A 272588-nucleotide genomic window follows, 5' to 3' on the forward strand; every position below is an offset into this window, starting at 1 on the left:
CTCCTGCCTGCAGGGGTAAAAGAAGTTTGGTGTGGGACTCTGGGTGATCAGAGAATCGTCTGTGTGGCCATCGGAGGCAGCAGCCAAGCCACCAGCAGCACCGCTGCTCCCCCAGGAGTAGATCTCTGCCTGCAGCGTGTTTCCAGCCCGGCTTTCCAGGAGATGGCACTGCACGACACGATCCAGAGCTGCGGTGCGGCACCATCCCAGAAACCACACTTGTCCTCCAGACCTTTTGGAATCCTGCTTGCTCCTCTCACTGATCAATCTTTCCCGGGCTGAGAGCCTGGACAGGAGGAAATTCAACAGTCAGAGTGCAGCAATGAGGAACACAGGTAACCCTGGAAAATTCAGGATGCCTAGAATCATAAACTGGGTCCCTCTGCTTCCCACAGACATAGCAGAGGACACTGACATGTCTCATTTTGGGATGAGTTCCCTGTAGAACCGAATGGGCAAGCACAAGACTAAAAAAACACATGAAGTCTTTAATTATAAGCAAAGGGACAGCTTTTAAGATTTTTTAGAAGGCCACACATAATTATGTCAGTATCCCACGAGAACAATGCACTGCCATTGCTACACTGCAGTTCTGGGAGCTGATCCCTGCCAAGGGACTGAATGATATCACCTCCACACTCACCCAAATTAGCCTCACCTCCTCCAGCATGTTTTTAAAGTTTTTCAAGCCTCTTTTGGCAGAGCATCCTTCGGGGGTTTTTTGTGGGTTTTTTCCTGCCACATGAGAGGTTATGGCCAGCAGGTACTGTCAGCACAAGTGCGGTCGGGTCAGTATGAAAACGGAAGCTTTTAACATTGTCTTTCTTGAAAGCATCTGATAAGAAGTTTGACTGGAATGGTCAGCACAGCTTCAAGTGTTCTGTGTGCAAGACTGAAGCTGGTATCACCTTCAAACAGGATTCATGAGCCCCTGGGTCTCAGCCATGCAGGTGATTAACCCAAGGCAGAATCCCAGCGCCAGCAGGGACAGTTTCTGTCACCACTGCTGCCCAGGATCCCAAATTAGAGGTTGTTGTGTCAAGTGGGAACCACAGATTACAGTTGTTTCTCCTGCATTTGGGGTAACAGCGGCGTTTGTGGGGTTGCAGCCAGAAGGATGGAACAAGTGGGACAGACCATGGCCACAGCCAGCAAGTCTCTTGTCCAGCAGAGCACTGAAGGGATGGACACCTGGGATACAGACACGGGATAACACTGATAAACACAATAAGCCTCGAGGCAAAGCGAGTTCCAGTCCACAGATTTTGGAAGGGGCAAACCAGCTCCAGTTCCACCCATGGGCCTCCTGGAATGGAACGGAGAGTCCTGCCACAGATTCCCAGGACACACTGAAGCAGACATGGAAACCAGTAAACAAAAAAAGCCAGGCAGCTGGATTTTCAGGTCTAGCTGCATGTTTGGGGAAAGGAATCCACCAGCTCCGGATTCCAGCCCTCCCTTTGTCGATAACAGGATTCCCAGTCCTGGCAGGCCAGAAACCCACTGTGCAGGTGTGTCGTAGAGGAAACCCAGCCTGGCACAGAAAGTGAAACAGTTCCTGGCCTTTATGATGATGAATTCAGTTAAATATGGAACAAGTGAAAAACACAAGCAGATCAAAGTAGAGCTCACAGCCTGTTATTAAGCTGGGAAGACGCGAGCTTGGAATAACTCCACTCCATGGGATAATCCCATGCCATGGGGATAGGTACCCATTCCCCTCACGGGATTTCCAGCTGCCTGCACGGGACTCACACTGCTGTGGTGTCTGCACCCCCTGCCCCATTCTGGGAGCTCTGGGTCTGCCCCCAGCTCTGGGGAAGGCACCCACCCACTGCAACTCCCACCCACAGCTCCCCAGAGCAGGGGCATTGCAGGTACTCCCCACCCACTGCTCCAAGAACACATTTACAGCACAAAGCATCGTGTGATAATCTCTTATTTTCGGATGATGAGGCTGAAAGCTCATTAAGGCCATTACAGCAGAGGCGACAGGTGGAACAGAGGAGAGCCATTACTGTGTTTTTGCTGTTACAGCAACGTGTGTAATTTAGTTTTAAAACTTTAATCATTTGGCTGCCAGCAGAAATGAATTAGTGTGATGATGCTTTCCAGAGGAAGATGCTGATGATGTAGTTTGCAGGGCTAGTGTATCTGGGATTCCCCTGGGATGATAGGATGTGATGGCTCACCAAATGCATTACAGAATCTACCTCACTTCACCTCACCAAGTTTGGTCCCTTCTGAATTTATCTCACCTTGTTTCTCCCCTGCTGCCTTATCTCTGTCCTCAAAGCAGGGAGGGAGGAGGTAAGAGAAGCAACCTCTGCTCATGCTCACTCACAGAGCATCGAGATCCCAACCCTGGCCATCCAGGAAAACTTCTCCAGGAGAGCAGAGGTGAGGCCCAGACTGAACTGCAGAGCCCAGACTGATAAAAATATCCCAGACTGATAAGACGATGCCCTGAGCCAGCAAAAGTTGAGGAAGTGGTGGCAGCACAAGGGAGCTGCACCGGGAAAGGCCCAGGTCAGGGAGAGCACAGGGCAGGGACGTGGCTGAGCGTCATGGAGCAGAGGTGAGTTGTGCATGAGCCTGGAGGAGAAATCCACACTGTGGGAGTCTGGGGTGAGCAGAATCCATGTGTATCAGAGTGCCTTGGTCACACACGGATGGTGACTGGACTGGACCTGGAATGGAATATAATATAAAGTCAGTGGGATGGTGGATGGATGGAGATACCCTATACCCACATCCCCTCTGTGGGCGGGCTCAGACTAACCTACCCCCTCTGCGATCAGGAGCCACTGTCCCTTTAAAAAATATGAATTTCTCCAGAAACAATTATGCAGCATAAACACAGAAAAAAAATCAACAGGGTGAATTTCAAACTAATAAAGATTTAATCTCTAAGTCATGAGACTGCATTTGTTAGGAAAATACACATACCCCTGAGAATGCAGCTAGGGTTGCTACACTACACGCTGCTCAGCAGCTCACTGGGCATTTTTCCAAGCCCGTTTATTTTTAACATCAGTCACATTATTCAATTAATTATAAAAACACTGAGGTTTTCAAGAGATGCTTCTGATAAAACTGCAAAGTAAATATGCGTGAGAACAGCGAGGATTAAAGTCTCTGTAAACTTTAGCATCTGGGGCTGTTGCTATAAACAAGAGAAGTCCTCGAGGAGGTTATTTATCAGGATGAATCATAGCAGATAACACACAGCCTCCTCCCACACCACACACAGGGATCGTTTGTCCTTTACCTAGGGATGGAAGAGGAGCATCCACGTGTCTGCCAGCAGTAGCTGGAGCATGAGAAGTGTGAGAACTGGGCTGGATTCTTCAGATATCTCCAGTATTTGAGCCTCCCAGCTTGGCAAACGTCAAATATTTAACAGGCTGAGCTCCTTCTCAACAAACTGAGAAACAGAAAGCAAAAAATCCCAGCCCATCTCCAGCAATGTCTCAGAGCCTTGGAAACACCAGATAGGAATTGATGGAAGGATTCAAGCCCTGCCTGTAACAGCAACCTCCACAAACCGTGCTGTTTCTTGATATCTCCTGGTATTTCCTGCAATGGTTTCATGGTACCAATACAAAATGTTTTCCTGGCCCATGTAAACTTAACCTGGTAAGCAAAAAATCATGGCAACACATTTGGCTTCATCCAATTTTTAACTTTGGGGCATTGCTGTGTACTTTTCCTAGCAGACTTTTTTTTTTTTTTTTTAAAGGTTCACACTGTGGTGGAATTATTTGATAGCTCTGATATTGTCTGCATAGATGGCAAAGATTACAGGGAAGGAGTCTGGGCATTAAAGCCTGGCAGAGAGAGCTCCCAGGCTTTCATCCAAGCCTTGCCAGACATGCACATCAACCTTGGGAACAGTCCCTCCCATATAAGCCTCAACTTCTCTGCCACAAAGACTCTTGGGCACATCCCTGCCTTTAAAAACTAGGCAAATCACGTTGATGATTGCAGACTCCTTCAGGACAAGGAGAGACATTTTGTTCTGCTTGCCCTTAAACGATGGAATCCTGCCTAACCAGGGATCCCAGCCACAGCACAGGGCACGGCAGCAGCACCTAATAACAGGGAGCCATTTCCATGGGGAGATGTGTCCAACTGGTTGCCACACCTCACACACGGAGGGTGAGATCCCAGCTCCCGGCCCTGCCTCGTGCTGCCCGCAGGGCTGTGGGGTGCCAGGGCCTCCTTCCCGCTCCCGGCCAGCACAGGTACTGCTGACCAGCCTGCCCCACAGCCTGCCCCACAGCCTGCCCCACAGCCTGCCCCAAGGGGACAGGGTGGCCACACCATGGAGTGTGAGGTGGCACAGCCTGAGGAGCAGTGTGCCTGTGGGACATCCCGCTGGGAGGGATGTCACCAGGGGCTGCCTGGGCCAGGAAGGCACTGGGACAAGCCAGGCTAAGATGCAGAGACTGTCTGTCACAGAAGCACAGAATGGGTCAGGCTGGAAGGGACCACAGTGGCTCATCTGCTCCAACCTCCCTGCCCAAGCAGGGTCATCCTGGAGCACCTGGCACAGGATTGTGTCCAGATGGCTCTGGAATATCTCCAGTGAGGGAGACTCTACACCCTCTCTGGGCAACCTGTGCCAGTGTGTGGTCACTGCACAGTAAAGTTCTTCCTCCTATTCAGGTGGAATTTCTTGTGCATCAGTTTCTGCCCGTTGCCTCATGCCCTACTTCTTGGCACCACGGAGCATCTTCTTGGCACCTTTAGATATTTATACACACTGATGAGGTTCCCTCTCAACCGCCTCTTCTCGAGACTGAAGAGCCCCAGCTTTCCTTATATGAGGGATGCTCCAGCCCCCCAACCATCCTCGTTGCCCCCCGCTGGACCCTCTCCAGGAGCTCCGTATCTATCATGTCAGAGCTGCCCCCGCCATCCCCTCAGCTCCTGCGCCAGCTGGGCGCTGCTCGGGCTGCAGAGGGGCCTCGGGACACCTTGTGGGGCGGAAACACCGAGAAATCCCAAACGACCCCACACAACGGCCCCACTGAGGGGACCCCGGCGCCTCCGCGCCCGCCCCCTCACTCCGGGGGGCGGGGCTTCCCCAAACTGACAGCCCTGCCCTCCAATCCCTGCGCTCTTCTCTCCGCCCCGCGCGCCGCTAACCAATCAACCCCCGCCGCGCTCAACCCGCCTCCTCGCTGCCGTCCAATGGGGCGGCGCCGCTGTCGCTCCCCCGCCTCGGGGCGGAGGGCGGGGGTTACGCAGGGTCGGTATTCTCGAAGCGCGGCCGCGCCGCCCGCCCCGCGCGCTGCCTGCGCTGTCGGCGGAGCGGGCGCAGTTGGCGCAGCGCGGGCAGAGGCGGCCGTGGCGGGCGGGGGAGCGGCGGCCGCCGGGCGAGGAGCGGGCGGGAGGAGCGGGCAGGGCCGGGCGGGCACCGCGCCGGGACCGCGCCACAGGTCGGTGGAGCGCGCCGGGGAGCGGGGTGAGACCGCCCCGTAGGGCAGCTGGGGATGGGGGGGCCGGGACGGGCGGTGGGACCGGGCTGCGGGTCGGTGCACGGGTGGTGGGAGGGGGCTGAGCTCGGGCTGCGGCTCCGGGCACGGGTGGTGGGGTCGGAGCTGGGCACGGCCCGGGCACGGCCCCGGTGCTTGGCCCCTGGGGCTGGGAGAGCGGGCTGCGGGACGCTCGGTGGTTCGGAGGTGCGGGAGGTGAGCTGAGACTGAGCACGGCTCAGTGCAAGGCTCGGACAGAGAGCCGAGACCTGGGCACAGCGCGGTGCAAGGCTCGGACAGCCAGCTGAGATCTGGGCACAGCTCGGTGAGCCGAGACCTGGGCACAGCTCAGTGCATGGCCCTGGGGTGTCTGGGACAGGCTCTGACCTCCCTGCAGCCTGGTGCGTGGTCCCAGGGGTGGGCTGGGACCTGTTCCCATGCCGGTGCCCGGTCCAGTGAGCTGGAAGGCAGGCTGAGCCCTGGCAGGACTCGGCGCAGGGACTGGTGGTGTGGAGCAGTGCCACAGGACAGCGGAGGTGCCCAGGCTCCGGCAGAGCCGGCTGGCTTCACCCACAGCCAGTGAGGGGCTTTAACCACCCACACATGCAGGCAGCTGCTGGAATCCCTGAGGATTGTTTACTGCCCGACGCTCGTAACCTTGTCCCTTTTGGATGCTGCCTGCCTGGTTTGGGTGTTGTGTCAGTGTGTAACGAAATGCCCATCTCCAGCCCCAGAGCTGAGCCGTGCAGGGCTCGATGTGGATCCGGTGCTGAGGAAAGGCAGCATTCCCGGTGGGCCTGGTGATTGGACAGCCAGATGACCTGATTCGGTTGTTATGCTGTGTAATCTGGAGCAGACTGCTTGTTTTCTCTCTCTGCTGCTTTCTCCATTTATAAGATACAGGTGCTAACACTTAGGGCTGGTTGGAAATGCAGGAAAGAAGCAGATTTTTCAGTTATTGAAACGGCTTTTGCTTATCCTTGTTAGACTACACATTAGACTGATCTTGCTCTGTAAACTGCTTCTCAAGGTGGTGGCTGAAAACAGAGCAGATTTTTATTAGCTGCTTTGCAAAACAGAAATTACGAGGGGGATGACAACACTGAAGCTTGCCCTAGGCAAAAAGGGGAAAGAGGATGTTGGGCCAGGCTAATTGGGGCCATACCTCTTCAGACTGGAATGAGTCTGGACTGAATATTACCCATCCAAACAGGTTTTAGAGCAAGAGGAGGAGCCCAAGACTGGCTGGAACTAATTTACTCATTTCCCTCCCAAAGGCTGACCCGAAGACCTGTATCAAGGAGTTGCACAAGGGGAGGAGACAGAAACTGGAAGCTCTCTGAATGTGCTGCCCGCAGAGTTGAGGCTTCTCTGGGGACTCTAGATGACTTCCCACAAGAGATGCTTTCAGGAGGGGTTTTGCTGAAGACAGAGCACTGCAGCGTCTAACTGGGACAGCTCCTGCTGGTCTGGAGCTGAGACCAACTTCCCTCCCTCCCTTTTCCCTTGGAGATGTTGCAGAGATTTAATCTGACCTCTTCCAGCTCACCTGAAGCCTGCCGTGGTGATGATCCCACAGCCAGATCCGACCACCAAAGAGAAGAGAATCGTGCGTTTGAAGCTGGGCCGTCGTTGTAACTGAACTGGAATTTGCTCCCTGCTTGTGCTCCTGCAACGAGTGCCCTCCTTCTGCTTGTCTGTGTGTGTTTTGAGCCACTTCTCCCTGATCTTCTTTGGAATTCCTGAGCTTTTCACACTGAATTTGCCCATGGCTTTCCTGATGAAGAAGAAGAAATTCAAGTTTCAGACAAGTTTCACTCTAGAAGAGCTGACTGCCGTCCCCTTTGTGAATGGGGTCCTGTTCTGCAAAATCAGGCTGCTGGATGGAGGAGACTTTGCTAGTTTATCTACCAGGTAAGACTCTGCCTGCAGAGTTGCTGCCTGGCTCTGCTTCTTTCCCTGGTTATTCATCCCTTGAGCGGTTTAGCATATGGCCACCACTTGCTTACCCCTTGATGGGATTTTAATAGTTCTGTTGTAGGGCCCCACATGCCACATCATTCTCTGGAGCGGGGGAAGTGCATGGCTGGAGAGCTCTGAACCTGGGTGGTGTTGGCTGATCCGAGCTGGATTGAATTTTTCAGAGATGAGGGGAGGGAGCGGGAGGTCGCTCCCTGAAAGGGGCTGAGGCTTGTGCGTTAAATCCTCTCTTATATTTCTCCCCTGTCCTTGCCCAAGTTCTCACACGCTGTTTCAGACCCTGTGCTGTACTGTCTTTGTGCTTCACTTAAAACTCAACTCTGTAGAAAACTATTACCTAAGCAAATCAACCCTTCTCAACTTTGCTCTCCCTCTTTGATTCTGAATTTCTGTTCTTGGTAAGGGTGGAAATAGCTTGCTTTGCATTGCAAATTGCTGTGCAAGGGAAAACTGCTGCCTGGAGTCAAAGTTGTCGGTGTTAAAGACCCAGTTTATCTCCTTGAACTGATGCCATTGCATCTCCCAGTTTAGAGCAGCAGTGTTTTCTGTGCGATCTGTCGTGTTGGGATCGTTCTGCTGCACATCTTACAAGGCTCTGCCATCGTGTATTGGTGTTTCTCTGACTCCTTCAGGCAGGTCTGTCCCCACTCTTGCTACTAATTGCTAATAAAAACTTGCTTTGTTTCTAACTATGCACACAGATTATCACCAGCAGTATGCAAACACAAATTCCATAACAGCCCAGACTTGCTTTCTGCCTCAAGATGTGAAGGAAGCCTTCAGTGGCTTTCAAAACTTGTTTTTTTGCTTTCCTGAGTGACTGCTCATTTTTAAAGGTACAGGATTAGTTTGTGCTGGCTGTTAACTGCTTTATCCCAGGGCTAAAGCCTGGTTTGGGCTGGTTTTCCTCTTTGTGGTGCTGCGTGCTGAGCTTTCTCGTTTCAGGAGAGATTTTATTGGGCAAGCATAAAACATTTGTCTTGCAAACAGAAGCGGTAGGGCATTGCTCAAAGCTTGGGGTTTTTTCCAGAGGCGCGATGCAACCTCGTCTGAAGTTCATAGAAACCGTGGGTGTGGAGCACCTCCAAAAATGGACTTTGAATTAATTTCTCTTTTGAAGAAAATCTATCAAAAGAGCTTTTCCTCACAGTGTTTCTCCCCTGAGGCTAGGTCCTTGGGTTTGGTGGAAGCAGCTTATCTAAGGAATCCAAACAGTATGTGAACTTGGAAAGAAATTAACCCTTCTGCTTCCTGGAGTCATAATAAACCGAGTTGCACTGGAGGGTGTCTCAGGAAAAGCCTGTGCTGAGAAATGCCCATCTCCCTCTCCCTGTTGTCCCTGAAAGCGGCTTCTGGGAGCCGTCACTGGGGGTTGCTGGTGCTGCCAGCCGTGTGGGTTGTTTTCTGAGCTGGCTGGGGTTCAGCAGTTCACTCAGCAGAGCGCGTTGCAGATGTGTTCCAGCAGCAAAATCGTCTGTAATTCAAACCAAACACATAAACTGCTCTCCCTGGGCTTGATTGCTTCAAAACGAGCAAAGGGGAAGTGGGCTGGGGGTTTGCTGCCTTTCCCCCAACCTGTCTGGGCTCTAACTGAAAGCACATGGAAACCTGTTCCTGCTTGAAAAGTTATGGCTCTCAGTGGCACTGAGTCATTTGACCTCTTCCAAATATTTTCCCTGTTGCAGTTAGAGAAACTTCAGGAGGGATGAATTTCCAGGAATGGTGAGGAGAACAGTTACCATGTGGAGAGGCTCCTAGATCATGCCTCAGGCTCTACTCTGTGCTCCTCTAGTCATTTCCATCACATTTTTTGATACTCTTTGCATCCAGGGAAAGATTAAAGGGAAGGAGATGCTGTGTCTATATCATGTTAGAAATCTGTACGTTATTTAGGGTCTGTTTCTCTCCCTGAAATCAACCACTTCCAAACCTGATCGTGTTTGAGGTTGTGACGTCTGGGAGGTCATCTCTTGTGAGCTGCTTATGTACAAAATCTGGTGTTTGCTCTGCAATTGATTTGGGCTGCTTCTGTGCTCTGTGGAAATCAGGTTTGTGGCTGTGATGGAGCTCTTCCTGACCATGAGTTTTCAGAGAACTGATCTGAACAAGGTGTCCCACGTCACCTGGAGTCTGTAAACAGAGCAGAGAGGCAGGTATATGAACTCTTCATAGGACACACTAAGTCGGTTTTTTTCTAGCTGTGGTGTGGAATGAGAAGTGTTGTCTGAGAATATAAGAACCTCCAGAGACGGATTTTTCACGTTATTTACAGCAAACTTACTTGGCACCTCGTGCTTGTCTAGGGCAGGAGGTGGGAATGTGATATATCCAGGGAGTTGCCAGGCGGCACTGGGTTCATTTGACCTGCTCAGAGGGCAGAAGCAGCAGGTTGTGCTGCTGGCTCCTGTCAGCCCGTCCTGGTCCCAAGTCCAGTTCAGCCTGGGTTGCACGTACCTGGCACTGCCTGGTGCTGTGGGTCTGGTGGGGCACACCCTGGGCTGGGACCCCCTTCCCGGGCTGCTCACACCCCCTCTGCCCAGCCTGGCTGAAGGGGAACCTGTCTGAAATGCATTAAGACTAAACACTCCTAGGAATTCAAAGCTCTCTGGAAAAGGTCCAGGTCCTGTCAGCACATTCAGCTTTGGGGATCTGCCTCCCTTGGGATTTCTGGTTTAGTTTTTTTGGTTATTTTCCTGCAAGCAGGTACCCTTTTTCCATGGTTCCTGTGCTCAGGCCTTGCATTAAGCCATGTGGTTAAGTGACTAAAGTTACAGCTGTAAATATCCTTTTGCTTGTCCTTTCCCCTCCCTTTGTAAACTCTCCCTACGCTGTGGTGGCACTTCTGAGGATAAAACTCCCAGGTTTCACTTTACAGTGCTCTCCATGAGAAAGCATCTATTGTCTGTGGGTTTATCACCTTGCTGTTGGATTAGAGAAACTGGGCTTCTGAAAACACATCTGAGCCAGGTGTAGGCCAGGCAGGTGCTGTATTTCCCCACAGAGAAGTGCCAATATATTCCTTGAATATTATTAGTCCAGATACTTAAATAGCACAACCGCCAGTGAATTCAGTTGCCTCCCAAGTACCTTTAAAAATAGCAGGCACGGAGCAGGAGGGATGTGTTCATGGCAACCGTTTTTGTGAAGCAGATGGGCGGCTGCATTTTGTACCAGTTTGAAGCTTTCTGGGGGGTTGTGCAGCTTTGTTCCTAGAGAGGTGATACGACAAGCTCATCGGGAGGCTTCCGATCCGTGGATCGGCACAGGCAGGAGCCTGGATGTCCAGATGAGAGCCCTAAAGCTGCAGGCTGATGTAGGACACACATGTACGTCTTTGGGTATCCTGGAAGAGGAAGACTTGATTAAATTCCCTGCTCTGTGCCTGCAGTGTCAGTGCCTGTTGAGTGACAGCCAGATGCTCTGTGCCTCGGCACTGAGTGATCTCTGGCTGCGTGTTGGCAGCGAGCGTTGCCGGTGCGCGATGTGAAGGAAGTGGAAAGCCAGGTGTTATCCACAGACTCCTGACACTTCATCCTACATTGTTCTGTTAGCCTGCCAACAGTTTTCACTCTGGTATTTCTGGATTTGAAGGGAGGGATTGTGCTCTGAAATCCCCTGTCCGACTCCAGGGGAAGGACTGTTTTGCATGAGTTGAGCAACTCTGAGGGCATTTCCCACCTTCCTTATTGTCTTCTGAACACACCTCAGACTGTATTTCATTTGGGACGCTGCTTTTCCAAGCATATGCAGCATTTCAGCTTGAATTTGTGATCCTGCCACTCCTGCAGCAGTTTTAACTAAGGAATGTGGCTTGTCTCCTGCAACCCAGCCCTGTTTCCATGCAGGCTTGATCTGGGAAGAGCTGACCCTGTTGGGGTGGTCTGACCTCCCAAGTATGTCAGTGCTGCAGCCTGAACCCAGAATGTTCTTAGCCTTGCAATTTTTTGAGTCAGTATGAAAGGCCACTTCCTGCACTGCAAACTTTATTTATTTTTTGGGGGTATAAAGCTGCATCCAGAAAGCCAAAGGAAATGCTGGTATTTGGGAAGGCACCACACTGACAGCTCCCTGTGGACTGAGGTCAGCTTTTGTGTGAGTGTGGCTCTGTCATCCTTATGTAGGCACAAATGACCTGAAGCTACTTGCTTTTGGCAGCTGGTGGGATGCAAAACATTGTTACACCTTAGTGATACACACAACTTTTTAATTTCTGTAAGACATAAATAAAAGGGAGAAGCATTGCCCTGCTAGCACAGGGCGTGGTGATTCAGAAAACTTTATGAAGGGAGGTGCAAGTCGTGCCACCTCCAGAATGCAGCTCTTGGTGGTGAGAGTTAAATCAGTTGCTTCCCTGTCTTCACATAAATAGTCATTGTGCCTGATGTTACAGGATCCTTCAGATAATTAAGTTCACCATGTTTGGCTTTTTCAGACTGGAAAATCATTAACTGTTTGTTTAATCAGAGACTGAAGGACTGATTCAGCCCCGTTGAGATGGGAATCTTCACCACTGTCTGCCTTAAAACAAGGTTAGGTAACTAAATAGTTTCTTCTGGAGTCCCCAAGAGGGAAGAAAACTGTAGGGAAAGGAGGGGATCGCTGGCTGAGTTCTGCGTTTTGACTCCAGTGCAATTGCCATGGTTTAGTAGAGCAAAGAGCTTGGTTGTGGCCTTAAACTGTTCTCCCAGTTCCATATTTTAGGACAATGTGTATTTGGCTCTACCCTCTACTAGGAAGTGTGGTGTGACAACACATTTTAAAAGTACTTTTATTGCAAACATGTCTGAAAATATAGACCTTCCCTATGTGTACATATATTCCTAATACACAGGTCAAAATTCCAGAGCTGTTTCACACACTAACATCCTTCCTTCCTGGCAGATCCTCAGGAATAGGCTGAGGGTGCTAATGGAGAAGGGATTTGAACACAGCCTCTAGAAGTGATTTGCAATCAAAACATAACCTATTTCAAGATAATATTATAGTACCTGCACTGCCTTGCATTCTGAAACAAATACAGAGAAAGGAGACAGCAAAGATGAGAAAAAGGGGGTTCATTCCAGCAGTGTAGCTAAATGTAGGTACAAGTTGTGAGAGCAGAAGCAGTGGATGAAGTTTAACCTCTGGCAGATTGAGAGTGTTGGAATAATTGCAGAACTGATAGAGCACCACACAAACCAGGCACAAACCATCTTAAAGCTGCTCTTTGAGTTTGCAGAGCACTTCTGTCACCTTTCCTGGGCTCTGGCAGCTACACCTGCACCAGCCAGGGTGGGATGATTTGCTCTGTGCCAGACTTGCCTCTTCCTGTCACTGCACTGGGGCCTGTCACAAGACTGGCAGAATTATGTCAAAACCTTCCTGCCATGGGGGCTGTATCCTGTTGAGTAAAGAACAGTCTCTGTTCGTGGTCTGACTCTGCCCTGCCTGCTGTGGCTCAGGCAGGGGCTGCTCTGTTGAGCAGAAGCTGTAATCTAAAGCCCTGTAACCGATCTGCTGTGTGTACAGCATCAGTAAATACGTTTGGATACAGCCGGCTTTCAAACTTCCCCCTCCTCGCCGGTTCTGAGCTGGCACTGCTTTGGCAGCTGACTCTTAGCAACAACCTTATCTGTGTGACTTAGGCAGCCCTTGGCTCAAAAAATTACTCATTGAAAATTAATGTTCTACTTGGAGATTTGGCCACCTTGATTTGCAGGGTGACAGATAGTACCAGCTCTGGCTGAGGACGAAGGGAGGTAGAGGAGGGTGGCCTCCCCCTCCTTTAAGACATGTATTTATTTCTGAAGTACAGGGAAAAACCTAAATGGCTTCCAGTCTGTTTATTCTTTGTGCTCTTGAGCTGCCATCAGTGTTGACTCTAGCTTTGTAGCTGAATTTCTGAGGAATTCATGCGTGCCTTCGGGAGCCTGTGGTCTCGCTGCACAGCAGTTGATATTTTAATAGGCCATAAGTTGCCCATGGCAAGTTGCTCTGGTACCAGTTTCTAGATGAATGAGGCAGGTAAAGATTTATTTCTCATTATTATTTTATTGCAGGAAGCTACATCTGGTAGTGTTTCAAGAAAGAGCCCAGCATGTCCCTCAGATCAGAAACCTCCCTCACTTCAGGGCAAGTGTGTAAGCTCTCAGGATGGGGTGGTGAGGCCTCACAGCATCCACCTGAGCGTGGCTCTGTGGGGTCTCATCCGTGAGAGGATGGGCGGATGTGGCTCTGTGTGTGATCTCCCTTTTTCAAACAGGATATGTTCTGCATCCTCTGTGGGCTGCCAGCTCTGCGCTTGCAGCCTGCTCTGAAATGGATCTGGAATTATTTCATAGCTGAGGGTTGTTGTAGAATAAACTTGAAGCCTTTAGGAGTACCTTGGACCAACATCTGGGTCTGCCTGTTTCTTCTGTAGCATCCTGTGACTTTGTATCGGTAATCTGTGTTGCAAAGGTGATGATTTCAGGTGCTATTTCAGGATTTGTTAGCCTACCCCAGTACCAGCTGCTTGCCCTGCAGGGTTAGAGACTCTTTTTTTTCTTTTTTTTTTTTTTTTTCTCCTTGGAGTTTATTCATATTATGCCAAGTGCACTTGCTGGGAGACACGATGCGCTTCGCTGTCGTAACTCCAGACTTGGCATCATGATCCCTCTGGTACCATACAGTGGGACTCGGCATCTCATTTTAGTGCCTGGGTTTGAAAAGCACTTCCCACTGGACAAACAGTTGTGCCTGTGTTCGCTGGATGAACAGCCTTCTTGTTTGGCGTATTTTTTAATCCGATGAGCAAGGAAGGCGATTGTTGTGCGGGATTCGAGGTCGCTGATCGTCGTGGACGTCGTTCTCACGTGCGGGTCTCGACCCGTGTAGCTCAGCTGGTAAGGGCCAAGATGAGGAAATGGGATGGAGTTAACGGGGATGAGGAAGAAAATGTGGAGGAAGCACATGGAGACTAAAGGATTGGGAGGAGGCAAGTGTGGAAGAGACAGGATGCTCCAGATTACCAGTAGCACATACAGTCTGCATAGTGGCTGCACTCCCTGCGGATGGAAAGTAGCTGAGCTGGCAAGAAAGCAGGATTATGCCTTTCCTTTGGCTGGATTTATCCTGCTTCATTGGTGAGAGAAGGCCTTGAAAGAGGTCCCATGTTGTAGTAGGAGATGGAACTGAAGCTAAAAATACTTCTACAGCTGTATGCTGTATTTTAAATAAGAAATGAACCCTGAAAGCACTGAGAGGGAGGAAGGAAGAGAGTGTGTGGATTTACTGTCCTGGAAGGGCTAGGAAGCTGCAGCACTAATTAGTAGTGCAGCTTTAGAGACCTACAAAAGCATCACCCCTGCATGTGGTTGGTAACTAGCCTGAAACGTGCTCTCTGAAGTAAGCAACTGAAGCTAGAAAACTTTCTTTTGGAGCTTCCTAGAGCTACGTGTTTGCCTCAGTGATGCAGGTTCCATCTCTTGCCATTCAGCATACCAGGTCTTTTCCATGCCTTTCAGAAATTGCCAAGCACTATTATCCAGTCTAGCTTTGCAATGGAAAAAGCTCAAGGAACCTGTAATAGAAAACCCTCTGAAAGAGATGTGGCCTTAGGGTTTCAATTTGAGGGAGTCACATACCTCCATTTTGCTTCCAGAATAAAACTTTGTATGAAATGACTGTGGCAAGGTGTTTCACTAATGGGTATTGGGTTAATGATCAACAGAGGCTCCCTCAGCCAGCTGCCACACGAAGGACTGGTCAGCACACGCCTTCCTGTGCTCCTGCCTGCCAGTGGAGCTTCCATTCCTCCTGAAATGCAAGTTGTGAGTGTGAGGAGTACAAAACAGGGAGGCCAGAGTGAGCCCTGACAAAGTTTTCCAACCGTCTTGTTCTCTGTCCAGTCACTTCTGTTTCCACTCTTTAAGGGGTAATATTGCTCATCGAATTAAAAACACAAATGGCCAAGAGAGGAGGAGGGAAAGGGTTGTCTGGAAAAACTCAGAGAATTAGTTCTTTTTTTTTCCCTCCAGCCTTCTCATTAGACTCTTTGAGGCTTTATCCGTGCTTTGTAACAGCAAAGGTGAGGTTTGGTGTGGTACAGTGGTGTTCAGTGGATTTTTGTTTGCATCTGTCCAGGTTGGCGAGAGGGTTTTCAGCTTGGTTGTGTTTTCATCCTGCTTTTTTCTCCTGCTAGTTCCTGTTCTTCCCATCCTCCCTGTGCCTCCATATCACAAGAATATGAGGGAGGCATCTAGGATATTTATAATTCAGCAGTTTTTCCAGAGCTGTTAATGCTCCATTGCCCTGGAACGGAGCAATACCATTCCCACTTGACAAAGACTTGCTGTACCAGTCAGCCCCAGCTAGTGCAGCGTCCTGTTTCCAGGCTAAGCAATAAGGGCTCTGCAGAGGTAGTCTGCTTGCCTCTGTTACAGATTAATTATGCAGTAACCCCTCTGTTGGAAAGCTCTTTTCCTGGCTTCTGTCAGTGGCCTGTTCTGGTAACACCAGGCATCTGCATAAATGTTGAATTCCTTTCAAGTGCAGCGCTGCTCATTTTGTACCTTCAGCAGCCTGCAGCGCTCCTGCTGCAAGGGAAACTCTGTGCTGTGGAGGGGGAGTGTATTTCCTACAACTGTTTCTGTCATTTGGTGCCTTTCTGCTCTGTTGAACACTCTTTTTGTGCTGTACAGGGAGTAAGCTGATCATACTCTGGCTACTGTTCTCTTTAAGGTCCATTTCTGATGTATTTTTGTAGCAATGCCTTTTCCTGCTCTGAGTGTGTCTGTTCTGTCAAAACAAACCTGCATGTTGTTTTCCCTCCAGAAGTAATGCAAGCACAACTCCAGTGTCATTTGCTCTCAGCAGGGGAGAATCAAGGGAGTATGTCTGAATACAGCTTGTGTTGACAGCCACAGAGGAGGTAAAGACTCTCTGATCCACAGAAACCTGCTCCTGGCAGTGGGAGCCTGTGCTGACATCTCCCAGGGGCTTAACCAACACTGACTGCTGCTGCAAAATGCAGAGCTCTCCCGTATTCAGCTTGTAACCCAGATGTAATTTATGAAATTACATTTCTCTGATTAGGACAAGTTGCATCATGAGATATTGGTTGCTCTTAGAGAATTGTTTTTCCGCAGCTGTGGCTCCAGAGGAGCAAAAGCAGCTCTAACTGCTCTATCTCAAAACCTTTTCTCTGCCCTCTTGCTGGCTCTGTCAGTCTGGCATGGCAGCAGTTCTGACACTCTGGAGTTGGGGCAGAAGGGAAGGGATTGTTGGGAGAGGCAGAGTTTAGGAGTCCAAGCCCGTCACCAGCCGTATGGAGATGAGTCAGGGGGCACAAGCTTTGCTCAGCAGCCTCTTCTCATTTGCAAACCTCTCCTGCTGAGTGGCCTTTTAGCTGATAAACCCCGACAGCGACAGATATCGATGGAGGGGACATCCAGGGAGAATGTGTTTGTACCTTGTCTTTAAAACCATGGGCCTGGTTTGGTATTGCTGAATGGTGCCTTTATAGAGGAGCCGTGGTGAAGCACCTGTGTTCATCCTGGAATGGAAAAGCTGCTGTTAACATATAAAGGGCTTTCTCCTGGACTGTTGTGTTTGTTTTGAGTAAACATGTACTGTATAGAAGTGACTCACAGGGAAACACGTCTGAGCACGGTAGGGTGTTACCTCTTGGGTAACTAAACCTACTTTTAGCACCGGGGTTGACTTCAGGCAGCTTATTTACTGGAGGGCTCTTCAGCGTGTTCAAGCCAAATTGCAGTGATGTTACATCACACGGTGTTAATGAAATTATTCCAGAAATGAACTTGGCTTCATGTGCAGGTTAATTTGCACTATAAAGACTTATCCAGTACAGCTTCTCTGGCAAACCCCTCCTGGTTGAAACAGGGTTGATATTGGCAAAAAAAAAGTCGCTTAATTATTCTGGCATCAGTATGTCTTCACGTGCCATAAATCTGCCTTGGAGGCAAAAGGATTTGTCTCTCTACATCACTTGCATTAGGAATGTTGTTCCTAGTCTTGTGTTGATTCCCTTCAGGGTTTTCATTTGCCAGATTTACTATCCCAGCAAAGCTTTGAAGTGTTGAGCTGACCCATGTCTTGATTTTTCTCATCTGAGGGGGCATGTGTGGATTTCTTTTGATTTTGAAAGGTAGGGTGGGGTTTTTTCCACAAGAACACCTTGTTTTGAAACACAGCTTTCCTGTATAGGGGAGCTGTAGCCGCGTCTTGTGCCCTGTGTAGTGGGGACATTATCAGAGTTCTCCTTGCTGGAGTTTATGTTGCTGTCTTTCTTCACTGGGAGTTTAAATTTGGTCAGCAAAAGGCAAATCTGGAATCTCTCAGAATGACAGCTAACACTTAGGGGATGAAGAAAGTTTATAAATACACCAGCAATGGATAATCAGTGAGTCTTCATTTTACATCTGTGGTCTGCCAGAAATGAAAAGGCTTTCTAGAAAAGCTACAGTGTGATACAGAAACATTTACTGACTCTGAAATGTGGTGGATTATTCTACCTTAATCTTGTAAGCATCTGCACAGAACAAACCTTAGAGGTTTTCTGAAGCATTTGGGACCTTATGAAACTTTGATTCCACCATCTGTTAGAAGCACAGGGGAAATTTGAATTGTGCTTTGTCCAGAGGGCCAACAAACCCTTGGAATAATCAGGATTCCCCAACCCCCTTTTAACTTTTGTGGGTTTTACTGGGCAATTGAGTTGGTAATGAGCCTGAACACCCCTCCAACCCCCCAGGAGCATGGAGGTTTCTTGGCTTGGGGTTTGCTCATGCCCCTGTAACTGCAGCTGGCTTGGCTGGGGGTTGCAGGTAAGAGTTCATAAGCGGTACCTTAGCTAAGTTGTCCCCATGCCTGTTTTATGCACAGAGCACTTTTGATTGTTTCAGTGGTTGTAGTTGTGGAACATTAGATCTGAAAGGTGTTTATGCCCAGAGTTAGACAAGTTCTTCAGAGCGTGCTGGGTGTGAACTGCGAGGTAGCCCAGTCTTCTGCAGCACAGAGCAGCTACAGGAGCAAGAGGAACAGCACATATGGGACAGGCTGGAGAAGGCAGCACCAGCACACAACAACCTCAGCGTGGTAGCTGGTGGCTGACCTGGGCAAACTGAAGTGGAATCCAGTGCAGACCTGCTCTTGTTTCTTCTGCAACTGAAGTCCTTGTGAATTTGTTTAAGAGAGGCGAGCACTGTTGGTGGGCTGGGCAGCCTGGCACATGGCTCGTTCTTGGCTAACCCAGCCCCAACGTAGTCTATCAGAACAATAGAAGTAGGAGGTGGTGTGGTGACTCAGTGCATGATCAGAGTTCAAAAAAAGCAAATGCGTCTTTCAGCGTTCAATACGTACGTTATTACAGACTTGTGCCCTAGTAACTGAGTCATCTACCCAGTTATTCCATTCTTTACACTAAAGAGTTTGGTGGTGCTTTGCTTGTGATGTTTTTGCTCCTGGCACACATCCCTGGCCTCAGACCAAAAGGAGCTTGTGCTCTGTAGATGTGGCAAGAAGTCCTTGGATGTGTGCTGCTCCGTGTTGGTCTGCCTTCAGCACAGTGTGTAACAGGAGACGCATTGCACAGCATTTGCTGTTACACTCCCTTCTTGGCCTTGCTTTCCTGATGTCCAGCTTTTCTTCTTTGCTTTGAGATGACAGACTGTAAATTACAAATACCTCAAAGCACAGTGGCTCTGCTGGGCATGTCCCATCTGCACCGTGCCCTGTACTTGTCCCTTGCTGCTTTGCATCTGAGTCTGTTAGAATTATTTCCCCATGCTTTCTCCCTGCTCCACCCTTCTTCAACTCATCTGACTTGTTCTATAGCTTAAGATTTAAAGGGTCATTTTTCTGTGACTTTTTTTTGGTCTCCATTTGGCACAATTTTTATTTCTTTATGCAACTTCTGCCTTAGCACTCAGTCACCAGCCGAACTCAATTTTTTAATAACCTCCATTGTTTCTCATAGCATTTTTAACATAGTTCATGTTAGGAGGAGATTAAAGGTTTTAAGATTTAAATACAAGGAATGGTTGGAAATATTTTTTTTCTAGAATAACCCCCAAAGGTTTTAGAAGCCGTGTATGTACTGGAGAGTGTGGCTACCCAGTGCAATGATCTGGAGTACATGGGATGCACTGCACTGGAAAACTCTTGCCTAGGGAACATTGTGCATGAGGTGCAGCATTTCATGTCTGTCACTTATAAAAGACACGTGTCTGGGTGCACGTGACTGGAGTCCAGACATAACTGAATTACTTTCAAAGAGCTGTTAATACACAACTAGGAATGCTGATGCTCGAGGGTTTTCTACTGATGATTGACTGACTGCCACCCCAGTTTTCCAGGAGGTGTTATCACTCCCTGGCTTGTACTGGTGGACCTTTATCAAGATTGATCTCTGCCTTGCAGGGAACTCTGGCACACAGTTCAAAAGCTTTACGGAAATAGGCTTCTTCTGGAAATGAGGTTAAAGCCATAAAAAGTCAATCCCTTGCCTGCTGGATAGATACCAGCTTATTCCTAAGGAGGATTTCTAAATCATTCTGTGAATCCTGTTTTCTATTCCATGCTCACCTGGTTGGTTTTGCTCCAGTTCTGTCCTTGCCTGCCTTTGACATACTTGGTGCCGTCGTCATTGTCCCCTGTCCCCCAGTGAAGCTTGACTGCTCCTTACCTTGGTTTCTCAGCTGTGGCTGAGGTTTTTACATTAGCTTTTTTCTTCCCTGTGCATTTGCCATTAATCCTTTTTCCTGTATTTGTCTCATGTACAGTCAAATAAGGATTATGCAGGCTGTGCTGTTAACTGCATCAGTGGAATCTGGTTTTCTGAGCTGACTTTCCCCTACTCTTCCTTTCCTGTTCACTCTTCCCCCACCTCCCCAACTGCCAGTGAACAGCAGGAGTGGATGTATGTCCATCTCCTGGTGTGAGGCAGAACTGTGAGACATAGCACGGTGAACCCTCCAGAAGTTTTTGGAGCTTGTCTTGGTCCCTCCAAAAATTGCTGGGTCATGTGAACACTTCATTCTAAAAGCACTGGTGTTCACATTGGGCATTTAGAGAGCCCATACATATGACTGGTCTAGTGCAAATGAAGAATTACTTGGCTGTAAGCTGATGCCAAGGGGGAGGTGTAGGTAGGTGTCCCTCTCCATCATGGGCCATTGGAGTGGGTTTGCTGGGAATTCAGAAGTTAATTTTGCAAGCAGGTGGTAGATGTGATGACTTTACTGCCAAACCCTTGTTTAAAACACTTGCAGAGCTTTAACATCCAAATAAGACTTGTTTCAAATGACAAAGGCTTGCTCAGTTCTCTCAGTGACATGGGCTGCATCATCTGTCTCTGAGCCATTTTTCCATCATAACTGCTCATGTCTCCTGCACAACAACCAGCACTTGTCAGCTGGAGAATACGGGGTTGTTTGCAGAGGGGGAGACGTCCAGCTCCTGGGGTTGGCAGTTGTTCTGCTCAGTGATGTAAGCCCAGGCACAACAGAGTAACTTTATTGTGGGGAGCTCCCTGCAGCCCTTGCTCTGCTTCTGCTCAGGGAAGGCAAAACCCCTCCATGTAAACTTGCTGTAAAGCGTTCCTCCACCTCCAGGTTACACTGCCTTGGATTTCACGCACTGTGTATCCAGCTGGGTTTTATGATCCTGTGTAATGTTCCCCAAGGAATATGGTGTGTCACCTCTTGTTCTTGGGATACATTTCCACTGAGCTTCCCAGCACTTGTTGTTGCATCGTGTTTGCTTCTGCTTTTCTGCCTGTGTATGAGCTTGACAACAAAATAAAACAGATTATGACAGCCCTAAGCTTTTCCTGATGTGACCCATTCCCATGCTGTCTGCCCACGGTGCATCTTGTTCACTGTGGATTTCTCTCCTTTGGCTTGCCAGGCATCTGGATGGCAAAGCCTCAGAGCTGCATTTAAATTTTATAACATGTGCTGCAGTGAAGTGCCCTGTCCTAAACCCGTTATTTGGGGATACCTGCAGATTTTGGATCATATATCTAAACCAGCTAATGGCTAAATGAGGGCTTGTTTTCTGTTATATATGTAGGTTCGCCCACATTTGTAATTTCTGTGTTTTACAGGCAGTGATTAGGCCCTGTTTTTGTAACAGGACCTGCTGTGTTAGTAGGATGGGATATATTTTGGTGTGCTGTGAATGCTGGGGTGTGAATATTGGTTCCTGGGCATCTTAGAAAGTCTGTTTTGAAACACATTTTTCAGGGAATTTTCATTGCCCTTACCAAAGGTTTCTCTTACAGCTTTGCACTAGAAAACCTGGTTAAAATAGTAACTATCTTCTCTAGAGCATAACACAGGATTGTTCCAGGCTTTGCCAAGCTAAGGGAGTGTCAGTGATCCTGCTTTAATTCAGCCTTTGGGAGGGCTGGGGAATAGTTGAGACTGTTCTTAGGGTGGTCTCTGCAGCTGAAAGCAGAGCTGTGTAAAGAAATGCTGTAGAAGATGCCCTTCATGTGTAATCTGCTGGAATAACTGGATTTTTTTGTTTCTTTATCCCCCTCTGTGATTGAGGGGATCGACCTGCATTGCTGAGGTTAGGTTGCCTTCCTCCCCAAAGGACTCACTGCTGATGTGTGTCAGGGCACCTTCAAGGGCTGCCCTTCAACCCACTGCACTTAAAAGAATCTGAGCTGGGAGTTGGCTTCGTGGCCTCTGTAAAATGGTTTTATCTTTCCTGTGCCTTATCAGATGAGATGCTGCTGCTCCTGCTGCAGCGGTGAGCCGGTGAGGAGGATGCAGAGCGAGTGAGCAGGAGGATTAGTTCTGCTTGAAGGCTCTGACACAGATCCACATCTCAGAGGGGGGACAGCGAGCATGTGGACTGACCATCAGAACCAGGAAGGCTTACCCTTCCCCTTTGTGTAGAAGAGGAGGAGGAAATCTGAATAAGAAGCTCTATATGTGTGCTTATCTCTCTACTGTCTCATTTAGCCTGAGGTTTTCCAACATCTGCTCCCGTGCACGAAACATCAGACTGAGACACACCGCTCTACTGAAACATTTGACATTAGAAAGCTATTTTTTGTTGTCATTGCCCTCCCAGTAAGGCTGTGGCCTTTTTATGGCACACTGTCTTACATGTGACAACTGCCATAAAGTAAGGGTGAAACATCTGCTTTCCTAAATGCTTCAGCAAGAGTGTCTCAGCGGGTGGTGCGTTGGAAGCTTGATACCCAGTTGGGCACAACTCAGCCCTCAGTCTGTAAATAGAAGTTTTAATCTCTGTTCTAGTGTTTCATTAGCTGGGTTTTCATGTGGGAGAGAGGGAGCCCAAGATAGCATGGGTCATATACGTGGCCTTTTTCTGGAAGTGTTTGCTTTAGCCAGCTTGGGTTCATAGGGAGCTTTGTGGCTTTCTAGAACAGCGCTGCTCTGTCCACGGCACTAAAATCACATTTGGTAAACAGCTCCTCTTTAAAATCTGTTCCTTGTGTGTTCTTCTACCTGTCTCCAGAGCTGTGTGTGAGATCTGAACCCAAAGAGGCCTTGGAGGCTTCACCAAGCTCACTGCTGCTTCTCTAAAAGTAGGTAAAGTGGTGGGTTTCTGCTGTGCATCGTTCCCATTTCTTGGATTCATACAATGCTGTGGTGTAACATCTCCCAGCTGCTCTTTTTCTGTTAAATCTTCTTTCAAGGAGTAGGATGGTGCATAAAGGATGCAAAATACTGTTCTTCTGGCTGGTCACAGAGCTGGAGGTAGATGAGCAGCTCCAGGGTTGGGAGACCCAGAAAGCTCCTTCTGAAACTCCACTTTCCACAAAAGCTGCCGCAGGATTGCATCAGTTTATTCTGAGGAGGTATATTTAGGTCTTGAAGAGTAATTACACAGCTTTGAATAAGTCTCAAGTCAGAAGAGGGCAAAGCTTAGCTTGTCAGGGATTCAGCCTTCTGGGAGTCTCTTTCAAAATGGTCCAGGCAGCTTTTTTTAAAATAAAACTTCTGAAGACGACCCACTGAATTGGCACCTGGTACCAGGCATTGGTCTGAACTATTTCTAGCTCTCCAAATATGGAGTAAAACTTAAAATTAGACACTTCTGGTTTTAAGCTGTGAGTTTCTGCTTTACTTTTAGTTGCCTTGTGATTAGGATGGAAGGAAACGCCTCTCGGTGCAGCCCTCACCACGCTTCTTGTGTGTTTTTTGTTTCTGTATGATGGTTCCTAATTGTACATCAGAGAATATTCTAAGGGCTAAGTACAAAACTGCTCATCATCTGAGTTCTGCTTTTTTTTTTTTTGTCCCTATTTTAGTGTTCTCTAATTACCAGCCTGACGATAGCTTGGTGGGAGGTGGATAGGCAAAGCCCATTGCTTCCCCACATGCCATCTTTCGGAAGTGTGGAATTAATTTTTAAGGGTTTGGTTTGAAACAATAGAGCTGTCCCTTGCTTGTCTAATGATACAGATCCAGCCCCCACCCTTAAGAGCCACTCTTTAAAATAATTTAAAAAAAAAAAAAAAAGAATAAAAAAAGAGGTTGAAATTCATTGCTGAATGATTGTGAAACTTGTGACTGGAAAGCAGCTCGGCATTTTATCTTCTAAACTCCTTCTCACCCTGTGCAGACTATTCCAAAGACATAAAAATCTACGCTGCACCTGCAGCTTGGGTTCATGTTCACTGTTCTGTGGGTAACATAACCCCCCCCAAATCCTTTTCCTAATCCCTTGCGCTGTGTGGTATCTACAGCAGTTTTGGGAAGCCAACATGCATCCCTAATAAGAAGCAGAATGTCTGTTAGCAGAGCTTTTCCTGAAGGCAAATTAGCTATGAAGCTCTTTATTACTAATCAGTACTTTTTTACCACATTTTGAAGTAATTAGCCTTCATTGGACTTAGCAGCATCCAGCAGATGCTTAATGGCTGCACTGTAAAAAGAATGAGAACTCCTGAGTAAGGAAACTCATGCTGGAGCAGCCCTTGATGATCCCACTCACAGAGCAGCTTCAGGATCTGGGAGCTGGAGCTTAGTCCCGTAAATGCTCACTTTTACAGGAGTTAGAGCTCTGAGCAGGGCTGAGAACAAGGTGTGTGAACTGGTGAACAGTGTGCTGTTCTACCTGTCTCATTGAACATCGTTCACTTGTAGCTGCCTTCCAGCATTCAGCGTGAAACCTTGCTCTCTGGAAAACAGCAATTCCTTTCTAAAGACACCTAATGCTGCTAAAATATTCAGTGATTTCTACATCCCCTCTACCTGCCTTGCATTGCTGAAGCACATGTGTCCTCAAGTGGTTTTCCATTCTGTTGAATTCCTTTTTTTTGGTCTGTACCTGAGTTTTCCTTCCTTTAGGTCATTGGAGATACCTGCTACTGAGTCAGGTTTAAGGCACCCACATCTGATAATTGCCTAATTTGGCTGGCTCGGTGAATATTTTATTATAGGCAAAACCTTTTTATTCCCTCTGGAATTATTTCTTCTCCTGTCTGAAAGAGCTGGAGTGAGTTGAGTGGAGCAATGAGAACCAGATCTCATCTTGAATTAATCCCAGATTCAGAGGTATTTTTGGCACTTAGATGTCTCACTTTTCACTATCTTCAGTAACAAGCCTGAGTTCTGTCTGGAAGGGGTTTAAGTTCTCTACCTTGAAAGAATTGCTGCCTTCTGTTTTCTCTTGTTTCAAACAGGGATGATCAGCCTTTATCTGCATTACAGAGGATTACAGGTTTCAGTTATTTGTCAGTGGCTCCTTTTCTGTTCTCTGTGTCTTGGCCAGCGGATTCAGTCCCACAGTGTCTCAAAGGACCATCAGGGACCTTCTGGCTCAGGATCCAGTCCCTGGCTTTGTCCTGTTGGGCTCAGCTCGAGGTTGCAGAAGGGCTGCTTGGGCTGGAGCTTCTGCCCCTTCCTTCCCAGGAGGAGAGCTGAGGCTCTGCCAAGGCTGATTGTTCTCCCCTTTGCCACCAATCCCTTTGGCCTGCGCCGTGCCCGGGTCAGCTGGTGGGAAGCCTCCCTTTCCCTGCTAAAGCAAACAGTTTATCAGGTGCCCTTGCCCCTTAGTCCTGTGCTAGGAGGAGAGATAAGAGCGAGATGCAAACTTGCTTGCTCGCAGCTGTCAGCAGTGCCTTCCCTTCCTCCCCCCTGGCCTCATTACTCTGAGAACTGACCTGGCTGAGGGCCAAGCTCCGAACCGTAAATGGATCAGGTCCTGCAGAGGCTCAGTGGGCAAACCAGAGCTCTGTGGGAGGACCCACATGCCTTGTTTGCAGGCTCCTTTTGAAAGGTGAAATCCAGCTTCCCCTGAGGGCTCTGCAGCAGCCAGAGCTGTACCTGAAGCGATTCCTGTGCTCGGGAAGGCATCTTCTCTTCCTCCTGCGGGCTCAGGCAGGAGCCATGTGCTTCTCCACTCGCCCTGGAGATTAGGATAGGCTGCTCAGAAGCTGTGCAAGCAAAACCACCTTCCTCTCTGGCAGAAACTGCTTTACATCTGAACCCCCCACATGATTTGAAGCGCAATGTTTGCTTGGCATGGCCCTGTCTGCCTGAACCCAGGAGCATTTCCACACGTGTTTTTGTCTTCCTTCAAGCTGGCTGTCCTCACTGGCTTCCTCCCAGCACGAGAAGCAGGGAAGGACAAGCCATCCAGGACACACAGCACGTTCACTGTGCAGAGGCTGTACAAACAGACATGCTGGAGGGAGATAAGCTTGTGAACCTTCAGCCCAGTTGGGTTACAGAGATTGGCTCCATCCAGGCCGGACGGTGAATGAGCTAAACCGGCTAAGCAGGAAATGTCAGAGAGCTTGTGAGAGTTTTAAAGGCAAATTCTGCTGATGAGGTGATTAGTCTGCCTGTAACCTAGGTGGATTTTACCTGTATTGACTAGTGAAAAGCTTAATGGTAACGTAACACCCTTGTGTAACACCGTTTTGGGTGGTGTGGACCAAGCTGTGTTGTGCAGGATCTTTACAGGCCAGGATATGCCAGTCATTAAAAAAAGATACTTAATAGTCAAGATTGATTTGGCTATGTACTTTTATTTGAATAATGGTTTTGTTGTTGTTTGGGGTTTTTTTCGTTCCCACAGAGAGGAAGTTCAGGAAAACTGTGTCCGCTGGAAAAAGAAATTCACCTTTGTGTGCAAAATGAGTGCCAACCCCGCCACAGGACTCCTGGACCCCTGCATCTGCCGAGTATCTGTCCGTAAGGTGAGCATCCAGCTTCTGCTCCTGGCAGGTAGTACCACCAGTGCACTGGTCTTGGTTACTGGGTGCTTTTTGTCAGCAAGAAAAATTGCAGGGACTGTGGTGGGAAGGAAGAATTGTTTGGGCCAGGATGTGCTGGAATGGAGCCTCTCTGTCCAGCAAGGGTACTTGATGGAGGGTGGGAGCAACCGGGGTCGTGGTAGCTCTTGAGAGGGAGAGATTTGTGAATCCTGAGAGCAGACTGAGTAATGTCTTTCCCCCTGTTTCTCCAGCACATATAATAGCAGCTTTTCCTGTTTGTTTTGTCTCCCATTATAGGAGCTGAAGGGCGGAAAAACCTACTCAAAGGTAAGAGCACAGAAAGGGCAAATGTGGCAGAGTGGTGATGGCCTTGTCTCCTGTTGGTGCTTGACACCCATTAGAAACCAGTGGCTGCTGAGTGAAGCAATCTGGAGAGATGCACGTTAGTTCTGAGTTTAAGCCTGAGTTAAGAGAGTTCCCAAAAAAATCCCTTGCTGGGACAGGATCCAGATTGCACTGGATGTGGATTTGAGGCGGGGGTTGGGAAGATGATCTGCATGTCCTCAAGCTTTGGGGAAGTTCTGAGTCAGATGTGAACTCTCTGGCTTCTGGCAGCGTCTCCCTAATAAAGAAACACAGACTCCAGTTCTGTTCTCCAGAACACAGCAGCCAGCTGGGGCTGGGGCAGGCACCTCACTGCCTTGTGAGTGCAGGCAGAAAGCTACAGCAGGAATCACTGCCTGCCAAAGCATAGGAGACACTGGGGCAAAAACCAAATGGATCGGCAGGACTCTTAGTTTTGGTTTGTTTCCTCCTCATTTTCTTGCCTCTGCTATGGAACAGACAATGGGCCACCCCCTTCTACGCCTTGTGCTGATCAAGAGACAATGCTGGCTTAGAAGCTGAGCTCACACAGTGCCCAAAATCATGTTTGTTTGAAAATGAGTCACTGCTGCTGGTTTCTAATAAACAGATGCTCAGGTCACGCACAGCCCTTTAAGAATTTCTTCTCATCAATATCCTTTCTGAGACCATGGAGGCAACTGGTTGTGAAGGGTGCACTGCCCTCCTGTGAACTGCTGTGCTGTGTGAGACAGGGCAGTGTGGCTGCCCACACCATTTTTTTTAATTGCTAATTAGGGCATGATCTCTAGGGCCATCAGTTTCTCTTTCACTAAATTCACGCTGTGGGGAGATAATTCATTCTGCAGAGCTGCCTGTCCAGGGAGAGCAGCAGAGCTGGAGGAAGAGACATGCCTCTGAGACATAGTAAATCCATCAGCCTGTGCCTCCCACAGTGTCCATCCTCAAGGCTTCCACAGTGTTTGAAAATGCAGAATTAAAGGAAGCCTGAAGGCATGTTTTCATGGTGGAGTTAACCTGGGCTCTTATTCAGGCCGTGTTCTAACCTACTTCCTTTTTACTCAGTTGTGTTTAATTGCATTTAAAAGAGACCTCCTTGCTCCAACCCAGAACTGGAGACCAAATCTCACGTGCTTTTCGTCTCTTGGGCTGGTGTCTCACTTGGTCTTCTGTGAAGAAAACTGATGTGTTCTCCTAAAAGATGATCTGAGCATTTCAGCAGCTCAGACACAAGGGATGTCACACCAGGCAGTTTGTCTGTGCACAGACAAACTATTTTTCCAACTATTTTCCCATTTTAAACCAAAATAAGTCCACACCTTTTGGAACTATCCAAAATAAGTCCACACCTTCTGGAACTATCTTAATTCAACTGAAAACTCCTCGAATCATGGCAGCAGATGTAGAGGATAATGCAACTTGTGAATGCTCTCTGTAGAGGCTGAGAGTGATGGAGCTGTTTGTGCTCCAGGCAGAGTTTCCACTGACTTGCACACCTTTGGGTTTGACGTGAATGTCACCTCGGTGTCAGGGGTTATGGGGCGGAAGACGACAGGAAGGACTGATAAAGCGGAAACTCTTTCCTCTGAGCTGGAAGAAACACCATCAGCTGGCTGGAAAACTGAGGAAACTATTCTGAAAGGTTATATCTGAAAACATCCTCTTGTTAAGGGATCTTTCCTCTATATACTGGGAGTCTGCTTCCTGAAAAAGCTTCTGACCTCAGCACACCGTGTGGGTCACTGGAGGGTTCTCCCACACTCTGATGTCGATCTTCTTAAAGAAGTTAGTGCTGTGGTGGCAGAAAAAGGAACTGGGTCTGGGCCACTCCAGTGCCACGTTGTTCTCCTAGTGTGGTTGTGCTGTGTCTTTGTCACAGTGATGGATTGCAGCTCCTTCTGTGGCTTTTTCCTGTCTTGTTTATCTCCAAGAGATAAAAATTCGCTGTTTTTCCCTTATCGGTGAATAATTAGAAAGCAGCGTAGCCCTTGGCTAGAAGAGATAGAGGAATTTCTAGAGCAAGGGCTGAAGAAACACCTGCATTAAGGGAATTGTTAAGAAGGGAGAAGAGAGGGAGAAAAGTTGGGTTATGTTTTTCCTTCTTTTTTTTTTTGTTAATGAAAGGTTCCCTCTCTATCCCACATCTTTTTTTCATTTGCCATCAGGAGTTCCCCTTTGAGAATGGGATGGAGGAAGCAGCTATGCTAGTGTTGGTGCTGTTTCCCCCCTGAATCATGTATCTTGAGCAGACTGTGGTTTAGGCTTTTGATTTGGAGCAGTGGGAGCCAGGGTTCCTGTGGCAGTGGCTGTGGTTTGTGCTCTGACTCCCTATCAGCTTCCACAGTTGACAGAGCACCACATTTCCGTAGGATGGTGCTACTGTTGGGGCTCCCCGTCCAGTTGTGTCATCCAGCTGTCAACACCAGGGCAGGAGGAATGTTCTGCAGTGCATGGCATGACCTGCTGCTGCTGCTCCACCTGTGCTCTGTGTTCTGGGAGCTGACCTGGATGCTGAAGTGACGCAAACTCTCCGTGCTCGGGTGGTTTGGCCAAATGTGGGGTACAGCATCTCTTCCTGGTCAGATTAGATGAGGCACAACTGACTTGTATTCCTAAAGCTCTGCATAAAAGAAGCTATAACTTTTTCTCTGAGACACTGTGTTACTAGGGCAGGAAAACAAAGATACTCTTCATTGTGTTTGTGTTTACTCTGGAGGCATCAGTGTCCTCTTTGAATTTGCCTGTGGTCTTCAGCTTTCTGTCACCTTCCCTATTTGCTTCCCCTTTGTTAGAGGAGGTTTAGAGAGCTCACAAGTAAATCTCTCCAAATATTTCTCTTCCCTTCTGCCTGTCAAACATCCCCCTTGCTGGTTAAGCCTTAGCAGCATTGAGGAAACTTTGCTCCAGGAGTTCCTCAGCCCAGCAGCTGCCTCTGAGGGGTGAGGCACATGCACTGCTCCATGGCTCCGGGCTTCCAGCTCCCTGTGCCGAAATCTCAGTTGTTTTTTTTCAGGATGGTGTCACTTTCCCCTGTAACAATATCCTTTCATCTCCTGGTTCACATGCTCCACTGCATTCTGGGATGGCCTGATACAAAGAGTGCCTTATTATGTTTGTGTATGTGTGATTCTGTTTTTTCCACATCGTTGACCTAGTGCCTTCCATGTCCTTGGTTATGCAACGGCCGTGGGCTGGTTAACACTGTCCTGGCCAGCACCACCACTGTCTGCCCTTCCTCCACAGAGGTTTGGCTTCCTGAAGGCCTCCCAATGTCCGTCTGACTTGGGATTAGGAATGTGACCCTGCCCATCCTCAAGAACAGAGGATCTTCACAGCCACCAGTCCCGTTTCTGCCCTTGCTCACAGATGCTCTCTCTTTTTTTGGTCTGTATGACACCATCTATCCCTTTATGGAGTAACCTTTGTTCTCTCCCATTCCCCTCCATTGTTTTCGTGGCTGCAGCTGGGCTTTGCTGATCTAAATCTGGCAGAATTTGCGGGCTCTGGATCCACTGTCCGTTGCTGCTTGCTGGAAGGATATGATACCAAGAACACCCGACAGGACAACTCCATCCTAAAGGTACAGCAGCTGCTACTGCCACAGCTGAAATGCTGTGACTGAATTTGGGGAAGATCACAACCAGAGTGCAGTGCCAGACCCGAGAGAAGGCCCTGTTAGTGTGCAGGGACAGGATTTTGCTTTTGTGCTGCTGGACTGACTTGGGAAGCTTCCCATTATCAAAGTTGCCCTTTGATAATTTGGCATCGATTTGGCCAAGCGATGACCCTTAACGGTGTTCTCTGTCATCAAAGAAACCAGGAACAGGAGGGAGGGAGGAGGTTCTGAGTGCATTGTCAGGGTGGCCAGACTGGTGTCCTGCTGAGCCGCTTGAAATGCCTGATGCCAGGGATTTGGGGCAGGGAGGGAAATACCTTGCCAAATCCCTGAAGCTGATTTCGTTTGGAAAGGAGCTGGATCTTGCTAATCTTTACACCCAGCCCTTGACCCCGTGGCTGTTGTGTGAAGTGAGGAACATTGCTAACGATGTTCCTTGTGTCCCCTCTCCAGGTCACCATCGGAATGTCCCTGCTCTCGGGGGACCCCTGCTTCAAAACGTGAGTTTCTGGGCAGACCGGGACACCTGTTCCTTTTGCAGTTCTCTGCTGGAGACTAAAACTGATAGAGAGGAGGAAAAATAATGCCCTTGATATTGGGAAGTACAGGGAAAAGCTTAAAACTGTTTGAATCAGCCAGAAAAGTGTATCCAGCCTGTGCTGTTGATTGGTTTTGTTCTCTGCTCTGGCTTTCCCAGTTTGATTATTGCTGTGCACAGCGTCTTCCCTGCCTAGCGTGAGTTTAGGTTTTGGAAACCAGTAGATGCTGCTGACAAACTTCATGTTTTGCTGAAGGGTAGAATTTCTCATGGCTGTGGGTTTGGTTTCACTGACCTCCAAGAGGAGAAAGGTCACTGAAGAAAACAGTCTTGGAAATGGACATGCTTCAGCAGATATCGTGTGGGATAAAGATCTCAGATTGAAACAGCAACAAAGATACTGCAAGGCTAAAACATTTTAAATTTTTTTGTTTTCTAAACGGTTCACAATTTGCGTTAGCAGAGAAATTGCAGTCATGTGTTTTTTTTTTTTTAATGCATTAAGGTAGGAAAGAATAAATACAGTTAAGCTGTGAAGCAGTTTTGCTGCTTAAAGAATTGTTGGTGAATCAACTAACAAATATCCTGGCAGCATCTCCTCTTACACTGCAGTGTGGTGTCACAGGGCTCTGCAGTCCAAGCCCTGCTGTGGTGTGCTGGAAGGTGTGTGACTGCACACAGCAGGGCTGCCACGTGCCCACAGAAATATTTGGTGTTGACTCCCAGCAGTACAAGAGAAGAAAGCTTTACCTTCAGGCCATCTCTCGCAGCAGTGGTCTCCTGGGCTAAAAAGTCTAATTTTAGGAGCTAGCTTGAAGTGTTTATAAATTAGCTCGCATTTGTGTTATAAAATGCTGCATAATTTTTGGGAGGTTTGTTTTGTGAATGGCTCTTCGTGGTGCTGCAGTGTTTCCTGAGACTTTCAAGCCCAAAATCAATGTTATCTGAATCCAAAGAATTTCTACTTCAGAAGGAAGTGTAACAAAGAAGTTTTGGATACCTTAAACCATATTTGTAGCAGTAACAGATGTTTTAAATCTGGGGTACTAGGATGTCTGGAAATAATATATCTGACAAAAATACCTGTTGTTCCTTTGCTATGGAAGCAAGTCCTACTGTTAGAGTGCCTGAAAATTATACAGAATTGGATATAAATATCCATTTAATGTAAGGAGGTTATCTGAAAGCCAAACCTCCTAATTTTCTTAAGGGATTTTTTGCAGTCATTCCCACTTTTTCCTTATATGTTGATGATGTGCAAATGCCTAAAAATGGAAGCTTTGCATGTGGAATAGTCCTTGATCAGCAGAGCTTCTGGTAAATGGCACTCATTAAGGGGATAGGCAGGAATTAAACTATGCTGGGAAATGACTTCCAAGCACTGACTTTCTGCAGGGCTTGGATGAACCTTCTCCTCCTGGGGGTCACTGAGTGGGGCAGAGCAGGCTGAGCAGGAACACTTTGCTTACTTAAGGCTGTAAAAGCCTTACAAATCTGTGAAGCAAAGTCCCCAAAGCACCTGTGTGCATGTAAATCACTGATAACGTGATTAGGGAGGTTTTTTTCCTGGTGAAGGCATGCTGTGAGTTTCCTGGAACCTTCACAGCTGTTTGCCTGCCCACATAAAATATTCTTGGTGCTTTATTCTCTCTCCCAAAATACAGCAAAGGTAGCATCTTTCTTCAGAGCTTCAAGTGAGACAAATAAAAGTTTTTATTTCTCACTCCTCACTTAAAAACCATAATATGATCCATTAATTCCAGTTCAGACTTCAGGCTACAGGGAGGTTATGGCTCCAACAGGAATATTCACTTTGCCACGCTGCACATGCTGTGGCTTCCACCCAAAAACACTTCTGGAGGAAGGGAGGGGGCTCCAGGCACTCACAGCTCTGCCCTGCAGCCAGCATTTACAAAGGGATGTTGGGAGCACACAGAATAACCAGAAAAATAATTTTGACAGCTGGAAAACCACTTTAGTCTCACTGAAAAGTGGTTTAATCGTCAGTTATAAAAGGGGAAGGTTATTTGATCATTGTAAAAGCGCTCTCATAGCGGGGTGGGGTTGCTGGGATAAAAGGTTTCATTTTGGCCCCCGGGTCAGAAAGGTGTAACAGAAAGGGAGGTGGAATTGAGAGTGATACAACAGCAAACTGGTTCCTGTTTGTGAAGCCAACTGGACACGTGTTGGGGGGGAAAGGGCAGCTCTGGTTGGTGTTCTGGAGCATAGTGCAAGCTCTGAGCCTGTTGTCCTGCATAAATGATTGAATGGTTCCTCTTTGCCTTAATTTACCTCAGAAACTTGCTTTTTCTTCTGATTACAGGCCTCCTTCCACCGCCAAATCCATCACCATACCAGGGCAGGACTCTACCCTGCAGCTGACCTGCAAGGGAGAGGGAACCACAAGCAGCAGCAGTTCCTCCACAATCGGCTCTCTGCGCCAGACCAAGCCAAGAACTGCCATTCTCAGCTCGGGTATGAATGCCCATCCTGGAGCCATGCAACATTTGGCTCTGTCTGGACACTCCTTTGTTTTTTCCCAGCAGTTGCAAGCACAGAAAAATCTTTAATTTTTTATGTTTTCCCATCCTCAACCCCATTGCTCATTAAGAAAAATAGAGAAAAACAAAACCATCTAAGTGTAACTGAGGAGAGGAAGGATGAGCCTTTGCCACGTGCATATTCCTGTTAGAGGAGATAAAGCAATTTGTTACTGCTGGGTATTTAATAATTCATGCATTGCACTCATCCCTGCTTTCCACTGTATTCAATGACACTCAACATTGTTCTCCAGTCAGCTGTTCTGTTGCTCAGACTTATCTTCTAGAAAAGTTCCTCTGAAGGTTTTAGAGGTTGGTTTGAGGTCTAATGGCCTTGTTCCAGCTGCTGATGCAGTTCTTTGGCTTCTGCATGAGCCCATTTTCAAGGACGCTGCATTTTCACATTGCCTTTTTTTTTTTTTCCTTCCCAGCACATTCCAAATGTGCAGGCACATACACTGCACCAAAATAGCACTCTGAGTCTCATCACCTCAGTGACTGAGCACAAGGTGCAAGTGCTGTTCTTAAAAAGCTGGCTAATGAGCACAAGGTGCAAGTGCTGTTCTTAAAAAGCTGCCTAATGTGTTACATTTGCAGGGGTCATAGCAGAGGAACAGACATTACACTGAGGTTTCTGTATCAAAGTCAGAGATTTAAATGGTGTAGGCTCTCTCACAAGTAATAGAGGGGGAAAGGTAGTAACAGAAGCACCCAAACAGAGGTTGTAACACTTCACTGCCAGTGGCCATCTGATGCTTTCTTGATCTTAATGTTTTTATCAAGGGATAGCTTCAGATACTACTTGTCCTTCTAGATGCTACAAGCCCCCAGAGATGTTTGTAAATTCAGGTGCTGGATGCTAGAGTTAGTGATAAACTTGACAGAGAAGCTCGTTGTGGTCTTCCCTACTCCCCAGGTGTTCCTAAGCTCTGTGCTGGCCTGGGCAGCAGGGCTCCTCCAGCAAACTTGTCCTTTCCTTGATCTGGCATCTCAAGATCAGGCTCCACTCCAAGCTGATCAGGGCACAGTGTTCTGGCTTGGTTATGGTGTAAGCAGAATATCCTGTTGTTCCTTGGCAGGTGTCCCAGAAGAACCGGATCAGAACCTGTCCAGCCCAGAGGAAGTTTTCCACTCAGGGCACTCGCGGAACTCCAGCTACGCCAGCCAGCAGTCCAAGATCTCTGGTAACCACTGATCCACACAGCTCTGCCAGCACTGACCGCATGCATTTTCTTCCTTGCAATGAATCCCTGTGAGAGTGACTTGCAGCCATCTCTCCCCCTGCTCTGTAATACCAGCCTCCTGCTCAGTCTCTGCAGACGAGCTCGCAGATTTATGCCTAAACTTTTGTGTGCAGGAGCACAAACGCTGGTGTGAAGCTGCCCTGCCTGTTAGCTGTGCTGCCAGGAAGGTGGGGGGGAGGTGTGGACTGTGATCACCCTGTGTCTGCAGGTTACAGCACGGAGCACTCCCGCTCCTCCAGCATGTCCGACCTGACCCACCGCCGGAACACGTCCACCAGCAGCAGCGCGTCCGGAGGGCTCAGCATGACGGTGGAGTGTCCTGAGGGAGAGCGGGACCACAAACTAGAGAAGCCACCTCGCCCCCCCAGACCGGCCCTTCTGCTGGACAGACCCTCCCGGTGAGTAACTCCGGAGCAGAGACCCCTCTCTGGGAAGGAGAGACAGAACCTACTCCTTGATTTTCATGCAGCGGTAGGTCGGATTGTAGCCGCTGAGGAGGAGATTATTGCCAAGAGAAGCGGGACTGCAGATGAAAATCTGTGTCTGGAAAAGCTGAGTAAATTTTCCCTGTGTTTCCTCTCCCCTCAGAAGGAAAAAGGATTCAGTGGAGAGTCACCCAACCCGAGTGGATGACACCAGGATCGATGCTGATGATATAGTGGAGAAAATAATGCAGAGCCAGGACTTCACAGATGTCAGCAATACTGAAGGTGAGGGAGGAGTCTCAGAGGGGATGTCTGGGCTGTTCCTCTGGCGAGGCTGACAAGGGTTTACAGTCAGCTCTGACCTGCCATGGGCTCCCTTCCCCTTTTGACAGCTATTTGCTTTCAGTGCTTGCTGGGTGGTTCTGTGGTAGATAAACCATGTGGGTTTGAGAGCTGCACATCCATTCACAAATAGCCTTTGCTGCTGTTCCACACGTGACAGCAGAGGTTGAACAGGAGCTCAAACATGCAGGGGGAGAGAGGAAAAATACTGATTCTCAGTGCAGTGGAAATCAGTTACATCAGCTGTCTGCACTGCTCTGGTGGCCTCTGTCCAGGGTCAGCCCAAGGGTATTTATTAAAATAGGAGAGCACCAACTGGAGGGGAAACAGCACATCTCTGCAGAAAGATGGGAATGACTATGGGTTATAGTGTGCTGGGACCAGCTCTGGCTGAGAACTTAGGAAGGGATTTTATCCTTTGTAGTCATAGCATCTGTTAAGAGAAAACTAATAAAATAATTGCATTTATTTTCATTTTTCAGTTTAGCATAGAAATCAATCTTTTTCATCTGATTTTTTTTCATCTGAGGTTTTTTGTTAAGTTTTAAACTTGAGCCTAGCTCATTGTTTGTGAAGCTTCTTCAGTTTACCATTAGTCACATTAAATCATTGCATGTGGTAACACTCTTATCATATGGGGATTTACACCTCACTCAGCATGAGTTAAAACTAGACTGAATGCAGCTGCCTCTTGCCAGCAGAACAGGCTGAGTTTCTTCTCCAGGGAGCCTACAAAAGCAGCATGAAGCTCCACATCTCATCTGTTCAGATGTACTTAAGCTGACCGAGAACTTGCATCAATGGAATTGCCTTAAAAGAAGCAGCTGGAGGAGTATCACTGAATTAATTTCCCTGCCTTTACTCTTCCAAAGCTTCATGTTATGGAGGCTCCCTTTCAGAGCAAGGAGAGGAGTTCCTAGGGGTTCCATTGCTGTGGGAACACCACCAGGAAGTTGTGCATGTGTATCCACAGAACCACACTTGCTCCGTGCTGACCACTGTGCAGTGTGTCTGGGAGGGGAGCACCTGGCAGGGTTGGTAGCTCTGGATTTTAATGTCTGTGTTGCTTTTCTCTCTGCAGACAGTAACCTGAGGTTGTTTGTGAGCAGGGATGGAACAACTACGCTGAGTGGAATTCAGCTGGGAAACAGGTAAGCTTCCCAAAAGCCTGGCAGACAGAGGGTCTCCAGGGGAATTGGTGAGCTCTCTGTACCCAGGGAACTTCCACCTTTTGCTGCAGGAGAGATTTCTAAATACCACACATTACATGGTGGCTTTATCCCCACATTAACACCCCTGAGATCCCTTTGGAGGCAGGCTACAGCTGCACTGGAGTATGAATGTAGTTCTCAGCAGGAGCTCACAGGGATAATGGGATTCTAATTGTTAGACCCAGGAACAGAAGTAGGGAGTGAAAGGGCAAAATGGTAGAGGCTGGTTCCCGTTCGCTCCTGAAGGAGGGAGCTTTGCCTCCTGCTGGCCTGCAGCAAAACTGCGGCAGCAGCCTGGCTTTTTGTCCCTTGTCCCTGCCTCTTATTGTCCCTTTTCCCTGCCTCCTCCATAATCCTGGAGGGCTTGTCCTCTCATGAAAGACTCCTGAAGCAATAAAACTTTTCCTTGCCACAAATAGCTCTTAGTACAATGCCTCGGCCAGTTGCCTTTGAGCCTTTATTGCACCTTTTGAGTTGAACAAATAAAAAGCAGTAATGTTAATACAAAGATGTGTCGAGTTGGTGGCAGAATTGGGAGCACAGCAAAGCCAGGAATGCAGGCTCTTTGTGCAGGATGGGATACTCCCCCCCTTTCCTCTGTCCTTTGGAAGGGTTCATGTGTTACACCCAGCTCTCCCCAGCTCTCTGGTCTTGGCTTGCCACGTCTCTGTCTGCTCTGTGTTACGAGGGCTGACTTCCAGCCAGGCTGACTCGTGATTTGCAGTGTTTTGTGTGGGGTTAGAGGACGGTGTTTGTGAGTGGAGAGCTCTGAATCAGAACTTGCTTGCTCAGAGTGACTGCGGAAAATAACCTGCCTCCCTCCACTTCTCCCCCTCTGCCTCCCCAGGGTCTCGTCTGGAGTTTACGAGCCAGTGGTGATTGAAACCCACTAAATGTGAAGAACAGGGTAGAGCTGCTGGACACAGGCCCCCTACCCAGTCCGCTGCCACATGGATGCCAACCTTTACCTCTCTTCATGCAGCATTCCAGAAGGGATTTCTCCATGCCCCTCCCCATACGTTTGCACTGCAGAACTACTCCAAGACCACTCCAGAACATGCACTTTCCCTGCATTGGCATTATCCTTCTCTGCTTCCTGGTCCTTCCAGTGCCTGCCTTCCCCCTGTTCCTGCTGAGATGCAAGGTGTCTGTGGGGCTTATCCTTGGGCTAGTCCCGGAGGATGTTGCTCGTGTCCATCCCTCACTCCACCCATTCACTTGCAGCGGGGGACTTCTCAGCTTCTGTCTCCCCAAAACATTGGGTTATACCACTGTGAACTCTTCAAACCACTGGGGGAGGGGGAAGCCATTCTAACCAAACCCAGAGCTGCTTGTTGGGGACATGGTGACACGGCCACTTGCAGGATGCTTTATTCCATTGACTCTGCAAGGGAACGTCACCTCCCAGGGCAATGGTTTTACTGAACAAGGTATGCTGTGGTGTACACCTCATCTTCCTACCCTCACATCCCCAAACATCATCTTCTCATAGGAAATACTTCCCAAAAGTGCATTTCAGAAAAATTCCGCAATCCAGCTGGGAGTTGATGAACGGTTAAATGCGAGTGCTCGTCACACCACTGACTGCAGTAGCCCTTCCACTGCTGGGCATGGAAGGGAATGGTCATCAACTAGCATTAGCAGGAGCACTTTAGAGGTTACAGATTTTACCTGGAGGAGGCTTCTACTCATTATTCCAGGAGCATAATCCAGATTTGCTGGACTGATTCAGCAAATAGTGCTGTTGGAGCTTGGAATACAAAGCCTCTCTTTTTCGGGGTTTTTGTTTTTTTTTTTTGGCTCAGGAAGGGAACTGCCCTTCTTGGACTGTGAAAAGAATATGGTTCTCTGACAGCCCTCCCCTGGGCCAGAGCAGGGTGCAGTTGACTGCAGTGGTCTCTCTGTTGTGGTGGTGATGTCGATTGCCTCTCTTGGCCTGGGCCAGTAAGGGGTTCGGTGTTGGTTGGCCTTTCTTGCCCTGTCAGCAAAGATCTGTGTCTGAGCTGGTTCCTTCTGGGGCTGGGGAGAAGCCACTGTCTCTGCCTTCAAGGGTAGAATGGGTGTTTGCTGCTGCATTAGCCACAGCAGCTGTTCTTACCTGCTCCGTGGCGAGTGAACTCTTCTGACAAGGCTTCAAACTGTTCTCTGGTCGATCTTTCAATTGCTCTTCTTTGGGTTTGGTTTCTGCAGTTGTTCAACACTTTAGCTGCCTCTTTTCCTTGCAGTGTGTGGCTGAGATGTCTCTCCCTTTCAGCTCCCACTCGGAGATCCTCCCGGCAGCCGAATTGCCGGCGAGGATCCGCGCAGCCCCCGCCGTGGGCCGGCAGCGGGCTGTGCTTGCAGCCCTTCCTGTACAGAGCCTCTCAGCTGATAAGCTATTTCTGTGTAGTGCCCATTCCTCTTTTGCCAGTGTACTGTGGTAGCACTCGACAGCCGTGCCCTCGGAGCAATTCCACGCTGGTGGGCTTGGCTGGGGTGTGCCCTCCTCTGACACACACGTGTTTTGTGTGTGTGTGTGCACATGTACAGACACACACTCGTCCTGCTCAGAAAGGAAAAGCTTGTAACTGATCACGTCTCTCAAATTCTTAGTTATTTTAAGCCTTTTTTTTTTTTTTTTTTGAAGGAGAAAAAACAAACAAACAAACAAAAAAAGGATTAATTGTGGTCTCTGTGGCCAGAATGCATGCAGATGAGCTACAGGAAAAGGGAATTTGGCAGAATGAGAAACAAGGAATGAAAGGGCCTTGATGTATCATTTTTTTTTCACCCTCCTAGTTAAGGATGCTGCATGGGGAGTGCATGGGTGCTCAGCAGTGTGGCAAAGCTGTACAACTGCTTACTCTGTTTTGAAAGTTTCTCGCTTTAAGAGGTTTCTTTCTGTATTTGGACAGACCACATATAGGATATGCATCTTTTTCACCCTCTCCCTTCAAGGGGAAGTAAATTTGAATTAGGGTAAGAAGAGAGTACAGCCAACACCTTGGTTTGCTTTAATGTAGGGAAAACGTGTTGAATCTTGAGTCTGTTAGGAACAAAAGCTCTTTCACACTTGCTGGTGTTTTTTAGTGGTGATCCCTTCTTCATTCAGCCTGGGTAGGTTTAGCACTTGCCAGCAGGCTGCTGAGCATCCTGCCCTGTTCCTGGGGTGCTGCGTGTCTGCAGGAAGGAGAGAACTGCTTGCTTTTCTCTCTCCCTGGGGCTCTGCCAGAAAGCCAGGCCTGGCCTGACCCTCTGCTCAGGTCAGGGTGAGGGCAGAAGGAGGCTCAGACAGCAGTGGGTGTTCCTGCCCTGTCTGTGGCTGGCTGTGCAGAGCTGAGGGTCAGCACAGAGCCCCTGCTACTCCTCAGGGGCCAGCGAAGCCCCTCGAGGAAATCAGATCCAACTGCGACTTGAAAAGAGCAAACATAATCCAGGAAAGAGGCCAAAACCCAGTTCACTTCGGCTGCATTGCTTCTGTTCCCATGAAAAACAATGGCAGTCACTGTCAGAGCAGTTGGGATTCTTCTGGCATTCTTCTGGCCTCCACTGGCAGGAGTCGGCTGCTCCGAGACACTGGCAGCTCGGCATGTCACGAAATCTCCAGCGAGGCAGTGGGAGGAATCTCTTCCCAGCAAAGCAAGAGGAGAAGCTTTTTGGAGCTTTTTGGGAAGCTGGTCTCATCTCCCCAGGCTGGCAGAGGCGTAACCTGCTCCATCACGTCGCTGTGGCCAACCTGGGGCACGTCTTTGGCTTCTCTTCCCTGTGGCTTGGCACATCGCTGCTTGCATTTTGATGGCTGTGTCTCATAGGATATCTCTTCCTTGTCTCCGTGTTATTGTTGATTCCACAGATCCTGGTCTTTATGTGGCTTTTTAGCTCTCCTACCCCTCGTTCTGGATGAGAAAGCAGTCCTAGTCATCCAGCCTGGCTCAGGGCTGGAGCACCCAGAGCAGACCCCGAGGGAGGAAGAGCAGCATGAGCAGTGCCTGGTGGTCCCTGGCTGGCCATGGGCATCCGAGGTGGTGGTGGCCGTGGGGTCACTGGTCCCACACAGTCTCTGCTGTCTCGGGAAGCTGCGTCTCGTGAGCACTTTTTTTCCTTGTGGCATCGCTGCCGCCTGTTCCTTGTTGGACTTTGAACATTTAAGAAGTGAATCAGTTTCCAGACCCAAACCGCTGGCTAGTTTCCTTTGGGTTTTTCTCTTTTTCTTTTTTTGTTGTGAAGTTTATGGATTTTTTTTTTTCTTTATGTAAACCCAGCAGGCTGGTGTTTTTTTGAACTGCATTATTGTTTCATTGATATTTTATTTCAAGGGGGCTAAGGGTGGGGGGGGGAAACACGTTCTTCCCCACATTGTTCCCCTTCTCAGGGGATTCAGAGGTGGCTTAAACAAGTAAAAGGACCTTATTGGTGAGGCTTTGCATCCCCTGGGTCTTTGATGCTGATGAGCAGGGCTGCTCATGCCTGGCTGGCTCTGGAGGGCAGAGCTGGCTCTCTGCTCCAGTCTGGGGGGGCCAGGCAAAATGTGTGGGCTCTGCTCTCCCAGTTTCTGGACCTTTAGTTGGTGGAAGCCCATTGCAAAGCATTAGGAAATTCAGTGTAACTTTTTTTACTAACTTTTCTTTTTTAAAACCGGTATAAAACTGATTGAATGTCCAAAAGAATAGGCTTAGCCGCGACTTGGTGAAGGAGATGGGTTTCAATTGGAAATTGTGATTGGAAAAAGGGGGAGAAGGATGTTGCTCCTCCATCATCTTCTGTGTGGTCAGCACCTTGAGCGGGGGCCTCGTGCTGTCCTGACCCTTGGAGCGATGGGCAGCAGGCGTGTGATTTCTCCCCCCCCTCGTTGCCACATCACTTTGCCCCCTGCAGAAAGTTAACAAGCCCTTTTAAACGTTTGCTTCAGTTTTTAGAGGGTTCCAAACCAGGCCGAGACCTGAAGAAATAGGTATTTCATTCTCATCTGAATAGGAGGGGTTGACTTTTTTTTTTTTTTTTTGGTTAATTTATTTTGTCGTTGCTGTTTTCTTTTTAAACCCGTGGCAGTGCAGCTGGGCTCTGCACTGCCGCCGGGATCCTCTGGGAAAACCTCACTCCAGGTACGCTAGAGCACCTCGGATAAACCCCCTCCTGGCGAGGGGTCCCCTTCCCTCCTCGCTGCCTTACCCGGGGGCTGCAGACCCCTCTCTGCCCCTCCTGCCCCGTCCCTGCTGCCCCACCCGGTCTCTAGCTGAGTTCTTGCCCCGGTGACTGAGCCCTGTGGACAAGGCCGGTCCCCAGGGACAAGTTCCTACAAACACTGCCTGGTCGCAGCTGTTTGTCCTTTGAAAAGCCACTTCCTCGCTGTGGGGGGGGGGGATGATGAGTGCAGAATTCCCCCACACTCCCCTCCTGAGAGCTGTGCCCATCAGTCCCCCCCATCCCGTGCCATCCAAGCCCACTGCCCTCCACAGTCGCCCCCGCCCCGCTGGGGGATGTGGAAACCTGGGAAATGAAAAGGAATTTGGGTGAAGCTCCGAGCGAGGGGCGCGGCTGAGCCTCGGGACCTGCCTCTGAAACACAAGGAGTAACGGCAGAGCCCATATTTTTGTGGGGGGAGGGAGGGAGGGGGCAAGAAGGGGGAGATGGTGTTTTATTTTCTTGAAAGTGAATTGAGCTTGGTGACCTTCGGCTGAGGCGCGCACTCGATTTGTATCAGATTCTATAAGAGAGATGGCTGATATTTTTGGAAAGGGAATGGGTCTATGCAAACTTCCAAAATTGCTTGAAAAGATAGTTTAACATTTTTTTTACTTTGAAATCTAAAGATGAATCTAACTTTTTTCTTAAAGCAGAAGTGCGTTTAGAAAGAGAAGCTACTTCCACTGCTCTATTTTGATGATGATTCTTGGAAAGTTTGGGCTGGAGGGAATGACTATTTTTCACCATTTTTATCTTGCTCCTCTAGTTTTTTTGTTTCTTTTTTTCTAACGGAATGCTGTGCCGTCTTTGATTCAACAGATCGTGTTTGTATTTTCTGTATCTGGTTCCTAACGTAGAGAAATAACAAATATATGAGGAAATCAATATAATGTCAAATGTTGTTATGGTTTGGGGGGGAAAAAAAATAAAGGTTTTTGGTACTTCACATTAATTCTCCTTGCTCTGTTTCTTGTTTTTTAAATGCATTTAAATGTCTGCTGAGGAAGCAGGAGGTTGAGAAGGGTGTGCTGGGGCTTGGAATAGGATTTGGCTTTGCCTTCTAGGATTGCTTTGGCGGCTGGGAGCAGAGATCCCTGCCAGCCCTTCTCTGCGGATGGAGAGGGGAGCTGGCAGCACATCACCAGTCCCGTGGAAGCAGCGATCCCAGGGAAAGGTGACCTGGCTGAGTGGCCAGCAAGTGTCCCTTGTTCCTGAATGCCAGGTTCTGTTTGATTCCCGCTGTCCTGCTCTGCTCCCAGGCTGGCCTGGGGGAAGGAACCTCAGCCCCGCAGGCTCCAGGGAAGGGAGTGGAGTTCTCTGGGTTCTCTTGGCTTGTGGCGGAGCCGCCCCTCTGTCAGCCTTGCCCTGGTTTCGGGTAGGGGAGGCAGCCATGCGCTCCCTTGTGTCCCTCGGCTGCTGGGTCTCCCTTCTCCCTGCGGGTGTGTTTGGAGGCACGGCCGGGCCGCAGGCTCTGTGTCCCGCGGGATGCACCCTGTTCCCGAAGGAGACCCATTCCCCGGCACCGGGAGCTGTGGAAGGGATCTGAGTCCCGCACGAGGGACAGGGAGGGCGGGAGCGCTGTCGGCCCGTCAGGCGTTACCCCCTGCCAGGCTCGGGGCGGCGCCGCACGCGAGGGATCCCCGAATTCCCTGGATTTGGGGGAGTTCCCCGGATTTCAGGGCTGATGGGGGCGGGGCCTCCCGCACGCCCCGCCCAGCGCCGCGCGCCCCCTAACCACCCGCGCTGATTGGTCGCCGCCGAGCGCGGTGCGGGCGGGGCTGTCGGACCGCGCGCTGATTGGCGGGCGCTCCGGAAGGGGCGGTGCCGGCGGGGAGCGGCCCGGGCGCCATGGTGAGTGCGGGCAGGGCCGCGGGGCGTGAGGGGGAACGGGGGGGCTCCTCCCGCAACCGGGGCTTCCCCCGCGCCCGCACCCTCCCTGCTCGGCCCGGCACCACAGCCGGCTTGAGCTGAATCGCGGCCAGGAGTCCGCTCGGGGTCCCCATGACTGCCGCCCCCGCGGAGAGCCCGGGCCCGGCCGCCTCCCGAGGTCGGCGGGGTCGGTGCTTGGGTGGCCCGGGACGGGATGCGGGGTGTGAGCTGACTCGGGGGACTCCCAACTACAGGGGCCAGGTGGTCCCTGCAGCCCCCGCTGGGTTGTCCCGCCGCAGCGGCCCCGGCCCCGCGGTGTCCCCTCCGCTGGATGTCCCCTCCCTGCGGTGTCCCCTCCCCGCGGTGTCCCATCCCCGCGGTATTCCAGCCCCGCGGTGACACAACAAAGGTGCCATCGGCAGCTTCCGCACAGGCACTGCCGTCCCGGTCCCACTCTGACTCTTTCTCTCCCTTCGCAGGCCACAGCGACGGACCAGCTGGTTGGGTTCGGCTTGGTCGCCTTCAGCCTGGTCCTGTTTGTTTACTACACCCTCTGGATCATCGTGCTGGTACGGGTCTCCTCTGGCCATTATAACGCAGTCACTCCACACTCAGGTGTTTCCCCAGCCTTTGTTCAGGTGCTGATGTGTCCGTGTACCCCAAGGACTCCTGCCTTCTGGGTTAAAAATTTCAGGGCAGAGCTTCCTCTGTGTGCTGGCACAGCCCTTGTCCCTTCTGGGTATGCCTGGCCTTGCCTGGCCGAGACCAAATATCAATTGTGGTGCTCGCCTGCTGCTCTGAGACAGGCCAGCCCAGCCAGGGTGGGATCTGGGGCTCATTCAAGTCATTGGGGAGAGCTGAAGCCTTGCCCTGATGGAGGTGTGACCATCAGTGTCCACATTTGCATCCCCCAGATTCATGGTTCTTGTTGGAGAAGACAGAGGAAAACATAAGAGAGATGAACCTTAACAAATTTGGAGCCTGGTAGGGAGGAGAAGAGCTTAGGGAATGGAGAGCTCTGGGAAAGTGATTTGTGAGGCTGCCCACTTCTGGGAGATGACACATCAGCTGGGTCATTAATGTTTTTTCCCTGGAAAGAACTTCTCATGAGCTTTCCAGGTGTGCAAGAGCCCAGGGCTGATGTCCAAACTCCTGGCAACTTCTCCTCCAACTCTGAGGGTTTTGAATTCCCCTCTTGCATCTGCTGCCCTGATCCGTGTCAGTGCTGCCAGCGGTCCCAGAGCCATGCTGGTGTTCCCGGCAGTCCTGGAGCTGTAGATGCACTCCTTGCTGTGTGGGAATCCTCACACTGCTCTCTAGTGTCCAGAGCCGTACACTGATGGATCCTGGCGGGATCCCCACGGAGCAGAGCCGTTGTCAGCCGCTCCCTTCTGCAAGGCAGCGAGCCGGGGGATTTGCTCTGCACCGGCAGCTGTGCCCACCCCGAGCCCCCAGGGCTGTGGGACCCCCTGTGCCAGCCCTGGTAGCCCCCTCTCGAGGCTGCAGGTGCTGGGGGCGTGCCCTGGTGTTCTGCCCACCTGCTGACCCCCCTCTCTGTCCCTGCAGCCTTTCATCGACAGCGACCATGGGATCCACCAGTACTTCCTGCCCCGGGAATACGCAGTTATCATCCCCGTGGTGGCTGGGCTGCTGCTGCTGCTATTTATAGGTGAGAGTTATTTCTGTTCTAATTAGAAACTTCTAAATTAGGAAGAGAGAAGAGGGTTGCTTGGGGCTTAGCTAATGTGTGACACTCGTGACACTCTGTGTGGCTGCTGCCACAGCTTAGCCTGGCCCGGGGACTCAGGGGTGTGTCTGCGTGTGACTTTGGCTGTTTGAACCTCTGGGCAGTGGAATTTTCTTGCTCTCTCAGCTGAGGCTCTGTTTCTCACTACCAGAAGTGCCTGGAATTACAAGTTTTCTGGCTGAATCTGTTCTCTCTCTCTCATGGCAGGTGTTTTTATAATGATCGTGATGTGGAAGAGCAGGAAACCTGCCAAGAAATCGGACTGAAGGCCCGGCTGAGATGAGGAGAAGGTGCCCAGCCTGTGGCATCGTAGCCAGGAAAAGACTGTTCCTGCAGCTCTGGGCAAACACCTCCTCCAGGGTGCCCAAGCTGCTCCCACGTTCCTTCCAGCGGAGACTAAACCACCTGTAGTTTACAACTTACTGACCAAAGGGAAGCAGGACTCATCCAAGACTCATCAAGAGAGGGACCAGAGCCCTGCTGAGGGACCTTCTCCCCATCTGGGGCTGCCCTGCCTGGCCCCTGGGCACTCCTTCCCCTCTGCTCTGGCCCTGCCCAGTAGTTTGTTCCTTCTGGGGTTTTTTAAACGTTTACATACAGTTCATGTGGGGGGGGTTGGATTCAAATTTGAAGAAATGAGACTTTGGTGTTGGGAAGGGCACGTTTGCCTTCTCCATTTGCTGCTGGCAGGGCTAATCATGGTGCTGGGGGCTCTTTCCTTTCAGAAGAGGGACCCCCATGAGGATGGGTGTGCAGAGGATGCAGGGACAGTGCTGCCCTGTGCACCCCCTCCTGCAGTCACCTGGCTGAGAGGGTGGCAAGGAGACGTCCTGGATCACAGGGAATTGTTTGGGTGCAGTTCCCATCGCAGCTGTCAGTGCTGGCTGGGTTCCTGCCCTGGACAAGGCTCCACATGGGGATGGGGATGAGCAGGCCAGCGTGGTGGCACCGTCCTTCCCCCGTGGGATTTCCTCCCCTGGCAGCTCCCCTGGATCACAGCGAGCAGGATCACCCTCAATAAAGGTCTGCAAGGTCTCAGTCCCTGTCCTCTGCCCGTGCCAAGGGATGCCACAGGTCAACCAGGATGGGTTCAACTGCATGTCCTGTCTCCCATCCTGCCAGGGGGTGATACTGGTGGCTGGGGTGCCACAGGTCTTGGGCTGAACCTGGCTGCAGGAGTCACTGCGTGGGTTCACAGGAGAGGTCATAAAATGACCTCTGGCTGGAGGTTTGTTTCCAGCTCTTGCAGAGGCTGCCTGGCTGTGCCAGGTTGTTGCTCTTGCCTCCCTTAGGTTGAGTCCTCATCCCCCCGTTCTCCCTTGCTGCTCCTCCTGGTGAGGAACCCCTCTTTGCCCTTCCCAGCCCCTCACCCGCTGGTCAGGGCTCAGCCCACCCCACAAGGGTGGGTTTGGGCTGGGGCAGGGGGAGGCAAAAGGGGGAAGAATTCAGTGGTGACATGTCTCCTCCCCCTGGCACTGCTTCCTGTGCAGAAGCCCCGTGATGTCCCTGTCAGTGTCCCTTCTTCCTCCCGATCCAGGCCTGTGCAGGACGGAGTCCGGAGCGGTTTCAAGGTTACATCTCATATTTCTTTATCAGCAGTAGCAGAAATTAAAGCCCAGTGTCCCATCCTGGGCTGGCTGCAGCTCACTCTGGGGTCACATCTCTCAGGTACTGTGTGTTTTGACTGTGGCAAGAGGGGCTGCAGATGACAAGTGGCCCCCAGGGCCATCAGACGGGGCCCAGGGCACCGAGGGGTCACTGGCCTCGGCCCCGCTCCTGAGCCATTCCGGATCCTTGTGCTCCCTGGGCTCTCCAGGGTCCAGCGTGGTTGGGAGCTGGTGGAGGACTGAGTTGAGAGAGGAGCTGGGACAGGGGGCTGCAGGGACCCTTGGGCAGGAGTGGAGCCTGAGAGGGCAGAGCAGGAGTGGGGAGAGACATGGGGGGTCGGTCCCGGGGCACACGGTAAGAAGAAGCGGGGGTCGGTACGGGGGTACACGGGTGGGCGCGTCCGCGGAGCAGCCGGGCCGCGGGGCGGGGCGGGTGGGGCGGTCCCGGTGCCGGTCCCGGCCCCGGCAGTGCCCTCTCGGCTCCGCCCCGCCGCGGCCCGCCAGCCCCGGTCCCCGCCCGGCCGGGATGCGGGAGCCGCCGGCGGCCTCCTGGGGCTCCCGGCGCGGTGAGTGGGGCCCGCACCGGGCACCGGGGGCGCTGCTGCGGGGGGACATCCCGGCCCAGCCCCCTGCCCGGCGGGGCGGCACCCGCGGAGGCCCGGGGGGTACTGGGCGAGTGGGGGGATCCGGGGCATGGGGTGCGGTGGGGGGGTCCTGGTTCTGGCCCCGGGGGGTCCCGGCACGAGGAATGGGGGTGACACAGGGGCGTTGGGGGACAGGGGGAGGTGGATCTCCCTGGGTATCTTCCTCCCGGGAGTACCGCTGCTGACCTCGCTCCGCATGCAGGGTGCGAACCCCCACCCTGCGGGGGACCCCCGGACCCTGCCTGGTGACCCGCCAGCCCCTCGAGGATGAAGACGCTGGTGAGTACCCGCAGGGACGGGAGGCGAGGGGCCGGTGCGACCCCCCCAGCATCCAGGCGGCCGCTCGCCCCGAAAGCGATGCTGAGGTGGGGGCTGAGCCCGCAGCTGGCGGTGCCCGCGGGCGGCGCGGAGCCCGTGGGGGGTGCGGGCATCGCCGCTGCAGGAAGCGAGCCGGGCCCGGCGCATCCTCCGAGGGGCTGCCCCCGGCATGGCCGCGGGGCCACCGGCATCCGACGTGGGGCCGGTGCACGTGGCCAGGCCCGGAGAACCCTCCGCACTCTGCTTCCAGGTCCGGCTCTTCTTCACGCTGGTGTGCACAGCGGTGGTGGCGGTGCTGTACATCCTGCTGTCCTCCCTCGCCCGCCCGCAGCCCTGCTGCCAGGCCCCGGGGCAGCAGGGCAGCCCCGCGGCATCCACCCTCCGTAGCTTCCAGGGATACAGCCGCGTTCCCGACGGGAAGGTGCGTAGGGATGGGGGCAGCGCTGGGGCAGCTTGACCCACCCGTGCCTCAGTTTCCCTTCCTTAGGGAAGGGCAGACAGGGGCTGCGGTGTGTCCAGCCGCTGCGGAAGGGAAGGGGGAGCTGACGGTGCATCTCCCCACAGCCGCTGGAGCGAGCACTGTGCCGCCACTGCGCCGTGGTGTCCAGCTCGGGGCAGATGCTGGGCTCTCACCTGGGACAGGCCATCGACGGGCAGGAGTGCGTCCTGCGCATGAACCACGCCCCCACCGCCGGCTACGAGGAGGATGTGGGGGCGCGGAGCACCATCCGGGTGGTCTCGCACACCAGCGTCCCACTGCTGCTGAGGAACCAGCCCTACTTCTTCCAGCAGTCCCAGGAGACCCTCTACATCATTTGGGGGCCAGCAAAGAAGCTGAACAGGGAAAAGATGGGCTCGACCTACCAGGCGCTGCTGAAGGTGACGCAGACGTACCCCCAGCTGCAGATCTACACCCTGACTGAGGAGAAGATGACATACTGTGACAACGTCTTCCAGAACGAGACAGGGAAGAACAGGTACTGCTGGCTCCTGAGGGCCCCCATCGGGTCCCCCTGATGTGGCACCCATTCCCCCCCACACTAGGCACCCGTAGCCCAGCCAGGCTGGCAGCACTGTGCCACCCGCTCCAGCGCAGCCACGGTTCTTCACAGGATGAAATCCGGCTCCTTCCTGAGCACGGGCTGGTTCACCATGATCCTGGCCATGGAGCTGTGTGAGCAGATCCGTGTCTTCGGCATGGTCAGCGACAGCTACTGCAGGTGCGTGGGGGGCTGCGGGGGCAGGCAGGGGGTGGTCTGGTGTCCCCCCAGGTCCCACACCCACTCCATGCCCTCCTGCCAGGGAGAAGAACCACTCCAGTGTGCCATACCACTACTTCGAGAAGGGCCGGCTGGACGAGTGCAAGATGTACCTGATGCACGAGCGCGCCCGGCGCGCCGGGCACCGCTTCATCACCGAGAAGGCCATCTTCTCCCGCTGGGCCAAGAGGAGGAACATAGTCTTCACCCACCCGTCCTGGGCGGGCGGGTAGGGCGCCAGCCACGGGTTGAGGCAGCAGAGACCCCGGCGGCGGGGCAGTTCTCATCCTGCACCAGCGTGTCTCGGCTCTGCCAGTGCCACAGTTGAACGTCTTTTGCCAAGCCCTGGAGCAGGGATTCTCCATCTTTGCAGCGGCAGGGCCTGTTCCCCCAGCTGGTGGGTGGGCTGGGACCCCCCATGTCGCTGCATGGGGAGTGTGAGCTGGACCCATGGAGCCCTATCAGCTCCAGACATCTGCCTGTATGGACGCAGGATGACCATGAAGGTTTTCTGCCCACTCTTCTAGGAAGAATATTTAATGCAGATTAAACACTTGCCCTGCTGGGCTCTAGCAGGACATGGGGCAGGAGAGCTCAGCCCTGCCAGGGCCACAAAGTGGTGCCTCTCCCAGGGGTGAAGCTCTGCTGTGGTCCTTGTTCCACTTGTGCCCTGAAACCCAGTGCAGGGAGCCAAATTCAGGCTCCCTCATCCTGCTGCCTTCTGCTGCTCAGTGCCTGGGCAGGTCCCTGCAGCCCCCTGCATCCCCCCAGCTGAGAAGCCCTGGAGCCACATGTGCCCTGGGGGCTCCGAGTTGCCTTGTCACAAGTGCCCTTGGATTCAGACCAAAGCAAACGTGGCTATTAAAAGTGTTTTTAATTCAGTGGTGCCCCATGTTGTGCCCCTTTGTGGCTGATGAACGTGGGGACAGGGGAGACGACAGCTGATCACTGGGCTGCTGGTGCCCAGCTCCACTGCCAGGCTATAAATAAGGGGGAGGTGACAAGGGGGTAGAGCTGAGCCTCAGCATGGAGGAGGGTGCTGAAAGCAGTTGAGGTTATTTGGGAACCAGCAGCTGCATCTCTGCAAGATGGGTGCTGGGTCTGGGCTGATCCTTGGCCTCACAGGGCTCAGCTCTGCTGGGCTGCAAGCAGGACGCTGTGGCAGCTCCTGTGTCCCTGGAGAGATGGGACATGCCACAGGCACTTTTGTGGCCCTGAACCCATAGCAGCTTTTTGAACCCATAACAAGTGCCATGTGTCTGGGGAGCCAGGGAGAGAGGAGAGGCAGAGATGTTGGGGGTGCAGTGAGGAGTGAACGGTCTGGGAACTTCTGGAAATGTTGCCAGGGCAGTTTCTCCAGGGAGTGCAGCAGAGGAGCCCGTGGAGCTCTTTTCCTCATACCCCAGCTGCTACAGCTTTTCCTCATACCTCAGTTGTCACAGCCCCATGCAGGGCAGGGCATCACTGGCACGCAGAGCCAGAATCCCTCTGGACAGGCACCAGGGATGCACCTGCCAGCAGTGGAGCTCCTTCCCTGCCCCACAAAACCCCTCAGAGAGGGGTTCTGCTCTGCTCAGCCAGCGCGGGGGAGGCCGTGGCATCTCAGCAATGCGCTGGGTCAGGCACCGCGAGCTACTCCTGGCGCTGCCGGGCAGCGCTTGGCCCCATCCTCCCACCGGGGGCGGGCAGGGCAGGGGGGCATCCCCGGCCTTCCCCGTCGGGGTCCAGAGCGGGGAGGGCGGCACTAGGACCCCGTGGCTCTTCCTTTCCCGGGAGGGCGGCACTAGGACCCCGTGGCTCTTCCTTTCCCGGGAGGGCGGCACTGGGACCCGGCGGCTCCCCCCCCATCGCGGGAAGGCGGCGCTAGGACCCGGCCTGGGCGGCAGCGGCGGCGATATCGTTATCGATAGCGATATCGGTATCGATAGCGATATCGGTATCGGCAGCGGTATCGCAGCGCACTGCGGGGCGGGAGGAGCGGTCGGTGCATCCCGCGCGTCCCCTCCGGGCCCGTTCAGCCGGTGCAGGGGCGGAATTCTCCGTGTCTGGCGGGGGAGCGGCCCCCGCCCCCGGGACCGGTGCGCGGGGGATGGAGGGGTGGGAAGGGTCCGGCTCCCGCCGTGTCGCCGCTGCCGGGGACGGGGGGGCTGCACCCCGAGGCTGGGGAGGACTCGGGCGTGGGAGCGGCGGGAGGTTCGCGCCCCGGGCCGGGCGGGTTTTCCCCTTCCCTGGGGACGGGGGAGGATTCGCATCCGGGGCTGAGGGACCCCCGGGGTTCGCATCTGGGGCTGGGGGACCTCCGGCGGGGGAAGGGGGTCGGGTCTGGAGCAGCCCTTTCCCGCAGAGCGGCGATGTGAGCCCCGGGCCCCGCCATGGCCGAGCCCGCCGGAGGGGCCGGGCAGCCCCCGCCGCCCGCGGGGCGCAGGAGGTGACGGACCCCCCATGAGAGCCCCCAACAGGTAAGGCCGAGGGGTCCCGCCGTGGGGTCCCCTCCGAGGGGTCCCCCATGGCCCCAGAGCTATGCAGGGAGAGAAGTGCGGTCCGGGAGTGGGGGTCCCACAGCCTCCCCAGCCCCCGCACGGCGAAGGCTCCCCCAGCATCGCCCCCAGCATCACATGGCCTGGGGTCCCCGGGCAGGCTGGCACCTTCCCGGGCACCGGCACCGGCCCTGAGAGCCTCTCGAGGTCTCAGCTCCCCCGAGGCGTTGATCCCAGGCTGTTGCATAATTTTTGTTCCAGTGCAATTAGTAAAGAGGCTTCAGGGTTTTTAATTTCCACTTGGCTCCAAGCGCTCCAGGAGCGGCTGGGACTTACTACCCAGGGCTCACAAAAGTAAACTGGGTCAGTCTGTTTCAAGTGGAGGTTAGAGAGGATCCCTGGGGTACTCTGGGGTTCACCCCACACACCTTGGCCCTGGGCAGCTCTGCTGGATTCAAGCCTGTGCATGCACTGAGTTGGGCAGGTCTCACTTCCGTCCGTGCCCTCCTTATCCAAGCCTCCACGGCTGTTGTTTTAATGGGATTTCACTGCACGAGCAGCAGGTTGACCCTCCCTGTGGTTTGAGCGGTTTCAGCCCCACCAACAGAGGATAATCCTCCCTGGAGCTCAGCCCAAGACAGGGATCCTGCCGGCACAAGCCGTGGCTTCTCTGCACCCCAGAGCCTGCCTGGCCTCTACCCACAGCATTTCCCTTCCCTGAATCAATTCCAGGGTTTTGTCCTCCCCTTCAAAGGGAGGAGACCTGGGAACTCATCCTACATACGGCTCCTCTGGTATCCCCACCGGGTCAGTATCATATCCCCATGGGCCAGTGCTGGGGCTGACCACGTGCCTTGCAGGTGCTCACGGGACACCGGCGACCACCGTGCGCTGAGACCGGCACAAAGACATGAGTGGCAGCGCGGTGAGTGCCAGGGAACCACCCCAAGGACCTCCCTGGGGACACCAGGCGTCCTGCTGGAGGTGCCGTGGGAGCGGGGTGGGTGCTGACACCCATGAGGTGGGTGGGGGCAGCGGCTGACGCTCTCCCCCCGCCCGCAGAGCCAGCGTGCCGCCGCCCTGGGGGTCCTCTTTGCCCTGATCATGTTGCTGATCATCTACAGCTCTGGCAATGGGAGCGAGGTCTTCCCCTACAGCCGCCTGCGGGGCAGAGCCCGCCGGCCCCCCGACCTCAAGAAGTGGGGAGTGAAAAGCGGGTACCTGCCCGTCTGTGGGAACAAGGTACGACCTGGGCCTGGCCTCAGTGGCGGGCACAGGGTCTGTCCCTCTGCTGACATCCAGCCAAACTGTCCCCTCCAGCAGTGGCTCTGCAGGGGACAGTGATGCCCTGTCCACGGTGACACCAAAAGTCACCTGCTCACAGCATTTGTCATTACCAGACCCTGACTGCCCGCTGCCACCAGTGCGTCATTGTCACCAGCTCCAGCCACCTCCTGGGCACCCACCTGGGCACGGCCATCGACGGGGCTGAGTGCACCATCCGCATGAACGATGCTCCCACCACGGGCTACGAGGCTGATGTGGGCAACAAGACCAGCTTCCGTGTGGTGGCCCACTCCAGCCTCTACCGTGTCCTCAAGCGGCCTCAGGAGTTCGTCAACAAGACCCCGGAGAACATCTTCATCTTCTGGGGGCCACCCATCAAGATGCAGAAGAGCCTCCTGAAGATCATCCAGCGCGTCTGTGCCTCCTTCCCCAACATGACGGCCTATGTCGTGTCCCCCGGCCGCATGAAGCAGTTTGATGACCTGTTTCGGGGGGAGACAGGGAAGGACAGGTACCTTGGAGCCACTTCCCATGCCGTGTCCCCCTTTCTCCAGGTCCCCAAAGGAGAGCTGGCTCTTGCAGCTGCTTCATGGGCTGCAGCACCGAGCTGGGGGTCCCTGGGGCAGGTTGGGGACGCTGGTGGTGTCTGTTATCCACATCATCTCACCTTTGTCATCCTTCACAACCCCGTTTTTTCCCTCTCCAGGGAGAAGTCGCGCTCGTGGCTCAGCACTGGGTGGTTCACCATGGTGATCGCGGTGGAGCTGTGCGACGCCGTCCACGTCTATGGCATGGTGCCACCCAGCTACTGCGGGTAAGGAGACCCCTGAGCCCCCCACCCTGGCCCTCTGGCCCCACCATGGGGCTCACACAAATGCTTCTTGCACACCACAGCCACCACCCCCCGCCCCGCCGCCTGCCCTACCACTACTACGAGCCCAAGGGCCCCGACGAGTGCACGACCTACATCCACAACGAGCGGAGCCGCAAGGGCAACCACCACCGCTTCATCACCGAGAAGAGGGTCTTCGCCAGCTGGGCCGGCCTCTACAACATCACCTTCTCCCACCCCAACTGGCCCTAGGGGCTGCCCCCTCGCCTGCCGGGCAGACCTCTGGAGCGGGGATGGATGGGGGTTTCCCTGCATCCCCCTGGGAGCGGTGGGAGCCAGGCATCCGGGTGCCTCCCACAGGACCGCCCCTGTCATGCACAGTGGCCCCGTTGCACCTGGGATGTCTTGGGGTTTGAGCTGGTTTTTGGGGGAGCCAGGTGGCGAGTGCAGGGTTTGGGGTGTCCCGCCTCCACCGGCATGGGGGTGAAATCCTGCCCCACCCTGGTCCAGGCACATTGCAGCCCCTGCAAGAATACAAAAGGGTGCCGTGTCACCTCTGCTCAGTTTGGGGTTGCATCACTTTTGGGGCCACTGCAGAGACTGTTTCCCCCAACTCTCTGAGTGGAAGGACCCCCTCTTGAAGCTCAGCCCCCCTCTGCCATGCCCAGCCCCCCAGTCTCAGTCCTCAGTCACCCCTCCCTCAGCAGAACCCCACAGTTTTTGGTGGGAACCTGTGAGGGTGGCACTTGCCATCCTCGCTGCCCCAGCACCCTGAAAACACCCATTCCCTCCCAGCACCGCTGCGCCCCACACTGCCAAAACCTTTTCTAACTGAATGATGGGATTTTGGGGAGCTTTTGGGGTTTTTGGCATTTTTTCTATCCACTTCTTGTCCCAGAGTTTGTATTTGGGTTTCCTGGCCGAAGGAACAAGCAGGGGCTGCTCATTAGTGGTAACGAAGCAGTAGCCGACTTATAAACAATTAGAAGTGGGTAGGTAGTGGTGGGCATTGGTGCTCCTTGGCACCCTGGGGCCTGGATTTTGTTATTAATATCTTAACAGCGGAGAGGACGTTTTGGGAGAACAGCTAAATATGATGTGTTTGGGTGCTGAGCCTTGGCTGGGCTCCGTGCCTCAGTTTCCCTCTGGCTGTGGCTGGGGTTTTGTGGGGCTCGGTTCAGGGGGAAGCTGTGGGGTGCCTGTGTTTTGTAATGGTTTGTACAGAAATAAATATTGCTGCAGTCTGTTGCCTTGGGCCCTGGCTCCAGGTGGGTTTTTGAGGCTGACGGTGGTGCCATCACAGCGGGTCTTGAGACCTCCAGCCCACAGTGGAGCTGTCCCTGGGTGCTCAGGAGGGTGTGGGAAAGGGACTGGTGTGTCCAGGTGGGATCCGTGTCCAGTTCCTGGCTGACTCCAGCTCTGAGCCTCTCCCCCAGTGTGGGTGGCAGCTGAGACCCCCCACACACCTTGAGTCGCCCCCAGCCACCTGCTCTGGGGTCATGGGGTCTTGAGCCAGGGTCTCTGCAGCCACAGAGGAAGAGGAGGAAGGGCAGGTAAGTGTAAGGACTTAGAGATCACAGTTGCTTGCCTCAAACACTGTTGCCACAGAAGGACTTTGCCATGAGGTGGGCACAGAATGCAGCGGCAGGATGGCGCTGGCTCGGGGCCTGGCGAGGTCTGGCTGGAACATCCTTGGTAATGTATCCAGACAAGGATTCCCACTGGCAACCTGTGGGGTGGGGCAACTGCTCGTGTGCGTATCACCTGTCAAACACAGACCACTCAGGTTATGGCACAGATGGCATCTGCGACCCCCAAAGCCCCCCCACCGCCCTGAATATGCCTTGAACCTGGGCTGTAAGTTATGCCACCGTGAGGGGAACCTGAGATAAGATACAAGTGATACGCGTGTCTCAGGCTAGGGGGTGGTAAACGAAGCTGAGAGAGACAAGAATGTATCACTGATGATGGATACAGAGTCCACAAGGAAAAACAACTCAGTAACTGTGCTGAAATCAGCAACGGCTGCGTAAAAGGTAATTCTGTCAGGGGGATATCACGACCATTGACCACAACCCACCGACTCCAGAAACCCACTGACCTCAGGACCCCGCCATCAAGAAGCTCGGGATGAAGAAGGACCAGCGGGACACTGATGGATCCAGGTGGTGCCTATATTTCTGCTTGATCTCTTTCTCGCTCTTTGCATGTTTCTCCCCCTCTACCCTTTTTTTATTATTATTATTTCTATCTCTCTACCTCACATTTTATTGTCAAATAAAATCTGTACTGTTGACTTCAGCATATGGTCTTGTTTGCACCTTAATTCAGAGGCATCTCTCAATAATCAGCTCTTAACAATAACACCACAAACCCCCTGGGGTGGGTAGGGAGGGGGTGTCAGCTGGGGATGGGGACATGGGGATGGGATGGGGACATGAGGACATTAGGAACTTAGATGGGGACATTGGGGATGCTATTCAGACCTTAGGAACAGGAATAGGGAGGTTAGGGACTTGGATGGGGACGTGGGGGTGGGATGAGGACATGGGGATGGAATGGGGACACAAGGACATTAGGGACAAGGATGGAGACATGAGGACGGGGATTAGGACGTTAGGGATGGGGACAGGAATGGGAACATCAGGGACAGAGATCGGGACATAGATGTGGATGGGGATATGAGGACGGGATGGGGAGGGGACACCAGGACTGCGATGAGAACAGCGCTCCCCTCCGAGGGGCTGGAGGAGGAGGCGCGGGGAGGCCTGGGGACCCCAGACCCTGCAGGATGGAGGCTCCCCCCGCGGTGGGGGGACCCTCACTCCCGGCCGCGCAGGGTTTAACCGCATCCCCCCGCCCATCCTCCTCCGTGCGCGGGCGGGCGCAGGGACCGCCGTGCGCCCCGTGTCCCCTCGCCATCCCCGCAGTCCCCCCCGGTGTGTCCCCGCCGTGTCCCCCCCGTGTCCCCTCGCCCGCCCGCTCGCGCTGCCGGTGCCGCGCGCTCCCGGCGTGCCCCGCGCGCCGCCGAGGTCTATAAATAGCGGTACCGCGGGCACGGCGCGGGCGGCGGCGCGTCCAGGTCAGTGCCAGACCCCCGGGGGTCCCGGGCGGTCACCGCGACACCGGCCGGGCACGGGGGGGAGCGGAGCTGAGCGGAGCTGAGCGGGGCGGGGGGGCTTTGCTGGGGGCGTGCAAAGGGGTGCTGGAGGGGCTGCAGCGGTGCTGGAGCAGCCCGGTCCTGGGTCTGGGGTCCCCGGGGGGGGCTGGATGCCGATGGGATGGGGGGAGCTGGGTTGGAGCTGGCGGTGGGGGGAGATCGATGGGAGCACCCCGGGGAGCAGCCCGCAAATGGCCTTGGCTGGGGAGTCCCAGGCCACGCTGTAACCCCCCCGGTCGGGGCTGGCGAGGGAGCTGGGCGGGGGGGTCAGCACCCCCCGATCTCCTCCGGAGCAGTCACCTCCACATCACCTTCACCCTGCGCCCGTGGGACCAGCACCGCGTCGGATCAGGCCCTGAGACCGTACCAAGGGCCAGTGCTGCCCGCAGCCCCCCATCACGATCACCACAGCCCCCCACCGCCCTGCCAAGGCTGGTGCCAGCGGTCCCGGGGCTCAGCGCCCCCTGCAATTAGGGACCCAGGGGTCCTGCGCCCCCCAAACTCCGCGGGGGCCGCCCCAGGGCTTCGTCCCCGCAGAGCAGGGGGAACGTGACCCGGTGCCGGTTTCAGCCTGGCCATTCTTAGCCTCTGCCCTTTCGAGGTTGTAACACGACCTGTCACCGGCCGCTGGCCCCTCTGGCCACAGGATGCCCCAACCCTGCACCCCGTCCAGCCGGTTTGGGGTGACGCACCGTGGCCAAGCATGTCGGGTGCTGCGGGGCTGGGTGTGGGCAGACGGGGTGGCCAGCCCCCCCTAGGTCCTGGGGGTGCAATAGGGTGCTGCAACCCGCTCCTTAGGTCATAGGGCATCCCCCTAAAAGCAGCCCGTGGGGAGCTGGAGGTGCTGCCTCCATCACTCGGTGTACTGGTGGCACCGGGCATCCCAAAGGGGTTTCCGGCTGCCGGGTAGCACCCCGGGCACAGGGATGTGGGCAGGGCAGGGGAGGAAGCCGGACACGTCACGGCGCGTCACCCGGCATGGGGAAGCCCTCACCGCAGCCGGATGCGGAGGGTGACTGCTGGAAGCCAGGTAAGTGATGGCTATGGAAGCAGAAATCCTGAGCTCCTTATTTCAGGGTCAAGCTGGAGGTTGTGTCTTCCGTCCCACCCCGCCCAGCTGGGACATGGAGCTGGGCACCATCATGACCAAAAAGGGAGACCCTTTTTCTCCGCAAACACTTGGTGACCTGTGTGTCCCTGATGTGCTTTGTTTATCCTGCTCTTCCTTTGCAGCCTTAAGTGCTTCTGTGCCTGGACCACAGCAGAATGTCGACAGGTGAGTGATCCATTCCCCAGCATCCATCCCCTCAGTCCCTCCTGCATCCAACCCCCCTGCCATCCATCCCCCTGCATCCAACCCCCCAATATCCCCTGCATCCATCCCCCCCTGTATCCATCTCCTCGTTATCCCCTGTATCCTTCTCCTCGTTATCCTCTGCATCCATCCCCTCAGTATCTCCTGCATCTATCCCCCCTGCATCCATCCCCTCTGCATTCCCCTGTGTCCCATGTATCCATTCCCTTAGTCCCTCCTGCATCCATCCCCTTGGTTTCCCCTACATCCATCCCCTCTGCATTCCCCTTTCCCCCATGCCTCGTCTCCGCTGTCCCCCTGCATCTACCCCCCTTACAGGCAGCCCCTGGTCCCCTTTGCATCCATCACCTCCATCCCTGCCCTGTGTCCTTGCCTCCCTCCCTTCTGTCCATCCCCCATGTCCCTCCAGCCCCTCCACGTGCCCTTCATCTCATTGGTCCCCACCAGCCACTTGGCTCTGTCCCCAGCCCCGGGGAACGCCGGGCGCCAGAGGAGTTGAAATTTCATCCAGCTGTAATCAGGAGATGGGAAAGTGGCCCAAGAGCAGCTCGACTTTATTTTTAGTTTTGCCTCCCCCTTGCTGTGGTGTCACACCCTGGCACCGCCCCACACCACGACTGGGACAGATCCCACAGGTGGGAGGAACCCTGTGCTGGGGCTCTGGGCAGGGAACAGGGCAGTGAGTGCCACCTGCACGTCGGCCACCAGGTCCAGGGACCGATGCTGGGGTCCAGAGACTACCTGGGTCATACCAGGTGCTCGAGGTGGCCAAGCCAGGCTGAGACAGCCCCTGTTAGCCCGCCAGGGTGAGAAACTACCCACAAGGATGGAGCCATGGACAGTGACGCCTCCAGAACACCTCGTGGCAGTGGGATTCCAGCCCCATGGCCGAGGTGCTGTGGGGTCTCTGTGCTCAGACATGTCCAGACATCCCAACCTGCCCAGGTGATGAGGACACACGGCTGCTTCCCTGTCCACCTTCCCCCCCCAGGGCCCTGGGATCAGTCCCCTCCATCCCCAGGGATGCCTGCTCTGGATGTGGCACCCCCTGGGGACACTTGGCTTACTGAAGGACTTTCTGGCTTTTGTTAATTATTTTTTTCCCTTCTCTCCTCCAGAAAAGCTCAAGCAGCACAAAATCATCTTCGTGGTGGGTAAGTCTGTGTCCGGGTCTTGTCACTGGTGGGGTCAGCCCAGACCTTTTCCCTGCACCTCTGGGGTGGGAAGCTGGGGCTGGAGGCTGAGGCTGGGTCTGTTCCCAGGCACTGTGGGGTGGCCAGCTTGGCTCCTTGAGGCCACAGTGGGGTGTGTTGGGACCAGGAGGGCACCTCTGTCCAGACATGGGATGGCAACCTCTGAAACAGTGAACACCTGGAGGGTGATGTGATAACAAACCCCTCGGGGTTGATGCCCTGGGTGCCATCAGGCATGATGTCCTGGATGTTGACAGGGTCATGATAACACCTTGGGTGTTCTTGGGACAGGGACATCCAGGTGCTGATGTGGGTGGTGATGCCCTGGTGCCAATGGGACAGCAATGTTCTGGGTGGTGAGGGGGTGGTGATGCCCTGGGTGCCATCAGGGTGTGGTGCCCACATGCCGATTGCCAGCAGCCCATGCTACCCCCAAGCACTTTGCAACCCCGAGTCCACCCCAGGAGCAGCTCTGTCCATCCATCTCTTGCTGGGCTTGGGGACAAAGCCCCATGTCACCAAGCTCTGAGGACTCCTGTGAGTCCGTGCTGCTGCTCCCACACACCCCACCCTCTCCTCGCCCATGGCTTGGGGGACGTGTGTGCCTTGCAGGTGGCCCCGGCTCGGGGAAGGGGACGCAGTGTGAGAAGATTGTGCAGAAGTATGGCTACACCCACCTCTCCACGGGGGACCTGCTGCGGGCCGAGGTCAGCTCGGGCTCAGAGCGGGGCAAGAAGCTGCAGGCCATCATGGAGAAGGGAGAGCTGGTGCCCCTGGTGAGTCCACACGGGCACGGTGGGGCTGCTGGGGGTGTTGCATGCACATGGCTCGGGCATCTCTGTCCCTGCCACCCCAGGGTGGGGTTTGCAGCAGGGGTCAGCGGTGCTGGGTGGGGGGCACGTTGTCCATGTCAGCCACAGCAGCTCTGTCCTCCCCTCCCCAGGACACGGTGCTGGACATGCTGCGGGACGCCATGGTGGCCAAAGCGGACGTGTCCAAGGGCTTCCTTATCGATGGATACCCCCGCGAGGTGAAGCAGGGAGAGGAGTTTGAGAAGAAGGTGAGGGCTGGTGCTGTGCCATGCCATGCTGTGCCACGCCACACACCGTCCTGGCACAGGGACTCCATCCAGCAGCAGCCTGGACTCCCCATTCCAATGAAGATCACATCCCAGCCGGGTCTAAACTTGGCACCATCCCAACCAGCAGGGCTCCCTGCCTTGGGAACGGCCTGTGCCCATGGTGCAGTGGGAGGGACCAGAGTGTCCACGGGCTGACAGAGGGTGACAACAGTGCTGACATGATGGTGATGGCAGAGAGCCAGGGCTTGGCCACAGTCTCCCTTTGCTTCCATCTGCACGGCTCTGGAGGGCGCTGAAACAGTGGAGGAAGGTGGAGGATGGCGTGGGGGCATCTGTGACCCTCATGCTGACTACCACCGTCTCCCCAAACCAAACCACACCACACCACCAACTTGGCTGCGTGACAACCATGTCCCCTCTGCCCACAGATTGCCCCCCCCACGCTGCTGCTCTACGTGGATGCGGGGAAGGACACGATGGTGAAACGGCTGCTGAAGCGAGGGGAGACCAGCGGGAGGGTGGACGACAATGAGGAGACCATCAAGAAGCGTTTGGAGACCTACTACAAGGCCACAGAGCCCGTCATTGCCTTCTACAAGAGCAGAGGCATCGTCCGCCAGGTGAGCAGGGATGTACTCGTGCAGTCCCAGGGGAAGGGAAGTAATGGATGGGGACGATGAGGAAAAGGGGAAAACTCAGTCCTGGCTAGTTTGAGGTGGGCTTGACCACTCTCACTCCCAACGTGGAGACTCCCTCCAAGGATGGCCTTCACCCCTTTGCCCTAAATAAGCCCCGGTCTCTCCACCCGTGGCCAAAATCCATCCCTGGAAGAGCTCCAGTTGCTCCCAGGGGAGAGCCCTCGGGTGATCCACCCAGCTAACCCCCTCCGTACCCAGCTCAACGCCGAGGGCTCCGTGGAGGAGGTTTTCCAGCAGGTCTGCACCCACCTTGACTGCCTGTAACCGACCCCCCGGCCCCACTCCCCCCCAAGTGCACTCCAGCAGAGACAGCGGAAGCGGCTTTATCCTGTTTTCGTGGACGGAGCCATGCGGAGGAAATTTCAAGGACATTGTGTTTGGCTCTTTCCCGTCTCTCCCCAGTAAAGTTCACTTTAATGAACCCAGACTTTATCTTTTTCTTCTGTCGCAGGAAATGAGTTTTTCTTTCCAGAGATTTTTTTTTTTTTTCTCCCCCTCTGACTCCCCCCTGCCCCTCTGGAGCTGATTAAGGGCAGGAAGCGGGTGTTTATCCCACCGGGGCAGTGGGATGCTGTGCTCGGAGGAAGGGAGGGAGCATCCCGACCGCTCGCCCCGGCTTCCCAATCCGTAGCCCGCAGGGAGCCTGTGGCTCCGTCCTGCAGCCAATCCCGCTCACCCCGTCCCGTCCCACTTGCTGAGCCCCCTCGTGCTCTGGGGGTGTGTCTGGAGACACGGCAGCATCTGAGCCGTGTCCTGCACATGCGTCCCTTCCCCTCCCTCCGCTCTCCCACTGGCTGCCAGAGGCTGGAGGCGACCGGATTTGGGATGGGGATTTCCACCACTTTCATGCCTTGGCATTTCCTTGCTTCTTGTTGGCTGTCAGGGTTTTCTGGGGTATGTGGTGGCTGCACTGTGATGGTTCAGGGTGGCACAGTGCCACCCTGAGTAGGGTGCTCCCTGCCTGGGCACTTACTGCCAGCAGTGCTAACTCTCAGTCTTGTCCCCAGGGGCTGAGGGATGTGCTGGGGACACTCAGGTGAGCCTGGCCACCAGGCTGCACGTCCTGGTGGGTGGGGGACAGGGCAGGGGTCCTCATGAGAGTGAGTCACAGGCCCCCAGCAGAACCCAGCTGGGGGTGCTGCTGTGGAGGACAGGGAGTTTGGGGGGTCCCCAGCACCCAGAGAGTTGCCCAGGCACAGGGGCTGCGGTGGGGCTTGGGACCGGGATTTACCCAGCCACGGCGAGGGCAGGAGGCAGCAGAACCACAACCCCAACAGGGCCCCCCACCACTTACTTTTGGGCTGCTGGGAGCTGGGCACAGAGCCAGGGGGCTGGGGGTTGGGAGGGGCGGCAGTGCCGGGGTCAGCCAAGGCCACGAGGCCACGGAGCCAGAGTGGAGAAAGGAAGCGAGAGGGGGAAAAAACAAAACTCCCCAAGACGAAAAACCCAAACCCGCCAGGCTCCGACGTCAGCCCTGTGCCCGGGGGGCGACGAGCCACCGGCAGAGCCCGGGGCACTGCAGGGAGGCAGGCGGGCAGGAAGGATGCAGCCATCCGGCCAGGGCTGGGACGCTGCCAGGACAGCGATCCAGGGCCAGGGCCGGCGGGCGTTTGCCTCGTGCCGGTGGGGACAAGGGCTCAGGGGGGTCGGGTGGTTTGGGGTACTGTGGCCTGAAGCTGGGGAGTGGGGTGGCCTGTCTCTCATGTGCCTACCCCACATCCCTCTTTGGGTGTACTGTGAGTGTGCCTCAGTTTCCCCAGGTGGTGAGCAGGGCAGTGGGGCTGGGATGGAGGCCCTGCCTTTCTCCCCAGTACAGCCTCCGGGTGTTTGGGGTTGGGGTTTAGATGCTTTTCTTCTGTCTGGAAGGGTTGGGGCCACCCCATTAGGTGTGAGGGGAGGAGGTTGGGTTGAATGGGGTGCAGGGGACTGCATATGCAGCCACCTCACAGTCACAGCCACCCCCCTCTGTCACCCTGCAGCTGCCACCATCCCCCTGTCCATCACCGAGGGTCTCTTGCTCGTTACCCTGCGGTGTCACAGCGGGGAGAGGGATGCAGGAGGGCCAGGGGACCCTGTGCCTGGTCCCAGTCCCCATCGTTGACCCCATCCCCGGGTGAGCACCCGTCCCCGCGGTCCCCAGGAGATGGCAGTGCTCTGTCATGGGAGATGGCTCTGCTCACCCCGGGCCACCGACATGTCCGGGGACATCCTGTCTGTGGGGAGAGGCGTCGCTGGTTTCCCTGGCAGGTCCACATTCTACCCCCATGCCCGTGAACCGTGGGTCGGGATGGAAAGCACCCCCGGGGATCTGTGCCCAGCCCCAGCGCGGGGGTCCCAGCCCCAACGATAGTCGTGTCCTCGGACAGTAGCCACTGGCATATGCAGAAGGAATGGGGCAGAGGTGCAGAAGGAGGTCCCTGGGTGCCCCCAAATGCCCCATGGCTCCCACCTTGGCAGTGCTTGGCTGTGACCCCCTTGCCCAGACCCTGGCCCAGAGGACCTCCTGATCCCAAACCCACCTGCAGGGCAGGGGTGTTCGGGCAGCCCTGGCTGTGGCCTGGCCAAGGGTGCAGGCAAGGCAGGCAGCAGTGCTGGGGGGCCTCCACTGGCCCCATGGCCCCAGAATGGGTGTCCAGGGCCATGGGACAGCCACTGGCCTGGGACACGGTGACCCCACTGGGGTGCTGGCTGAAAGCAGAGGGAGCTGAATGTTGGGGGGCAGCTCCCATCTCCATTGCCTGGGACAGCCCCTGTCCCCATTGCCTGGGGTAGCCCCCCATACCCATCACTGGATGTAATTTGGGAGGGTTGGACGTCACCAGAGCCCCTGTGTCCCACCCCCCACACCAGTGCCAGCCCTGGGGGTCCATGGAGACACCCCCCCGGGTACCAGTGCCCTCTCCCTGCTCAGAGCGCTCCCAGCGCGCCCCTCCAGAGGCGCAGCCCCGCAGGGCTCGGGGCGGGGGAAACTGAGGCACGGCGCCTCCGGGGGAGGGGGGGTCCGTCCTCTCCGCCCCCCCGCCCCGCCGCCGGCCCGGCCCCAGCGCCGCCAGCGGCATTTCCTCCGCCGCGGACCCTCCTCCGAAGGGAGTCGGTTTCCTGCCGCTGCCGCCGCCCGCACTCCGCGCTGGCTCCCGGGGAGCGGCCGCAGGCGGACATGGCCCCCCGCACCGCCCCGCTCCTGCCGCTGCTCCTGGCGCTGCTCGGCCGCCCGGGTGAGTGGGGATGGGGGGCACCGCAGGACGGGACCCCCGCGGTGGGATCCGCCGCGGTGGGGACCGCGGGACGGGACACCAGGGACGGGACAGCGGCGACTCTGGGTCGGTGGCCAAAGGGGTCCCGTCTGTGCCCGCACAGTGTCACCCCCAAGAACCGCCGGGAGAAGAGGTTTTGGGGGGTAGCCCCGAGGGTGGTGAGGGAGAAACCCACCCCGAGCTCCGGGAACACGCACAGCACAGCCCGGCCACTCCCTGGGACCCCCGAAATCCCGGCTGCGTCACCAGGGCGCGGGAGGTGTTGAAGACGCTGTTGCCGAGCCCCGGCCAAGGCAATGACACCAGCGGGGTCTGGAGTGGCTTTGGTGGCCTCCCAGCACGGTGGGGTATGGAGGGGTTGATCAAGACCTGGGGGCAAAAAAACCAGGAAAAAACCCATAGAGCCTTGCATGGGATATGGGGACGGAGCTGGAGGGGAAGAATGGGAAAAAACACGCATGGGATGTGGAGAAGGAGATGGACACTTGGCTGCCTCTGGAGCAGTTGGGTCACCCCGAGGTCCCTTCAAAGCCACAGGGGGAATTTCAAGGGGGTCATGCCCAGGGACATCGGAGCTGACGGAGGGCAGGGAGCTGGGTTTGTGGAGACATGGCCTGCTGGCAGAGGGGAAGGGAGCTGGGAAGGCAGCGGCTTCCCGAGGGGCCAGGGCCAGCTGCACTGTGTGTCCTGGCTGGGTCAGTCCCTCCTGGCCACCTCGGGGGCCAGCACTAGTGGGTGGCCCCACTGCCAGGCTTGACACCCACTCTTATATCACAACCTTGTAATATAAGTAGTGCCAAACAGTCCCTGTCCAGTGAGGCTGTGCCATGTGGGCCGTGTCCCCCACAGCTGTGCCATGTGGTCCCCATCCTCGTAGCTGAACAGTAAGTCCCATGTCCTGTGTAGCTGTGAGACTCAGTCCCCATCCTATAGCCATGCCATACAGTCCCTGTCCTGTTTATATGTGAGATAAGGTCTGTGCTCTCTGTAGCTGTGCCATGTGGTTCCCCATGTTATGTAGATGTGCAATAAGGTCCCTGTCCTCTGTAGCTGTGGGGTCCAGTCCTCATCCTATATCTATAACATGTACTCTGCATCCTGTGTCGTGCTACAGAGACCTTGTCCTCACTGTCTGTGATGTATAGTCCCTATACCACGTAGCTGTACCGTCTGGTCCCCATCCTACACAGCTGTGCAATGTCATCCCTGTCTTACACAGCTGTGCTATACAGTCCATGTCCTTTGTATTTATCCCCTGCAGTCTCCATCCTATATGGCTGTGCCATACACACCCTAGCACGGCTCTGCTATGTGGGCTCAGTCCATATGGTGCCCATCCTGAGTGCCTGTCCCTACGGTCCCTGTCCTATTTAGCTGTGCTGTATGATCCCTGTCCTACTGTGCTATACAGTCCCTATCCTACACAGCTGTTGTACACTGTCCCTGTCCCATGTAGCTGAGTGGTGGAGTCCCCATCCTATATGCTATATATATGCTATATATATATGAATGTGCTATACAGTCCCTAGCTGACATAGCTGTGCCACACAGTCTCTGTCCTATCTAATAGAGCTATACAGTCCCTGTCATATGTATCTGTGTCTGTATGGTCCCTGTCCTGTGTCATGTTGCCATATAGACCGTCTCCTATGGCCATACCACCCCTAACCTATGCAGCTGTGCTATATGGACCCCATTCTGTGTGACTGTGCCATATTGTCCCTGTCCTATGTAGCTGTGCTCTATGGTCCCCATCCTGAGTAGCTGTGCTATGTAGTCAGTGTCCTGCGTATCTGTGACATATTGTCCCTGTCCTTCCTACCTGTACCACTCACCACATCCTGTCCAGTTGCTGCTTTGTCCTTACAGGGACCTGTGGGGCCGGGAGTGCCCACAGAGGACCTGACCTGTGCCGTGGGACTGGGGTGCCCTCAGTGTGTGCAGTGCTGTGGGCACAGGCTTCCAGAAGTGGGGGACTTTGTGCCCTTCAGCAGGGACCAGCACTGCTCCCCACAGAGTGAGCACGGTGCTGAGTCATCCCTTCCCACCCCTGGGGAGAGGTTTCTCGGCACCCAGCTGACTTAGACTGGCAGGAATGATGTGGCTTGCGTCAGGCCCGAAGCCTGGTCCCATCCAGCCCGTCATCTGGGCCCCAGTGCCACCTCTGTGTGGTCCAGCAGCCAGCAGTGGCTCGGAGGATGACGACTCCCTCTCAAGTTTGCGGCGCAGGGTCCATCCCCGTTCCTGATGGGGTCACCTGGGTCAGCTCGTTACACAAGTGCCGAGGCGGCGCAGCCGGATGCAGGGATGCCAAAGTGGCGCTGCCCGTCCCATGGGCATCCTGCGCTGCCAGGTCCACCCCTGCCCTTCACCCCACACCCCAGCATTGCTCTCTGCCCAGAGCCTTTCATCTCCCAAAAGCCCAGGAATTGTGCCACCAGCCCCAGGGGAGCCACAGTGGGACCATTCCTGCTCCCTGGCCTCAGCTGCGCCGAAGCAAGGGAGAGGGCAGGCGACTGGAAAAACATAAAGTGGATTTTCTTTCTTTCTTTCTTATAATTTTTTTTTTCCCTTTCCTGGAGTACAAAAATAACAGTGCCCTTATCTGATCGCCCCGGCGGCCCAACTGAGCCCCCTTATCTGATCCTGACATAATGCTGGAGCCCGCTGCCTTCCCCAGGGACAGACAGTGCCCGACTGGCACCGCTGCCCCGCATCCCCCTCCGCTGGCATCCCTGCCCCGTGCCAGGGGTGAGCCCAGCCATGGCCCCTGGCCCTGCCTGACCTCCCGGCAGGATGCTGCGGGAGGTGTGACGAGCTGCCCCGTCCTCTGCCCAGCAGTGCCGGGGCCGCGCAGCCATGCCCAGTGCCGTCAGGGCAGGAGTGGAAGGGAAGAGGGACACAGCCTGTGGCGCCCAGATAAGCGGCTGTTTATCTTCCTCCCGATGCTGCCGGCCGCGCGGCCGCCACGCTGGGGGGAGGAAGCGCCGGACAATGGGCCCATGGCAGCGTCACCGGAGGGGTCTGTGCCGTGACCCTGCCACCACGGTCAGACCACCCCGGTGGCGAGACACAGGCCAGGGATACCGTGATGGGCATGTTGTGGTATGAGCGGTCCTTTGCCAGGTGCCGCATCCCAAAATCTCAGCGACCTGGAGCATCACACCCTTTAGCCCCAGTCCCTACAGGGGTGGCTGGGTATCCCTGGAGTGGGGTCCGGTGATGTCCCAGTATGGTGGCTGGAGCTACCAGGTTTGGGAAATGATGGGCAAGTGGGGATGTTACTCAGTGTCCTCCTCCAAAGGAAACACAGTGCCTCAGGCACCGTTATCCCAAGGGAAGTCCCCAGTTGAGGCCACAGGCCCCATCCTACCCAGCTCCCTTTGAGCCCCCGTGGGTGCAGGCAGGACCTCAGGGGGCCAGCTTGAGAACAGCCTGATCGCAGCAGGGCTGCCTGGGGCAGAGGAAACAGCCGAGGCACGTGGGGATTTACAGGATCAGGCCTTCAAATAGCTGTTTGCACTCAGGATTTCCCTTGGCAGCCTCCAGCCCGGCCCCGCTCCCTCGCGCACCGCCGGGAGCTTCGGGATGGGGCAAAGCTCACGCCTCGGCGCCCGCGGAGGATGAGCTTCACAGCCATTTCCATACCTGCGCTTCCCACTTTCCTGCAGCGGGGGGTGAATGCGGGGGGGCTTCCGCCACCGCCCCAGCGCTCGGGGCGGCCGGGTGCGAGTTTTGGCACACGGCAGCGCCGAGCAGGGACAGCAGATTTTTCCAGCCCGGATCCAAGAGTCATTAACGTGATTGCGGAGGGGGCTGGCGGTGGCGGACGGGCCCCGAGCAGACACGTAGCGGATGGTCCCGGGGGTGCTGCGCCGGCCGTGGGGCCGTGGTGACGCCGGGCCGGGGGTCAGGGGCGCGGGGGCAGTGCCGGGGCTGGCGCGGCCACTCGGCCCCCTCCCGCATCGTGTCACCCGATGTGTTGTCACCCCACATCCGTGCAGCGGGGACTGACGGTCTCTTGTTTTCCGCCCAGACCCCGGGAGAGCCGAGGGCTGCGACCTGCAGCCTGTGACGGGGGAGTCGCCCATCGCCCTCTCCTACACCACCAGCACGGTGCCGCGGGGCTGCGTCAGCAGCGGCTCCCTGGGCACCGACCACGAAGTCCATGTCCTCAGCGTCAAGTGGTCCAAGGTGAGCGAGAGGGGTCCCGGTGCATCACCCCGGCACCATCACCTTTCACTGCCACTTCACGCTGTCACCGCAGCATTGTCACCCTGTCACTGTCCTCACAGGCAGGGTGTCCCAGCTGTCAAAACTTTCCTCTAAGTAAGGAGCCGTGAGAGGACCTGGATTAACCTCTTCCATGGTGCATTTGCCAAACTTTCCCCTCCCAGCACAGCCATGGGCATCTCTGCCCCCAGTGGGAGTTTAAAGGCTTTAGTGTCAAATTCTCTAACAGCCCATGCTGCTGGGGCAAATGTCCTTGTGCTGGATATCCCAGGACACTCTATTTCCCCGGGGAGGTGGCCTGGTTTTGGCTCAGGAGCTTGGCAGAGCCATGGGTACCCAATGGTGACTGGAGAGGGAGGGATGGAAGGTGGAAAAGAGGAAGGGATGGAGGGATAGAGAAAGAGATGGAAGAAGGGATGGAGGGAGGGATAAAGGGATGGAAGGAAGAATGAGGGATGAAGGAGGCACATTGCTTTAAGGCACCAAGCAAGTGGAAACCTGTCTGCCAGTGTTGGCATTGCCATGCAAGGGGGCAATAACCCCTTTGCGGATGCCTTCTGGTAAGGATGGGTGTAGAGCAGTGGCAGGGCTTGGTGCTGGTACTGACTGGCACTGTTGGGTGGGTTTGCACCAGCACGTGGATTTACACAGCAGCTCTGCAGCACAGCCCAGCTCCCCCCACGCTGGCTGGGGCCCCACAAACCCAGCACCCGATTTTGGCCCAGCCCTGGGCTGCCCGGCGCCACGCTCCCCCCACCCCCGCCACCTCCCAGTTCTCCTAGTTCTGCTTTTCAGGGCGGGGGTGGGAGCCAAGACAGGAGGCACTGGGAAGGGTGGGTTTTGCAAGGGCCCCTCTGCCCCAGCCCGGTGTGACCTGGCCCTGGCAGCCTGGATAGGTGCCAGGGCCGGGGCTGCCCCGGGGTTGTCACCAGCAGCGGCAGGGGACACGCACTGATGTCACGGCTGAGGCACTGAGCCCCGCGGCGGGCGGGGGGAGCCGGGCAGGGACGCGGCTCCACTTATAGAAGAATTACTGGAAGCCGCTTTCTATAAGCAGATCCCCACGATGAAAAAAAAAAAAAAGAGAAGAAAAAGGGAAAAAAATAACCCGAAAGGCGGCGGCGGGAGCGCCGAGGCTCCCGCCACTCGCGCAGCCAAACAATGGAGCGCCACAAAACACGCGGCAGGAAAAACAGCCGCCGGCTCCTCCCCAGCTCCCGGGGCCACCCGGGGTCCTCGGCCACCCACGGGGCCATGGCCAGGCCGGGATGCCCAAGCCTTCATCCCGTCATCCCTGTGCCCGGCACTAGCAGCTGCCTCCACCCGGCTGGTCCCCAGCTGATTTTTCCCTGCCCGCTGCCTGGCTCAGCACTTTGCAAGCCGTGATTCGGGAGGCCGTTGCCAAACTTAGCGCCTGATATTTCGACTTCCCCATCCGGATTTCCGGCTGGAGGCCACCAGGCAGTGCTAGCCACAAGGAATTTTGTGTGCCATCTCTGTGCCCCCAGCATCCCAGCACACCAGTGTGGCCGGTCCCAAGCCTGCAGTGGCTGCACGGTGCTGGGATAGAGCTGAGAAACCTGCCGAGGGGATGTCCTGGTGCCCAGGGTGGGGATTCTCCAGCCTTTAGTGGGAGACACCCTGGTGCCTACAGTGGGTGTGCTCCAGTGTCCAGAGTGGGGATTCTCTGGCCCCAGTGTGGGGACATCCCAGTCCTTGGTGTGGGGACATCCCAGTACTCAGTGTGAGGATACTCTGGTTGCTGGTATAGGGAAGTTCCAGTCCCCAGTGTGGGGACATGCCACTCTCTAGTGTGAGGACACCCCAGTCCGCAGTGGGGTGACACCCTCATGCCCAGTGCAGAGATTACTCATTCTCTGACTCAAGGATGCCCTGGAACCCTGCGTGGGGATATAACCATCCTCAAGGCAGGGATACCCTGGTCCCTTGCCTGGGGGAGCCAGGGGGTGTTTGCCCCCCAGTGTGGGTACACATCCATGTGGCATCCCTGCATCCCCCCCGCCTACCCCCTGAACCCAGCCATGGCTGCCTCCTGTCTGAGGTCTCTCCCAGCTACCTCTGGCTCCAGGGGCAGCCAGGGAGGTGACAGCAGTTGGGGCTTGGTGGCCACAGTGGTGACACTGTCTTCTTCCCCCCAGACCCCTGCTGTCCTGCTGACAGTGTCCATCACGCCAGGAGCCGATGCCTGCAGCCGCTCACCGGTGCTCATCCTCTTCTGCGCCCGCTGCTCTGCCAACATCACCTCCCAGTGCCCACACCTGCTCATCCACACCGTGAGTGTCACAGCCCCACACCAGGAGCAACCCCATGGGGCAGCAGGGCCGGGGCCATCAGTGGAGACATTTAAGGGAGATTTGCATCCCTTCCATCCCCAGACATGATGCTTGTGGTGCCCCAGGGAGGAGGGGACACTTCTGGCCACTGCCGGCACTGAGCACAGGGCTGGCCAGGCAGGGAATGACGCACAGGGCTGGAAAAAGCTCCCGTTTCCTCCGACCGGCGGGAGGAAGGTCAGGGATGGGGTTTGGCTCCAGCGAGCTGAGCCGGGGTCTGGCGCTTTGTTAGCAAAATAAACCTCCTGCTTTGTTTGTGGCTAATAATAAAGTGGGCCGAGCCCTCCGCGTGCCGCCGGCTGCTCTTGCCACTCCCAGCCCATGTCCCCGAAAACCTCCACTCATCCAGGGTGACCCCCAGCCCAGGCTCCAGGGATGCTCGCCTGGTTTAGTTTCACACTTGCGTCCTGCACTCTGGGGGGGAAAGGTTTTTGACCCATGACAGCCCACACCAGGGAGGGATGAGCCTTGCCCCCCACCCTGGCTCAGGCTGCCTCTTGGCCCACAGGACGCCCACCTCTTCTCGGGGAGCACCGCAGAGCCACTCATGGCCTCCAGCGAGGAGGAACTGCTGAACTGGGCTCAGTCTACCTACAGGGGCATCACATCCTACAGCGAGCTGCGGGATCCCCGCTGGGTCCAGCTCCGCCTGGGAGAAGGTGTGTGGGGCTGGGGGCTGGCACTGGGGGGCTGGAGTGATCTTCCTGTTCCAGAAGGCTGACACCTCCTGGGGCAAAGCACCATTCCCCGGGAGATGCCACGGGGACTGATGGCCCTGAGCATCTCCCCACCCACTGAGCCTGATTTGGCCCTGTCGATCCCCCCATCTGCATAGACGCCAGCAGCCCCCCGAACTGCATCCCCCAGAACCACTTCAATGCCATGCTGCACCTTGAGACTGAGGTCTTCTTCCACGGGGTGAAGAGCTGCTCACGTGGGGACACCCAGAGCACCAGGGCCGCTCACATCATCCATCTGCAACCAGAGCCCAGGTACCGCAGTGCCCACGATGGGACCCCAGGGGTGGGATATGCTTGGAGATGCTTGGGAAGACGTTGGGGTGTCTCAAAGGCAGAGCCCTGCATCTTAAGTTGGATATGGGGCCCATTGGTGTGGAATGCTGATGCTGAGAGGGGGCTCTTGTGGTTTTGCAGCTCCCTGATCACAGAAGTGAACCTGTCCCTCAGCTGTCCCGAGAATCACGTCAGCAACCAGATCCTCATCCTTCAGAGCAGGGCCAACCTGACCTGGTCTCTCTCCTTCAAGAAGTGCAACATCCAGGTCATGGTAGGCTGACTGGGACATGTGTTCCCCCAAGACCCCCATCAACGGGTCTGCCAGGGGCCCAGGAGATGCCAGTGGCACAGGCAGGGTGGCAGGAGGGTACCTGGGGAAGTTAGACATGGGGAGATGGCAGCCCCACTGCTGCAACCCTTCCTAACAGGGACAAACCCAGAAGATGCCCCATCCCCATTTAGCTCTTCTGTGCTGTCCCCTTTCCCACTGCAGACCTCTGGGAACTACAAGATCATGACCATCTTTCCGACGCTGTTGCCTGGGGAGCTCCTGCCCGACACGGAGCAGGGCCTCATCGCTAAAGCCTTCGAGAAGAACTACAGTATCATCGCCTCCTACTCCGCCATCCCCGCCACCACCAGCATCAGCATGGAGATCCAGGAGAACAGTGAGGCCCCCAGAGCCCCAGGGCTGGGCGGGGTGCGGAGTCCCAGCACCCCCTCTCAGCACCCCCATCTCCCTGTCCCGCAGAGACGGCCAAGAAGGTGACTGAGATGATCACCCCCATGAGCCGCCTGACCCCCGCTCCTGAACTGCAGCCCCACCAGCTGCTGCTCCTGCTCAAGCCCTGGACGTGCACAGATGAAACCATGGAGATCACCATCATCAAGTCCCACCTGAAGGTGAGGGGGAAGGAGGGGCGAGGTCCCAATGCCCACCAACATCACATTTTCCTCCAGGTGCTTGGGATGGGTGGCATGGGGCTGTCCCCAGCCAGTGGATGACCACCATGTGTTTTTTCCCCAGGTCATCAAGGACTTGGACATCAAGGACATCACGCTGAGGGACATCAGCTGCCAGGCAGAGAAAAATGCAACCCACTTCATGTTGAAAAGCCCCCTCAGCCATTGTGGCACCTTGCTGGGGGGCAGGGGATATGCCAACAATGAGGTGAGGAGGGACCATTTGGGGGTGCTGCCCCCAGCCCTGCTGATGCCCCATGAAGGCTTCAATGATGACTGGTGGGGCTTCTCCACGAGGACATCCTTGCTTTTGCATGGCTGGAAACATCCATGAGATGGCAGGGGGGTGTGGGTGGGGCTCCCACTCCATTCTGTTCCATCCCATCCCATGGGAGGACCCTCCTATGCCATGCCATCCCATCCAAGCGGGACAATACACCCGGGCAGTGGGGACCACTTGGCTGACCCAACCTTCCTACCCTTCTCACAGCTCCTCATCAAGCTGTCCAAGGGCACAGAACTCCAGGACATACGGGTAAGAGCCAGGTTTCCTGGCGTGCCTGGAGGTGGGAGAAGGGTGCTGATGCCACTGCTGGCTGGGTGCTGGGTGTGCTGGGTGCCAGACGTGGCCTCAGCGCTGTCCCCACTTGCAGGTGGCCTTCCAGTGCGAGATCCCGCGGGAGCTCTTCCTGCGCCTTTTCCCCACCGCTGCCTTCAAGGTGCCGCAGACGGAGCTGGAGGTCAACAAGGAGGCTTTTCTGCAGGTACTGCTGCCATCCAGGTGCCCAGGCTGGGGGAGTTCAGCTGTCCCCGGGCTGGTGACCCTGATGGCGTCCCCCTGTTCCCCTCTACCCATGGCAGGCGTCCATGCTGTGGGACGACCACCCGGCTGACCTGCAGCTGAAGGACTGCTGGCTGGTGGCACCGGGGCAGGAGCCGGTGCTGCTGGTGCAGGGTGGGGAGGCACGTGGAGCAGGGGTGGCCGTGCTGGAGGGCCCCCCCAGCAGCCACGGGAGGAAGATCTGGCGCTTCCGCTTCACCTACGCCGTTCCCGAGGGCGGACGCACCCCCTTCTCCGCCACCCTCAAGTGCAAGGCTGGCTTGCAGGTCAGTGTAACCCCCCCCACCAACCTGCAATGCCACCACGCCAGTCCCAGCCTGGTGAGTTTGTCCCGCACTGTTGGATGATGGAGCCCATCCTGGAGCAGCATGCCCTGGTTCTCAAAGAGCCTGGACAGCTCCCAGCCCTGTTCCCTTGCCCAGGGTGTGCAGGTCTCTCCCCGCCTCTCACCCCAACCTCCACCTCTGCAGAACAACACCAACTTCGAGAAAGTCCTGAAGGTGACCGTGAAGGATACCTGGCAGCCGCCCAACAGTGAGTTTTGGGGCAGGGAAGGAGGCCAGGGCGAGAATGGGAGTGGGAAGGTGCTGACGGCCTTGTGCTCCCCAGGCCGTGGGCTGGGACTGGCCGCTGTCCTGGGCATCACCTTTGGTGCCTTCCTCATCGGAGCGCTCCTCACCGCTGGGCTCTGGTGCATCTACTCGCGCACCCGTGAGTATCCACCACCCCTGGGGACCCCCGTGGTGGGATGGGGGAGCCACATACATGTCCCTTACTGGGTTGCCCATTTTTCCCCCTGGTCAAGATCCCCAGGTGAGCCAGGGACCAGGCTGCTCCACTGCCCTTGTCTGTACAGCCCTCCTGGCAATGCCATAGGGGAATAACCCTGCTCCAGGTGTCCACAGCTCCCTGGGGTCCCTCCTACTACCCTGGGGTCCCCTCTGACACCTGCCCTCCCTCCAGCTCCCAGTGCCACCACAGTCCCCCATGCTCATCTCCATCCCAGGGGCTCAGGGTCCAGCTGGGGAGTGACCCACCAGGGCTTGTGCATGAGGGCTGTAAGGTCCTGTGGGGACAAGCCAAGGCCGCCACCACTCGCCCTGAGTGTGGTTCCCCTTGGTGTTTCCCCCTGGCCCCGTGGCGGGCGGCGTGAGCCAGGTCCCATCTCCAAACTGCAGCCGGTTTCCAGCACGGCGCCAGCCTCGGAGAGCAGCAGCACCAACCACAGCATCGGCAGCACCCAGAGCACCCCCTGCTCCACCAGCAGCATGGCCTGACGCCCCCGGGCCCCCCCGAGCCCGCACAGCCCCTGGCCAACGGACTTGGGGACCCACCCCGGTGCCATTGAGCTGATTTTTTGCCCCAAATCTCAGGCCGAGCCCAGAGGGGGCCTCCGTTACTCATTCAGTGAATGCTTTGGCCCCCCGAGGGCAGCCCACGCCGGGAGGGGTGCACCCTGCAACCCCCCCGGGGTCCCCTGCTGCAGGGGGGAGGCAGAAAGAGCAGCTACTGCCAAAGCCTCCCCCAAGGCTCCCCATCAAATGGGGGGGGAAGAAGTGGGCGCTCCCAGGACATGCCCCAGCACTTGGGGTGACCCCCATGCCCCTCCTGCATCCCCCCAAGAAGGCAACAGGCACCACTGGGAGCAGCAAGAGGTTTATTCAGAGTGGGGGGGTGCGAGGCTGCTGCCCTCCCACAGGGCGATGGGCAGAACCCACCACAACCCCCCAGCTCCCCATACAAGTTACAAACTGTTATTAATAATAATAAAAATCTCCCCTATGTTAAATTAGTCTTGCCCTGATACTGAGCCTCGCCACAGCTTGAGGCTCCCACCTACCACCCTCCCTAACCGTCCCCTGGGCACTGGGACCCCAGCACAGCCTGGGGCAGCCCCCCCAGACCCAGGGGACCCCCAGTCAGTCTCACCAAGAGTGGAATGTGGGCCAGGAGCAGCCCCCACACGGGCAGTGTCCCCAGGAGGGCACAGGCGAAAGGCACTGGGGTGAAAACAGCGAAGCCGGGATGGGGCGAGGGGGTCCCACGTGCCCCCCCCGGATGCCTCCAAGCATCACTGGGGGCAGAACTGCTGCTTCAAGTAAAACCAAGTGCAAAGCCCCGTCCCCCAGTTACTGGGAGAGCGCAGGGTCGAGCAGTCGCAGGGCCCCCCCTACCAAGTGCAGGCTGCCAGTGACCAGGACGCGGACGGCGGCCGCCTCCCGCAGCAGCACGGCCCCGCTGCTGGCAGCAGGGTGGGCGTGAGCCCCCGAGGCAGCAGGGGCTGCCAGATGGGGGTCCCGGCCCTGTGCCACCCACTGCAGTGCCTGGGCCAGGCACGGGAACACGAGGGCTGAGGAGTTGAGGGGTCGTGGGGCTGGGGGCACGAGGAGCAGGGAGCCCCGGGCAGGGGTTGGTTGCAGCAGCCCCCCCACCCGCAGGGGAGCTGGGAGCCAGGGGTCCTGCCCCCCTTTCTCCTCCAGCAGTCGGGTCCACGTCTGCTGGTTCTCCAGGCAGCGAGTCAGGGCGTTCTCCAGCGTCACGTTGAAGTTTTGCTGGTCTGGGAGGGATGGGGATGGGGGTCAGGGATTTGGGGGGGGCCGGGGAGGGGATCAGGATGGGGGGGGCCGGGACAGACCCCGGCTCCCCAGCACTCACCCGCGTTGTTGGCCGCTGACACCTCCGTGAAGTTGGGGCAGAAGACAGCGTAGTCAAAGTGACAGGGCTGGGGGAAGATGGGGGGGTCACTGCTGCAGGAACCCTCAGGACCCACCCATGGGACTTCCCCTGGGACCAGTCCTACACCAACATGGTTACAGGGCCCAGGGTGGGGTGATCCAAGTCCTGTCCCCACACCCAGGACTGTAAGAGCCCTGCAAGGGGAGCTGAGGTGGGATACACCCAGGGACAGCAGGGTGGACAGATGGACAGACAGACAGGGGGCCAGCTCCACCTCGCGGCTCCCTGCTCCCACAGCAAAGCAGGCCCCAGGGCAAGCAGAGAGCCCAGGCACTCGGGCACAGAGACCACCACCCTGTGCTCCCCCAAACCTCACCAGCAGCAGCTTGAGCAGCGCCGCCGTGTCCCGGTCCCCCGTGGCGTTGAAGAGCAGCACACGCACCTCGGAGCCGCTGCGGGGAGAAAGGGCAGGTGGCCCACGCCCCACGAGGACCCCCAGCACCACCACCATGCCCCCCTGGCATATGTGCCCCCTCGTGTCCCCTCCTTACTCGTGGAGTTTTTCCTGGTTGAGGGCAGCCTGGCGGAACCAGCGGACACAGGCCTGGATGCTGCTGGTGGTGTGAGCTCCGTCCAGGTACCACGTCACAGGGCCGTGGGACAGCACCTGGGTCCGGCCCAGCCACTCTGTGTCCCGCAGGCCTGGGGGGACACAGGGCATGGTTGGGACCCCCACATCCTCCCCAGCACTAGTACCCCGTGGGGATCCAGTGTGGGGAAGACTTTGGTATCCAGGACAGGTGGCACTGGATGTCACCCTGCCGTGTCCCCTGTGACACAGCCAGGGGAATTCCTGGCACGGCCATACTGCACCTTGGATCATGGCGTCGGTGGGGCGGAAGGCAGGCGCCAGCGGCACCGGCCTCCCCACCAGCTCAGTGCTCGGCGGCACTTCCTTCAGCTCCCCAAGACCTGGGGGGACAGGCACCTCACTGAGATCCTGGGGGCCACGGCAGGGTCTGCCCCCCCCTCCCCATCCCTCTGCCTTACCCTGGTAGCCGCGGCGCTGCAGCCACGTCCGCGCCAGCTGCAGGGCCAGGGCGGCGTTGGAGCGTTGGTGGGAACCTGCCAGCCCCAGCTCCAGCGCCTGGCAGCCCTCCTCAAATTCATCCAGCTCCGGGCACAGGTAGAGGGGACACTGCGAGGAGAGGAGGCTAAGCCCCCCGCCGCAGGGTACCCCCAAATCCACACCCCTGCCACCAGCTCACCTTCCTCTCCTGGGCTCGCTCCCTCAGCACCTCCAGTGGCCGCTCCGGCTGTGCCACGGTGAACGCCGGCACGCCAGGCTGTGAAGGATGGGGATGCTCAGGGACATACGGGAGCTCAGAGTCACAGGGGAGCACACCCCAAAACCATGAGATGACCTGGTCTGCCTACCTTAAAAATGCCGCCCTTCTGCCAGGCAATCTTCTCCATGGTGTCTCCCAGGATGCTGGTGTGGTCGATGCCCAGGGCGGAGACCCCACACACCACTGGTGCCCTGGGGATGCAGCATGGCAGTGTCCCCACTGTCCCCACCGCAGTAGGGACACCAGGGCCTGGTAGCCCTGGGAGAAAGGCTCAGCCACACCATCTCCTACCTGATGATGTTAGTGCAGTCATAGGCGCCACCAATGCCAACCTCCACCACTGCCAGATCCACCTGGGGACACAGGGACAGTGGAGCCATCACAGGGCCACCAGCAATATGTGTCTCACACAGATTCGGGGATGTGGGTGGGGTCAGGTCCCTGTCACCGCCCCTTCCAAACCCACACCTGAACACACCTCCCATTTGCTGGGGAACCATCCACCTGGCACAGCATCCCCTGGTTACAGCCACAGCAGCCTAACCCATGCAAGTTCTGCCCCAAGTGGGGGCTGAATCCTATGTCCCCGCTCCCTGATGTCCCCAGTCTATCACAAGCTGGAGGCCACCACTTACCTTCTCCTGCAGGAAGACATGGAAGGCCATGATGGTGAGGAAGCGGAAATACGCCGGCATGCTGGCGTGCACCGGGTCCTGCCAGGCAGAGCGGGTGTGAGGGGACAGCACGGGGCACCCCCAACCACAGTGGGGACATGGGGCCCCGGGAGGGGGGACCTGAGGGAGGGATCACCCCCACAAGCCCTGCTGCCCCCACCTTGGTCTCCTCCAGGCGGTTGTAGACCAGCCAGAAGTACTTGTTGAAGAGGTCCTTGCTGATGGGCTGCCCATTGATGCGGATCCGCTCGCGCACCTGCACCAGGTGAGGGGAGCTGGGGCGGGGCAGAGCAGGGGGAACGGTCAGGCACGGCACCACCAGCCCCCCAAAACCCTCCTGACCCCCCTGCTCACCTGTAAAAGCCTGTCTTCAGCCCGTAGTTGCGCAGGATGTGCTCAGTGAAGGCGCATGCTGAGCCCTGAGGAGATGGCGGTGTTAAAGCCCCCCGTGTCAGGGCAGGGGTGAGCAGAGCCACAGAGCCAGCGGCTCCCCCTCATCCCCCCAGTCCTCTGCAGTGCCGCCCACCCGCCTCACCTTGCCCTTCGTCCCTGTGACGTGGATGATGTTCAGTCGATCCAGGTCCTCGACCTGTAAGAGTTCAACCACCCTGTGAGACCCCCTCAGCCGCCAGTGCCGAGCACAGCGGCACTGCTGACAGGACAGAGGGACAGGGACAGGGATCCCCCTTCACCTTCAGCCCGCTCCTCTCCAAAAATCCCCGCATGGCTTCCAACTGGACCTGGGGGTCACCACGCTCCCGCTTCACCTGCTCCAAGTAGCTGGCGTTGGTCTGCAGGGTGTTGAGCATCCGGACTGCATCCTGGAAAGACCCCCACGGTGGTCAGAATGGTGCCCACCACCACCCATCCTGCCTCAAGCCCAACACACCCTTACCCACCCCATCGGGCTCGGTCCCCTCGGCGGTGCCTGTGGCCACCCATGCCGGCAGCATCTCCGCCATGGCACCGCGGGGCCGTGCCGGCAGCGCCAGAGCCGTCACGGGGACGGGCTACTTATGGGCAGGGGTTGCCCGCCCCTCTCTAGGCGCCCCTTGACCCCGCGCAGGGCAGGCCAGCGCCCGGCACCCACTGCTGCTCAGTGGGACAAGGTCGCCGGCGGGAGCGGGCAGCGCTCCAGTACACGCCCGGTGTTCAAAGAGCGGCGCTAATGAAGCAACAGAGCCAACGAAGCAGCAGCGCTGCATGTGCACGGCGCACGTGGGACAAGAGCCCGCCAAACCCACGCCGGTTCGGGATGTGGGGCTGGCGCTGCACCGGGGCCCTGGCATGGCCCAGCCCGTGTCCCCAGCGTGGGGACACCCGACCCAGGCAGCTGGACCTTGGTCCATCTGACAGCGGCAAACTGGCACCGGTGGCGCTTCCAGCTCCGGGGAGCGGGGGCAGGACCGCTCCCGCCTGCCCGGGGGGGCACGCCGGGGGACCGCCATCGTGCCCACGACGCCTGGAGCGGCCGCGTGGCACCGGGACACACCACGACTTGTCGTAGAGGCTCCCGCTGCAGGCCGAGGCCACCCGCAGCTGCCACGGGGCGCGGCGATTTGCGGAGTGCCCCCAGCGGAAAGCGGGGACAGGCGGCCCGGGGCTGCGGGACACGGAAAAGGGTGCGGGCGGCGGAGGGGCGGGCGGGTCTCGGCCGCCCCGCGCGCGGTACCGGAGTCGCATCGCTGTGCGGGGCCTCGTGACCCGCCCCCCGCCCCCCCGCGCGCGCTCCCGGCGGCGGTACCTGGTAGTCGATGGCGGGGGCGCGCGCGGGGCGCGTGCCGAAGCGGCGCCCCCCGGCCCGCAGCGCCACGCGCAGCGCGCGCCAACCCCGCGCCACCATCCCGCGCTCGCGCCGCCGCCAGCGGGGAGGGATGCGGGGGAGAGAGGGAGGCGGGGCCGCCCCGCACCGCCCCCCCCGCCATCTTTGAGCCGGGCAGCGCGAGCCACGTCAAGGCAGGGGAAGGGGCGGGGGGAGCCATCTTTGCGGAGGGCAGGGGGGCGGCGGCCCCTCCGCCGCCACCTCGGGAGGGGATCCCGGCTGAGCCCCCGGGACAGGGGAGGACGGGGATGCAGCACGAGACGCAACGCCACGCGAGGCCGCTCAGCCCGCCGGGACAGGGACGTGGCCCTGCAGCCCGCAAGGACCAGCCCGGGGCACAGGGACCCCTGGACCCCCGCAGCCCTCGCCCGGGGACGGCGGAGCCCCGGGCTGCCCCTGGCAGCCTCCTGTGCCCGTGCCAGTTAATCCACTGCAGCGCTGACCCCCTCCCAGCACCGCAGAGGCAGGGCGGGGGGCTCAGGATGTCCGACCCCACACGTGCCCGCGGCATTAACAGGGGCTGTCGTGCAGCACTCCCGCTGCTGTCTCCAGTTGGGCAGCAGATCAACACGAGCTTCACACCAGCTGTTTGCGACAGGACAGAGTATCCACAACGACACAAATGAACTTACTGCTTGTAACCAACTTGTATTTCCAAAGAAACACATTCCCCCCAAGCAGACACTGTTTCAGAGCCCCAAACCAAGACAGAGTTACCTTGTACAAGTCTTTTATCATCCACACTTTTTATCCTGAGACCTGGCTTTTGCCAGTGGTCATTAACAGACAAGTTAGCAAGTGCCAAATATCACTCATGGCACATCACACACATTGAGTCCAGGGATCTCTGTAGCTCACAGCCATGGGAGACACTGCAGGGGAGCACTGGAGGAGCACTGGCTCTGGATGAGTTGGAACCAACCAAGCTCTGGCATAAGGTGTGAACAGCAGGTGCACAGGCAACTCCAGTGGGATGGCAAGTCTCACCTCAGGCCAGGCCAGCAGTCACAGCTCCCTTCCCCAACCTAGCTCCTGCCCAGCTGGGGTGCAGGGATTCACAGTGGGTGTGTCCCCCAGGGATCCCACTTATCTTTTGCAATGAAGAAAGCGTGGATGCCATACGCTGTTACAGGGATCAGTGATTTCCACTGTAAATCCAGGCTACATGGAGCAACCAGCTCTGCCAGCCACCCCCCTGGTTTTCCAAGTGAGCCTCTTTCTAGGCTAGATCCCAGCCTGCAGTGAGAGCAAGTCATGCAGAGTGACTCTGCCTTCCCCAGGACAACTCTGATGACTCAGCAGCACCTACCTCATCCCTACATCCACACTTCAGTGCTCAAAGGATACTGCAGGAACTACAACCAATCAAGAGAGCTGAGACATCTCCAAGCAGGGCCCAGCTTAGTCCAGGTCAACTAGTGCCAGTCCTGCTGGTCCCAGCACTGTTTGTGAAGAGCCCCAGCATGGACAGAGACACTTTTTCCATCACCAGATCCATGATAATTGATCTGCAAGTTTAATGTAGCCAGTACAGACAGTTGCAGGGGGCAGGGAACACAGGTTCTGAGACACAACTGCAGGAAAACACTGTCGAGCTCACAGGTGCCACCTCCCCAGCCACGCAGCTCCTTGGTGGCCAAGAGGAGACGGCTGGGCCCTGTCAACGCCATCAGTCACTTCACCTTGAAAAAAGTCCTTTCCCAGACAAAAAGACCTTGCTGGGACATCCCAGAGAAGCCCAGCCAGGGCCTGGCTGGGTGTCAAAACACCCTGTCGAACTCAGTCTGGTTGGTGGCCGTCGGGTTCCTGCCCTGGTTCGCCGGCTGCTGGGGCATGTGCCCGCCCCTCCTGCGCGGCGGGGCCAGGTACTCGAACATGGACTGGTTGTGGGTGGACAGCATGTTTTTGAGGTCCGAGGGCATGGGGTCCGACCAGAAGAAGTCGTGGTTCAGCGCGTCGTCGCTGTCGATGCGCTGGGCGGGGTCCAGCACCAGCAGCTTGTCGATGAGGTCGAGGGCATAGGGGTCCTTGACGTAGGCCTTGAGCCGGTCCTTCACCTTCCGCTTCTGCCCCTTGGGCAGGTCCAGCTTCTCGTACAGCTCGTACTTATCCACGTTGGGCCACACCTGGGAAGGGGCAGCAAAGGGGGTTGACAAGCAATAATTACCAAAAGCACAAGCCACTTTTGATTCAAACGCCTTCAGGCGAACCAGGGTAAGGTCTGAAATAACAACTCTATTTTGTAACTTCCAAGCCGGTAGACCTTGTTCCCACAGCAACAAGGAGGCATTAAAAGGGTGCACTAACGCCTGGAGACATGGACAAGTCATGACAGGGTCCTTCTGGTGTGGAAGCAGCATGCAGGATGCTCCAGGATTTCTAGTTCTCCCACAAAACAACCACTAGAGAGCATGGCTACCACAGACAGAAAGATAAGGTGACAAAACTGATTGCTACATAATCACCTGGATGTGGCACCTTTTATCCCTAGAAAGCAATCACTAACATTTATCTCAACTCTGATCTGGTAGAAACCACAGCAGGTGGTAAAGAACTCGCCTTCAATGTATGTACATAATGAATGTGGCTGCAGGGTCAGGACTCTGCAGCTGCCAGCACAACATCCCGCAGATTCCAGCCCGGGCTGGGATCCCTCAGCTCGCTCCCCACAAGAGGGCAGGACGAGCTGCTGATAAAGGAGGAGCTGAGAAAGGGCCAGGCCCAGTGCTCACACCAAGGCTGAGATGACACCACAAATCACAAGCCAGAATTTTCCAAGAGGCTTTTCAAGGTGACCAATGCAAAATACCTTGAGACGAACCTCTCAACAGGAAAAAAAAAAAAACCACCCTTCTTTAGGCAGAAATTGAGTGTGTTTGTCCAAGAGACAACCCCCAAACACAGAAGCCTAGAAGACTCCCCAGCCTCCCTGCCAGCTGCAGGCACCTTCCAGTGCTGCTGGGAGCACACAGCAGCCAGCACACAGGGCAGGGAAGAGCCCAGGAGTGCCCGTCCCCACACCCTGCTCTCCAACCACATCCCCGCTCCCGCCCTCACCTCCGGTGTGATGGATCCGCAGAGCTGGCTGATGAGGGTGAGCTGGTGCTGCTCCGTGTTGCCCTGCATGATGGGGCTGCGGGTCCACATCTCTGCCATGATGCAGCCTGCACCCCAGAGGTCAATGGGGGGACCGTAGTCCCGCTCTCCTAAACGGAGATGCCGAGTTAGTCTCCCAGAGGGACGAGGAGGGATGAGAAGCCAGCAGAGCCCACCACCTCCTACCTAGGAGCAGCTCTGGAGGCCGGTACCACAGGGTCACCACCCGGTTGGTGTAGCGGTTGGGCTGGCTGTTCTTGGCCAGGCTGAAGGCTCGAGCCAGCCCGAAGTCCGCCAGCTTCAGGACTCCGTCCTCGCGTGATCAGCACGTTCGCGGCTTTCATGTCTCGGTGCAAGATCTGTACAAGGACAGACATTGAAAGGGTTAAGGCATCAGAGTGCCCTCCTTGGGTGCCTGGTGCCAGCAGGATGCTGAGACTGAAGAGGTGAAATACAAGGATTTCCCTCCAGCCTGCGCTCGGACATCTGCTCCTTGGAAAGCCACAGAGAGTGGGGTGACCCCTGAGCACAGCGGGGATCTGGCCCATTACCTTGTTCCTGTGGATGTAGTAAAGTCCATTCAGCAGCATCTGCATAACTTTCTTGATCTCTGAGAGCGTGAACTTGACATGGGCGTTGCTGAGGAGGCCGGCCAGGTCATGCTCACAGAAGTCAAACACAAGGTAAATGCTGCCCTTGCAGCGGTTGTATGGAGAGGCTGTGGGAGAGACACAGAGGCACTGTCAGTGAGGGGCATGGAATAAATCACAGAATATCCAGAGCTGGAAGAGACTCACAAGGAGTCCCAACTCCTGGGACCCTGTCACAGCTCATCCCACCACCCTGCTGCTCATACAACACTCGCTAGACAGAACCTCAGGGCATGGGAACGCAGAGAACCGGAGAGCCTGCAGGTCCTTTGTAAAGAGGCACTAAGCAAAAACAGCAACACAAGAACAGGAGATGAGGATTGGCACGGGCAAGGCAAGGGCATGAAAACATTTGAAAGCTTCATTTCATGCTGCTCTGTGCACAATAACGGCTGTGGGGTTTCCTCCCTGCAAGCTGTGGCTGACAGCCAAGCGCCATCGCCGATGGCATCGGTGATAGAGGAGGCACCCACAGGCAGCCCTGGGAAATGTGCACTACCAGGGAAAACCTGCCCAATCTCCCATTAGAAAGTGAGGCTTTCTGCAACCTCAGACAGCATCCACAAGAACAGACCACTCTGGATCAAACCAATTTAAAACTCCAACTGCAATCTGAAGTCAGTTATAGGAAACCTCAAATGAAGCAATCGATTTCAATCTCGTTCCTAGAGCGCACACACACAGAACGTTATTGAAAAGAAAGGCTGATTTTCATCAGCTGTAATCAGCAAAACCAGAAAAGCTCAGCCCCCACAGAAGCACAGTGCTCTCCTCTCCAGCCAGGAGATCACCTGCTACACCGGGTTTGCAGTTCCTGACATGGACACAGCCCCACATGCACCTTTCCAAGGTAAAAAGGGAAAAGCCTGAAATCTGAGAACAGTAAATGAAACCTTTCTACTTTACTGTAAACTGAGGTCAAGGTAGATTTGGGTGAAAACTGGAATTCAAACAAAACAAAACCAAAACACAAACAACTGACATGTCTACAAAAATATTTACCTTTGGTGTGCCAGACACCCAATCGTCACAGCTCATTTAATCACACAGTGAATTAAAAATTAACTTGTCGTTGGTGCTTTCACTCAAACCTCTTCAGACAACAATCCACACAGTGGAGTACTGGAGTAACTTCAATTTCCCAGCCCTAGGCCAGTACAAATCCATATAAGGGAATGATATATAAACTCTAGTGAATGTTTTAAAGCAAATCCACTGAAAACAGAGTCAGGCCAGGTGTGCTGAGCCTGCCAAGCACCCAGTAGTGGGGGGACAAGGCATCAGGTGGGAGCAAGGAGGTGGAGAAACTCTTTTCCAAGATAAGTGAGCCATAACTCCCTATCATAAGCTCAGTTAGACAACCCCAGTCCCAGCAAAAGTCACCAGCAACACAAGAGAGACCCTGCAAAGCACCTTTGGTCCTGCAGATTTCTATGAGGTTCACCACGTTCTCGTGCTTGAGCAGCTGCAGGATTTTAATCTCTCGCAAGGCCGTGATGGGAAACTGGGAGAGAGAAAAGAGAGGACAGGGATTAGAGATCCACCCCCCAGTCCAGGCCTTCCCTAACACAGCCCAGCCCTGCTCCCACACTTACCCCCTCCTTCTCATTTTCCATCAACACCTTCTTCAATGCTACTTTCTTGCCTGTCTGGCGATGTTTGGCTTTGAAGACTTCCCTGTAAAAACAGAAAGAATTTCATGAGCAGCACAAGACGAAAACCAGAAGGAGCCAGGTGCTCCTGACCAGGAACAAAACCAAACAGGACACATTGAATTACCAGGCAGAGAGCTCTGTGCTGAGCCACCACCCAACCCAGCCACATCCCCCTCGGACCCACGGCCCCCAGGAATGGCTGAGCCAAGAGACAGCCCAGAGCTCCTGGAGCATCACAAGGACTTTGGGTAAAGTAGCACACTTTGAGCCAAGCTCCACGTTTTGGATCAAGTTCCACGTTCGGGGCAAAAAAGATGCACACCTGGGGCAAAAAAAGCTGCATGTTTAGGGCAAAAGGTTGTAATTTTGAGCCAAGCTGTACGTTTTGGGTAAAAAGTTGCATATTTGGGGCAAAAAGCTGTAATTTCGAGCCAAGTTGTACATTTTGAGCCAAGTTACACATTTTGAGCCAAGTTACAGGTCCCCACCCCAGCCGTCTCCAAGATAAGCTCTGCTCTGCGTGAGTGGGGCCTCAAGGTGGGAAAAGGAGGTCTCATGAGCCAGAGTAGTTCCCTGGAGGCAGAGGAGTGACCGAGGAACGGGAGACCCGAGCAGGGAGAGCCCGGGCCTGGCGCGGGCGGGCCGCGGGGCAGGGCCCCAGCTGCGGGCCTGAGGCCGGCGGGGGGTTGGGGGAGAGCCGGGGAGCACCGTGGCCGGCGGGGCACTCACCCGAAGGTGCCCTGCCCGATCTTGGCGAGCTTCTCGTACTTGGAGACCTCGTCGCAGAAGGGGCACTCGACCATGTCGTACTGCTTGGCCATGGCGGCCGCGCCGTTGCCACAGCACCGCGCCCGCCCGTTCCGCCACGTGACCTGGCGCGGTGACCACGTGACCCGCCCCGACTCCGCGCGGGGCACCTAGGGAGTTGTAGTCCGGAGGGGCGCCCGCCATGTTGTCCCCCCGGTGTCACCAGCGCCCCTCCGCGCTGCCCGAAGGAGTGTTGTTGTTGTGGCCCCTGCCTGTGCTTAAGCGCGCCGGAGGTTAAGCAGAACTTCTACTCCTGCGCCCCGGTGCTGTGGCATGGGGATGCCGTGGCCAAGGCAGGAGGACACTAGGGGGCTGGTGTCAGGGGACCCCGAGTTCCTGCCCCTGTCCCCAGATGGGGACAATCGCTCAGGCCATGCCATGTTCAGGTGCAGGACGAACTGGAGGTTCTGTCTGGGGCTGTTTGAAACTGGTCCCCAAAGTGGAGAGTGCAGGGAGACAGGGACAGAGCACTAGCAGGGATGGCTGGTGATGTCCCGGCCATGGAAACAACCAGCTCCGAGGGAATGGGGGTCAATACGGACACTGGATCCCTGCCGAGGTCAGGCCACCTTGTCCTGCATGGAGACACTCCCATGAGGCACACCAAGGTCCCCCTGGCGTGAAAGCACAGCTCCTGGCAGGGCCCACTGGCAGTGATGCCATGGGGGTCTCACCCTGCAGGGGCTGAGCCCCAGATGTGCACGGTGGACTGCTGTGTGCAGGGCTGGCATCTCATCCACAGGGATGGCACCCTCCTCCGTAGGGCTGGAGTCTCATCCATAGGATTGGCATCCTCCTCCACAGGGCTGGCATCCTCATCCATAGGGCTGGAGCCTCATCCATAGGGCTGGCATCCTCCCCCATAGGGCTGTCACCCCCATCCATAAGGCTGGCACGCTCATCCATAGAGCTGGTGTCCTCATCCGTAGGACTGTCAACTTTTCCTAAGGCTGGCACGTCCTCTGAGGCCGCCATCCAGGGGTTTTGGGTGTTCACACCTGCCAGGCACCCCCAGCCCAGGGCACAGACGTGGCCTCTGAGCAGCCTGGCAGGTGCAAGCGGCCACAGGGACTTTGGGGACAGCGTGAGGGCAGGCAGGGACAGCGGCGGGGCTGGGAGCAGATGACAGCACTGGGAGGAAACGCCGAGCGAGCGATGAGTGACTGCAGGGGGGGGCAGGAAGGGAGGAGCGGGCAGGGAAGGGCTTCACAGTTACAAACTTGTCCCTCTCGGTCCCCGCGGCCTCCAAGCAGCTCAGCCATGGCCGAGCGCCAGAAACGAGGGGCCTCCAAGAAGTTCAGTAAGTGGTGTGGGACGGGGTGGGCGATGGGGAGCTCACCTGGACAGCCTGGCAGGGAGGAGGGATGCACGAGTGTGAGTGTGAATCTGTGAGTGTGAATCTGAGTTTGGGTCTGAGACAGAGTGTGTGCTCACACGCTCCCTGGGTCATCCCACCCGGGGATGTTTGGAGCTGAGATAGGCTCTGCATTTGCTAGGAGACTTATTGGGGTGAGGGGCTTTGGGGGTTTCCATCCCCAGGGCTGGGGAGAGCCTGTGTGCTGGCTCGGGAGCTGGGTGCTGGAACTGGGACCAGTCTGCTGCAGCCCAGCCCTGCACTGGGCTGGGATGAACCCAGAGGGATGCACAGCAGGGTTTGGGGCTCTTCGCTCCCCAGATCACACCCTTCAGGGTGCATGGTTGGGGTACAAGCCGGTGCTGGGGGCTGGGTGTGGCCAGGACCCTCAGCCCAGGGTGCTCCTGCAGCACAGGGATGGGGGTGACACAGAGGAGCTGGGATGGGAGCCTGGGAAGGGATTCCCGACAGCTGCTCTGGGAGGAAGTGCTCGGTACCCACCGGGAGGGAGCTCTGCTCTTTCTCACAGACCTCGGCTTTCCCCCAGAGCCCTGGGGCAGTGGCCTTCACCCTATTCCCAGCGCTGGGCTGCACGGGAACCGGCCTCTGCTGCGCTCTCTGCATTCCTGCTGCGATGCCGGCGCCAGAGGGGGGCCAGTCTCTCTGCTCCCCTGGGACCCCTCCACTGGCAAAACCCACAGCCCCATCCCAGCTGGGATTTTCCCATGTGTGGAGAGAGGGGAGATGGGGAAAGTCCCCAGCACTGTCTTTCCCACCACCCCACAGCAGCCCCAGGAGCAGCAGGCAGCAGAGGATGCTTGGACTCCGAGGGGATGTTTAACCCAAAGCAATTTTGCCTCTAACTGCATTCTGGCCATGAGGTTTCTGCCACGGCTGCAGGGATGCCCTGATGGGTCCCTGGATGGCGTCAGGAGGTGGGAGTCCCAAGGCCTGAGCAGCTCCTTGACACCCAGGTCCTTGCTCAGCACCTCTGCAGCTGCTTCCTGCCTCGGCAAATCTGCTGTGACCAGAGGGGAAGAGGCTTTGCAGAGCCCCAGGGTGGCACCAACATTGCAAAACCCCCAGAGGCACCCGGGGTCTGACAGGGAAACGCTGCTCTATGGCACTGTGGCCACAGCCTGCTTCACCCCACCCTGTGCTTCCATCCCTGTGCTGGCACCAGCACCAGCCGAGGCTGCACCACAGCTGCACCAAGAGCCGAGCTGGGCCTGAGGTGTGAAATGCAAAGCCACCCGCAAGAGTTATAAATATTTTTGTTCGTGCTCAGCACTTGCAGGTGGCAGCTGGAGGTGCAGGGAGGCTGCAAGAGGCCGGGCAAGGAAGTGGGGAGGTTTTTCTCCCGCCCGCAGCCGGCAGCGCCTGTGGCCGGTTCCTGCTCCACTGTGCACATGCGAGCAGGTCACACGTGTCCAGGACCCCTATCCCCTGGGGACATGTGGTGTGTCCCATGCTTGCATCCTGCAGAGCTGCCCTGAGGCTGCAGGGATGGGCACAGCCCTGCCCAGCATGCCCTGGGAGGCAGAGGGCGGGAGGAAAAGATTTGAAATAATTTCTGGAGCTGCCTGTTTACCAGGGCTGGGTGTTTCCTCCTCTGCCCCTACAGCTGCGGTGGGAAAACCTGCTAGATTTGCCAGAGCCCAGCAGAGATGCCCTGAGCAGCATCACATACACCCCCAGGTCACAGGGATGCCATGCTGGGCTGGGACTGCAGTTTTGGGTATAACAGTGTGACCCCAGCCTGTACAGTGCCCAATGCCCACCCAAACCCAGGACCAGGGATTCCAGGACCCTTCACCATCACACCGTGCCAGCAGTAACCCCACACTCACCTCTCCCCTCTCCTTGCCAGAGTTTTTCAAGTTCAAAGGGTTCGGGAGCCTGAGCAGCATCCCCCGTTCCTTCACCTTCCGGCGCACGTCTGTGGTCCCCAGCTGTCCCGAGACACTGGGGCCACATCTCCCTCCTCCCCGTGGATTCCTGGAGGAACCCTTCGACAGCATCCAGGATGACCTCAGCACCATGCCCAAGAGCCCCGGCCCCTACGCCCGGTCGTCGGACATGTACAGCCACATGGGCACCATGCCCAGGCTGAACCTCGACAAGGCAGGGAAGAGCCTGAGCAAGGGCAAGAGTAGCCAGAACTGCCGGGAGAAAGGGATTCCCAGCAACAAAACCCCCAGACAGCCCAGCTCCCCAGCCTCAAGTCCGCCAAGATGTCCAGCCCCCCATGCCCAGGCACAGACTCACCTCCAGCTGCTGGACAAGCAGATCAGGAGGAGGAAAAGGCTCAGCCCGTGGACACCCCGGGGGCAGCAATAGCCAGGATGGGGAATGTCTCCTGCCCTGGGACAGAGACACTGAACCCCAGCCAAACTCCTCTGTCCAAACCTCGGACAGAGGCACCGAACCCCAACCCAAGCCCTGGCATGACAACAGGAGCGGAGACTGCTGACAGGGATCTGCTGGAAAACAGACAAAACCGTCCTCATGAGAGCTCCCCAGACAGGTACATCCCCATTGGGTTTACTCTGCCTTCTGCTGGGACCCCCTTTCTGCCCCCGCGGGGCAAGGGGAGGGGGCTGGGACACAGGGACACAGCAGGGTCGCTGTGACGCCCCTCCCTGCCCGCAGTGCCAGCGGGATGCACCTGGCCGGCGGGACGGCACGGCCGGAGCACTCGTACCACGGCCAGGTCAGCGGCTCCATGGGAGTGAGGTTTCCTGTGGGATTTCTGCTCCCTCCTGTTTCCGGACGGGGTGGAAACATCTCGCGGCCCCGCTCGGCCCCGGCATCCCTTTGTCCTGCGGCGGCTGCGTTCCAGCGCCGGGATGTGCTGCGGAGAGATCAGACCAAGCAGTGTCCCAGCCTTCACCACCTCTGACTCTTCTCTTTTCCATCCCCTCTATCCTTCCTCCCTCTTCCGAGCAGCAGTGCCTCTCCCAGGGCACAGGGGCAATTCCTGAAACCAGATGTTCCATCTCCATTTCCATCTCCCCCCCAGTAAATGCCCACTTTGGGCACAATCCCACCCTCTGGGGAATTTGTGGGCTCAGCCCTCTCAGATGAGGATTGGATTTTTTGAAGGGTTTTGGTCTCAGAATCAGCCAAAGGGATTTTTATCCCCTTGTCCAGTAGCGTGTCTGGGACTGGGGGCACTCCAAATTTGTCCCCAAAGCAAGGTCCCACTGTAGCACTCCTCCCCTGGCCTGACTCTCCTCTCCCTGCACTCAGGTGGCCCCTGATGCCCCTGTTCCCCCTGCACCGCCCTGGGGCTGGGGGCTGCCTTCTCTGGCACCGAGTGTTTGGGAGGTCTGGGTGGTCCCAAGAGCGGAGTGAGGAGGAGAAATTCGTGCCGGCAGTGGAAGCCAGGCTGTGCCGGCCACACATTCCTGCCGGCCGCGAAGGGAGGGCCGGAGGAGGGCTGGGACGGGAAGGAGGAGGGTCCGCCACCGCCTTGCTCGCCCCAAAGTCCCGACGCTCAGTGCAAGGCGGGAGAGCGCCCGGGAAGGCTTCTCCCCATCCCGGAGCAGAGGCACTCGCTGGATCGCTCAGGGCCGATGACAGCGGTGGGCAGGAGGTTTCCCACCCTGGGACAGGGCAGGTAAGGGGTCCCGGTCCTCTGGCCACCCCTCGCACCCCGGCACAGCGGAGGGGATGGGGAGGGAGAGGTTGGGACGGGACTTTGCTTGGGGCGGGCACAAAGCTTCACCGCAGATATTGCCGGAGTCGCTGCTTGGCCACCGAGGCCCCCGGCCCGTGGCGGTGTTTGCTCATGCAAAGAGCTGCCGAAACCTCAGCGGACCCGGCACTGGGGGCTGTGCTGGTTCGGGGGGGTCAGAGGCTCGGCGGTGTGGGGGCTGGGGGCTCTGCCACATCCTTTGGTGAGCAGAGCCCCGGCAGAGGCGGAGGGACCTCGAGGAGGGTTCACGGGATTTACAGAAATTGCTTAGGTCCCAAGCCAGCATGGCTGGGAGCCAAACAGCAGGGGGACGTGCGTGGGTCACCTGGGTGTCTTGAATCTGGGGAGTGGGGACTTGGGTCCCCAAATATTGAGAGCCAAATGCTCTTTTGCATCCTCCGGTGTTGCCCTGATGATGGGTGTAGCCTTGCTCTTCGCCAGGAAAACTGAGGCAAGAGAGTGCCCAGAGCAGCTCTTGGCATCGGGGGCATTTCTGCCCCTCCACACTCTACTTGGAGCCCCTTCCACAGCCCCCAGCTCGGGGAACAGCCATCTGCTGGAGCCATCCCCCTGGACGGGCTCTGCCGTGGGGTGGGTGGGCGGAAGCGGGACCAGGATAGTGCCACACCCCAGCCCTTCCTCCTGCGCAGGCACATCCCTGGGGATGGGGACAGTCTGTTCCCGCCAGGCCATGGCAACAGCATGTTCCCTGATGCAGGAGGTGGGGGGAGCATGGCCCTGGGGCACATTTTCACTTGCCCCCGCCTAGAGCATCCCTGGTAAGGACAGACCCCAAGGCAGGATGGGCTAAGGATGCCCATACGCAGGAGGGCTTTGCCAAGATCAGGCCCTCGAGGGGGTAAAATTGTGCTGCTGTGGGACAGGGAGTGGCACCCAGCCTGTGGAGCTGCCCAGAGCGAGGCGGTGGCCGTAACTACATCAGGGACACGGTGACTAACGGGAGATGACCCTCTGGCAGACCATCGAGCGGACGTGACTCGGTTTCCCTCTGCACAGCCGTGCGTGAGGCTCGGGAAATGCCACTTCCTGCAGGGCACAGGCACTGCCTGACGCTGCCAGCAGAACCCTTTGGCAGCACCCAGCCAAAACCTCCACTGAGGCAGCCCTACAGGGGGCAACTGAGGCACGAGGCTCCCAAACTTGGTTCCCCAGGAGGGCAGCCTTCACCCCATCCCAAGGCAAGCAGAGCCTGGGCTACAAACCAGAGCTGGACCCACAGGATCCCCCTGGACTGTTCCCAGCCTGGAGCTTGGCACATTTGCAAATCATGGTGATGCCCTCCCAAGCCCAAAGGGAACAGCCACCCCACCAAAACCCCACTCCCCGGTACCACCACTGCAGCATCGGGTCCCAGCGGCTCAGCCACCACCGCACTCCAAAGGCAGCCCTGGAATTTCTCCCAGGCACTCGTCTGCCCCCAAAAATGCCGTTTCCTCCAGGAATGTGCAGAACCAGGGGGGCTGCGGCCCCAGCTGCTGCCCTTCCCCAGCACGGGGGCCTCTCCTGCCCGGGCCCTCACAGAGTCTCCCAGCTGCTCCCATGCTCCCGATTTCCTGCCCGGAGGCCCCCCGTCCTCCTGCCGGTTTTTCTCACGGCTCTCGCAGCACCAGGCAGCTCTTTGCTGCGTGTGAAAGGCAAACAGCCTGGAGAGGCAGCGCCGGGGCGGGCAGGCAGCCCGCAGCTGCCCAAGGGAGTCTGTGTCCATCCCCCCTCCCAAATGCAGCTCTGTTTTTTCACCCCCAAAAAACTGTGGGTTTGATTTCCAGCCCCTTCTCCCTTTCCAAGCTGGACAGCAGGGGATGCGGTTTAAGCAGCGTGTGTTTGGAGAATCATGGAATCATTAATGTGGGAAAATAAGATCACTGAGTCCAACCGTTAACCCAGCACTGCCATGTCCACCACTGAACCATGCATGTCCTCAAGTGCCTCACCCACATGTTTTCTGAACACTTCCAGGTGTTACAGAAGTGGGAGTTGTCTGCTGCCGGGCTGGACACTCTGAGGGGCTTATGCTGACCTTGTCAGGACCCACTGTAATGCCATGGGGTATTTCCAGTGGGATATCCAGCAATGATCGCCTGTGGTATCCCTGCTTCCCTCTGGGGAAGCCACCAGGCACCATCCTCAACCTGGAGGGAGGCCACAGAGGAGTAAATTGGCTCCCTAGGGATGTCACTGGTGCAGGTCCCGGGACAGCTTTGTGTGCAGCACTCCCAGCAGCTCCCAGTATGTGTCTGGCCATGGCTACAGGCACGAGGTGGAGGAGCAAGGCGGCTCCTGGCAGAGAAAGGGCATCCCAGGTCTGTGACACCCTCGGATTTCGTTGTTTCTTAGTTGCACTGCCTGCCCTGCTGTGGCACCCTGCCATCCCTGGGCCCTTGCTGCTGCCCCATGCTCAGGCAGGTGACCTCAACAAGCAGTGGGATGTCCACTCTGAAGTTTGGCAATGGGGAGGTGACAGGCTCTGGGTTCTGGTTAAAGACACCTGGATTTTTGTATTTTATGAAAGGCAAGATCTCAAGGTAGTGCACCCCAGCTCAGGCTGTGACAGCCACTCTCCATTTGAACTCTTTGTTGTTCCCCTTTGATGCCTTCATACGGGCACATACTGAGACCGGCAAGAGCACAAAAAGCAGTAGCAGCATTCCTACATGCTCAGGAAATGATGGCAAAGAAGCTGCTGAATCAGCTCTGTCTCAACACTGTTGGGTTGGTTGTCAGTAGGGCTAAGAGTGACCATGCCACCAAGGAGAATGGGAGTTTCTACTGATTGTATGCTGGGAGGGCAAATCTCGCAGTCTCAGCCAGGAAGTTGCAGTTCAGCCCTGGCTTCAGTGGGAGTTTGAGTTCTGTGGGGTCGCACGAGGCCACAGATAAAGTCAGAAATGCTTTGTCTGGGTGGTGTCCCAACAGCCACCTACTGGGAATGCAGCTCTGCCAGGAAACAGGGTCCCCCACCTTGGCATTCACCCCCCAGCACTGTGACCTGAGGGGACCCCAGCCTGGCTGTTGGGTCTCGGCTCACACAGTCCCAAGCCGATTTGGGGAGAGATCCTCTAAAAAGGCCTCATTCTCCTCTGATCGCATTAGGGAGGATAAGCCCTGGGCTGAGAGTGGGCACAGAGCAGGCAGGAACACTGCTGGGGCCCTGGGAACCTCTCCCAAAACCACAGCCATGCTCTCAGCCCCGTGGCAAGGCAAGGGGCACAGGTGCCTGCTCACCCAAGCTGTGCCACCACCACCACCTTTGACCTGACTGTCATGACCTACTGCTCTTTACTTAAGTATTTTTATTTTTCTGCTTCCTTCTAGCCATCACGATGGCCTGGAGTCGGGCAGTGAATACGTGAAGGTAAGACACCAAGCATGATCTCAGCCGGGTCCTACACCCAGTGGGGTGCTCAGCTCTGCACCCCTCATCCCACCATCCCCTTTGGGCTCTCTCTTTGGCTCTGGAATAAATTTCCAGCAAGGCCAGGGAAGGCAGAGGAGACACCAACCCTATGTGGTCCCCCCAGTGCTGCTCCCACAGGAGCTGCCTGATTTTGTGTTCCAAGTTCCTTGCAAACACCCACGGACATAGCCTCCTCCTTCCGCCCCCACGCAGGGAAACGGAAGGGTTTGAGCCACTTTCGCGGCTGTCACATGAAAGTTGGTGTAAATCTCTCCAAATCTCTTGCTTATCCTCCAGCAAACTATTAACATTCCTGAGGACTCTTCATGTCTGGCCAGAAATTCATTAGCGAGGCGCCTGGCTCCGGAGGAGAGCAGCCCTCTTGCAGGAGGCTGCTGGCACGATGGGCGCCGGGCAGGCGCAGGGGAAGGGTGGCAGGGATGCTGCGTGGTTTGGGCACAGAGCACTGAAACCTGCCTGGGTGGTCACTGCCATGCCACGGCCTTTGGGGAGTTTGTTTGAGGAGGGTTGGTCCGGTCGCCCCATGGGGCAGATGGGGTTTGTTGAGAAGTGACTTGAGGTGCCCAGCTTGGGTGGTCTAGTTAGTACAGAGCCCTGAACCTTCATCTTTCTGCTTGGGGCTCTGGGTGGCAGCTGTAGCCAGACGTGGCAATGTGGGAACACCCTGTGGCAGCACCAACTGGCAGGATCAGGAGACCTATCTGGACCCTGAGCTCATCTTCTCTTCCTAATGGGGGTCATCACGATCCATAGGGCTAATGAGGACCCCACACGCTGAGTCTGGCAACTGGCAGCCTCCAGGCAGCAGGGTTGGATGAGGCTTTTGATGTGTAGAGGGATCCCCTGGTGGGATGTCCTCCTCTCCACACCCTTTAGCCATGTGGGACTGCCAGAGTGGGAGCTCACAGGGCTGGAAGTGGGGTGTGTGCCAGAACAACAAGGCTCTGACTGGGTGTATTGGCTCTGGCTGCAGTGGAGTTCATTTTCACCTGAAAACCCAATACCCTGGGCTTTGCAGGGTAGGGTCTTGGTGTGAGGTGCCTCAGGATGTGCAGGAAAACTCCTGCTCGTGCAGGCAGGTCCTGCAAGGGCAAGGAGGTGGTGAGCGGAGGAACAGGATGATTTGGGGTGTTTTCTCTGGCACTGTCAGTGTGTGCACTCAGAGACAGGCACATTTTATGGCTCATGAGTTAATAGGCTGAGCCAACACAAGTGGGGAACAATGGGTATGGCTCTGCCTTTGAGATCAAGCTCTTTTTGATGAGCCAGGAGAATTCCTTACCATCCAGGCAGATCCCAGATCTGAGCTATCTGGCCCTTATTTCTCACCCGTCCCTGTGATGTCCAGGCAGTGCCCACGGGCTGTGATTTATACGCCACTTCCCTTCGGTCAACTGACGGCTGCAGTGACAGCAGCTATTTTAGTCAAATAAGTAATTATCTGGAGTGTGAGTGACCGGGATGACAGGGACACTCCAGCTGATTGCAGGCACTGTGCCTGGCTGGCAGCCCGTGCAGCTGCAGGGTGCTCAGCACCCAGCAGTGTTCAGCCCCAGGTCCTGCAGGACTCAGGGTGGGAAGGCAGCTGCTGTGCCTGCCTTTGGAGCAAGGGAGGACAGGGCTGGGACCCGCCACTTGAATAGGTCCTTGTAACTGGGAGGGAAACAAGCAGAGGGGAAACACCAGTGAGGGGCAAGCAGTGGAAAGACAGGAAGAAAATAGTCAGTGAAGGAGAGTAAGGAGGAGAGAGAGAATGTGCTGCAAAGCCCTCATGAGCAAAGGCTGATGGGCAGGTCTGTATCTGCCAAACATCAGCCCTTGAGCTTCAGCTACAAACCAGCCAAGGCCAGCGCTCCCATCACCAAGCCTGCCCTGATTAGAGGTGCAACTGGGAGCTAGAGAGGGTCACAAAGCCAGGATCAATAAGCACTTGGTAATTAATGTGCTTTAATAATGGCCTAAGGGGTGGTGTTTCCAAGCTGCCTGGGGATCTGCACGCCGGGCTCTGTATTTCAACATCCCAGGCAGCACAGCTTTGGCCCCCACTCAGATGAAGGAGCTGCAGAAAGGTGTTATCCTTGGGGAGAGCAGCAGCCAGTGAAGCTGCCGCGTGTCCCCACGAGAGCTCAGTCTGGGGTTTTCAGCTTCCCTCTGAGGAGGGGCAGCATGAGCACAGCTGGAGGACACCTCCCCTCAGCACCCCATGAGGCTCCTGCTAGATCATTGCTGAAAGCCTCAGAGGGAAACCATGGAGCCCGTCACGGGGAGAAGCCTTGGCAGGAGGATGATTCACCGTCAGATCTTTTGGAGCAGCATCTCCCTGCATGCTGCCATCTGCTCTGTCCCTCAGCCCCAGGCAAGAGGCGAGGAGGAGAGCCCACGCTCCCTGCCCATCCCGGCAGGGCTGCAGGCACCCATGGGACCCATAAGCACCTGCTGCCTCATGTGCCCTGCCTGCAGTCTGTGTGCTGCCCCTGTTCTCCCACACCTCAGCCCTGTCCTGCTGTTCTCCCCTCTTCTCCCTTCCCTGCAAAATCAGGGGCAGAGCGAGGGCCCAGCCAGCGCCTCTGAGCTCTTTGTTCTGTGCTCATGCAGGGACTTGTATCTCATCAGCCCTGGCTGCTGTCTCCTTGCCTGGGGATGAGAGGGGCTCGTTTGAATTAATTAGCAGAGAGGCTGCAGGGTTCTGCGGTCAGTGGCAGCAGGAATACCTCTCCGAGGTCACAGCATCACCCTGGAGGCACGAGGGTCCTTGAGCCAGAACATGCTTTGCAGATGGGAACCTGAAGCCTCCCATTACCAAAGCACAGACAAATCCAGACCATGCAGTGCAGGACAGACCTGGAGCAAAAAAAGCAGGGTGTGGGTCCATGTCACTGCCTGAGGCTGAGGGAGCCCCTGCCCGCCCCCAGTGCAGGGCAGCCACTGGCAGTGGGTTCAGGCAGGGATTTGGGAGGCTTATTCAAGAGTCAAGGCTGGAGCAATGCTTTGAGTCATCAGTGCTGCCTCGCACATCCCATACGTGAAACCATGGCCTTAATTAAACCGAAGTGGAGCCTTAATTAAACACCAGTCGGAGACGGCCTACGCAGGAAACAGGCAGCCGGCTCCCCGCCGTGTGAGGTGGGCATGAGTGTCTCCCCCAGAAAGGCATCACCAGACAGGGTGAAGGAAGACAGGGTGGGTGAGGGCAAGGCAGCCCTCGACCCATGCGCATCACTGGGGAAAGCAGGTGGATTTGGGATGGGAAAAAAGCGGTGTCTGATCCCCTCAGAGGAGCCAGTTTCTCTCAGGACACAGACAGTCGGGGTTCTTGGTTTCCCTCAGGGGTGCCGGTTCCCCTCCGAGGAGCTGAGTCACCTCAGAGGAGCCAGTTCCCCTCAGGGCATGGGCAGCCAGGGTGCTGGTTCCCTTCAGGGGTGCACGATTCCACCAGGGGTGCTGGTTCCCCTCAAGGCACAGGCAGCTGGGGTGCCTGATCCCCTCAGGGATGCTGGTTCCCTTTGTGACACGGGAATACTGTTTCCTCCTAGGGGAGCTGGTTCCCAGTTCCCCCCAAGGTGCAGAGGGGATGGAGATTTTCTTCGGGGCTGCCTGATCCCCTTGGGGTGCCGCTTCCCTTCAGAGGAGCTGGTTCCCAGTTCCCCTCCGGGCGTGGACAGCCGGGATGCCGGTTCCGTGCCTGATCCCCTCAGCGATGCCGGTTCCTCTCAAAGGAACCGGTTCCCCCCAGGGTTCAGGCAGAGCCGGGGCTCCGGTTCCCCTCGAGGTGCCGGTTCCCCGGAGCCGGGGCGGCCCTCGGGGCGGACCGGGGCGGGCCGGGGCGGAGCTGCCGCACCGCACCCGCCCCTCCGCCGCCGACAAGGGATGAGGTAATCGGGGACGCGGCTGAAATTGAAGCCCGGCGGCGGCGGCGGCAGCGGCGGCGGTGCAGCCCGGGCCGGGGCAGCCCCCGCCGGGCGCGCCGCGCCATGACCGAGCGGTGCAGCCTGTGGAGCGCCCTGTCCGCGGCCGCCTGCTGCTTCTACCGCGGCTCCTTCATGCAGGTGCAGGTGAGCGGGGGCGGCGGCGGGACCGCACCGGCACCGCACCGGCTGCCCCGCGCTCGGCGCGGAGCCCCCGCGGTGCCGCACGCGTGGGGAAGGCGATGGGGGGCCGTGGGAGGGGGGACCGCACGGTGGGACCCGCGGCCCCGCACCAGCCGGAGGCAGCTCTGGTCCTCCGAGGGCAGCGCTGGAGAGCGGGGGTGCGGGGGAGCCTCCCCGGGGAGCCCCGCGATGCCCCCGCGCTGCCCCGCTCTCACGGAGCTGGTGCGGGCACCGCGCCGGCGGCGCTCGACGAGGCGGCAGCGAGCGCGGGGTGAGCGGAGCACCGGGGTCGTGGGGCAGATCTCAGCCCCCTCTGCAGCCAGGGCCACGCAGGCACAGCCGCCGTATCCCCCCGGACCTGCGCTCTGACAGGCGGCAAAGTCTCTGGAAGGAGCCCTCGCCTGCGGCAAACCTCATGATGCTAAACCACATTTAGCGTCCCCCAAAAGGTGGCATGTGCTCGGAGCGTCGCTGAGCACAGAGCAAGACTGAGCCCAGATGAACACGCAGCTTCTTGGCCCAGGTCTTCATCTGTGCGCTGCACTGCACAGGTCTGACTGGTGGGAGAAAGCTGGGATCCATCTGTCACCTGTCCTGTGGTGCTTCCAGCATCGCCACTGTCTTGGCACAAGTGTAGGTGTCCTATTTTTGGACGCTGGCATTCACACCAGAGGGGCATGGCGCTGGGAACTGGTTCCCTCATTTACTGAGTTAGAGAGCAAAGGTGTTAAGCACTGCAGGAGCCAAGCAGGCTCAGGTCTGAAGCACGAGCTGTGGTATACTGCAAGTTAGAAGGGAGCCGGCAGCCAAGAGAGCTGGCAGTTTTATTCAGTACTCCTGCTGAGCGAGGTAGGTGCCGAGCTGTAGAGATTATGCTGGGTAAGACGGAGCCCAGAAGCAGCATTTCAAGTCTTGTCATGATTGCGGCTGATCTCAGCGCAAAGCCAGGGATTTTGATTGCTAGTGGGGGTGAAGAGGGAAAAGCAGAAAAGCTTTTCCCAGTTGTCCAAAGGCCACTGAGCAACACAGGGATGTGCCCTTGGGTTGCACACTGCAGGGAGTGATGGGGTGCTTTCAGCGAGCTGCTGCCAGAACAAGGGAGAGACAGGTCTGGCTCTCACAGAGAGATGCGAGATGGGATGGAGGGCACTCCATCCCGACCTCAGAAAGAGTTAAAAGTGAAGCCTTAAGTGCTCACCTGGTTCTGCCAGATCTTTCACCATCTATTTGTGTCCAAGCGTGCCCAGCAAACACACACTGAAGTCCCCATGAATGACTGGAGCGCTTCCAGCTGACAGCCGCATCCCTGCTCACCGCCAATGGCGGTGCACCCAGCCTGGGAAGCACTGACATCATTTCTGGCCAATAGCAGCTCTGAAAAGGGATGCAGCAGCAGCCGCTGCCGCCGTCTCGGAGTGAGATAAGTAATATATAGATGGATGGAAATGTGTATATACACAGTCCCCCCATCACTGCACTGGAGACCTGCTCCCCTAGGGCAGCACTAGCAGCACACTCTGCCACCCCACCGCACAACCTGGGGTTCTGGTCTCACCTCAGAGCACCCAGATGTTGCTGGCCATCAACCGCAGCTGTACCCCACCCCTGCCAGCCACATAGAATTGCTCCAGAGCTACCACAAAGGAGCATAGACAAGGGGAGAGGAGACCTTGAGGGTAGCCAGGGTCAGTCCTAGGAAGGACTTTGCACTCCAGGACAAAGCTCTTGAGCCAAGGTCTGCCTTCAGTGGGGACTAGTGGAGATGTGACATAGCCAAGAGATGTCTTCGGTCACCCATAGGGTGTGCAGATAGGCTGGTGCCTTCTCAGAGGCCATTTAGATGCTTAGAGTCATTGCAAGAGAGGACAGAGGAACAAGTGATTTCTTTTCCATATGGATACCAAGGTCAGCAAGACATACTGGCTCACAGCAGGGCATGAAGACTGAGAGCAAGCCCATCACAGCCTGAGGGTGGTTTGTGGGGGTATTTTCTTGTGGTCGTGTGGGATGGACTAACCATTCTTGGGTAGTACCTGGCAGCGGGACCAGTGAGCACAGCAGTCCTGCACCAGACAGGCACACAGACTGGCTCTTGGGTTTACTGTGATATTATCTGTCCCTCAGCAAGGATGTTTGCTCCAAAATGCTTCACTGAAGTAGCCCATTGCCAGGTATGGAGGGAGCAGAGAAGACCCCTCACACAATTCTGTGGCTTTCCCCATACACCTGTTCCCAGTGGCTTGCTACTCCATTTCCTCCCAGTTCTGGTTCCCAGGCCCCGCAGCTACTCCAGCAGCCAAAACAGGGGTGGAGAACTCCAGAAAGGGCTGGGATTTCCCTAGCAAGGGTCCCAGTACAGGGCAGGCAGCAGGAGAGCAGGAGGCAGAACAGATGTGCTCAGTGCCTTGGGGATATTCAGATGTTATCAGCAGAAGAGCAGGGTGGGGTGTGAGTACACCTTGCTCTCCAAGCTGACTTCATCTTCATCTGCAACTCCTCCAGATCTGGGAGGGGAGAGCAGGAAAGCAAATGGAAATCACTCTGGTTTCGTAAGATTACCTCTGCAAGGAGAGAAAGCCATATGCCAGCCTTTGAAGCTCTCCTTACAGCAGGCAGAGTGACGGCCGCTGCTGTTTTACATGTACTACAGCCATCAGCAGCCTCTATCCCTACAGCTCTTGCCCTTCCACTACCAGTTCCAGTCCTTGCCACTCAGTTGGGACTAGAGGCACCTCCTCCATCACAAAAGCAGCAGAGAGAGTCAGGGAAGCAGGCAGGGATGAAGAGCCTCGGGAATTGCCTCCTCATGGTGGTTGCCCCCATTGCATGGCAGCTCCAGAGGAGCCCCAGCACTGTGAACCAGCCCATTGCGGCACTCTCCTTTCTCCAACCAAGCCAGCTTGGCTGCTGGTTGGGATTCCTCCAGCAGAGCTTGGCATCATCTCTGGCAGCTCCTGAGCTGGTTTGTCTGGTGCGGCTGGTTTGGAGAACCGCTTTAATCCCCGCTCCTTCCTGCTCAGCTGGAAGAGGCCTTGGGGGCTCTCCATGCAGGAACCCAGCACCACACACCCCAACCAGGTGCTGATGGAAGTCAAGGCTTTTCCCCACTCTGACCCAGTTGTGTGCAAAACCTCACACTGGGCCGTGAGGCATCTTTAGACATCCTCTTGGCACGGCTGGGAGCGCCAAGCAGTGCCTTTTCAGCACGGCGCTCAGACATCCGCTCGCATGCTCCTGACAGCGCCCGGCCGGCCTGTGCTGCCTTGCCGTGCCGTGCCATGCCTTGCCAGCGCCTCGGCGCCCGGCCAGCTGGCAGCCACCGACCAGGCTCCTCCGAGACACACTGCCCATGGAGCAGAGGGAAGCCGAGCGCTGCCGAAGGGCTCCGGGGGCTGGAGGAAGCACATCCCTCCACAGCACATGGGCCTCGTCCATTAAGGGCTTGTGGTGAGCCCCGTTCCTGCTCAGAAAGGGGAGCAGCCACGTGGTTTTGGCAGCCTGTTGGAATGGAATAGTGCAAGAGACTAGCAAGGAGGAGCAGTCCCCAGAGTCACGTCACGCCAAGGAAAGGGTTCCCTGTGATCGCTCTTGTGCTGCCTCCCCCGGCATCGTAGCCTCACATTTGCTCCAAGCAATGGCTTTTTGGTGGCTGTGCAGATCAAATGGGATCTCACTGTCCAGAAGTAGAGCTGAAGGGACAGTGCACTCCACATGCACGGGAGAAGGTGACTCCCAGCACCTTCTGCTCACAACTGGGCTCCCTCCCCTGTCTGCAAGATGCAAAACCTCCCTTGCCTCTCCCAAACCTCCTGTTCTCTCCTGCTAGCTTAGCTCATGGCTCCTGGCATGGATGCCAGCCGGCTGCTGCCCAAATCTGGGCTTGGAGATGCTGGGCACTGCTCAGCTGGGCTTGTGTTTGTTATCCTGCACATTTGCATGGGGAGGATTTGGGGGAAAACCCTGATGTACAGTGCTGAGCAGCACAGGCACTAATCCCCGCTCCAGGGGTGGTAGGAGGATAGCTGTCTCCAAACTGCTCCCAGCTCAGCTCTGATGGCTTTCGCCTGCACAGACAGGAGAGGTTCCTGGGGGTCCCTCCCTGCCCCAGATTTTGGGGTGAGCCATGTCACAGGGAGGGAGCTGCAGGCAAGGGTCCCCCACCACCCCTTGGCCGAGCCAGGTCTGCTCAGTGGCAATGGATTTGTTGTCATGGAAACGGCATCTGCTCGGCTTGGGCCCCCCAGGAGGCAGCCGGACCCCGGCAGCATCCGCCGGCTACCATTTATTTTTAATAGGGCTCAGCAGCACTGGGTGGCTTTGTCTCCAGGAGGGCCCAGAGCAGCAGAGATAGCTCAGCTCCCTGCAGCCCTCGGTCTGGAGGGAACAATCCATGTGTCCCTGCAGCTCCAACCAACAGGACACGCTCATGGAGAGAGTAAACACAGTTGGATGAGCGAGTTTGAATTCTATCCGCACTGTTTTCATAGGCTTCATCCACTCTCCTAGCACCTTTTGACTTGACAGGGAAGGGAGGAATAAGGGCAGGTCCAGGCTGGTGAGGGCAAGCCCTGGAGAGCACAGTCCATAACACAGGCCCTTTGCCACTGCCTTCTTCCCTCTCCCCAGGCTGGAACAGGGTCTCCAGGACAAGATCTCTACCTAGTTTGGCTGATGAATGCAGCTACCAAGATGGATTGAATATATTCCTTAGGGAAGGAGAGACCTGGAGTCAGGGTCCTGCTGAGGGACTCTGTCGGGTCCCAGAAGCACTTCTGGAGCAGTGGGTACAAGACAGAAGAGCAGCAACACTTTCCCTTATTCACAACCACTAGAGGAGCAGAGGGAATTGATATGGGACACAGAGGATGAGGTAAAGGAGTCAGCTCCGAGTGCCTGGTGCCTTGGCACAGGGCTGCAGCCCCCAGTGCTCTCAGGAACAAGCTACCACACAAGGCCAGCCATGAGTGCCAGTCTGCTCCTCTGGCAGTGCCAGAGCAGTGTCAGCAGGGCTTCAAGCCTGTGCCTGTCCTCCAAGACACCACCAGCATCCTGCCCTAACAGGCGCCAAGGAGCTGGGCCAGCCCTTGGTGCCTCCCCATGCTGGCACTGCCACCGGAGGTGAGCCAGCCACTGAGCCACCCTCGCTCATGGGAACACTGGAGCAGGACACCCCAATAGCCTCATCCAAGCTCCCTAGTCTGTGGCAGTGGCACATGCATCCCCACCTCAGGACAGCACGCATTTGGGATATGGAGGAAATCCAGGGTCTTGGCTCACAGGCACTGCTCCACCACGCAGCACTGTTGGCACCGCAGCAGGACTCAGCTCAAAGCCACAGGAGAAACAGCCTCACATGTGGAGCACACGGGAAGCCTGAGCCTGTGCTCACCTCCCTGAACATCCACAGCTCCACGGTGCCGGCAGCCAGGCATCCTCGCTGCCCTCTGGGAACACTGGCCAAGCTGCAGGCAGGGAGAGAGGCAGGTTCCAGCCAATGGAGACATGACACCATCCCTCAACTCTCCGGAGGAAGGGAGGGGGCAAATTGCATCCTCCAGGCTCAGGTGCACCAGTGCCGGGTAAAAGCTCATTTCAATGCAGAAGGTTCCCTTTACATTTGTCATTACTATTCATGCCACCATCAGGCTAAACACAGTGAGTTAACCCTTTGGAAGGGGAAACACTCTGGATGTTTCAAGGAGGAGGAATAATGCAGGTTTCCTCTGGAAGGAGGGATTCCTAGGGCAACTCATCCCTGGAGATGTTTAAGGGGAAGCTGGGGCAGGTTTTCTCCTGCCCAACCACACTCAGCTCTGAGCTGGGGCAGAAGGGCAGCACACAGGGCACAGCATGGCCAGGCACCACGGGGACATGCCACCAGGAGACCATCCAAGTGCTCCTGGTGACAGGACCTGGCTGTCAACAGGCACATTACCCGTACCCTTGGCCACAAGCAGTGATCCTCACATACAGCTCTGAGTTACCTGCCCCTTGGGGACAGCTCTGCTCCTGGCAGGTGCCACAGTCCCCACATGGGAAACCTGCCAGCCCTCCCCAGGCCCTATAGTGCTGCACCAGCTGACACTCTCTCTTCCCTTGTACAGTTCTCCAAGGAGAAATACATCCTCGACTCATCACCAGAGAAGCTTCACAAGGAGCTGGAAGAGGAGCTGAAGCTGAGCAGCACTGACCTGCGCAGCCACGCCTGGTACCACGGCCGCATCCCCCGGGAGGTGAGAAGGGATAGGTGGCTTCGGGCACCCTTTGCTTAGAATGTTCTGGGAGAGCACCCCAAGACCACACAGAAGCACCAGTCTGTCCCCCTGGGAAGCCTCTGGCCAAGGGCTTCATTAGCTCTGAGCTGCCTGGTTTTGTCGTAGAAAATGCCCTCCCACGGCTCAGAGGCCAAGGGGAACAACCAAGTCCCCCAAATAACACCTCAGTGGAGCACCCACCCATGTCCCCTGGCCCATCCAGCGGGGCTGTGGCTGAGCTGCTGCCCTGTCCCCTGCCAGGTGTCCGAGAGCCTCGTGCAGAGGAACGGCGACTTCCTCATCCGCGACTCCCTCACCAGCCTGGGTGACTACGTGCTGACGTGCCGCTGGCGCAACGAGCCCCTCCACTTCAAGATCAACAAAGTGACGGTCAAATCCAGCGATGGCCATACCCGTGTCCAGTACCTCTTTGAGCAGGAGAGCTTTGACAACGTGCCCGCCCTCGTCCGCTTCTACGTGGGCAACCGCAAGGCCATCTCCGAGCAGAGCGGAGCCATCGTCTACTGCCCCATCAACCGCACCTTCCCCCTGCGCTACCTGGAGGCCAGCTATGGGCTGGCCAACGGGAAGCATGGGGGGCCCCACAGCCCCTCCAACCAGAAAGGGGGGCACATCAAGAGGAGGAGCATCACCATGACGGACGGCCTGACCGCAGACAAGATCACCAGGGCTGAGGGGTGCCCGACCAGGTGAGCACGCAGCCTCATCCCGGCTCAGCTGAGCAGAGAATCAACCCCAGGAAAGAGGGAGGGTGGTGCTCAGTCCTTGCTCCTTGGGTGCAGGGCAGGGGTTTGGGATCAGGGATGGAAGACAGAGACCAGCAGAGGCATGGGAGAAAGAACTAGGACTCAGCTGGAACTGAGGTTTTCTCCCAGGCTGGCTGCCAACCACACTGAGCTACCACAGCAGACATGACTTTAGCATTGCAGGCCAGAAGCCAGAGAGTGTTTTACAATCACCCAGTCCAGGATTACCAGCATGTCATGGCTTGTTAGAGCCACAGAGCCAAGCTTTCCCAGGCAAATGTGAGAGAGAGTCAGTCCCAGCCATCAAGAGAGCATTTGTTGTTTGTTTTTGAACAGCCCTTTTAGTTTCAGAGCCCTTTCCATTCAGCATTTGCAAGGAGTTACCAAGCAAAGCTGAAAGCCTGATGGGCAGGAGGAGGCCAATGCTGCACAAGGCTGAGCTGTTCACATTAACCATGGGGCAGCTGGGCTTCTCCAGAGGTGGAGAAGGAGAATTCCTCTGTATGGCTTGCTTTTGGCAGTCCTGGGATGCCCAGAGCCCTGCAGGGAAGGCAGGGCCACACACCAGCCAAGGGGGGATCCCTCTCCTCCTGCCTCCCCAGCAGGACACAGCCCGTTGTTAAAGCCAAGCTGCTTTCTCACCACCCCGACCTTCTCAGCCCAAGGGCAGGGTGAGAATGCGCCAGCAGAAAACAGGCAACCAACTGTTATGGCTGGGAAAAGGAAAACACTCAGACTTCCAGGAGAGCATATGTGTTTCCAGAAGAAGAGCCCAGATCCATCAGTCTTTCCTCATCACTCACATTTTCCCCAAACCCCTTATCACCGCCACTGCTGTCCCCTCCTCCTCACAGTGCAGAGGCACACTGCTCAAAGACATCACAGCAGCCCAGCCCTCATCCACGGCAGGCAGGGCAGTAACTACCTGCCATATCGCCTTCCAACCCTCCCTGCGCTCCCAGACACAGCATCTTTTGCAGCACCATAGACAAACAGTGTTGCCATCACTGCTGCCTCACCAGCCCAAGACCTCCTTGTTTGTTATGCAATTCCCTGACTCCAGTTTCCAGGCACTTTCCAGCTCTTCTAGGGGTCAGACCAATAGTTCACCTAACTATCCTAACACGTAGAAATAGAGTAAGACAACCCAGCATTAGACACCACCTTGCAGCACAACCCTAGAAAACTACCCGCTGTGACTTCTTTGCCAGAGTCATTTGCCCATAGCACCCTGGAGCAGAGTGAACCAAATTCATCCCATCCCATGTACTTTTGCATGGTGTGCTGTTGGTTCCCTCTCCCCTCCTCTGCTCTGCTGCATAGGACCAAGCTCCCTGCAAGCAGGGCTGTCTCTGCTTTCTGTGGGTTCTGACCCCTTCTGCTCCCAGCTGCTGCAGGAACTGCCAGCTCCAGCTGAGCTTGCTAGGGGCTCAGTTTGTTATGGGTAGTCATGTAAGGAGGTGATGGGGCAGCAAACCCTCATCCCAGCCCCTCTGCACTTGCCCAGGCCCTGTTTGCAGGGACTAACCTTCCCCATCTTCCCACTCCCCAGCGTGTCCCTGCCCCACCACAGAGACATCATTCGCAACTGTGCCGTCAGTGTGGACCAGATCCAAGACCTGCACTCCCCGATGTCCCCCATCTCCGAGAACCCAGTGTCACCTGCCTACAGCACAGGTAGGCATTTTCCCTCCAGCCCACTGGGGACAGTGGGGAATGTGGGTCAGGCTGGGTGTGATGCAGGGACCTGGAAATTAGGGATGGAGCTGGCTATAAAAACAAACCCCTGTGTCATTCTCTGCTAGTGAAACTGTCTGGCATGGCAAAAAGAGGTGTCCCCATGGAGGGCTGGAGGACAGGATCTCAGCCAGTCCTCAGTTGCATTGTCATGCAGCTGCCCTGGGACCAGCTGAGTCCGTTTGGGCAGCAGGGCTTTTTTCCCATGAGCTTCTCATCCCTGGGCTGCTGCACCCACGGTCCCTATGTGTGTGCCCATCTCCAGGCTCTCTGAGTGTCTCCTCTGCTCCTTACGCAGTTACGCGGCTAAAGCCTCATGCCTGCCAAGCAGCCGGGATCACCCCCACCTCTCCGGTCATAAGAAGGTCCAGCGAGCCCCAGCTGTGCCACGGGAACAACAGCAAACCTCTGCCAGACCCTGCCCACAGCTCCCATTCGACTCCCTGCCACGGGTACGCCCGCGCCTCCCCCTCTCCCTCCGTGAACAGCTACAGCGACGCAGACTCAGGGCACTACTGCCAACTGCACCCCACCTCACCCATCAGCAGAGACCGGCCAGCTCATGACATCAAGCAGATGCCAACAAAAAGCTACGTGGAGAGGCTAAAGGTGGAGGAAGGACAGAGAGGGACTGTGGAGAACAGTTCTGGTGAAGCAGAGGCAGGGCACAGGCTGAAAGCAGAGCCGGACTTCATGGGCTTTGTGCCCCCCACCATGGAAACGACTTCCTCCTTCAACCCTGCTGCCTTCCAGTCCCTGCTCATCCCCCTGGAGAACAAGCCCCTGGAGATGACTGTGCTCAAGAAGGTCAAAGAGCTGCTGGCAGAAGTGGATGTGAAGACACTGGCCAAACACATCACCAAAGTGGACTGCCTGGTACGGCCAGGGCCAGGCGGGAGGGATGGGCACTGCTACCCTCTGGGCTGGCAGGGAACAGAGCATCCCTGAGCATTGGAGCACCCCTGCCAGGCTCTGCCATGCTGTACCAGCCAGTTCAGGCAGAAGCTGGGCTGGGGCAAGAGGCTGCCCAAGGGACGCTTCAGCCTCTTCCCAATTAACAAAGGTCTAATCGGTTCTCACCTTCCTTGCCAGGTCGCCCGGATATTGGGTGTGACAGCGGAGATGCAGCGGCTCATGGGGGTGAGCTCTGGCATGGAGCTGCTCACCCTGCCCCACGGCCACCAGCTCCGCCTCGACCTGCTGGAACGGTATGGCCACGGCAGGGACGAGCCCACCAGGCTGCCCCATCCCACTGGATGGGCACGGCCCAGCCCCCTCCACGGGCTGTCCCCGGCCTGGCACGGGGCTGGGCATGGAGGAGCATCCCCAGCCAGCCTGCACTGACCCTGTTCTGTGTCTCACCCACGGCAGGTTTCACACCATGTCCATCATGATCGCTGTAGACATCCTGGGCTGCACGGGCAGCACGGAGGAGCGGGCGGCCCTGCTCCACAAAACCATCCAGCTGGCTGCCGAGCTGAAGAGCACCATGGGCAACATGTTCAGTTTTGCTGCTGTGATGAACGCCCTGGAAATGACACAGGTATGGGAACACGTGCCTTTACTCTTCATGGCCTGGGCTCAGCCCCCTCACCCAAGGCATGTCCCTCTCCCTGTGTCCTGCAGGATCCAACAGCCATTGGGGTGGGAGAAGGGGGGAAAATGCCTAGGGTAGGAGGCGTGGGGCTGCATACGCTGGGATGTAAGCAGGGAAGGGGAAGAGCCATCCCCTCCATGGAGCAGACAGCCCAGTCCCACCAGGATCCAATTGTTTTTCAGTGGTTGGGCTTTTTGTTTTGTGCTGGGCTGTGTTCCTGGGAGGAAATGAATCTGCCCTCCGGTACAATACAAATCAGTCTCAAGGCTGTGGCAGCCGCGTCTCCGGGCCACACTGCTCCCTTTGGAAGATGAAAGGAGATTAAAATTCAATTTTAAATCGAGCCCAGCTGGGAAGTCTTGCTTCCTGCTTGCACAAAGGAGGTGGAACGGCTGCCCCCTCCCTGCATCTCATCTTCAAGGCCGCTGTGACGGGGGGGAAGCTGCTGTCCTGGGGCACAGGGAGGGGGGAGAAATCCTGAACCCAGCCTCTGTGCCAGGGATGTGCCACCTTTGGCAGCGAGTGCTGGTGGAGGAGGCTGTTTTGGGGAGCAGCCAGCACTGTTGTGTGCAAGGCTGGGGACCACGGCTCCAGGGCCAGGCTGTGCTCCTGGGAGCACCCTGCTAGCCCAGAGCTTGGTGCCCAGGGGCCGCACTGCCCCCAGCCCACTCCATCTGCCCTGTCTCCTTTCAGATTGCCCGGCTGGAGCAGACCTGGATGGTGCTGCGGCAGCGGCACACGGAGGGTGCAATCCTCTATGAGAAGAAGCTTAAGCCATTCCTGAAGAGCCTGAATGAAGGGAAAGGTAATGGGAGCAACTCCCCTTCTCTCGCTTGCCTGCTCCTTCCCTCTCTGTCTGGGCACAGCCTCACTGTTTGAGATGCTCTGACCCTGTCCCAGCCAGTGCCAGACACTTCCCCGCTGGCTCCTGAACCGCCCCAGCACCCAGCAGGGCCCATTTGGCCTTGTTTGCCTCTTCCTCCTCAAGGAAGTGTTTCATAACTAAATAAAACCAGCCAAGCCAAACCCTCGCGCTCGCCTGGCAGTGAGTGCCAAACCAAGGGACAGGGTGGCCAGCCGGGGAAGATGAAAGCCATGTCCCTCCAATGCCCAGTGCTCCGGGGTCTGCAAACCTGCAGCCCTGGGAAAAGCAGGGGCAGCAGCATTCCCTTCCCAGCACAGCCAGAGAAAGCCTGGCTGGGACAAGCTGGTGTCTGTGAGGCGATGGCCCCGGGCACAGCGATCGAAGAGGCACAGCAGCTGCTGTGCTCCAGCTGAGCCCTAAAGCCTCCCGTGGGAGCGCAGCTAAGCCTGGCTCCGCAGGCCTGCGTGGCCACACGAGTGCTCCACAGGGAGATGGGGAGGGGCACGCAGGGTCACAGGGCCATGTGGGATCCTATAAAAGGGGCTCCTCTCTCCCCAGAAGGGCCGCCGCTGACCAACACCACCTTCCCCCACATCATACCCCTCGTGACTCTCCTGGAGCGGGACGAGGCTCTCACGGACAGCCCTGAGCCCTGGGAGGCCACCGACAACGGTGTGGAGGTGGTCATGGCCCACCTGGAGGCGGCGCGGATGGTGGCCCACCACGGTGGGCTCTACCACACCAATGCTGAGGTGAAGCTGCAGGGTAAGCAGTGGGGACAGCAGAGCCCCTTTCCCTCTACCACCATCCCAGTGTGCAGCTCCAGGGTGAAGCATCCCATGGGCAGGGGGTCCATATCACATCCTGGGGAACTGACTCTCCCTCCCTGCAGGTTTCCAGGGCAGAGCGGAGCTGCTGGAGATCTTCAGCACCGAGTTCCAGCTGCGGCTGCTCTGGGGCAGCCGTGGGGCTGAGAGCAGCCAGGCCGAGCGCTACGAGAAGTTCGACAAGGTCCTCACCGCCCTGTCCCACAAGCTGGAGCCAGCGGTGCGCTTCAGCGAGCTGTGACCTCCCCCGGGCCCTGGGAGACCCCCCAGCTCCCAGACTGCACCCCTCTGGTGGCTGTGGGGCAAGGGATGGGACCAGGGACCTGGCACCTGGAAGAGGAGAGATGGCCCAGAAAGGAGCTGGGGCACAGGGCAGCGATTTTGAGGCAAAGAGGAGGAAAAGCAGCCACCTCAGATCTATCACTCACCTCCTTGGGACACGACAGGGCAGGGGGTCCACACTGCTACCCTGAAGGATGGGGACAATATCTGGGCACACCAGCACTGGTCTCCACCACCTAGCCCTGCTGAGGTCTGACTACACAATACCCCTCACCTCACCCTTTGGTTCCACCTCTGTCTCGCCCACGGCCGCTGGATCACGCGTGTAAATACGTTTTCACAATCACTTCTCGATGTACAGACTTGTGAAGGATGAAGAAGAATTCTTGTTGTAAATAATTAGGCTCATTCATTTTGTCCTGTAAATATGTGTACATATCTCATGAGTTTGTTTCTTACATATAATAAACTTTTATGCTGATCCTCAAGGGGGTCCCCTGTCCCGTGGGTGTCCTTTAGACAACCCCCTGGGGGAGCAGAGCCCAGGGAGGGCTGGTTGGGGGGACCACCCTGCTGAATCCAGCCCCACCTGGCCCCAGACAGCCCTTCAGGTGTCACAGAATCACAGAATGGGAGAGGTTGGAAGGGACCACAGTGGGTCATTGAGTCTAACCTCCCTGCTCCAGTCACCCAGTTATCCTCGTTTCCCTCTACTGGACCTGTTCCAGGAGCTCCATGTCTCTCTTTTCCTGAGGAGCCCAGAACTGAACACAGAACTCCAGATGCAGCCTCTAGGACTGAATAGAGGAGCAGAATCACCTCCTTGACCTGCTGGCAGTGCTCTTCCTAATGCACCCCAGGATTCCATTGGCCTTCTTGGCCACAAGGACACACTACTGGCTGTAGTCCACCAGGACCCCCAGGACCTTTTCTGCAGAGCTACTTTCCAGCAGGCCAGCCCCCAACCTGTACCAGCGCTCGGGGTTGTTCCTCCCCAAGTGCAGGCCCCTGCGTTTGTCCTTGTTGAATTTCGGAAGGTTCTTCTCTGTCAGGGGGCCTCGGGTTCCCAAAACAAGGGGGCGGGGCAATGCGGGGCAGGCCACGCCCCGTGCCACATAACCACGCCCCCTTCCCTTAGCACCGCCTTCCCCTTTGCCCCTCCCCGGGCCCGCCCCCGCGCGGGGCACGCCGGGAGGTGTAGTTCGCGCGGGGGCGGAGGCGCGGCCGCCATGGCCCCCGGAGCGGCCCCGCTGCCGGTGCTGCTGGCCCTGCTGGCCCTGCTGGCGCCCGCCACCCCCTGGGACCTGTGGGCGCTGCGCTGCGGCTTCTCGGCGGACTGCGAGTGCGGCTTCAGGCCCGACCTGCGCGGTCAGTGGGGGCGGCGGCCCGCGAGGGCGGTCTGGGTGACAGGGGAGGGGCGCGGGGAGGCTGGAAAGGGGCTCCCGGCGGCCCCAGGGGACCCTTCCCGGGACCGTCCCCGGGAGGTCTCTCGGCCTGCCAGGGCCCGGGGGGAGCCCCCAGGGACGGCACGGGTCCGCAGGGGGAGACCAGAGTGATGTCACCCCACCTTCTCTAAGTCTTGGCTTCACTTCCTTTCAGGTCTGGAGTTCGACTTGGCCATCAACCTGGTGGGACAGCCCCTAGTAAGGCAGGAGGTCATGAAGGGGCTGAGGGGGTTCCTGGAGAACCAGAATCCGGTGAAACCCTTGGTGATGTCCTTCCACGGCTCGACTGGGACAGGCAAAACCTACGTGAGCTCCATGGTCATCCGCTACCTCTTCCAGGGTGGTCTCCAGAGCCCCTACGTTCACCACTTCTCCCCCATCGTGCACTTCCCCCACGCTGAGCAGATAGAACAGTACAAGGTAAGAGACACCTCTCAGCAGTGCTGCTTGGCTGGGGGTTTTCAGTTATGTCCATCTTGATCCTCAGTACATATGCATTCAAGCTGTTTCCTGAAGTGCAGTAGGAATAAAAGCTCTTTGTGTTACCCTCTCAAACACAGCTGAGAGAGTGGCTCCACACACTGGCTGAAGGATCAGCTAGTAACTGGGTTATAGTCTGGCACTCAGCTATCACTCTCGTCTTCCCTACAGCAGTCCTTGCCCTGATCGTGTTCTCATTCCTTAAATATTTACACAGCCCTTTGTAAGCACAAACAAAAGTGCTTTGCTTAGATGAAAGGCACTAAAATTCTCCTTTTGCTTTCCAAACAGCCTGATGGCTGTGAAAACCTGCTGTCTCACTAGACTTGTAATCCCCTCCTCACAGAGCACACAGCTCCTGAACGGCAGCCCCAGGCTCTTCGTGGTGCCACTCTGTCTCTTAAAGCTGAGGAAAGGAAGAAACCAAAATGCCAAACCCTCAGCAGTGCAGGGAATCAGTGCACCTGGACCTTTGCTTTCTGGGTGCTTGGAGAAGTTATTTGTAGCATTGTGTCCTTAGAGGAAATGCTATTGGGAAGGTAAATCCCATCTTGGCTGATGTGTTTCAGTGAGGAGTTACACATGTCCCCAGGGGATGGGAGTGGTTTTGTGCGGGTTAAGAAGTACCTTCAGCCATGCTCAAGAGCCAGAGTTGTTCTGTTTCTGCACCAGGACAGGAGCTGGCAAGAAGCTGGGAACTGTGTAGATACACAGTGAAAGAGAAGAACGCGGGGAGGTGTAGGAGTCTGAACGCCCTGCTTTAGTGTGCTGCCTCCTTCTTTAAATCTGTAATAAAAGACCTACAATGGGCTAATAAAGCTGTAACAGCCACTGGGTGAAAGCCAGAATAAAGGAGCCTCCCTGGCACTGGCTGTTCCTGCTCCGAGTGGGTGGTGCTGTGCAAGGACATGCTGCTTCCAGCACCCTCAGCTCCATCTGAGCTCCGGCCTCAGCCTTTGCTCTGGGGTAGCTCGAGCCACCCTCGTTATCTCACTGCCTTACAGCGTGGCCTGTGCTTTTCCTAGGAAAGCCTGAAGCGCTGGATCCAAGGAAACCTGACAAACTGTGGACGCTCAGCCTTCCTCTTTGATGAGATGGACAAGATGCACCCAGGGCTGATCGATGTGATCATACCATTCCTGGGCCCCTCGTGGGTCGTGTACGGGACCAACTACCGCAAAGCCATCTTCATCTTCATCAGGTGAGGAAGGGGGGGCCTTCCAGCACTGGGCAGAGGTCACACCTACTCCAGGGCACGCACTTGTTTTGCTTTTCCTTCTCCAAGCCTTGAGCCTCTAAAAATTCCAGGAGATTCTATTTCATTGTAAACAGACAGACCTGGAGAGTGCAAAAAAGCCCTCCTATCCCTGTTATTTGGCTGCCTCTACAGGAGTCATTTTGGGCCATACTGGGACATCCTGGCTTGCACTCTGCAAGTGTCAGGTTGTCCTGAAACACCGTTTTCCCAGGTACACACTGAGTAAGTGTCTCCTTGTTGTGCAGCAACGCAGGAGGGGAGCAGATCAACGAGGCGACGCTGGCGCTGTGGCGCGCCCGCAGGGACCGGGAGGAGATCAGCCTGCAGGACCTGGAGCCAGCCATCTCCAAGGCCGTGTTTGAAAACCCTCAGAGTGAGTCCCTGGAGCTGAGCCCTTCCCACAGGGCCAGAGCCTGGCACAAGCAGCCACCCGCGCCGCCTGCCACTTCCCTGGCAGCCAGGAAGGGACGGCAGGGTTTTCAGGGAAGGAAACTGCTATCCCCTCAAGGTTTCCTGGTGAAGGGAAGGAATAGCCTGGCCTTCTGAGCCAGCAGACCTGTTGCCATGCTTAGCAAAGTTCTTTGGAAGGTGTGTTTGCAGCTGGGGGCTGGCAGACAGCACAGCACGCTCAATGCATCGATCTCCACTGCCTGCCTGGTTCTCCTTGCTTTGCCCTTGTCACAGGAAACAGCTTAAATTCTGACTAGACAAGCTAAATCCCCTCGTTCCTGGAGAAGAAGTCTATTTGGGGCTAACATGGGTGACAGGTAATAGGTTCAGCCCTCTCCTTGTGCAAAACCAGAGCAGATCTCTCTTCAGCAGCCTATTTTGACTTCACACAAAGCAGCTCTTTGAATTGCAGGGACTGCAGAGACTCTCTGAAGGTAAAACCTGTCTCTTCCTTTTCCTTTTGCAGGTGGATTCTGGAAATCTGGGATCATTAACGAACATCTCATTGATTTTGTTGTGCCTTTCCTCCCCCTGAAGCACCACCACGTGAAGCAGTGTGTGGTCAGCGAACTCATCCAGCAAGGCCTCGAAGTACGTCCAGACATTGTCCAGGAGGTGGCCAAGAGCATCCCCTACTTCCCAGAAGAGGAGAAATTATTCTCATCAACAGGCTGCAAAACAGTGGCCTCTCGGATCAGTTTTTTTTTGTAGTCACTGTTGAGGGCCTTGCTCAGATCCATAGGGGATGTAAATGGAACTGGAAAGCGCCCAGGGCTGGTGGGATGAGCAGTGGGAGCAGCATGTCCCTCCTGGCACCACAAGTGCTCTCCTACTCAACTCTCTCCAGTGGCTGTGGGACCAAGTGCAAATAATGTGATTTAAAGCACTTTACTGATTCACCCTCGGCCAGGTGACAGCAGATGCACCACCCGAGGCATCTGTGACGACACGGGGAAGATGCTGAGAGGGGCTGCAGCGTCAGGGAGGTTTCTCAGCCTGTCAGCAGCACCCACCCACAGCTTTCACCCCTCTCCTGGCAGCTGTTGGTACCCAGCACATCAAGATTCTGAGCCCACAGGAGAATATTTATTCCTTACAGCATTTTAACAGTCTTTTTAAAACCTTTTTAAAACGTGGCTGTGCCTCAGCTCCTTGGTACAATGTGACAGTGCTGGTGCCGACTCCTGTGAACACCTTCAACAAAGTTTTCTTTTCAAGGAAGTTTTAGAGCCAAGTTTTTCCCAGGTTCCTATCACTGTGAATAGGTGCTGTGAGGGACCAGCTTCACCACCGAGTGAGGGGGGTAATGTGGGAGACAGCAACACCTGATCTCCCAAGAGCCAGGCTCCCCTACTATCATCCATTTTTTCCCTCAGGACCAAAGGATTTCCCTGCAGCAAACCAGGAAAACAACAAAAGACCTCTTGCTTGTTTTACCAGCCACAGATAATTTCATCCTACCTCCAGGGGAGCCCACAGTGCCACTAACAGTTCAGAAAATTCCTTTTACTCAGTGATGATTTCTGCAGCAGAGTTGGTGCTATGAGCTGTGGAGCCTCCTGTACGTCCTTCTGCTGGTCAGACCTTGGCAGGCTTTGGCTGGGCCAACACCCATTCAGCTTCTGGGGAGTGTCACAACAGGGGACCTAGAGACAAGTCAGAGAAGATTAGTGCTCCAGACTGCCAAGCACGGGATGCACAGCCTGGCCTTTGCCCAGGTTTTAATCTCCTCTGTGCATCACTTATGGAATAACAGGTCAGAAGAACCAGAATCATTCACTTTAGGAACAACCTGCTCAAGGGATGGGTGCAGGCACAATTCCCAGATGCTCTGCTCAGGCCCTGTGCAGAAAAAAGCTGCCAGCAGTTGGGACCGTTCCAGCTCCAGGCCCAGAGCTTTGGGGATTTTAGACACCACCCAAAGGCTGCCCAGGTGGACCAAAATATTCTGCCTCTTCCAAAAGAATTATGCATTTCTAATTTTAAAATAAATCTTTTATGAGATAAATGGTTGGGGTTTTTTGCTTGAGTTCCCAATTGCAGCTGACGTGGAAGGACCTAGAAGATGTGCAGTTGCACGGGAACAGCTGCCTGATGTGATGGGACTTAGGGGATGTAGTGGCATGGAGCTGATGGTTTCCAGTTTAGTAACTGGGAAAAAGAGAGCAGCCTTTTCCTGGGAGGAGGAACAGCAGTAGCAGCAGCATCTTCCCTTTGTGCTCTCCACCCTCCTCAGGCACAGAGACCACCTGTGGACACCTTTCTGCCTGCTGGTCTTGCCAGGGAGGGGACAGGAATGATCCCACTCACAGCCTGGCTGTGCCAGCCCACCTGCTCACCTCCCCTGGGGTCCTGCTGTCCCTGCCCATGCAGTGCCACTGCAGCCTGGCTGTGCACAGCACACCCTGGCTCAGCTCCATCCTGCTGCTGACCTGCTGGCAGCTCCCCTGGGCAAAGGGAGACTCTGAAGCAGCAGCAGCAGCACCTCGGTTAAATGAAAGCAGCTGGGGGCTGGCTGCCACCCCCAGGCACTGTCTGGAGCTCTCCGTGCCAATGGGAAACACGCAGGGCACGTGTCCAGCCCACCCCAGCCACGAAGATTTCAGCATCATTAGCCAAGAGCTCTGAGCTCTGCCGGGCAGGAGACACAGCCTGGAAAAGAGCAGCTGTTCCCAGCCGTGCCCCCAGGACAGGCCATATGGAAGGTAGACAATCCACCAGTAGTAAATCCCAGCCCCTGGTGCCTCTCCCCGCTGCTGAAGTGGTCCAGGCAGGCACAGCTGAGGACCGAGATCAAGAGCCAGGGGGAACCCAAGGGAGAACCTGGGGTGAGAGGTTAACAGCATCCTGAAGCCTGATGCCCATGTGAGAGCCAGCCTTAATGATGCTGCCCACCTACTCCAGCTCCCAGCCTAGTGAATCCCGAGCCTTCTAGGGCCGCAGATCCAGGTCAGTGGATTTTGAATAGCAGGAGATATGGCTCCCTCCCGCTGGCCACGGGAGGAGAATTCCATCCCTTTCTGCCAGCCGTGGAGAGAAGGGCAGCAAGTGCAGCCAGGGCTGTGCTGCTGGGCTGGGGAAGTCACAGCGCCCTGGAAGGAGGCTCTGCCCCGCTGGGCAGGGCCGGGCCCGAGGGCCCTCCATAGGGACCCTCCGCAGAGAACCTGCCGGCCTTCACCCCACGGCCCTCGGTAACCACGCAAATCACCCCTATAGTTCACTCCCATTCCGGCTTTATCGCAGCGCCGGCCCCGCCCCTGTCGCGACAGCGCCCCCGGCCCCGCCCCGCCGCCCTCAAGAAAGATGGCGACGCTGCCCGTAACCAAGATGGCGGCGCAGGGCGGGGTGGGCGTCGAGCTGCGCGCGGGCCGTGACGTCACGCGGGGAAGGGACGGGAGGGGCGATGCTGGCGGCGGAGCTGGCGGGGCACGCGCGGGCGCTCGCGGGGCGGGCGGGGCCGCGCGCCATGGTGGGGGCGGGGCCGGGGGCTGTGAGGGGAGCGGGGATGTGAGGGGAGAGCGGGGGTGTGAGGGAGGCTGAGGGATGTGAGGGGAGCGGGGGGAACGGGACTGAGAGCGGAGCACCGGGGCCATCGGGGCTGTGGGCGGAACAGGGTTGAGAGGGGAGAAGGGATGTGAGGGGAGCTGGGGGAACGGGACTGAGAGGGGAGCACCGGGGCGATCGGGGCTGTGGGCGGAACGGGGCTGTGAGGGGAGCGGGGCTGTGAGGGGAGAAGGGTGTGAGGGAGCGGGGCTGCGATGGGAGCGCTGTGGGGAGAGCGGGGCTGGGGGGGAAGGAGCGATGTTGGGGCTGTGAGCGGAGCACCGGGGGGATTCAGGCTGAGAGGATCCAGCCAGCTGCGAGGAGTGTGGGGGGGTGGGAGCGGGGCTGAATGCGTGGATCGGGCCCGTGCAGGGGCTCTTGGCAGCCCATCAGAGCCCTGTCGATGCCTGTTGGGCAGGTGGCCGGCCTGGGCAACTACGGGCTGTGGGGGACGCGGCACAGCGTGGGCATGGCGGTGCTGGACCGGCTGGCCCGGCAGCTGGCGGTGGCCGAGGGCTGGCGAGTGGACAGGCGGTGCTGTGCCGACGTGGCCCTGGCCACGGCCCACGGCCTGGAGCTGGTGCTGCTCAAGCCGCGGAGGTTCATGAACCTCAACGGGCTCAGCGTAGCCAGTGCCGGTGAGCGGCTGGGTCACCCCCAAAGCCTGCAGTGCCACCAGCCCCTATCACAGCCCTGCTGGCCCCCCTGCCCTGCGTGGGTCACTGCAGCCCTGCCCTGCAGGGTTAGGGCCTGGTGAGTCTGTCTTCCCCTCATTCCTTGGGTTGCATTTCTGTTTCTAAAGCTGAGATCTACAGCCTTGGCCCAGAAGACATTTACCTCGTTCACGATGACCTGGACAAGGCCCTGGGCAAGGTGGCGATCAAGCTGGGAGGCAGTGCAAGGTATGGGGTGTCCCCAGCTCTGTATGAGATGGTTTGAGGCTTTAACATGCCCTCACAGGCACATGGGCTGTTCTGGCCCTGTCCCATCAGCCTTGCAGTGTTTTCAGCCCCAGCCTTGATCCATTGCAGAGGCAACATCTGGCTGTTTGGGCAGCCTCCCAGTTCCTGCCCTGGCAGAGAGGGCAGGGAGCCTCCTGGAAGCGGCTGTGGGCTGGATCCAGCCCATCGGCTGTACCACATGTGCTTTTTATAGCACTGTGCCTGCCCAGTGCCAGCTCCTGGGTCAGCCTGGAGACATTTAACCCAGGAAATCTTCCAATGCAGGATGGGCAAGGATGGTGCTGCGCCCCAGCACTCAGTCACACAGCACAAGGATGCTGCTGGGCCCCAGCACTCAGTCACACAAACACTTACCAGCTGCAGCAAGAACTGAGACGCACAGAACGTGCTGTCCCAGCCCTGCTTCCCTTGTACCCCCCCAGCCAGCTGCTCTGAGCCCCCAGGTCTGGATGTTCCTGCAGAGCCAGGACATGGAGACTGCAGCTCCTGGCTGGGACCACAGCCCCATATCCCTGCAGCAGGAGACCCCAAGACTTAGAGGGGGTTTCTCTTGCACACTAACCATGGGTTTTCTCCTTCTTTCCCAAGGGGACACAACGGGGTCCAGTCCTGCATCAGTGCTTTGCACTCCAGCGTGAGTGGGCTTCGGTGGAACAGGATCAAATCCTGCCCCCACCTCAATGCATGGCTTGTCCCCCCACTCCCATTTTTCTGACAAGCCCCTGCTCCCTCTCTCCCCTTTTCTCCTTCCCCTCCTTCCCTGAGGGCTTATGTCTGTTTGGCTGCTGTGGAGGACATGGAAACAATTAGTGTGAGCAGCTCTGCCAGGCCTGGCAGGAGCCCGGGATCTCAACACAGCCCAGCAAAAGCCTCTTCCAAAATCATGTTTCTTGGAGCAAGCACTCAAAATTGCCTGGAAAACATGAGGAGCTGCTCCCTCGCTGCCCAGCCCCACTCTCAGCATTATCCCCTTGCCCAGCTCTGTCTCAACCCTTGAGGGGCAGCTCCCCCAGCTCTCCTCCTTCCTCTGCAGGAGATGACCCGGCTCCGGGTCGGCATCGGGCGGCCAGAGGGTGCAGTGACAGTGTCCAGCTACGTCCTGGCTCCATTCAGCACTGGGGAGCAGGAGAAGCTGGAGCAGATCCTGGCCCAGGCAGTGACCTGCCTGCTGGAGCACATCCAGAGCCGAGCACCTGCGGGGGACAGGGGCTGACAGGAACCCCCGGGGACCTGCGTGGCCAAAGGACAGAGCGCTGTGGCTCTCCAGAGGGACCATGGTGCGGAGCAGAGCCGGCCCTGCCGGGCTCTGGGACAGCCCCCTCTGTCCCAGCACAGATCTGGGCAGCGCATGTCCCACGGGGATTCCTGCAGTGGTTCCATATGGCAGTTTGGCACAGAAATAAAATAAATCCTTGCCCCAACTCTGCCCTGCTCCTGCCTCCTGTTCATGCCGCCTGCTGAGCTCAGGTTGTCCCTGCACTGCAGCTCAGATCCTTGTTCCCGTCCCTGTTCCAACAGCCCACGCTGGAGGGATGCTTCCAATGGGAAGTGGGGAGCAATGGGAGCAACTTCCATAGGGTCCAGGGTCACTTTTGTTAAGAAACCATGGCAAACACAAGTGACCTGGAATCTCGTAGCGTGCTGCTCCCACAGACCTGCAGCAAGTTTCAGGGCTGGCCTCGCAGTGTTTTGAGTTCAGTGGTTTTAAGCCAAAACCCTGGAGTTTCCAACAGCTGCACAAGTTCTGGCTTCTCCTCCCAGACCCATTGCAGTCTCACGGTGGAGAGGGCAGTCTGAGAGGCAGTGTGTCCCCAGCTCTGCCATGTCCAGAGCCATGGGCTCTGCTAGCACATCCTGCCCACCTCCATATCCCGCTAGTACCGAAACCTCCAGCACAGGCAGCTCCTCCCTGCGTCCCAGTGGGTGCTGGAACGAGCACCAGGACCCTTGCTGGGTGACGTGCACCACAGCACTGCTACCATTTCCACCCTCTGCTCCAGCTGGCACCAGACCTTCCTCTGCTCTATCCCCAGCTCCTGAGCTCCTACCGGAGCACTGATGCTGCCTACGACCAGGGTACAGGCAGGGAAGCAAAGGTGTTCCCAACCTGCCATCCCTTCCTCACCCTTCTCCCACTCATGGATTTCACTTCCAAAGCAATTCCTGGCTGAGGGAACTGCCAGACCCTCGCCCCTGCATCTCCGAGGTGACCATGATTGGGTAACGCCCTGGGGATATGGGGCAGTGCCAGCACCCAGCACGTCAGCTCAATCCAGTCTGCTTTAATCCTCCCTGGGCTTCAGCCCAGACATGGCACGAGGGACAACCCAGTCAGTGGCAGGAGGCCACGTGTGCTGCTGCAGGAGCCAGCCCCTGTCCTGAAAAGCACTCCCCAAAGTCCAAGCTGGGGGCAGAGTTGGCATCACTCGGGGCAGTCCTGGAGACATGTCCTCAGCAGAGACAGTGCTTGGCTGGTCACTCCACCTGGCAGGGAAAGGCTCTCCTGGGCAAATCCTGCCTTAGGTTGGATTTGTCACAGTCAGATTCGAAGAACCCTGGTGGGGGTCTGTCCAGGGCAACTGCATCTCTTGAGTAGGAGTGGGCAGGATCAGGCCCGCGGTGCTCCCAGCTGGGTCACAATCCCTCATCCCTAGGAGGCACAACACAGACGTGAGAGGTCACGGCTGGAGCAGCCCCAACGTGTTCACGCCTGCAGCCGAGGCGGTGGGAGGGCTGTTTTCCAGCCTCCCCCAGTTTTCTGGCAGCTCCTGGGGCAGCTCTGCTGCCAGGACAAGCAACCTCAGGCAGGGAAAGTCTGACCCAGTGTTAACCGTGGCCGTGCTGCCCTGGGGCTGAGCCAGTGCTGGTTTCACCTGCTTGCACAGAGATGCAGCCCCAGGGAGACCTGATTTGGGGGGCAGCAAGTAGTGCCGGGGTGAAACTTTCCCCTGGGAGGCAGCCCCAGCTCTCCCCGCTTAGGTGGCTTGCAGCAGGAGGACCAGCATTGTCCCTTCCTCACTTGAGGGGTTGGGAAGTAGCAAGACCTGGTTCCCTGGTCCTGTGCAGGCCCCCATGGGACACCTGTGTCCCCATCCCTTTCCCCACCTGGAACAGACAGTCCCATCTCTGTTTCCCAGTGCCTTGATGGGAAGAGCTGCTGCCACATGGCAAGAAGAAACCAGGCATGCAGGACACATCTGACCATGGGGCTCACAGGGAAATGCTCCTCAGATGCTCTGTCCCCCATGCCCAGATCCCACAGCCCTGCTCACCATCAGAGCTCATCACGGCTGGTGGAGCGGAGGTGGCCGGCGCTGCCCCGTGAGTCCCGCAGGGTCTTCTGTGAGCCAGCCCAGTCCGTCTTCTTGGCATCGTCATCCCAGATGGTGGAGGTCTCAGTGTCACTCAGCCAGTTGCTGTCCCCAGCGTAGTGGGTGGGATAAACCAGGAGCGGGTGAGCCGAAAACACCAGCAGGTCCCGGGGGGTGAAGTGTCGCTTGTAATCCTCGCTAGGGAAAGTGGAACAGACCCGAGAGGAGAAACTGGCTTACAGAGCATGGCACAGAGGAGAAAAAGTACTGTGAGAACCATACCGACTGCCCTGGGAAGGCTCCATGGAGGGCAGGAAATGGGGAGGGACACAGGGAGGGACAGCAGGCAATGGGGCTGGGGAAAGCAGCTGAGTAGGGGGCTGCCCTGTGCCACTGCTGCCTGCAGAGCCTGTCTGGACAGGGATTGTGGAGGGACTGCAGAGGGGCCAGGACCCATCTCTCCCCACTAGTCTTAGTGGCATGGGGCTGGCTCTGGCACTGAGGGGGCCTCTGGCACAGCATCCTGCTGGCCCAGGGCCAGGGCTGTCTGGTGCTGTTATCCCTGCAAGCATGGGACTTCCAGCTGCTCCTGGTGCACATCCAGAGCACTAATCCACCCCTCCATCCACCTCCAGCTGCCTTTTACATGCCTGATCCCCGTGTTTCTCCATCCTGGCTTTCTCACCTCCCTCTCTCACAGCACACACAGCCACCAGTGCTTACCCACCCCCTAAAATGCCTCCCCCTCCCACAACACAGCCTTACCAGTGACACCCACCCCAGAGAGGGGAGTGCAAGTGCCTGAAACCCACAACCAGGGGCAGAGGACCACACAGCCCCCCAGTACCAGGGTACAGGGGGTTGCTCCCTCCTTGCCATGGGGCCAAGACCCCCATGCAGGGCCCGCACTGAGCCTCAGCTCCAGCCCCGTTCCCCCACCCTGCGCTGGCAGTGGGCCATTTTCCAGTGGCCAGCGGCCAGGCAGGGAATGAGCTCATGCAACAGATGTTTTCCTCCAGCATGAGTAACGCTGAGAGGGGGGGTGGCGGTGAGACGGTGACGGCAGAGAAGAAACACATGGTCCCTCCCCAGCATGGCCATGCCAGCACCCTCCTGCACCCCCGGCTCCTTACTTGGGGTGCTTGTCATACATGATGGGCAGGTACTCGTCCACTGGCAGCATTTTGGAGAGGGGCTTGGTGGCCAACAGCTTCTGTGCTCCACGGAGGGAGATGGCATAGGCCAGTGTCCAGTATGAGTACCCGGCCACCACCAGGTTCCTCACACCCTCCACGGGCGCCTCGTCCTCGTCATTCACCTGCTTCCTCCCCAGGTAGCTGTGGGGTGGCCAGCAAGCTGTAAGAGTCAGCCCTGGGGACCCCTACCCCACATTCCCCCAGGCCCAGCACCTACATGAGGTCCCAGTCCTGCTGTGCCCGCTCCAGCTCGTCCATCAGCCGCTGCAGCCGTGCAGGGAAGGCGGCCTCAAAGCGCACATCGTCCTCGAAGACCACCGACCGCTCCAGCCCCTGGGACACGATCTGGGAGAGGGGGCAGAGGTGCAAACCCATGCCCAGCGCTGCTCTGGGACACATTGGAGCCACTCACCCTGCAGGACACCCCTCTGCCCAAGTTCTCCTGTTATGCTCACAGGGTCCCTGCCCCCTTAGGATCCTCATGTGCCCCATGCCCCCTACCTCCTTCCAGATATTGTAGTGGCTGAGGAAGCAGCCAACCTCCCCCTTGGTGAGCGTGCGGCCGGAGAAGGGATCGTAGTACCCAGGGAGCAGGTCCACCCCCAGCACCTTGATGTCGCTGCTGTTGAGGGTGCTGCAAGGCGAGGAGCTGCATCAGCAAGGTGTCTCCACCAACCACCCCCCATCCCCTCCCCAGGGTGACAGTGGGGGGCTGGCCCAGTGATCCCCCCATGGTCACCTGCCATCCACAGCATCCACCACCCGTGGGAGGATCTCCAGCTCCTGCAGGGATGCCAGCATCCGCTGGCGCCGGTCCGGCCTCCGGACCAGGTTGATCAGGAAGACCTGGGAGGAAAAGGGAGAGCCCCACCAAGGGGACATATTGTCACAGGGAGACACACAGCCTGCCCAGCGACTGCAGGATCGGGACAGGGTCTCGGGCTTTGCCATGGATGTGTGTAACCAGAGGGATGGACAGGAAAACATAAGGGGGTCCATTGGGCACTTACTTCATCAAAGCCCATTTTTGTGAGCGGCCTGGGGAGGAGGGAAATGTGCCTGGAGCGCTGCATGGGGGGGCCATCCACTGTGGAGAGAGGAGACACCCCTTCAGCAGAGCCCAGATTCCTGTGGCTGGGAGCTGGGGCCCACAGCCCTGTCAGGATCTGGATGTCTACAGCACCCCTCCACCCACGGACACTCACCCATGGCCTCCAGCGTGAGATGCACAAAGTTGGCACGTTCGTCCTCCAGAGTCTGGTGGGCCTTCACGGGGACATTGATGTAGCCAAAGCGGTGCTGGTTGCACACATGGACCTCGGCACCTGCCGGGCAGGTCAGGTGAGCACCACAGCCCCACCAAGCCCCTGCACCCCCCAGGCCCCATCACCCTCACCAGCCGCCTGGCAGGAGTAGGCAAAGACAATGATGTCATCGAAGGCCCAGGTGTAGTTGGGATGGGGTGGGTAGAAAGCCAACCGTGACGTCTCCTCCTTCCTCAGGTCGATCAGGAAGGTGGCGTAGACCATGGGGATGGGGAAACAGCCCACCCGCTGCCGGTTCTTGGTGGGGAAGTAGTCGGCTGTCCGGCGGTAGTAGCCCTGTGGCAACACTGGTGTGACACCTCCATGGCAGGAGCATCCTCTGCCATTGGGGGTGTCTCATTCCTCAGGGATTACCAGGGACGTACCTGGGGTGTGATGCCACACCAGAAGTTGGAGTAGAAGGTCTGTGAGTCCAGCATGGGGGCCACCACTGACTTGTTCTGCGCCATGAGAAACTTGAGGGTCTGGTTGTCGGTCAGGATGCTGTCAGTGTCCATAAACTGCAGGGATGTCACAGGTTCTGGAGGTGTGGAGGTGCCCATCTCAGCCCCCAGCCCACCAGAGCCCTGTGTCCCTTACCAGGACGTAGTCTGCCTGCTGCTCCCGGGCATAGGTGAGCGCTTCCTGCTTCAGCCTCATTAGATTTTCGTAGCGTTTGTCGCTCCAGTGCTTGGGCCCGAGCTCGTCGGGGTAGGAGCTGGGCAGGGGGGAGGCAGGGGTTAACCCCGCCCGCCGGGAACGCACAAACTCGGTGCAAGCCATTGGTGCCGCCAGGCTGAGTCAGCCTTGCTCTGCCTCCCTCCTCCTCCTGGCAGCATCCCCAGCTGGGGCGGGGGGTGCTGCTCCAGGAGCCTCTCGCTGCCCACACCTGCACAATCCCCCCCCAGCACTCCCCCAGCCTCACCTGGGCTCCTCCTGCACCTTCCAGTGCACCGAGTGATAGTCCTTCCCCACCGCCCCCAGCCACTCCTGCAGCATCGCCGTGGTGTTGTCCGAGTTGTGATCCGTCGCACACCTGGAGTGAGGGGACATCAGCCCCTGCGGGTCACCTCCAAGGGACAACCAGGACCCCACCCTGCACTAGAAATACTCCCAGGGACAAAAAGACTGAGCCAGCGACGGACTTGCTTGGGAACATAACATGTAATTTGAAGGAACCGAGGCAGCTCGAGCAGAACGGGGAAAGCCAGTGGGTAATTTCTTTCCCTGTGCTGCCGCCAGCCAGGCTGTCCCATGGCTCTCACCCCTCGTCTCTGCAGCCCAGAGGCAGCCTCAGACATGCTCTCCCCATCCCAACCCTGTAGCTGCCCACCATGAGCATCAGAGCACAGAAAGTTCATCCCCCTGCCCCTGCACCCCACTGCACCCCCGTGCACCCTGCTCTGCCAGCAGCCGGAGCAAGGGACCCAACAGGCACCAAAACATCCCCTTACCCAAACCTTCCCTCTGCCGCGCACCACTGCCATTCCCAACTCTCCCTTTCAACCTCACGACAATGTTCACAAAGACTCGAGCACAGACAGGACTGAACCCACCTTGCACTGGGGCAACCCCCAAGTCCCCACACTCCCTTGGACTCTCGACCTCTCAAAGAGCCACCCACCGGGCACTGGTGTCCCAGGGATCTCCTGGGACGCAGAGGACAAGGCGGGATTTCTACCAGGACCCCCCCGCCAGCCCCCGCCTCAGCTTTCCGCAAAAGCAGCTGCAGAAAAGTTTCCGACAAGCTCAGGCGAGAGAGGCGGCGGCGCGACCAAGAGGAGGGACGGGGCTGTTCCTCCCCCAGCCAGCCCCAGCATAGTAAAAAGAGGTTTGGGGGGTGTCACTGGGGAAGAGGGGCTGGGGGTAAGCCCTGCAGGGAAGGGGAAGGCAGGTCCCTGAGGATACAGAATCCCCCCATGCCCAGGGCTCCCCTCCTTCATCAACCCCACAGCTTCCTCAGGGGAAAGGTGGGGGTCCTGCCCCCTCGCTGCGGGGCAGCCACAGCCCTTCCCGGGTCCCTAATGGGTCCTACACCGGGGGCAGAGCCACCCCTCACCCTTTGGGGATGGAGGGGCTGGGGTCCCTGTTCCTCCCGGGCTTCCTGTCCCCCCAGGGTCTCCATTCCCCCACAGGCACCCATTCCCTCTGCTCTCTCCATGCAGGCCCCCGTTACTCCACTATCACTCCGAGCTCCCAGTCCCCCTACTCTCCCCAACTCCCCCCGCTCCACTGTCCTTTGGGTCCCTGCTATCCTCAGCTCCCCGTTCCCACCATAGTCTCCCTTATCCCCTAAGACCCCCGTTCCCTCCCAGCATCCTCGTTCCCCTCGCGGTCCCTGTAACTCCAGCACCCCGGCTCCCTGCGGGGTCCCCCTTCCCGCACAGTCCCCTCCTCCCCTCGGGTCTCTGCTACTCCCCGCACCGCGGGGTCCCGGCTCCCCCCGGCGGTCCCCGCTCCCTCACCACAGGGCGATGCTCCCCGCGGGATAGTCCAAGCGCTCCAGGGCTCCCAGGCAGTGCGGCAGCGAGTGCTGCGCGTTCCGGGCCAGGAGAGCGAGCACCACTCGCGGTGGGGCCGCCCCGGTGCCGGTGCCTGTCCCGGTGCCGGTGCCCAGCAGCAGGATCAGGGCGCAGAGCGGCCCCGCGGCGCCCATGGCGGCGGCGGCGGGCGGGGAAGGGGCGGGCTGGGACCCGCCGAGCTCAGCGCACCCCCTCCCCGCCCCCGGCCCGGCCCCGCCGCCTCCTCGAGCCCCGGGGGCGGGTTTGGATCGGGTTTCCTTAAATACAGCCTGTAATCGGTGCAGAGCCCCGCACGGCCCACGGTGGCGGGAGAGGGGACGGGGGGACGAGAGACCGGAGGGCACCCCGGGACCCCCGCCCAGAGAATGCTCCTGGGCATCTCCGTGTGCCCCCGGCCAGCGCAGGTCCGGGTGCCCCCGGTGCCCACACGGTGTGGGTGGGTGGACAAGCGGATGAGGGGGCTCATGGCTGAGGGGGAACATGGCCAGGGGCGCTGGTGGCCCAGGGCATCATGGCCAGGGCGATCATGGCCGTGGGGATCATGGCCAGTGGAGGCTTGTGGCTGAGGGGGGCTTGTTGCCAGGGTGAGCTGTGGCTGGCTGGGCTCGCAGCTCTCCCCATCACCGAGGGGCTGCCAAGGCAGCCCACCCCACCGAGCCGTGTCCCTCCCAGGCTGTCCTCTGTGGCTGACCATTTGCAGCCCCCCAGGCGTGCCTGTGACGTGTCCGAGCCGCGGGCAGGGGCAGGCCCGGGGCCTGTGGGACGTCTGACCAAACCCTCTGGTTTTCCACCCAGCCCATAAATACAGCTGTCAGCTCCCGGAGCAAGCGCAGGCCTGGAGGAGGTCACGTCCCGCCGAGCAACAACTGTGTGCCCCGCACCAGCAGTGCCAGGCACCCCTCGCTGCGGTGGCACCGGAGCCCTGATGAGGGGCCAGTGGATGCCACATGTGGCCAAACCTGTGCCCACCCGCAGCAGGAGCGGGGGAGCCCCGGGCGACTGCTCTCGATGGCTCCCCATGTCCCCCCGCTCCCGGGGGGTGTTCATCAGGGTGCAGCAGAGGGGTCGGGAAGTGAACAATCCAGGAACACCTAAAAGAAGCATCAGAGAGGGTGGGGAGGACACGGGGAGCCCCACAGGACCCGGCGGTGGCTGCAGGGTGAGAAAAACGCTGTTTACAGCCCCGGCTTGGACAAGTATTTCGGGAAGGGCTCGGTGCCAGCGCAGCCGGGCTCTCCCCGGCCGTGGAGGAGCTGTGAGAAGGGGCAGGAACCCAGGAGTCCCAGCACAGCGGGACCCACAGGGCTGCGTGTCCAGACCCCTCCCGTGCCCAGACCTCACCCGCGTGCAGCCCCCCGAGTGGGCTGGGCGAGGGGCAGCCCCTCTCCCCTCCTCCGGTGCCCCCGAGCGCGGCCCCGCGGCCCGGGAAGGAATGAAGGCAGAGGAAGAGCCGCAGAGCGCGGGGATGCCCGCGGAGCCCACGGCCCCCCCTTCCCGCGGGGACACCCACCCGCATCTCCCCCCGCAGCGCGGCCCCGCGCTCGGTCGCTGCTGCCACCTCCCGGCGCCGCCGCACGGCCGGAGCGGGAGCTCGGCGGGGAGCCGGGGACTCCGGGGTCCGTCCGAGACAGATCTGATCCCCCTGTGCCCACAGCCCTCCCTCCCCGCCCTTCTTCATCCCGGCATCCCAGCGCCTCTACATGCCCACATCCTCACATCCCTCCATTCCTGCATCCCTTGCCTTCTTCGTCCTGCATCCCTGCATTCCTTCCTCTCTTCATCCCTATGTCCCTTCCCTTCTTCATCCCTGCCTCTCCACATCCCTCCATCCTTGCATCCTCTCCAGGGTTCACAGATGACCCTGCCCTGCCCTCAGCACCCCCCGAAGGGCAGAGAGGGATTTCACCTCTGGATACAACAGGATTTTGAGAGGTTTGGCTCCCAGAGAGGCCGAGCAGGCAAGTTCCCAGCTGGCAGACTGGGATGAAGCCCCACAGACACTTTACACCACCCTGGGGCTGGGGTGGCTGAGCCTGGATGTGCCCTGTTCCAGGCAGGGACCAACCCTGGGGTCCTGTTCTGTGAGCAAGAGCAACTCCTGGCTGCTGCCAGCAGCCTTTTCCCAGCAATCCACCGTGTGCTCAGCCCCCTCCATCCCCTACCTGGGGATACAACATCCCTGTCCCCACAGGGTTCAGCCACCCAAGCACAGCCACAACTCCGCTGCCCTGACACAGTCCTCACTGATTCCCCAGCTGTGGGCTCCAGAGGAGAAGGAGAGAGGGGGAGATTTCCCTTCCCACAGCCCCACAACCCCCCAGGCAGGCACAGGAAGGGGGGGCCTTCCAGTGCATCCTGACATGGGGAAACTGAGGCACAGGAGAGTGCAGTGTGCACACAGGTGGGCCGGGACTGGCAGAGGGATGGAGCGTCCTGTGCCTGTCCTTGCAAGCTCAGCTGAGGTCAGAGTTATCCCTGCCTTTGCATCCTGCCTTCCCCCCACAGCCTGGCTGCTGCAGGGCTCACGATGGACCCTCAGAGCCCACTGTGGGCAAAGTGGCATTTTACAAGCAGCTTTGGGCATGCAGTGGAAAAAAACATGACACAGGCAAGCTTGAGGAGAAGGGAGACATGGAGGTCACCTACCAGGGCACCTGCTGTGTGGTCCTTGGGGTGACGACTGCAGCTCAGCACCTCCATCCCTGCCACTCTAGCACAGGGCTGTGACAGCCCCTGTGTCTCAGGAGCAGCGCTGGTAGGTGGGTGGCAGATCTTCACAGGAACCAGGGCATCCCCAAGGGTCCCAAGATGTCCCCACAGGGCTCAGGACATCCCCCATGGCTCAATGGACTCATGGTGACACCTGTAACACAGAGACAACACCAGACCTTCAAGCATCCCGCCTGGAAAAGCACCTTCCCATCCTGGCAGCACTGTGCAAACAGCAGTGCTGTGCAACATTTACAGGAGTATATTTTCTTTTTTTCACAGCAAAAAGTTGCTTTTGGACCCAGGGCTGAGGTTTTTGGCCACCTCCCTCCCACTTCTCTCCACCACTTCCTTAAAATTTTCTGGAATTTTCAGCAAAGCCTTTGAAAACATTCAGGTTCCTCAAACGTCATATTTTTCTACTTTAAAAGGCTCAACCTTGGTTGCAAAAAGCAAATATCTGAAGAGATGTGTGCATAGATACATTATATATGTATATACAAAGGCAGAGATTCTGTGTAAATGTTTGTGGCTGGGGGCTGGTACAAGTCCCTCAGCCACCAACAATTTTCACTGATCTTATTTTGCAAGAAAAAACACCCCAGGGACCCAACTGGCTGCCCTGGTCCATGGTGCCCCCGAGGGTCCCCACTCCCACACTGCCCAAGTGATGCTGTCCCCTCCAGACCTAATCCAGCCTCAAAACTGTTCCCTGCTCCCAAATGGGGAAACTGAGTCATGGAGCGCCCCCCAAGAGCCCCACTGAAGGTGCCTGGACAGCGGGGACTCCGGAACCAAGGCACAATGCCTTGAACCCCCATGCTCTCTGCCCTGCAAGCCCCTCATCCTGAACCATTCCAGCTGCTCCAGCTGTTTTCACCACCTTCCAGCTGTTGGGTAGCTCAGGAGGCCAGTGCTTCCCTCCCAGCTGGGTTTTCCTTCCAGGTCTCTGCTAAACCCATCATATCCATGGCGCCGCTCCGCTCTCCTCCTTGCAGGCTGCTTCTGCAGCAGGCAAAAAGCACATTTCTTCCCACATAGAAAAGAATCCAGGGGGATTTAGACCATCTTGGGGGGATTTTGGCCATCCTGGGAGGGATTTTGGCCACCCGGGGGGATTCTGGCCCACCCAAGAGATGCTCTGCCAGAGGAGCTGGAAGCTGACAGGATCAGCATTCCCTCATGGCTGATGGGGACAGGGAGATCCATGCCACTGTAAATGGGGCAGTAACACGCTGGCAGTCTCTCCCAACTCTCTGCCCACTGGGAGACACCCTGGGATCTTCCTGGTGGGCTGCAAAATTTTGTGAAAGTGAAGGTTTCACAGGGGTCCCTCTTCATGTCCTGCTGGGAGCAGGGAGCCAGATCCATGCAGGATGCTCTGCTCCACCTGCAAGGCACTGACAGATTTGGAACCGTGGTCAAGCCCTGCAGTGGCCAAAATCCTGACCCTCCTGGGTGGCACTGCTGATTCAGCCTCAGAATGGTCCATTTTCTCCCCAGGCTGGACCACATTTGTTGCCATCAGAACCAGCAGTGCCCTGGATCAGTGTCAAAGGCACCTGTCAGTGGGCAGAGGCACATCTCCTGCAGCAAGGGGAAACTGAGGCAGGAGGTCAAGCCCAGGCTGTCCCAGCCCCACTAGGCAGGCAGAGGCCACAACACTCCAGGGCTTCACTCTGGGAACTCTCTCTCCCCCCCCGCTGGCCCCTCTCAGAGGGACAGTGACAGAGGGGTGCCCAATGGGCACCCCTGCGACGTGCTGACCCATGTGCTCCCGTCCCCTCCGTCCCCTCCCTCCTCTCACCCCCCCAGCAGGGCTGATGGTCGGTCCCCGTCCCAACCCGGGGCAGCTGTGACCGAAAACAAAGCTGTCCCCTCCGGCACAATACCCTTCTGTCCCCCCCAGATGCTGACCGCTGGGGTGGGCAGCGGCCGGGCTGGAGGCGTCGAGGGGCCGTGCCAGGCCCCCGCTGGCAGGGGACAATGTTGGCAGTGATGGAGAGTAGGTATTTCAAAAGGTTTTGTTTTCAGGTTGACCCGCCGAGCCGGCGTGACCCCACAGCCCCCCACCCAGCCCTGCTCCTCCGTCCCAATAGAAACCGGCCACATTCCTGACCTCGGGAGGAAGGGGGGGGAGAGTTTCAAACCTCCCCGGGAAAGAGACAATGGGGGTGTCAGGGCCGTGATTTAGGAGGGGGGGCTCTTTCCATCACAAAGGCGAGACAAAGGCGCTCGATGCTGGGAAAGGGGCTTCGGCGGCGGCTCAGGAGCGGGGCCGTGGTATTATGCCTGGCCAGCCGGCCTCGGCAGCAGGGCAGCCAGGGCCCACCGGGTCCCACCGGGTCCCATTGGATCTCATCGGGTCCCATCGATGCCAGCAGGTGCCACTGAGTTCCATTTGGTCCCAACGGACTCTCCATCCCAGCCTCTACTGCAGCCCTGCCCCTGGCCACCCTGGCGACCAGAGTCTGGTGGCTTCGTGGGTGTCACCACGACCCATGATGGGAGGGAACGAGTCCCCCATCCCCACGTGGGACAGCTGGAGCACACCCTGCTCCCCACAGCTCCCCGACCAGCGGGGCTGGTCAGGAACCAGCCCATCCTGAGGGGCTGTGGGCACCCCATGAATTGGGGCTCAGCCATCCCTCACCCGGGGCACACTCAGCCCTAGAGCCCCCCCCACTCCCTGTTGGCCCCCCCGGGTGTTCAGGACCAGGGTCCCACTCTGCTCTCCCGGGGCCATTCCCGGGAGGCCGGCGAGGGATGAGCAGCTCCTCTGTGAGCCGCTCAAAGGGGCTTTGTGCACCCCGGGGCTGCCGGCGCCCAGCACCACCGGCCACCGCCGGCACGGGCACGGCGCCGGTGCCCACCCTGCCCACACCTCGCAGCCAGTGCCCCCCCACAAACCCCCCTCTTTGCAACTTCCCCCTGCCCCGACCCTCCTCCTCTATCCCTGGGGGTCTCAGCCCCAAACCGTGGCAAACCCCCCCCACTCCAAAAAAAGCCAGGAAACTGCTTAAGCGGACGCCCAACTTACAGTGTCCTCTTCTGCCGAGCTGAGCCCGCGTCTCCAGCCTGTGTCCCAGTGACGAAGGGCTCGGAGCCTGCACGGAGAGGGGATTTTTTTACAGGACAAATATTTTTCTCCCGGTGCTGGACGGCTGATCCGAAGGAAAAGCTGGAAACAAGTTCATTGGTTTTGCTCTCGCTCCCTGTCCTTGCCCTATTTTTTTTTTTTCCTGGCAGCTGGCGGGAGGAAGGGAGCTGGCAAGGTGATGCTTTTTTGGGAAGAGGGGAACTGCTGGTGAAAGAGGCATTCACCGCACCGGGAGCCTGGGAAAGCCGAGGGCCGGGGGGCCGGCGGGAGGGCGGGAGCCTGATCAGCGACCACCGTGCCGGGGCTCACGGCCGTGCCCGGGCTGACCGCCGTGGTCGTGCCGAGGCTCATGGCCAAGCGGAGGCCGGCGGCAGGTGAAGAGGCGCCGGCGGGATGCACCAGAAAGCCAATGACATCATGTTGTGGGTTTGTTTCTGGTTCTTTTTTTTTTTTTTTTTCCAGGATGAAATTTGCAGACAACTTCCCCAGGCGCCCGTGAGCTCTGGGGCTCCGCGGCGAGGAGTGGGACAGGTCTCCCCAGGACACACAGGCTCCCATCGATGGAGTCTAGGGCTTTACTTTTTTTACCCTTTTGGGTCAGAAAAGCTACTTTTTATTTCTTAACCCGCTGGTGCTGCGCGAGGGGCTCCCCGGCACACGGAGAGCGGGTCCGGCCCGCGGCTGAGCAGACCCCAGCCCGGCACAGCCGGCGCCAGCGCCCCGTCGGGGACCCCCCATCCCCACGGCGGGGCAGGATCCGTCCTCGACCGCCCAACCCGGGATGGCTCCTTTCGCCTCTTCCCTCTTAATTTTGTTTAGAAACTTGTCAGGTTGGTAGATAAAGGAGGTGGAAAGATCAATCCCGGCTTTTCATCAGTGTGGGAAAAAGTATTTCACTAATCCATATTTATTGGTGTAAGGAGCCCGGGGGGGGGGAGGGCGAGAGACCCTAATGGTCAGAGCAAAGGACAGAAGGGACAGTTTAAGGCTGCCCTTTTCCGAGAGGTCACATGTCACCAAAATCTTTCGGTTGTCTCGGGATTGGTTACATTCTGTTCTCTTTTTTTCTATTGAGGTTGCCAAGCAACTGGCTAAGACCAGCCAAGATATTTTCTTTATTACAAGTGGAGCAGAAAGCAGCAAGGAGGAGAGAGATAAAAAAAAAAAAAAAAAAAAAAAAAAGGGAGAGAGGAGAAGAAGTTTAGACAATTAACATTTATAGGATCACATAACTTCATTAACTCGGCCGAGATTTGGGAAAGAGACTTCAAAAAAAAAAAAAAAAAAAGAAAAAAAAAAGAAAAAAAAAAGGTGGTGGTTGGAAGTGTTAGGAATTAAAGCAAGTTAAAAGACCGGCAGGTCCGGGGCTAAAACAATGCCAGAACACCCAGAGCAGCGCCGGGGGCTTCCCTCAGATGGTTCCCGCTTCCCAAACAGTGGCAGGTCCTGGGCGATGGCTGCAACCCAGCACAGGGGCCTTCAGCTGCTGCTGCTGCTCTTTTTTCTTTTTATTAAATGCCGGCTTTCTTTTGATTTTCACACTCGTAGGAAGTGGGTTTATTGCTACTAGTGCTGGCAGGGAGGTGTGGGGAGGCAGGGGAGCCCTTCAGAGGGAGGCGCATGGCTGTGGCAGGAGCTCAGCATCCCCCTGGCCCTGGCCCATGAGGCAGAGGCCATGGGGACGTGTCTGTCTCCAAGCCCTGGGATACCTTCATGCCTCTTCAGGGTGGGCAAAACCTCCCAGGGTGAGAATGAGATTCTGTGGGAGAGCAGTCCCCAGTCGAAGATCCCTGCCCCGCTGATCCCTACTCAGGGTTTGGGCCTGACACTGTCTCTGACACTCTCCCTGGGCTGCCAGGCCTGAGGCAGGGGACATCCCCGAGGGCTGGGGGCAGGGACTGGGGTCACCCTGCAGTTCCATGGGGTTGCACTGCTCCAGGCATCCCTGGGGCCGCCGGAGCTTCTCTCCCAGCACTCACGGATCCCTCTCCCCGCGGGGCCAAGCCCTGTGCGAGGACACGGGTGTACGTGAGGAGGAGCGGGGACCCCCCCGGCGAACCCCCCCAGGGATCACTCCGGTTCTGCCCAAGGACCCCAGTGACACCCAGGGTGGTGACAGGCAGCAGTGAGGTGAAGGCAGGGGACACCTCTGTGCTCTTCTCCGCGACTGCGGGGAACCCCGACAAGTCAGAGCTGGGGGTCCCCAGGCAGGGAGAGGCAGGCGATGCCCCCACTCTCCCGGCCGGAGCCCGCAGCTGCCGGCCTGGCAGCTCGGTAATATTCATCAGGAGAAAACAATGAGCATTATTTATCCCCGGCACTTTCCCTGCCGTGGGGGGCCGGGGTGGGGTGTAGGTGACCCCATACCCCACGGGGTACCCGGCCACTTCCACTGCCGCGGCAGCAGGACCGACGGGGGTCCCCAAGGGGGACCGAGCGGGTGGGAGGGGACCCCAGTCCCAGCTCTGCCTGGTGGCTCGGGGGGGACCCCCAGAACCCCGAATGGGGCCAACCGCGCCGTCCCCTGCGCCGGGCGCCGAGCCCCGGGGGCAGAGAGAACCCCGCGCCCCGGTCCCGGCGGTGCGGGGGTTGCGGGCCGGGCCGGGGCCGGGGTTTGGGAGCTGTGTCTTTAAGAGATGGCTGGCTCCAGGTTGCAGCTGCTGTTTCTGTGCTATAGAGACAGTGGAGATTCATTACTCCTAAAACACAATGGGCATTTATCACCCCGTGGTGTTATTCAAATCCAGTACCAATTGAAGGTCATCCCCATTCTTTTCTCGCCGGCTCTGCAACACATTTATTGTTGTGCCGTTCAACTAAAAGCCCTGCCCGGCCCCGGCGCAGCCCGCAGAGCCCCGGTGTGCGCATCCCTCCCGGGCGGATTTGGGACCCTCCCGGGTGGATACGGCGTGGAGGAAGCAGGGCAGAGCCGCGGCGGCTCGGCCGGGCTCGGGGCCGGCGGCAGGTGCCGCGGGAGCCCCGCCGCTGTGCCCCGCCGAGCCGCGGGGGCCGCCCGCTCCGCCCCCGCGGGACGCACTTTCCGCGCCCCGTGGAAACTCGGAGCCCCGCGGGCCGCCGGGGCCGAGGGCGGCTCGGGCAGCCGGGGGTCCGCCGCTCTCCAGCAGACCCCCAGCCTTGCCCCGGGGGGACCTGCCCGGCCCCGCCGCGGAGCGGCCACGGCCACCGGCGCAGGCACCGGCGAGGGAAGCGCCGGCAGCGGGCCGGGATTTTCCCTGTCTGGAGAGGGGGGATTTGTTCCCAACTTCGTGGGAGCCGGTCGGTGAGAAGGGGCTGGGGAAGAAGCCTGGATTTTTCATCTTTTTCCTTTATTTTTTATTATAATTATTAATATCCACCCCCCCATCCCTCCGCTTGGGCTTTTATAAATTTCGACGATTTTTTTCAAAGTACCCGAATTTTGAGGGAGATCCGTTTGGAATTGGTGAATTCTCCGAGGCAGGAGCGGCACGGCCGCAGCGCGGGGCCGAGGTCTGTGCCCGCAGCATCACCCCCGCCGAGCCCCAGGGCTGCCGGAGGCACCGAGCCCCGCCGCGGCCGCCAGCCCCGGCGCACCGAGCCCCCGCTCCACCGGGGCTGCTCCAGCGGGGATGGATCGCTGATTTTCGTTTCCTGGCTTTTTTTCTTCTTCTTTTTTTCTATTTTCTTTTTTTTTTTTTTTTTCCCCTTGATGTTGGTTTAATTTTTTTCTTCCTCTTTTTGTTTTGCTTTTTTATTTGTTTGTTTTAATAGGGGTCTTTTTTAATTTTTTTTTTTTTTTTTGAGGGGTAAGAAACGAGTTGATAAAATTAAACCCCTCGCGGTGCCATTAAATGGAACCCGGGATGAGAAGCGCCGCGGCTGCGCTCGAAACTTGTCGTGGCCGGAGCAGCGGCTCGGCGGGGCCGGGGAGCGGGAGCGGGGGGCGGCGGGAGCCGGCTCAGGGCCCGTGTGTCCTTCTTTTCCAGCCTCCAGCCGGATTCCCCCTGGAAGATCCCGCGAGCCCGGGATGGGAATCTCCGCTCCTGATTGTCCAAACGCAATTCTTGTGCGATGGAGCCGTACGAACCAAGAATTGTGTCTGGACATCTGTAGCAGAGGTTTCACCTCCTCCGGCGGGGCTCCAGGACGGTGCTCGGGGCGCAGGACGGAGGACGGACGTTCCCCGGGCCCGGGGCAGGCAGGTAACCGCTCCCGACTGCGGCCCGGCGGGACGGAGCCAGGATTTCAGGGAAACTGAGGAAACACCGGCGGCGGCTCCGCTCGGCTCGGCGGGGCCGGGGGGCTCGGTCCTAATGCGTCAAACCCCGGCCGGGTCCCCACCGGGACGGGCAGCCCCGGGCAGGCTCCGGGCAGGACGGAGGGGCCGAGCCGCGGGCACCGGCGCTTGCCCGTGGGCGGCGGGGCCGCAGCCCGGGCACGGCGAGCGGGCGACCCGGCCCTGCGGCTCCATCCCGGTTTATCCTGCTGGTGTTTATTTATTTATCTATTTTAACACTGCGGTTTAATTTCATTCCGCCGTGCGCCCGGCCCTGGGGCGCGGCGGGGACCGCTCTGCACCGGGACATCCTCGCCGTCCTCCTGCCGCAGCCCCGGCCGGCCCCGGGCACACGGAGGCCGCTCCGAGTCTCCGCCGAGCCGGGAACCGTCCCCGCCGCTCGGGCACCGGGCGGGTTCGGCGGGGAGCGGCCCCGGGCCGCGGGCACGGCCCTCGCCGCCCCGGTGAGCCCCTCGGAGCGGAGCAGCCCCCGCGGAACGGCGGCCGGAGGAAGGCACGTTTTAACAGAGAGGCTTTATGAATCCACCAGCCAAGCGGCTCGGCCGGGGCTGCCAAGGAAACCCAGGAGGAGGAGGGAAGCATTACAAGATCCGAGCAGAATTTCACCAAGAGCCTATCTAGGACAAAGCTGGAGGCAGAGAATGTTTTAAAAGGCTTTTATTTCAGAAACTTTTTGTTGGTGATTTTTTTACAGGATTTTGCTGTACCCCTCTTCTCCACCCCCCTGGCTTCCCTCATCTTCCCATTTCTAGCTCTTTTTAGCAGTGATTGGCAGCTTTTACTACAGCAGGAGCTAAGCCACCTGGGTCTACCTGCACTATTGAGGGGAATAACAGCTCCCGGGGAAGGAACCCATCCTATCTGAGCAAACAGCTGGGGGGGATGAGAACAGACAAGCCCAGCCTAAGGCACAGAAGCAGCGTAGAGGCAGGGCAGGCAGCAGCGCTGAAGACAAACCTGCCTTTTCCCATCGGGTTTCAGTCCGTTTCAAGCTGCACACCACACAGGTTCCTTGTTTTTTCAGCCAGCTCCTACCATCACCTGGAATCCCCCTCCACTGCCCTGGCCCAGCAAAGCTAATGGCCAGGAACTGGGGACAGAGAAGAGCCTTTGGCCCATCCGTGTCATTTACAAACGGCGTGAGCTGGACTCAAGTCGCTGTGGCTGGATTTGGAAAAGGCTGAATATCAGTTTGTCACCAGCAGTGGGTGGAAGGTGGGGTTCCTCAGATGCAGCAGCATCGTAGTCCGTGGGTGCTTTTAGTTACGCAGGTTGTGGAGGGGTGAACGTGAGAGAGGAGAAGTCAGCTGAGGGAATTACTCTTCGGCACTCTCCGCATCAGACAGTGGAATTCCTCCGTCAGGCGCAGGGCGGGAGAAGCTCCTTGTACGCAGCACCCGGGGTGCTGGGCCAGGCTGCCTGAGCAGCTCCTGGAGATGGAGGGCTCTCAGAGCGGTGTGTGGTGCAGATCAGCTCCAGGATGCACCAACTGAGCACCGGCGAGCAGGAGCAGCCGCTGGGGACCACCGTGCGCTGCCGGAGCCGAGCCCAACCGCAGGTGAGCAGGGCAGGGGGGACAGAACAACATCCCGGTCGGACACTCCTGGAAGCTCATGCAGCACGTTTCAGACCTGTGGCACCAGTGCTATCCTCTGAGCCCGTCCCTCCGCTCTTGCCGTGGCCTCTGGGCTGGCAGGGGCAAGTCCATCTATCTAAGGAAACTTCTGGAAAGCCAGCAGCATCCGTGCCCTAGCAGAGCCATGCACAGCCACTTCTACAGCGCTCACAGGACTTCCTCAGGGCACACAGTAAGAAGCCTCTCCCTCCCACTGGCGGAAAGGGTTAAAAGCCTGGCTTTCCCAGGTCTTGGCACTTCAACTGTGCATCTCCAGCCCCAGCCCTTCCCCGGCCAGGCTGCAGCTCCCACCTGCACAGAACGCAGCGCAGCGATCAATCCTGTCCATCACGGTGACAGAAAGATCATTTGCTGCCCTGATCACTCTGTGCTGTCTCAGGCTGGGTGAGGGTTTGTTTCCCCTCCAACCAAATCATTACAGATTGACATTGTTCGTGGGCCAGTACTTCACCCTCTGCTTCAGCTCCAGTATGAAAGCAGCACGAGGGATCAGAAAAACAGAACTTTTCAAAAAAGCCTATTTCTCTCCCGCTTCCCATAAATAAATACCACAAGTGGAAGTCACTACAGATGGCTCTGAAGCTGTCATGTTTGCTACCTCACAGAAAAGCCAGGCAAGCCACTTTTTGTTTCCTTGCACTTGATGCCCCACCCTTCCCATGGCCGGTGCACAAACTGTCTAAGTATTGTGTTAAAATAATCCTGGTTCCCAGAATCAAGGCAGAGGTACCCCAGCCTTGCCCCAAAACAGGCACAACTCCCTCAGAGCGCCTCACTGCTTGCAAAGACACGTCATCCTACTCAGGGTTCAGCACCCCTTTTCCTCCCATCACAGAAAAACAGCCCCACATCCTGCAGGTGTTCTCTGCTCGTTAGGGTACCTGGAAGTGCAGTCAGGAGAGGTGAAATGAGGACCAAAAGATGGATACTGTTGTGGTGGACAGCAGGCCGCAGGCTGCAGGGCTTTATTTGGATGTGGAGTAACAAGAGAACATGGCAGAAAGATGCAGAGGTCAGGCACAGGCAGTTCAAGAGAGGTTTGGGTGGGTTAAGGTTTTTTGTTTGGGGTTTTTGCCCAGGGATTTGGATTTACATCCTCTTGTCTTTTCAGGAGTTCACCCGCCGTGCAGTGTCGAGATGAAAACCACATTATCCTGGTCCTGGAGTTTATAATCCAGCTCACCCTGCAGGCCAAGGCAAAAAAAAAAAAAAAAAAAAGAAAAATGGTTTAAATGTCATTTCCAAATACTAGCTGCAAAAAGAAAACAGCTCATAAAAAGATGGTGAGTGTTAGGGAGAGTAGAAAGGGACAGACTGATGTTTTCATCACAACAGAAGTGAAGGTGAGGGATCAGCCACGGTGCTGCTGCTCATCAACCCACAGTGCCTTCTGGACCAGGGTTTTGACAGAACAGGTGGTTGCCTGAGGCAGGAAAATAGCGAGGGGCTGTTTGTTGTCTGAGCACAACAGTGGGCTGAGAAGGGAAGACATTTACCATGTGCCTGTTTGGGTAGGAATCCCCCGTGGCCTTCACCTGCCAGGCACGCCCTGACTCCAGGGAAGGCGGTTCTGCCTGGGGCCTGGAGCTGCCAGTACCCACCACAGTCACCCCACACGTGGGGGCACCCACCAGCAGCCAGAGGTACAGAGCCCAGTGCCAGAGGCCAGGGAAAAAAAGGGTAATCTCTCTTCAGACCTTGGCTGGTTGATGAGACTCAGCAGGTTAGAGAGAAGCTCCAGGCTCCTGAAAAGCCACAGCACAGCAGAGAGATCCCAGCCTGCCCCTTCCCCCTCAAAATACAAGATGCTTTGCTTGGGGCAAGAATCAGAAACAGCTTCTCTGAGAGCAACCACAGAACAGAGAGAGCAATATTTTCAACAAAGAAAGTCAAATTTAAGGAGTACAGACCATTAGTTCCCAGTCTGCGTCGTTGATGAGCACCAAAATTCCTGGCCTCCTGCAGAACAGAGAGAAATAATTAGGATACAGGTCTGCTAAAAAGCTCCACAAACAGTTAAGAACAAGGGAATGTCACAGCACAGATCACAAGCTGACTGCTTACAAAGCCAAAAAGGAATCCTAGCATGGAGGTGGAACAGGTACAGTCTGTGCCCTTTCTACATCAAATAAAGGGGAGGCAGGAGCGATCCCAAGGCTCATTTGAATCCAAAGGCACCATTCCCGAGGATGCTCCAGGATGATACATTTCCGTACGATGCAGAAGAGCCAGGTAATTAAAACCCACGCACGACAGTCGAGCGCAGAGAGCTCGATGCGAAGGTAGGGAAAGCTGTGCCGGTGCCCCTGCCACAGGCACTGAACACCTGGGATCCTCTCCAAGCCCCTGATTCCGAGCAAAGGGATTCCCCTTCTTTGATCTTCGGTGTCCTGCAATTGTCTCTCCTGTTACCAGGGGACCTGGCACACGCTTCAGCTCACAAAGATCCGTGACGAATGTTAAACACCCCCAGCGCCACCCCGCAGTCAGGGATGGCTTGCACAGCTCACTCTGCTCCATTTCTCTTGCCTTTTTTTTTTTTTTTTCCTTCCCCCCCTCCATCCTCCACGAGCCTGGCCCCATTTTGACAATAAAAATACATTTCCCAGAAGAATTATTTGTTGGCATTTCTCGGAGTGACTGCTTCAGTCCCAGTGATGTCAGCAGGGAACGGACAGACCTGCTAAAACTCCTGGAATTGAGGGTACAGGCACTACTGCTGCTCCAGGTGACATCAGAGACAAGGTCTACGTGGCCCTGCTTCATGCTTAAGGTTTAAAGATTTAGGGTGAGGGCTGCAAAAGATGCTCTCTGTGGACAGTGTGGGGTGTGGGTGGGACGCCTCCCATTATCACTTCAGCAAATCCCATGTTTTCATGGGATTGACTTACTTCTTGCAACCAACAGGGAAAAAAATATCCTAAAACCTCTGGGATCAACAGAAAAATACAAGGAGGATTCATAACAGTTGTACTTACACAGATTCCCCTTGCATAAATAATTCTGGTCGTTCTTTCAACATATTCTGTTTGATCCACTTGAGCAGGTTTCTGATATCCCCTGGAAGGAGAAAGGACAGGGTTTACAAACTGCCTGATGGCTCCTGGTGATGCCAGAGCAAAGTGGTTGTTTATCCAGAAGGAGCAGATGAGGAACGTGCAGGATGGGTGGCGATAGCTGCAAAGACACCAGCTAACAGGGCAGCCCCTCAGCTGCATCCCACAGGCAGTCCTGTCCCAGGGGAGCTCAGGGCTCTGCCCCAAACCCCACAGCCTGGCACAAGAGGTTTCCCCAAGAAAACTCATCCCTCAAGGAACGTACACAGCACCCATCCAGCAGCAGACCCCCAGTGTTCAGATCTCTTTAGCACATCCCATCTCTGTGTGTTCTGTTATCAACCCAACAAATTACGTCTAATTCTCTGTGTGCTTAATTAGACTTAAAAGGTCCAAACAAGCAAGCCCAAGAACCTGAAAAGAGCAAAGACAGACGCTATCAGCACCAAAACCAGCACGAAGTCTTGGAGGCACGAGCTCTGGGGCCCAAACTTGTCCATGACTATGCACTAAACACACGAGCAGGCACCGGCCTGTCGTATTTTGGACACTTGCAGCATCCCCCAGCATCACACCTACTGCCTTGGGTGTGATCCCCACGCCATGCCTGCTCCCTCCTTCTACACTTGGTGCTTAGAGCTTCTTTATTAAAGCTCAGCCTTTATCTTTCCATTTCAGTAGGTGACAGGAAGAATTTGTCTTCATGTAAAAGGAGGAGGAGACACTGCTGGCGGGTTTTTATAGTATCAATTTTACTTTGTGAGGGAAAAACAATTTCTTTAGTGATAGCATCAGTTAATTTCCTATTGGAGAGGTGAGAAGAGACAGAAGGGAGGGGGGAATAATCCTTTACAGGGTTTAGAGAAGCTGACAAATTGCAATGTGGAGTTCTCCTGCATTTGCCTCTATATTTCACCGTTCCACAAACCACTTCATCATTCCGAATCCACAATCAGTTATTCTCCCGGGGCTCCTTTAAACAGCCCTTTGAAAGCCCCCAAAGAGTTTTGTTTGTTTTTGAGATGCAAGGAAGCTTTTTGAAGGCACAAATCCAGCAGTGAGGGCTGGAGCCCTGCTCCAGGATGAGCAGAGATAGCAGGATGGGTTTCCAGGTCTGTCTCACGTGCAGTAGGCTCGCCATAGCCACAAGGAACCTTTCCACGTGTGCTTCTCGGAGCTAAATTCACTCTGTGTACCATTCCCTCTGTGTTTGCTTCATGACCAGCAAAAATAAATGTGTGTGTGTAGTGGCTCGACTCAGCCCAGGCCTTACTCCAGGATTTTATGGGATCATGGATGTTACCCAGAGCAGAGCTGGGGTTCTTCCAAGTAACATCACCCCCATTGCTTCTGCCACACCAAGGATGAACAGCCCTGGTGTAGGTAATGGGGGTATGTCCATCTGCAGCAGATGGGGGCCTCTTTCCCTGGGGAGAGGGGGATGCTCTGAGATTCCCTGTGTTCCCCCTGCTTCCCCAGGCCATCCAGCCTGTCCCCAGCACCTCAGTTCCACCACAGGGCTGCCTGGAGCACAACAGGCACTGCTGCCTCCGAGCACCGGATTGCTCTGATCAGGGCAAAAAGAGCTGCTTTGTGCCTTAAAACTGCCTGGCGAGCCGGATCACCTGCCTGGAGCCAACCCACGGCTCCCCTGTAATGATATGTAGTCAAGAGCACAAAATAGACCATTTTCTGCCTCTTTTCTTAGCAATGTGCACTGGGGACAGCAAGAGCCGCTCAGAAGGTGTGTGCATATACATACACATATATATATAATATCATATATATATATTTTATATATATATATACACACACCCCCACCACAGTGGTCCATCAGCCACCAAAACAAGAGTTAACCACATTTGCCTTCCCCTGAAAAAACGCTGCTGCAACAACAAGCCCTCAGGATCCCACACCCAAAAGGCTCCCGCTCTCCATCACCAAGAACTGAAAGCGGGAGAGGGAGGAAGATGGAGAGGAGCCTTCAGGAGGAGGAGGGGGTGTGCAGGGGACACCGGCCCCACCGCAGCATCGCCCTCGAGCTGTTTCATATTTATGCACTTGCAGCAGGGCACACAACAATGAGCTGTGCCATACACCATTCTCCCTGCGTGGAATAAGCAGCCCCTTTCCTCTGGGACCTTTCAGGAGAGATCATTTAAACAGAAACACGCTGCACCAGCTGGATAAAAGACAGCCACCTAGAAGCAGCCTGGACAGAGGGGCGAGAGGACTGATTTATTCGAGGCTGAGCTGGAAGACTCCCTCGCCCCATCTCCTTCCATAATAAATGTTATTTTCAGCCCCACCTGAGCCTACACTCATTTACTCCCACCCAGAGGTCACGTACACACATACTGGAGAATTTAGACAGCAGGAAAAAAAAAAACCTGATACCCCTGTACATGCCTTCCCCACCTCAAAAGGCACAAAAATTGAGACCCTTTCTCCACAGCCAACCTTAAGACGTAATACTTTCATCTGCTTTATCAGCACTGGATTTTTTCACCCACCTTCATGTCTCTACATTCTGTACACCAATATTACTAGAACAAATCAATTATAAAGGATGACAAATGACCACAGCCACACCAAAACCATCTCCCACAAGTAAGATATTGAAAAGGAACAAGATTACTTGCATTGCAAGGGGTCTGGGGAGAAGCCATCTTGCAGCTCAGCGCCTCGAACAGCAGTGCTGATCAACAGCTCAGGCCTCTCCATGTTCTCATGATGGAAATAGTAAGAGGTAAATTACAGCACAACTGCTTATCTCTTACAGTTGACATACATAGGACATTTTCTTTCTGATACTATACTAGGGGTCTAACAGATTCCCAGCTCCCTGGGCCAAGGATTTGCTGTGCAAACAGCAGGTCCTCTACAGGTAACATAAGAGGAAGGAAAAAGAATCCAGCCTGGTCAGGCATCACATCCACTGACAAGTTAAACCATCCCAATGCAGTGATTTCACACTGGTGCTGGTTTGAAGCTGGCCCCCATCACAGAACAGAGATGTTTGCTGTTGGCAGGAGCACAGCTGTACTACAGGTGCTGTCATTTGGCTGCAAAACCCACCGTGCATTTTGGCTCAGGAGGGAGGTTCAGGTGAGAGCTGAGACAATACAGCATTTTGCTCCAGAGTCACCAACTCAAGCCCAGCTCATCCTTGTAAGGATATATTTTATCTGCTGCATGGTCTGTCCTCACCCTACCTTTTGGCAGCCCACTCGATTTCACTCACAGTAAACAAACATCCACACCAAAAAACACCCTCTAATTCTCATTAACTGTCCTCACCCTTGGCAGCACGACCAGAGGAGCAAGACTGAACTGGCCCAGGAAGCTGAAATATTCTCAAACTGCAAAGGAAGGACTGAAGCACATGGTAGGAAATCCCTGTCTTATTTGTATACACGGACAGCTTCTGTTGCCTGTGCTAACAGTACATCAACCCCCCTCCAAATTCTCAGGAAAAAATAATCTAAAGTTAATTAAAAAAAAACCAAAACCTGACAAATGTTTGGGAAAACTGCTTAGTTCAAGTGCACAGATGGGAGCTCAAGCCCACAATATATGCAGAAAACAAATCACCCAGTGAAACACAGCGCTCAGGAAAACGAGGTGACACAAAGTCATTGCCTTGTCACGCAGGCAGACGGGATGCAGGAACTGCAGCGAGCGCAAACACAACCCAACAGCCTCGGCTCCTTTTCAGCCCAGCTGCACCACAAACACTCCTGGTTGTGGCAGACAGAACTGCACAGCCTGCTCTGCCCTCCTGAGAATCCTCCAAGGCCTGATCTTCTGCGTTACCCCAACTGCTCCTTCATGAAGAATCTGCTTGAGCTTCCTGTGCCACAGGAAAGCATCTAAGACTCCATTTTAGCACTGCCTGGAACAAGAGCCAGGGTTCATTTGCACCCTCAAAGCCAGGGCTGAAATCCATAGATCTTCCCTAGCTCAATAAAACCTCCTGGGCCTGACAGATTCATCAGTGATAACTCAGCAAGGAGGGCACTTGCTGTGTGCAGAGAGAAACCAGGTGCCTCGAATAAGAAACACGAAGCTGGGTGTTGCACTAGAAGGATCTCACACCGAACTGATAAATGTGCAGACACACGGAAGGATTTTGTGCAGCTGTGATACCAGTTGACACAGACACACAGCTCTTGGCTCCCTGGGAGCTGCACAGGTCACTGGCAGATTCACTCACACAGACAACGACCAGACACCTTAAAATCCACGTTCAAACCCACACAGCGCACACAGTGCCCTGAAGGGCACCCAGGAGTAATTACACCCATATTTTCTTGCCTTGGTTGAAGAACCAGGATTATTTCAGGGAAATAGGGGGACCCTGTAAAGGCTGAAGCATGGAAAATTCCCTTCTGGTCCGCAATAAATAAGATATATGCGGCACTGGTCACTAAGGGGTCAGTGCTGCCGGAGCACAGCGCTTTCCCGGGCCGCCTTGCGGATCCCTCCCTGTGGGGTACCATTTCTTTGACCCAGAATAAGATCATTTATCATACTGACCATGGCTGAGCTCCAATTTGCTGAGGTCACTAACTCTGGACGAGCGCTGCTCCACCCACATTCTCAGCCACCGGCCTGTAACCATGACAAAGCCCCTTCCCTGCCGCTCCTCTGCCATTATTCCCCCTGCCTGCATGGAAATGTATGGAAAGACAATTTGTATGCCCCTTTCCCTGCTTAAGCAGCTTGTTTTTAAAACAGACAAACCAGCTCCTAATACCTGCTGTCCCTCCAGGTGCATGACTTCTCTTTTGGATTCCAGGACCCTCCAGGAATCTGCTCCCCAAAAGAGCTCAAAACCTGACCTAAGGGATCCTTCTGACTCCTGCAGTCTCCCATCTGATATGCAAATCATTCTCTGAAGCAGACCATGGTGTGCCATAAACTGCAGAAGAAGACCTGGAATAGCTGATATGAATGGAGTCACAAGCAAATGAGTTTGGTACTACACAGAGTGAGCAGCCAGGCAAAATTCTGCAGCAAGAGCAAAATCCATTTTCTCTGACAAGTGCACAAGCCAATCCTGCCACACACTGGAATGAGCAGTGATTTAAGTACTAGGGAAGAAATTAGGGGGTAACTACAGCCAGGCATAAGAGAATCCCAGTGGTTGCTCTCATCTGTTCTTGTCTGCTTCAAACTAAGGTCTTGGCTTGTCTTATTTTTAATTGCTTTATGACATCTTTTTTCTTGCTTCTCAGTTAAAAGAGCAACACTCTTCTTCGTTTCCTTGTGTTCACAAATTGGGAAGGGATCACAGAGGTCTTTCACAGCCTTCCTGCTGGCAGTGAAGACTCAGATCCCAGTCATCACCCAGCAGTTCTCAGCCCAGAGGTTTTAATCACAACGCTCATGAGCTGGAGAGGAGCTGCTTGGGATCTTCTGCTCCCCACAGATCGCTGGTAGGAGAACACAAGTTCAAGAGATCTCCAATCCCACCGCTAGCCAGCAGCAAGCCTCCAGATCCATCAGCTCCCATGACAAAAAAAAGCAGCTCCGAGCTGATTCTCAGGGTAAACCTAATCCCTACTCATTTCCAAAGTCAGAGCATCTAATCCCGTAACACCCAACGCTATTGTCACTTCAGGCTCCCCAATAAATGCCAGTGCACCAAACTGTCTCTTTTAATTAGGATCACAGATCACTAGTGCTGGCCCAGGGTCTTGCCTCTCGTTCAAAATTGTCAAAGGAAGGAACTGAGAGAGCCTCAAAGACCATCGTCCCCACAGCCAAGCACCAGCCTGGGGATCGCACACATTACAAAACACATCTCCTTTAACAGGTCCTGGGATTTTATCCCTCTGCCAGCACAGAATTGTTCTCAACAAAAGACCATCCTGAGCCTTGCCTGCTCTGATTTTAAGAGGTTTGAGCAGTGTAGACTTGCTACCAAACCCCAAGGAGACTGTGCCATGGTCTAATAGTTTTTGCAGTCAGGAATCTTCTGCTAATGCACTAAACTCCCATTTCTTCATTCCTCCCAATCAATCTATGCTAGGTGATATTGCATCACCCTGGCTATAATCTGTCCTTCCCAATGATAAAGGAGATATCCCACCTCATCCCTTTTCTATTCATTTATCCTGTTTAACCTTGAATGTTACTGGTTAATTTTTTTTTTAAGCTCTCAAGAAGACAATTCAGAGAATGCATTACTAACTACTGGCATAAAGCTCAGCCAAAACCCAGCAAACCGAAATTTCCCCTCTCTTCTCTTTTCCTGGTTTCTGAATTCTGTGTGTGTGCACAGGCACCGGGGGGTTAAAAAGGAAAACTTTATCGCTGTTACAAGATACTACACAGAGCTGATGTGAGACCCCACACCACAGAGGAAGGTGGCTGCTTCTGCCAGCGTGCAGAGGGATTCCCTGGCAGCCTGGCACTGCCCTGCACACAGCCAGGGAATCCCCTGGGCTGGGCTATCCCTGGCACTGCCAGCTGGATCAGAAAATGCCTTGAAGTCAACTCCTTGCCCCCCTCCCAGCCTGGCTGGTGGTTGGTGTCCCCTGTGGCTGCCGGATGAGTCAGTGCCTCAGCTCGGCTCAGGAACTGCCATGATTTTATTCCTCTAAATACGGAAATCGCCTCTCGCTTTTGGGCTCAGATCTGCCTTGCTGTTATTATTAGACTTTCATACAGGGCCAAGCACCATTAAACCGATTCCTGTCCACCCAAACCAGCCACCCCCACAGATACTCCAAGCCCCTCAGTCTTACTTGAAAGGGGAAAAGAAAGGGCCAGTGAGATGATCAGGGTGGAGGAGAGGGGGGGTAAGATTTACAAGTGAATGGAGGTAAGAATGGAGCAGTTTGTGGGATAAAGGGGCTGCGGAGGGAGCTTTACAGATGTGCAGAGGGACGGCGGCTCATTGTTTAATTAAGCAGAAAGTGGCTCTTTTGAAAAGCAATTTTGCACAGGAGCTCTGAGCTCAGCAAACAACTCCTGCGAGTGAGGGCAGGAGGAGAAAGGAACAGCTGGCCCGGAGCCGTGTGAACCGCATGCTAAGCGGTTTAAAGGGCCCGGATCCTCCTCCCCAGCCCTGCTCCGCTGCCACCCTCTGAACAGCGCTGTCAGCACAGCAAATCCCACCGAGAGAAAAGAGGGAGCGCAGGGGGGGTGGCACGGAGGGGTTATCCTGCTAGGTGTCCACACTGCGCTACAGCCGCTGGGAAGGAGGGTGTAACAGCCAGGCTTTGTTATCCCAGGGATTTGGTCACACACAAGAGCTGGTTTCTCAGTGCTTGGGAAGCTCCTTCCACAATGAGTTGGGATGAGCTGATCCCGTAATGCGGCTCCGCAGCCTCCCGGGAAGGTGCTGTGAGGATGAGCGTTTGTTTCCCTGCTCCCTGTGAAGGGATCCGTGCTCTCCCTGGGACAGGGACCCAGGGCTGTGCCCGCAGCCAGGAGGGCTGCACACGTGGCAGGGACTGCTCCATCCTGCGGCACCACACCGGGATCCCACCGGGCTCTGTGCTGCAAACACGCTGCTGGATCCTGCAGGAGCAGCCAGAATCCAGGATCCAGCCTGAGCTCCCACCTTATGTCCCTTTCCCTTGCCACCACATCTATAATTTCCTGGCTACGAGAGATGCACGAGTAGGATGCACAAGCAGGGGACTCACCCAAGTCCTTTGAGAGCTGCGAGTGCCACACACTGTGGTTAAAAAGATTTGACTGCATGAAGTTTTCCATAGAGCTATGGGGTTTTTTTTTCCTCATCATTCTTCTAATAAGCCTCTGCATCACCCAATATACTTTTATTCTTTCTTTGGAGCAAGTTTTAAAACGTTAGGAATAATAAACAGAGCAATAAAAGCATTCCAGAATATTAATGACTTAACTACAATGTGCTATGTAGCAATAGCACTGGGCACTGACAACCAACACCAACTGCTACTCTCGATTTTACACGTTGTTTTGGCACAGCACCCCAGTCAACTCTGAACACGTGCCATGCTGTATTTTTTAAGCCACTCTGCCTGTATCACAGGCCTGATCTCTCGAGATCCCCAGGCTCTTTCCCCAGAAGATGAATGCTCCCAAGTCCCCAGGAGTCCTCCATGCTGTGCAGAACAAGGCCCCTGGAAAGCAAAGCTCTCAAGGAGCAGACCATGCTCTTCTCTACAGGGATTCAACTTGAACAGCACTTGGCAGATTATTTTCATTTTCCCTTAAAAAAAAAAATCTGATTAGCAGTGGGCTTTTTTTCCCTGGGGTTTTGGTAAAGGGAAACCACAATTACCAAAACATACTGATTAATAATTTATCTTTCCAGACCTGTAAGTGCCAAAACACAGTGTGAATTCATGATTAGCCTAGAAGGTCTGAGCGAGCACTGCTGATACTGGTCACTGCTGCTCCAAAAACACAAGTCTCCCCACTGAAGCCACAGGAGAAGCTGGAATTCAAAGGCCTGCAAGCAGCCTGCAGCACAAGTGCCAGAGACTTTACACACAGCCCCAGCCTCTGGATACAACATCCAGCAGACAGCACAGCCAGAGGGGTTTTGTAAACACTCTCCATCAGCACGATGCTGCTGAGCTAAACCTGCAATGACTACAAGGGTTAAACAATGCCAGTGACTTCCTACCCTCCCAACTGCATCCATGCAACCATGGCCAAGACAAATCCAGCACTGTGAGTCCCAGTGAGATGGAGGAAGGAGCTCCGGCATCCCTTGCAGAGCAGTCATACAATGATCTATTTGATTACTGAAGCACTTGGTTAAATTACTGTGGCTTGTTTCAGGAGGAGGCTGCCAAATACATTTTCAGTTTTTAATCTAGGGTTTCTCTCTTTTATGCTCCATTGTCTCTAATAGCCTCTTAGATGCTTGAAAATAAAGTTGATTTCCCTGCCAATTTAATCCTCTCTCTATGTGACAAATATCGTAATTCCCCCAGCTGCTTTCTCCCACACACACTGTTTTCATGCAGAAGAAGCCAACAGGGCATAATGCCTTTAGATCCTCTCACAGCACCATCAGTGAGATCGTCAGAATAGCCAGCAATTTGGGGCAGGATTCTTGTCTCACTTGAGGTCTTCTTTCCTGCAACAGCTCTACAAGATCACACAGGACTGCACAAAGTGTGGCTTAGGTAGATCTGCTGGCCTATGCACATACTTTTCAAGTTCCTAGTTGGCAGCAACTTCAACACACAGGCTGAGGCAGCTCTGGTTTGGAAATAAAGAACTGCTGCTCAACTGATATTAGGATACAAAAAGCCCCCTGGATAATAAAAATAGGTCCCGCCACACAGCTGTACCCCTTGTGGCTTGCTCTTGTCCCATTTGCAGCTTCCTTCCTCCTGCCTTTCCTAATCCCTCCAGGAGTCCATCTCCAGGCATCACAAAAGGACAGAGAATCAAATCTTCTTGAAAAAAAGTTAACTGGATCTGGAACCCACCTACTTTCCACCTAGAGCCTGTGACCAGGAGAAGAGGAATGATTGAAAATGATCAAGCAACTTGATCACTCAGAGAACACTGACTGCCCCTGTCAGCTACGGAGCACAGCTTGTTTTATCATGTAAATATTTGTAGGTATTTTTTCACATCATTTTCCACCTCCCCCCACCTCTGGGATGTATATAAAAATGCCTAAACAATTAAAATATAGCTGGGCCCAATGTCCCAGAGAGAAGCAGCTGCTCTGCAAAAAGGAGGACAAAGACAAAAATAACCTAGAGAGAAAGGAAGAGTAGGTAAGAGAGGCCAAAATGGCCAAAAATACTCTTGGCAGATAATGAAATCACTGGAAATGGGGTTAGAAGTGCAGGTCTTCAAGCAGTGTTCATGCTACAGGTCTTTCCCTGGAGTACTCAGGGATGGACATTCAGGGTAAGGTGAGCAACAGGATGTGCTCAGTAGAACTGAGCTGTTTTATTTCTCTAATCATTGCAGTTCTGGCTGCAACAGGGAACATGCTATATTTATATATATCTTTATTTACCCAGAGATAGGTGAATTAAATGTTCTTAGTGTGAACCAGGGAAATACATGGCATTAGGAACAACATAAAATCACACAGACTTACCGAATTTCTTATTCACAGGTTTTTGATATGATTCTATGGATTCCTCACCACTACAACATAATGGTCTTCTGGAAATATTATGAGGGGTGTCTCCAGCAGCCCCTTTACTGTCAGACATTAACCCTACATGTTCCTGCCTCATCCCTGTGCTGGAAAACACGGCAGCAGGAAAAGCTGGGAGCAATAATGCGTTAGATGAATCTGGAATGAATCACTGGAGATCATGAGTTTGAACCCTGAGACTGAGACAGACCTTCAGGGAGAGGATAAATCCAGACCCTAGGGAAGTCCACAGAAGTCTCTGCAGCAGCTTCAAGTGGGAATGGATCAGGCCACAAACAACTGCACTGCTGACAATCATGGGGCTAGAGGAATCATTTTTTGGTATTAATACCCTCCCTTCCCCTGGCAGAAATAAACACCTCCTGTAATAATCCCTTCTTCGTGAGCATCTGATCATGGTTTGAACACCACCAAGGCAGTGGGTGTTGCTGGGTATTTTAAATTTACAGAGCACTGAAGAAAACTGCACTCTATCCCCCAACTTTATGAACCAACTAAATGAGTGTTTTAGCATTTCTTTACTACCTTCCATTTAAGGATATAAAGTGCTTTAACAGTGCTGGAATTTAATGCTGAACTCTCTTGTGATACATGAAAGTATCACTATAACCTCACTAGCAACAGGGGAAAGTTAAGCAACATGACTAAACTCACAAAGCAAATCAGCATCAGGTCATGTTTCTGGAGCCTCAGTCCCTGTCCTCACCCACAAGATTACACAATATTCCAGTCCTCCCAATTGTATTTGAATTACATGTATTTATGTCCAAGCATCAAAAGCAGTTCTACCAATCTCTAATTACTTCCAGGCTCAGCAAGAAGATTTCAGGCCTGGAGGTTCCCAGCACACAGATTATGGTATTGGCCATTCACGAGAGCTTAGTTAACATTCCCTGATGCTCTGTGTTATTTCAGTTTACAATCCCACTCAAATATCACAAAGCAGTGCTATCTAGCTGGAAGGATTCAGAACATACCTGTGGCAAAATTACATTGCCACTGAAGTGTGCACACACCTGAGTGAGTTAGTGCAGCACAGCTCAGTGCTGATATTCCACATGACAAACCAGAGATTGTGACTGTTTATCCCTGGGACACTGGTTTGTATTGCAGGGAAGGCCATGGGCAGCATGTCCAGCATCACATTTGGGCATTAAATTTGCTGGTTCCAACTGCAGAGTTAATATCAAATTATTATCTATACTTGAAAGTCAAATAAGAAGACAAAATAGATTTGTGTTTCACTGCTGTGCTCCCCCACATATCTATACACTACACACACAAATTTATATATGTATGTGCCTTTTGGAAATCTCAGAACAGGCAGGGAAAAAACAAAGAGAGAAGAGGTTATTGGTGCTTTCAAGTACCAACCAAGACAGACACAGACTTGATGGAAACATCCAGAAGCTGTTGTCTGTCCAGGAGGAGGGAGGCAAGACTTAAGGAAGGACACATGAAAATTGCTCAGACTTCGAGGATCAACCCGTTTTCCAAGCTACCCAATCCACAGCACGTCTGAAAGAGCTTTTAAAACACTTTGATCCTCGCTGCCAACTCGAAGTGCTGTACAAACCAGCTTTGTTTCATCTGTTGTCGTTCTTTCAAGTTATCCAGCAGGTTTTGATACTCACAAGGCTCTGGTTGACAGGGCAAAGTCACCTGATGCTTTTTGACACCATCGAACAAGAGTTCTGCACCACCTCTGAAATAAAAACAATGAACCACTGAGATTTTGCTTTATTGTCAGAAGGGAGACAGCACAAAAGGGCGATTTACATGAGATGGCACAGCAGAGAAAACAAATGACACAGACTATATTTAGCACAGGATTCCCTTTGTCTTTTTTTTTTTTTCCCCTGTCACAAACCACAAGTTCTTGGTGGGGGAGCTGCCAGATCCCATCTCCAGCACATACAGGAGGCTCTGCTGTGGGCCAGGACCCCACGGTGCCAGGCATCATCCCCAGGGAACAGGAACACAGTTCCCATCTCCGAGTGCTCCCAAACCTAAACAACGTTCCAGCCACCACGTCGAGGTGCAGTGCTGCTCATCCCTTACATCTTTTAGCCAGAAGTCTCAAAAACTGAGCATCCCTCTGGGATAAATATTCCCCCAGCTTTCACTTGAGAACACAGGGAGAGAGGAAACGACTCCCACGAGGTTACAGAGCAAGTCAGGGCCAGCAGCCCCTGAGTCCTGGTAACCCTTTCTTGATCTGCAAAGTGTTCCTGAGAGAGACTTGACTGGGGGAAGCAAGAGGGGAGGATGACGAGTTAGAATATTAATAAATAAATACACAGTCCTCCTCCACCAAACAACCTGGTGAACGTCCCTCCTCTGGCACTCGGAACACCCTGGGGGACCAGAGAACAAGGGGTGTCCCCTGCAAGCACAGCAGATCAGGTGTGAGCAGGACAGGCAGAGCCTGCCAAGTACAGGAGCTGGTCCTCACACTGGCATTTAAATTGGGCCCTGGCACCTAATCTCAGGCTCTTCAAAAGAATACTTAATTTTTGTAACCTCAACTCAGAAGCCTCAGCAAGCTCCTCGCCTTTCTGGAAAAGGAACAACCGTGAAAATCTTGAGCTTTACCAACACCCATCAGTTTTCATGATGATGTGAGGCCAGAGGCCAAACTCAAGTCTTAGATTATCAAACTTTATCGTGTGAGTAAGGACAGGGGTAATAAACACAAAAGCTACTTTTAGATATGGGACATAACAGCAGTGTGAGGCTTTGACTCTAAACTGAATTCTAGACTGGGCAAGGTTTTAACAACCAGAAAACTCCTAAAAAACTCAACTCAATGCTCAAGTGAGGCTGAAAAATTACCAACCCATTTTCAAAGGGCTGTGGCAAAATATCCTTCCACCTTAAACGCAGATTACTTCAGAAAAATTCCCCTATGAAGTTACTTTACTGGTGCCTCTCCTCCCTCGGAAACCAACACGATAAAGAGAAATATTTAAAACCAACCAGTCCCCCACCTAAAGAACCAACAGAGATACATCCAGACGTTACTAAGCTCCTTTAAATTCACTATCTAAACATGCCCCAGTAGGTTTCCTTGGCTCTGCAGTGGCAGAGCACAACAGAACCCTTGTTGTGCCCTCGGCAGCGCTACTTATACCCAGCAAACCCTCCCAAAGGGCACTCTGTTGGTGCCCTCCCCCCCAGCTCACAACAAATGGTTATCTCCAAATTGAAGCAGCGATTGATTAACACGAGCCCGAGATTCATGGGGGGGGGAACAAGTCACAACAATGATATGAAAAACATTTTTTCATGTAAGGAAAACAAGGTCACGCTTTGTTGCAGCGGGAAATGTAGATTGCAGGATAAGGTCCTTCTGTAAAGCGGGAGCCGTGGGGGACTCAGCTGTGGTTCCTACATAGAGAGCTCATTTATGCATTTCCAAGGGAAGCAAAAATGCATCTCACTCTTCTGGGAAAATTAGGAGAGTTTGCTGCAGCTGGAAGCGGGAAAGACTGAGGAAAGGATTCTTAAGGAGAAGGGTGTTTAAAGGGTTATGGCGTTTCTGTGTTCGTGAAAGGGTGGGAAAAAGCGAATAAATAGCAGCCTTTTAGCTTCTGCTAAAAGGAGGCTTTAACGAAATAACACCAGTATTTCCACAAATATGCACAGCTTCCACTGCAAACGCTTTAGATTCCCAGGGCCAGAGTGTGAGCAAGGCTGATAGTTCAGTAGAAAAGGCCTGGAAACCGAAACGCTGCCGAGTGAGAGCGCAGCTGTCTGACACCGACACAGCTGGGACACAAAGCACAGCGAGGGCACGTGAACACACACAGACACACGCAGGTACACGTACGGAGGGGGGAAAAAAAGCCGAAAAACGAGTGGGAGGTTTTTACAAATAATTTTAATAGTTAAAAAAATAAATAAATAATAAAAAAAAGAAAAATAAGAGGCTGGAATTGGAGAAAGGAAAGGAGGGGCACAGGACGCTCACACAGAGATGGCAGCGAGGCCCCGGGGCAGACGGGCAGGTCCAGCACTGCGGACATCCCCTCGGCGGTGCTCGACCACCCGGCTCCCCAGGGGCGGCCGCTCCCGCCACCCACGGCCCGCAGCCCCCGCGGCGGCGGCGGCGGCGCTCGGGCCCAGCGGCGGGCCCACAGGCCGCGCGCAAGAGCCGCGCGCGCCTCGGCGCCGCGGCCGCCTCCCCGAGGGCACGGTGGCGGCCCTGCCCCGCCCGGCAGCGCCCTGCCCCGCTCGGCAGCGCCCTGGCCGCCGCCCGGCCCCGCTCCCGGCCCCGCCGCCCGCGCTCACCCGAACTCCACCTGCAGCGACACGGGCGCCGCCATCTTGGGCGCCGGGCGCGCAGGAGGGGCCGGCGCGCGCTCGGGCCGCGCCGGAAGTGCTTCTCGCGCGGCTTCCGGCCGCGCCGCGTTGCCACGGCAACGGCGGGGGATGGAGGGGCGGCCTGGGCCGGGCCCGGGCCCCACCACGGCGCTGCTTCACCCCAGGGACCCACCGGGGCCGGGAGAGCCCTGGAGGAGCTCCCGCGGGGCCGGGCAACGCGGGCTGTGTCCCCCGCCGGTGCTGTTTTAAAATACCCGGGCGCTGGCGCCAGGCGGTGTTACTCTAAAATACCCATTTCTACACAAAGTTGGCGCCTGGCCGCGCACAGAGCACCTTGCACATGCTTAGGGCCGCACACGGAGCCCTCTTGGCGTGCCCGGAGCGCTTGGGCTGGGGGAGGCAGGAGCTGCAGTGGGGGTTTCCCAGCTGAAGCTGCTGAAACACAAGGAGTTCCAGCTCAGCATGAGGAAGAACTTCCTTGCGTTCAGGAAGGCAGAGCACTGGAGCAGGTGCCCAGGGAGGGAGGGCGTGGAGTCTGTGGAGACATCCCAAACCCACCTGGACACGTTCCTGTGTCACCTGCTCCAGGTGACCCCCCCTGGGCAGGGGGGTTGGACTGGGAGATCACCAGAAAGGGTTGGGAGATCACCAGAGGTCCCTTCCAGCCCTGATGATTCCGTGACTCTGTGAATCCAACCCAGGGCCTCGCAGCCCGTCGGGACTGCGGGGAGGCAGAAATGGCTGGCTGAGACCAACAACCGCTGCTGTCACCGCTGTGAAGACAGTTCCGTGCCAGGGGTGGCATCTCCCCCCCTGCTCCTGCTCGGGCAGCTCTTCCCGAGCTTCCAGCTCGGCGTTAAACAGCGCGGCTCACATCTGTCGCCTGTTTGTTTTCCCCCCCCATGTCCCCAGAGGAGCCCCGTGCACACAGGCGGGACGCAGCCACGGCGGTGACAGCTGGGCTGTGCTTCTCCCCCACGACACTGGTGGAAAAACCGCACTCAGCGGAGGGGTTTGGGGTTAAAAAAAAAAAAAAAAAAAAAAAAAATCCACGTACGCGTGCACGCACGCACATAGAAATGTAACAGCTATGCATATACATGATGCATTATGTGCGAGGGGCATAAATTTACACAGACAGATTGCTCTTCGTTTATGCTAACGGGGGTCAGAGCACGCCTAACCCCGGGAGCAGAAGGTGGTGGTGTTTGTAATGGCCTTTTGTTCTCCCGAGGAGATCATTCTCCGGGCTGGGCCCCAGGAAAGGCCGGTGCCTCGCAGATGAATGCTGCCTTCGCTGCCGGGGTTACGCGATGGCAGGGACGTGAAGCTGTTGACCGTGGTCTTCATCCCAAAATTCCATCTGGATTTTAAATATCTCTTAAGTAAATCCCGAGGCTTCTGAGTATCTCAGAGATATGGCCCAGGATGGAAATGTATGGAAAAGCAGCTGAGGAAAGAAGCCTTAGACAAAAATCTTCCTTCTGTACTCTTCAGAAATGACCGAAGCGTTCTGCGTGCAGAGGATCTGGTAATCTTAACTCCAGATCAGAGTTTGCCGTTATGGTTTTGTATGAGCTATTCCTCTTGCCTCCAGAAGTCATTTATGAGGCCAAATAAAAGGAGAACTGGCTCCTAAAAGAATCAAGTTATAGAAATACAGCAAAATATTACAGATTTGGTGTTAGTACCTCCCTGAAAAGCAAAAATAAATTAAAAGAAAGGGAACAGTAATCGTAAATATCAATTTGGCTCATTCAAACATTCAAAGCTTGTTACTGTTAACAATTGTCCTGGTCAAACAGTGACTCTAAGAGATATGGGGGATGTTTTGTGTGCTTGGGAGTGGGTCCTGTCTCCGTACTGGGTGCTGAAATCAGAGCACCACAAATTCTCTGGGTATGCTCGGGATGGGGAAAGCAAGCACACCATCTCCTCAAGAAAGGGTAATGCTGGCATTGTTAAAGTGCTGTAAACAGGGATGGTGTTTGATTAACAGCTACATAAAGCAAAACCAGGTACAGACAAGGCTCCTGCCTTGGATATGTACACTGGGTTCAGCTCCTTGTAACACACCATCTCCTCCTTCAAACGCAGCGATGTGTCACTGTGCTTTACTTAAGCTGAACTTCTCTTTGGATACCCAGTTTTCCAGATCCTGACAGATCCCTCACTTGCTCCCAGGTGTGAAATGGCACTGGGCAGGACCCAGGCACCCATGGGGCTCATCCCAGTTACGTGGGGCAGGAGGCCACCACCCAGGGTCTCTGGCTGCACCCACCTCTCCCTTCCCACAAAACCCACTGCGCCAGACAAAGGAACAGGTTGGAAATTGAGCCTGGCAATAAAGACAGGTTAATTTCTTTTGTCTCAGTCCTGTCTCCTGTGTTTTTTCCCCTGCCATTTGCACGCTTTCTCTCTGCCCTTGAGTGCAAGCAGGAACATGCCTCTGTCCCTCCGCTGAGGGTTTATTCTGGAGGAAATGGTTTAGGTCGCCATCACGTCCTTCAGGGAAATGCAGTTTATAAATACAGCAGGGCCCAGCGCCACAAGGAAACATTTTATCAGAGAGCCCCGAACTGACGATTCAATTATTTTTCAATAAAACATCAGGGGAATGCACAAACAGCTGCTTGCATCCTTCCACACAGCAAGTCAAACTTCAAGGGGAACAATAGCTGGCGAAAGGGGAGCCATCGCGGAGGCGGTGACAATGGGTTTCCTTACTCGGGGCTTTGTTTGATTTCCCCCGTCTCAGTTTTGAACTCCCTCCGCCGGAGAAAGGCGAGGGGGTAGGACGGGGAGAGGGGGAAGCAGGCAGAGGGGAAGGAGGGTCAGTGGGAGTTAAAGCCTTTTGCAGCCTTTCTCTCCCATTCATGTGGTAATTGGGTGTCAAGCAGAGATCAGTAAGATGGAGCCCGGCCTCTGTGCCCGGGTTAAACTGCAGCAGAAAGAAAGCGGGAGCTGAACCGATGGAGGCCTGAATGTCATTAGGGCGGGAGGAAGCGCCTCTCCCCCAGGAGCCCTTCTGCCGGGGTGCTGGGCTGGGGGGGCCGCTTCCCATTCAGGGCATCCCTGAAAGCGGCCAGACAAAGCGGGAGGGCGCCCGAACAATGCCGCACCCCCGGCTCTACCTTCAATAGGGAGCTCTAAACAGGCGTTTAACCTTCAGAATAGCTGAAAGTGATACTCAAAGCTGAGGAGGTGGCTCGCCCGCCGCCGTTGGCCTCTTCCTGCGGCCGAGCCGGAGGCCACTTGGATGGCCGGGGGCGAGGAGGAAAGGCTCTCGCTGCCCTCGCTTCCTCAGGCCCCTTGGCACAGCCCTGTGAAGGTCGTGGAAGGTGTCACCTCGAGGGCAGGATCAGAGCACAGCTCCTGCCTGGGCTGGCAGGATGCTGGGGGCGCTGGGGAGGGATGCTCAGCACCCTCACGGATGGGGCTAGAGGAAGGCAGGGCTGTACCGAGGAGGGGGATGCGGCATATTAGGGGGTCATATCCCACTTCACAAGCTGGGATCATTTGGCAAGGGATCAGAGAAGATCTGGGCAATGACACCCCCGCCCCCATTCTGAGCAGCAATATGCCCTGGCCTCAGACAGCATCACCACTGCCTGCAATTCCTGGTATTGCCAGCCTGTACCGCTTGATCCAAACTACCCAAAGCTCTCCCAGAGCCTGGCCTGGTATCATTTTTGCCTATAGATGAGATTTTTAATTAACCAGGAGAAAAGCGGGTCAAACCTCAGGTTATTTTGGAAGGTGGGATTTGCCACTGAAATGGGCCAGGCTCAAAACCAGCAGAGCAGGACCGGTCCCTGCTCCCTGAGCCTCGCCCTGCTGCATAGCCCAGCCCTCCGTGCTGTCCAGGAGCTCAGCAGCCCTAAGGACATTTGCTTCCCTCATACAGCCCCTCTGCTTTGGAAAGGAAGGCTGCTGTCCCTTCCCTCTCACACAGGATGATGAGATCTGCACAGACCATCATTTTGGTGGAATCCCCAGCCACGCAGCCCCTCCAGACTGCAGGGGGAGAAGCCGCCCCTGGCCCTGCTCTTGGTTACACTGAAACCACTCGGGGGAATCGAGTATTTCCATTTCTAAAGAGTGCACCAAAGGACAGTCCCTTCTTTAGCTGAGAATATTTCCCTGTCTCTGTTTAAAGGCAAAGCCAGCTCCCCAGCGAGCGGAGGAGCAGGCGGCTGTCATTGTTTGGGAAGGCTCCGGCACACCAAGAGTGGCAGGGGGAGGCTGGAGAGATGCAACGTTAAAGATTGTCACAGACTTGGTCAGCAGCAAAAATTAATTTCACCCAGAAAGGTCCTGAGCAACTTGCAAAGCCCCCACCTGCCTTAAAGCTAAAATACACTCCAGTTTTGCACACCGAGCGTGGCCTGGCTGAGCTGGACCTAGACCTGGAAAGAGATGCTGATCAGAAAGAAAGTTGGGGAAATTTTTTTCTTGATATTATTTTAACTGTCCAGGACACAGAGTCTGGGAGAAGCACTCATCTCCATGGGGAAAAGTACATTTGGTTTGTAAAGCTCTTTGGTTTTGCTTAAATTAATAGCCTGATAATAACCCAGGAAAGGATTTTAATGTTTTCTTAACCTCATGCAAACAGCATTTTAAGTGTTTTAATTAAAAAAGAATAATACCTCATACTTCATATAGAGCACTTTTATCTGCTGAGCCAGACTAGCATATTGATCAAAGGGGAGAGATGTCTTGCAAAGTGTCTCTAATCATAGAGGATCCAATTAGCCTCTTTCTTAAAACTGCACTAATAAGAAAAAATTTTAAAAAATCAGACTATGATTAAACACTGTCTACTTCTTTCTGAACACCTCTCTGATGGAAGTGTCTCAGCACTGATCCCAGGCTTGGTACCACACCTGCACTTGTATTCCTGGGCTGAGAGCTTCAGGGACACTTGCATCTAGGCTTCATTTTTCCAGAGGAACTTTAAAAAGGCTCCAGCATTTCAACTCAAAGCTGACAGCCAGCGGAAAACCTCTGATTGGTGTAGCTGGGTGTTGCAAGGAGTCTTGAAGCACTGCCAAGTGCAACACAACCCTCCTCACTAAGGAACTGTCCCCAGCCACCAGATCTCCAGCAGGGACCAACCCCCCAGCACTGAAGTGCTAAATCCTGCTTCTCTCACAGGCTTCTAACCCCCTTCCATCTCTAAAGCCCAGCAACACAAGCCGGGCTCCACTTGTACAGGCTCACTTGCAAACAACAGCCATACTTCCATGATCTTACAAAGCTATTTGCACCTGCACTTAACAGGCAGTGCCCTGAATGCAGAATTTCCATGGCTTTTTTAACCTAACCTGCTCTCAAACAGACAGAAATGCAGCGCTGAGCTTTGCTCCTGCAGCCCCTCTTCCTTTGGAGCAGCTTGGTGTGCAGGGCAGCACCGACATCTCCTCCAGGAAGGGAGCACAGCTCTCCCATATCCTCCTGTACCACTTCAAACCATCCATCTCCAGACAACCACCCTCAGGCCTGATTTGAGGGAGGCCAAATTTTCCCCTATTCCCTCTAGCAGAGTGAGGCTGGGTGGTTCAGGTCGCTGCCCACCACCCACCTGGCACAGCTCAGTGCCCAAGTCTCCATCAGGCACAGATCCAATCAGGAACCCGAAAGGAGTGGATACCAGCACCTGGGATTGCCACTGGCTTCATGCCCAACACCATCATCTTGACCCAGAATTTCCCCTCCACCTCAGACAGGGGCTGCCCAGCTCCCTGAGTGGGTAACCCCCGTGCTTCAGCACCCCACACTTCCAGGGTTCTGAACATCACACACGAGCTGTGAGACCCCTGGGGAGCGCATGAAGCTGTGTTATCCTCGCGGGTGAGGCGTTTGCCGAGCCCAGCCTGCCCTCCTCCGGTGGCTGCGAGAGGAACAGGATCCCAAGGCGGGACCAGAGCACCCGCAGAGGCGGCAGCCACCACTGCACACCCTGCACCAGACCCCCAGGCCCCTACAGATGACCCCCCCTAGCAAGGAAAGCCACCTTGTTTGAGGGCTCTTCAGGGCTGTGGGGGTAAGGCTGGTTTTCCACCGAGTTTCCCCACTGCTTTGGGACAGAGACTGGCAAGTCACTGTGTTCAGAGGATTGAGATGAAAGGCTTTTAGCTTAGAGATGATGGAGAAGCCACTCATTGGAACATGTCCAAAAGTGCATCTCGTATATAATGGATGCAAATTTCCAGCACTTTACCCACGGTGTGTTCCACCAGGCAACACACTTCACTCAGGCTCCTGGAAGACATTTCTCCTGGCACCCATGTACCAAGAAGGAGCTGGGTTCTCCTGGCACCAGGAGACCATTTGAAGGCAAAGGGTCTAAAGGATGTTTCTAGAAGCAAGGGATGGGGAATGGGTATCAAAAAACTTGTCTACAAGGGCAGAAATGAACTGGGAGGTTGAAGTAGCCAAACACAGAGAGAAGCTGCAGGAAGAGGAAAGAGGGAACAGGAGAGGGGTGGACAAGCCAGATGTGCCAGGGAGAACTGGAGCAGGACAAACTGGGATGGCAATGCTGAGAACAGGACCAGGAGAAAGGGGGAGTGGGGAGGTGGTGGAGGGGACTGGGGAGGGTCTGATCAACAGGCTGTTTTCACAGTCATTAAACCCAGCAGCAAGGGGCTTGTTCCCCCTGCTCTGAGATGAGCCAAAGTCCACAGAGGGAGGTGGTGCTCTGGAGTGGCAGTTCCCAGCTCCCAAACTGGCACAGTCTCTTGTCTCCCCCCACAGAGCAGGACTGCACAAGGAAGAGGTAGGAAACTCCAGCGTAGCCCATACTCGTGTTTAATTGTGAGACCGGGACAGACTGGGGCAGGCAGGAACGTTGGTGTGGAAGCACAGCTAGAAGAGCAGACACACCCTGCCCTCACAAAAGACAGACGTTGTTTTAAGGAGTAACCCTGCTAAAAGCATAAAAACAAACTATAGAAAGAAAAAAAAAAAAAAGAAGAAGAAACCCCATCCCAGAGTTTTCTCTGGAATAGACATTTCTGCATGGTCTCCGAGGACTGGAATCGGACATCGCTGCTGAGGCTGTTTCACGTCGGACACAACACGGGGAATTCACATAGCACAAGTCAGGTGTTTCACACGGACATTTCAGTTCAGGGCCCGGCTCCGGTGCTGGAGACAGGGAGGGCTCTTTTGGGAAGGGATGCAGAGCACATGAAGTCAGGCTCTAGCAGAAGCCACCCTCCAGAGGACGTTCTCTCCCACATCCATGGCACTGACATCACGGCAGGAAAGCCCTGAGAGCTGCTCCGTGGTGCTGAGCATGTCTAAGCAAAGGCCAACCAGGCCCTTCTTCCCACTCTCCTCCTTGCTTTCTGCCAGGAAGAAGGTCCACAAAACAAGGCTGCATCCACGAAAGATGGAAGTAAAAGACCCAGAGAAGTGTCCACAAGATAGTGGGATTTGCTCATGTCCTCCACCATAGAGCAAGGCCACAAGGACATATCCAGCTGCATCCACGCTGGAAGAGGAGAGAGGAGGACTATCCAAGAGAGGACAGGTCTGGGCTATCCTTCCACCTACTGCACAAGCCCGGGACACATTCAAAAGTATAGATAATAAATTAAGATTGAAATAAAAAGTCAGCGTGTATAATATATATATATATATATAATATAATATAATGTGCGTGTGATTGTGAAAAATAGAAATGTCACCCCCAGGAGAGAGAAAGGCATGGCAGAAGCACATCCCTGTCCCCCTCCTGAGCCCAACACTACCCTGCTCCCCTGATTCACAGCAGACACACGACACCAGCAGGGCCACGCAGAGGGCAGGGGCTGCGCCTGGCACCCAGCTTCCCTCTGCCAGTGGGGTCCCTGTGCCAAGGAGGAGCTGGCTGCTTGGTGGAGGAGTGGGAAAGAGCTCAGCACTGGTCCCTTCATGGCCTTCACAAGGAAGGGTTGCTGCAGGCAGGAAAAGAGAGGGAAAAGACAGGAAAAGCAAAGTGGAATGGCAGGGGCACCCCACCCCTCCTCAACTGGCCAGGGCCCTGCCCCTCTCATGGCATGGGACCACCACCGCTGTACCAAGTAGAAAATAAAGCCATAATGAGTCAATGCTTTGGTATGTGACCTTCCCCCTCCCCTCGGTCCCCTCTGTGTTCCCCCCAAACCCTTATCTGTAAAACTCGTCAAATAAAATCTCTAGCGTGCCTTTGTATCGCTCCGTGAACCTTTCCTTCCCCAGTGCCTGCCTTGCCCCCTCTCCCCAGCAGGATCTGGGAGGTGCCTTCCTTGAGCCCCATCGGTTACAGCTTCTGGTCTCCCGACTGGATCCTGCCGAACGCTGCCTGGTCCAGTGGCAGGTATCGGCCTTGCCTGGAGTCCAGAAAATACAACCTGTCCTTCACCACTGCGGGGTCAAAGCCCTGCTTCCGCAGCTCCATCTTCTGGAACTTGTAAGTGCCTGGAACAGGGAGAGAAGAAGGAATAAGGGGTCACTGGCCACACATACTTTCATCCCCACTGCACCTGTGCCACCCCAGATCCAGTCTTGCACCCCATGCCTTGAAACTACTTGAGGAACAGGGGCTCTGGGGGGCAAAGGGGCTCCATCCCCACCCTACAGGTTGATCTCTGTACCCAGGTTTCCCCCCTCTCAGGCTCTCCCAGCTCCTTGTCCAAGGAGTGTGCACGCCATGGCTCACTTGTCTTGGAGACTTCGTGCAGGAACCGCAGGAAGACGGGACGCGCGTACAGTGGCAGCGCCTTTTTCAGTTTGCTGGAAAAGTCTTCCAGGTCGCAGGAGTTCTCTGGGTCAGCGATGGCTGCCATTCCTGCCCTTCCTTCAATCCCTAAAAGGCAGAGGAGGTAGAGCACTCAGACACACTGTCCCCGTAGCGTTATCTCCCTCTGCCCTGCATCTGCAAGGCCTCTGGCACAGACTGCTTAGTCCCGAACTGCTGGCAGGTCCAGCTGTGTCACCACCCTGTGGCAAAGGCTACCAGCGACACCCTGTGGTCATGGTCACCTCCTCTCAGAGGAGCCTGTCCAGAAGGGACACAGGGTCCTTCCAAACCAGCCAGAATCAGACCAAAGCTTGAGAGAGGGAGGGAACCCTCTGGTTCCCACTAGGCCCATCCCTTGTGGCCTCTTCCCAGCTCGCCCACAGGGAGCCTTGGTCCACCCTCTTGCAAAAGGACACGTGGATCTGGACACGCAGGACACGCTTGCATTCAAGTGCTGGAGGCTTGTCTGCCTCCCCTGATTGTCCTCTTCCCTCTCAGCTACCTGGGACCTCCACCCCATAAACCACCACGTCCGTCAGGTTGAGGATGCGGCTCAGCGTTCCCTCCACCTCTGTGGTGGAGACGTTCTCCCCTTTCCAGCGGAACGTGTCCCCAGTGCGGTCACGGAAGTACATGTAGCCATATTTATCCATCACCAGCACATCCCCTATGGGAAAGGAAGGAATAAGCGAAAAAAATGAGGTGTCAGAGGGACTAGGAGCAATGCTGGAGCATCTCAGGGCAGTGCCACTAGCCTGGGACAGTCCACACCCACACCCAGGTGCCCTTCTCCTCCACTCCCAGCAGACAGAGGGGCCCTGCTGGCCTTACCTGTGAGATAGGCAGCATCCCCTTTTACAAACACATCCCTGGCGATTTTCTTGTTGGTGGCTGACTGGTTCAGGTAGCCATCGAAGTGCTGCAGGGGGTTGCTCTTGACAATGCGACCCACCAGCTGCCCTGGCTCCCCTGCAGGGAGAAGAGGGGATGAAGAGAAGAAGCAACCACTCACATCATCCAAGCAAAAAGGGTGTCTAGGGGGGTTTAACTGAGCAGAGACTCCAACCCAGGGAAATCATCTTGAAGTGTTTGGGAAAGACTTACACAGGGCTGAGGAGATTTATCCCAATGGGTGCCCTCACCTGGTTTACAGCTGATACAAACACCATCCGGCCCCCGGATCAGCTCCATAGTGTCTTCATCCACCTTCACCAAGCCGATGGGGTACACACCTGGCAGGATCCTGCTGTTGAAGCCACATGACCCAACCTAGAACAGAAAGAGCTCAGAGCTGTGGGTAGCAGGGACACTTGTCCTGCCCGAGCCTGCTGCCCCCACACACCCAGGATACCCCAGAGCTGGCACCACACAACAGCCAAAACCCTTCTGGGTGGATGGCAACCCATGCCAAGCCTCTTGGAGCAAACAGCCCATCTGGGTTTCCAGATGCTCCCTGCCCAGACCAGCTGTCACCCTTTGGAACACGAGGGACAGGCCTTACGTTGCCGTCGAAGTTTCCCAGGCTGCAGTTGCACTCGGTGGCCCCGTAGAACTCGGCCACCTGGGCGATGCCGAAGCGGGCCATGAACTCCCTCCAGATGGAGGCTCGCAGCCCATTGCCCACCGCCATCCGCACCCGGTGCTGCCGCTCCGCGTCCTGGTACGGCTGGTTCAGCAGGTAGCGGCAGATCTCCCCAATGTACTGCACAATCTGGGAGCAACGGAGAGGAAAGGCTCACTAGCACCCCTCTGCCAGGCCCTGGGGTGGCTGGGGTTTCTTCAGGGCGGATAGGAATGGCACAACAGGCCCTAAGTCCCCTAAAGAGGCCATGGCAAAACCCAGCAGTCCTGCGAGCTAATCCAGTGCCTGCCCTTCTCTGGTTAACCCACCCCTCCAGGCTGTGAAACCCATCAGATATCTCCTGGCTAATGCTGGAGCATGGGAAGGGCTTGGACACATGGAGTTACCAGCCCAGGTGGGAAGGACACAGCCCCACCACCTTGGAAGGCGGTGTGGGATGGACAGGCAGAACCAGTCCAGGCCTCTCCCTCTTCCAAGTTGGGTTCTCCCCAGCACAGCGCAGATCCCCAGGCTCTGCTCCCCACTCCTGGCTGGCCTCTTGCCTCACAGCCTCACCGTGCAGTTGTATTTCACACAGTCCTCCCAGAAGTGCGAGGCTGAGAACTTCTTGCGGATGACAACCGTCATTCCCTGCAGGAGGCACTGCCCGATCCCCACGATGTTCCCTGTGGAGAGGCAGCCAGGAAAGCCCTCAGTCCCCACACACCTCCAGTCCAGCCAGCTGAGGAGAGGCCTGGCAGGGCAAGGCAGAGGCCATGGCTGGCTCACAGCAGTGGGGTTCACCCAGCCAAATCCCTCAGGATCATTGGCACAGGAGAGGAGACACATGGCAGTGAGATGTGGGGCAGCACTTTGCACCTAAACATCCCAGCATGGTTCAGCCAGCCAGCCAGGCACTAATTCCCCTTCCCCTTGACTCTCCACCCCCCAGCTTTCCACAGGGAACAGCAACAAGGAACAGCTCTTCTGAAGCCAAGATAGGAGCTGGGGTAATGCCCACCCCACACACTCCCCACTCCAAAGGTCAGCCAGATCGATTCCTGGCTCCCAGGGAAAAACAGAAAGCCTCAGTGGTGCACTGTGAGCAGCAGGCAGCTCCTCCTCAGCATGGAGATTGCTGCTATGCCAGCCCCTAGCCTGAGCCCTGGACTTGGCTTAGGGAAGAGACAGTCCCAGGATGCCAGGCTCTGTGTGGCACACGTTACCTGCAGCGTGGTAGAGCGGGAGGCAGTCGTATATCACATCGTCAGACCTCATCCCAAAACCATAAAAAACTAAGCTGGACATGCGGAAGTACCTGTGGGAGGGTGAAGAGGCAGGTCAGGCGCAGGGCCGGAGGTGCTGTGCTAGGACAGGGCAGAGCTCAGCCCCGTCCTCCCCTGAGCCCCTGCCCACGGCCTTACCGGCAGTTCACCACGATGGCAGCCTTGGGCAGCCCCGTCGTGCCAGAGGTGTAGATGTAGAAGAGTTTATCTGGGGAGCAATGAGGAAACAGAGTCACATTCCCAATCTGGGAGCTGGCTGAACCAGGAGAGAGGGACGAGCAAAATTTATACACTCTGCTCGTGCCAGTTGGGCCAAAACCCTCATGTGACAGCACTAACATTGCCGGGATCACCCCAGGCAGATCAGGTCTGTTGGACACAGGGAGGGCACGACAGGATACTGCTCCACACAGGGCTGGGCTTCGGACACTGGAGTAAGACCCATCCCAAACACCCCATGCCACTGGCATCCTAAGCAGACGACCTTGCCAGGGCTGTAACCAGCTGATCCACAAAAACCCCACTGTGGGATTGGCCCCCAAGAGCTGACCACGTACCAAGAAAGCCCTTGTCAGGGGTGGGTGGCTGGTGTCGCTGGGCCATCTGCAGGAGGGGGTCCAGGTGTTTTGCACCAGGAAGCACGGATTTGGGACTTCCTTCCCCGGACCAGAAGAGCTGGATGGATTTGTCCAGGGAGGACTGTACTTCCTGCATTGCTAAGAAAGTAAAGAGGGGAGCTGGAGAAAGATTGCTGGGTGGTTACAGGACAGAGACCCCTGCCCTTCCAGCCTTAGGGAGATGCAGCCCCAGGCAGCAGTACCCCCACTGTGCTTGGCAGAGTCCCCGAAGGGCTCACAGCCATCCCAGGCAGATGTTCCCATCATTGCGAGGTGCTGGGGCCACAGCCCAGGCCTCTTCAGGGACCAGAAGATCCTGTTCTCCACCTTTCCCCATCCAAAACTTCTTTGGTGCCAAGAGGTCTGTTGACACCATCAACATGAGAGGTGTGGGTTGAAACACACAAGGAGCTGGAGCCAAGGTGCTGCAGGGATGTGGTAACAGCCATGGAGAGCAAGGAGAGGCTCCTCCTGTGCAGCAAGGGCAGGCCTAGCCCAGCCCAGGGCTCTGTGTCAGGGATGGACCCGAGGGGCACAAGGAAGGATCCTCACACCCAGGCTGGCCTGCTTGGGAGGCAGACAGCACTGCACTCCACATCCTGCCCAGTGTCCAAAAGAACCAATGAGAAAAAAACCCCACAAAACCAGATCTAATTCCTGGGATGATTCAACTGCCCACTCCCTTCCAGATCTCTGCTCTGTGGTGGGCAGGAAAGGAACACTGAACCCATAGACTAGACGCACCTCCCTGCAGTCCAAAGCACCCCCAAAAGATCTGCCAGCCCCTCACCTTCCATCATCTCCACCCCAAAAACCACAGCCTTGGAGTTGGAGATGGTGATGCAGTGCAGCAAGGCCTCCATTTGCAGGTGGGAGTTGACGAGGGCCGTCTCCACCCCGATCTTGGCCAAGCCGAGCCACAGCCCCACGTACTGATTGCGGGACTCCATGAAGAGGGCCACCACGTCACCAGAGCGGAAGCCTTGGCCGTAGAAGAAGTTGGCCACCTGGTTGGAGTACTCGTCCAGCTGCCGGAAGGTCCAGCTCTCCCCCGTGCTTTGGAAGATCAGCGCTGTCTTCTCTGGATACTTCCTCGCAGTCTTCTGGAAGATCTTGGCAATTGTGTTCTTCTCCCTCACGTGCCTCCATACCTGCCACTTCACCCGCAACAGGACCAGCCCCGTGCTGCCAAAGGAAGGGGAGCAAGAGGGCAGCTGCTCAGTGACCCCTGTAAAACCACTTTCTCCAGCAAAGACAGCACAGTGTGAGGACCTTCCTAGGAGCTGCAACAGCCCAGCACCACTCCAAGCCCTCCTCTAGGTCAGCAGCAGCTCTGGGTGTTCCCCTGAGCAGTGTGGACACAGGCAGAGCTCATTTACAAAGATGCTCATAGCCAGGGACCGATGGAGGCCAGGGAGAGATGTGTTTGGGAAGGCTGCAGACAGGGATGTCCCTGATCAAAGGGGCATCTTTGAGCTTCAGCTGCTCTCCAAAAGGTGCCACTCCTCCCTCCCCACAAATCCTTGCCAGGAGCTGGCACAGCCTGGTACCAGCTCAGAATGAACCCTGCACCTGGTGCCACACCAGCAGCTTTGGGGACAGGGTGAAGTACAAGGGCAGTCAGTAGACTCTCAGCTCAGCTGAAATCTATCCTTCCTGGGAAAACTTTGCCCAAGAGTTTGGAGCCGCCGGGGCACGGCAGAGGGAGATCTCCTTCCAGCTGGGCCAGGTGCCAGCAGAAACCCAGGGCTGTGCAAGGAGCTGGGGGCTGTGCTCACACACATCAGGGCAGAGCAGAGGGCCGGGGGGGAGGGTGGATGGTTGGGCCATCCCAGCCAGGACACCTACGTGACGTCCCTTCGTATGGTCTTGAGGAATATGAGGAAGAAGTCCCATCCGCCGGATCCCAGGTAGAAGATGAAGAGAGCGGGGATGGCCTGGGCCCAGGACAGTTCCAAAGTGACCCTGAGGAACAGCAGCACCGCTGCAAAAGCAGCCAGACGCAGCATCATGGCCTGAGGGCAGAGAGAAACCACGGCCATCAACCCACGCACGCTGGACTTGAGGATTACAAACCAGTGGGTGGGGGATGCCTGAGCAGCCCCCGATTTCCTGGATGAGGTCCCTGAGTCATCATTCCTCCTGGCAGTGAGGATGTAACCCAGCAGCCCAGAGCTCTCACAGATGTAACTTTATCTGACCTTTGAAATGGCCTCCACTTGAGTCACCAGCACGGCACCGCTTGGTGCCAGCTGAGAACCTGGACATTCCCACCTGGGGAGCCACATCCTGCACATCACTCAGGGGCATGGCCACGTCCCAGCAGCATGAGGTGCAGGATAAAGTCACTTCCATGGAAGTGAGAGCACAGTCATAGCAGGAGATCTTGTACAGATGCTTGGCAGCGTCCAGGGGAATGCCAGGCAGGGCTGTCTCAGCCCCTCACTTTCAGCCTGGCAAAGGCCAGCTCCAAATTCCTCCCTACCCCAGAGATCCTTCTGTCCCCAAACCCCCAGCATGAGCTCTCCTGCACACCTGGCTCCAGGAGAGCCAGCATGGCTGTTGGGAGAGCATAGCTTCACACACCCCCAACACAGCTCAGACAGGATCAGGGACAGGAAACTCAGCCCTTTGAACTCTGCTTGTGTTTGTAAACCCTCATGTTGGCGGGCAGCTTCCTGGCCTGTCTCTGCTGGAGACACTGCCAGAGCACATCAGGGATGGGGCCAGGCTGGAGTGGGCAGAACAAGGGCTGTCACTGCTGCCAGAAGTACCCAGACCCGTGTCCCATGCCCTGGGGACAGTGACTTAATCTGTGGTACTTGTCCCCAAAAAGCAGCACGTCTGTCCCCGTCCCAAACACACCCCAGATGTGGCTCTGAGACTCGCAGGAGGCTGAACTAGCAAAGCCTCTTTTCAGGGGACAGCACTGGGAGGAGGAAAGTGACAGCAACGTGACCCTCGCAGCTCAAGGGCTTCTAGATAAAACTGCCCCTTCCTGGCAGGGACGAAGGGGAAGGAAACACCACGTCATTTCCATTTCCCTCTCGAAGGTGGATTCCCTGCTCTGGACCTGGAAGCCCTGAGTGGGCTCTGCCACAGCTGGTGGCACTGGAGCCACACTCGTGGCTTTCCCTCTGTTCCATGCAGTGCCCCCAGGCCTGGGGAAGGCTCTGTGGATTTGGTACCAGATGCTGGCAGGGTGGGAGCCAAGGCAGTGCCGCGTGGTTGCTGTGTCCTGGCATGTCACACCGGCTGTCCCCCCTCTGAGCCAGGTCACTGGCAGCAGGCTGGGATGCACCAGAGCACAAGATGCTGCTCACAGATGGGGACCTGGGAACGTCCTCCCACCTGCAGCCCCTGTCCTGACATCCCCCATCGTGCCAGTGGCCTTTCTCTCTGCCAAACACCTCCCTGGCCTGATGTCCCACAACACAGTCCCTTTGCCTTTCAGCATGGCAGGACTCTCTGTGTTTTCACCTGGTAGCCTCTCTCTCCACTTACACAGGGCAACTTTTAGATCACCATCAAACTACTGTAGCTCAGCCAAGACCTGGGCTCTTCCTTACAGGCTCTCACCAGACAGACAGACAGATGTGGAGAGCCAGCAGCGGGGGAGCCACACTCTGTGTGGGCAGCAAGGTGCTTAATCTCCCGCTTGAAAGCCAGACAGGCCCAGGCAGGTCCCTGTTATCCTCTGCTCACATCTCCACCTCGCACCGGCATCCCAGTGCCTCCTGCAGAGATAGATTACCGAGAGATACCCGGTGTGTCGCTGCCAGAGACCTCCAGCCCTGCGTTACAGATTCAGGTCTTGTCCAGCTGCATCAGCACAGAGAAAACCAAGACCTGCCTGTAGCTCACAGCCAGCAGGCACGGAGGCAAATCGTGGGGATCCACCCCGGGGGCACCGAGCCCGAGGAGGGCCCGGGGAGCGGGTCACATTAGGGGACTACAGCAGACAACCAGGCTCTGAGAAGCCTTAGTGCTAATGGCATCTGGGGAGGCACCTGTCCTGTGCATGATCCCTGTCCCCACACATGCCCTGGGCAGAGTCCCTGTCCCCACACCTGCCTTGGATAGAGTTCCTGTCCCTCTATCTCACCCACCCGCCCTGGGCAGGGTCCCTGTCCCCCTATCCTCCCCACCTGCCCTGGGCAGGGTCCCTGTCCCCCTATCCTCCCCACCTGCCCTGGGCAGGGTCCCTGTCCCCCTATCCTCCCCACCTGCCCTCGGCAGGGTCCCCAGCAGGGAGGGCGAGCAGCGCTGCCCCAGCCCCATCCCCCGGGGCAGCAGGGCCGGGAGGGCCTCGCCCCACGACGCAGCCGGGTCCCTCCACCCCAACCCGGCCAGGCCCCGGAACCGCGCGGGCAGAGCCGCTCTCGGCGGGCGGGGACCCGCAGCGCGCCCTCGGGGACCCCGCGGGGCTGAGGGGCCCCGGTGCCGCCCACGGTGCCCCACAAGGAGCCCCGGTACCTCATGCGGAGACAGCGGGGGCTGAGCGACCCCGGAACCGCCCGCAGGGCCGCGGCGCCCGACGAGGAGCCCGCGGGCCGCCCGCGGGGAGCCGGCGCCAGCAGCTGACGGAGCGGCAGGGGGGGAGCCGGTGCCGCGCTCTTACCGGGCTCCGGGGCGTCCGCTGCGGCCCGGCCACCTGCGCCGGGAGCAGGAGCGGGGCCCGCCCGGCGCTGCGGCACGGGGCGGGGCGGGGCGGGCGGCAGCGCGGGCCGCCGGGAGCTGTAGTCCCGCCCGGTGCACCGGCCCGGCCCCGCGGAGACGGGCGCGGTCCCGGGGAGCAGCGGCGCGGGCGGGGCGGGCGCTGCGCCGGCTGCAAGAGGCGGTGAGGGCGGCGCGGCAGAGCGAGGGCTCTGTGGCGCAATGGATAGCGCATTGGACTTCTAGCGCTGTGTGACGGGAGTCATTCAAAGGTTGTGGGTTCGAGTCCCACCAGAGTCGCATTTTGCCGCCGGGGCGCGGCGATCGCTGCCGGGGGCTCCGCGGCCTCAACGCGCCGGGGGGACCCCGCGAACGCCCCCGGGGCGCTGCCGCCGCGCTGGGACCGCTCGCCCCCGGGACACCGTGCACGGGGAGCCACGTTTTGGCACCCGGGCCAGAGCCGCCCGCGAATGGGAAGCCTTGGGTGCAGCCCTGCCACGGATCAGTAACGAGGCATCGCTCCCAGCTTTTCGGGAGTTATTCTTATCGCGTCACCGCACAGCCATGGTGGAGCTGCCACTTGCCCACAGCGAAGATGTCCCCTCCAAAAAAAGCATTTTCACGTGGCTGGTGTCTGCCCTCCCAGAATCACACCACCATCCCTCTTCCCCCCCCGCCGCCTTCCTTCCCGCAGGCTCCACAAGCGGCGGTGGCGGGAGCAGGAGCCGCGGAGGCCGTTACATGATCCGGGCTGAGCAGATGCCCTTTAAAATTACATGACGAGCCATTTCTGTAGCGCTGGCACCAGCCCACCGAGCCACACGTGGCTGCGCGAAGGCGGCACCACCATCACTGCATGGCCGCTCTAAATAACCCCAAACGCAGCAAAACCCTCTCTCGCGGCCATCACTTCCCACGGTTTCCTTGACTGCTGCTCGCAGCTTCTGGAAGCGAAGCTTTGCTGCCCTTCGGTTTATCCACCCCAAGGCTCTGACACGTTTCCTATGCAGAAAAGCACGTTTCTGGGTCACTTTAGAGGCAAATGTTCCTTTCATCTCGACCACTGCACTAGGACAACCCCCACGCTGTGTGTTTTGCCAGCAGCTGAAGGATGTATTTATATGCTGTCCTTTAGCATCTGCTTGAAATAACTCTGGGGATCACGGGTAGGCTTTGGACAAAACCCCAAAGTCTGGCTGGTGGGATGATGGAGGGAGGAGTTAAAAACAGGGAGTCTGGGGGGATAGAAAGGAAGCCAGTCCCTCTGTTCCCAGGTCTGCTCTTAAATGTAGTGTAAACCCCAAGAGTTTTCCCCCTACTCTGTTCCCCTGGGATGGAGCAACTCTGACTCCTGGTCATCCTGTCAGCCCCTGCTCCTGCCCCTCTGCTCCAGCATCCCACAGGAGACTGGGACAGGGCCAGTGAAGCTGGCAGCAGGGCAATCCCATATCTCCCATTTGCCACCGAAAGAGCACTCTCCTTCCCCCCCCAAGGAATCAGGATCACTTTAGGAAGCCCTCAGCCTCCCCCTGCTCTGTACCCCAATCCTCCCCTGTCTGGGCCCTTCTGTAACAATCATCACAAGGAGCCAGTTAACAGCCCAGCATCCCCAAATCCCAGCTGGAAATCCACAGTCCATTCTGTGTCCTGATCCCCAGGGATGTGTGGCCATGTACATGCCCTGACATCATCTACCACCACAGCAGAACCTGCTGGAGCCAAAAAAGGGTGAGCTTCCACAACAGATCATCCCCTCAGGAAGGGGAGAAGGGACAGGAGAGGGGTAACGAACCACAAACTCCACCGTGGATTTTATTAAGCAAGAAAGAATTTCAACAGCAAACACACACGTACAAAGAGCCCCTGGCCTGGTGGCTCTCTGCCCTCACATCCAGCAACTCTGCTCCCTGGCTGCTGGCAGTCTGGAGCCCTGTTAATTAACCCAGACAGCAATCAGCTCACAGACACAGCACGAGCAGCTGCCATTCCAGAAGTCTCTGGAGCCAACCCCTTATTCGTAATTGTGTCGTACTGTTGCCCAAGGAGGGAATGATTCCTATTGAAAACTCAGCACAATCATGTGGATTTCACAATTTTTGATTGGAAGGCAGACTGGGATCGGCTCTCAAACAGCCAATCCAGCAGGGATAATATCCAAAGGTATTTCCCTGCCTGGCCCCATGGGCACACAATCACACGCTGCCTGGTCTCCAAGGTGTGAGTGAAGCACATCCCGTATGACCCAACAGGAGACCAGTTAGGCACCAGTACAAGATGGGATGTCACCACTGCACACACCCAACCTGCCCCTGCGCTGCTTTGGAAATCACCAGTTTAGCTCCAGTCCAGGGCAGCCCCAAGATTTTAAGCCTTGATCTTCCTGGGGAAGGTGGGAGGAAGGATTTAGCTGTCCAGGCCCAGAGAGGCAGAAGGCCAAGGCACCAGTTTGCTGCAGTGTGCTCCCTCTCCACCCCAGCATTTGGGAGCATCAGTACCAGAATGCTGCTGCCAGGGAACCTGAGCAGCCAGACCCAGCTGGCAAAGGCACATCAGGGCTTCACATCCCCGAACCAAAACGACAAACAGCAAAAAAGGTCCAGTTTTTGGCACCAGCACAAGGAGGTGCCACTTGGCCTCTACCAACAGGATGGTGCCAGCTCTTGGCAGGAGAAAACTCAGCCCTCAGGTCCATGAAGCCACACTGCGCTGGATAAGGAGCGGGGCAGGGAAGAGCTGTTGTCTGCCAGCCGGGATCCCCTGTGCCCTCCCTAAACTCTCACACTGGAACGGCTGGCGGGGGGAAGATGCCGATCTCCTCCCGCAGGGACTCCACTGGCTGCTCCCAGCGCTGCTCGTAGTAGACATTCAGGACACAGCTGGCATTGAGCCCGCTCCGGATCGCCCAGGGCACCAGCTCGGTGGCCAGGACCTGCAGCTTTCTGGAACAAACAATACAGGCGGTGGCAGTTTTGATATCCATACTTTGGTTTTGATTTCCTTCTCCAAGTTCCCATTGCAGGGAGGTACCAAACCCATGTGTCTCATGTATCCCTCTATCTTCCTGGCATCCCCTCTGCTTAACTCACAAGGAAAACTGAGGCACAGAGGATGGTGTGCCAGGAGGGTTACAGTCAGCACCAAACCCAAGACCAAAACTCAGGTTCTGCAACTGCTGGGCCACCAAAACAGATGTGCAGGGGCAGGGGACAGCTCTCAGTGTAGTGAGGGCCCTGTTGGCCCTCAACACATGCCAAGGCCTGGAAATTACTCCTGCCTGGCACAGGGGGGTTGGTGTTGAATGCAGATTAGGCATCAGGTTCTGCTTTAGTGACCAGGCAAGGCTGTGCCTCCCACTGTCACTGCTTCCCTGGGGAAGAGGGACCCTGGACTGACTCCCCCCTGCAAAACAGCAGTGTCCCCTCTTCATCCCCAGAGGATCACAGGGAAGCACCACCCAGGCTGGCACATCCCCAGGGCAGAGCCGGGCACCTACCGTGCGCTGAGCCGGACGGGGCCGAACGCCGCTCCCAGGACACACATGGGCAGCCCCGTCTGGACGGCTTCGAACCACTTCACCACCACCTCACCTGCGAGGGAGCAGGGAGGCCATGAGCAGGCAGAACACCGGGGTCAAGGGCTGGACAGAGCCCTGAGGGCCTGCAACGCAGGCTGCACATCTGCCCTTCCCGAGGATGGCTACTGGGAATGCTTCCCAAGTCTGGCTGTGGCCTCGTTCTGTGCCAGGATGAGCCTTGTCACACACCACCCACCCCAAAGGGACAGCACTCAGTGAGCTTGGGGAACAGGCAGGAAAACTCCCTGCAGATCTTCAGCAATGCCATTGCCTGGGTGGCTCTCTTGGTCTCCCAGCACAGGACAGGCCTTTTACAAAAGCCGCTGGGGCTCAGCCAAAGCTGGTGTAGGAGACCTGTCACACCAGTTCCCACAAGTACCAGTAAGACTCCACTTGTGACTTGCTGTTGAGTCAGACACAAAACGAGGGCAAAGGGCATGGAGACATGCAGAGAAGGAGAAACAAGGAGCCCCCTTCTGCCTTCACACAGAGCTTGCGAAACATCCTTCTGTGCCACCCTCCCTGCCAGGCAGCAACCACCCACCCAGCAGCTGCCTGCGCCCAGGGCTTGGGCAGAGCACCTCCCAGCAGGGAAAAGGTGACATCCCATGACCCCTTGGTCACCACGGAGCCAGTGATGCAGGACAGTGATGATGCAAACCTCCCCACACACCAAACTGGGCTGAGGATCAAGGAGTCTCCGTTCCTGGGAGAGGCAGCTGAGAAGCATCGGTGGTGTTTGGCAGTGCAGCCCCCTGAGCCTGTGCTGCTCACCCAGCATGTTGGTTGGCATGCCCAGGAGGGTGTGCATCAGGTCGTGGACTTCCCGGTACCTCTGGATCACATAGGCCAGCTCTTCATCATCAACAAACTTGGGTGGCATCCGGGTGTCTGGAGAAACCTTCTGCAAAATCCAAAGAGGACCAACTCAACTCCGTGGCTCCAATCTCCATCTAAAGCACACCTGTGCTCCCAGCACAAGGATCAGCCACAGAAATCTGCCATGAAACCCCACACTCACATTGACCTCCAAGAACCGGACGTACTCCCGGCCCAGCGAGCCATCCGGCAGCCCCCGCAGCCTGGACATGTCCAGAGTGGAGAGACGGATGCGAGGCCGTTCCCTGAAAGCAAAACACAGATCACTGAAACCCCCAGCTGGGGGTCCTGGAGAAAAGGAGCTCTTGGAAACCCCCATCCCATGCCTCTGCTTTTTCGTTGTGCGGATCCTGACTCCTCGCTGCAGGGACAGCACTGTCTGCATTCCTGTTGCTGAGGCTGGCACACAAACTGCTTAAGGGATCTACCTGGAGCCTTGGCAATAAAAGGGCTTTCATCTTGTGCCCTTGCAGCAACTCTGGTGGGAAAAACACCGGTGTCCTCTGCACTGAAACACTGCTGCTGTGTGTGCTGCCAGCCAGGCACAGCTCCCAGCAAGAGCCGGCCCTGCGGAGCAGAGCTCTTTAGTGTCCCTGCAAAGCAGCCAGAGCTTCAAAGGAACAGCCCTAAAGAGGGGAGGGAATTTGTTCTAAACACAGGTTTAATTTCAATTCTGCTCAGGCTTTCACCACCAGCCACGTGGCTGCTGCACATGGAAAGGTCTCCTCTCCAGGTTGTTGGCAAACAGGTGCCTCACAGCCCTGGAAGTAAACAAAAGCCCTTTTATTTCCACGCACAGGGTAAATACGTCCCATGATAGAAGTCCTGCAGTCAATCCAGGAGCTGCTCAGCTCCTGGAGCAGAGGTGCCACAGAGATAAGCAGGACTGGCACCTGCTTCACACTGGCTGCAGACACTTCCTTATGTATTTGATGTGAAAGGGAGCAGCTTGGAGCACCAAAAAAAAAAAAAAAGACTTGTGTGCACAAATGGGACCCCTGAAAATCCCTGCAACACCACGGGGCAAGGAGTAGGTGGGGATGTCCCTCCCCAGCCCCCAGTGCCTCTGCTGTCCCCTCTCCCTGGGCAGTTTCTCTGGCTCTCAGCCCCATCCTTGCGCTCTTAATGCTTTTCTGGGTCAACATCCAGAGCCAGGATCAGGCTGCTCTGCACAAACATATGGCAAAAGGCAGCTTATCCCCAGCCCCCGTGTGGCACAACCCAAACGACACACAAGTGGCAGGTGTGTCACATGACAGGGAGCAGGGAGAAGGCAAGCAGATACACAGTGAGAGCTTGGTTAATAAGAGAAATCCCTCCTGGCCCTCAGCCTTGCTGTGCTCAACAAGTCCCTGCAGACATGGAAGCAAAAGTGATCAAGTCTTAACAAGGAAAACAAGAGAAGCGGCCTCATTTCACAGCTTGGGGAGGTGCTGCTGGGCACTGGGAAAGAAAATATGGAGGTGTCTAAAGAGGAGGCAGACCAACAGAGATGAAGTCTCCAATGCAAGGAGATGCAGCAGCAGGCACAGAGAAGAATCCATGGGTGTGGTGGGTTCTTATTGCTGCTTAGCATCCATATCCATGGATTTCTCCCCTGCGCCTGCTACTGCATCTCCTGCTGTTGGCAGCTGCCAGTTCCAGCAGTGAAGCAGAACAGACAGGCAGCAGTGCCTGCCCTTAAACGTGTCACAGGGCTCCTGGGATCCTTCAAAATAAACTGAAATAAACAGCCTGGAGGGTCAGAGCTAACAAAATGCCTGAGTTGCTTTCAAGCTCTCCCTTCACAGGGCCCAAGGAATGTGCTTGGTGTGTGTGTCCCCCTCCCCACAGGAACCACAGGGTGAGGGCGGGAGGGATGCGAGGGACGCACTGGAGGATGCGGTAACCTTCAGGGTGGTGCTTCATCTTGTCTCGCAGGTTGGGCAGGGCCAGGCAGCCTGTGGTCTCCCCAAGGACTGCCACCATGTCTGAAAGAGAGACCAGAGAGTGACCCAAGAGTGGTTTTCGCAACACTCAGCTGTTCCAGGTTGGCAGGTGAGGAAATAAGGCGATGAACCCATTGACCAGGAGCAAGCAGGAAGCCCGTGGCAAAGCGGGGACCCCACAAATCACAGATCTTCAGTCTCAGGGGCTACTCTGCCCATGACCCTTCCTGGGGATGGGAGGTAGGTGCAGGCACGAGACCCGAGGGACCATGGAGGAATGAGACAGGGCTGGGTGGCATCACAGGCGGTCGTGAGGAGGCCACTGGGGTGTGTTTGGGTTCCTCACCCTCTCTCTTCACAGCCTCCTGCCCCGGGCCAGCTCTCAGCCCTGCACTTACCCCATAACTAAAGGTCTTACCCAACAGAGGGACAAATAAACTCCTGTGAAGCCTTTAGCAGACACAGGGCGGGATCTGCCGGACGTGTTTGGCAGGCACTGCCCTGGCCGGGCTTACCGTGTCTGTAGGGGTCATAGAGCGCCATGAACGCGGAGCCGGCTGCCAGCAGCGCCTTCTGCAGCGGGCTGGTGGGGATGTGGCCGGGGTACAGCTGGTGCCACACTTCCTCCTCCTCCTCCTCCTCCTCCTCTTCCTCCCCGCCGTGTCCATCCCAGCCCCGCGGATCGCTGTGGCTCAGCCGGGCTTTGCCTGTGGGAAGCACCAGGTGAAGGAGCGGCCTGGGGGAGGGACAGACCCGGGTGAAGGACTGGCCCGAACGCCGCAGGGGCTGCGGTGGGGCCGGCGAAAGGCACTCGCCCGGGAAGGCGGGACCCGCCCGCAGCAGCGGGACCCCCGCCCGCCCCGCTCCCGCCGCCCGCAGCAGCAGCCGCCGCATCCCCGCCCGGCCCCGGCGCTGCCCCGGAAGAGCCCGGACGGGGCGGAGCGGGCCGGGAGCGCGGCATGGCGGGGCCGGCCGGGCTCTTCGCCGTGTACAAGCCGCCGGGGGTGGCCTGGTGCCGCGTCCGGGAGGCGGTGGAGACGCGGCTGCTGCGCGGTGAGCGTGGCGGGGCCGGCGGCGGGACCCGTCCCGCCCCATCCCCGGGGGTCGCCGGCCGCCCCTGACCGCCCCCCCGCATCTCTTTGCAGAGCTGAACGCGGCGCCGAGACGCGCCCCGCGGCAGCAGGTCCGCTTCCTACCGACACCGGCACCGAGCGGCGGCGGGGCCCTGGAGCTGGTGCCTACCAGGATGCCGGTGCTGGCCGAGCACCCCCTCGGTAAAGGCCTTGGCTGGGGGCAGGTGGGAGTGGTGGGAGCCGGGGGCGGTGGGAGCGTCGGGATGGTGGGAGCATCGGGATGGGAGAAGCGTCGGGATGGTGGGAGCCCCGGGCGGACTCCATGAACTGACCCCCGCTGTCTCCGTTGCAGTCCAAGGCCCGCGGTTCAGGCGGCTGAAGATCGGAGCGGGTCACCGGCTGGACGTGAAGTCTTCAGGAGTCTTCGGTGAGTCTCATCCTGGACTGGCACCACGTTCTGCGAGGTGATGGGTTTCTGCAGGGGGAAGAAGTGGCAGAAGCTCAGCCACTGCACAGCGTCAGCCATGGGGTCTCACAGCCCAGCTGGAGGATAAGTGATAAAACACAGAAGAAATGCCCCACAAGCTGCTGCAGTGACCCCTCACCCTGAGCACACAGGGCTTTGCTCAGGGTCTCCAAGCTCCTGAACTGTCACATAACCCCCCATCTCTGCTCTACCACCTGAACTGGCTTCCCTGTGTCACTGCTGAGTATTTCCCTGAGTACCCAGGTGTAAAGTTCTGGAGAAATCCAAGAAGTCTGGTTACAGCCTTAAAATTTTCATGAGAGGCAATAATTTGGGGGTCTAATTGCACTGCTCAGACATGACTCCTAAGGAGATACAGCCCTGTCCAGGGTAAGGGGTGTCTGTGAGTGCAGCGCTCTTTAAGTGCAGATCAGTGACTTGATGAGTGGCTGAATAGCAGGTTCCCCATTTTCTGTGTTTCAGTGCTTGGCATTGGCCATGGGAACAAGCTGCTCACTGACCTGTACAACTGCCACCTGACCAAGGTAGGTGCTGGCTCTGAAGGGCCTCAGAACACTGGAGGGTGATTATACCCTTGGTCCTACCCCAGTGCCCTGGACTTTGTGATGGTGATTCTGCTCTTGAGTCTCAAACCCACCAATGCTTTTGAGAGCTTTTCAAGGTCCAGAATGTTACCCTTCCTGTGAGCATCCACTCATGGCCTTTAGAGCCTCGGATGCTGCTGTCTTTTTGTGCAACACTTTTGTAGCCTGCAAGTCCTTGCAGCTGCATGGCACAACACTGCTACTCAGTTCCTGGGAGCATTTCTTGATTAAACTGTACTCTTTGCCTTTCTTCCAGGTTTACACTGTTGGTGGGCTGTTTGGTAAAGCCACTGATGACTTCTCAGACACAGGGAAGCTAATAGAGAAGACAACATTTGGTAAGAAACTGATTTTATGTGTGGTTTTTTTTTTTTTAAACACAGAACACCAAACAGCACACTAACTGCAAAGCATTTAGCCAGGTGAATTGCACAACAGAAGCTGCTCCTTACATGCTTTCTGTTTGTTATTGATCTTGTTCTAAATATAACACAATATATAAAAAGCCAGTATAAGTGCTGGCCATACTCATTGCTGCTGGCTTGGTCAAGACCCAGATCTCTGTAAATCACACTTGGTGATAGCAGTTAAAAGCTTTCATTGAATGCAACTCTTCAAACATCTGATAAGACAAACTGGAGCATCAACATCTGGAAATCAATTAAGCAAAGTCCAGTGCTGTGCTGCTCCATGTACAGCCAGGGAAAGTGGCTCTGCTGAGACCACCTCTCATCAGCCTTTTGATGTGACTGCCCAAGGGGCAGCAGTACCTCGGTGGCACATTTCAGGCTGCTGTCTCTTCCCAGTTTCTGGATGGATAATTGAGACTTTGTTTCTGCCTTAATATTTGCAGATCATATCACAAGGGAGAAGCTGGAAAGGATTCTCGCTGTCATTCAAGGGACAAATCACAAGGCCCTGCTGATGTGGGTATCCAAGGGCTGTGGGTATCCATGAGCTGACCTGATCCCACTGCCATTTAGTGCCATTAAAACAAATGAGAGGGTTTTGTTTCCCATAATTGAAGTTTTTAAAGGTTGTCATGCTTGCCAGGAGCAGAGAGGAGTTACTAGGAGTGCTCTGGTGAGAGGCTGCAGTTAAGTGTCCTTCTTGTATCCCAAAACCTCCAGCTGTTTTAAGACCAATTTGTTACATTAGAGCTAACAAAAATATCTTGCAGACACGATCAGGTACCTCCCTCCCAAACTGTGCTACAACTACTGACAGTATTAAAATATATGCAAAAACTCAGCAAAGAGGCAGTTTCAAAAACAGAAACTGCAGCTCTGCTTTATTGGGAGTGGAGATATTTTGAATCCCATTGGAGAGAAGTAGTAAATGGCTGTGCTATCCCTTTTTTTCTTTTTCCAGGTATTCCAACATTGATATGCAAACACAAGAGGCTTACGAGCTGGCTGTCAAAGGGTTGATTCGCCCCATGGATAAAAGCCCCCCGATAATCACAGCGATCCGATGCCTCCAGTTTGCACCTCCAGAATTCCAGCTAGGTAGGACTGGTCCAGAATGTGCTGGGGAACTCTGTGTTATGGCAAATAAGTTGGTAAAATTCAGTTTCTTACTTGGGATTTAATGCAAAATGACTTGGTGAGTATTTCTCATCAACTCGTAACTGCTAATCCCTGCAGAAAATTCTAAGGATTTGTAGTTTTCAAAGTCACCAAAGCATCTCCTCTTTTGATGAACTCTTCAGGGTGGTTGAAAGATTCTTTGGTAGAGAAAGATCTGGAATCTTCACAGTTCTGCAGCTGCTCTGGTAAATCCATCCAGCTGCGCACCCAGCTCGTAGGTTTTTCCCTGCCAGTTCCAGATCTAAATCTGAGGCTAGAAAATTTGCATCGTGAATACCTATGGAGCAAAATTCTTCTTATCCCAATGATTCAGTGCAGTGCATTTCAGTGCTGGGTTGTTGGGGTTTTTTAAAGTGTGGTTTGCTTTCCTGCATCCATTCTCCTTCTCCTCACAAACTATTTGCCTTATTGAAAAGGCGCCTTTTATTATCTTCTTTGAAATACCTAAATTTCCACATAATTCTCTTGTATTTATGGGTTTGTTTTCCTAAAGTATTCACTCTGGGAGGGGCTAAGACACCCTGCAGTATTCCAGAAAATCATAATCCACCCGTGCTGTATCTTAAATAGTCTTCTGCCAAACCAGTTCTTTCAGCCTAACTGTCAGTGATGTCTGGATTCACAAAATCTGAGCTTGTGTCACAGCTTTGCTGCTTCTGAAGGAATCTCTCTGCCCCCCTAGAAATCCACTGCTTGCATGAGACCCAGCAGTACCTCCGGAAGGTAGTCCACGAGATCGGGCTGGAGCTGAAATCCTCAGCCGTGTGCACGCAGGTGCGCAGAACACGCGACGGGGTTTTCACGCTGGACGACGCCCTGCCCAGGACCCAGTGGGACCTGCGGAGTATCCGGGATGCCATTCGGAACTGCCGGCTCAAAGTGGAAACAGAGATCGAGAAGACACTGGGACACTGGGATAACAGTCCTGTTCATCAGCTGGATGTGCAGACAGCCCACAGTGCAGACAGCTGAGAGTGCTGAGGGGGGACATCCGTGAGCAATCCCTGCAGCAATCCCTGATGGACAGCAGAAGGAAAGAGGTTAATTGCAGTTCACTTCCACCCTTTCCTTGAGATGACTTTAATCAGAGGCGTTCTTTTTTTCCCAGTGACAGGCTCTATCAGTTTTTTGAAAGCACCACAAACAGTTCATTAAAGGGAGGTAGCTGTGCCAAAATTCCTGTTGACTTTGAGAACATTAGGTTGCTAAGGGATATAAAAACCCATTCCCAAATTGTTTAGCAGCAGGAAATAGCGTCTTAGAGAGCTGTATTCCCTTGACTGCACAGATTTGTTCCTTGCAACTGGCAGCATAACTTATCTACTATATGGATTTTATTTCCCTCTGTTGCCCTAGAGTGTTTTCTTTCCATTAGCTCTGCTTTCAGACACAAGACTCGAGATCAGGCTAAATGAGAGATGTGCAGGAGAAAAGAGCTTACCCAAAGCAATGCAAGGAAATGGTTATATCCAGAATAGGTGTGTGTGATGAGAAGTGGCTTGTAATAGGGACTGATGTACAGAGACACAAGAAATAAAACTGAAAGTGACCTAAAGGGGAAGAGGAGGCTGGTTCTTGGCTCAGTACTCATCCATGAATACCCTGAGTCATAAAAAATCCAAGTATGTGCTACTTTTTTTTATTCTTTTTTTCCCTGAGTAGCTAAGGGTGTTGAGGGGTCTCTGGTATCCTGCTCTGAGGCAGCTTCAGTGCAGACAGCACGTCCTGCCCTTCAGTGAAACTCGGTGAGCTCTGTGACACCACTTGGTCTCTGTCAGCTCGTTATGGCTGGGTCTGACTTAGCAGAAACACACCTTCTAAATTTAAGTTAAAAATGTGAATTGCAGTTACCATTATTGCTCTCAGTGCTTTTCCAGCTCTACACTTAGTTAGCGAGTTTGGAGGTTTATTTATAGAAAGCAGAAGTCTCTTCTGTTCCTTTCCTGGACTTGGACAAAAGCCAGCGTATTTCATCCTCAGGTGACAGCCGTGAAGGTACAAGAGTAGCTCTGGGAGGAGCAATTGGAGGGGCCACGATGAATTACCTCAGTGACAACTGAGCAGTTCTGTCCTGAACCATTCCAGGAATCATTTAGTCCCTGGAATCTCTCAGTGGGGGGTTTCCCTGGGCTGCACAGAGCAGCCAGAACAGCCGTGGAACGCAGCTGCCACCGCGTGGCAGAGCCACTGTGCCAGCAGCAGGGACTCCCCAAGGACGTTCTGCTCTTACCTCATGTTGTTCTGTGGGTGTTTATCCTCCACGGACAAGGGATTGGGATCAGGGCACCTTCCCCAGGCGCTGTGCTCTGTGCTACCTGAAGTGTAACCCCTGGGCAGGACACTTGCACAGCTACAGCTGCAAGTTTTAATCCCAGTGCTCCTACACAGAGGGGAAGAAAACATGGACTTCTCACTCCTTAAATAACCTTCAGTAACTTTCCAATGCACTATACTTCATCCCCATAGCTCACATCTAACACAAACTGAAGAATTCCCAAGCATACTTCCCATTGCAAAACCAAATTCCAGTTGCATGTGCCAGAGGAACATTTTGGTTGGAACACTCCAGGCTGAACCAGTTCTTCCACACACAAAATACCAGCTAAAACAGCAGTGTTAATAACAAAGTTTGCATTTCCCAGTTCTTGCCTTCTTGTGACTTTTTCCCTCCCCTTAAAAGTACTCCAAAACATGGGAATTTTCCACACTTGGCAGAGGAGTGTGGGATATACCTGTAACCATCCCCCTGAGAGTCCATTCTGATGTGGCCACGGTAAATACACTGCACAGCTGCACATCAACAGAGACCAGCTTGGATGAATCGTGGAATACACAGGCTGGCTGTGCCCTTGCTTGAGACCCCTCCCCACAGCTTTCAAGGCAAAACAAGATACTAATTAGTGATGTTTCTGTGCCAGGTCCAGAGCCAGGAGCACAAAAACAATTCTGTTCTCAGCAGCAGCCTTGTGACTGGTTCCTGGTTTCCAATCACAACAAAGATTAATTTGATTCAGCTTTGGCAATAACGAACAGACTGGAGACTAGAGGGGAAACTCACTGGGCAAGAAGGTCTTAGAAAGTTGAAATGGGCAGAAGGACATCAAGCCTGAGTGAAAAAAGGACAAGGGATCTGCAGTCAGCAGAGCACTTCATCACTTAAAACTGCCCAAGGCAGCCAAATTTAGTTTGTGCAGTCAACCTGAGTCCTAACACTGACATTGAAACACTCGTGCTCCCATCATCACTGTCCAGGACAGCACTCCCTCTCAGTGAGTCTGCACGTAGAGCAGAGGAAGGGGGTTCTGCACCTGCCCATTCCTGGGCAGTGCTGCCACCCTGTCTCCACTGACAGAAAACATCCCAATAACAGAGGTTAGAGTTGTCTCAGAATGGTTTTAGGATTTGTTACCAAGTTCATGTAATGTTTTAAAGGCTCTTAAAGTGAATTACTGAGAAATGTGAAGGCTACTTTATTCAGAGTGGACAATTAACACAACTTCACATTTTGCCATTTTACTACAGAAATGGTACAGAACCTCCAGATACCAGAGCAGGTAAGTACAAATGCAGAACCCCCAGAGTTCTCCAGATTTGACCATACAACAAAACCCCCGAAACACCATAATTTCAGCCCTCCCTCCCTACTTCTGAGGGTTTTCCTTTCAAAGCAGCTATTACATTGCACATTTGTATGTCCTCACTTCTCTATCCACTCAGTAGCCAAACAGCCCCAGGATGTTGCAGGGAAGCAAAAGCTTGACGGGAAGAGTTTCAACATCAACCTGAGTTACAACCTTTCCAATAAAAAAAAAAATAATCTTGTTGATCAGGTAGTAGATGAAATTATCCCAAGTCCTACATCCCTTTCCCAACAGCAGAAAATTATAGGTACAACTTTTCATGTTCCAAAGATTCTTAGGAACAAGGCTGTTAAACCACACCCTGTGGCAAAATGCTACATTTAAATTAAAAAGCCTTCTGAGGGCACCTTCTGCCAGTTCCAAACCAGGAGGACACCAACACGTGTGCCCAGTGACAGTCACTCCTGCAGGACGTGGCAGCCTCCAGGTTCAGGACTAGTCACTGAGCTCCAGGTCGTATTCAGGGTAGAGCTGCTTTGTAGTGACCCCTCGGATAACAGCTAGGAAGAAAAATACCACTGCTGTTATTACACATAGATCAGATCACTCAGAAAGGTTGTGTTTTCCTGCCCTACCAACCCCATGCAACCTTCCATGGCCAAGAAACCGACCCAAGGTTTAGCAGCTGTGCAGCCTGTCTCAACACTTTGCTTTTTTAAAACACATGAGGAAGAAAACTGACAAAAATTGGTTAAGACTTATCAGATTTTGGTAATCCATAGCAGAGACTAAAATACATGGTAAATAACAATTATTTCCCATATTCAGTCCTAAAAACAGTCCAAGAGAACAACAACAGAAGCATTTGTGCTTGCACAATGATTGAGTAATACAAGCCTAGAAGTGAAGAGCCTGTACCACAAGCTGTGCCTCCGTGGTGCAGCAGCTTCTCTCTGTGTCTGTATGAAAACACCAGCCAAGGAGTTCTCCAACAGCTTTCCCTTCCTTACCCAGCTTGCCCAGCAGCATCTGCCCAGCGTCTTTGATTTCATTGTATTCATGGAGCAGAGAGATGTGCTTCTCCAGTTCCTCCAGGCTGTAGCCTCTGTAAGATAACACCAAAAAGGATTTTGACACAGCCTTTGTTGTTCTACCATTTCCATCCTAATGGAAAATACCACTCCTCCACAACAAGTAACAAAGAGCTGAAATTATCTGTTCCCAGTTAACATGTAATTACCTCAGGAACATACAGGGTAAAGCTAAAATCCTCTTATGCAAGGTCCTAGTAAAACATGCTTTGCTTTACCAAATAAATTGGAAAGAATTCCCTCAGGTTCCATCACTCCCAGTAACACTGGAACCAACATTGCACCATAACAACAATGTCATCACACAAGGTCAGCTCTCAGCTCCAATTCCTGTTTTAAAAACAAAAATAATTGAGGCAACAAAGTGAACACTGAGCTTGCCAAGGACATACTCGGACAATAATTGTGCGATTTCCTGGTCTAGAGCAAGGTCTTTCCTTTTCAGCTCTTCAATTTCACACCTCAGGGCTGCTTCTCTAGCTCCATTAGGTTGGAAGGAGCTTGGAGATGGGACCTGTAGAGCACAGAAGACATTTAAGAGCAATTCAGCCCTGGATAAGACACTACAGTGATGTGGGCGCTAATGGGAAAACAGTGTGTGTGCCACTAGATAAAACAGGAGCAGAAAGGAAAACAATATCCCCTGGGCAGGGAATGGGGAGCTTAAGTAAGGCAGGGACTGGTCTATGTAGCATCAGCCTGCTCCATATCACATCCTACAGCACTCTGGAGATTTACAGCGTGAAGTGAAGAGAAAAAAAAAATCAAAATTTGGTTTTCACAAGCTCCCAGGAGGGGAGCTAAACTGCGGGGCCGGCACTAACTCAGGGAACGAGCGGTTTCTCCCTCCAGTGAAAAACACTCCCCGCTGCGCGGAGCCGTGCGAGCGGCTGCGGGGGGCAGAGGACAGAGGACCCACCGCCCCGCCCCGGCCCGGCGTGGACTCACCGGTGCCCTGAACCCGGCCGTGCCGCTCCGCCGGCCGCCGCCCGAGGCCCTGGCAAAGCAGAAGGAGCCGCGTCAGGGGCCGGGCACCGCCGCCTCGGCGGGGACGCGGCCCAGGAGGGCAGGGGAGGCGAGGGGGCAGCGGGGAACCGGCTCCTACCTCCTGGGCAGGGCCCGCGGCGGCGGGTGGCGGGGCGGGCTGCGGCCGGTGCTGGGCGGGACCCGCTCGGCCAGCGCTGAGGGCTCCGGGTTGAGGGGACCGGACTGAGGGCTCTGCACTGAGGGCTCTGCACTGAGGGCTCTGCACTGAGGGCTCTGGGCTGAGGAGCTCCCCGTTCGCGCCTCCCGCCTCACGGGCGCGGGTGGCGCCGCAGGGCACGCCGGGAGCTGTAGTCCTGCTGCCGAGGAGCACGCCGGGAGTTGCAGTCCCCCGCCACGGCCCGGCTGTAGGTGACATTAGGTGTGGCAGGACACAGCTGTCCCCGTGGCCGCAGTCGAGGTGGTTATACTCGGTGCCGTTCAAAAACCGCCTCAGAGCCACCTCTGCGCCGGGGCTCAGCCGGGACGGGGACTTACAGAGTCTCGGGGTCACAATAGAGTCACAAAATCACATGTTGGAAAAGACCTCTGAGATCATGGAGCCCAACCTAAGACCCAGCGCCACCATGTCAAGCAGACCATGGCACTGCGTGCTGCGCCCAGTCTTTCCTCAAACATCCCCACAACGTTGTTTTCGCGGGGTGAGCGCTGCCCACGCTCCCGTTCCCCGCTGTCCCCGTGTCCCGCTTCCCTCCGGGCCCCGCACGGCAGCTCGGGCAGCGCAGGGGCTGAACCAGCCCCGGCTCCTCCCGGCGTTCGCTCGGGGTTTTAGGGGCACTACAGCAGCGGGACAGCGCTGGGTGTCACACGGCGGCCCAGGGTGTCTCCAGGGCGGAGGGTGTCACACCAGCGAGGTGCCACACCGGGGTGTCCCGGAGCAGGGGTGTCCCGGAGCAGGGGTGTCCCGGAGCAGAGGTGTCCCCGAGCAGGGCTGTCCCGGAGCAGGGCTGTCCCGGAGCAGGTGCCCCGGGTGTCCTGGCGGAGCGGGCCGGCCGGAGCCGCCGCAGCCCCCGCCGCTCCCGCCGGGCTGACGTGGCCCGGGCGCGGGGCGGACATGGCGGACGGCAGCAGGCAGAGCCGGTTGGCCGCGGCCAAGAAGAAGGTGAGGGGCCGGGGGGGACGGGACAGGGCACGACATGTCCCCGCACCGCACGGCGGGGCTGGGTCGGTCGCGTTGCGCGGGCCCCGCGCGGGTCGGAGCCCCGGGCGGGCCGGGCCGGGCCGAGCGCGGCCTCCCCTGAGGGACGCGGGCCGGGCCGCCGCCCCCTCGCTCCGGGCCGGGCCGCGGAGGGGCCGCGGGAGCCCGCGGGTGTCAGGGCTGCGGCCCGGCCTTCCCGGCGTGCGGCCGGGGCGAGGCTGGGCCTGGGCGGCCGCGGTGCTCTGCGGGCTGCTGTGCGGGAGTCCTGTGTCCCCTCTCCTCCCCCTCGCTTCCTTTTAAAATTATTTTTTCATGTTTTTTTCCCCATATTTTTTTTTCCCCTCGGGGCGGCCCGGCCTCGTCCGTCCCGGCCGTGTCAAAGTCACAGGAACGGCGAAGTGTCCTGGAGCAGTCCAGGCTTCCATTTTGAAATGCTCCCAGTGGTGGGATCCTCCTCCGTCCTGCCCCGTCCCCGATGCCCCGCCGTGCCCTGCCCGGCCGGGGGCTCGGTACTCACACGGATAACCCCGGGACCGGCCCGTTCGGGGCTCAGGTGCACAGGAATTGCACAGAAACCCTGCCGGGACTCGAGTTACAGCTTATCAGACCGGCACTTCCTGGGCCAAGTGGCTGTGATTAAAAAATCGTTTGTAGGTTGTTTCTCCCCTTAGCTGTTGCAGTGTCTGTACTAATGTGTTACCTGCCTGTGGGGATTGCAGTCTTCCTTCACAACATTTTGTGTGCAGCAGAAGATCTTACTGTCAGGCAGCGCCTTTTCACTTTGCTTGCAGGATTAAATGCCCTTTATTAATTTTGCCTTATTGCTCTTAGTTATAACCCTAAAAAGTCGCAAAAATAGTGCTTTTAATCTTATAGTTGCACTGTGGAGTATCCAATTGTTTCCCAAGAACAGCATTTAGCTGTTTTACAACTCTGATGCTCTTGTCATAAACCCATCACTTTAGGTCTTACTTTATCCTTCTCTGGGTTTGTTTTGATTTCTTTTCCCAGAGGGGCAAACTCATGGAAGAGCATTTCACTTGTCCTTACACTTGATCTGTATCATCAGCCAACAGAGTTAAGTTTTGGGGTTTTATTGACATTATAGAAGGCATATTGTTTTGGACTTCAGACTCTTATTCTGTTCACAGCTAAAGGAATATCAGCAGAAGAACAGCCCTGGAGCAACTGCAGGAACTAAGAAAAAACGCAAAACTAAAGAAGGCAGCAGACCTGCCACTCCCACCACCGACGACCAGCAGCCTCCAGAGAACGTGAGTGCCTCATTCTTCCTCCTAAATCATTTCCCACCTTCCTGCTCTTTGGCTTTCTGGGCAACCTGAGTGGAGCTGGGAAGTGTTTTTGCTGGTGTAACAGCTGAGTGGTGTATGAAGTGTCCCTCAACAGCTGTCAGCTGCCAACCTTCCAGTGGTGGAAGGTGCAGCTGGAGCCGGGATCTGTCCAAAGCGGTGGTGACCATGCCCTGGGTGTGCCCAGAGCTGCTGTTTTGAGGTGTTTGCTCTGGACGAGGCTGGTTCTTTGGCTGCCTTGGATTGACGTTTTCTCTCTGTCTTTCTCTGAGCCGTTTCTCTTTCCCCTTTTCTTTCGCCTCCTGTAGATTCAGAACATTCTGAAGGTGCTGGTGTCAGACCTTAACCGCTCCAATGGGGTAGCCATACCCTCATTGGACAAGAGGAAGGTGAGGCAGTGCTCGTGTCCCTCGCAGTGACTCGCTGTCCCTCCTGCATGCTTCGGGTTCCGTCCACACTCACCTCCACCTTCGGGGTGGAGCCTTGTCCTCACACATCCATCGTCAGCTGCTTCGGTTCTGTTGCTGTTTTTATTAACACGGACCTCTTTGTGTTTCCATCGTGCTTGTTTCCTCCTGGTTTGTGTCAAACTTAACACGTGGAAAAGTGAACCTTGTCTAAAAGCCTTCCTTGAGACAGCTGAGCTTTGAGGAAAACAGGAATTTGGGGTGAGGCAGCAAGTTAACAGCTGAGGAAAAGTGCACTAGGAAGAAGCAGTGCTTTCTTAGCCTGTGTTTCTCCTGCTCTGAGTGTCGTTGCTTTGTCTCCTGGAGCCTGGTTTCTGAAGGGCACGTTTCTGCTCATCAAGGAGCTGCCCTGTCAGGTTATTCCAGCCACCCATGTTATGACAGGCAGTGGAACTGGCACAGGTGATGTACAGTCTGGCAAGTGCTGTGGGTTTAAATGTGCTTGGGCAGGAAGTCAGATACTTCAAAGCCAAGCATGTACAGGCTTTACTGTATTCACATTCCCAAGATTCTGAAGGGGAAAGGGCAGGAAGGGTGCCAAGAAGGGATAGAAACACGTTCAGGAACAAACAAGAACAAAAGCTTTTTAAAAATACTTTTTAAAATACTTGTTTTCAGTCAGTTTATTTCAATGAGGCTCAAATGAGGCTTGTGATAGCAACTCAGGGAAGTCAAATTTTGTAGGCCACAATGTTCTTCCAATTTTGTTGTACCAAAACCTTGCTTTTAATTTTCACTTGCATCTTTTTGGTAGCGTTGTTTTGATGTATTTGTCATGAAGTAACTCGTTATTATATTTACATGCATGTCCATGTGTCTCCAGCAATAAATGTAATCACATGGGGTACCTGATAGATGCAGTGAAACCTGGAAGATGGAATGGAGTTCACTCTGAATTGCCTTTGTGTCCTTTTTCTTTTTTTTTTTTTTCGGTGTGATAACACGGCAACTGCTCTGTCCAACACAGAGTTCCTCCAGCTGGACCGTGTCGGTTCTGTATCAGTAGAACTTGAGTGATGTGAGGACACACTGCCAGCTTTGGGGTGCTGGTTGTGCCTGTCCAGCCTCAGGAAACCTGTGTTGTGACTGAAGTGTCACTCCTTGTCCTGGGACTAGTTTCAGTTAACACTAATAAGCTCAGTGTAATTTAAATCTCAGAGAAGGAGACTTGTTTCACATTGGAGGCTGGGATGAAGATGGGTGGTCCAGGGCTGGTGCTGAGGTGATGTTTGGCCTTGCAGTGAAGGCCTACCCGCGTCTGCAGCTTTAGTCCTGTTCTGCAGATGGAGAATTTATTACTCTGTTCATTCTTATTTTCTTTTTTTTTTTTTTTTTCCTCTTCTCTCTAGAGATCTGATTGGCTGTTATGGAATTTGTGGTTTGTTGTGCCTGGGGTTTTAGGAATAATTTGAAAACTAATTGTAATATATAATGAGAGAAAGGTTCCTCTTTCCCGTCGCTGTCTTGTAAAAGCCCTGAGTCAGGAAAATGCAGTTCAGAAGCTGGATGCTAATAGGGCAGAAAAGCTGATGGTTGGAGGCTGAGCTGCTGCTGCCATTGGTGTCTGATGTGAGGCAGAGCCCTCCCTTCTCACCCACTTCAGCCTTCTTGGCTCTGAAACACAGAAAAACCAGCAAAATAGGGGCCTTTGTGTGAAAGCAAACAGACCCTGCTATATGCTAAGCTGAGCAGAATTACTTTTTATTCTATATTATTGGAAGCTCACAATGCATAATTTCCATATAAATGTTTTGCTCCTAACGCTTTCAGTTTCCAACAAACTCAGTTTCTTCAAATAGGTTTCTTTTGAAAGTTTGTTACAAAACTGCTCATTGTGAAGGCAGAAGGAAGGAGTTCTTGTGGTTAAGGCACGTTACTGGTTTTTGCATCTCGAAGCATTGAGCTAAAAGAATGTTGTGATCAGAAGAAATTAAGGAAACATTTTTGAGATGTGCTGGGGAAGGAATTCCTCCTGTCCCTCTGATGTTTATATCGGTGAGTGTCTGACTGATGAAGGTGAAGTAACCTTTAGCTGGAAGAAGTGAGGGAGTTCCTCACCTTCCTATAAGCACCTAACATCTATTGCTCCTTGAGGGCACGAGTATCTGTCCTGCTAAAAAGAAACGCAGAAAATTCTGTTTCCCTCTGCAGTCTTCCAGCTTACTGTTCTCATTAAATCTGTCTCCACTGTTGCTGTATTAACCTTGCTGCTGAATTCAGGAGTGAAGTGCTGAGCAGGTAAACAGGGAATGCCAAGAGAGGGAGATTTCTTGTTTCCTGTGAATACCAAGAAGGAAGTGACTGAAATAAGAGGGAACTTTTCCAGGTGGAATTGGCAGAGAGCTGCAGTTGTATTGGTGTGGTTGAATGCTGAAAGATTATCTCATCTGTTTTGTGCTGTTTTTAACTGATGACTTACTGGAGATGGATGATGAAATCAAACAAATTGCCATAAAACATGAGAGCACTGCTGGGCCTTTATGGCTCTGGGATGCTGTGCAAGAGATTAAATGGTCCAGTTTAGTGTGGCTTGGTAGAGGGGGGATCAGATGCCATTCATCCTCCCCCAAGGGCTGGATGGGAACTTGCATTGCTGTCCAGAAATAGTGTTTTGGCCCTTCTCTTTTCTGTTTGGATTCTTCTAGTCATGGGATCCATAGTTGCAGCAGGGCCATGGGCACCTGCTCCCAGCTCCCTCCCTTTGGCCTGTTCATAAATGTCCTGTTTCTAAACTGGGGGCTCATGGCATGCCACAGATTTCACTGAGTTTTAGATGGAGCACTTGAGTTTGACTAGCCCAGTTCTCACGTAGTCACTAACCTGTTCTTTTCCATCTTCATTTGCATACAGTGACCTGTGTTTTCCCCAGGCACAGCTCTCAGGGGGTATTTTTCAAAGCACAGTGACATCTGGCTTTGCCCTCACTTGCTTTCTGGTGAATCATTTGCAGTGAATCTCATGTGTGAACTTACAGTTGGGTGACATTGTTGCCCTGTGTTAAAGAAGGGAATCGAATTGTGGGACATGGGAGGGCACAGCTCTGGAACACTGTTTGTCCATGGTTACAGTCACCTGCTTGCTCTGGGGAGAACACAGGTTCCCCTCCACATGTTCCTGAACAATTGATTGTTCCCATCTGTCTGGTTTTCACAGGCAGGTCACAAGGTGATGTGTTTGTGTGTGTGTTTTTGTCCACTCTGCATGAGGGCTGTAATCCTGTGCTGTGTTTTGTGACAGGCATACTTTGACAGTGATGTTGCCACTCGTAGTGCTGAGCCGCTTGCTCCCGATGTCCCTGTGCTCTCTAACAGCAACAGCCTCCCTAGTTGTGGTTCTGTTCTGCCTGCTCCTGAGAGCATGCAGCTGACACAGGTTTGTGAATTATCATCAATATTGCCATTGAATCGCTGAACATTGGTTACTGATGCCATGTTTGTGTGGGGAAAGATGATCTGCACGAATATGACATGAGTAGTTCAGGTTTTCTCCTGTTAAAAGTCCTCCGTTCTCCACTCCCCATCCAGTCACAATGTGTCTGTGAGAGCAGAGAGAGGATGTGTCCCTGCAGCTTCCAAAGCTGTTTCCCTTCCCCTTCTCTCCTATTTCATTATCCAAAAGCACCCTTACCAAGACAGAAGGTCTCCAGTCAGAGCAATCTGTGATTCAGCTGTAGGGTTTTCTAGCGAAGTGTTGATTATACTGATAAGTAGTAACAGCAAACATAAAGCCTGTGACACTTGAGTTTCTCTATTCCAAGAAACCCAGACTCACACTGCTCAGAAGTGATGTGTAAGCTAGGAATGGGTTGGTGGTTTTAAGTTCATCTTCCTTTGGGAAACAGTAATTACAGGAGCTGCGGAATCTGAGCCCAGGTGTAATCAAGTGTTTGTGACACATTCATAAATGTGACTCCCATCTTCTTTTACAGCCTTGTAAGTTCTTGTGTTTCAATCCACAGATTCACGAAGCTGGGGATCATAAAAATGCTCTGGATGAGAACAGGTGAGTGTCTGTGTTGGCTTTGCAACAGGACCCCAACAGATTAAGGTTTTATTCCTGTCCAGTGCTGTGCTGATTGGACAGTTCCCTGGGAGAGGCTTTCATCGTGAGGTCTTTGTTCCCAGGTCTTTCTCATCAACAGAAAGTCTCCGCCAGTTGTCTGAACAACTCAATGGCCTGGTTTCCCAGGTATGACCTCCTTTTCATCCAGTTGTTGCATTAATTCTCTTGGTGTTTGATGTGGAGCTTTAAGCAGCCAGCTCAAGGAAACACTCTCCAATCTCAGAGATGTCTGCAGCCATCCTACTAAACCATATGATATTTAAGCACTGAAAAGCTAAAAATCCTGTTTTAGGAATGTAGGATTTCAGCAGTAGGAAGAACAGCAGAGTGGGATGAATGAATTGCATATATTCATGGGAAGATGTACTCTTGATTTAGTGGAAAAGAATCTGAATTCAATCTGCATAATTCAAATCAACTTGTCAACAGGGGCAGCCAGGGTCTATCCTGAGCCAGAAAAGTGTTTCCTCTGCCTGTGTGTGGTTGGTTGAAGTGACAGATGCTTTAAGGAGTGTTATTGTTATAGTAGGTTCTTACTTTATAGTCATTTGTTGCCTTGGGGACTAAAACTGACTGACTTCATTTACTTCTAGTCCACATCGTATGTGAATGGAGAAAGTGCTGTTTCTTCCACAAATATTAAGGAAATGGAAGTAAGTTGTTCTCAGTCTGTCATGGGTTTTTTTCTTATTATTTGCTGCTGTTGATCCCTTGTTGGGACTCTGTGCTTCCAGCAATGTTAATGAGGCCTGACAGAATGCACAGGTCACATCCATCACTGTCTAGTGTCACCTGGTGCTTGGGTAGTTGTGATGACAACAGTCAGAGGCAGGTATTGGAGGTGTTCCCAGTTTGGGGACTGGGGATAATCTGGCTTCCATGCAACTGCAGTTCTTATTTCTGATTCACTTTCATGTCAAAAAGAAGCCTCAGCAGAAACGGATAAAATAGGTTGACATCCCAGCTGCTTTTGTTGAAACCACAGATTTTGTTTTGTTTGGAGAATCTGATTATATCAAACTGTGATAATGATTTATTTTTCTGTCCTTTTTAATTATTGCTTTTTTCCCTCCCCCTCCTCCTCTTCTGCTCCTTCCTTTTTCTCCTGTATGCATGTGCCCGTCAGACACGTTACCAGGAGCTGGCAGTAGCCCTGGATTCCAGCAATCTAACTAACAAACAGCTCGTTACAGAGATAGAGGAATTGGTAAGAAACAATCCAACCAACCAGTTTGACATTGTCTTTGCTGCTCCTCCACGCTCTCTGGGTGTCTGCAAGGCTCCGGGTTCCCTCACAGTGCCACGAGGAAGGCTGCTCACACAGCACTCTGTAAGGAACAAAATGGGCTGTATGGAAAACCTGGGAGGAGGATCAAAGCCCAAGGCCGCTCGTGAGTGTGTTGGCTCATCTGAGGGAGCAGAGACAGAGTTTTGCTGTTTCCATTTAAGTGGGCTCTGTTGATCTCCTCATGCTGTCCCTGGATGATGAGCATCCTGATAAAACAGCTATTTCTGGTCCTGGTCTGAATCCTTGAAATACACAGTTCTGGTGCTGGCAGCAGTGTGAAAACCTGTTTCTGCAGGTGGTGATGCTGTTCTAAATTTATCAGCAGAGTGGGAGCAATAGGTCCAAGAGAGCCTGGGGCTGTTTTCTGATCATATCCTCAGCTTCTCTTGGCACAATGAATGAACTGCTTTGTCCTGTGGCCTGCATGGATTCCTGCTGCTGCTTTTCAGCCTTCAGCTTTAACACTGCAAGAAGTGCAACTAAGTGGACCTGTTTCAGGCTGAAAAGAGCCTTTCTTGTGTGAAATACTTTTCCCCATTTTGTTCCTCCCTAAAACTACGCTTTTCCCAAAGTTCATCATTTCCCAGTGTACCCCGTGCCCCTTCTTTTTGTTTTATTTTTGGTTTTGGGTTATTTTTGTTCCATTCTGTTTCTTTTTGTGTTTTAGCTGGGCTGCAGAGGTATAGTGCCTTGCCCACCCAGGATTCTCCTGGTTTGCCAGCTTTTCTATTTGCCTGGAGCTCTGTAGGGGCCTTTGCTGCATTTGTGCCCTTGCCTTTGCTTTTCCTGGATATGTTGTGTGCTGGCATTGCTAAATCAAAACCTCATCCCCCTCCATCTGCAGTTGTGTTTCAAAATGCACTGAAGGAAGTAGTGGTAGAAAGAAACAACTTGGCCAATACTCATTATTTGGAGGGGAAAAAGTACTAATTATTTAGTTACTTTGGAGGCATCAGTGAGAAAACTGCCAGGGGGACAAGAGCAGCAAAGGGCAAACAGCTGCAGGGCTTGGTAGCTGCCACTTTTGTCTCCTTCACTCCACACCTCCAGATGCCCCATGTGCAGTGACACATCTCCAGTTCTTCACCCATAAGACTGAAATTGGCTGGCACAGAATTATCCCTTTCCTTGCATCTGGCTCCAGCTCTCCCTCACATCACCTTGGTGGGAGCCTGCCAATGTACGTGCAGCTCTGCAGGACTTGGAGGCCAGTTGTTAACTGGGATAAAGGTCTAGGGAGTTATTTAAAGGAAAAGAGCATGTATTTTTTTTATTTAAAGTGTTTTTGGTGATTATCCCAATACACCAGGATGACTGTGATTAATTGCACAGATGTGGGATATTGCAAGTTTAACTGAAGTTGCTGGAGGCTCAGATAGGAACATACAGGGATTTCAGCAGGGGTACTGGAGAAGAACTGTCACAATGTATTGAGCAATTTAAAACATACCAAGTGTATTAGTGAAGCGAGCCCTGAATCTCTTCCTTTTAATTGCTGAGATCAACTTCCTGGTCTTCTACAGAAATGGAAATTCTTTTTGCATTAATGTGGCATATATCCTAATTTGTCAAAGTGAAAATGTTTCATCGGTGTGAGAATATTTTCTCTTAATATTGGTGCATCAATTTTCTTCCGTAGAAACAGCAGAACCAAGAAGCAATGAATCAGCTGGAGAAGGTAAAGCGTGTCCTATTTTTGGATACACAGATACAGGAATAGGTATCTGTGTCTCTAAGGAGTATAAAGAGTCATGGACTGTGGCTCAGGAGTGTGTGATCTTGTCTCATGTTAGTTTAATTTGTAGCATCAGGTTGAGTATTTGGAGTTCATGATTTGGCCCAGCAGGCAGTGTTCTTGTTTTGACCAAAGCAATTTTAAGATTTAAATACTCGAGTTGGAGGAGTGCAGTGGGAGCAGGAGGTTACAGTTTAGGTTCTTGCCAGGAGCTTCCATTCCAACACTGCCACGTCTGTGGTGCAGTGATTGTGCTGTGCTGTCACTGCTGTTCTGGGATGGAAAAATGATTTAAGTAGCTCAAATAATGGAAGCTGAGCTGTGTCTTTAGAAATGTCGGTATCATTTAGATGCTAGAGGTGAATCCCTGCTCTTTTAGTTTGACATAAACCAGGGGTTAACTAGTTGCCTATTTGTGCTGAATAAGCATAATTTGTTTCTACAGGAAAAGAAGGAGTTTGAACAGAAATTTTCCAAAGAGCAAGCAGCCCTGAGGGAACAGCTGCAGGTAAGGCAGAGCCTCCATTACAGTAATGTCACCTGCTTCTGCTGTTCTCTGATGAGTGACCCTCAGTCTCTAACATGGAAAGAGGCCCTGAGTCCATCCCTTCAGGAAAGCCAAGTGTTGGTCAGCCAGGCTGTGCTCAGCTGCAGCTGAATTACCCTTTTGTGGCAGCAGTGGGCTTGCAGTGACAAGCAAAGAAATTTTGCATTGAGCGGGTTTTCCTTTCCCAAAGGTTCACATCCAGACCATTGGAATTCTCGTTTCGGAGAAGTCCGAGCTGCAGACGGCCCTGGGACACACTCAGCAGGCTGCACGGCAGAAGTCAGGTGAGTGACTGCCAGCACTGCAGCCCAGGCTGGGGGTTACACTGTGGGTTTCAAGTCACAGGACATGACAGTTGCTGGCAGCCAGCTCACAGCACTGCCTGACTCCTCAGTGAGCAGGATTTGGCACTGGCACTGCTGCTGTCATCATCCAAATGGGAGCGTGTTGGTCCCATGGCAGTTGAGGTTCTTTTGTGCATCACTGAAGCCTTGTCAGCTCTGTTGGGCCTGGTGACTACCCCAGACTGTTCTTTTCTGATTCTTTTAAAACTTTGTTCCTGTTCTCTGCCCTCCCTCCCACACAGCTGTCATGTTAATGTAGGTTTTACCCAAGCCTTTTATTCTGAACTAAATTTCAGCAATTTATTCTAATAGGGAAAAAAAACCTAAACAAATATTGTCTATTGTTCTGCAAAGGAAGTTTCATCATCTCCCTCACTGTGAGGCAGGTAGTTACAGAGAGCTTTGCTTCCAGAGCTGCTAGTGAATCACCTGTAGAGCCAGGAACCAGTTCTGGTGATCCACAAAGCTCTGTGCTGCCTGAAGAGCTTGTTGACAAAGTAGAAAGTGCTGTTCAGCCAGTTCCAAAAAGCTCTTAGTGGTGCAGCTGTGACAGCCTGTGCTCTGACTCGTGCAGGGGAAGCTGAAAGCCTCGCTGCCCGTTTGCACTCATCCCGCCAGCGGGTGTCGGAGCTGGAACGCACCTTGTCCTCCATCTCCATGCAGCAGAAACAGTCAGAGAAGGTAAGAGTCACCTCTGTTTGTGCTTAACCAGCAGCTCTGCCTTTGGCTGCTTGCTTGTCACTACGCTACTGCAAAGCCTGTAGTCTCTGCTTAGAGAAGAGGCAGAAATTAACCCTGTTAATTGTTAATTAACCTTGTAAAGCCCTGTAATCTCCATGATCAAGGCAAACTTCACTCAGGTTTCTGTGACCACGAATCATATGGTCCAGTTGCTGTCTTCAGATGTGGCTCCTCACTTTGTTAGTCTGGCAGCTCCACACAACAGAGAGACCTTGTCCCAGAATTCTCCATCAAACTTTAGTATTTATATCCAAACACACTTTAGCATTGATATTAATGCAGAAGTTTGCAGAAATAACCTTGTTCCATTAGCAGCACCCATTTGAAGAGACTGAGCTCACTTATTCCTGGCGAATTCAGGTGGTTCTAAGCAAACCTGTCCTGAGGTTTTTGCTAAAGTTATGACCTTTTCTGCTTTAGCTGATCTGTTAAAAGTGAAATATTATTTTAACTTCTTTTATTTGCCTGAAGTCTGTAGATGCATTAATAGTTTCTTTTTTTCTCCAGCATAATAAAGAGCTAGTGAAGGAGCGAGACAACCTGAAAATGGAATTGTACAAACGAAGGTAAGTCCCTTCTGCTCATTACTGCAGTAAGACTTTTCAGCAGAGCCCCAAAACATAACAAGGGGCACAGACCACAGGTGGTGACTTGGGAGACTGGATATTCAATTACAAAAAAACCGTTGCTAGATGTGACATTTTTGTGATTCTAGCTGCCAAGAAGCACTGGATTGTAGATTTATAACCTGGACATCAGCAGACCCAGAGTACATGCAGTGGTGCCACTTTAATTTTTTGTTTGTTTCAGCAAAAGTAGTGAGGAAATAAAGCAACAGAATTCGGAGCTGTCAGAGAAAGTTCATTCCCTGGTGTCCAAGAACTCAGCTATGAAGTTGGATGTGGAAGATTTGCAGAAGAAACTGGAAATGGCTGAACTGATGATTCAGCAGGTGAGGGCAGATCACACTGGTCACTGTCAGACTTCCTTCTGAGAGAGGGGCAAGACTTTTGGCTTTAAAGGGAGGCACAAAAATCTCATCAAGACATCCTTTCAGTGAGGTCTCTGGAGGAACAGAAAGTTTGTATTCTAAAGAGCAGTAGATTTAAAAACACTGTGACATTGATCTGCTAAAAGAGTGCTGCACAGTGTGAGGGGGTGACTGAATGGACCAAGTGTGGAAATGTGGTGGCTTTTCAGCTTGTATCTGCTCAGCACTCTGGTTACTCAGCTGTGCAGTCTCACCGAGTAACCAGCTCAGGAGGGGTGGTGTTTGTACCCACCCAAGCAGAAGAAGCTGGATTGGACAGTGGCAGCTTGGAAGTCAGCTGGGCCAAGTTAGGAGAAGCAGCCAGTTCGAAAGGGAGTGCATGGAGCAAGCTGTTAGCAGGTCAGAGAGCAAGCCTGGTGTTACCCTGGGCCTGGGAGGGAAGAAAATGCTCTTTTTTTTGATTCCTAGACAGTGGCTTAAGTTACCCTTGAAAGAAAGCCAACTGCTGCTCTTCTGGGAAAAGGACTGTGCCTCAACTGAACCAGCCTTGCTGCTTAGTCCACTGACACGTTCCAGACATTGGCTTTAAATTCCTGACATGTTTGACAACTTTTAAGGTCACAGACTTTTATACCATCTGATCTGGCTGTGTAATGCAGAGTCTGGAAATGCAGAGTTTCTGAGCCAAAGTTTGATTAAGTCCTATTTTCTTAATTAAAAAAAACAAACAGTAAGTGTAAAATTGGTAGGGAGGTGCTGCCCAGTTCTGCCTGTTTTACAGGATTAATATCTTAAGCTTTAAAAATTTTAATCCTCTTTTTTTTCTTCATGTTGAACTTCACTGTGAGTTGGAGCACTTTAGAGAACTGCAGGAGGTTACAGCATGGATCGTGTGGCAGGTTACTGTCAGGGGAAAGGCTATGCAGGAACTGAGTATTAACATTTGCCTCAAATTTCTGATTTTCATTGACAGTTCTCAAACCAGGCAGGGAGTCTGGATGCAAACCAGCAGCTGCAGATGGCTCTGGAGGAGAAGGCGAGCCTGGAAGCCCAGGTTGCTCAGGTAAGAGGTTGTATGAAATACAGTCCATATCTTGATGTCTGTAAAGAAATTTGTGTGGCAGAAAAAAGTAGCCTTAGCTTTGCACTGACCCTACTTTCTTCAAGCTTTATCCCTTAAGCAGTCACTGCCAAATTTATTTAGCCAATGCAGTTTTCTTTGTGTTTGATTTTGCCTTGAACAGCTCTCAGAGTCACTTCAGCAGCTCCAGGCAGAGAGGGATCAGTACGTGGAGAAGCTGAAGGAGGAGGGGAGCATTTGGCAGCAGCGGGTGCAGCAGCTGTCTGAGCAGGTAACCCCAGGGGCAGGGTCACACTGCTCTGGACAAACACAGGCTGCAGGAAATGCACCCTGAACATTGTTCTGACTTTGACTCGCGTGGCCTTGCAGGTCCACACGATGGCAGAGGAGAAGGAGAAACATATGGCCCAAATTCGGGAGCTGGAAGCCAACATTACAGAGCTGATGAGCACATCAGGTAGGGCTTCCAGAATGGGCCTTCCCACTGCAGAGTGCCAGCTGGATAACTCTGTCCTGCTGTGCAGGTGCTTCCACACACATGTGGGGGTGAAGCTGTGAAAGCAGCTGGAGGCCAGCTGACCCTTAGAACCCTCTTCTGCTGGCAAACAGCAAAGGAATTCCTGCAGGGAATGGCCCAGCATCCTGATTATGTCTGTAGTACCTGCCTGACTGTGCTGTTGGCCTCTCTGGCCCAGGAGTTTGGGAAGGCAGGATGCTCTTGCTAGGGGTGTGGGGGATTCAACAGCAGACAGCAGGATGCTGTGCTTGGGTTTGGGGTAGGTTTGCTCCTTTGTTTCACTCTCAGTGCTGTGCACTGAGGACTGACACTGCAGCTGGTGGTCCCTTCTGGGTCACAGAGCCCTACAGGGTGGGGTGTGCCTCATGTACCCAAGAGGGACGTGTGTCACCCACGATTTACCCTGTGACTGAGCTGCTTGTGATTCCATCTCCTCAGCAGTGAAACCCATGGATGTGGAGCCTTCCTCCCCCCAGGGCCCACAGCAGCAGAGCTCAGCCTGCAGGAGGAGATCCAGAGGCTGCAGCAGGAGAAGGAGGAGCTGCAGGGGCAGTACCAGGCCCAGGTCCGGGACAACGAGCAGCTGAGCCACCTGAACCGGGAGCAGGAGGAGCGGCTGCTGGAGCTGGAGAAGGCTGTGCAGCGCTACAACGAGGAGTCTGTGGACAGGCAGCAGATCCTGGAGGACATGCAGAGTGACAAGGCCACCATCAGCAGGGCACTGAGCCAGAACCGGGATCTGAAGGAGCAGCTGGCTGAGCTGCAGAATGGGTTTGTCAAACTGGTATGTTCTTGTTGTGCATCTTTTCCACTGCTTCCCTCACTGGTGAAATCCTTTAGTAGTGCAGATGTAAAAAAGTGGCAGAAGCATTATCCCTCTCTTGTCCTGGGACACTATGGATTCTCTGTTTTCTGAGATGTAACACCATGCCAGGAGGTTCCCTGTAATTCCTTACTCCCTCAGGTGCTCTGGGCAGGTGAAACCAATGTCTTTGTCCAGAGCAGTTTCCTTTTCCCTCTCCTCCCCTGGCAGTTTCTGTCCCTGAGTATTCCTCCTGCCCTTTTAACTGGATACCCATTTCCTGTTCCCTGTATTTGCCCATGAGGAATTTCTCAGCAGTCTTTCTTGCTGCTGTCATTCTTACCCATCCTGGAGCTGAATCCTTACTCTTGCTTCGCTTCTTTCAATGTAACACCTTCCCCTCTGGGGCCCTGGCAGACTGACACATGGTCTGGCTGCTGATTTTTTTCCTTTAGTCCTTTCTGAACTTGTTTTTGAATGTCTGTGGCTCTGTTTGGGATATTCATACCACCCATCTGCTTTGGAGCTGACAAGGCTGCATGATGTGCCAGGCCTCTTCTTGGCACTGTCCCAACACTGATTCCCCTGGCTCTTCCCTTGCTCTTCTCCCATCTTCTGAACCTTTCTGTAAGTTATTTACTGTCCTGAACAGTCAATATAAGGCCTTTAATCACAGCCTAAAGTGTAACTCAGGGAGGGCACCCCACTGTATTGGGAATGCACGTGGTGTATTGAGAGCATGTGTTTTACGGTGGCTGGGGCAGTTTCCTTACACAGTGGTGTTTGTCTTGCAGACAAATGAAAACATGGAGGTTACAAGTGCCCTACAGTCAGAGCAGCACGTGAAGAAGGAGCTGGCCAAGAAGCTTGGGCAGCTGCAGGAGAAGCTGGGGGAGCTCAAAGAGACGGTGAGCACCAGCAGGGGGATGGCAGGGCCGGTGCAAGCTGCTGGCAGCTTCCCAAACGTTGATGGAAGGATGGAAATGGGCATTGTGATGATCAAGCTGGGAGCCTTCCCCTGTCGTCTGCTGCCTGATGTGGGCAGCCAGCATGTGGGGGCAGATGGTGGCTGCCTGCCTGGCTGGTGGCTTTGGGGCAGTGCTGACAGCTTGGATCACGTTTCTGGCAGGAAGGGTTTGATGTGGTGGTTTGATCTTGTTCTCTCAGCTGGAGCTGAAGACACAGGAGGCCCGGGGCCTGCAGGAGCAGCGGGACCAGTGCTACAGCCACCTGCAGCAGTACACCCTGGCCTTCCAGCAGCTGGCAGCTGAGAAGGAGGAGCTGCACAAGCAGTACCTGCTCCAGACACAGCTCATGGACCGGCTACAGCACGAGGAGGTCCAGGGCAAGGTCACGGTGGAAATGCACCTGAAAGAGCTGCAGCAGACCAAGGTAACAGTTAAAGGGGGCAAGTGGAAAGATGGGAGGAAAAGTGAAATATTCAGTGAAAGGTTGGGTTGAGCTTTTGCAGTCCCTTCCACCCTGGGCTGTTCTGTGATTACACCCTGTGCCATACAGGTGAATGATACTTGTTTGGAGCAGAAGCACTTTTTTTGTGTTGTCTGTGTGTGTGATGCTACTGTCTGAAGAATAGTGGCTGTTTGCAGTCTGGCTTAAGTTTCAGTGATCCTCTGCTTCTCCCCTGCAGGAAAGTCTGGAAGCTGTAGCCAAGGAAAACAAAGAGCTGCAGGCCCAGATCAGTCAACTGGCAGCAGAAATGGATGGCAGGATTTTGCACCAACTGGAGGGTGAGTAGCTGCATCAGGGAGGAAGCAGAGCTGGGCTCTTGAGGGTATTGCCTCCTTGTTCACCTTCCTCCTTTTACAGAAGATGATGAAGCAATGACTGAAGAAATCCAAAAACCTTCAGTTGTGATCCCAGAGAAGTTTGAAAGCCATGAAGAAATGGTGAGTCTTAATGGGTAGAAAAGCCTTTGGTTTTAGTTGTAAAGAAATGTCTGGTAAAGGACGTTTATCAGCTGTGATCCTGCCAGCTGAGTGCAGTCATGAGGGAGTTCCTTGTGCACAGCAGCAAGAAGCCAAGGCTTCTGCAGCATCCTTGCAAAACAGGCTGGAAGGTTGGCAGTGGCTTGCCTTATGAAGGCAGCTCAGCTGGCACAGCAGCTCCTTAATGGGGCTTTGATGATGATGTTCTCTTTAGTCTGAAAGCCATTTGGAAATGGTGTCAAATATCTGCTAGATTTTTCTGTAGGTACAGTCACAACGCTGCAGTCAAACAGGTATCATGGGAGCCAGTATTTAACCTGTGTGTTTGTACTGCTTGCAAATTTGAGAAGATACAGTAGCTGCTGCCTGGTTCAGTTCCAGGGCAGTCACGCAGTACTTTGGTTTCATACCCATAAATAAAATGAGGCAAAGTGTCCTGAGCTGCACCACTGACCCCTCTGAACACAGGGGGAGCACTAATGTGCACACTCTGGAATTCTTCTTAGGTCACTTTCGTGACCTCTGCCATGTCCCAAGTGGAGCAGGAGCGACAAGGCCTGAGGCAGCAGCTGGCTGCTCAGAAGCAGCAGTGCAGAACCCTCCTGCAGCAGATCACAGCTCTCAGGCAGGAGCAGCAGCATCACATCACGCTGGACGGAGGTAAAACTTCAGCACAGTCTGGGGACAGCGTGACCATGAGCTGTGCCTGGGCCAGCTGGCTGTGGCTGCTCTGACACAGACTTACTGTGCCTGTGAGTGCACCCTGCCCCAGGAGGAACTGTAAATTGCACGCTTCCCCTCCAGGTTCCGTTATGGATACTGTTCCCGTGGAGGTTCACGAGGCTTTGAAAACTGCCATGGACAAGCTGCAGGTAAAGCAAAGGATCTTGTGTTGTTTCAGCTCTGCTGCTCTGCTCAACCAGGCTTGGATCCAGTGTCAGACAAACAGCACACATGGATTGTAGGGGAATAAGTTGCAGATGTTCCATAATAAGAAGCTCCTTCCTAAAAAGCTCATCACAGCCTGTCTCAGCACAGGAAGGCTTGCAGTAGTAACTGCCCTCCCACCCCTAGAGCCTGTGGAGTGACCACACTGACCTGTGGTCTTTTCCTAAAGAAAGAAAAACAGACTCTTCACCCTGCTGGGGTGCAGCAGGTGGTCTGCAGCCCTGGAGCTGAGTATGACCAGAGCTGTGCTGCCCCAGCAGTGAGAAGGTAAAAGACACTTGGTTTCATGCAGATGCCTTTTCACACCTTCTCTCTCTCTGTTCCTTTTTAGCATGAGATTGGAGACAAGCTGTAAAGGAGCAGGGTTTGTTCCCCAGGCTCAGACAGTGTCAGGGGGGTGTTGTCTTTAGCAGAGGTGTTGTCTGTACGTGACTGACCCCAGTTTCTGTGTCCAGTTGCGTTTCACAGAGCTGATGCACGAGAAGGCTGATCTGAAGGAACGTCTGGAGGAGCTGGAGCACCGCTGCATCCAACTGTCTGGGGAAACAGACACCATTGGTATGTTCAGGCAGCACCAGCACTGGCTAAAGCTTGTTCAGTGTGTTACATGTGGAGCAGAAGGTCCCCAACAGCTTTAAGAGCTGGAGCCCTCCAGCTACCAAGCAGTTCCTGTCTCCTACTGCTGCCTAACTGGGCTAGGTCTCCAATCCAGGGCTGGGTTTCCTGCATCCTCATGCCACATAGCTCTGTGCTCACCCTAAGGCTTGTACCTCAGTCTTGCTGACACTCCTGACTCTTCTCTTGTCTTCCAGGGGAGTACATTGCTCTGTACCAGAGTCAAAGGGCTATCCTCAAGCAGAGGCACCAGGAGAAGGAGGAGTATATCAGCAGGTTGGCTCAGGATAAAGGAAGAGATGAAGGCAAGGAACCTTTCCTGTGGTACCGCTCCAGGCAGGGTGGGCCCAGGGAGCACCTGCACAGTCCAAACCTTCACACGCCGTTCATTCGTGACAGGGGTGGGACTGCAAACCCAGTGGGGCTGTGTTTGGCTTGGGTGCACATTTCATGGGCTTTCCTTTCCTTCGCTGCAGATGAAACTACTGGAGCTGCAGGATTTAGTGATGCGCCTGGTCAGGGAGAGAAACGAGTGGTACAGCAAGTACGTGGCGGCCGCTCAAAGCCCGGAGCTGCTGGGCGGCCCCGCGGGAGGTGTCCTGCCAGCAGAGAGACGCATCGAGCTCAACGCCACCGACGGAGAAGGTGAGCTACGGGATGAGCTCCGAGCACGGAACAGCCCTCGGAGTCAGTGTAGTGTGGGGATGGGAGGAGTTACCTGCCTGCCTTGTCTGTGTTCCTTGCAGGGTTACGGGAGGTGAATCTGTCAGAGGAGGCGGAACAAGAGGCTGCTGTTCTTCATCAATCTGGTTTCCCCCCTGTTGACAGTAAAGCTGCTCAACCAAACCAAGAGGACCCCACGGCAAAGCAGATAATGCAGCTTCTCAGAGAAATCCAGAACCCTCAGGAGAGGCTGGGCTCCCTGCCGGAAAACCCCTGCATTCCCTTCTTCTACCGCGCTGATGAGAACGATGAGGTCAAAATCATGGTAGTTTAAGCGGTGCTAAATCTGACTGACAGCAATTTTCCATGGGCCTGAAAGGACTTAAAACTGACTTGTACGTGCCCATACCTCTGCTCAGTGCTCTTGGTCAGAACAGATTCCTACAGACATCAGTAAAGAGAGATTGCATCAGATGGAACTCGAGCATCAGACCTCATCTTCTCTTTCTCTTTTCTCTGTTACTTGGTGTGCTTGGAGTACAGGCAGACTCTTAACTCATCCTGGGAGGCAGCTGGTGCTGGCACATCACCTGGGCCAGGTCCAGGCTGAGGGGAAAGGGAGGCCATGACTTTGGGCAAAATGACTTAATCCCTTGTCCCAGACTGTGCTGCCACAGCCGTGACCGAGCCGCGGTTCCGATCCATCACTAACGACTGTCATCAGCCTCGTTCCTTCCAGGGCTCCCAGAGTAACTAACTTGTTCTGGTTATGGACTCTTTGGACTCTTTAACAGGTTGGGTTTGTTTCATACTCCGTATCTTAAACTCCCCCCTTCCTGCTGCAGCCTCTCTCTTGCACCTGTATTTGGGAACAGGCTCGTCGGTCTCTGAGCCCCCAGCGAGCGGCTCTGGGGCAGCACCTCCAGCCCTGGGTGTTCTCATTGCCAGGGGAAGGGACCCAGGGGGGCCTTGGGGGGCTTTTGGTTACTTGACAAAGCTTTATGTGATTCTTGGGAGTGGGGTGGAAATGTAACTGCACTTTGAAGGATGATGTGTTTCACTTGTATGTGTCTGAAGGTTTTATTTATTTTAAGAAATGGGAGAAATAAGTAAAAGGAAACCACTTAATAAACATGCTTCATTTTGAATTTCTGGACTCTTAGGGGTTCTAGTTCTCCATCCCTGAGCTTTCCTCTTCTCCCATTTTGGTAAGCAGTGCAGTAGAGGGGTGGAAACCAAGATCCTGTGGCCCAAGTGTAAGTTCCTGGGACACATCATTAAGTGATGTAGCACCTGGCACTGCCTTGAAGCCACAGCCCCGATTCTGAGGAGAAAAACCATGGAGGGAGGAGAGAGCTCCCTGCAGCAGCAGCACAAAGCTGGGTGTGGAAGTGGTGAACTGCATGTGGATATCCTGCAACTGAATTTGCCTTCAGGCAAGAACTGCCTGTTCTGAGGAGGGCAGGTTCAGCATTGGAGTTCTAAGGGAAGCACAGGTGAGGCTGAAGGGACCTGATCATCCCAGCTGTGGGATCGAACACGAGCATGGGCCGGTGCCTGAAGCAGCACCCACCACCTTCCTGTTACCTGTGCAGATGCAGAGGCAAGCACAGAACACACAATCAATTTTTGTGTTTGTTCAACAGGCCAGACCGTTCATTTCTTCATGCCCAAGCTGCTGAAGCTTTACACCAGCCTGACAGAGAGCTTTTCTTCTACTGCCAGAGGCAGATTAAGTGGGGATTGTTGTTTTTTTTTCAAATGGTCCATCTCAGTATTTCCATATACAACTGAAAAAAGAGCACACAGCACACTTAGTGCTTTCCTGTGAGCCCCCAGGGGAAGATGGAAGCTGGTTTTTGAACTCCTTTCACATCAGGGGCAGGAGTGGTGTCAGTCTGTTGTAGCACAAGTGACTGGGCTCCCCAGCTCCCAGCAGTGGGGGTGTGTACATCCTGCATCTGTGTAAAATGCTGTAATATTCCTTGAGGAGACACTAAGCCTGTTGCAATGTTCATGCCTGCTCAGGCTCTTCATAAATCTGTATCATAACTAAGAGGGGAAGGGCTGTGATTTAATACAGAGCATTATTGTAAATGGAATAAATCTTTATTGGGTGTTTAGTGCTGTGAAGGAGAGAGGAGCAGTGAAGAAGGTCTGTGGTCTGTGGCAGAGGTGACTTAATCCTGTTACAAATCTGCTTTCTGAATAAACTTATTCAGAGGGGCACTGAGTAGATGTATTTTTTCTGCACAGATCACCTTGAAATTAGGCCAGAAAAGGGAAGTGAAGAAAGAATTCTTTATTGAAAGCACCTGCCCTGCCAGTGACGAGCTTCCATGAATGTTTTCTGTAGCCAGGCTGCTGCGAGGTTTCTCTTGGCTAACATTTCACATCCAGACCCCACCTTCAGATTCATTTTTTACCTTTTTCCCTTCAGGAGCATTTTCCTGACCTCACCTTTGTTTAGAGTGACCCAAGAGCAGCAACGACTGTTCAGCTGCCACCCAACAGCTTTAAACTGGAGAAGCTGCACTGGCTCTGCACCTCTGATTGGAGGAGAAACAGCAAAATGCTTCTTAAAGGCCACAAGCACCAAACAACAGGAAAGAGCTGCTACACTGGAGAGAGGACACTTTGGACAAGGCTGGAGAGCAGGGGAGAGGATTTATCCTGCCTGGGCAGGGTAGCTGGTATTCTCAGCAGGACAGACTTGACCCCTGACAATCAGATTAGAGGTTTCTAGTTTTGCAAAATAAGGCTCTAATACTGACTTGAATAAAGAAAGAATATTTTTGAATGTAACAGCCCTGTGTGTAACAGCAGGGATAGATGGACCAGGCCCAGTGAGGGGGGAAAAAAAGGACAGGGCAGGGCAAGCAATCCCTATTGCTTCAGTTGTGTGGAAGCTGAAGTTACAACCCATAAAAAAGGCAAGATGGAGATAGGTGGGACAGTCAGGAAGGAATCACTGGGGATGGAGTCTCTTCACTCAACTCCCATCAGTGGCTCCTATGAATAAAATCTTTGAGGAGCTTTTCAAGAAGCAATCTGTGTGCAAAACTCCCACCTTCTGCACGTCCCACCCTGAAGCACCTCCACAAATCTCCTACCAAGGGATTTACCTTCTGCACCTGACAAGCTGTTTCACTCTACTGCAGCTCCTGCAGATCTTCTCCACCTTCCCTATTAGTGACAGCACCTGCTTGCATGTACAGCTCGTTAAACTCTAGGGGATGAAAAGATTAGGTTATAATCAAACACAGCTTGGAAATCACCCAGAGAAAGAGAGATGGTTTTATTCTAGTCGTGGAGACCTTAATTATACAGAAATGAGAGTTTATTTCATCCAATAAACAAGAGTGACAGGTAGATCACAAACTGCATCACAGCTACTACCAGCACTGAGACAGTTCACCCACAAGTCTGGGGTAATACAATAACCCAACTGCACACAGCAGAGAATTTAACAATCAGCTCAAAAACTCAACATTGGGATTTGGTTAACTTTTTGGATGTGTGTGTGTATATATATATGTATATAGATATTCTTTTCCTACTTAAGTATTTCCTAAAATTCACATGGAAGCACAAATGGCTTTAAACACCTGGACATATATAGATTTTTCATCTTATATATATATTTATAGATATTTATAACAGTAAAGATATGTTTTTCATTACTACAATATACTTGTTTAACTCCTTTAAGCAGCTGGGAAGAAAGAAGAAAAAAAAAACAAACCCCAAACAAAAACCCAAACAAAAAAAAACCCCCAAAAAACAGTTTCACTACAATCACATCTGATATGTGTGTGTCACAAATTACAAAGAAAACAAGCCATGTGTGAGATTGGAGTCAGACCATTCCAGGACAGAACAGCTAAGAGCAGGCAAAGAGTCTCAGAGGGAGCAGCACTACATGTCAAATGGTGGTTTTGGGCTCTCCGGGCGGGCGGGACTGGCCTTACCCGGCCGGCTGGAGGTTAAAGACAAGAAAAAACAAAGAAAAAGGAAAAGGGAAAGGGAAGGAAAAGGAGGAGAAGTAGTAAAACAATAGTTAAAATACAGAAAGGAACTGGCATCAGAACAATAGAGGATCCACAACAGAAATTAAGAGCAATAGCACTGAAACGAGAGAACTTCAACGTGAATCAGGCCTGGAGGAAAGCCTGGAACACAGGTGGCTCATTCAGCTCTGGTAGAGACATGACATCTGAGATGTACAGGGTTGATATATTTTTTAATTCTCAAGTATTTTTTTTTTTTTAATACATGTAGCATGAAAAGTAAAAACCAAACCTTAAGATGAGTTGTGATCAACAACGGTTACAAGTTTCCCCAAACACGTACCATCCACATGCAAGAAAAAGGCTACGGAAGAAAGTCACCACAGTACCCCAAAAACACTGAGAGATGTGCTTATTCAAAGCAGAAATATTCTCAACAAAACATCACACAGCGAACTCCCTGAAACATTTGGCTGTCCGTGTGCAAGGGGGGGTGGAGCCAGCGTGTCTAATTCCCCTCACCCTGCTGGGGTGTCAGGAAAGTCAGCCAAAAATGGTGATGCAAGACAACTGCTGGCAGGAGCCAGTGTGTCCCCAGCAGCAATCCCCCAGCCCCGGGGAGCCTCCTGCACGCTGAGGTGTGTGCGCTATCTCAGACTTCACTCGAGCAGGACCAGATCCATTCGTTCCCCCCTTCCTTGATCTCCCTGCCTCGCTTCGATAAAAAGGTTGATTGCACTGTTCCCAACATGAAATTTTGCACCTTAGAAGTCAAACTAATACACAGGACATCTAACCTGCTCCTAACGGTGTCACGTGTTTCGACAGCACGGTTGTGTGTGGTTCCCCCCCAACCCCCCCTCAAGTCACGCTTTTTGTCTTAACTACAAGAAAAGAAAAGAGCTACAGATCAGTCCCGAGTGCTACAACTAAGTGGTGCAGGCAGGACACTTATCCAGGCTAGACCAGGCAGATGGAATTACTGGATGGACAGCCACCACTTGGACTTAGGGGTGTCCCCGTGGCTGATGTCTCCCAGGAGCCTGGGTACTTGAGGGATCCATGCCACGGGATGAAGGCTACTCTACGCTCACAAAGCAATACAGGACGCACGAGCGAAGACGAAGAGCTCGATCACGAGTGTTTTACAGCACACTGGGAAGGGGGTGGCGGGAGGCAGAGGTGTGGGATGGATGAGAGGAGTGACTGTGGCTGAGGAAGGGAGGGTGGGATGGGGAAGCGGCCGGCACGGCGCTCGTCGCCAGCTGTCTACAGCCTCGAGTTATAAATCTAAGAGGGACGGTTCGGCCGGTCGGATTATGGTGGGTCGAGTAGGTGAGGCGGGGCCCCTTCTGCTGTGGAAAAGCAGGAAACAAAAACAAGAGAACACACACCGTGGTTAGCACAGCAGTCGCGGTCACGGTCACACGTGGTGCTTCTCCACCTCGCCGGAGCCAGCGAGAGAACGCGACGTGAGGCGCAAACTCCACGGGGGAGACGCGCCCGGCCCCACACGGGCCTCTCTGCACAGGACATATCACCTGCAAAACAACCCCCCCCCTGCACAGCCAGGTTTGCTTCCCCCTGGAAATTTGGGAGTGCAGAGATTCACTGCCAGTGAGTGCACTGGCTCTGGGCTGAGTGTGGAGAAGCACGGACAACAGTGAGCTCCTGGATCAAGCACATGACGTCACACAGCATGGATGGGGCCCTCAGACGTGCTGCTGGCAGGGGTTTGTGGCTGGTTTGGAGGAGCACCTTCTTCCCCCTGCCCTCCAGGCTACTGCAAGCCTGAGATTCCCTGTTCTGGCACAGGAGAGTGATGCTGGATGTCAGGGCCAAGCTCACCGTTTTGGTTCTCTAGTTCTGGCACTCAGCAAATGCAGCTTCTACTTCAATAAAAGGAGCTTTGGCTACTGCTACTCCCTTCTGTTCCAGCCCTTTTGCTGGTACTTCAGCTACATAATTAAAGTGTTTGCCCTCTGTATGGATTAAGTGTTCTAGACTCTCCTTCCTGTAAGGGACTTGGGTGGGGGGACACCCACAACAAAAAATACAAGACAACACCCCTGCCACGTCTCTCAGCTCATTACTTCAAATTACTTATTTACTTCAGGCTCACACTGCAGGCTTTAAGAAGTCTATAAATAACCATGTGTTCTGTAAGACAGTGAGTCCAATCTGTGGTTTTCCTTTAAAGTGTGCTCCCTGCAGTGTCTGCAGCCTTGAGGGTGTTTCATTAAGAAGAACTAAATTGTTCAGCACCAAGCCAGAGTAGTTTTAAGGTCCAAAGTGCCTGAAATGCAAAGAGCAAAGCCTACAGCATGCAGACCAAACAGAAGGGAGCCCTGATTACACAGGACCAGGTGTCACAGAATTAAAGCCTCAATTCTGCACTGACAAGCTTTAATTTAGATTACAGAGAGTCAATTGACTGCTGGAGATGAAGGCACTCCCCTGACAGTGGGGCTGAGGGAGGGAAGAGGGGCAGAGGAGGGTACTTGCACCAGTAGGCAAGTCTTGTTTTGCACTGACTGCAAATCTGTAATCACACTGGTACCAGAGGAGTTATACCCCTATAAACTGAGGCAAGTTCCATCATCTTAGCAAATAAGCCAGAACAATTCTCCAGTCCTGTTTATTAAACCTCAGCAGAACTTATTGCTCCAGATCTATTAAGCCCCAGATCTCAAAACAATTACAACCACTTGTCCCTTGCCTCGGGAAATGATACATAAAAATAAAAAAGCTTCAGACAGTAAAGCCACTTTCACATGTTATTATTTCCTTGACTGAAAATGTCAATGGGGACTGCAAGACCCCACTGTCAGCACGGCAATCAAGTTACTGCTCCTGTACAGCAAGTAACAGTGGGACTGATATAACCCAGAAATCACAATCACCTTGGAAGGATACTGAAATAATACTATTGTCCAGAAGCCAAAACTGCCATGGGATGTTACAGCTGGGGAATCTGGGACCCTGAGCTTAATGATGGGTGGGATCTGTGCGTTATCTCTAAGGGTGCTCACAGTGTAAGTGCAGCCACACCAACCCTTTGATGGCTTCTACTCTCAGTGGAACAGCAACAGCACTTGAATTAAAACCTTTCAGAACTTCAGCTCAAGCTTTAGTGAGATGCTGCTGCACCCTCACATGTGTCAGTGGGCATTTCTTGAGAAGGCTGAAGGACCGTTTGCATTTCAGGAGTTTGGACAGGCTGTGCTAAAAGCCTCTGGGGGGTTCCATGAAAAGGATGCTTGAAGTCACCAGATTATGTCATGTGTTCTGGCAAGAGTGGCCACTTGAAGCACAAGTAATTTGCAAGTGGATGGGCTGCTTTTTCATAATGTCCTATAACTGATTTTTGCAGACACTTATTCCTCTCAGCACTCAAAGTATTTCAGAGGGAGGGGCTGTCACTTTTTAAATTTACAGGTTTTGTTTTTCCTGAAGTTTTCTGGAGATGTTTGCAGAATCTGCCTGGTATGGTTAGAAAAGGCTGAAAACTGTTTCCCAGCACCAAAAGGGACAGGGAGGTCTCTCAGGGAACATCTACCCCTGAAATGCTCCTTCAGTCTGACTTCATTGCTAGCCAAGCCTTTCTCTACCATTGAAAAGTCACTTTCCTCTGTCAGGACAAGGAACAAAAGTTTTGCTCACAGGGGAGTCTGTGACTGTCTCCAGTATATGAAAAGGAAGATCTGAGTCCTGGCAGGAGCCCAAGGAGATGAGTTACAGTGACTGTCACATTCTATGAAGTCAGAATTTCAGGCCATACCCAGAGAGAACACTGAGCTAATCACACCAGGGACCACTGGGCTAAGAGGGAGTTCTGCTGATAAAGATCTAACAGAGGTGATAAAACACTACATTTATTCCCTTGGATTGCAAAAGGTTTTGGGTGTAATTTTTTGGGTTGCTTGGGTGGTTTTTTTTTTGTGTTGTTTTGTTTTTTCATTTTTATTTCCTTGGTGCTCTTTATGCCAGATCAAGAACAGAACACCCCATAAGAGCGAGTCCCAGAACGAGGCACAGACAACAGCAAGGCTCCCTCCCGAGGCTGCTCACCAGGATGCACATCTCCAGGGCTGCCAGGGATGCCTGCAGTAGGCAGAGTAGGGGAGGAAACTGCTGATTGCTCCAGCACCTCTGCAGTGTGTCATCAGTGAGGAGGGCTGAGGGATGACGTCCTCAGAGATGCCAATCATGAGCAATCACTGCATGGGTTGGATGTGATGTGGCAGCTCTCAGCTCTAACCGCAGTTATCTGCAGCAGTGACAGACACCATCTACTGCAGGATGGGGGCTGGCTCTGACCCCTGCCCTGGAACAGGGGCTTGAATGACTGCTTGTCCTATTAAGGCAGGATTTCAGCACATGCCCCTCATCCCCAGTTCTCTCCGCCACGACCAGCAGCAAAGGGAGTCTGCAGGAGCTGCTGCTGCCCCACTCTTGTCACAAAACAGCCACAGAGAGAGGAAGAAGGAGCCCAAAAACACCCCACACCTGCCCTGTTCTGCCCTCTGTCAATAAGGACTGGAGGTTCCAAGGAAAAGACCTGGGAGAATTTGCTGATGTCCCTCTTCAAGTCCCCACTCAGCATGAGCAGGGAGAGTTGTACACAGCACGAACACACACCTGCCCCAGCACCCTGCACTGAACCACTACAACCAGCAAAAGGCAGGGACAGAGAGGGAAGGAAAACAGGCAGGAGCTCAGGGCAGAGTGTCTGGGAGGGACACAGATCATTAAACCCTTCCTGGTGCAGGGGCAGGAGGCAGAGGAGAGAAGGCAGTTTGAACAGAAGCAGAAGAGTAACCCAGAAGGTAAAGGGTCAAGGGGAGAACAAGCAAAGGGAGTTCACTTCTAACTGATGGTGGGACACAAGGAGAACAGGGAACATTCAATGTCAGAGTCACCCTGCACTCAGACATGGAAGTCCTGATATTAATGACCCAAACTCCTCGACTTCCACAAGCACCAGGGACACAGGGAGGATGGGAGCACTTCTCCAGCCAGACATTAGAATGTAAGTAGAGGAGTCTGAACTAACAGCTCCCCAAGCCTCTGTCTTGATCCTAACACAGCTGACAGACCAAATCATAGCAGAGTTTATTCAGCTGATCTCCCAGTCAGTGTGGATATAAGCCAAATGAAAGACACAGAGTTTGGATGATGCCAGAGCTCATCTCCCCATCCCACATCATCATCTGTGTAGAAGCAGAGAAAGGGCCCTCTGGTGACCTTAAATCAGGTACTGAGGCTTTCCCAGCTCCTGCAGCTCAAGCAGCTGCTCTGTCTCTGATCAGCCAGTTTTTCTGTTCAAGACTCCTCCCCTTCTGAGATCCTGGCAGAGGTGGTTCATTGGACAAGGGACTCTGTCACTAACACAAGGACTGGGCAGCAGAGGTGAGCTGCAGAGTGATGGGGGGGACACAACGGCTCATGCATCGCAGGGGGAGTGCAGAACGTACCGTGGCTGCCAGTCCTCAGGGGTCACTGATAGTGATTCTGAAAGACAACACGAAATCAACAGGGCAGTTCAGACAGGTCAAGGCAGAGGCCACACAGACTGTCAGGAAGGTGGGACAGACACATGTGCTTCGCACAGACACACAGCCACACGGCCCCCTCCAGAACACAGCACGAGTGTGCACTGCTGGGTGGGACTGCACACACACACACACTCAGAGCCTCATCTCTGCACACAGCCAGACCCAGTGGTGCACAGGGGCGTGTCAAAACCCATCTATCTGTTCACACACTCACCCACCAGGTCCCTCACACACCCAGGCTGACGTCCATACCAGTGTTACACCTATGACTCAGCACCCACCAGCTGGGCACGGGTAGCTGGGCTTGTCTCCTCCTGAGCATTCCTATTTTCTGCCCACATTAAATGCTAGAGTTGAAGCAAACAGCTCAGGAAAGAGAGATAACCTGCAGTCCAGAGCACTACCCAAAAAGACATGAAGGTAAAAGCTTACATTTTGAAGGTCATGAGATCAGCTACTCCAACCTCTTGAATAATTTGAGTCATACATCTGTGTGAAGTTATTGCTCAAAGTGATGCTGACCCCTCAATATCCTTTTCCTTAGATGTACCAAAAAACAGAGAACCCATTAATGCCTTCAACACTTTTTTTTTTCAACGGTTAAGTCATTCTCACTTAAACTTTCTTATTTCTCCTTCAAGCTTGCCTAAGCTCCCTCATCTACAGTTTTTACCAAACTGTTTTAAACCCGAAGAGCCTAAATATCTGGAGGAATAATTTCACAGATTTCTTCCCCAGGTCAAATACTGAACTCAGTCCTTCATTGCACACAGATAGGACCTTGGATGGTTTGTAGGTTTCAACTCCCAAAATTCCGTATTTGGCAATAGGGACTTCCACAGCAGACTGAAGAAATGCTAAGTACAGAGGCAGGATGGCAAGCCTTGCTTTAAGTGTCCTTAACTATATGCAGGAAAACCTTTCTGTGCATAAAAAAAAAAAAAAAATGGACCATGTGGTGTTTATATGTGAGGACATGTGTCTATACACTCATGTTTATGAGAAAGGAGCAGAGTGACACTTGTGTGAGTTGATCATTCACAAAATCAGACGCTCAAACCAGAGGCACAAAACTGCCAAACTTCCACGCAGGCATCAGTGTGCACACAGAGTACACCCAGCCACCACCAGGCACCTGAGGTCACTCCACAACACCAGCTCCCACAGCCCACTCACACCCCACAAGAGCTTTGTTCCTCTCTCACACACACACTCACTACACAGCCTGGTTAGCAAGGGAAAGATGGGTATTAAAAAAGCGACAATGGAGATGGCATTCGTTCACCCATGGCAGAAGGACCCGAGTCCAAGTGCTAGCAGGGAACATTCTTATTCTATATACAGGAGAGGAAGAGAAAGAGTCCCTTGTCATTGGAAATTCTCCATTCATCAGTGAACTCAAATGACAAGCTGGTATCAGGATCCGGAGGAGTCTATGAACAACTGGAAGAATCAGAGAGGGGGGGATCAGAGAATGAGCATCACACTTCAACAGCTTCTGGAATTACATTCTCAACTCCAGATCAGGGCAGGCAGCTGCATGCAATCCAACCTACCATCTCTCCTTCTAAACCAAGGGGTTGCTCAGTTAAGCATGAAACCCTTCCCTCCTCTTCTCTAGTGCTGCTCCCTACCTTCCCCTAAACCCTTCCACCTTCATGCAAAAGGCAGAAAAGCCATTAAGATAAGCTGTGACAGCTTTCTTCAAAAAAAAAAAAAAAAGCCAATCAGTTTGAGCCCATTTGGGGAATCCTATCATGATGGTCAGGTATATAGAATATTTTTCATGAGTGAAGAAATGAAACTGGGTGAAAGGAAGAAGATGGGAGACAGAAAGAAGCAGAAGTATATTGAAAACAAAGCCACAAAGAAATAGCACATGGAAAAGCAGGGTCACAAGGAGCAAGAGCCAAAATCCAGAGCAGAAGCATGCTGACATCCAAAGGTGCCACCACAGTCTCTGGGGCAGCACTGAGGGATGTGGGGACACGTTACTGTGGGAGCTGCATCAAGGTGCATAGGAAGGACTGGGGCAGAGGCACCAAGAAAGTAAAACCATTTGCACCCACCAGAGTCAGAAACTGGTCTATAAACCTCTCTGAACTCATCCTCCTCTAGGCCAACTGCAGCCTGGCAGGGAACGCCTCCCTCCAAACAGGTACCAAGTATGAGCTGGGGCACTGCTGCAGGAGGATCAAACCCCCTCTGCCACACATCATCTCCACCCATTGACAGGCTGGGTGTTTCCACAGAAAACGGCCAGGTTTCAGACCTGTGCCACCAGCACCCCTGGAGAGGTGTTTTCCACTGTGGAAGTGTTCCCTCTGGCATGTCACTGGGGAGTTTCTGGTTATGTTTGTTCTTTACATTACAATTACCTTCTCTGCCTCAAGGGAGACTAAGTACCCAACATAAAAGCATTCCTGGTTCCAGACTGCTTCCCAAGTCCTGGTCAGGAACACGTGCTCAGCTGCACAGGGGATAATCCCTTATTACTATGTTGAAGTGTGTCTGAAGTAACTGAACAGGAAAGGAAATGAGTTTTCTAATGGGAAAGCAAAGCTGTGTGATTTGAACCCCCTAGACTGGAAAATGTTCCAGTTGATTACAGAAGCAACACAATTGCCTAAGAATTCATTTCCCTGCCAGTGATACTGTGACAGTGTCGTAGCCAAAATGCAACTCAAGAGCTTTGATGAAGGTCTTCCAACTCACCTTGAAGAACTCTGGGCCAGGAGAAAAGGGGCAACTTCAGACTTTGGGAGCCCTACACAGAGGGGAATGTCACTTCAGTCCTGTGATTTATCTGGTGACCAGAGGCATTGGTACAATTGCTTTAAAGCCCTCAGGTACAAGATTCTCTCCCCCATTTTTACAGAGAGAAGCAGCTGCCCCTCTGTTTCTGAAAGCTGCCTTGGCATTGCCTCATCTGTACCATGAAATCTCAGTGGAAAAAACCATGCTCCTGCCTCTGGACACAATTCAAATATCCAAAGGCTGTACCCACACCATGCACTCCGTTCTCCTCCCATGGCTCAGGCAGGCCAAGCGCTGCCAAGGCTCCTACTCAAAACCAGAACACGTCCCACCTGCGGGGAGCAGCGTGCCAGGACTTACCTGGGAACACCAGGAGGAGCACGATTAGGCCGAGAAGGAACCTGAGGTGGGGGCCCGAAGGGATCAGGAGAGGCACCTGGCCTGGAGGGCACAGGGGGGGCACCACCCAGCGTGGACCCACCAGCAGGAGGTGGCCCAGGAGCTGGTCCGCGAGACCCAGGCCTGGCGGGCGGCACTGCCGGAGCTCTCCTCTGCGGAGTGGGGCTGGACGTGGGAGACCTGCACAACAAACAGAGGCAGCCAACTGCAACAACAGGCCTGGGATCCCTCTGCCCTGTCAGGTCCCCACATGCTCTGCCTTCAGTGTCCCCTCTTCAGCTTCACATCACTTTACAACCCCTCCTTTGCCTTTCAAAAGCCACGCCAGGCTCCAGGTTGCCTGCAGAGCTACATCAACCCCCTCCAGCCTAAGGGTTAGGAATGTCCCAACACCTCTGTGAAGACACAGCGGCCCTACGTGGCCCTTGGAGCCTCCCAGCAGCAATCCCCAGGGCTCTTCATCCACAGGGAGAAGAGGGGGAGAGGAGGACTCCCTGTCTCGGCAGGAGGCTCTGAAGAGGCGTCAGGCAGGGCTGCGGGGCTCTCCCCCTGAGCCTCAGGTACCTGCGTCCGGACGGTACGCTCTGCACCTGCAGCCAGGAGTCGTCCACCGGTGGGGGCATGGGGGTGCTGATGGTGCTGGTGTTGATGTCCCCGATGATGTTGAGGGCCTCCTTCAGGGCGTGGTACATGCGCAGCATCTCGTCGCGCCGCTGGGCCTGCTCTGCCGACTCCTCCATCAGCGTGTTTTGGTCACCGCACGAGTACAGGTTCGCCAGCAGCTCCGAGTGGATGAAGTCCTTGGTCTGTAAACGGGCACAGAGAGGGAATCAGTTTCCACCATTTACCCCCCCCAACACTCCTAACTAATTCTGTCCCCACCTCTTCCTCCTTCCCGTTTTTCTTCATTCTTTCTCTCCCTGCCTATTTTCCCCCTTCCTTTTCCCCCGTCTCTCCACTGACCACAGTGTGATAAGTACATTGTTTATCATGAGGTGCATGATTGTCTTCGGCATGAGGTCTCTGATGGTTTTGTTGACAATTGCCATGTAGGAATCCACCAGGTTCCTGATCGTTTCCACTTGTCTCTCCAGCTGAGGGTCCATGGAGTGCATGAAACTGTCTCCTCCATTCTCCTCTGCCTCACTGGCCTGCAGAGAAAAGGAGAAACAGATTGGTTCTTCAAATGCAACAAAAGAATTAACTTTTCATGAGAGATGAGAGAAGAATAGAAGGGAACAGGCAGGAAAGCACATGCAATAAATAAAGCTTATTTAAACTTACATTTTGAGCTGTGATTTTCAATTCACAGCTCAGTTTGTACAGACTTCTCCAGTTCAGATCTGAGGAGCTTTAGCAATAAAGCTGCTCTTTTAGTAGAAAGTTATTAAACAAAGGTGAAAGGCAACAGGGACCCCTGACCAGCATCCACAGGTTATGCTCTAGTGCATACTCAAAGCTGTATTATTACTTTTAATGCTTATAGCTTCCTGAAAGGTTCTTCATCTGACCTGGGTTTTCCATGCCCAGGTTAAGGCCCAAGAATCACTCACCATAAATTAAGCCTCACAGGCTCTCTGACAACGCTACATCTTTATCCTCATTATACAGATGAGGAAACAGATACAGAGAGGTGAAGTAACCACCCGTCTCAGCTGACCACGATAACCCAGAAAACTTTCCTGATCACTTCAGCTGTAAACCCTGCACTGTAAATTACAATTAGCTTTTATTTCAGGCCAAGCAGATGAATCTCCTCCTGTCTGCCTGAAACACACTGTTTGTTCTGTAAGGCAAAACCTGGACTGTGCTGTTTGACAGCGAGCAATCTCCAAGGCTCATCCATTGGGGATCCATTTCAAAGCATCCAAGCATGAGAGAGTGCTGCCCTCCTCAGTGCTTATTTAAAACCCCCCTTGATTGTATAATGAAACACCTTTGTTTTAAACTGCCCTAGTCTGAACAATCTGCAGCCAGGTAGGAAATGGCTCCTCTTTTGTTTTGGGGACCAAAATATAGGAGAAAGGGCAAATTCTTTTTTCGTTTGAGCTTTTCCTGAGAAGATCTTACATAACGAAGGAATGCAAGGTCTCAGTGGGAAACAAAGTAAAGGAAGTGGATGTCAAGCAGGACAACTCAAAAAGAAAAAAAAACCAACAAAAGAGGGTAAAAAACCCCCCCAAAAATAAGCTTGCACCAAGATTCAGAAGTCATACAAAAAGGAGGGATAAAAAGAAAAAAAGGAAAACTCAAACCAAGAACTGAAACAGACAGCAGGAATCCAGCAGAGGGGACAAAGAGGGAGAAGAAGCAAATGCCTCTCAGGAAATGGTGACAAAAGGAATAAAAAAAGTGAGAGAACTATCTGGTGAGAGCACCAGGAGGCAACACAGGCAGAGAGGGTCAGACTTACTTTGTCCTTGTCCTGGCAGGCCAGTTTGAGCATACGTGGAAAAAAATTAAAACAAAAAGGGACAAAAAATGAAAGATGACTTTTAGTTGGTCTCAGAATTTGGTGAAGATCCCATAATAGAACTGACAAGCAAAAGACCAATCCCACTAAAAGTACATCGATACCTCTATTACCCTGGAAGAGGAGCAAGCGAACTGTTTAGCTAAACTGAAAATCAAAATGGGATGTTCTGTAAAGGAAACCATATTGTTATCAACAAAGGGCAATTTACTTACCTGCAATGTCTACCTGTCATTCCTTACATGGGGTTTTGGGACAGGGATCAGTGTTCCCATGTCATCCCCCCCCCAACTTGCACACCAATAGGTGGCACATGGCCACCTATCTGAACTCATGTCATTGTTCAGCTCCAGTCCCTAATCCTCTTTTTTTAATATCATATCAGTTTGTTAGGAAGTGCTTTAAGGCAAAGCCCACAATATTCAAGTGTAAAAGGAAAGATGAATGCAAGAAATCTATTAGAAGTAGCAAATACAACCAGAAAAACAATTATCACTTTTCTAATGGGAAAACTATTTATAGCAGCTTCCTCTCATGCAGGAACAGGAAAGGCTTTGAACAGAAACAAATACCACAGTTGTGTAGGATATACTTTTAAAGCAGAGCAAAATGCTGACAGTGAGTGCTGTGGGACAAGGGGAAGACAAGAGATAAGAGTTCTTGCCAAAGTAGCATAATTAGGGTATCTACCAAGCAAAAGAAAACTTCCAGAAACATCCCTTCCTAATTGGTTGGAGGAAGGAATGGGACAACAACTGCTAAGCCAGGAAGTTCCTAACAAGGCTGTAGAGTAAGTGTTACCAAAAGGGAATGGTGCTTTGCTCAGTGGATACATATCAGTGCTCAGGTAGTTAAATGTCACCTTTATATTGGGAATTTAATGCCCACAAAACAAGACAGCTAGAGGGGTTTATCAGTGCAGACTTCTACTTCACCTTCCCTCAGAAGCTGCCAGCCACTTTATGCCAAACTTCCTTAAAGGAAGCGCCAGGACACATCAAAAAATTTTATTTTGTTCTAAAAGATTCTCAGCTCAGGATAAAAAAAAAATTCAACTTCCACAGACTTCTTTTTAACACAGGGAATGCAGTTATCCTTCTTCAGACACACACTGTGCTCCTCCCCATGCCATTATTGTGGCTGAACTCACCCCGACACGCTCTGGGTACACTCCTGCACGGAGGAAGGAGGCCTTCCAGCTGTCCACCTCCTCCTGGGTCTCACAGGCCAGCTCCAGCTGCCGGTAGTCCTTGTAAACATTCCTGGAAAGACACACCTTTCATTATTCCCCAGTGCAACTCAAGAGGTTTGCCCGTATTCGACAAAGAGAGCAGGGAATCCTCCTGTCATTTTAAGTCATTCCCTTGTTAGGATCCTCCTGAGGGCGCTGCAAAAGGGAAAGGGAATTAATTTTTTTGAGCTAGTTTGACTGTCCTCAAAATCAGTTGTGTGTTTCAACAGGGCCTGGAAGAGTTTCCTTTTCAATTCTGTTCACTGCTGGACTTCTCCAGCCATCCTGGGGGCCCCTGGCTCCTGTGCCTTTCCCCAGTTACTCACCAAGAACACTGTGATCATAAATACACATCCCAGAGCCAGGTAACCACACCCAAGAGCTGAAGGGCATGGTCACACCACAAGCCATGCACTGGCAAAAAAAAATGGTTCATATCTGTAAGACCAGAAGGAATGAAGTCAAGACTCTTAAGGAAGTCCCCCCATCTCCTTCAAAAATTACTGTCCTGAAAGGATACACAGATATTTCCTGGACAGCTGCCCAAACACACTCATCTCTACTCTCTCCTATCTAATATTATATAAATCCTGTCCCTACTTTCAGCAGGATGGGAGCAATACCTCTGTTCAGTGTTGAAGAGAGCAAAGATGTGCTTGCTAGACATGAAGCCCTTCTCCACATCTCGCAGTTTCAGGTTATCCACGGGTAACATGTACTTCTTCTCCTTCTCCTGGAAAGGGAATTGGGAACACAGTCACTCACTGCTCCAGAAAAGCCTCTACTCTGCCAAGAGCATCAGCCACACAGCCCCCATATCATCAGCGAGGCATCCTCAAAGCCAGGCCCTCTGTTCCCTGCAGTCTGTGGGAGAAGAGGACCTCATACTCTGAATGATTAAAAGCTCAAGAAATGGGCACTCTACCATTGGTGAATGGTAAAAACCTGAAATTCAGTGCCCAGGCTCAGACAGAGCAAATGCACCCCCAACCTTCCAGCCATCTCCAGCTAAACTGAGAACAAGGCCAACCTTCAACAACAATCCAAACACCAACCTCTATTTTTGACCCTAATTATCATCTTCATTTAAAAAATCACCAAAAACCAAACAAAAACCAAACCCCACAACAACAAACAAAACCCACAAACCAACCACCCCCACACACTCAAAACCAACCAACAAACAAACAACAAAACAAAACACCTCCAAAAAAACCCCAACCAAAACTCGATCTAAATTTTTACATTTGCAATCAAGTCAGAAATCATTCTCCATTCTTAGTCTTAGATCTGGATCTACAGCAAATTAATGGGAGTTTGATTTAAAGCCCCCATTTGGAGCATCCTGTTCCAGCTGGGAATTATACCCCAACACAACAAGAGAGGGAGCCCTCACACTGGTCTCCAAAAGGCAGAATGCAGCTACCCAAGACTAGAACAAAAACAGAGTACACTTCTGTGTGCAAGCAAGCACGTGTGACTGTCCCCTTGTGAGGTCTGGTGTGTTTGTAGACCTTTCTTGGCAGGAAAAAACAAAACACGATCGCTCTCAGGGGAAACAGAACGGAAAACAAAGATGGTCAGGGAACAGAGATCCTGAAGAGCTGGCCAGGAAGGACAGGCAGGGCAGAGCAGCAGGTAAAGGTGACAGAGCTGCTGAGCTCAAACACCCTGAGGATGGCAAATCCAGCCTAACCTCCTCTTAAGCTTTAGTTGAACTGACTTGAGATGGTTAAGGATACCAGCACTTCACAGTTCAGAGATAACCCAGAGATCAAACCATACAAAGATCAATCCAGTACAAAATGTGTGCAACAAGAACATCCCAAAAACCAGCAGCTAGAAAATAGAAGAGATCACTTGGGCAGCTGCCAGACTCTCAGACACGCCAGGCCACGAAAGCAGGAGAGCTTTTCCAAGCACATTTCCCTGGGCTTTTTAATACTGCTGATGAGTTTTGATTAGATGTGGGCACAGGTTTCTGATGGGCACACACACTCCTCTCAGCCAGGTGCTGGTGGTCTCTGAGCCACACAGACCACTTCAGGTTCTGCAAGCCACAAACAGCTTCCAGCTTTCTATTACTCTGGGTTATTACTGTGCTGATTCAGGCTGAACCAGTGACCTAGAAGTGAAGTAAACCAACTGCTGAGTCCCTGGGCAAGCCAGACCATCCCTACTGCAGTCTCACTTAACTGGACCTCCCTGCCCAGTCTCTGGGTTAGTAAAAAAAAAAAAAAAAAAAGAAAAAAAACTGTTGTTAAAACTGACTGAGAAAAATCTTCTGCATTAGAACCACAGAATTCCACAGAAATTTCGCAACGGTGTCATTCTTCAGGAAAGGAAGTCAAAAGTTAAGGGAATTCCGTGTCCCAGATATGGAAACAACACACTCCTTGCCAGAGTTTCAACTTTCACCCCTTCCAAGCTCTCACATAAATGCTGCCACGTGACCAAGACAACACTATCTCCACATGCTGATCTTTCCCTACACCACAGGAAAGACACAAATATCTGTCTGCCAGCACGAAAATATCAGTGCTGGACTCAGAGGCAGCAAGAGCAATCAAATGGAGGACACTGGCACAAGAAACCCCAAAGCCAGATGCGCTGCAACGAGCCCCTGCAGCTCCCCATCTCCCCACACCTCCCCCTTCCCAGTCCCCCTCCTCAGCCTTTCCAGCTTCTCAGTTTTCAACCCAGCCTGTTTTATATCAACACTCTGACTTCATTTCCTGAATGTAGAGACAGGAAAGTGTGGAACGAGCTGCCAAGGGCTGAGCCTCTCCAAACTCTGGCTGAGCCCTCTGCCCATATGTTAGCAATCTGGCAGTATGTGCTATGGCTGAGCAGCATCCTGGCCAAGAGGGGAAAAGGGCTTCTCTCTCTCTCTCTCTCTTGCTTTCCAGGCTTGGAATGGAGGCAGGGAGGAGAGGGAAGAGCCAGCACATGGCGAAATGGGAAAGTAGCTTGTGAAATACTATATTCAAATGTCTGATCCCAAGAGGGTTAGGTTGCTCGTATCTCCCCTCATTGATAAGAAAAGTGGGGGAAAAACTCAGGTAAAACTCTCCCTCAGTAGCAGAGTACATGTTATGTAAAATGTCCTTGCTGGCTGTGAGTTAATCTGTAGAGCCACGAGGCCAAGGAGAGGAGGTGGAGTGGTAGAAGCCCCCAGAGTGTACAAAGCAGAAGATGGTGCTCAGTGTTGGCTGGGGAATGTTGTAGGCACAGGGTCAACTACCCCTCCTCAGGGCTGCTCCCAACAGGAGTCCCACTGCCTGCATGGAGACCTGCAGGAAGAGATGGCTGCGAGCTCCTTGCACAGGCAGGATCAGTGCCAGAGGATTATTCCCCCGCCCCCAGCACAGTGCAGATCCAGCCATATGGCTCTGTGCTTTGCATCCACCACAGAAAGAAAATACACTTCTCTTCCAGGAAGCCAACCAGGATCCATCAGCCATTCCAATCGTGGGGTGGAATGCACGCTAACTGGAGGAAAAAAGGGGATGCTGCAGTTGCAGCCTGATATTCCAACATCCTTACTGGTGCTGCACATGGGTTTTGGCCACATGCAGCAATGGTTTGCACTATCACCTGAATTATTTGTTGCTACCCTGTAGGCAATAACCCACAAGAAGTTGACAGAATCCAGCAGGCAGCAAGCCAGCCTGACTCCAAGCATTCCCTCCGTTCGCCTGCACTGCCTCAGCAGCAAGGTAAATTTTCCTGCTCTTGGATACATGTGAAACGAAGCCAACAGATGCTTGTGTGGGCTCCCCTAAGGTTGGAAATTGGCACTCGCAGCACAAGAAAGTAATTGGTAGAATTATTAGGTCTCAGTTTGCATTTGGAGCACAAATAAACTAATTAAAGGTTTCCCTGGAGCTGTTATGACAAACACCTTCTTCTGCACAGAGATGGGGGTCTGTGGATATGGGAGAAGGCATTGCCATTGTTTTAACTGGGGGCTGTGTGAAATTAGGAGAAGTTCATCTTGCTTAAACCTCTTAATCTCCTTTCCTTCTTGTAAGATGTAAAGCACTACTGGTAAACAAACCTGCCCCAGAGATGACTGGAGTTTCAGTCAAGTCATTTGTGTTAAACACACGCACAGCATTTTGGGAATTTCAGTAATAAAACTCTACTCAAATGGACAAACATTAACATCATAATTTATATAAGACATTAACATAATAATTTAGAATAGACACACTGCGTGAATACATGCACACTGAAAGATTATAAGGAAGGAGCCTCTGAAAAGCAGTCTGGAATATCTGAAAGCAAGTTCACTGAGCATTCCAAGCTGAACCACCACTTCACCCCCCTAAACAGGATGTTACCAACCACCTTCTACCTCTTGCCTTAGCAAAGCAGAAGAGCTGAATTTCTGAGCTGTGATGCTTCCAGGAAGCCCTGGTCACCCCACCACATACACACATCTTGAGACCAGCTTTCCCAGACACAGCCCACCTGCAGCACTTTTACCCTCAGAGCATAATTTACAGGACACTGCTCACTCCTCCAAGCTGCAGAGCAGCTGTAACGGCTTGTTTACATCAGAACGCTGCCTTGGGTTAACTTAAACAACACATCCTAAGATTTTAAGCTGATTTAGTTCAAAAGCTCCGTTAGACACTAGATCTGGACTCATGTGATTAACCACAGCCGTTACTTGGCTTAATAAGCGCAGCAATAGTAATTAACTCACCTGCACAGAAGGAAAGACTTTGATGTACGTCAGCTGAAATAACGTGCAGATTGAAACCCGCAGCCAAGTGCAAGCCTAGGAAGCCATCAGAGGGTTTATGAGAAAGCACAGGCAGAAAGTGAGTAGCTTAAGGGAGACCACAGTGCCCAAAACTGGACTGTCGTGACCTCTGTAAGGTCAGGGCAGTGAACTCCCACTCTGGCTCCAACCCTGCACTGGGAAGGGTAAACTGCACGTTATTTCAGCTGACCCACATAAAAGCCTTTCCTTCTGTGCAGGTGAGTGTTCATATTTTCAGCCACTAATCCGAACCATCCACACAAGAGCAGGGATCCTGGAAGGGAGACACGGGGTGTGCATAAAGCCCTCTTTATCCCCGCAGCACGAGGAGAGGGAGCAAACCAGCCGGGCTGGGCCTAACATCTGGAATCGTTAGGTGGGAGCCAAGAGGCACAGAAAGCGACAGCATTCCTCAAGTTTCCATGCGGGGCAGGGAACCTTCCTTTCCCCCCGCGCAACCCCATCCGTCAGCCGCTGCTTCCTGCCAAACTCCGGCCTTCCCAGCAGCCAGCAAGCTCCTCCCTCGAGTCTAGTTAGCTTTCCACTGCCACGTCAAGTGAGGCAGAAGGACAGAAGGGAAGCAAGAAGGGAGGGAGCAAAAACCAGAAGAGGGAGGGAGGCTCAGCAATGCCAGGGCGGAGTGGGGGGAGAAAGAGGGGATGTGGATTGCTCCTGCAGCAGCCAGAGGTGAGCTGCAAAGGCAACTGGCCAAGGTTGCCTCCTGAAACCCTGTCAAAGGACCTTTTGGAGGACTTGGAAGCAAAGGGCTGGTCCTGCTTGAGCTTTGCTCTGGACCCGCTGGTCTACAGGACAGAAGAAGATGAGGGGCCTGAGGATCCTCCCACACAGCTCCATGGGGAAGAAGAAGGAGCTGAATGAAGCAACAAGTTCTGCACACCTGGGTGACAGCCAAGACTTCACAGCATTTCCTTCTCAAACTTCAGTAATTGACCTTTATTCTTTTTTCCTCTTCCCAAAAAGGTGCAGCATACCCCAGGTGGAAGCCAGGTACGAGCCCGACACCAGCACAGCAAGAGGAAGGCGCTTGGAAGCTTGCTCCAAATTGGGAACATGCAGAGAGCAACACTTCTTCTCCCCAGCTGCCAGAGGAGGATGTTTTTCCAATCAGGACTTGGACTTTCTTTCACCCCCATCTCTGCCCCGCACAACCCCATCCCCAAAGCAGGGAGGGGAAAGGACTAATGAGCTGCTGATAGCCGGAGAGCAGATCCAGAGGCTCCACTCCGTCTGCCCAGTGTTCAGACTACCTGTTCAGGACTACGAGATTGTACAGTAGTCTGCACATTGGTTAGGCTGTGCTGGGATACACCACACACTGCCAGTGCTGCACGGGGACGGCAACACCTGCACAGCAGAGGGACATGCTTGGAGAGGGTGGGCTGTGGGGTTGCTGCATGCAGAGGTCACTCAGCCCTCAGCCTGGGAGGGAATAACCCTTTGGAGCCGTGCTGATCATCACTTCTACCTGCTTGTTCACCAACCTACTCACAAACCTCTTATTTCTCTCCATCTCTCTCATCTCGCTCCTATTTCTTTCAGCTTCACGTGCTGGGCCCAGGGGTAGCTCTGTTCAGGATGGTTTGTGTTTCACACGCTAAACTCTGCCATGAACTGCAGAAAGAGACACACGGGCCTGGCAGAGTTACAACCAACGCTGGGCTTTGCTACCTGAGAAGGCAGGATCAGGCACAGAAAGGTGACTGGAGAAAGGGGATTTCACAGTGTAAAGAATGGTCGTTGTTAATACAAAGAAAAACCCACAAAGGATTCAAAGTCGAAGGTTGGATGCTCTGGAAGTTATGTTTACCTTGATGTTTGTCTGCCAGAGATAGAAGAGAAACAGTGAGTGAAAGGACTGATTAAAACTAAGATAGCCATGAGAAAACATGCACTTGTGGGGGGAAAAAAAAAAAAAAAGTATGAATGACAGAGCTCCAAAGAGGACAAAGAGAAGGAACATGTTCCAGAGAGCACCTGAGAGCAGTGTGAAAGCAGGAGAGGAACCACCTCAGAGCAGACCTGCTCCTATGGTCTCTAAAGCCAGCTGGATGCAAAAACCTGGCTGCAGCCAGACTCATCACTGCAAGTTTCTAATGACTGGTGGGCATCAGGGCAAAGACAAAAGGGTTTCTACCAGCTGAGCTGGGCCTCAAAGACATAGACTGGGGGGCGGGGAGGGCAGAGAGGAGGGGAGTGCATGTGTGTGCAGGGGGGAACAATCCCAGCAATGATCAATGTGTTTATTTTTAAACTAGAATGGGGTAAGAGACACTGACAGGTACAGAATAAGCAGCTATCTAGTGACATAAAGTCATATCTTCCCCAGGGCAGGAGAGAACACATTTCAAGCAAAAGAAAAGGCATGAAGACAAAGTGTTCAAGCACAACTGATGATCAGGAATCAACATGACCTGTAGGGAATATGGAGCACCCGTCATACACCTGAAGTACCTAAAACTCTGCATCCACCCCTCCTGCACACACAGAGGACTCAAATGCAGTGGCACTGCATGCAACATGTGAATACTTTCACAGAAGCAAATAAGGTCATATTCTTCTCATGACTACACATCACCCGACCTTACAGGGCCCAAATCTCTAGTACATGATTTACCTGAGTAAGGACAGAAGGTCCCATCTGTATTGTACATTCACACAAATTCCCAAAGGAAGCAGCAGATACATCCATCTACCCAGCTGTGCAAACACTCCAGCCCACAGGGGCACACAGGGACTCCAGAAGGAACAGTCACCCCTGCAGAGCACAGGGTGCTGGGGCCCCTCCAGCAGCCAGTGAGCTTCACTAACAGGAACCCCAGGGCAAGGTTCTCATCACCAGCAGCTCCATCCCACTCACAGACCCTGTTTTCCAGCAGGCAGGAAAGCCCTGCAGAGTCATGGGCACTGTGCACTCCATGAGGGATTCAGGCAAAAGGACTGTTTGAATCAAATTCTTGTCTTGTGTCCATCACGGTGCTTGCTGAGCAGTCAGCACGCTCTGGTGCTGTGCTGCTGCTCCACTGGGACACTGTGGCCTCCCTGAGCAAGGAAAGCTCACTCTACATTGCCAGCAGTCAGAGCAGGCTCCTCCCCACCTCTCCTTCCCACCACTGGCCTGCAGCATAATCCCAGAGGGCTCAGGAGATGCAGGTACCTCAGGAGGGTCGCCAGGTCTTGGGAGGCCAACTCTCTGTGGGGCCGCTCTCCATGGGGCCAGTGTTGGACTCATTGAGAGGAGACAGGAAGAAAAACAGAGAGCCCAGGAGCACACACACATGCTCTTGGCAGTGAGGCAGAGTGGGGAGCCAACTTTCCACCCCCGCCTGGCCTGCTCTTTCCTTCCCCTCCCATTCCCCACCACACTCCTTCAGGCCCCTCCAGAGCATCAACAGCCATATATCCCTGCTAACATGTGATGCTGGGCCCTTTAAGACATTTCAAGTTTCAGTTCCTTTCTTCAGAGGCAGAGGGAAAACAAGCCAGCGCTGCGGAAAGGCTGGTATTTCACTAATGGGGTCCAGATGTCTTCATTCCGCAGACTCCGGGTCCTGGCTTGTGGAACAGGGCAGGGAGAGGCTGTGCCCCCAACCCTCCTGGCTCCAGAGGTGCTAGCCTAGCCTTCACCCTCATCCCATCACGCACCACCTCCCCCTGCTCTTTCCCCATCACCACCCACAGCTCTGCCACCAGCACTTCCATCCACACCAGGCGGATTCAGCTCCCTCCTGGTTCCCTCTGGAAAGCAGCCAGAGCGCAGGGGAATTGGGACAAGAGAGCCCACAGAAGTGCAGGGTGGAGCAGACAAAGCCTCCCCCTTCCTCCCAGAGCTTAAGCAAAGAATAACTACAGAGTAGAACCTCTAAAAACACACGAGAACATCTCAGGAGCTGCAGAGGACACAAGTTCTCCTCAAGCAGTGGAGGAGAAGAGCTCTGGGACAGACATGCAAAGATAACCCTGTCTGAGAGGGGACCATGTACTGTGAGCAACCCTTGGGGATGGAGCCAGCTCCCTGCAGGACTGAGGTTTGGGATGGGAATCCCCCTGCTCAGGGCTCTCCAAGCTGCCCCTCAAATGCCCCAACTTTTAACCCGATTCAACTGCGAACTCCAGGCGGATGTTGCTTTCTTTGTCCCTCACGACAGCCAGTGATCAAGGAGTTGAACTTGGGGAGGAAGCAAATAAAACACACACTTCCCTTTCCCCCCTGCTCCCCCTCAGTTGCAAACAAAGGCTCCTTTCTCAGAGGCAGCTCAGACCTCATCAGTGCTGGTTCTCTGTGTTTAAGGGACCGAGGCTGGCAGGGAACTGTTTTCATTAGGCAGCTTTACCTCTTGCTATGCAGAAGGGAAATGGTGCAGACCTCCAGTTGCTATTGACCCCCAAGGCTGCCCTCCCTCAGGAGGGGAGGGAGGTCCAATCCCCATCTCAGGCAACTGGAATCTATCAACAGTTTATACATCCCCACTGCAGCCCGCCCTCCCTCCCACTCCCCGGGGGAAGAACAGGGAATTTTGATCATCTCTGTAATACAGATGGAGCAGCTGGCTTTGATTAAACTACTTGATGTTTATAACCACTCGACCTGCACAGGCAGCCTAGAGGAGAGGGACAGCTCCCCAAGCAACTCTGAACACAAAGGGCAGGGGGGTCTTTTAGCAGAGACACACGGATTTAGGGAAAGACATTTGTGCCTGGTTCTTTAATTAGGAAATTGCTGCCTGCTCATCCGTAGCAGCGCAGCAGCCATCTCCATGCAGAAAGCAATATTTAGAGGCTGAATCATCACTGTATTTGTCATCTTTTCTACCTGCCGAGATAGAAACAGGCCCACTGATAGGAGCCAGACAAGGAGCCAGGCCTGGCTGCAGCTCCCAGGCATGACACTGGAAGAGTGGCTTGGAACACCTGAGGGACACAAACAACAATAAGAGGCAGAGCAGTTTCTTTATTTGCAATCTGCTCAACTAAGAACATATTACTACATCATACCAGACGTTTTTCATCCCCCAGCACATTGAGGGGACTAAACCTTTCAATCATGTTCTTACCAGAACCATCCAGCTATTCTTTCTCTTTTCAAAGTAATCAAAAAAGACAATTATCTACCTTTGTCTTGCACTGGAAGCAACACACTGTTGACAGTGATTTCAGCTGGGACAATTCTGTCTGCTTATATCAATTCCCACTGAAGCAGAAAGACACCACAGCACGATGCCAGAATTGCTAATATTGAAGATTTTCAGGCAACTCTACAGAGTAGGTCCATGTTACCACCAGTGACACTCCATGTTCCTGTCAGGGATATTCCATCCATCACTGTACTTTTGATCAGCAGAACTCTAAACATTCCCAAACCATTTTACAAATAATGCATTAACTGGCATATTCAATACAGAAACATTAAAAATACATTCCTGCTTTGCATGTTTAACAGCTGAACTCTACAGAGTAATTTACTCAAAGTCAGAAAGAGTCAGCACCCAAGCTGCAGCTTCAGGTCCACAGTTCCTGCTGCTGTGCTCAGCAATGAGAGAGGCCAGGAGATGCACAAAATCCTCTGCCATCTGCCTGCAGAAAACTCACTGCTGCCCCACAAATACCAGAAAGTCCATATCTTGGAACTAACCCATCACACCCTTCATGATCACAGCTGCCACAGCAAAACAAATAAAGGTCAAATTCATTCCAAATGTCTCTCAACTTTCTGCTGAGCCAGAACTTCAAGCATAAATATCACTCCTTGTGCGTCAAAAAAGCCACACTCACATCAATTCAGAAATGCTCAGCAGTGCTGAGGCCACAGGGAGCCTGGCCCAAGGATAGTTTCAGCCTGTGTCACAAGCTGCAGACAGCACCCAGAAGATGCATCTGTAATGCCCAGTGATCAGAAGGGCTGATCCTCATCAGATGCCCGAGGCTCAAGGGGCAGAGCTGAGCTACTCACCTCATCATCCTTGTACCAGGAGAGGTTCTCTGCTGTCAGCACAAACCAATACTCCTTGGAGCCACCCTTCATGATCCCAATGTTGTTGATGGTGAGCCAGCCCTTCCTGATCACCTGAGGGGGTGGAAGCAGTTGAGCATTAACAAGGACAACAATTCCTGGCTTCAGGCAACAGAGGAGAGATCAGAGGGTATCCCAACACAGAACAGTGTGGAAAGACAAGGAACACCGTGCTCTCTGCTGCTGCCAGGAGAGCCCCCCATCCACCTGGCCAGTGAAGGTCCTTGCCTCCAAAGGGCCAGGAATAGCATAAAAAGGAAGCAGGAAGGAACCTGGCAGTGCTGTGCATTTTACCCTCTGCCAAGAGGAAAGAGATGCAGGAAGAACTGCATCAAGAGTGCCTTGGACACTGACACAACCTACAAGCACCAAATCACAGCAAAACACCCAGAAAAGGCCATGCCTAAAGGAAACCAGGACACCAGCACACCTTTCAGCACACTGCAGGTGTGGAGGGCTTCACCCAGAGGCTGAGGGGAACCACTTCAGGACATGGGCAAGCAACCCAGAAAGAACTGAGTTCAGTGAAAGGAGACACTAAGGATAACAGAACAAAATGGTGCATCTGGAATTAGTACTCTGGACTTCAGCATACCCATGTTAATCTAGGGCAAATCAAGCTCCTTGAAGTTTAGTCTGTAAAGAAGCCAGGCTATTATTCTCTAATAACTCCTATCCACCAAGTGCTGGTTTAGAACCTCACACATGCAGTAATCAAATGCAGGTATGCACAGCTTAAATGCATCAGCTTTTCTATGTGTTACTGCACTGTTCACACCCCAAAATATCTGCATGCATTATGTGGATACCTTGTTTTATGGATACTCTTGATGGAAACGACCTGGCACTGAAAAACCACGGGACTGCACTGAATATTATCAGGTTGCAGTGTGTGAGCAGCCTGATGCAGAGGGACAGGATCCTTTTAATTGGCAATGGACCCTATAAAGGCAAATGCAGGAGCCTCGAATCTTCATCTTACGCCTTTCTAAGCTCGAGCTAGTCCTACTCTCCCTGTGGACAGGAGGGGGCAGTGGAACAGAACCACACATCCTTGGATTGCTGCTTTTCTTCTCCACCCACTCAGAGATGTACCAGCAGTTCTGAGCTTCTCCTCAACATACCACCTTGTCACCTCATCTCTGCTTTGTCTGTGTCTAATGCCAGCTGCCCTCCTCTGCCCACTGGGCAGCAGAGGGAATAATCTGTTTATGCCCTGTTCCTGCCTTCCCAGATGCAACATTAAATGTTCATTAGCACACCCTGCTGAGTGGCCTTCTACTCACCAGGATCTCATCCTGCAAAGGGGAACCATAGCAACAGCAGCAGAGCAGAGAGCAGGAGAGGAGCAAAGAGAGGAGAGATTGTTACTAGGAAAGCTGGAGCAGGAGAAGAGAGGCTCAAAAATAAAATAAATTGGAGGCTGGTACCAAATCTTTTACCCCAGGTGTTAACAAAAGCAACCCCCGTCCCAAAATAAAGTCTGCTAACAGAAAGCCAAAGTGCTTTGCAGGTAGATCCAGAATTTGCCCTTTGCTCTCTTTTACACTCAGCTCTTCTGTCAGGTGCACTGCAGAGGATGGAATTCCCTACAGCTGCTCCAAAATGGATGGTTGGCCAGCCCCACCTGCCTGCCAACAGTACTGAAACTGTCTGCATGATCATGTGCAGGGAAAGGTGGTCAAACATTTTGTTATAAAGAGGGTGGATGTCAGGAGTGAATGTCTTTAAAAACCCAAGGCAAAAGCATTTGCTTCCATTCTCTATGAAGCTGCTTGTAAGGCTTTGTTTCTACAAGATCTTTTAGCCTAGATAGCCTTGCCATGTCCCCAGCAAATCTGGGACAAAGTGTCATTAGCCTCTCTTTAACTGTCTGTACACTCCTTACAGTTCCTGAAGGATTAAGGGAACTCCTCCCCTCCACTGCTGTCTTCTCCCATGGGTGTGTTCAACACCCTTCATCTCCCTGGACAGAGATTTACACATATCCAGTGAAATTTTCTGGAAAAGACTCTGGGAACTTGTCTTGAAATCCCTTTTCAGAAAGCAGATACCACTGATGGGAAAGAGAACTAAAAAGGCCAATTCTGTACTGTAACAGTTCAGACCTAGTGCTCTGTACCCCTCACCTTGGCAGAAGGGTTAGCACAGTTAGTGAAGGAACAAACAGGAATTTCCATAACATTAATAGGAATTTCTACCAGAAAAGCAAGACCAGATGTGGATTACCAAGACACCATTTCCCTCCACAACTCTTCCCTTCCACTGCTGCTAGATGCTCAGTTCCTCCTGACTGCAGGGAGCCTTAAACACTATCCTCCAGCTATAAACAGACTTTGATGCGTTTAAAAAAAAAAATAAAGAGGTAACATTAAAAAAATTTAAATCCAACTTGGAGCACTGCTGCATCCAGCCCAGCACTTGTCCACCTGGTAGCTTCCAGGTAGCAAACACGTCCTCCTGGCAGCAGTGAAGGAGATGGAACTTGGCCTACCTGATTGCCAGCTGCCTTCTTCTTGCTCATCTGGCTGCTCCTCTGCTGAGCACTGCAAACAACAGCAGAGACATTCACAACTTCTCAGGCTCTTCCTGATCACCTGAATCCTGCTCCCCTGGGGTAGCTGCTACAGTGAGTTCCTGCCCCCCACCACTGGCTTCCAAGCCTTGATAACCCAGCCTGTTGCCATCTGCTCTCTGAGCCTGGTCTACTCATCTTCTCACTCCCACATGAACCACAACTGGATCACTCACCCTCCACAGCTGCTGCTTTTTTTCCCTTGACACAACCCTAATACTTTAACTGACCCTTCCGTGCATCCCTGCTCTCCTCCCCAGCCTCGCAATCCAGAGCCACTAAAACCAAGCAACACTGAGAGCTGCACCATTCTTGGGAGCACAGCATCTCCACCAGGGCCTGTGCCACCCACTCACTTCAACAGCTCCAGGCCAGACAAACTCCTGCAGAGAAGAGGAAGCGACAGGAGGTGGGTGCTTACTTGGCAAAGCCAATGAAATCCTCGTGGTTTGTGTTCATGTAAGCCAGCTCGATGTCGATGAGAAGCATGACCTGCCAAACAGAGGCACAGACAGAGCAAGATGTTGGTGACTGACCCTGCTCAAGGGGCAGGCAGGGCCCTGCACACTGTTCACCTGATCCCCTCTGCAGCCACACACCCCTTGGGCCAGGCCCCTGACACCCAGACTGCCCCTTCCAAAGGTGTCCCCCCTGTTCCACACGCTCCTGATCCCCACCTGATCCTTGGTCCTGCCTTCTCGCTCCCGGATGTGGGTGGTGACAATCCTCTCCATCTCCTCACGCAGATGAGGGTACTGGCTGAGCTGCAGGAGAGAGAAAACACGTGCACATGGGAAAGGGAGGCACAAAGGGGGCAGCAGCCCCCCCACAGGTACACATGCACACATACACCCCTGATGCCAGACACTCTTGAGGGGAGTTCTAGAAAGCTGGACTTGCAGACAGATTTTTCCAAGTTCCTGGAGGTCTGTTGGAATCAAAGTTCATTTCTGCTTGTCTTGGGCTTCACTCTTGCAGCAACCCTCCTGCCTCACCACAAAACCCAGCACACTGTTCCTGGCACGAGGCACTGGGCAAACCCCAGGTGTAAATGCCCTGCTTGTTGCTTGTTGGGCTTTTTGTGTTAAAGTGAATCGTTTCTCCAGATGCTCAACAACTCACTCCAGGAGGCTCAGTAGGTGAATGGCCTGTTGGTACAACCTGCTAAATTCCATGGGAATTCTACCTGGGAAGTGAAGTGGCTTCAATCCCTATTTGCTGAGGCACTAGGTGAAAGCATCTGGCCCACTCCAACATCTGCAAGCACAGACAGAGGATCTGAGGAGCTCAAGGATCTGTCTCCAGCTGCTTCTACCTGTTCTCCACCCCTACTGGAGCAGGATCACTCAGCTCAGCTCTGTGCTCACATTGCACCTGTACCACACTTGTTGCCCCATTACTGAGAAGGGAATCCTTTCCTGCCCAGAGAGAGGAGCAGAAGGACTTTACTGGCTGTGGTTCAAAAGAATATCATCTACAGAGATAATAAATGAGCAACCCCTCTAGAATTGGTACCTTTAAAGCCCTCTGGGTTTCACACAGCACTTCCCTTCTTGCCCAGATTCACAAGCCTCTAGTGATTTCCACAGCAGTGTTTGCCTCTCAGCTCAGGCCCAGCACAAGTCAAATGAAATTAATTCTCCAGATCCAGGATCCAGCCCTTTCTTCCTTACTTCACCTATCCCCTATGAAATAACTTCCCCCATTTTTTTTATTATTACCTTCAATTTGATTATGGGGGTGCATAAAAAAAAAAAATAATTTCATTTGCCTATGACCTGTACTGCATTTGTTTTGTTCCTCCAATTTATGAGACCTTCTTCAACTGATTTGCCCTTTTGTTTTGTTTTTGTACACATAAGTAATTATAACATGCTAGAAGGAATGGCCTCAAAATGTGCAGCATCACTACTGGAATCCACATCCCACACTAACCACCACCAATATTCCTAACATCTGACTAAAAATACTCCCAAACCCTTTCAGCTCCCTTGCAGTCAAGCAAGTTGCAATAGCCCAGAACTGAAATCTGGACAAGATTTGACACTGTCTATTTTTAAATGCGTGGTTTGTTTTGAACGCCACGGAGGAAGGAAAAAACAATTAGTGTTCCCCCTCCACCACCACCTCATCTTAAAAGCACAAACTGGGTGTTCTCCATGATCTTTATGGTTCAGGCAGCTGGTTGCTTCAGAGACAGACAGGGAAATCTTCCTGTTTCCTTTGGGGGGTTGGCAAAGGATAGATGGGCAAGTTATGTCAAACAGAAAAACAGGAAGTTGGAAAACCTTTGAGCAAGTCTCAGCTTCTCTGCTTCAAATTAAAAAACAAAACACCACCAAAGTCAAACAAAAAACACATCAAACCTCTCCCCCACCATCCCAGTCCCAACCAGTACAAATGCACACGAAGTGCAAAACAAGTCGTGGTTTGTTCAGGTCATCCAGCAACACTCATGTGCAAAAATAAATTGCCAGCATCAGTGCCCATGCAGGAGCTTCCAACCCCAAGCATGCACAGGAGCAGCAAAGGGTGGGCAAGGAAAGAGGATAAACAAGCCACAGGATGTGACACCACCAGGGAACATGCAGCAGGGTACAGAGTGGCAGGGAGTTTTCACAAACAGCACCCAGAAATGCCATGACTCTGAAAGACAGGAGAGCAGGCGACCCCTCGAGGGGCACGGTCTGGCAGCCCGGGATCGCGTCCCAGCTCACGGGGGGGTTTCGATCCTGGTTTAGCTGCATTTGCCTGTTCAATCAAAACACAAGCTTCCAGCCCTCTCTGAAAACCAAATTTGTCCCAGTGTTCCTTAGTTCCCCTCTCTGCAGATTCTAGGAGTCCTTGCCAGCACACCAGAGATCAACCTTCAGCTGAAGGGCTGCTGACTTGCAAGACCTTCCTGCACTTGGGAGATGCTGCAGTGCAGCTCCTGCTTTTGGAAAAACACTGGCTAAAACATTATTCCCCTAAATGTAAGGGCTGTCATGCTTACACCAGCTTTTGGAGCTACTCTCCACTTAAACAATGGGAAGAAGCTCAGGATCAGGCCAGTCAGAGAACAGCTGTTAATGGCTGTCGTCTTCAGCCCTCAACTTTGTCTAAAAGTCAAGAAATAGTCAACTTTTCATACAGGAAAACTGGACTTCTGTGAACACAGATGGGTTCTGTGCTCTTTATTGACAGTCTCACGTTGTTCCATCTACACAGCTTTATCAACTGCACATACAATGATTTCTTCACCATCTGGGGTGAAATGAAATAATTGTGAGAGAACAAACAATAACACACAACAGTTCAGGACAGCAACAAACCAAGGCTACAGGACTGTTAAGCTAATTCAAGAGGTGTTAGCCCAAGCAGCCTTCCTTTCCAAGAAGCCTTGCAGGACTTCTGGTGAGTTTAAAGGGTTTTGTCATCTGAAAGGCAGCATCAGTCCACAACACAGCAGGTTGGGTATTACCTTACAATTAGCATCAGTCCTAAAGTAGCCTTTTCCAGATGCTCCCCCTAATAGCACATGCTCTTGTCCATGTCAAGCAGTTAGAGCTATAACATGCAAAATAAATATTGCAAATTAACTGATGTCCCTGGGCTGTTACCACCTTATGCCACCAGAACCCATCTCGGTGCAGCTGTTCTCCTAAAGTGGCCTATGGCTGTCCCTTCCTGCTCTTTCAGAGGAAGGTACAGGCAAGATTAATCTTCTCACTACATGCAGACATTTGACTTTAAGCATCACTAAAAGCCTTCCTTTTATGTTCCAGTACTACTGCTACATATTTTCATTCAGGCAGTTATTTTACATCTCTAGCATCTGCCTCCCTGGCCTCTGCAGCTTTTATTACAGCCTTTTATTACAGTCTCCTACTATGTCACTGTTACTATCACCTTGGAAAATCCTCACAGGATTCTCCATCACATCATGGATTAAAATCCACGGAGCAAGTGGGTATCCAGCCACTCTATGACACGGTCCAGTAGAGAAAATGGAATTCAACACCCTTGGGGTTTTCATCATCCTTCTCTCTCCCCACCCAGAGCAGACATCACCAGCCAGATACAGAACAAAGTGCAAGCAATCAAACCCATCAAAATAAAAAAATCCACAGGAGAAACAGGCTGGAAAGGGGTTACTCTGCCTTACCACAGCAGCCCCCACAATCTGGCAACAGCAGGACTCAACAAATAGACTGGGCAGAGCTCAGGACATGTCAAAGATGTCTCTCTACAGAGGAGGGATGAGCTCTCCATTTCTAAAGTGAGCCCAACCTTATTAGCTCAGCTCTTGCCTTCCCTCTGAACCCATATCAATTCTTAACTTCCTTCCCAATTTAGGGCTGTATGTTGGTGAGTCTGGCTGTAACCCTGGAAGAAGGAAATTGTCATTTTCAAGTCCTAAAATAAGCCACGGAACAGGCCTTTCCAACTCAGTTTCCAGAACATACCTCTGCTGTGCCACAGACACGTTTCTGGCCCCTCACTGGTCACTTTAACACCAATTGCCACATCTGCCTTTTTTTTTTAAGGAGGCATGTGGTGCCCTCTCCTGGAGGGAACCAGCCTGGGAAGCAAAGCCACTCCTGCCCCAGCCTCCAAGTCGTACTTGACACCTTCCCTATCACTCTCCACCTGCTGCTGCCCTCAGGCTTCACCTCCCGTGGTTCACAGCACACAAGGAAAAGCATCACACTATTTCCCACTGAGCACAGTCCATGGAGTGAGAGATCAGCAGGAGAATGATGCAAGGGGGTGTAATGCCTGGAAAAGCTTTTCTCAAAGCCTTTTGGGATTCTGAATGCCTCCTGCAGAACATCTTGCACCTCGAACTTTTAATCAGCTGTTGTTTTGTAGATGCTACTGCTCAACATTGCTCTGCAGACCACTCATGCTGGGGGGATGGGAGGTCTTTTTCTGGCTTTTTATCTTTTTCTAGGATTTACTTGGATTTAAGGGGGTCCCAGAAATAACAAGTAAGAAGTTCCAAACGTGCAAGCAGTGGCACAACAAACAGGTCCTGAGAAGGGTTTGATCCACACTGAGGTGAATGTCACTGAGCCAGACAGAGATACAAGGGATGCTGGGATATTCCACTGGATCCCAGCTCACTTCTCAGCTAAAGAGCACATCAGTTGTCACCCACTTCTCTCAGCCTGCCTTTGAACTGCTCTTGTACCTGCAGGTTGCTGCTCTCCTTTAGATGCAACTTTATATCCATTTTTCCTCTCTAGGTTTGCTGGAGTTCCTGGTGGGTGTCTGTGTGTGTGGAGAAACAGCGTGGAAGCGTGTGGGAAGCGGAGGTGGGGGGGGGGGCATTAACCTTTCTGTGATTTTTATTTGTTGTTTCTTTACCTTTTCGCTACACTTTCTGATGGTGGATGTGAGCTCACTCACTACCATATCCACACACTTCAGACTTGGCTCCTTCAACTTCTGCACCTGCTTTTTCACTATGGCTTCAAAAGCGAGGTCAGGCGTGAAGAGACCCGTTCTGCATGGCAGGGGAAGGGTGGGAGGAAGCAACGAGGAAGAAGAAAGCAAAGCAGAGAAAGAGCAGGAAGGAGGAAGAAAGAAGGAAGGAGAAGGGAAAAGAGAGAAAACACAAGGCAAAATGAGAAGTGAGATTTTGGTTCATTCCATTAGTTCACTGAACCAGGTGAGCATTGCTATGGGGCCTGTGCACTGCCAAGTATCAGGAGAGTCTACAGGCAAATGGAGGTGGCAAAGGGGAATGGGGTAGGAGCAGCTGGGCCAGTGAAATGGTGAGCTGTCAAGAGCAAGATGAATGGATGGAACTCCCCCAGGGATCAAGTGATCTCTTCTTGAAGAAAAGCTTCTTTGGATTTTAAGGCAAAGCTGCTTGCCACGGTGAGCCACTGCCTCTCCTCCTAGAGGTTCACCATGTCTCATTTCCCTTTATCCCTGTATCTCATTTCCCTTTCCCTCCCACCACAGTTATCTCCCCATCAAGTTTTCCTTATTCCAAGTGCAGGAAGCCTGAACAGGAGTCAGACTAAGACCTGCAGAGGTCTGTCACTTGTACCTTGTTTTGGCAGAACTGAGCTGATGCCTCTCAGTTTCAGGGGTTTGGGTAAACTGCCCCACTGAGGGAACAGATTTCATCTCACTCACCTTCCCTGCAGCATCAGCTTCCTCAGTAAGAACACATGTACCCAGTATTTAGGGAAATGCAAACTTGCTCCAGGACATCCACGGCTACACAAAGCATCCTGTAGCCCCAGCAGAATGTATAATAACCTGTAGCATCAGACCCAACACAGGCCTGGGGAGCTTTATCAGGAACTATTCATTTCCACTGATATTAAGTGGCCTGTGTTCTCAATGGCTCCATTAAGGAAGAGCAGAAAGTCCACAGAAACTGAAGTTAATAAAACATGGCCAAGATCAATCAAACTCAGCACTACAGCACCCAAAAAAAAAAAAAAAATACTTTCAGCACTTGACACTTCAGAGCTTCTACCAGGATGCTCTTTGTTACACAATCTGAGTTACTTGTTTTACCACGGGCCATTATTTGCTTTGCCAGTGCCTTCAAGGAACAACATCCCCTTGGCATGGGAAGGGGATGCTGCCTTTCCAAAGGAACAGTTAGAGTCACACCTGGGGTGCCTGCAGCTAACAACAAACCCTGGGGTAGCTATAAATAACCCCCACCTCACGTAAATCAGGTATTTACCCCTTCACCTCATCTTTCACATCTCTGTGGGTAACACCTGCAAGTCCCCAAGCAACACCAGGATTAAAACACTCTTCAACACCTATTATGGGATGTACAAGCATCTGCCTTTTAAGCAGCGAAGAGTTGGAACGTTACAGGATTTGGCTTCACCCAAAGGTCTCTCTCAAGGTGCCAACAACACCCCCTTTGAGCAAAGCAAGGGCATGTCTGGAGCTCAGTTCACATCCTCTGGCTCACCAGTGGTTTCCTACTAACCCAGCTGCCCTGCTAAGCTCAAGGTACAGTTTCCCCCACCAGGCTTCTGGGGGGGACCCTGCACAGAAGAAATATATAAAATTAGTCTCTTCCAGTACCTGAGTTATCACCTGAATGACAATATTTTGTTTCTTCAGATGCAAAATTGTAACCATGGCTACTAAACAGCACACAGAGCAAGTCAACCATCAACACCTCAGCAATGGGATCCAAACTAAAATGGAATCCTTTATTCCTGAATCTGTGACATTTCCCCTCCATCCCTGTGGTCTGTTCTCGCCCTTATTTCCCACCCTGCTGTACCCACCACCTGATCACTTGAGAAACCTGCTGCTGTCAGAACAGATGGTTTATTCTACAACTGTCAGTAAAAGGAGAAAAGAAAAAGAAACAATGAAAAACTAATTAGGAAATGGAAGAAAGGGTGCAAAGTGAAAGAACGAATGGGAGGTTTTAAATAGCAACTGATGGATGGAGGACAAATCAAGAGAAGCTTCAGAGGGCATGAAAAAGAAGGGCCCTTCTGATCCAGTTAGCAGGTGACTCTGGATACTTGGCAGCCCGAGGGCCTGTGCTTACCTGTCGACAGGCTCTAATGGCAACTTTCTGGGTGCTCCCCACAGTCACACACCCCAAGAGAGGACAGCAGGACAGAAAAAGGAAACTCCTCCAGCACTCTAGAAACCTGAGCAATCTCTCACTGTGTCCACTTTGCTCCCCCAGTCTGGCCTGGAGGGCAAAGCAAGAGCCTGCATGCCTGAGCCCTTCTACAGAGGCTCTCGGCCCTAAGGACCAGGCATTTCTCTCACCACTTGGGCACCTGTCCCCACCCTTGCAGAGGGTGTCAGACTCTCCAGACACCTCCTGCAGTGCCCATTTACCTGCACCTGAAAAGCCAGTGGCGATTCCAGTCTCCAGTGCCCACACCACCATCCTAACTGAGGTGCCTTTTCACCAGCACCCAGCCCTGCCCCAAGGAGCAAGCCATGGCTGAGAAGAATGGCTCTACTCATCTTTATCTTGCTGCCTTTCAGCCTCAGGAACAAGAGCTGACACATCCAAAGGGCAGAATCAAGGCAGGTTCCCTCCCTCAACCCTACCAAATACCAGTCTGGATCCCAAAGGGCACAGCCTGAAGCAGTGACTCTCTCAAAGAGAGTAGGAGGAGCCCAGAAGTTGATGAACGTTTCTAACTTGCTTCTTCTCAGCCATGTGCTGCTCTCCCAGAACAGGATGTGGACCAAACCAGCCAGAAACCAAGCCAAACACCACAGGAACATTTCCTTCAGATGCAGCCCACAGCTCTAAGGGCTGTAGCCTCTAAATTTCAGCCCCATACACCCTCTGAACAGTGCCCAAGTCTGGGATTAACCCTCTCACTTCCACAAGAACAGAGGGGACAAAATTTAAATCCCGTAAATAAACACAGATAATAAATTTAAAGTCAAATGCAGCCATACAGAAGGAACCAGGAGTCAATGCTAGAGACAAAGGGGTGGCCAGGACATCTCCAGCACCCCTCAGACCTAAAAGATTCAGGGAGCAGGGCCACGGCCCGGGTCCCAGGGCATTTCCCTTGCTGTTTGGCTTGCTGGCTGGCTCGCTCCAGGCTGGTGCTGCTCAGGTCTAGTCATGCTGAGGAGGTGGTTAAAACACCAAGTGTGGCTGCAGGCAAGGCCCTGGCCGGGTCACGATGCTGCGCCGCAGCCAGCGAGCGGGTGGAAGGTGCCAACTCCATGCTGCCTCTGGTTACCTTCTTGGTGCACTGTCTAACAGTATTGATTAACTCCGAAATGACCATGTCCACGCATTTCAGGCAAGGCTCTTTAATCTTCTTCACCTGCTTTTTCACAATGGTCTCAAAGGCCATGTCGGGTGTGAAGAGACCGGTTCTAAACACCCAGGGTGGGGACGAGACAAGGCAGGAGGGGGAGAAGGGGCAAGGAGAATGTCACAGCGTTACACACACGTCTTGGAGCAGGCACAGCCACCACCAAAACCCGGGACACGGGGCTGGGGAGTGTCCTGTCCCCTGGGGCCAAGCCCTGACTGCAGTCCATGGACAGTGAGGAATGCCTGACGCTTCCCAGGAAGGAGGTGCTGAGGGCAGAATGGGTCTTAGCTGGACAGCCATGGCCAGGTCACCGTTTCACCTCAGCCACCAAGCTTATGGGTGGGACTGTCCCCTCTACAGTGTGTTTGACCTCAGGATTGTGCAGCAGATGGGAGGCCTTCTCTGAGAGATTTTCTCAGTGGTCAGGACACTAACATGTTTGATTCCCTTTATCAAACTCAGCTGGTGACTGAGCAAGACCCTCCTCACCTTCCCAGGAGCTGCACAACTCAGGGACAGTCAGGGCTGTGCTTTCTGACAACTTCCCACACCAAGGGGAACACAGACCTGTTTGCTAACTATGCCCTGGGGCCAGTGGCATCCTGGTGATGGGCACCCCCATGTTCCCTCAGATCTCTCAAGGAGGAGGTGCTCAGCACCAACACCTATTTTGAACAACTAACTGTTGGCTAGCTCGAGAATCAGTGCTTTAGTTTTAACTAAATAAAGGACTAGTATGGGCTTGCATCCCTCTTTATACCCTTTAGCATGTCAAGGCCCAAGAAGGATGGAAAAAATGTCAGGTCACCCAGGCTTTTACCTTTTAGGCTTCTGTGACTCTCACATGGGAAGAGAAAGCAAACTGGCTTGGATGATTGTCCCTACTCCCAGATTTCAAGCCACTGGAGTGGTGCAGGAAGGTCATCCCTCCCCTTTGGCTGACCTACCGTACCTCTGAAGTCTTCAACTCCGCTTGGAAGGTCTAGAGGTATTTACAAGGCTTTGCAGCCAAAGGTTCTGCCTAGTGTGTGATACGTGCCTGATGCCGTGGATGTTCTTGATGGCGTAGCTGATCTCCCGCCGCAGCTCCTTCTCATCGAACTCCATCTGCGCCCAGAGAGAATTTTATCAGAATTTTATTTTTGACACTTGTTTGCACAACCCCAGGACACAGCAGGATGTTCTACAGAGGAGAGGTCCCCATGCCAGCACTGTCATGTGACAGATAAGGTATCAGCCCAAGTGCTGCATACAGAGCCCAGCCATAAAGCCTCTGTTGCCAGTGCAGGACATCTTGGACACATGAACAGCTAAGGGCCTCCATTTACAGATGCCAAGCCCCAGCTGCTCTCAAGGAGCTTCTTTGAGATAAAGTAACAGGACTGAAGTGCTAGATGGCTTTCTAAAACAAACTGTTTTGCCTCCCAAGATCTTGGCAGCTGTTTTTTCAGCGAACACCACAAATGGATAATACATTTTTGTGTGGGAATTGTAAGTCTAATACAAGGCAGGCTCTTGTGTTTCATTAAAATGTTCTCATCTTATTCAAATGTGAAGAAAAGGAAGCAGAATGCAGAAAATGCCAAAGTAGAAAGAACTGGCTTTCAAGTTTGTTACAACTGACATTAAAATGAAAGATTTTCAGAACCCCTTCTGCTCAGGTTGGTGTACTTTGCCATCCAAAAAAACCATCACTCAATAAAAATCCTCTTCCACAACTAAGACAGGAGAGCAGTTTCTACCCTGTCCCCACCTCTAGGCCATTGACAGGAGACTGACAGAAGTAATCCCAGGTACACCAACACACTTTTTCCTACTTCTTGGATATCTGTTAGAGCAACTTTAGATCTAGTCTGATGCTCAGATCAAGGAAGTACAAGTTTCAGCACCACTCATACCGTGTGCAATTCAGTCACAGTAGCTTTGATACAACATATCTGCAAGGGCACTCAGGCATTGATTTACTCTTGGCTGTTTTACAGTGATTTTGCACACTTCATTTAGCATTTAGGAATTAAGCCAAAGAAATGCTGTCATTTAGCCCAGAGAAAGTTAAGTTCTGTCACAAGAACAGGGACAGAGGGAAAGGCTGGTACTATGGGAAGGTCCCAATAACGCAGACAAACAATTTAAAAAGGTGATAAAAGGAAAAACCAAGAAACAAAGTAGTTGAAGGGAAAGTCAGATGATGAAAGACAACAAGAGGAGCAAGGAGACAGACAGAAGAGGTAACAGGCAAGAAGACAAAGTGGATCTCAGCAGCACAGGGAGCAGTACCTTGACCAGCTCAAAGGGGAAGCGCTCGTGGAAGATGCGGTTGATCCTCGCTCCTCCTGACAGCTCATACGTATCAATCTGGTCTCCAGAGCCCTCAATGCGTTTCTCGAAGTCCACAGCAAACTGCTGGACCATCCTGAAAGGAAACAACACATGAAGCAGAGCCATGGCTGAGCAGGGCTCTCCAGGAGGGACAGGCAGCCGAGGCCACTCACTGAAGCAGAGCTTTGGTCTTGCGGGCAGGGTCATCGGGGCGGAAGTTCTTGTACTCCTCCACCTCCTTCTCGATGGAAAGCAGCTGGCTCTGCAGCTTGTTCCGCAGCCCTGGCAGGGTGTCCCGGATGTGGTTGGTCAATTGCTGCACAAGGAGAAGGTTTAAGATGACGATAAACCTCTAGGTAGTTACTGGGAAGAGTTTTCTACCACTGCAGTACAAAATAAAGAGGAATGCTCCTCTCTGTGGTCAGTTCCTCTGAGTGGTCCTAACAGAAGGTCTGTCCCAGGACAGATACCCTCAGCTCATAACTCATATCCCACCTCCCCAGCTCCTGCCTATTGCACACCTCTGTTCTTGACCTTCAGTTTACCATCTAGTTTGGTACAAGACTCCAAATCACACAAGTCTCCTGACTCAAACCAAAGAATAAACTTCAGTAAAAGTATCAGCATTTGCAATTCACACAAGGGCCATTGTGTCTTTAGATGAACCACTGACACCAGAGGTGGTGGTAAAGCCCTTTTTCAACAGGGTGACAAGGCAAGGTGGAAGGAGCCAAAACCACTGATGAGGTTCTAATACAAGGGTTCCACAGAGCACAGCTGTGGAAAACTCCAGTTTAAAGATGAATATTCCAATAAGGAGGAAAAAAGGACAAAGTAATTCTTCACTTAAGAGAGTATTTCAAAGGAGCAGAGAGGGAAGTAACAGTAAGTTGCCACTGTCCAAGACAGAAGATAAGGCAGCCTCAGGAGATGGGAAAATCAGTACCAGTATCACATTTAAATCAATCTTTGCAGCTCACTGTTAGGTACAGAGACCTGTTGAAATTTAGAAGGTATCTTTTAACTTAACCAGAAAGACCTTGCATTCTGATAGTGTAAATACCATGAGGTATTTCCATGAGGAAGAGTTCACCAATTTTCACGAGTCTCACTGCAGCAAAGCAATCTGAACTATTATCAGTTTGCTGAGCACAAGTTTTAGGCCTCTCCTGTACTCTCCCCATCTAGGAAGGGCCCTGCTGGCCAGCACAGCCAGAGACACCGTGGGCAGCAGCTCTGAACTGTGGACAGTACCTGGTTCAGCACTTTCTGCAGGAAGGGGGTTCCCATGCGGTCAGCCATGTGTCTGTAGGCTGGGTGGGAGAGAAAAAACTTCCTCTCTGCAGCCAGAGCTGCCTGAATGTCCTTCTTGCCATCTATGTCCTTCTGACTTCTGTTGACTACACCGATGTAACCTGCAAGAGGAGGGTCAGAGGTCAGGTGGTTGCAAGGATGAAGATATAAATCAGATTCAGACTGAGAAGGAAGTTACCCAGCTGGCAGCACTGCAAAAGGGGGGTTCTGGTGGTAACACATTATTAGGGACAGTTGGAAGAATCTAAAATTAGAATTTCCTCTGAATGGTCCAGGTTCTGATATTTTGGTATGCATGGACCAGAGAATTAGCTTATTTATTACTGCTCCCCAAACACAAAGCACACCCTAATCTCAATAATTTCAGACTCTTCTGTGAGAGCCCTTAGGACAGGTCCTCTGCCATGGCTATAACACAGCAGCTACTACAGCCCAGAATCATTTCATCTATTTACTATGACAGGGAGGGGAGTCTTTTAGTCAGGAGATCCCTTTTTGCTGCTTGCCTTATTAAAAGAAGAACACAGAAAGTAAAGGTCTACATATCAAGGTCTAAATACCCAAAATATTCCCTGTTAACAACGTGACTGATCCCTGTTCCCTAACTTTTCTCAGTTCCAGCTTGGAACAGAGGTGGCTTAACCACAGGTTGTAGCAGATGTAATAGGAAGGGGACACACTGGAGGAAGAGGAGGAGGCCAGGACACCTCACACAAGGAACACAGAGGAAGGAGATGATGGACAAAGCCTGAGAAGTACCTCACCTCTACGGAGGGGAAGCAATTTGTTTTCTAGTACATCTCTTGCATCAGTTCCTTCATCCATGAGATCCAGCTTCGTGATGACCCCGATGGTGCGTTGGCCTGTGGAGAAACACCAAATACACTTGTTCAAGCAAACAACTCATGGAATATTTTCCTCTCTTTACAGATTGCCCAACTTGGCTACTCAAGGGCTCTTTAACATTACAGTTCCCATCACATTCAAGAGGCCACAAGAGCAAAACAGACAAAAATTGAGCTCAGTTCTCAGTTATATCCTGCTGAATGCTACGACACAGCAGAGAGGTATTTTAGTGCACATTTTCCTACTTTTCTCCAGGCCAAAAGCAGACAATTAAAGCAAAGGAAATCCTTCAACTCTTCAGAAATGGGGCTCAGACAAAGGAAGAAAAGGGGAGTAACAGAAGTTCTATTACAGCAACTGTTAACACTCACTGATACCTCTCAGAAGAATGTTTGTTGGTGAAGATACATCCCAAGATAACAGAAGGGAGCTCACAGCTACTTGGGCTAATCAGAACCAAAAATCAGGCCGCTGTCCAGCAATGTCAGGCTAAATTAAGAGATATTTACCTTGAGGATCCACCTCCTTTGCAATCTTCAGGGCATCAGAATTGGCCAAATCGGAGTTGGCTGGGGACACTGCCAGGATGAGGCAGTTCTCTTTGGTGACAAACTGCATGAGCATGTCTCGGATCTGGAACTCGATGTCAGGGGGCTGATCCCCCACGGGGACTTTTGTCATACCCGGCAGATCCACCAGAGTCAGGTTCAGGACTGGACACAGGAAAGAGGAGAGAGGATAATGGAGTGTTAACACAGGAATGTTCTGGTCTTTAAGTGCCACCCAGAGCTTTAGTGTCTCTGATATGTAATGGGGACAAGAGATGCACACACACACAAGCACGCAGGGCTTTCCAGTTCCTTTTTGTTACTGCTCAATAAGAACTAGTTACAAGTGTGATTGTCAGTGATCTCATCACCCTTCCCTTTAAATCATTTGTTTTCACAATGATCAGGGAAACTGTGCTTCCACATACACTACACTGAAAGGGAAGGGATGACAGTGCATTTTTTTTCAGTTCATAGCAGACTGGAGAGCCAGAAGAGTTGGTTCCACCCACCATGGGGAGAGTAGACTCTGAGATTGATGGGCACAGGGGAAATCCCTTTGTTGGAGCCAGTGACACGATCCGTTTCAGCCTCAATCTCCAAACGGACCTCCTCAAAGTCAGTGAATTTCTTTCCTTTGCAGTGAAGGAACTCGCCATATTCTATTTAAAAAGAAGCAGAGAGTCAGAAATAGTCACTGAAATCAGAGAAACACTCAAAAGTGTAATGAAAGCATCACATCCCGAAGCAAAACACACCAAAACACAGCTGAAGGGATGAAATCTGAGATAATTCATTTGAGCCCAACATCTTCACAATCCAGCTTCTGTTTCAGCAGAGGTGGTCTCCCCACTTGCTCTCACTGAAGTAACAATCCAGGGTTGATACCAACCAAACTGCTCACGTCCCTGCCTGCAGCAGGGGAGGTCCCCTGGTACTCAGGAGAACTTGGACTAGCTCTGTGTTAGAGTGTTGAGGGGGTACATAAAAGTCTCATTATGTATCGAGAACAGACTCAAAGCCTTGAGAGAAAAAAAGTTAAATCTTCTCTTGACATGATTTTGAATTGGCTTCTCGTTGGGTTTCTTGTGTCAGCCCTTGAACAGGTTAACCAAACCAAGAACCCTCTGTTCCAATTTAAAGCCTCCTGAAAGTCAAATCAGTCTCCCTGATGTAGATAAGATTCTTGTCAGGTGAACTTGATCTATCAAGGAGAAGATGAGTACCCTGAAACATTCACTTGCCATCTCCTGGATGAGATCTTGCCATAACTTAAGGGGAATATTAAACTTAAAGGGGATACTAAAATATCCTTCAAGTAAGCAGCAAAACCAGTGAACTGCTCAAAAGATCAAGCACAGAATTCTGTGGCCTTTCTTCTATGGATTCCAGAGGTCTCACAGTGGGTTTTCAGCACATTATCTCACCCCCTTACTGCAGCACGTTATCAGCAGGGTCATCTGGCTCTTAGATCTTACCCTCTCATTAGTCACAGCTGCACAGGCAAAGGAAAATTGTGATATGTGTACAAATGGAGCCTTGACTAATAAATTAAAACAACAAAAAACCCAAACTACGAAGCATTTTGCTCCTGAACACTTGATGAATCATTAACGTTAAACAGGAAAAAAAGCTGCAGGTCATTTTTACCAGGGGAAATCCTTATTTCTTTTCTCCACACCAAGCAGTTTGAGTGATCAAATAAGACCTTTGCTAAGACAGCAATCCAGCTGGACACACAGGGAAGGGAGCTCCCATACCTGTGCTGGCGTTCACAAGCTGCAGGACCAGCGGGCGCCTGGTTACGATGCCAGATCCACGTGGCAGAAAGTCCCTGAAATGAAACAGGAAGTTTTGGATGAGTGAGTGATTGTTTCCTTCCCCTTTCACAGCTTTTCTGCTTCTATAAGCATATGTGGATTCTAAGAGGGAGTCTCAGCCACGAGCACAAAGAAGTTTAAGGCGGTAAACCCCAAGTTTGTTGTGAAGAAGTTTATACTCCCAGCACAGCCCCTCTAATCCTGGCTGTGACAGCACAGCCCAAGGTCCAAGGTACCTAAAAGTCTCATTTAATACAGTTGTCTGTACTTCAGAAAAAAATTATCTTCATCAGAAAGCAAAGAGAAGCTGAAGCAGTGCCTAAAAACTAGCCTGCCTCCTTCTGACAAAAGCCAATTACCCAAACTACAACAAAAAACCACTCACATCCTGCACTTGGGGCTTGAGAAGACACCACATTGTGCCAGTGAGCAAACACCACGTGACACAAGTGAGGAATAACCAGCAGCCAAGGCAAGAGGAATAACCAAATGCCAATAACCAAGGCATAAGCATCAGTTTCCTTCTGTATTCCCAAGAATCCTGAAGTTCTGTGCACTTCAAATCATTTCAAAGGAAAGCAGCCTTTCGCTCTCCTTCTCCAAATGCTGACTTAGCAGCCACAGCCCACCAGTTCTCCTTTGCTTTTCCTTTTCCCCAATCACCCCAAAACACGTTTCCTACACCATGAATAAAGTTTGCTCTGTTAAAAGAAGCCCTGCCCACACTGCTGGGATTGTGGCACACGATCCTCCCTCCCTTCAGAGCTGTGGCAAGGAATAATTTTGCTAATTCAGGAGGAACTGTTGACTCTGCTGAATGAGAAATCCTGGGCTCTCCAACCTGAGCTCTTCCTCTTAGTCCTGCATGAACTTAACAAGGTTAAGTTCATCGTCCATGAGGATGAGAAATGAGCTTTTGTTTGAACACACCAGCCAAGGACTCGAGCAGTTCTGTCTCAGCTCCTGGTTTGGCCACTGATTTCCTCTGTGATCCTATGCAAGTTGTTCTACTTCTCCATATTTGCCCCTCCTCAGCTATAAATGGAATTCTCCATCTGTGGGAATGTCAGAATAACTTGGTAATATTAAAAACTAGAGAGAATAGCTTCAAGTGAAGGGAGTGTAAGGAGGCACTCTACAACTTCTAACACCTCCAATAAAAACATCTATAAATTATTAAGGCTGGAGTAATGGAACCTCTGGTACAACTCTCCCAGTTAAAATAAGCCTGTAACCCACCCTCATTATTTTAGATTTTACTGAAGTACAAAGGGTTAACTGGGGATTGTCTTTCATTTGTTTTTCAAATAATTCAGCTCTAGTTTTCCCATTCCAGTGGGATTAACCCTGGAATCTCTGAGGCACTGCATCATTCTAACAGCTTTCTGCTGTCTCAGCTCCATTCCTATAGATGCCTGTGGTCAGTATGTGGAAAAGTCCTACCCTGGCATCAGTTTTTAGCATAACAAATCTATCTGAGTTGAACTGACTTATTTTGAACTTGTACCTGAGGAAAAGGAACCCTATGACTACAGATTCCCTTTCCAGCACAGATAGTGCTCTCCAGCTTGTAGTATCAAGTCCTGCTTTACTGGAGGAAAAGGACCACTGGCATTTACAAGCATGAGGTCACTAGGAAGCAGGATTCCATTCATGTTGTACTCCATCTTTTCCTGAGTCTTTCTGCTTCAGCCAAAGTCCCAGTTTTTCTGCTCTCCTTCTCATACCTACTAAGGGAAGAAGTCTCAGGACAAAGGTAGATGGGAAACCCATGTGACATCTGAGTTCCAGCATTATAAAAAAGATTCAGTTTATTGTGTTAATTGAAGTAGCTCCCAGGTCCTCATATAAGACAAGACAAAGCCATAAGCCAAATTTAACAGCCTAAATCAACAATCTTAGTGCTGCTTTAGTTATGAGTGAAAATGTGCAGTCTGACCTCTGTCATCAGAAAATTCATGTGTTCTTACCCACAAACTCCTGGGAGGTAGATGCAGTTCAACTTTCAGGCCTTCTCTACACTTGGCTCCTGTCAGGAGTTTCAGCCAAAAAAAAAAAAAAAAAAAAAACAACAAAACAACCTACAACTGATGCAGCATCACCCCATTGTATCCATGTTATTTCCTATTCCTCTTCTTCACTTCCTTTCTCTTCACAGCCTCTTGGAAAAACTCCTTCCTCCTTCTGCTTCCAGCTAAGCCTTTCAACTCACAGAAACTAAAAGCGTGGATTAGTAAATTCCACGAGGAGCTGGCAGAGTGCAGAGTCCTGCCTGCCCTCCTGCAGGGGCCACAAACTGCTTCTGCAAATAAACTGCAACCCCAGAGCACGTGTGGCACAAACAACATGCTCAGTACAGCCTGAGGTCACCTCAGAGCCTGGGGGAAGATCTACACACACACAGATATTGCTCCGGAAAGAGCAGCCCCAAGCGATGACATCAGGTCACAACCAGGGGAACAACACACCAGATAAAACCCACCAGGTGCCAGTGACTTGGGCAGGCAAGAGCAGGAGGGTTAAACTGGTTTATTGGATTCCAGCAAGGCAGACATGCAGTAGCAAGGCTGGAGGAGGAAAGAGGAAGATGGAATAAGCGTTCAGAGATAACGTGTGCTGAGACAGGGCAGCCTCCAGCGTGACATCAGAGCAGCCTCATTGCACCCATCCCTCTACAAGGCTGTGCCTGAAATGTGTTACTCACACTGAGGGTACCAACCCCCTGTTTTCCTCCTTCACTTTGGATCATAAGAATTGGAAATTCCTTTTCTTTTTTGTTGTTGCTTTGTAACATGCAGAAGTGCACGACAGCATTTGATTTCCTAAGCTTTTAAGCAGGAATGTCACCACACTGTGCCACTTCTTCTGGGTAGGCTTCAGCCAGAAAACACACAAAGAAGCAGCTAAAACAGACAGAGAAGCTGTACTTGGGGAATATAAATACTTAATTTGCTTCTATCTTCCTTAGCTCAAAATTCACTATCAAGATATGGATGTATTGGTTCTGGTAATGCAATTCCAAGAATTGTATAAGAGTTGGAAAACCAGGCTCAGATAAACTACAATTTCCCAAAGCATCAGTTACTGGAAGACTCATTTACATGTATTTCACATTCATCTTTTATTAATAACTGTCAGAGAGAGGCAAACTCTTGGCCTGATCAGGGGTAGGTGTCCTCTTCTAAACCACGACAAGAAAAGGAACCAAGCCTGAGCCTCAGGCTGAAAGAGTTCAGGCAGGGGAGTGACCTGAATTGTGCACTGCTCACTTCTGAAGTGCTCACACTTCAGTTCTCGAGCAGCTACCCCAGGGTGAGTCAAATCACATCATCCCTTCCAGTCTTATTTCTATTTTCATATGCAGAGCTGCATTAAAGGGCAGATTTGGGCTGAAAGCTGCATTAGTAACACGGCAATGAAAAAATACTGAAGGGCTGGGGAACAATCTAGCAGTCACTGCAGACTGAAACAAAATCCAAACCTGCTGGAAACATGTTAAGGCAATCTTGATGTCATGCAATAATACATTTATAAACAGGGCACTGGGAATTGAGGTTTCCTTAACAGTTCTGTTGGTTGGTTGGTTTGTTTGTTTTAATTAAAGCCAAATGTTATATACAAAAAGCCTCCATGCACTGGATAATATGGAATCCAACAGAACAACAAGGTGTTACTATGACAGAAAAAGCACATTTGCTCTGTGAAGGAGTTTCAGAGTTCATTTAATGACTTGCACAGTACAAAGGGTTAGAAGTTAAAGGTAACATCAGCCAAAGGCACTTCCCCCAGACTATTCATGAAACAAAGGAGACTGACAAACTGCTTATGGAATTCAACATATATGTTATGGAAAGGGAAGCAAAGACAGGTGTAATCAAAAAAGTAGAATTGATACCCATACGGAAAGTTTGGGATTACCCAAACTTTTAGACATGTTTCTTGTGTTTATTCATTGCTACTACAAAAGATCACTATGGGGCACTGGCCAAGAAATTTAATATTTTGGCTATAAACACACTCATGAGAGGAGACTGCATTCATGCAGGTCTTCAGAGAGACCCAGAGACACTTTCCTTTTGCTGTTATCTTCTAAAATGCTCAATATGGCCAGACAAGAAGACTTACTGCAATCTTGGCACTACAACTGCATTTTTACAAGCCCTCATAAAAACCAGCTCTGAACCCAGCAAGAACTCAATTTTCCAACAAGGAAAAGATACACAGATGATACACAGGGAAACCCAAGAACATGTGTCAGTGGACTATAAGTTTAATTTTGCCCGTGGTTTATTGAGCCCTGCAAACAAGCTACTCTTTGTACCACATAATTAAAACATTTTTGTACCTTCCTGGTACCTGGAACGTGTATTTGTGAAAGGACTTTGAGCCAAAGCTTTCTTCATGTGTGATTTTAGTCTTCACTGAAGTTGCAACAGAACTCACCAGCAGTCAAAACCAGCCCATCTCTCGTTCTCCATGAACACAGACCAAATGTTTCTATCTACACTACCTTCCCTGCCTCCAGAAAAGCTCTTTGGAAAGTTGTTTGTAGAGGGCTCTGAAATACAAATCCAGGCCTCGTCTAGATATACCAGCACAGCATCCTTGCAGTCAGTGCTTTGCAGATCCTTTGAGATTCTTCAATTAGAAAGCACAAGAGAAGGTAAAGCCTCAATTGGAGAGCCAAAACAGCAGGTTATAAAGACATAAAAGTAGTTCTAAAGAACAGAAGTGAAAACCACCATCTGATCATTTAATTTCAATTTGATTTCTTATTAAATGCCTATAGACAAATAGGGTATTAAGGGATGTGATTAATCCCCAGTTTGGATTATATTAGTTTCAGAAAATGAAAATTCACACATCCTCCATAATTTCACATGGCTGTTTGAATTTTAATTCCAGTGTTTGTAATTTCCTGTGTTCTGGTGGTGCCCAGGGACAGCAATTCAATCAGAGCTATGCTGCACAAAGCACTGTGCCAATCTACTGCAAGAAACACAATCCTGCCCCTATGGATTTTACTGTCTGGTTACACAGTTCAGACCTGCTCCTGCTCAAGTTTTGGACTGTCTTCATCTGTCAAGTCTTGCAGTTGATCATTCATCACTCACACACCCCCAGATCTAGAGTTCTTCATCAGTTGCTGATGACACAATGCATCACAAGAATCCCCAGCCAATCTTGAGGTATTGGTACCTTGGACAAACAACTCCTGCAATCACTGCACCAACTGATAAAATCCACATCTTCGTGCAGGCTGTGAACAGCTCATACATTTCCCTGAACAGCACTTCATCTCACAGCACACCACTTAGGTTTTCAAACATATTCTTACTTCAGCACAGCAGAATGAACCCCTAGAGCACAGGCTGACAGCTTTGTGACACATTATCCACACACTAAAAATATTTACTGTTAATCATGTTGACTCCTAAATAAACACCTCGGAAACAGTAGCGGCTTTCCACTTCTTGGACAACAACTCCCGGTGCTCCTTCATATCAGACATCATCCAGTTCCACCAGAGGGAAGAAAGCTGATGCAGGACCTCCCCTTGGAGCACCTTCCTGGTCCCATCCTTCAAGTGACACGCAAGTGCATTCGTAAGCAATTCCACAACTCAGATGTGGGGCAAGAACAAGGACAAATTTGTTCTTTCCCCTGCCACAAGAGCACTGCATTGCAGATTTAGACCTTCCTGTTAACTTTGTGGCCTCTACGAGCTCTACTCTTCTCTAAGTGCTTCTCAGCTGAAAAAAGCCAGACAGGCCAAGAGGAACAGCAAACATTAAAAGCAGGTGCATTATGAACAAAACCACCCATCAACCTGCTAACCAAAGTGCTTTTCTCTGCCCTTTGCTTTCATATTTGTCCATGCTGCACCACATGAACTTGGACACCAGTCATACAGACTCAACCACGTGGTAAGTCTCGTTCCTAGTTAAGCCATGGGTTTTTTTCCCCTTTAAAGTCAGTACTCTCAGCTAAGTTTAAGCCAGGGAATGTGTGTTATTTATCTGCACAAGCAGGTCTAGTCCTGACCCACAGTGAAAGAGAGCAATTCCATAAGTATTTGGTGTAGGGTGTGATTGGTACCGGCCAGACAATGGATACATATAGAAATAAAGATCTATTGTAAGCACACCATTTTCCAGTATACTGGCAATATTATTGTGCACAGAGATTCATTATTCGAGAAAACAATTGTGAAAAATAAAGACAGGCAATAGTTCATGAGTGTCATCATAATATACATGTTAGCAGAAACAAAAAAAATTAAAGAGAAGGCTTCCCACTGCCTTGTACCTTGAGATCCTATTTACAGTAGTGCAGAGGGAGGTTAACACTATTGTGCTGGCTTGGAACACTTACAATTGCTTTGTTAAATAGTTCTGGCCCTCAAACAGTCTCTCTAACACCTGGCCACCTTCCCCCAGAGCCAGTAACCAAAAGGGCCAAGCAGACAAGGGTGGGAGTTTGCTGTGCATAAAGTGAGCTCCCAAAAACCTACAGGTGCCACCAAAGCAGGGAAAACACAACTGCTGGTATAAGACAGACCCATTTATAGCATCCTAGTGGATAATTTGAAAACAAGAGTCAGAAATAACAGAGAACAAACTAGAAAGTAACTTTTCAGGTTGGCACCTTCTCCCTGTCTGCCTTGAGTTCTTTTATTCCCCTGCACAGCGTTGCAGTCGACACCGGCACAGGGCCCAGCAAGTGAGGGGTCTTCAAACATGAGAGGACAGAGTTAACATATGAACTAAATACAGCCACATCAGGAACCTACATTTATTGCAAACCACAACATTTCAAAAACTACAACGACCCCACACCACAGGCTCTGCTGAAAAGACAAGAAACCTTTCAGGAGACTGCCCCCTCCAAGAGAAGCCACCTCCATAGAAAGCTGCATGCCTGGCTGTTTGAAAGCCTACACAGCAAGTTTGGGCAGTCAGATCCAGTTCCTCGTGAACAGGCATAATGGTGAGGTTTGTTTCACTGACATTTGGGGCTAAATGATGTGCCATGGAGAGACAGCAGCTAAATGAGCTCCCACCTCAGCCACAGGGCTCGTCCTCTCATCCTGGGACACATCACAGTTACTGGTCACTGATCTAGATATACAGGTGACAGTCTCTAGCACTGTTGCCTTGGTAATTTTTGGTAGAGCAGAGATCTTTCCTACAGAAGAGGGTAAAGAGTTGTTACTCAAAGGCATTGTCATATTCACGTGCTCTTGTGGGTCTCTGGGCAGATCTACATGCCTTGAACATCCAAAGTGTTACTCAAAAATGTGTTTTCCCCGCTCAGAACACATTTGTTGAGCCAAGTGTGTGCTGAGGGGGCTCAGACAACTGGAGAGGGGACACCCTGTGCAATGTTCTCTCACTTCAGCTGCAATGGCCGTGTCCAGACTTCAGCCTGCAGCACCTTCCCAGACCCTGCAAAAGCCAAAAGGAAAGCACACAGCAATTTTTACATGAACACTTGCTTAGAAACAGCTCTCTCCCCCACCCCTCCCAGAGTGCACTAAATCTCTTCCAGAGTGCACTAAATTCTGCCTTTCTGCCTTATCTCTGACTGCACAGACTGGTTCCCAGGAGCCATGGCAGTCACTGCCTCTCTCATTCCATCTTTCCACATCTCCTTTCTCTGCATCCCAGCCCCTCTCCTGCACGTGCCTCTCGGCAGGTCTCTGGAAGCAGTGGGATAAGATAAGAACTTTTTCTATTGTTTGTTTTGATTTGAATCCTTTGGGCTGTCTTTTTTCCTGTTTTACACTCCACTAGCTTCAGGGTCCAGCAGAATCTGGAAGACAGCTGTGTGCATTATGCCAAGTCATGGCTGCTCCAGAGCCTCAGTGCACAACTTCATCAGACGCACAACTAAAGAGCTTCGTGGCTGTGCTGCTTCCACAGAGCCAGAGACATCCAAGGAGGTCACAAACGTTCTTATACTTTTAATCAAAGGCCTGGGGGCCTGCAGAGTGAAGTGGCATAGCCAAGAGTTTGCCCCAGGCATTTCTGCTGCTGTATGTCTGCAGCAATTCCAAGGAAGCCGGCACACCCCGAGCTTTATGCTTGGTAGACCTTACAGCAGGATCTGGCCTGACTTTCTAAGTCTACTATATATATTTATATTTTTAGATGACCTGAAAGTAAGGCAGGGATATTGCTATATTCTTCTGATGCTCCCCTGCAAATCCATAACCAGGATTATCCCATCCAATCAACTCACTGGCTGCACTACAGAGCACAAAGCAAGAATTTCTGCTAGAGCTGCCCTCCATCCCTAACTCAGTTTACATAACACATATGGAAGCCCCTATATACAGACATTATACACAGACATGACCCTTTGGCTCAGTTTTCCATGGACTGCTTTCCTTTTATCTAGAAATCACTCCCTCTCAGTCATTGCTGGAGCTTGGATAGGCAAGTGTCTTTAGGACCTGAGAGTCCAAAACACAGAGGTGTTGGTCAGTCCCTTCTGAAGGACCAGCACTGGGATCTTGCACAAGAGCACTGGGCCCATTTTAACAAACTTGGTACTACAGACCACTAGGAAAACATGGAGTTTAGTAAGTACTGCTCTTATTTGAACCTGTTCAAGATTTATATTCATGCTTTGATCCCTTCTCTGGTTTCACAAGGTTCACTTTCATTTTAGAAAAAAAAGGTTTCAAAATCATCACCCTCAGTCACAGGACTTCAAGCACTGGCACCTTCTGAAAGCAATGCACCAAATAGGACATATTTGGTGTACAGTAATTTCATAATTTCATCAGCAAGCAACACTTCAAGCCTGTCTGACAGATCTCTGCTTCCCCCTGCAGACACCACAAACAGTTCTCAACTCTTGCCTAGAAGGTGTTTTGAGGCACAGAGTTCATCCCCTCAGTCATCCCAACCGAGGAGTCTGATCAGGACCCAGTCCCAGCTGCCTGCACTGTGATGCAGCTCCTCCTTTCTGGCTGTGAGCAGCCAAGGTTAAACTCTCTGGTTTTAAGTGCCAAGGAGGGCTGTGACCCTGGGAATCCTGGCACATGGTGACCATGTCCTGTCACCCCTGTGGAGGAAGCCTGCAATGGGAGCAGACTGGATCCACGTGCTCCTCTCCCTAATTGTGATCAGTGACTGGATAGATAATCCCTTCATGGGCTGCTGCTCTACAATTGCTGTGCAGCAGCCAATCCAATCTGAGCGCCAGAACCAGGCCCAGAGGGATAATTCCCCTCCTACTTCCCTAAAACATGGTGAAATCTACTGTTTCCATAGCAACAAATCAGTTTGATGCCCACACAGCTCCTGCATCCCTCACTGCTGGGCAGCAGCCCCAAGCTGCTGCAGCTGAGAGGTTTTAAGCAAGTGTTTACAGCTACAGGTCAAGAGCTTGCAGGAAGAACAAGAGGCACTCCCAGCACACAAACCCGACCGTCTCATCCGAAATGTCATTTGCTTCAGTTCATCTCTGCTGGGAGAGAATTAATCAGGAATATTCTTCCCCTCCTCCATTTTGAGGGTTGAGCTCCCTCCCTGCTGTCTTCACGCAGATGGGTCGGCCCAGAATACGTGAGGACGTAGAACACCCATGGGAAATCAAATCACTCCGGCACCTCACGTGCACTCCTGAGCCCAATTCACTCTTTGTGGTTTTGCAGGTAAAAAAACACAAGCTGTAAAGGGATTTTCTTGTCTGGAGCTCTGCATTTTACTGTGGAGGATTATTCAAGAGTGGTACAGCCGACAGTGGCTGATCTCAAAAAGTCACTGCCCGTTATAGCAAATGCCGCATTGACTCCAGGCTGCAGAGCCGGGCAAGGAGAGCCTGGAGAGAGCAGAAAATTGCAGCACTGCTGCTCTGCAGCTTCCTCTGGGATCCTCTGAGTAACAGAAAATGAAGTCCTGCATCTAACTTGCTGCCTTGGGATATTGGGGGTGAAGAATAACACAGGGCTGATTCTGCATGACAATCTCAGGAACTCGAGGGAATGAGCAGCCTGGTGTATCCTGAATGGATGTGGCAGTCAGGATTACACATTTGTGGAAAATGCAGTTTTGATTTCAAGAATTACAATCCCAGGAGGAAGGAAACAAGGCTGGTTTTACTCATGTAAAAAATACCCACCCATAACACTAGAAATATTGCAGTGCATGATGTATTCTCCACCCCAGAAGCTGTAAAGCAGACCTTTCTGTCTGCCTTGCTGAATTTTCACCATCAGAGAAAGTTTTCCTCTAAATTATGTACACCCTGGCAAAAAAAAAAAATAAATTGTATCTCCAGAATCTCCCTGCAATTTCCACTCTCAAAGAAGACAATACCAGGCACCAGCAACATCCCAGAGCATCAAATTAGTCCAGTCCTGAAGGCAGAAGCAAAGACAGTTTTCTTTAAGGCCATAAAGGTAAACCCATGACCAAGCATCTTTGCTTGTCTCCTTCTCAAGCTGCACTGATCTGTCATAACACTGCAGCAACACTGCTCTGCTTTGGCACAAACAAATCCACTGACAAACCCTGGCTTTGCCATAACAGCAGCACTGCAGCCTTGAAAAACATGACCTGTCCAGCACCTGCAACTTGAGCTGGGGGAAAACAAAAGGACAAGCTGTACACTAAAACTCTGGGACAGGAATGGTTGATGGGAAAGCACAGGCACAGTAACAGCCCAGGATTAAGGCATGCTAAGACCGATGAGCAGCAGGCTGACCTTGCTATTTCCCACCACCAGTGTCTTAATCTGCCCGAGCTCTCTGGAGCCAAGCTGCAGCTGAGTCCAGACTAGAGGCTGCCCAGCAGGAAAGGTCCCCCTGTGCTCAGGGACACCACTAGACTGTGCAGCAGTAACTAATATTTGTGCTGCTCATCGCATGGAGACTCTGGATAAAAAGGGGTTTATGCCTCTTTTTGTCCTTCTCTCCTGCAGAGAAGGAAACCAGGAGACTCCAAGATACCAAATACCTGTGCTAAGCATCATCTTAGATTTCATTTCAGAACTCCACCACCTCTGGAGTCCTGGTATTTGCTGCAAGACCCAAGAGAAGAACAAATGTAGCTCAAGGCACATTTCATCACTGCAGGATGACACTTCCTCCACTCCCAGGCAGCACTGTGTACTCAGAAAGGAGACAGCCTGCCCAGAGCCTGAAAGCCATCAAGGGTACAGACAGCTCAAAGAGCTCCTTGGAAAAGGCAAAGTCACTCTGATGAGCCCACAGATACAAACCCAATGGAAGCTGCATGAGGAAGGAGGGTGCCTCAAACCATAATGTGTTTATTATGGCCACAGAGGGGTGGTGGATTTACCATGTTCCCTGATGGGTTATCTCAGCTATTGGTAAGTGGCAGAGTGTGTTGTGGATGGGGAGGAAGGCTGCTTCCTTTCCAACAGGCCAGGCAGGAAGGACAGAATTCCATGGGGCAACAGAGTTATGCCAAGCTTGGGCACCCTGACCAAACTGTCCACAGTGCTCGGTTGTCTCACAGAGGGAATTCAAGGTGCCAATTTACATCTGCTCTGCCTGGAGAAGTATGCAGGAACAGTGCCAGGCTCCTTGCTATGCACTGCACCTCTGCAGTTCCAGATATAATCAGGATCACCCACTGGAAAGGTGGTGCAGAGGCTCTGCCTCCCAAGCCCTTGAAGAAGACCCAGCAGAGTGACTGCCAGCACCTCCAGCGCAGAGCAAAGTCATGGGTGTTAAACTTACTTCAAAAACCACACAAGACACCTCCCTTTCAGGCTATACCAGAATGGATCCCAGAAGAGATGAGCTTTTCACCTCCTGGCTGGTTCCAGTGTGTCTGCCCAAGTCCTTTTGAGCAACTGGTGGAGCAGCACTTCTTATGTCCCAGGGAATATTTTTCTCTGGTCAAGTTTGGACAGTGACCATAGGAGATGACAGAATTAAAAAATAGGAAGGTCAAAACTGGTGTTGCCTAATCAACAGGCATTCTGAAAACAGCAAAATATCAAGTGCCAATGCAATGCCTTGCTTGTTCTTTTGCATTTAAATATTTAATATCATTCTTTCAACAGTCTACACAATTCATTCAGGAAACGGACCCTCTCTCTGAGGTGAGTTTGGGGTGCCTGGTAGTTTGCAGGCCCCAGACAACAAACAAAACTTGGATGAACAAGCATAAACAGAGTAATGCTTAGGAACAGGAACAAATCAAAGTAGCACAGCCCAGAGGGAAGAAGTGAATTGCTGGGATCTCTGCTGAGAGCTGTGTGCTGTACAGGAGGTGACCTGAGTTTCAGTGCTGGAGCTGCAGCATCAGCTCTGCAGTGACACATGTCATGCAGCAATCCCTGAGGGGATCTCCTGCATTTCAGGATGTACCAACCTCCTCCTCAGCCCCAGCTATAACCCCACTGCGACAGAGCTCCTCTCAAGGCCACCACCACGCTCAGGCAACTCCCAGCTATTCATAGAGGAGTTTCTATTAAAAGTAAAAGCACAATCAGCTTAAGAAATAGCCAGAGATTACACAAGAGATCACAGCAGCCAGAGAGAGAGAAAACCGACCCTGTGCATTAGAATCTAGGGGTCCCATCGTGACCCAGAGCAGTGTAAGCTCAGAGTAGATCATAAACAAGTCAGTGAGGCTAAATATCACCATAAATCTGTGAGGGCTAGAGCTTTGTTGTTTATTGGTTTAATTCTGAACTAGCAGGCCATCAGGTATACTCCCCTGCTGGCAGAGGAGTGTTCCTGAGCTGGAAGGTAGGTGGCAAATGGACAGTTATTTTCATTATAAGGCCCTCTCTGTAGAAGTCTGTAACTACTTGGATGAGGAAGAGCTCTCAGAGTTGAAAGAGCCTGTCAATTTGTCAGAGCCCTGAGTCAGATCCTACATAACTTACTCTGTCTTTACACATGCAAGAGTGGCAGAACAGCAAAAAGGAGGAACTGAACAAAAAGACTTGGGATTTTTGCTTTTAGATACGTCTTTCCTTGTTTTAAGAAATTCAGCACAGCCTCCCCTATCCCTGGATCTCCTTTCTCAAGAAGAAGTGGGGAGGAAAAAAAAGCAAAAATAATAGTTTTTCCTAGTGCTCTCCAGGGTAAGTCAGCTCTGCTGTGAAAACATTTGCAGATGTCCAGAACCAACTGCTCAGCATCTCTGTAGACTTCTGCCTATTGATACTATGAGAAAGGCTCTAAATGCAGCTGAAAAACTACTCTGAGATACAGCTGCAGTCTGTGCTCAGCTTTTACACAGCATTACAGCAACACTGCCTGGCTCTGCAGCCAAAATCCACAGCAGTATCAGTTTAATATTGGCTGTGTCCTCTCTCACACATCCCAGACACTACACTGGCCACTCTTGCAGCAGGAGTGTTTCCCAGCCACAAAATGAGGGGCAGAGCACAGCAGCTCCCATGTCTGTTGTGTTAACTCTCCACCCTTCCACACCACTGCAACAACGCAACCTAGAGCCGTAAGAAACAGGAAGGGGAGAGTTAAAGGGGCCTGGTGAGGCAATACATTATTAAAATATTATTTTCAGCCCCAGAGACTCGAGTTCAATTCCCATTTCCGTCACAAGTGAGGCACTGGGTTTATTCCAAACCTCGTTTTGTGTAATTTATTGTTCATTGCGACTGCAACACAAGTATTTTAGCAGAGCTTATATAGTTTGGGGACTAAGCCCTGATTTTTAGGAAGGGAAGAGATGACAATGCAGGTCTTAGAAGTTCTGGGATTCTTGATACTTGTCTAGAGGAGCACTTAAGGAAACAGCATCTTTTGAAGAAAAAAATAAACAAACAAAAAAAAAGGACCCTCAAACCACCACGTTAGAAATTGCTGTTTTCAATACAAAAGCTACACTGCTCTTCTGTTTGCTCAGTTGCTGTGGCCAGGGCTCTAAGAAAAGCCACACGAGTCACAAGACTTGCAGAAAAATGGCAGGAGCTGGCAAGTTTGCTTCCAGTCAGAGAGACACAGCTTGAGGAGCTTGCATAACGCCTGCTTCCAAGAAGCTTCCAAGAGCACGTCCTGCTGAATCGCAAGAAGCTGCTAACCAGGGACCATCTCACTTCCATTTGGTCATGGCTGGGGCTGCCAAAACTTGCCATGTCAGATGCTCTGGAGCAAACAGAGAGGCTGTTAAGATTTCAGACTCGGGGCTCGTTCTTCCTGCGCTGTGTGCTGAAGGAAAGAAAGGAGTTATCTACTGTAGTCAGCACCAGGCTCGGAGCTGTGACAAGCCTGAAGGTCACGAAGGAAGCAAACATCAGCAACTTAACTGTCCTCTCTGCCCATCTGCATGAAACAGCTTAAGAAAACTACTGAGCCACTTTATATTCAGCTGTTATTAAAATGTTCACTAAAAGGACTCTGAGAACACAGTTGGACCTAAGGGCAAAGTGTCAGTGAGACACCTGGAATAATTGTTTAAATATCTAATGTTAAATGGTGCCCTCCTGTTGTAGTGTTTTGAACAGTCTTGACTGTTCCTCAGTGAACACTGAGATGTTCTCAGCCCTCTCTCTTCACAGCCACCCCAGTATTTATAGTAGATAGTTCTGAGTAAGACAGCCAGTTCTCATGACTAAACTCCATTGAGTTACCCCAAAATAAGTATGATGTGTGCTTCAAAAGGATTGCAGATAAATCTAAATAAAGAGAATCAACTTTTTGGAGCTTTTCAGAACCAGTTCTGCTTGCATTCTGACCAGACCATCCAAGTGCTCAAAGTCAGCAGGGACAAAACCCTGGGCTCACATTCCTCTACAGGGCTGTGCCACCCAACTCTGCTCTGAAAGGCCATGTTCAATAATTCAAGTGCTACCAGCTCGTCTAGGGCAGCCTCTCATCTCCCAGTGCTTTCCAAGAATGCCCTGGCTCCTCAAATCCAGCACCTGACCTATGGCAGCAGCCAAAAGTGGCTGCACCAGACCCAAGTAACCAGCAACACTGAACAAACCAACCTGCATGAACAGTTAAAGCTCCTGGTACACTTCTGGAGAGAAGGCAGGTCTTTCCAAGGGCTCAGACAGAGGGAGTTTGCCTCTTTTGCAAAGAAGAACAGTTTGGTACTGTACAGTTAATTTTTTCTAGTCTTATTTCAAGTGTCCGTTAATAACATACACCTACATAACATACACGACAGACACCACCAGCCTCTCCTTTAAGGATGGAGAAAAAGGTGTAAGAATTAGTCACTAAGAATTTAACTTCACTCAAAGCTGAACACATCCATCTGCCTGTAATCAGAGATAATATTCCTTTACCTTGAGCTTCTACTCTCTATCAGGATGTGCAAAACCAGGTCTGAGACCAGGAAAAGAAAATTCCATGTAGAATGAGAAACTGTCCCACTAGTAAGCTATTTTCCCACCATGCATGACTAGATTTCTCTTTTTTTTTTTTTTTTGGACCAGATTTAGATTTAGCTCTCCTCCCAACTAGCAGCACTCTGACTCATATGGTTACAGATCTGCCAGTCCAAGAAGGAAAGAAGTATTACACCCAAAGCTTTTTGGGTGGTTTTTTTTAGTGGCTATTAAGGAAGTAGGTTTAGCCTGCATATTTATCAGTAAATTTCCTTTCACAGACACCACCTCAAAACCAATTTTACACTGGGCACATAGGCTGAGCACCATATGCTTCTAAATGACTGCCTGCCACCCCTTCAGGAAGTTTTCTGGTTTTGCCACTCAAATGCACTGCCTGAAACAAAAATCTGAGTCCTGGCTCGCATGGGTGGAGCACACATGGGTTTGTTCTTGTCTAAGAAATTTGCTGCTCAAGGCATCATAATAAGTTTCACCCCAGTAGCTGGAACACAGCAAGAACTGTTTTCTTGATTAACTTAGGCTGAGTTGTCAACTTCTTCCATTTCTCCTCAAAAAGGTCCATCTTAAAGATGTCAAGAAATCCGTACTCAGGAGGACTTTCACTCACACTTGCACAGACTCAGACTCGAAGCACAAAGTCGGGACATTCAGGAATTCACCAGAGCAGGAAGGGGATCAGCTTCCTGCCTTAGAACAACGTTTTCAGAAGCTGCCTCAGACAGGAGGAGTTGCAGACAGACTCACACTTCTATTTAAGTCTAGCTGGGTTCTACCTGCTGGGAGCATCTGCAGAAGTCAGGTTCAAGGACTTGGCTTGGCATTCCCACTCAGACATTGAATGGCTTCTGAAAACAATCAGCACCCTTTAAAAACAGAAGCTCAACTCTGCTTTGCCTGGGTTTATTTAAGTTTTTTTTGACTGTGTGATAAGCACGTCAAGTTTTGAAAAGCAGTAACAGCTGACAGTTTAGCACAGAGGAATGCTCGTAGGAACTTCTGATTTCTCTCCCCACTGGTTCTGCACACTCTTTGCAGCCCAGTATCACAGCACGCCGTTCATTGAGCAAACACCCAACAAATTCCACAACACTCACTTTATCTCAAAGTACAGGGAGGACTAATCAGCACTCGGGATGCTCTAAGACTCTCAACTTGAGGATTATCGTGGCAACCAGGAAGAGTTTACACGAGCAGAGGCGGCATCCCTGATCCGTCAGCTCTCGGGTGACGAGTGCCAGCAGTGACAAGGCCACCTGTCATTTTCACACACCAATAGGTTCAGGCAAACACCAACCTGCACAGCACTGAGCATCAGCTTCCCCACTGGAGACACAGCTGGTTTCCTTTCCCTGGGTAAATTCTGATAGGATCTGAGACGTGCCAGAAGGATCTCTTTTCCTAGAGAATACAAGGCTGGTGGGCAGTTACCAGAAGCATGAGATCATCACTAAAGAGTTAAGCTGAAGAACACAGACAGCAAGATCTGCAGAGAACGTGTAACTGCTGCAGGAAGTAGACAAAAATATTAGACTTGCATTTATCTGAGCCAACCCCTATAGCACTAAAACCAAGTCAACAGAGAACAAACACGGGCAGACACTGCTGCTGCATCTGCAAACACTCAGATTCACGGGTTTTTCCCTTACAGCCATCCATGTTATGTTATATTTTAACTTAATTATGTATCTCCTTCTAGCATTCCTCCTCCCACAAGTGTTTGCACAGAGCTGTACAGATTTCTCCTAAGTGACATTATTTTATCTTGGGGTCTGCTGTAACACATTACCCATTTCCCCCCAGCGCTGCATATTTTCTTCCTTCCCCATTTCATCTAAGATGAAAATAGGTATTTCCTTCACTGGAGACTAAAGGTTTGCTGCCATTTGAAAAACTTATTTGACCATGATTTATTTCTCGATATAGCAGAATCCTACTCCTGGCTCTTGCACCATCCACTGCAATCCTAAATAAATCAGTTCCCAGGCAGTGCCTATGTCTTTAACCTGCAAATACACCACAGGATTTGGTTGGCTCACAGATGTATTTATCATACAGTAATTAAGGGTCCATGACTTACAATTAATCTCTCTGCCAGCACCCTGGGCATGTAAACATCTCAAAGCAGAGCATAAAAAAAAAGAAAAAATAGAAGAATCATATTTAAGAACTCCTTTCATGTCCAGAGCAGAGCAACACAGGGAGTGTATCTTTTCATTTAAATTTAAATCTGCTGCTGAAGCAGTGCAATGATGCTCAGCATTACCAGCACAGCAGACATCCACACTCTATACATGACACAGCTATGATTTTTACAA

At 53.5% G+C, this 272588-nt stretch overlaps 20 protein-coding genes and 1 non-coding gene across 55 annotated transcripts in view; 13 read left to right on the top strand and 8 right to left on the bottom strand.

The window, feature by feature from the left end:
* Positions 1–5400: 5400 nt before the first annotated feature.
* On the top strand, positions 5401–43045 carry EEIG1 (estrogen-induced osteoclastogenesis regulator 1). 2 transcript variants are annotated; one of them, XM_050319927.1, is made up of 12 exons: positions 5401–5447; positions 6761–7397; positions 26517–26637; positions 26953–26982; positions 30482–30598; positions 31088–31134; positions 33496–33647; positions 34792–34896; positions 35165–35354; positions 35545–35666; positions 36805–36874; positions 37782–43045. In XM_050319927.1, exons 2-12 carry the CDS (start codon positions 7252–7254, stop codon positions 37825–37827), a joined length of 1146 nt encoding a protein of 381 aa, XP_050175884.1. In that variant the 5' UTR covers positions 5401–5447; positions 6761–7251; the 3' UTR covers positions 37828–43045. The 2 variants fall into 2 exon arrangements, with proteins under 2 accessions (XP_050175884.1, XP_050175882.1); XM_050319925.1 differs by lacking the exon at positions 5401–5447 and having other exon boundaries at positions 6124–7397.
* An 875-nt stretch (positions 43046–43920) lies between these two features.
* Positions 43921–46751, top strand: DPM2 (dolichyl-phosphate mannosyltransferase subunit 2, regulatory). The gene is made up of 4 exons (XM_050319955.1): positions 43921–43948; positions 44446–44535; positions 45533–45635; positions 45921–46751. The coding sequence occupies exons 1-4, from the start codon at positions 43946–43948 to the stop codon at positions 45977–45979; spliced, it is 255 nt and encodes an 84-aa protein (XP_050175912.1). The 5' UTR covers positions 43921–43945; the 3' UTR covers positions 45980–46751.
* Positions 46752–46998: 247 nt separating this feature from the next.
* ST6GALNAC4 (ST6 N-acetylgalactosaminide alpha-2,6-sialyltransferase 4) lies at positions 46999–50422 on the top strand. The gene is made up of 6 exons (XM_050319948.1): positions 46999–47381; positions 48167–48243; positions 48533–48703; positions 48847–49259; positions 49395–49502; positions 49585–50422. Exons 2-6 carry the CDS (start codon positions 48232–48234, stop codon positions 49772–49774), a joined length of 894 nt encoding a protein of 297 aa, XP_050175905.1. The 5' UTR covers positions 46999–47381; positions 48167–48231; the 3' UTR covers positions 49775–50422.
* Positions 50423–51367: 945 nt separating this feature from the next.
* Positions 51368–56438, top strand: ST6GALNAC6 (ST6 N-acetylgalactosaminide alpha-2,6-sialyltransferase 6). Of its 3 annotated transcripts, none has more exons than XM_050319950.1 (7): positions 51368–51459; positions 51886–52000; positions 52879–52943; positions 53081–53260; positions 53419–53816; positions 54012–54119; positions 54200–56438. In XM_050319950.1, the coding sequence occupies exons 3-7, from the start codon at positions 52929–52931 to the stop codon at positions 54387–54389; spliced, it is 891 nt and encodes a 296-aa protein (XP_050175907.1). In that variant the 5' UTR covers positions 51368–51459; positions 51886–52000; positions 52879–52928; the 3' UTR covers positions 54390–56438. The 3 variants fall into 3 exon arrangements, with proteins under 3 accessions (XP_050175907.1, XP_050175906.1, XP_050175908.1); XM_050319949.1 differs by having other exon boundaries at positions 51409–51619; XM_050319951.1 differs by lacking the exons at positions 51368–51459; positions 51886–52000 and having other exon boundaries at positions 52082–52943.
* Positions 56439–57123: 685 nt separating this feature from the next.
* Positions 57124–62005, top strand: AK1 (adenylate kinase 1). Of its 2 annotated transcripts, none has more exons than XM_050319952.1 (7): positions 57124–57219; positions 58531–58573; positions 59731–59766; positions 60418–60581; positions 60749–60865; positions 61315–61506; positions 61783–62005. In XM_050319952.1, the coding sequence occupies exons 2-7, from the start codon at positions 58564–58566 to the stop codon at positions 61846–61848; spliced, it is 585 nt and encodes a 194-aa protein (XP_050175909.1). In that variant the 5' UTR covers positions 57124–57219; positions 58531–58563; the 3' UTR covers positions 61849–62005. The 2 variants fall into 2 exon arrangements, with proteins under 2 accessions (XP_050175909.1, XP_050175910.1); XM_050319953.1 differs by lacking the exon at positions 57124–57219 and adding an exon at positions 58278–58327.
* Positions 62006–64614: 2609 nt separating this feature from the next.
* Positions 64615–76034, top strand: ENG (endoglin). Of its 2 annotated transcripts, none has more exons than XM_050319978.1 (15): positions 64615–64799; positions 68875–69032; positions 71231–71365; positions 71934–72084; positions 72261–72417; positions 72580–72712; positions 72935–73109; positions 73193–73344; positions 73469–73612; positions 73895–73939; positions 74058–74168; positions 74266–74511; positions 74716–74779; positions 74855–74956; positions 75424–76034. In XM_050319978.1, exons 1-15 carry the CDS (start codon positions 64742–64744, stop codon positions 75591–75593), a joined length of 2001 nt encoding a protein of 666 aa, XP_050175935.1. In that variant the 5' UTR covers positions 64615–64741; the 3' UTR covers positions 75594–76034. The 2 variants fall into 2 exon arrangements, with proteins under 2 accessions (XP_050175935.1, XP_050175936.1); XM_050319979.1 differs by having other exon boundaries at positions 64620–64799; positions 75404–76034.
* Positions 75886–80766, bottom strand: FPGS (folylpolyglutamate synthase). 2 transcript variants are annotated; one of them, XM_050319981.1, is made up of 15 exons: positions 80689–80766; positions 79637–79765; positions 79480–79533; positions 79299–79363; positions 79105–79219; positions 78906–78983; positions 78562–78623; positions 78359–78461; positions 78190–78267; positions 77972–78119; positions 77795–77893; positions 77473–77623; positions 77298–77373; positions 76901–76967; positions 75886–76802 (listed from the first exon to the last, which is right to left on the bottom strand). In XM_050319981.1, the coding sequence occupies exons 2-15, from the start codon at positions 79751–79753 to the stop codon at positions 76375–76377; spliced, it is 1641 nt and encodes a 546-aa protein (XP_050175938.1). In that variant the 5' UTR covers positions 79754–79765; positions 80689–80766; the 3' UTR covers positions 75886–76374. The 2 variants fall into 2 exon arrangements, with proteins under 2 accessions (XP_050175938.1, XP_050175937.1); XM_050319980.1 differs by lacking the exon at positions 80689–80766 and adding an exon at positions 79844–79964.
* A 632-nt stretch (positions 80767–81398) lies between these two features.
* On the bottom strand, positions 81399–87034 carry CDK9 (cyclin dependent kinase 9). The gene is given in 8 exon segments (XM_050319982.1): positions 81399–82892; positions 83824–83972; positions 84049–84175; positions 84177–84221; positions 84414–84580; positions 85926–86016; positions 86108–86189; positions 86897–87034. Coding segments are annotated over 8 exon segments (1119 nt in total). The 5' UTR covers positions 86989–87034; the 3' UTR covers positions 81399–82526.
* A 1200-nt stretch (positions 87035–88234) lies between these two features.
* LOC126642545 (SH2 domain-containing protein 3C-like) lies at positions 88235–91230 on the top strand. Its single transcript, XM_050320296.1, is given in 4 exon segments — positions 88235–88274; positions 90199–90528; positions 90531–90855; positions 90981–91230. Coding segments are annotated over 4 exon segments (945 nt in total).
* A 607-nt stretch (positions 91231–91837) lies between these two features.
* LOC126642398 (SH2 domain-containing protein 3C-like) lies at positions 91838–112369 on the top strand. 3 transcript variants are annotated; one of them, XM_050319992.1, is made up of 11 exons: positions 91838–91950; positions 95362–95401; positions 105657–105785; positions 106068–106516; positions 108126–108250; positions 108609–109186; positions 109403–109518; positions 109682–109853; positions 110601–110712; positions 111331–111537; positions 111665–112369. In XM_050319992.1, exons 1-11 carry the CDS (start codon positions 91907–91909, stop codon positions 111838–111840), a joined length of 2148 nt encoding a protein of 715 aa, XP_050175949.1. In that variant the 5' UTR covers positions 91838–91906; the 3' UTR covers positions 111841–112369. The 3 variants fall into 3 exon arrangements, with proteins under 3 accessions (XP_050175949.1, XP_050175952.1, XP_050175950.1); XM_050319995.1 differs by having other exon boundaries at positions 111334–111537; XM_050319993.1 differs by lacking the exons at positions 91838–91950; positions 95362–95401 and adding an exon at positions 99332–99516.
* On the top strand, positions 112235–117504 carry TOR2A (torsin family 2 member A). The gene is made up of 6 exons (XM_050320297.1): positions 112235–112272; positions 113020–113249; positions 113481–113746; positions 114832–115007; positions 115310–115437; positions 115981–117504. Exons 1-6 carry the CDS (start codon positions 112235–112237, stop codon positions 116223–116225), a joined length of 1083 nt encoding a protein of 360 aa, XP_050176254.1. The 3' UTR covers positions 116226–117504.
* A 1934-nt stretch (positions 117505–119438) lies between these two features.
* Positions 119439–121432, top strand: PTRH1 (peptidyl-tRNA hydrolase 1 homolog). The gene is made up of 4 exons (XM_050320105.1): positions 119439–119695; positions 119860–119959; positions 120608–120653; positions 121053–121432. The coding sequence occupies exons 1-4, from the start codon at positions 119461–119463 to the stop codon at positions 121230–121232; spliced, it is 561 nt and encodes a 186-aa protein (XP_050176062.1). The 5' UTR covers positions 119439–119460; the 3' UTR covers positions 121233–121432.
* Positions 121433–121895: 463 nt separating this feature from the next.
* On the bottom strand, positions 121896–134498 carry CERCAM (cerebral endothelial cell adhesion molecule). Of its 5 annotated transcripts, none has more exons than XM_050320104.1 (14): positions 134102–134498; positions 131007–131215; positions 126756–126866; positions 126431–126548; positions 126217–126351; positions 125923–126127; positions 125732–125851; positions 125537–125613; positions 125266–125372; positions 125028–125160; positions 124744–124871; positions 124464–124667; positions 123292–123528; positions 121896–122669 (listed from the first exon to the last, which is right to left on the bottom strand). In XM_050320104.1, exons 3-13 carry the CDS (start codon positions 126827–126829, stop codon positions 123294–123296), a joined length of 1536 nt encoding a protein of 511 aa, XP_050176061.1. In that variant the 5' UTR covers positions 126830–126866; positions 131007–131215; positions 134102–134498; the 3' UTR covers positions 121896–122669; positions 123292–123293. The 5 variants fall into 5 exon arrangements, with proteins under 5 accessions (XP_050176061.1, XP_050176060.1, XP_050176059.1 ...); XM_050320103.1 differs by having other exon boundaries at positions 130999–131215; XM_050320102.1 differs by having other exon boundaries at positions 130995–131215.
* A 6506-nt stretch (positions 134499–141004) lies between these two features.
* URM1 (ubiquitin related modifier 1) lies at positions 141005–157647 on the bottom strand. Its single transcript, XM_050320023.1, has 5 exons — positions 157561–157647; positions 154902–154972; positions 143052–143133; positions 141984–142032; positions 141005–141257 (listed from the first exon to the last, which is right to left on the bottom strand). Exons 1-5 carry the CDS (start codon positions 157593–157595, stop codon positions 141189–141191), a joined length of 306 nt encoding a protein of 101 aa, XP_050175980.1. The 5' UTR covers positions 157596–157647; the 3' UTR covers positions 141005–141188.
* A 6746-nt stretch (positions 157648–164393) lies between these two features.
* On the bottom strand, positions 164394–174531 carry SLC27A4 (solute carrier family 27 member 4). The gene is made up of 13 exons (XM_050320090.1): positions 174452–174531; positions 171679–171845; positions 170621–171015; positions 169771–169929; positions 169352–169421; positions 169154–169245; positions 168504–168613; positions 167868–168077; positions 167509–167635; positions 167198–167335; positions 166869–167033; positions 166286–166432; positions 164394–166044 (listed from the first exon to the last, which is right to left on the bottom strand). The coding sequence occupies exons 2-13, from the start codon at positions 171840–171842 to the stop codon at positions 165887–165889; spliced, it is 1935 nt and encodes a 644-aa protein (XP_050176047.1). The 5' UTR covers positions 171843–171845; positions 174452–174531; the 3' UTR covers positions 164394–165886.
* A 163-nt stretch (positions 174532–174694) lies between these two features.
* TRNAR-UCU (transfer RNA arginine (anticodon UCU)) lies at positions 174695–174786 on the top strand. Its single transcript is given in 2 exon segments — positions 174695–174731; positions 174751–174786. It is a non-coding gene; the product is annotated as a tRNA-Arg (tRNA).
* A 1484-nt stretch (positions 174787–176270) lies between these two features.
* COQ4 (coenzyme Q4) lies at positions 176271–181761 on the bottom strand. Its single transcript, XM_050320052.1, has 6 exons — positions 181383–181761; positions 180813–180909; positions 179082–179184; positions 178835–178964; positions 177980–178073; positions 176271–177425 (listed from the first exon to the last, which is right to left on the bottom strand). The coding sequence occupies exons 1-6, from the start codon at positions 181759–181761 to the stop codon at positions 177263–177265; spliced, it is 966 nt and encodes a 321-aa protein (XP_050176009.1). The 3' UTR covers positions 176271–177262.
* Positions 181762–181806: 45 nt separating this feature from the next.
* On the top strand, positions 181807–186161 carry TRUB2 (TruB pseudouridine synthase family member 2). The gene is made up of 8 exons (XM_050320053.1): positions 181807–181920; positions 182013–182141; positions 182293–182367; positions 182890–182951; positions 183268–183349; positions 183865–183937; positions 184383–184519; positions 185283–186161. Exons 1-8 carry the CDS (start codon positions 181827–181829, stop codon positions 185570–185572), a joined length of 942 nt encoding a protein of 313 aa, XP_050176010.1. The 5' UTR covers positions 181807–181826; the 3' UTR covers positions 185573–186161.
* A 1936-nt stretch (positions 186162–188097) lies between these two features.
* On the bottom strand, positions 188098–191372 carry SWI5 (SWI5 homologous recombination repair protein). Its single transcript, XM_050320298.1, has 6 exons — positions 191180–191372; positions 190378–190615; positions 190221–190269; positions 189665–189786; positions 189192–189286; positions 188098–188741 (listed from the first exon to the last, which is right to left on the bottom strand). Exons 1-6 carry the CDS (start codon positions 191370–191372, stop codon positions 188677–188679), a joined length of 762 nt encoding a protein of 253 aa, XP_050176255.1. The 3' UTR covers positions 188098–188676.
* On the top strand, positions 191313–210659 carry GOLGA2 (golgin A2). Its single transcript, XM_050320237.1, is given in 30 exon segments — positions 191313–191418; positions 192606–192728; positions 193073–193153; positions 196469–196603; positions 197190–197233; positions 197356–197419; positions 197887–197946; positions 198420–198500; positions 200221–200259; positions 200762–200824; positions 201054–201147; positions 201782–201888; positions 202456–202514; positions 202759–202900; positions 203913–204002; positions 204184–204291; positions 204390–204477; positions 204976–205023; positions 205026–205321; positions 206134–206247; positions 206507–206731; positions 206988–207087; positions 207167–207246; positions 207792–207945; positions 208090–208157; positions 208689–208791; positions 209046–209137; positions 209139–209153; positions 209325–209493; positions 209595–210659. Coding segments are annotated over 30 exon segments (3141 nt in total). The 5' UTR covers positions 191313–191370; the 3' UTR covers positions 209846–210659.
* A 2126-nt stretch (positions 210660–212785) lies between these two features.
* The window catches only part of DNM1 (dynamin 1), a 64744-nt gene continuing 4941 nt past the window's right edge, over positions 212786–272588 (bottom strand). Inside the window, exons 2-25 of one of the 23 annotated variants that reach the window (XR_007629464.1) lie at positions 254893–254966; positions 253645–253794; positions 253094–253297; positions 252503–252601; positions 251679–251839; positions 250598–250740; positions 250383–250518; positions 249145–249212; positions 248025–248163; positions 239994–240080; positions 239738–239808; positions 239236–239287; positions 238028–238039; positions 236682–236795; positions 226563–226672; positions 225859–225970; positions 224649–224660; positions 223216–223386; positions 222800–223041; positions 222197–222415; positions 221795–221846; positions 220422–220522; positions 218999–219035; positions 214742–214873 (exon numbers count right to left, since the gene is read on the bottom strand). Coding sequence is in view for 17 of the 23 variants with exons in the window: in XM_050320239.1 (XP_050176196.1) it covers positions 214804–214876; positions 222197–222415; positions 222800–223041; positions 223216–223386; positions 224649–224660; positions 225859–225970; positions 226563–226672; positions 236682–236795; positions 238028–238039; positions 239236–239287; positions 239738–239808; positions 239994–240080; positions 244669–244807; positions 249145–249212; positions 250383–250518; positions 250598–250740; positions 251679–251839; positions 252503–252601; positions 253094–253297; positions 253645–253794; positions 254893–254966 (2449 nt within the window). In the remaining 6 variants the exon portion in view is untranslated. Of the gene's footprint in view, positions 213491–214741; positions 214877–218998; positions 219036–219985; positions 220523–221794; positions 221847–222196; positions 222416–222799; positions 223042–223215; positions 223387–224648; positions 224661–225858; positions 225971–226562; positions 226673–236681; positions 236796–238027; positions 238040–239235; positions 239288–239737; positions 239809–239993; positions 240081–244668; positions 244808–248024; positions 248164–249144; positions 249213–250382; positions 250519–250597; positions 250741–251678; positions 251840–252502; positions 252602–253093; positions 253298–253644; positions 253795–254892; positions 254967–272588 lie in introns of those variants that run through there. The other 22 variants (XR_007629465.1, XR_007629460.1, XR_007629461.1 and 19 more) reach the window with 22 other exon arrangements.

The sequence above is a fragment of the Myiozetetes cayanensis genome, unplaced genomic scaffold (genome assembly GCF_022539395.1).
Source record: "Myiozetetes cayanensis isolate MyiCay16 unplaced genomic scaffold, myiCay2020 scf23, whole genome shotgun sequence".
In the NCBI taxonomy this organism is placed as follows: domain Eukaryota; kingdom Metazoa; phylum Chordata; class Aves; order Passeriformes; family Tyrannidae; genus Myiozetetes; species Myiozetetes cayanensis.

Excerpts from the sequence above, each read along its gene's own strand:
- EEIG1 (XM_050319927.1), top strand. The coding sequence starts at position 7,252 with ATGGCTTTCCTGATGAAGAAGAAGAAATTCAAGTTTCAGACAAGTTTC. Across the intron at positions 7,398-26,516 it reads TTTGCTAGTTTATCTACCAG|AGAGGAAGTTCAGGAAAACT; the intron begins GTAAGACTCTGC and ends TCGTTCCCACAG. Across the intron at positions 30,599-31,087 it reads AGGACAACTCCATCCTAAAG|GTCACCATCGGAATGTCCCT; the intron begins GTACAGCAGCTG and ends TCCCCTCTCCAG.
- DPM2 (XM_050319955.1), top strand. Across the intron at positions 44,536-45,532 it reads CCCTCTGGATCATCGTGCTG|CCTTTCATCGACAGCGACCA; the intron begins GTACGGGTCTCC and ends CTGTCCCTGCAG. Across the intron at positions 45,636-45,920 it reads GCTGCTGCTGCTATTTATAG|GTGTTTTTATAATGATCGTG; the intron begins GTGAGAGTTATT and ends CTCTCATGGCAG.
- ST6GALNAC4 (XM_050319948.1), top strand. Across the intron at positions 49,260-49,394 it reads AACGAGACAGGGAAGAACAG|GATGAAATCCGGCTCCTTCC; the intron begins GTACTGCTGGCT and ends GGTTCTTCACAG. Across the intron at positions 49,503-49,584 it reads GTCAGCGACAGCTACTGCAG|GGAGAAGAACCACTCCAGTG; the intron begins GTGCGTGGGGGG and ends CCCTCCTGCCAG.
- ST6GALNAC6 (XM_050319950.1), top strand. Across the intron at positions 53,817-54,011 it reads GGGGAGACAGGGAAGGACAG|GGAGAAGTCGCGCTCGTGGC; the intron begins GTACCTTGGAGC and ends TTCCCTCTCCAG. Across the intron at positions 54,120-54,199 it reads GTGCCACCCAGCTACTGCGG|CCACCACCCCCCGCCCCGCC; the intron begins GTAAGGAGACCC and ends TGCACACCACAG.
- AK1 (XM_050319952.1), top strand. Across the intron at positions 60,866-61,314 it reads GAGAGGAGTTTGAGAAGAAG|ATTGCCCCCCCCACGCTGCT; the intron begins GTGAGGGCTGGT and ends CTCTGCCCACAG. Across the intron at positions 61,507-61,782 it reads GCAGAGGCATCGTCCGCCAG|CTCAACGCCGAGGGCTCCGT; the intron begins GTGAGCAGGGAT and ends CTCCGTACCCAG.
- ENG (XM_050319978.1), top strand. The coding sequence starts at position 64,742 with ATGGCCCCCCGCACCGCCCCGCTCCTGCCGCTGCTCCTGGCGCTGCTC. Across the intron at positions 71,366-71,933 it reads CACACCTGCTCATCCACACC|GACGCCCACCTCTTCTCGGG; the intron begins GTGAGTGTCACA and ends CTTGGCCCACAG. Across the intron at positions 74,780-74,854 it reads TACCTGGCAGCCGCCCAACA|GCCGTGGGCTGGGACTGGCC; the intron begins GTGAGTTTTGGG and ends TGTGCTCCCCAG.
- FPGS (XM_050319980.1), bottom strand. The coding sequence starts at position 79,906 with ATGGCGGAGATGCTGCCGGCATGGGTGGCCACAGGCACCGCCGAGGGG. Across the intron at positions 77,894-77,971 it reads GCAGCGCCGCGGCTACCAGG|GTCTTGGGGAGCTGAAGGAA; the intron begins GTAAGGCAGAGG and ends CTGTCCCCCCAG. Across the intron at positions 77,374-77,472 it reads AACCAGGAAAAACTCCACGA|CGGCTCCGAGGTGCGTGTGC; the intron begins GTAAGGAGGGGA and ends TTCTCCCCGCAG.
- LOC126642398 (XM_050319992.1), top strand. The coding sequence starts at position 91,907 with ATGACAGCGGTGGGCAGGAGGTTTCCCACCCTGGGACAGGGCAG. Across the intron at positions 91,951-95,361 it reads CCCACCCTGGGACAGGGCAG|CCATCACGATGGCCTGGAGT; the intron begins GTAAGGGGTCCC and ends GCTTCCTTCTAG. Across the intron at positions 109,187-109,402 it reads TCACCAAAGTGGACTGCCTG|GTCGCCCGGATATTGGGTGT; the intron begins GTACGGCCAGGG and ends CTTCCTTGCCAG.
- TOR2A (XM_050320297.1), top strand. The coding sequence starts at position 112,235 with ATGTACAGACTTGTGAAGGATGAAGAAGAATTCTTGTT. Across the intron at positions 112,273-113,019 it reads GATGAAGAAGAATTCTTGTT|CACCGCCTTCCCCTTTGCCC; the intron begins GTAAATAATTAG and ends CCCTTCCCTTAG. Across the intron at positions 115,008-115,309 it reads GCCATCTTCATCTTCATCAG|CAACGCAGGAGGGGAGCAGA; the intron begins GTGAGGAAGGGG and ends CTTGTTGTGCAG.
- PTRH1 (XM_050320105.1), top strand. The coding sequence starts at position 119,461 with ATGCCTGTTGGGCAGGTGGCCGGCCTGGGCAACTACGGGCTGTGGGGG. Across the intron at positions 119,696-119,859 it reads GCTCAGCGTAGCCAGTGCCG|CTGAGATCTACAGCCTTGGC; the intron begins GTGAGCGGCTGG and ends CTGTTTCTAAAG. Across the intron at positions 120,654-121,052 it reads TCAGTGCTTTGCACTCCAGC|GAGATGACCCGGCTCCGGGT; the intron begins GTGAGTGGGCTT and ends CTTCCTCTGCAG.
- CERCAM (XM_050320101.1), bottom strand. The coding sequence starts at position 126,883 with ATGTCCCCTCACTCCAGGTGTGCGACGGATCACAACTCGGACAACACC. Across the intron at positions 126,549-126,755 it reads AAGGTGCAGGAGGAGCCCAG|CTCCTACCCCGACGAGCTCG; the intron begins GTGAGGCTGGGG and ends CCCCCTGCCCAG. Across the intron at positions 125,373-125,536 it reads CAAAAATGGGCTTTGATGAA|GTCTTCCTGATCAACCTGGT; the intron begins GTAAGTGCCCAA and ends TTTTCCTCCCAG.
- URM1 (XM_050320023.1), bottom strand. The coding sequence starts at position 157,595 with ATGGCGGCGCCCGTGTCGCTGCAGGTGGAGTTCGG. Across the intron at positions 143,134-154,901 it reads GCCCTGTCAACCAGAGCCTT|GGGATATCAGAAACCTGCTC; the intron begins GTGAGTATCAAA and ends TTCTCCTTCCAG. Across the intron at positions 142,033-143,051 it reads TTTATGCAAGGGGAATCTGT|GAGGCCAGGAATTTTGGTGC; the intron begins GTAAGTACAACT and ends TCTGTTCTGCAG.
- SLC27A4 (XM_050320090.1), bottom strand. The coding sequence starts at position 171,842 with ATGATGCTGCGTCTGGCTGCTTTTGCAGCGGTGCTGCTGTTCCTCAGG. Across the intron at positions 169,930-170,620 it reads TGGGGTGGAGATGATGGAAG|CAATGCAGGAAGTACAGTCC; the intron begins GTGAGGGGCTGG and ends TTACTTTCTTAG. Across the intron at positions 167,034-167,197 it reads GGATGCTGCCTATCTCACAG|GGGATGTGCTGGTGATGGAT; the intron begins GTAAGGCCAGCA and ends CCTTTCCCATAG.
- COQ4 (XM_050320052.1), bottom strand. The coding sequence starts at position 181,761 with ATGCGGCGGCTGCTGCTGCGGGCGGCGGGAGCGGGGCGGGCGGGGGTC. Across the intron at positions 179,185-180,812 it reads GAAGGTTACCGCATCCTCCA|GGAACGGCCTCGCATCCGTC; the intron begins GTGCGTCCCTCG and ends TTTTGCTTTCAG. Across the intron at positions 177,426-177,979 it reads CCCGTCCGGCTCAGCGCACG|AAAGCTGCAGGTCCTGGCCA; the intron begins GTAGGTGCCCGG and ends TGTTTGTTCCAG.
- TRUB2 (XM_050320053.1), top strand. The coding sequence starts at position 181,827 with ATGGCGGGGCCGGCCGGGCTCTTCGCCGTGTACAAGCCGCCGGGGGTG. Across the intron at positions 181,921-182,012 it reads GGAGACGCGGCTGCTGCGCG|AGCTGAACGCGGCGCCGAGA; the intron begins GTGAGCGTGGCG and ends ATCTCTTTGCAG. Across the intron at positions 182,368-182,889 it reads GAAGTCTTCAGGAGTCTTCG|TGCTTGGCATTGGCCATGGG; the intron begins GTGAGTCTCATC and ends TCTGTGTTTCAG.
- SWI5 (XM_050320298.1), bottom strand. The coding sequence starts at position 191,372 with ATGTCCGCCCCGCGCCCGGGCCACGTCAGCCCGGCGGGAGCGGCGGGG. Across the intron at positions 190,616-191,179 it reads CCCTGCTCCGGGACACCCCG|CAGGACTACAGCTCCCGGCG; the intron begins GTGTGGCACCTC and ends GCTCCTCGGCAG. Across the intron at positions 190,270-190,377 it reads CCGCGGGCCCTGCCCAGGAG|GGCCTCGGGCGGCGGCCGGC; the intron begins GTAGGAGCCGGT and ends CTGCTTTGCCAG.